This window comes from Eulemur rufifrons, chromosome 12, assembly GCF_041146395.1.
Source record: "Eulemur rufifrons isolate Redbay chromosome 12, OSU_ERuf_1, whole genome shotgun sequence".
Lineage (NCBI taxonomy): Eukaryota > Metazoa > Chordata > Mammalia > Primates > Lemuridae > Eulemur > Eulemur rufifrons.
In genome coordinates, this window is record NC_090994.1 from 26,011,692 (window position 1) to 26,255,484 (window position 243,793).

General features: G+C 45.6%; 3 protein-coding genes and 1 pseudogene across 13 annotated transcripts; 1 reads left to right on the forward strand and 3 right to left on the reverse strand.

Annotated features, from left to right (window-relative positions):
* Nucleotides 1–8,846: 8,846 nt before the first annotated feature.
* LOC138393678 (neuronal acetylcholine receptor subunit beta-3-like) lies at nt 8,847–26,232 on the reverse strand. Its single transcript, XM_069485057.1, has 6 exons — nt 25,986–26,232; nt 25,741–25,892; nt 24,618–24,662; nt 12,273–12,382; nt 11,855–12,035; nt 8,847–8,981 (listed from the first exon to the last, which is right to left on the reverse strand). The coding sequence occupies exons 1-6, from the start codon at nt 26,230–26,232 to the stop codon at nt 8,847–8,849; spliced, it is 870 nt and encodes a 289-aa protein (XP_069341158.1).
* Nucleotides 26,233–43,872: 17,640 nt separating this feature from the next.
* Nucleotides 43,873–48,482, reverse strand: LOC138393679 (thyroid receptor-interacting protein 11 pseudogene; annotated as a pseudogene).
* A 72,679-nt stretch (nt 48,483–121,161) lies between these two features.
* SMIM19 (small integral membrane protein 19) lies at nt 121,162–129,696 on the reverse strand. Of its 2 annotated transcripts, none has more exons than XM_069485017.1 (4): nt 129,519–129,696; nt 126,365–126,502; nt 124,864–124,988; nt 121,162–122,689 (listed from the first exon to the last, which is right to left on the reverse strand). In XM_069485017.1, the coding sequence occupies exons 2-4, from the start codon at nt 126,496–126,498 to the stop codon at nt 122,625–122,627; spliced, it is 324 nt and encodes a 107-aa protein (XP_069341118.1). In that variant the 5' UTR covers nt 126,499–126,502; nt 129,519–129,696; the 3' UTR covers nt 121,162–122,624. The 2 variants fall into 2 exon arrangements, with proteins under 2 accessions (XP_069341118.1, XP_069341117.1); XM_069485016.1 differs by having other exon boundaries at nt 129,468–129,696.
* A 130-nt stretch (nt 129,697–129,826) lies between these two features.
* SLC20A2 (solute carrier family 20 member 2) lies at nt 129,827–232,713 on the forward strand. Of its 10 annotated transcripts, none has more exons than XM_069485020.1 (13): nt 129,827–130,021; nt 135,257–135,645; nt 143,852–144,164; nt 189,750–190,302; nt 194,333–194,473; nt 195,784–195,869; nt 198,958–199,054; nt 207,911–208,027; nt 212,320–212,523; nt 213,758–214,346; nt 221,602–221,787; nt 222,872–222,956; nt 231,176–232,713. In XM_069485020.1, exons 4-13 carry the CDS (start codon nt 190,014–190,016, stop codon nt 231,338–231,340), a joined length of 1,959 nt encoding a protein of 652 aa, XP_069341121.1. In that variant the 5' UTR covers nt 129,827–130,021; nt 135,257–135,645; nt 143,852–144,164; nt 189,750–190,013; the 3' UTR covers nt 231,341–232,713. The 10 variants fall into 10 exon arrangements, with proteins under 10 accessions (XP_069341121.1, XP_069341126.1, XP_069341127.1 ...); XM_069485022.1 differs by lacking the exon at nt 129,827–130,021 and adding an exon at nt 132,209–133,026; XM_069485018.1 differs by lacking the exon at nt 129,827–130,021 and adding an exon at nt 133,816–134,433.
* Nucleotides 232,714–243,793: the final 11,080 nt, after the last annotated feature.

Genomic DNA, 243,793 nt, shown 5'->3' on the forward strand with positions numbered 1-243,793 from the left:
CAAATAACCCAAAACAAATCAGGTCTCCAAGTTAGCCTAACAAAACGTGTGCAGGGCATGAGGTCACAGTCTTCCACTAAACAAACAGGGGCTTGATTCCTTCTGTTGGATGAGATCACACAAGAAGGGCCAAGTCGGACAGAAGGGGGTCCAGCTGGGGAACTCAGATGAAGGACGCGATCACGGGAAGTGGGAGAGGAGGCGGGAGATGAAACCAGGGAGGCTCCACCTGAAGGGGTAGAGAGGAACTTTCTGGGATGTCCCCACCCAGCCCAAGCCTCCCCCTGGCTCTGGTGTGTTAGGAGGGGGCAGGGCAGTAAGAACAGGGGAACATCTGAGAACCTTCCCTTTCCCACCCTCAACTTTGGAACTGCCATCTCAGCACGGCCACAGCATCCAGCGTGTGTGTCTTCCCCAAATGTTAAAGCCGAGGTTGGGCCTTTGGGAATTGATTAGGTCATGAAGGTGGTGCCCTCATGAACAGGATTAGCGCCCTTGTGAAAGAGGCCCTAGAGAGCTCCCTCACCCCTGCCACCATGTGAGGACCCAGGGAGAAGACGGCCACCCACGCACCAGGAAGTGGCCCTCAGCAGACACCAGAGCTGTGGCACCTTGTTCTTGGACTTCCCAGCCTCCAGGACTTGAGAAATAAACCTCTGTTGTTAACAAGCCACCCAGGCTCTAGTACTTTTATTATAGCACCCTGAATGGACTAAGATACAAGTTGTTCTCAACTGGAGATGTGCTGGGAGTTAGCTATGCTCCCAGCAAAACAGGTCCCAGGCAGGATCCTCGCAAGAGATTTAGAAATAATAGAGACAGAGAAATAATAGAGACAGAGACAAAATGTAGTTTAAAGTGATGGGGGAGTCAGGGCTCCTCCAGCATTCCCGTGAGCTGTGAGGCCGTGAGTGAAGTCCCGCATCAGTATTTATTGGTACAGCAATTAGTTATTAGTGGTTACAGATTTCTGTGCACAGGTTATTCATTCAGGTTTCAGGGCTCCCCAAAGGTTTCTAGAGATCCCTTAATTAATTCTATCTACGTGAGCAAATGGTTATAAAATTTTTCTAAGATAAACTTCTAAGCCCTAAGTTAAGAATAGACCTAGCTGAGTATATAAGTTAAAGATAAAACTGCCAATTAGCAGAAAAGCTAAACAGAAATATAGAGGCTATATATTTCTTCATCCAGTTTCTCATTAACTGAGACATGTGGTCAGGAGTGAAGCAGGAACTGTCCTTGAGGCCAATTGGTTTTAGCTGCAGGTGTCTGCTGGGCTGGCATTCTTTGATCAGTCCTTAACCCGTGACCCCATGCCAAGCTCTGCCTTGCACAAGCATCAGGCACTGGCCTGCAGGTCTCGAGACAGGTGTGGCCTTGCATTCGCCTCTGACGGGTGAGATGCCCCCCTGTTGCTAGGCAGCTTCTGGCCTGTGAACTAACACGCTCACAGATTCCTTCAAAGCAAAGCCCTGCAAAACCCCTAAAACCTTACATGTCTCCTAGCCCTGTTTCCAACAGAGATGCTATTGCACCCATTTGACACACAGTCCACACCTGCACACTCATGCACACGCATGCACACTGTTTCCCAGTGATGTCTGGAAATGTCTGAAAGGGCATTTTGGATGTTACAATGACAATGCTATTATCACGTAGGGTGTGGGGGCTGGGGTGCTAAGCACCCTGCAGTATGTGGGACAGGCCAGTGTAGAATCTTCCCTGCCAGGATGCCCGTAAGATCCCCTGTGAGAGATTGGAACCCTCCAGGGGAGGGCCTGCGAGGGCACCTTGAGGGGTGGCCACCACACCCTCGCTGGGTGCTTCTTGGGGGCAGGAGCACCCATCCTGCCAAATGAAGTAGAGTGAATCTTTCCCCACTCTTTTTTCCCCTGAGGGTAGAAGTTTGCGGATGAAGAGGACCTTCACCTGTGAAACAGGTGGTAAGAGTGCCTTCCCGCTAACAGTGCTGTTTTTAGAAGGTTGCCAGAGTTAATCTTCACAATGTCACTCTTCTTTCTATTATTTCCCTTTGGGATCTGGGAAGGCTGGATCTCTTCGTGTGGCCTGAAGTTGAGCCTGCCCCTGAGCATTCAGGTGGGCACGTCTAGCCCCACACAGGCCAGGCTGTCCCGTGCCGTGGTGGGTAACCCTGCCTGGGGTGTGACGATCTACATCGGTGGACAGTTTGCTGCTCTCGCCTCGTTTTCCCAAACCTAAGATTATGTCCACGAGCCAAAGCCACAATGCTACTTTTAGTTTCACTATTATTTTATTGACATACTGAACAAGAATCCTTAATACAAAGAAGAAATACATGTCAGATTAGACATAAGTGGTTGTCACCATGGCTGTTAATTACATGAATTAACTTTAATAGTGTTAACGGAAAAAAAAGCCAAACTCTGTAAAGTAATTTTAAAAAGATTTACTTGAGGCTGGGCACAGTGGCTCATGACTGTAATCCTAGCACTCTGGGAGGCCGAGATGGGTGGATCGCTCGAGGTCAGGAGTTCGAGACCAGCCTGAGCAAGAGCAAGACCCTGTCTCTATTAAAAATAGAAAGAAATTATCTGGCCAACTAAAAATATATATAGAAAAAATTAGCCAGGCATGGTGGTGCATGCCTGTAGTCCCAGCTCCTCGGGAGACTGAGGCAGGAGGATCGCTTAAGCCCAGGAGTGTGAGGTTGCTGTGAGCTAGGCTGATGCCACCGCACTCACTCTAGCCCGGGCAACAAAGCGAGACTGTCTCAAAAAAAAAAAAAAAAAATTTACTTGAGCCAAATTTGAGGATCATGACCCAGAGCCATGCCCAAGAGGCCTTGAGCAAGTGGACTCGCTGTGGTTGGGTTACAGTTTGGTTTTATACATTTCAGGGAGGCAGGGGTTACAGGTAAAGTCATAAATCAATACGTGGGAGGCATACATTGGTTTGGCCCAAAAAGGTGGATCACCTCGAACTGCGGGGGGCGGGGGGCGGTCGAGGCCAGCTTAGGGGCAGTGCTTACAGGTGATAGATAGGTGGGTTTAAAGATTCTTTGTCTTGTAATTGGTTAAAGCCATGAAGCTTTGTCTAAAGGCCTGGAATGTTTTAACGCAGGAGCTGTTTGTGTCAGAGATAAGCCAAGGGACATGTATTTGTTGTGTAAAGGGACGACCTGCAGGTGTGTCTTGCATACCCTTAGGCCTGTTACTGGGTTACAAAGGATGTCCCCAAGAAGGGAGGGGGCATGATGAGGCATGTGTGACCGCCTTCCTCCTGGCAGGATTTAGTTTTGGGATATTCCTTTGGCCACGAGGGGGTCCATTCGGTCAGCTGGGCCGGGGGCGGTGAGCCTTAAAATTCTATTTTAGTTCACAATAGATAATAGTAGGTGCTTCAGAGAAAGAGTTTTTATACCACCAAAAGTTCCATTCCAACATAAAAATATTACTTTCTGGAAATTTCGGTGTGCCATTGTGGCTGGTTAGACACCATCTCCAAAGGGATCAAGATTACAGTCTTTGCAATCTTGCCGTGTGTTATGGCCACAGGCTACACCGCACAATTTACCAGCGGATCCAGGTGAGAGAGCAGATTGTCAGTACCATAATCCAGGGATTAGTTTTAACACTAATGATAAAATAGCCAGAGAGGATCTCTCCTCATCATGCTACAACGTGAACTCCACATTATCATCTGTGACGTGTTCCTGCCAAAAATATTGAGTCAGAGTCACAGTTAGGGTCACATTTGTAACCTTCAAGTTATAGGAAGTGCAGAAGACAGTGGAGTGAGCTGCATGACATGAGAAGCAAGCAACCAGACAAAATCCAAAAGTGAGGCATTCTTGGGAAATCTGATCTAGTCCTTTCAACAAATCAGTGCCAAGAAAGAGATTAAAATAGATTTAAGAGGCATAACAATATAGTCCTGGGCTGAATCCTATGTTATACAGTCTAATTATCAAATTAGAATACTTTTGAGACAGTTAGGAAAACTTGAATGTGGAATTATTAATTTTTCTAAGTATGATAATATTATTTTAGAAATTTTTTTAATGTGAGAAAATGTTTTTTTGAGATGCATATTGAAAATTATACACACACAGTCACACACACAGAGCTAGAAGTATGGGGGGGGGCAGAGCAAGAGCACACGTCTGTCCCCATTTTAAACAAACAACCCAATCCAAAGTTTCTGGCATCTGGTTTAATTAATTCACAAATATTAGTTAAGCCTTGACTATGCGCTCAGCTCTATTAGATACTGCTGGGGATATAATTAGATATGCTGGTATAGCTAAGGAAGCAAAGTTCACGATATACAACAGAGACCAGTGACATTCTAAACCCTACAGCACAGACCCACAACGCTGCAGACGGGCAGTGCAGAGGGGCCGTGTGTTCCGTGATGGGCGCAGGCCTGGGGTGTGGGCAGAAATCTGAAGGATGAGAACAGTATGGGACACCCCTTTGTGGGCTCCCCGTGTGTGCGTGCCCAAGCATGTGTGTGTCCCCAAACTCACATGTGTGATACAGAGTGGAATAGACCTGTGACATCATCCACTTGTTGGAATTAGCTGGCAAATTTTACCCACAGATTTTTCTTCCAATACATTTGAAATTAAAATTCCTTTGCTTTAAAGTTACCTTTGTAGTCACTTCCTTAGGGTTCTCACAGTACATAAGTATTTAACCTTTTCTATGAGTGAAGCTGGGGGTCCTCTCCCACCTCGGCTGCCGGCGTGCGTGCAAGGGCTTGATCTGCTCTGTATTGCGTCTGACCAGGAAGAGGCTTGCTCCCGAAAGTGTTTCGCTCCGGTATTTTTCAAAATGTAAAGCAGAATTCAGATCTAAACATATTTTTCCAAAAATTAGCATTGTCATTCATCTAGCAAACAAATGAGCTAAAATTAAGTGATGAGTTAAAGTCAATAGAATTCTCACTAAAAGGGAGAAGGGTGATTTGCCCTTGGAATCCACAGTCCCATCGAGGAGGTAAGGCAGGGAGCCCTTGATTTTCAGCACAGCGCACCCTGCACGTCCTCCCCTAAAGTAGTGATAAAGCAGACTGTATTTTCCTAAAGGAACAAAGTTACAATTAGAAGTTGTGTAGTCTAAAAACTGTGAAACCTCCAGTTTAAATCTCCAAAGTCTGGAATTTAGGAGCAGGACAGAGCTACAAAGGTCATGAGTCATAACCTCGTACTACTGACCAGGAAACTAAAACAGAGAGGGTGAGTAACTCGCTGATGGCCTCACAGCTCACACAGCTAGTTAATGGCTGGTCTAGAACCCAAGAATCCTAGTGCCCTGGTTTTCACTCCATCACATCACCTCCCTTTAAAAAATTCAGAAAAATGTGCACCCTACACGGAGCCCTGTGTTCTATCATGTTTGCACACAGTACATAAAAGTACAGTTCTAGGGTGCAGAATTTGTTATCTATTGAACACAAATACATTCATACTTTTGAGGGTGATTTGAATGGCATGAATCTCTCTACAAAAGCAGTCCAGGCTATTTGAAAAAATTCTATTATTTCTGTTCCCTATCTTTCTGTGTTTGTGCTAAGATTAGGGCACATCTGGGCATTTTGTAGGTCTAGGAAAAGGAGCCACAGGAGAGAAAGAGTAATTAAAGGGACAATTTGCAGGAGGAGGAACCCGAGGGCACGGGGAAGGAGAGCTCAGGTGTGAAAAGGGGAAGGGCTGGTTAGTGTGAACAGGATGAAGAGCAGACTAGAAGCAGGAGGAGCCCGCAGGAGGACGCTGCGAACATCCAGGAGGCTGCGAACAGCCAGGTGGCAACTACACATCCTCCTCCAAGTCTAGCAGCACATGTGGATCACTGACTTCAAGCCACGCCTCGGGGTTTTTTGGCCAATAAATTCTATTCCCGACACAATCATCTTTCTGGTCCCCACCTATGTCCAGGATGCATCAGTCTGCAAAGCGCAGGTTACTCGGAGTCAGACCGTACATTTCTCCCGGGACCACGCGCCCCCGGAGACCTCCCGGTGCTCAGCTGCACGTGTGATTGGACCTGTCTGCGGGGACGGATTCAGAAGAGATTTCTGGCACAGGATGGCCGGCTGGAAAGATGTGTTTCCTTTTGTTGTTGTTGTTGTTCTCCAAATCCCACTGATATTTCAGAAGAAATGTAAAACAACGATGAACACTGTTAGGAATGCCTAACAGCCAGGGGACGCTGGCTGGGGCACCTACGTAGTCCGGGGCGGAGGGTGAGCTTTGAAATGCGCAGGGCCGTTGAGATCAGATTTGCAGTAAAACCTAATAGAGCCGTGGAATTTGTGTCCCCGTGTAGGAAAGATGGGGCTGTCGAAGAAATTATTTTTTCTAGCACCCCCCCGCCCCCACAATAATCCTACGAGTAAAGGTAGGGAGTCCTGAAAGGGAAGTGTAATTAGTTGTAATCAGGTGGAGGACTAATGAACGGCTGGCACGTCCCTATTTTCACAGTGGCTTTTGTAGTGCGTCCCCACTAACGTGGCCATTCTGACACGAGAAACCAGCGAGGACACTGGAGTCAAAGAGCTGCCACCAAGGCAGGGTGTCCCCTAATGTGGAAGGTGAGCTACTCACGCACCCTAGAGAAGTGCTGGCCTGGACACACGCAGGAAGGGACAGCCTTCCCCACGGCATTTCCTGTCATTAGGAACAGGTGTCACTTTCAGGTCAATAAACAATATCAAAAAAATCACCAAATATTTGAGTAAAATGACCACAAAAAGCATCCAAAATCAGCAAGAGAATTAACACCTGAAGAAAAATTGTAACGTAGAAAACAGAAGACTTTACAGTAACTAATTAATACTCCCTGAAAACATTCCAGAGGGTACGATGTCCACAAAGAGCAATCAGAGTTCTCAGAAATCAAACACAGGTGTGCATCACTTAACAATGGAAACACATTCTGAGAAATGCATCCATAGGTGATTTTGTCACTGCGTTGTGTGGACATCACAGAGTGCGGGTACACAGCCGCAGGGGGCGCGTACACAGCCGCAGGGGGTGTGTACACAGCCATAGGGGGCGCGTACACAGCTGCAGGGGGTGCGTACACAGCCATAGGGGGCGCGTACACAGCCGCAGGGGGCGCGTACACAGCCATAGGGGGCGCGTACACAGCCGCAGGGGGTGTGTACACAGCCATAGGGGGCGCGTACACAGCCGCAGGGGGCGCGTACACAGCCATAGGGGGCGCGTACACAGCCGCAGGGGGTGTGTACACAGCCATAGGGGGCGCGTACACAGCCGCAGGGGGTGTGTACACAGCCATAGGGGGCGCGTACACAGCCGCAGGGGGCGCGTACACAGCCATAGGGGGCGCGTACACAGCCATAGGGGGCGCGTACACAGCCATAGGGGGCGCAGCCTGCCTGGGTGGGAGCCTAGTGCTCCGGCTTCACACCACACAGCAAGTTACTGTGCTGACTACTGCAGACAACTGTCACACGGCGATAAGTATTTGTGTATCTAAACATAGAAAAGGTACCGTAAAAATAATGTTATTATAATCTTACGGGACCACTGTCATATATGAGGTCTGTCATTAACCGAAACGTCGTTATGGGGCACATGACTGTGTATCATTGATCCACAAACAAATGGACAAAAACCTCCCCTCAGTAGGGGGTCTGGACCGCAGAATAGACAACGGCTGAAAATCAAATTTGTTAGGGGTAATCTCAGCCTGACAAGGAAAAGAGTCTATTCTCACGAGAGAAAAGCTAATAAATTAATAATCATGAAAGACAGATCCTGGAATACCAAGATCCTCTATTAGAAATGTCAAAAGGAAAGGAGAGAGAATGGAACCCAGGAAATAATAACACAAATAAGAGAAGAAAACTCGCATGAGTTGAAGAAAGACATCAGTCATGAGATGCCAAGCCGGAGCGAGAGCCCTGCACTTAGACCCAGACAAGCGACATTTCTAAAGTCCAAAAGGAGAAGGAAAAGTCTAAGACTTTTAGGGAGGAATAAACGGTGACCCCCAGGAATAAGGAGTAGGAGTCAGCTGTTACCACACTTCTTATCTGCAACACGGGATGTTACAGAATAATGTCTTCAGGGTCCTAAAGGCAAATGATTTGGAACCCGAGTTCCATGCACAGCCAACCTGTTGTTCAAGTGTGAGGGCAAAATAAATCAAAATTTCAGAAATGCGAGGATTCAGAAAGGTTACCACACTGGAAAACCTCCTAAGGGAATTGCTTGAGGACATACTCCGCATTCCTCTGAGATGATGAAACAGACGCAGAGAGAGAGGAAAATGGACAAAAGTGGTGAACAAAGGAATGAAATTGTGGACAAAATGTGTTGTCAATAAATGATTCTTAGGGAAAAGAACATGTAATATAAGAATTAAAAATCTGGAACTAAACTTCTGGACGATTTAGACAAAATGCAGAAGGTGAGAAAAGTGAAGTGAAGGTGAGAGCAGAGTTTTGTGCAAGTGCGGGCCACAAACACTGACTCCTAACGCTGACACGTGGGGCCCGAGCCCACCGCCCGGCGACGGCTCCTGCGTCCTGGCCTGCGGACCCAGCCTGGGCCCGTGCCCCCGCCCTGAAGGTCCCGGGGAGCCGAGGAAGGGGCCCAAGGAGGTTCTTCTTTCTTTAAAAACAACTCACTCCAGTAGCACCCACAGATCAGCTCGGGCAAGCCCACGTTTACCAAGGATCCTCTTATCAAGAGAGGTTCAAGTTCCGTGAAGACGGTACAGTCGGGGCTCTTAGGAGAAACACGTGCATGTTGGGTTCTGTGTCGGTGCCAGCCAGACGTCAGCCCTAAGGCGTGATTTTGTCTCTTAAATTGCTCTGGAGACTTGTTCCTAAGGGTAACTATGTAGCCACATCTTCAGAGCAGGCGTGAAGATCAGAACCGAGCCGGTGACCGACACTACCAGAAAGAGCCCCAGGAAGATTCGGTCAAGGACTTGCGCTACGCGTTTCCAGTCTTGTACCACCTGCAAGAGAGAGAAGACGCCTTCCATTCAACATGCTGGGCAACGGTTCTCAATTCCTCTCAAGGGATTTAAAAAGAGCAATATTCAGATGTACAGCACTTACTTGAGTTTTCAAAATGTACCTAACACATCGCCCACAAGGCAGACTCACAATCTTCCCAGTGACTTCACCAATAGTCCCCAAGAAAACCACTTGTAAATCAATTTTATAGAAACACTTTCATCAACACTGAAGAGGTAAAATAGAAACAACAGAATTATTTAAGCATTTGTAAACTTTCCTGATCCAAACGGGAAAAGCCTGATTTTTCCACTAATAAAAAGCCGGTATACCCTACTGGATGCTTCCTGATGTCCCTATAACATGAATCAAAATTTATAACGTGAGAATTTTTGTGGCCAAGTGTCAGGGGTGTTCTTTTCTTCCACTCCACATGTAGGTCTGGCTGCTGCAGCTGTAGTATGAGGGACACTGTCCGGTAGGAGAGCTGCAGAAGACAGGAAGTCATCTGGGAGAGCCCAGGTCACCCCTGTTAGGAAAGGGAGTTTGGGGACAGTGGCCATGGGCCAGTGACAGCAAGGTCCGAGCAGGCTGGGGAAGTCTGAAGGAGAAGGGCGAGTCCTCATGTTTCAAGGGCAAATAAAGGTCCTATTTCTATTTTATGGGATTTTGTAGGAATGGAGCAGCCAGGAGGCCTGCCCCCTCCCCCCACCCCGCCACCCCCCAGGGCAGGGGGTTACAGGAGAGGTCACTGCCACAGGAAGCTGCGGGAACAGAACCTGGCTGTATTCTGTACTCACAGAGGGTCAGGAATAAAACTTGTGTGTGGGGGAGACACAAAGAAGATAGATTAAAATGTTAAAAATGTCAACCTTAAATTGTGGGATTATTGATAATTTTTATCTTGTTATTTAGATTTTTCTGTGTTTTCTACATTCCCTACACTGATCACTGATCCTGTGTTACTTTTATAATTTTTGATTTTTTTTACTTTTATAATTAAAAAATTATTTCAATCGCTGTATTAGTATTTTTAAAAGATGTAAAGAAACACACAGAAAAAGAACTATAATAGCTGAAATGCTTGTTTTACAGTGGCTGTTTTACAGTGGCAGTTTTACTTTTCTAGTGCTTTTAAAAATTTTTTTAAGAGGGGGGAAAACCATGACAAATTGTTAAGAGAGAGGATAAACTAGGCAGTATTTGTGAAGGCAAGATAAAGTGTAGAAGGATATTTCTAAAAATAAAATTCGTCAGTTTGTTTACGTGACCAAGCTCTTGGCACTCATTTACATCAATTTGAAGGTAGAATAATTGAACCCTACAAATTGGTGAAAATGTATAACTTGTTTTAAACAACAGACCAGTTTTTGTACTGAATATTTTTGTATGTCAAATAATATTTTCACTCCATTGGAGAAGGACCATTTAAAAGAAGGATAAAGATGAGAAGAATAAAGATGACAATCAACCTTTATGAACTTCTTTCATAATCACGAGGCCAGTCCACGTGTGCCGGGCACACTGTGCGTGTTTTATATTTTATGACATATATTTTATTCCTCAGAGTAACCCTTCAAGGTAGGTTTTAGAAAACAGAAGCTCAGGCTAAGTAACTTGTCTCAGGGATGGACTCAGTGGGCTCTGAGCCCAGAACTGTTTTAAGTCTGAAATCCACACTCTCTCCCACATTCGTTTTAATCTGTAAACTAAATGGCCGCATTCTCTTCCCTCACTAAAATATCTGTTGTCACACTACATTTTATATTAATTTAAAGATATGATTCTTTCTGGTTTTTTAATTTCCAAATACCATGGATGAAAATATCTGTCGTCCCATGAAAAATGAAAGAGAAATCATCGGAGACCAGGATAACCAACTATGTACAACTGAATTATTTAAAATAGAATTGGGGCTAATTATAAGGGAAAGTGCTGAATCTACAGTTGCTCACTTTTGCTCCATAATGTTTTTGTGAACTAATTCCTAAAAATTTATACTAAAATCCTTATTTTATGACTGGGTTTGTTTTAAATTGTATCTGTGTAAAGACGATATCTAACAATGTCACATTTCAAACAATGACAGCATTTTATTGAAAATAGATGGCAACATGTTAGTCTGCGGCAGAGCGCAATGGCGCGTTACTGTGAATGTCGGTTTACTCACCTGGCGGATGAAATGTTCTTTCCTCACGTGGCTGGCAATGTATCTAATGGAGTCAGCAGCCTTTTCCAAGACAGCAGCCAGAACTTTTTCTCCATCATTTGTCTGTTTCTGTTTCTTTTTTTCTAGAACTTTACCTTTCACTACTGGTTTACGCTCATCTTTATCTGGGAGAGAGTAGTGATCCACGTGCTCTTTCATGCAAAGTAATTTGGGCAGTTTTTGCAGAAAGAGCCTCTTCACCCAGGGAGCCATGGGATGGTACGTTGAGGAGGATCTATGGTGAACGTTAATTACAAAAACAGTAACAATGATTGACAAGGTCACGAAAATCATAATGAACAGCAGGTACTCTCCAATGAGAGGGATGACTTTGGAAGAGGAGGGGATTATTTCCTCAATCACCAAGAGAAAAACTGTCAGAGAGACTAAGACAGACGTTGACAATGAAAGTTTTTCTCCTTCGTCAGAAGGCAAATAGAACACGAGAACTGTCAGAAAAGACAGTCCCAGGCAGGGTATGATCAGGAAGAGAGTGTAGAACAGAGGCAGGCGCCTGAGAATGAAAGAGTAAGTGACGAATGGATACGAATAGAAACCATCTCTCCTGTCTCCCCTCATCCCTTTCGCATGGAGTATTTCCCATTCTCCATTATCAAAAAAGTCTTTTCTGTCAACATCTTCATCTATCAAAATGAGGTCGACCATGGTACCATCGTACGTCCAGGATCCAAACTTCATGGAGCAGTTCTGTCGGTCAAACGGGAAGAACGTGACATCCATGGTGCAGGAGCTTTTGTAACTGGCGGGCGGCGTCCAGGTGACAGTTCCATTGGATTTCACTACGACCTTGGTCATGAGGGAGCCTTCGAAACGTCCGTCTGCACTGCAATCGAAGCAGTTCCACTGTCAGCCTTAGCTGAACGCTTACTAGTTTGGGTTTTTCCCCAGCACTGTACTGCCTGTATTTTATTACTTTTCTACTACAGGTCAAACAATAGTTTAAAAAGAAACAGTTTTTTGTTGCTTAACATTGAATGTTTTTCCTTATTATTTTGCCCAAATCAGACTTTTCTATTCCTAGTGTTAATCTGACCAGTATAGTTTCTTCTGTGATACTTACTTTTCAAAGAGAACGATGTCAGGAAGCCAGAGAGACTCTGATGGAACTTTGATTGAGTTAATTCCTCCATATTCATCAGGATTCCAGCGTAATTTGTGGTCCGTCCACTCCTGCATGAAATTAGTATACTGTAATTTCATGATGAAAATTCAAGATATTAGACCTTGGGTTCTTCAAGTTTCTGTTAGTTTGCCAATGCACTGTTTTAAAATGAAAGGCAAACATGCCGGGTTAGACCTTACGCCCTGTCTGGGATTCCGCACAGCAGGCGGGGTGTGACCCAGCCCAGGCCCACACACCTTGCCTGTTTGGTGTTAATATTTCCAAAATCACCACATCTACCTCACAACGAAGAGGCTTGGCAACTGCCATGATTCATAATCTGTCTTTTCAGCCTGTTTTCTCTGAAGAAACAAAAGAAAAGCAATGAGGAATCTAACCCGGTTTATTCTAGGAGGTTGGTCTAGGAGGGATGTTTTTAATGTCATCATAATAGGCACAGATGATTTTGAACATCACTCAAGTGTCTTAGACAAACATCCACTCAGGATGTTAATATGAAACATCCAGTATCCACTGACTGGTCTTGATAACATGATAACTTTTATCCAATAAAAAAAATTTCCCAAGAATTTTCCCTTAATTTTTAATCAATTTATTTTTTGAGCTCTCTATTACAATTTTAAATTATACTCCTAACATTGTTAGCCTCCAGATGCTTACATATTTTTCTTCATAAGGATGAAGTCACTTTGCATGTTTTATGGGGGCTGATGAATCCAGACAGATAAACCTGACCATCCATCGATCGGGTTAGGAAGGTCAAGCAGATGATGTGTGGGTGACCCAATCACAGCACAGTGGCCTTTATTGATTTATTTACTGACACTGAGATAAACAAGCAATGAGTGGACTTAATTAAAAAGATTTTGGATACAGAATGTTATGGAATCTGACCTGAAAATTAAATTCTTCTGTTCCACTGTCCTTCAAGTGGATAGTTGGGTAATTACACAGGATAATGTTAAATGACATTTCAGAGAGTTAGACGTGCACGCCCAGTGTGAGGCTTCCTGGAGCTCGGGGATGCCAACTTTGTCATTAAAAAATCAGGAGTCAGCAGATGGAAGACTTAACTGGATGGCAAAATACTGAAATATGTATGATGCCCGAAAAATGATGGAACTATACACCCCGGATGAGACATTATCTTAAACAATATTTTTGAGACTTGACTTTTAAAAAGTAAATTCTAAAAAATATCAGCTTTTAAAAAGCTAGAATCGAAAGTCTAAAAAAATCACATGACTATTTACCTAAAATCTTGCATATGAAGACTGCCAATTTAAGAGCCCAATCTAATAAAGTATTTACTATGTTCACTTGGTACCCACAGGCTTCATTTTTTCCTCCCCCTCTGCCCATTTTGAAGAACAAATAAAATTTCCTCCCTATGAATAATCTGCCTCCTGCTAAGAAGACTCTTACCATCGTCCCAGGTCTGAATCTCAGAGATGCTGGAGGGAACGAACCCACGGTGGCATTTTTTGTTTGTTTCACTTCCACTTTATTCACCTTTTAAAACTTTACTTACAATAAAATTCTCTCTTTTTGTGTACAGTTCTAAATGCAGTTGTTTAACCACTACCACCAGTAAGATACCAAAACGTTTGTCGCCCCCCAAATTCCCCCTGTGCTGCCCCTTCGTAATCAACCCATCCCACGTTTCTAGCCCTTGGCAATCCCTGATTTTTCTGTTCCAATAATTTTGCCTTTTCCAGAATGTCATCTAGGTGGAATCATAGATCCTGACTTATTCACTTAGCAATGCATCTAGATTCTTCTGTGTTGTTGCATCAGTAGTTTGTTCATTTTTATTAGTGGGTGGTTTTACATTGGATGATGTATCACAGTTGTTCCATTCACCAGTTAGGATATTTGAATTCTTTCAAGTTTTTGATGAAGCCACTGTAAACATTTTATATAGTTTTTGGCATGAAATAAATTCTTATTTTTCTTGGGTAAATAGGAGAAAGACAGCTGGGTGATATACTAAGTATATGTTTAACTTTGTACAAAACTTCCAGACAGTCTTCCAGAGTGGCTGAATCACTTTGCACTCCCCCCAGCAGGGTATGAGAGTTCCAGCTGTTTTTCATCTTCTATAGCATTTGGCATTGTCACATTTAACATTTTAACTATATTATAATAGATGTGAATTAGTATCTCACTGTGGTTTTTAACATGCATTTTCCTAATGGCTAATTATGCCTGTCTTCATGTGCTTATCTGCCATCCATATATCTTATTTGGTGAAATGTCTGTTAAACTCTTTGCATATTTTTTAATGGGTTCTTTGTTTTTTTTTTTTTTTTACTGAGTTTTTAGTTCTTTATACATTCTGGATAAAAGTCCTTTGTCAAATATTTGATTTACAAATATTTTCTCCCAGTTTTTTTCTCTTAAGAGAGTCTTTCACAAAACAGAAGTTCTAAAAGTTCATTGTCAATTTTATATTTCGTGGATTGTGTCTTACCTAAAAAATCTTTGCCTAACCCAAGGGCACAAAGATTTTCTCATATGCTCTCTTCTAGAAATGCTGTAGATTTAATATTTACATTTAGATCTAAGATCCATTTTCAGTTTTTTTTTATTAAAGTACAAGTATGGGTTGAGTGAGGCTCATTTTCTTTCGCATATAGATGTCCAATTGTTCCATCGCCTTTTGTAAAAAGACGGAACATTCTCCGTGGAATTGCCTTTGTACACCTGTCAAAGACCCATGACCCACGTGTGTGGGGCTACTCCGGGCTCTCTGTTCTGTTTCTCTGGTCTCCGTGCCTGTCTTTGCTCCAGTATCACACGTCCTGGTTGCCACAGCTTTATGTCAAGTTTTGAAATCAGGTAATGTGAATCTTCCAACTGTGTTCTTTCTCAGGGTTGTTTTGGCCATTCTAGTTCCTTAGCATTTTCACATAACTTTTTGAATCTGCTTGTCGCTTCCTATAAAATATCTTGCTGAGATTTTAATTATGATTGATTTGAATATATAGATAAGTCTGGGGAGAACTAGCATCATGATATTGAGAGTCTTCTGACCCAGCAATATCATTTATCTCTCTGTTTATTTATGTCTTCTTTGATTTTTTTTTTTTTTTTTTTTAGTCAGTGTTTTGTAGTTTTCACCTTACTGATCCTGTACATACTTGGTTAGATTTATACTGTAAGTAGTTCATGGTTTATTGGTGCTTAATTTAAAAAAAATTTCCAGTTGTTCATTGCCAGTGTATAAATATACAATCAACTTTTGTATATTGCTTAGCTCATTTATTTTTAGGAGCTTTTTGGTAGATTTTTGACATAGAAAATTGTGTCATTTACAAATAGAGAGTTTTTTTTTTTTTTTTGAGACAGAGTCTCACTCTGTTGCCCAGGCTAGAGTGAGTGCCGTGGCGTCAGCCTAGCTCACAGCAACCTCAAACTCCTAGGCTCAAGGGATCCTCCTGTCTCAGCCTCCCGAGTAGCTGGGACTACAAGCATGCACCACCATGCCCGGCTAATTTTTTCCTCTATATATTTTTAGCTGTCCATATAATTTCTTTCTATTTTTAGTAGAGATGCAGTCTCGCTCTTGCTCAGGCCGGTCTCGAACTCCTGAGCGCAAACGATCCGCCCACCTCGGCCTCCCAGAGTGCTAGGATTACAGGCGTGAGCCACCGCGCCCGGCCCAAATAGAGAGTTTTGTTTCTTCCTTTCCAATCTGAATGTCTCTTGTTGTTTTTCCTCGCCTTGATTCACCAGGTGGGACCTCCAGACGGCAGTAGGTAGGAAGAGTGAGAGTGGATATCCTTTCCTGGCTTTTGATTTTGTGGGGGAGCATTTACTTGCTCATCATTAAGTATTAACATAAATTAGATATTGTGTTTTTATAAATGCCTTTTATTAGATTAGGAAAGAATCCTTCTATTTCTAGTTTGTTAAGATTTTTCTTTTTAAATCATGAACAAATCCTGGGTTTTGTTAAAAGCTTTTCAGCACCTGTTGAGGTTTATTTAGTCTTTTAGTATGTTTTTTTTCCCTTTATCATATGGTTTTTCTTCTTCAGTCTTTTAATGTGATGAATGTCATCCATTTTTTAAAATGTTGAACCAGCCTTGCTTTCCTGTGATCAACCCCACATAGTCATCGTGTATTATGGTTTAATATTTTAAACTATGAATATAAGAAAATATAATATTTTCTCTTTTTGTGGAAGAAAAAAATAGGTCGACCTCAGCCTCATGGACAATAAGGATGTGTTGGCAAAAGAGTGCTGCTCTAATGTTTTTCCTGATTTTGTTTGAATTAAAGTCAAAATACAGGTGAGGTTTCCTTGAGAAAAGAGGAAGGCAATGAAATTGGTGGTGTGTACCTTTGGGCTTTTGCTCCTAATAAAGCATTTTTAAATCTTTTTTTTATAGGAGTGAAAATACATTCTAGTAATGATAAACAGAGAGGAGAACAAACCACATATTTCCTTTTACAACTGTGAAATGGTTTTTACCTCTGCTTTGGGAGGATGTTTAAGTAATTATTTAATAAAACTGTGGCACACTTACAAACATCATTTTTGTTACTAATAATAATGCTAATAATAATTTTTAAGGTGACACATTGATAAAGATGATGTGTTGATGACATGCCAGGTGTTGGTCCGAGTGCTTTATATTTATTAATGCTACTTTTCTCAATAACCGCCGAATCCCCTATTATTATTGCTGTATTAGATGAGGCAACCGCAGCTCAGCGAGTCTAGCGCCTGTGCAAGGCCACATGGGCAGTCGGAAGGGAACAGGATTCAAGGCTGCTGAACGTGGAGCGTGGTTTGCGCAGTCGCAGCGGCAGCGGCGCCGTGCACACCGCGTCTGATGTGGAGGGCGCCCCCTAGAGGTGTGCAGCCTGGAGGCCGGGCAGGTGTTTACACCAAGGTGTGTCTAGGGCCAGATCCTGCCCGCTTTTACCTGTCCCCACGGCCCAACATGCTCCAACAGTTTTCATCCATCTCTGGCTCAGCCCTCTCAGGATGACAGTGCTCACAGCCGTAAAGCCTATCAACTGTGTGCTCAGCTAAAACTATGGCTAATTCCATTTCCTCTCTGCCAAAGAAAGAAAACAACAATGAAATTTGAATAACCTGGCCTTCGTGCTAAAAGCTCTGTTGAAAGGAGGTGTCGGGGTGTCGGGGCGCGGGCCGGGCCGCGCGAGGAGGAGGCGGCGCGCCCGGAGCCCTTCATGGAAAGGAGGAAACCGGACGTGGCAACTGGGCTGTCTGCGGCCTCGACTCCACCTGCCCGTTCCGGCGGGAGAACCCCACCTCCTGGGGGACCCCCTCACTCTACTCTCCACCCGCCACCCCGCGTGCGGCGGACGCGGCTTCTGCTCCGGAAGCGGAAGCGGCCCCGCCTCCCGGCCCGCCCCCCGCGGGGCCACAGGGCGGGACTTCCGAGGCCACCGGGCAGGGGCCCTGCCGAGCCTGCGGCCCATGCGGCCGCCCCGCCTGCACCCGCCGAGGCCCGGCCGAGGACGGGGAGCCCGGGGAGCCCGGGGAGGACACGGGGCCCCGGGAATGCGGCGTGAGCCGCGTGCGTGTAAGGTCGGCCCTGCCCCTGCGCCTTCCAGACCGTGGCAGCCGGTCAGCTTTCCCTTCGCTAACGCTGGTGTGGAGAGGCTTTCCGCCACTTGCAGCGGAAGCTGTCCCCAGACCCCGGGAAGGACGCGGGAGACGGGCGGCCGGCGGCCCACTGCCCGCGCACAGCCGAGGGCGCGGAGCCGGACCGCACCGCAGGGCCGGCCATGTGCTCCCGCACTCGGTCCGCCTTCACACGGCGGCGGTGGTGAGCACGGCCGACGAGTCCATCCTCACCGCTCCTCGTTTGGGAGCATGGAGATCCTGGAAACCCAGCGGCCCGTGTCTCGTGCAGTTTCCGCTGCCGCGGGCGCTGCCAGTTCGCCTGCACCCAGGGCGACCCCGCGGAGGCGGCGGAGGCTGCTTGAAATTCTAGGGCTGTTGCCTTGTTGCAAATCGCAGCAGACAAATCCCGGTTTCACAAATGGTTCTGAGGGAACTGGGGCAAGCCCCAGGGGAGGGGTTTTAACGTCAGAAAGATTTGTCTTGCTCACCTGACCTCCGACAGCAGCACCAGCAGCTGTGGCCAGAGAGGACGCAGAGGGAGCGGTTCCTGGGCCCACAGTGTTTGAACAATCGTTCACTCGACAAACCTGCGAGGCACGTGCTGGCCCTGGGCACAGCTGCCCTGCCCTCCTCGCCTGGGGCTGACTCGGGTAAGTCAACCAGCAAGTACCCAGTTTGCACATACGACACGCTCAGCAGAGTAGACAGGGGAGGGGTGTCCGAAGGGGTGACATTTACACTGGGACGTGCAGGGGGAGGCGTCAGAGCAGTGGGGGTGGTGTGGGCAGGGGGACGGCCTGAGGGAAGGCATTGGGGCAGGAACCGGAGGATGGATGAGTGAGGGATGCCTTCGCCTTGGACTCCCTGAGGAGGACATGAGGGTGCCAGAGTGGACGCAGGTTGCGTCCTGACCCGGCTGGGTGGGACTTTGGCCAGGGCTGCTTACCTCAGTGCACCAAGAGAGGAGGCACCTGGCTCAGGGTCCGAAGCCCTGAGCTCACACTGGCTGTCCTTTGCTAGTCGCACCACTTAGACAAGCCACTGACCTTCACTTGCAGGGCTGAGAGAGTCACTCCCCCCAGTCCTGGTGTCCTTCTGCTGCCAGACCTGGGGGCCACAGAGTTTGTTCTCCCCGAGGCGCCATGCAGAGAGCTCACCCAATTCCTAGCAGGACGTGAGCCCACCACAGTGCTGGCTGGGCCCGTGACCCAGGATGGCCGTGGGTGTAGAAGGGCACAAACTCGAGGTCATGCGCAGGGGGCACAGTTGGCAGTGCCCCCCTGGGGATGCGAAGCTCAAATTCTCTGTGTTCTCTAAGGGGCTGTGAGATGTTCTGGTCACTTCCCTGTGCTCTCTGAAACCCTGGTGGCATCTGGAGATTAACCTGCTGTTTCTCCCTTCTTAGAGTAAGGGATCAGAAATGGTATCTCGTGTTTGTGTAGTGTGTTTTAGCCAAGCCTCGAAAAGCCCTCCACAAACATCACCTCCATGTCACAGCAGTTCCTGGTTTGAGAGCCGTGTTTTTGCAGGAAACAGGACAGCACAGGATATGTTACAGCCAAATATCAAAGTTGATCTATGATTAAGAAAAAAATGGAAAAATACTCCAAGTCTAGGTTTCTTAATTCAGAAAAGTACAATTTCAAATCCATGTCAAATATACATTGTAAGGCTGGTGGCGGGCACCCCCTCCGCTCCCTAAAAGAAGAAGCCACGAGACCTGCCGAGGACAATGCCTGCAAGGCCCAGCTGAGTTAGAGGACGACCACACCTGGATGGTTACCCTGACAAGGGTCTCGGTTCCTGGAGTCCACACATACCACCAGCCCCTATTTCTCAATACCCGCCCTAAAACTGCAACAAAGAAATTCCTCACTCTTCGCACCAAAATCTTCCCACCGGAGAAACTCCCATTCCCCAACCCTAAAAACATATATAAGCCCACTCAAAACTTCTGGGCGATGCGACTTCCCGGGTCTCTCTCTCGGGGCCCGTGAATCTCGCCCAGGAGCGCCCCAATAAAGCCTCGTCGCTTACCCCTTTCAATTGTGCTCGTCTTTCTTTCTCTGGCGCCGGCCTATCCAAAAACCTTACATACATATTCCCTTAAAATTGTCTTTTCTTACATATATTACTTGAACTATCACTCATAATGTCTAGTTAAACCACAACCCAGAGCCAAATGTTAAACCTAAATCATAAGACTTTTTGTTTTCCTGTAAATAAAATCCTCAAATTATTTTTACTTTAATACTAAGAGCAAAAGATAATGAGATAAAAGATAGTAAGGCCTTGCTATTGCCTTGATTTGCAGCTGCTAGGACATCCCTGAGAGCTCCAGTTATCCTAGTCAGATGTGAGATTCTTAAAGCCAAATCAGTGTTGATTCATTTATCTTAAAGACAGCAACATAACATATTATATGTCTCACATGTCCATTAAATCCATAAGTTATTAAGGCTAAGAAGTGTGGTTTGTCATTAAGGATGAAAAAGCTCACAAAGGTGGCTAGAGGGAGTGACATTTATTGAGCTTGTCACATTCCTAGTGACACTGCTGAGTAGGCATTGCCTCTATTTTATAGATGAAGAGACTGAGGGCCAGAGAGGTGAAATGACTTGCCCAAGTTTACATAGTAGGCCTTTGACCCCTATTTTTCTTACCCAGGGTTCACTTGAATAAAAGCTCCAAACTTGGCCTGGCTGGCTAAGGTCTGAGTGAGGCTACAGAGAAGGAAGGAGAGTAAGATGCATCTTGTTGTGAGATCAATGCGTGAATTTATAAATGCCCTCCGGGTGGTGGATGGGAGTGAGACCTTTGGGGCGATCTCCCAGACCGTTAGGGCTGGCCTGACCCTTCCATAGCGGTTTGTTTCTTACTTCTCAAAGACCAGCTCCAGGGGGTATCCCACGAGGCCTCCATCATGTTTGCTGAACTTCCTGTTGATCTAAAACAGAAATCAGCTGTTGGAGAAATGCCACTAGTTTAAGATGTCCGCTTGGCGGACATTCTGCAGTTTTATTTTCCTCAGGATGGTCATGGGGATAGGAGAGCAGACTGTGTCTCAGCTGCAGTGAAGCCGGGTCCTTTAATGGCCTCATTGTCTTATTGGAGTTTGTTTCCACAGAGCCCAGCTGGGGCCTAACGTGGTACCCAGGGCAGAGCAGGCTCTCAGGAAATGCCTGCTGAGTGAATTTGCATTGGTTGTCATAGTGATTATTCATATGGTAACATCTAGGTAAAGGGCCCACCCCAGTGTCATTAATAAAAAGGTCAGTTGCATTTTCCATTTCCTCTAAGGTGCTGGTGATGCAGTTTTCCTGACCTTGGATATGACCCTGCGGAATCCGGGGGGCTGGGGCATCGAGTACTTCCTCACCTAGTTTCAGTGAGTCAATGTTAATAATATATTTATGGTTTATAGGGTTTTGATTACTCTTTGGAAGTACAAAGGAGGAAGACAAAGGAGTTTGCGAAACAAAATCAATAAACTAAAAATAGATCCCTGGAAAGGTCTTTGCTTGGGAAGACAGAGAGGAAGGTCTAAATATGCCAGAGAACTGTGGAAACAGAGGACAAGGCAGGAGAATCAGGTGGAAAGAAGCGTCTCAGTTGTTCGTGTTCCTTTGTCCTATGAGACCTGAATCAGACACCTCTTCCCCTTGGAAGCTTTCACTGACTTTCTCCCTGTCTTGTTTACGTGCGTCACGGTGTTTATCCTATCACAGGAGTTACTTTTTACATAACTAACTCTCGTCCTCTCTCTGAAGGCAGGGCTGTGTCTGACTCATCTTTATATTAATAGATCCAGGATCTAGCAAAGTGCCTGGGACTTAGGCTCTCAGGAATCCTGTTGAATGGGGAGATGAAGTGAACCCTAACTTCATTCTCTCCTGAGTGTCTTTCTACGCCAATTCCGTGCGATGTCCCAGAGGCTGAGGAATCAAAGCCTCAGAAGACTGGGTGGTTACATAGACTATACAGAAACAGTTACGCAGAGGGGACCAGGACACCTATCAGCTCCCTCTGGGCTCAGGCAAGAGAATGACTCTGCTGTATAAGCCCGACTTCACTTAACAGTGTGGAACCTCGGACAAGGCCTTCAATTCTCCAGTCCTCAGTTTCCTCATCTGCAAAGTCGGAATAATAATAGAACTTACCTTATAGGGTGGCTGTGAGAATTAAATGAAATCATTCCCATTGTACACTCAGCACAGTGCCTAGGCACTTAATAGATGCTCAATAAATCTTAGGTAGTATTATTAGCTGTTCTGGAACTAAGATCTGTGTAAAACTCCAGTAAATTTTATGAACATCAGTTTTATATTGCTTTTTCCATCCCTTTTCTTTTATCCTTTATCTTTCTTTCATCCTTTTAGCTTTAAAAAGCTTTAAAAAGTATAAAAGTAACATCATGGCCAAGCTCAAATGCCTCCTCTTCCATGCAGCCTTCCCTGCTTGACGCCCAATGCCACAGAATCCACCTTGCTGTTCTGTCCCTATATTGTTTGCACCATTACACAGACTTGCTGACTAACATCCCCTGTAGCATCTCCCACTCCTGACTCAGGCACTCTGGCAATGTTCTCTGCAGCTCTGCGGAACGTGCAGCTGCTGCAGCTGCTCCTGTGGTTTAGAGCTCGGCTTAGTGTGCAGTGAGGAAAGGGCCCAGCCAGGAGTCAGGAGGCCCAGAGTCCAGCAGGTGAGTTACTAGACTGCTCATCTCTGTAAAACGGGGCAACGGAGTCCCCTTTCCTAATGCAGGTGGTTGAGGGGCTTAAACAAGGTAGGAGACATGACAACCCCTTGTGAATCCAGTGCAATTAAAGTCTATTATTCTCATCACTTCTGTTAAGCAGGAACTTGTCAGCAGGCTGACCGTTGCAGATGTCACCTTGCTGCACTCCTGCAGGTTTCCCTCGCTCTGTTTTGCGTGTTGTGGACTTTTAGGATTTGTTTCAGTCTTGATCTGTGGGCATTCACCAGGGTACTGGGATTCTGGTGGCACAGCTTTGCCGGAAGTCCTTTCCAGGGCCGTGGCTGAGGCCCAGGGAACCCGTGGCTTCTACCCCTCATGTCTAATGCTGTTCTCTGTGGCCGAAATGCCCCTGGCTTTCAAAATCACAAGACAAGCGAGAAACACCTACTGTCTCAATATTAAGACCAAGAGTCCGTGGACCACTGTTGTATGTCAGAGATAAATAAAAACTTGATCTCAAGGAACAGTTGGAGAAGGATTTGTGTGAGGAAGGAAGAGGTTTGTTTATTTGTTTTATTTTTGTTAACTTCCTAAACCTGTTTACAGTTTAAGAGAAAATTGCAGGTTCTTCTCTCCCTGCCAGCTCAAATGGAGGACTTCCTACTGGGCTCTATCAACTCAACGTTCTAAATGTCAGAGTAGGATGAGGCACTGTATGTTTATTTAAATTGTATTTTTATATATATATTCCCAGCGTATTATTAATATTCTCTCCCGGATATTTTTATTTGTAGGTAAACAATATGCAGATCCACCTCACAACTTGCTAACACGTCTACGACTTAAAGAACCAGAGCAACAGAAAGTAATAAAAGTTATAATAATCCTCTAACTCTGATTAAAGTTCTCGGGTGGCAGAAATTCGATGACACAAACTAAAGCATAGGAGTCGCCTCAGTTTCTTTCATTCATTGTACCTGATAAGCTGTTAGCAGAAAGGATGAACAACGTCTACAAAACCCGAATAGGTGACCCACGGACTTGGACATAAACAAATGAAAGGCGTCATGTGTGTGTGTCACAATTAAGTGAGATATTTAAAATAACCCTAGCAGGAATATTTTAAATCTATGGGCAGATTAGGCAATATCTGGACATTCACTACAAAACAAGTAATTGCAGACCAAACAAAAACAAAAAATAAGCAATTAAACCAACTCCTCACTGATTATCAAGCAAGTGCCAATATCTTCTCACCCTAGTCAGTATGTACGGAACATCGCTGTGTACCCCATGAATATGTTCAATTATTATTTCTCAATTAAAAATTAAAAAATATTTTCTCCTTGCACACAGCATATGTGAAATTGGGTTTGAACGGCAACTGTTTCCTGACAACTCCAGCTCCCTGGGCTGGAAGGCAAGCTCTGCCCAGCTCAAAGCCATCGTCTGAGAAAGCTGAGAACACCATTCAAAATGCACATTCAGTGAGGTCAGGAAAATACGTTTCATTGTTCTGTTCTGGGCTTCACTTTGTCCCAAAAGCCACGGTGGGCGGCTTCTGTTCCCGTCTGGCTCAGAGCGGGTCTGCCTGGGGAGGGACAATTCAGCGTCGCTGATGTCCTTACCCAGCTGCAAGGTAAGGGGGCAAGAGTTGCATCTTGGGGTCTCCTTTCTCTCTTCTTCAGGTGCCCCAGAGCACGGCCGGGGCCTCACCGTCGCGGAGCGGCGACTTGCACCCCACGAGGCCCCCCCCCCAGGCGGCGGAGCTCGGCTCCCTGGAGCCGCCGGGCCCTGGTCCCTGACGCCCACAAGAGAAATAAAAATGAAATAAAAATGACGTTCCCTTCCCAACGTTCTCACACCTCTCCCTGCGTCCTGCCCTCTAAGATAACGATTTCGGATGGGGCCCGTCTCAGTAGCAAAGAGCTGCAGCGGCTGGGTCGCCAGACACAGCCCTTGCATGGAAATGTACCTGTTTGAGCCACACGTTGGTCGTCATCAGCTGGTTCTTTTCATCCTAGGGAAATGACAATTAAGAAAATGTTGTAAAATGAAATTAAAGAAAGTTGTGTTTTGGGGTTTTTTTTGTTTGCTTGTTTTGCTTTTTATCAGAAAAACCTATATGAGTCTTATATTTGAGGTGTTCGAAGTGCAAAAGATTGTCAACTTAACAGTTAAGTGGCACGTGATCCTGAAGAGTACTGCTATTTTGCTTAAAATGAAAAATCATAACTAAAACAAGTAGCAGGTCACTGTGGCGACAACCCAGAGGGCACTTTAAGGGTAGAAGGAAATGTCAGCTAAACAGGAGGCGGCTGTTGTGTGATTTTCTAGACGAATGCCGGGGCATCGTGCCAGCCAGGGTGGGCGCGTGTGACGTGTGTGTGGTGGGACAATGAATTTGGGCAGCGTGGAAGGATTATTCTGGGGCTGTGGGGACCAGAGCAGGACAATTGTGCTGCATTTGGGGAGCTGTAGGTCGAGGACCTCCCCCAGGGACACAATCCTGGCAGAAATGCAAGCCCAGCAGGAAACCGGCAGAGAATGTTAAGGTAGGGGTGAGTCCAGGAAAGGGGACGGCAGGGACGGCAAGGATGGCCCCTGCCCTGGGCGCTGCCCATGGCCCTGTCTCCCTGAAGGTGCCCCGCCATCCCAGGGCACAGCTCGGGAGGAGCCGGGATCACACCGGGTCAGCTTGGGCTCGGCACCCTCTGCAGCTCCCCGGTCCCCTCCTCGGTGCTCAGCAACGCCCATCCTAGTGACCGTGTCCACCCCCAGCAACGCCCATCCTAGTGACCGTGTCCACCCCCAGCAATGCCCATCCTAGTGACCGTGTCCACCCCCAGCAAAAAGGCCCCACACCAATAGTGTCGCAACAAAAATTTACGCTGTGACAGCTCCTCATTCTTCCTTCAGGTCATCTCACTGGCTTCTTGGGGGCAGATTTTTTTTCTCACAATGAATTATTTTTAAAATCGAAATGTTAGACACAGGGAAAGAAAAAATATCTTAGACTCACAAACAGGTTAAAGAATGCATGGTGTTTTCTGTTTGTTTGTTTTTGTTTTTTTAGCTGAGTGCCAAGGATTACTCACCACGTCTACGAGCTGAGATATTTTCAATCCGAAACGCACTTTGATGGTGTCGTTGGAATGTAACACGGGGCGCACCCATTTCTGATAGCTTTGGAATAAATGTCTGAGGAGGGCATCTTCGTTTTCGGCCATTGAACTCAGTCCTGCAGCAGCTGCAAAAGAATCAGGAGGGGCCGAATTGACGGGAGAGGCATGGCCCGGTGAGCATCCTGTGGCCTTAGCCGTCATCTTTCCAAGCAGCCCACTTGAGCGCAGGCGGCTCCGGGAGCACAAGGCTCCTCGGGAGCCCATGCCCTGTGCCCGCCCAGCTTCCTCCAAACACAGCTGGAACCAGACTCCACCTGCCCTGGGGCTTCGCTCTCTCACCACGCTGCCCTCGGGGTCATGTGCACCAAAAGGATCATGTGCAGCCACCCCCTGCCCCGCCTCCCTGCAGACGTGGGCTCTGCCCACGAGCTGTTCTCTGTCCCGAATCTCGTTTCTCTCCTGCATGTCCCTCGTCACACTCTGTTGTACGTTTGTCGTGTCTGCCTTCCTTGAGCTCCGTGACGGTGGCACCGTGTCCATTGGATCTGGTCATGTTCACCCAGCACCGAGAATAGCGCCCGGCCCGCAGCAGGGGCTCGTTCTATACACACCGGATGAACGGCGGGTGGTGTCCACGCGTGAGCGCAGCCACTGGGCACCGAGCAGGTGCCGCCACGGTTCCCCTGCCCTCTCCTGAGACGTCCTTCCTCGTGAAGTTGTCCTTGCTTGTATGTGACACTCCTCTCGGCCCCTCGGCGTGCGAGAGCCGAAAAACACTCTAATTTGAGGTTGGGGAAATGGCTTAGGAATGCAGCCCAGGAGTACGTTTTGTCTCTTTTCAGTGCTATGCTATCAAGTTTAAATAAATACATACGTGTGTGTGTGTGTGTGTCTGTGTGTATATACACGTGTGTGTGTGTGCGTGTGTGTGTGTATATACACGTGTGTGCGCGTGTGTGTGTGTGTATGGCCCCTTTCGTGTATTCAGCACTCTGTTACCTGCACCACAGGACCTCATCCTGCACCGTTCGTCTGTCATAGCCTTGTTTTCCCCGAGACCCACATGTGGCAATGGTCTGATGGGAGGCGTAGCCCCAGGCTCATGCAGTCAAAACCCCAAGATTCCTGTTAGGAAGAAAAGCGAACGGCTCCCCCGCCTGGGCGCAGGAGCGTCGCGTGAGGGAGGGGGCTGTGCGTGCTGGGGGGACCCGCCCTTCTCTTCCACTCCAGAAGGAATATTAAAATGCAAACAAGTGGTAGGGAGAGGTGTAACCTTACATTTGTGCTTATTTATTTAAAAACTTAACTGATCTCGAACCATGACAGCTACTATTAGTACCAAGAGCGGCATTAGGAGAAGATAGCCGGGCGGCTGCCAGGGCAGAGGTCGGCAAAATGCCCTAAAACCTTACTGGCAATGCCTTCTAAGGGACCATGTGTCCACGTGCTCTGCGGAGATCCCTGGAGGCATCCTTGGGTCCTCTCTTTCTCTCCTACCCCACATCTGGCCTTAACACCCTTCCCAGCACGTCCCAGCCCTGACCCCTTCCTGCCATCCCACGGGCACCGCCCTTAGGGCGAACTCTGTTCTCTCTCTCTCTCTCTCTCCCTCTCTCTGTCTCTGACTTCTGTGCTGCTTCCTAATGGTTTCTGCTCTCACCCTTTTAACAGTCCCCTTTCCACTAGCTAGAATGATCTTTTAAAACCAGAAGAGTGTTATGTCAGTAACGCTAAACTCCCCACATGGTTTCCCATCAAACGTGGAAAGAGACACCCCAAGTCCTCACCATGGCCTCCCAGACCCCACTTGGTGCTGCCTGGGCCCCCTGCCCTCTCCCACACTGCCCCACCCTGTCCCCAGCCCCTCGAGCCTGAATTCTCTTCCCAGAACTGCCAGGATGCTTCCAGTTAACTGAAGAAAATGACACGGTTCATAATTTGGAAAGGAGAGCTTTATTTCTCATAAAGGGTTGCAGCCTGGGGTGGCCATCCCAGCAGGCTAGAAAGCAGAGCCCTGGGCAGGGGCCAGAAATGTGCTTTGAGGTAGGGACAAGGGAACAGGAATTTGTGCTGACAGGGATGGCCAGACATAAATATTTAACAAGCTGTAGGAGGAGTCATGAATATTTACGAAAGGAGAAATAAGCGCCTGAGCAGTGGAGCCTTGTGCCCGTTTATGGGGTCCATGTTCAGAAATTGTGGCTCTGTGATGTTAAAAGCAAGGACATGAAGTCCTGTAGACTAGTTAAAACCACTGCATGGCTGTGGTCTCCCACCAGGAAAGACACCGGTCTGGGTCATGAGACTGGTTTCTGCTCGGCCCTTAGGAAAAAGCCTGATGGTCACTAGCAAGGGAGAGGGTGTGATGAGGCATGTCTGACCTCCCAGCCCGCCGTGGCTGGAAACTCAGTTTTAAGGTTTCTCTGGGGTCCTCTTGGCCAAGAGGGGGTCCGCTCAGTAAGTGGGGGGCTCTGGATTTTATTTGAGTTCACATTCTGCTCAGGGAAGGCCCCACCCTAAACAGCCCCACAGGCATCCCTTCACTTTTTCCTGTCTCTGTTTGAATGTCATTTCCTTGAGGAAGTCATTCCAGGTTATGCTAAAAACTTTTCCCCTTTCAATCCCTGTAGGGTACTTTGTCTTCCACGGGAGCACTTAATCACATCACACGTTTCCCTCTCTGCTGTCTGTCTGCCCCTGGACGATGCCGCTCCAGGAAATCAGGGCCTGTCCTCACCACTGTACCCCAGCCCCCAGAACAGTGACTGGCACAGAGCAGCTGCCCAGCAAATAGCTGTTGAGTGAACAAACACTTGAGAATTCAGCTGACAATTCAGTCAGCTTCTCGACTTGTTTTGCTGAGTGGTGTTTGGAGAGTTTGGGCCAGAGCTGAATTGCTCAGAAGAGGGAAACTGTGAGGACACAGGACACAGCTGTCCTCCTCTTCCAGCTGTCCCCTGCAGTGGGCAGCCCCTCCCCTAAGGTGGAGAATATTGCTCAAAAGGCCTTTGTCCCCTTCCATCTTGTGCTGCTGTAGCAGAACGCACGGCCTGGGTCGTTTGCGATACCTCGAGATGCCCTGGCTCGTGGTTCTGGAGGCCGAGAAGTCCAAGATGGAGGAGCTGGCACCTGGCAAGGGCCTCTTGCTGCGTCATCCCATGGCGGAAGGGCAAGGAGAGGGCAACAGAGAGACAAAGAGGGCCAAATGCACCCTTTTATAAGAACTCCCCCTGACTTTGGGGGACCTTCGGACCACAGTAGCACTGTGGCAGACACTGCCGGTCCCCTGCCCGGCAGCCGTTCTGCCTTTCCCCCTGGTAACAGATGCTGACTGTACTCAGGGCTGCGTGGTGCCAGCTGGAATGCTCTGTTCCTGGCGCCCTTGCAGCAAGGACTGGCCCATGACACACATGGCCCATTTGATACCAATGGAAGGCACGGGGTGGCGTTCACAGGAGAGGTTGCTAGAGGGGATGGACTCCACCTGGCACGCCTGCCCCTCCTTCCTGCCTGGAACTGGGACACCGTGTCCACAGATCTGGCCACCCACGCATCTTGCAAGCCTGATAGAAACTACACACATAGGGTGGCGGAACAGAAAGACAGACAGAGCCCGGGTGCCCTAGCCCCGGACTGCCCACCTCTAAATTTCTTGGTACGTGAGAAAAACAATCCTCTGCTCGGTTAAGCCACTGTGACACACATCTGAACACAGTCCTGACTGACGCTGGCACCACCTGGTGAGCTGCTGAGGGTGGCAGAGCGCAGAACCTCCTTCAGGGTGCCCGACTTCCGGTCCAGCCCAATTGGCACAAATTACTTGGGACACGTCTCACAGTGGATGCAGGCACGCTGCGTTGAGAACAGCTGAATGACACACACACACACACACACACACGCACGCACACGCACACACACGCACTCAGGTTAGCTTGGACAACCCCGAGCATTCTGGTCGCGAGAAAGGATTCCTGAGGAAGAACAAGGACCAACTTGAACTTCGTTCCTGGCAGGAAAATCGTACAGGCATTTTGAAGGGAGGTGGGGCTGCATGTTGGGAGGGAAAATCTAAAAGCATGACCTTGGCAGCCCAGCATCCGCCATCACACAGCCGCGCCCCGACGAGGACGTCTGCCCCCTGCCTTCACCAGGGTCCGGAGGGAAGCCAGCGGCCCTGCTCTCCCGGGCCTGCGCTCCCGGGGCCAGCCTCCGTCTGAGCCAGGGGGGAGGGCGTGACCTCGTGCTGGCTGTTAGGGACTCAATGCTCATGTCACCCCAAAATCAGATGTTGAAGCCCTGACCCCCAACCTGACCATATTTGGAGGCGGTGGCGCCGAGGAAAGGCCACGCGGGGACCAGCGGGAAGGCAGCGTCTGCAGGCCGGGAGAGGCGAGACTCCGGCCCGCAGGGAGGCGCGTTCCCGCGGCAGAGCCGGCCGCTGCCTCCCGGCTGGCCTCCGGGCTGCGGTCCGCTCCGCCCCGCACGGCCCAGCGCGGCGAATTCGGAGCCCGCCGCTGCCTGCTGCAGCCTCCCCCGTCTCTTTTGGTTAAAAAAAGAAATTTTGTTGTTCCCCTAAATCCCGCTACGCCCCTTTTTCTCTCCCCTCCCTCTTCTCCCTGCTCACTCTCCACCCTATTTTTCTTTGTCAAAATATTTCCTTGGGGGCCACACAGGCAACTCCACCCGCGGGCCGGGCCGAGCCGCCAGGGAGCACGTGCGGCCGCGCGACCCGGACGGGGACGGCGCTGGCCCCGCGCGCTCGGCCCGCAGCGCCGCGGACGAGAATCCCACGGTGTTTATCGAACACCGAGGAGCACGAGCCTCAGATCTGGAGACGCGGGTTCTGGTCCTGATTCCGAGCATTTAACGTCCCCCAGTAAACACAGGGCCGAGGCCCCAGCACCTCGCCTGTTCTGTGCTTTTGGGATCTTTGAGTTCATGAAACAGCCACAAAATGTGACCAGTTAAGGCCTGATATTTGCCGTTTCCAAGACACAAAAGATAAGATGTGCCATGAATTGGGGAACAGCCCTCCGCTCGCGGCTGCCCGTCCTCCCAGCAGAGAGAGGACCCAGGCAGGAGTGACTACAGCTACCAGGGGACTGGAGTGACAGAAATCCCAAGAGGCGTGGATGCCGAGCCCAGTACCAGGGCGAGACAAAGATTCCTCTGGAACCTGAGACTTGGCCTTCTGGTCTCTGTATTCTTGGTCATGTTTCCTGTTCTCGGCCCATCCTCGTGTCAACACCCACTTTCAGCACAAGTTGAGTCCCTGGTCTGAGGAAAGGCTGTTTGCGAAGACATGGCGATGCTCAGGTGTGCCCCACAGCCCTGGGACCCTTAAACCCAGGACTTATTTCTGGACTTGGGCACAGCTGTCTCCGAGTGCCTCCAGTTCTCAGTCTGAAAATTGCAATAATCAAATGTGGCAAAAATACTGCTAAGACATACATACAAACTGCCAACAGAGCGGCACTTTCCACACCCGCTGGCTCCTGGCTGCAGATGGTTTCTGGTTCCAGGGGAAGAGCTTCCTGTTCTTAAGTTACACAAAAGGTGAAATGATTCCAAAACCCAAAAAACTGGCAGGTGCAAATGACCACTGTCCCCTAAACTCTGCAGCATTTTCTTCCTTGTTCCTTTCTTCCTTTGTTCTCTCTCTCTCTCTGTCTCTGTCTGTCTCTGTCTTTCTCTGTCTCTGTCTCTCTGTCTCTGTCTCTCTCTCCTTTTATTTGTCCTCTTTCCTTATCAAGAATTCCTCTATTTTCAGTTGGATAAGACTCATAGAAAACATACACATATTCATAGACCTTAATACATTTTTGTTTAATTGTGATATATAAACATTTTAAATCTACCTACATACACAAATTTATTAAAATATTTATATAGGTCTGTAAAATATATTGGAGAAAATTAAATATCTGCACACAGATATAGTAATTATTAGTAACTATGATAGTAAACTGTGCCCAATATTGAACCAATTCTCTGAGTAACATTCAGTGCCTTCCATACGTCTTTCCTGCTTTTGCGTCCTCCTACCAAGCTCATGATGATTCAGAGGGAGCAGCACAGCAAATGACAAAACATGAACATTACGAAATTCATAGATATGATTTCTTTAGGATTAAACAGATTTCACAGAATTACTCGTTAGGGCCACATTTTAAAGGTTACCCTAAACGTATCCAAGTACTACCTCTGGTAATTCTAACATCGCCAACACCATGGTTGTGCCTCCTTTGCCTACAGAATTCTGCAACTGTCACTAATTTGGTGTCACTCGTGCTTACCTGAGGGCCAGGAGCCAAGGACGACGAGCACCAGCATCGGACCTGTCAGCGTCATGGCGCAGCCTTGGAGAGGAAATTCCTTCCTCTTTAACAGCAGAGCACGTCCACTGGCGAACGGGGCTTTGAAAAGGAAATACCCCGGCTCCCAGTGCGCAGGAGACCCCAGGGGAGCCAGCACCGAGGTGGGAAGGCGTGTGCAGCCGCCACCAGCTGTGCCGTTTCTCAAAGTGCACTTCTTGGCTCTCCAGCCGCTGGCAGGTCCTGCGAGCCTAAGACGTATCTCTGGGTCCTAACTCCTGACTTGTTAATTCGCTCCCTGGCAGGGGGACGCGGGCAGCAGGGAAGGGACGAAGCCAGACAACTTCCGACCGTTCCGTGGATTCTCTCACAGCTGGAGACCTGCGCAAGGGAGAAAAGCCGCTGTTCCTCACGCCCGGGGAGTTGTGAGAAGCTCGCAGGCCCCGGCTCCTGTTATCTTCCCAGCTGGGGCCTGGAGCTCGGCGTGACGGGTGTGTCCCGGAGCTGCCGTTCCCTGCGGTGCCTTGAGCGCCCTGGCCCACCTTGTCCTGGCCCCACGGACGTGTGCGGCCGTTTCATCTGGTTCTGTCCGAGTCCTGAGATTTGGAGACGGCGAGGCCGTCCTCTCCTTGTCGCACCTTCTTCACAGTTGATCGATCTCATCCGCCTCAGGGCTGTGCAGCCCAGCGGCCCTTAATAAATGCAGACCAGAGAATGGGCGAGTGCAAGGTCGGGGCAGACGGGCGAGGGGGCCAGGCTGGGGCGCTACCCGGGTGGGGGCGGAGCACCGGGGCAGCACACTCCAGGGCACCGAGGAATTCCATTTCAGTGGCACTGATTTAGTCTCATTAACCCTGCACTGTGTGCCTTCAGCCACTTGGAGACACCCGGATGGTGCCCCGTAAGGAGCCATCGTGTCCCCTCCTCGTGCGGCACTGCTCGGTCCTCTGCCCGGGAGGGCCCCTCACACCACCTGCCCGCCCCCTCTGCACCAGGGGCTCCCGAGGCAGCTGTGTCTTTCTGCCCCTGCGACACCTGTATCCGGAGCCGTCACATGCAAGTGCTCGAGCACCTTGCTAGACCAGGGGAGGAGGGGAAGAAGCTCGGGCTGATTCCCCACCCACCCGACCGTGCTCCAGGCCTGCGCTGAACTTTGTCTCAGGAGTAAATCAGCCACCACTAACCCAGGTATGCAGGAAGTGTCGCATTTGTTTTCAAAAAATCAAATGAAATGAAGCTCACCATTCCACTGCGCTGGCCGGGAATTCCATCCCAGCCCCCGCAGGGGCCCCAGCCCCTTCCCTAGGGCAGCAGGAGAATCCAGAAGGCTTTTGTGGTCCCCAAAATACAGGGCAGGCCCTGTAGCCTCCACTGTCTTGACCACAGCAGGTGCATCGTGGCCAGCCTGCCCGGTCCCGTGGAATCGGCAGCCCTGCCGCGCCTGGCCCGGCCTGACGCCCAGGACTCGGCCAGGACTGGAACCTCGGTGGTGCGATCCTGCCTCCCTGACCCCCACACAGCCGCAGCCTTGGGGACTGCACCTCCTCGGGGGGCAGAGGGCAAGGCCTGGCTGCGGGAAGACCTGCCAGCCCTAGCCTGTCCTAAGTCTTAGGAAATTGTCTTCTATCTCTGTTCACGGCCACCTTTCTCCCCGAAAAGACGCTCGCCTGTGCTCCATCCTGCTGTGGAAACCGCAGGGAGTCGCTTCCGTGCATTTGGTGTCAGGCAGCACGAGCAGAGAGGCCGCTTTACGCAGCTTTGCTTTGGGGGCTCCGCGGTCCCAACACACCTCGCTCCCTTCTTGGAAAACGTATGGGAAAAACGGTGAGCAGAACACACATTCACGTCTCAAACAGCTGCTCTGCTCCGGCCAATGTGTGTCACCTCCCTCCCCTGTTCTACAGCCACAGGAAGCAGAGCGCTGGCTCCCGGGGTGTGGTTTTTTTGTCCATCAAGCAGAAATAATCAGGATTTCTCCACTGTCAAGGGAGGGTGAGTTTGCAAAACCTCCGAGTCCGGCGCTGGCCAGAGGCTCTCGCCTCACTCTGCGCACCCAGGCGGTCCCCAACCACTTCCGTAAGACATGTGCTCACAATGGCCCCCAAACAAGACTGAAGGTGAGAAAAAAACAGATGTACTTTCAGTTGAAGATGTAAGTTGTGATCAGTATTTTTTAAAACTGTGAAAGTAGTGTAATCCCAATACTAACTTTTAAGAACACTTATAATCTGTTGTCGTAATCTAACCATCGTCAAAATTTCCTCCCAGTGCACACGTTCACGCGGGCACAGACGCACGCTTGCACGGGGGTCTCTAGTTAATATACAAGTTTATATCCTCCAGCTGAACTGTTACTGTCTATAACATGAAGCTTGACACCATTAAGGAGGAGCATGCTTTGGTGTCCGTGTTGAGAAAAGGAGAAACTTGGAGAACTTACCTCGTGATCTCTCAGGGGAACTGCGGCTGGTTCACAGTGAGAGGTGGTAGCTGAGCAAGCCTGAACAAGGGTGCTGATTAGCAAATGATGTTAACCTGGAAAGGGTCTCTAGTGGTGGGCTGCGCGGCTCTGACACAGTCAACACCTTGAGGGCACAGAAGATGCGCTTATCGGACTTGCAGATAACACAAACATAAGAGGGCCGGTTGAATGCCAAGGTCGCTTCCAGCACGACACTGCCCAGCCGCACCTGCACTGTGCGGACAGAATCAAGACACCAGACAAGCTCCGACGGCCGGAGGCCGGGCCCGTCCCGCCACAGCAAGTTCATTCGCTTAGTGAGCAGCCGCATGTGCGGGCACGGGGACAAAACGTCCTTCTGGTTTATGATTTTAGTTCTACAAAAACTTCTCACGGCTTAGAGAAACTAAATCACACTGAGGTGTTCATCTATTTAATTACCTTAATCGTAGAGAATACAATTACACGACACTGAGAGTGCCTTGGTCACCCCATGAAGGGTGCCCCGAGCAGCAAGTTGGCCTTGTGGGAGCCATCTGCAACTTTTTTCTAGGGCAACATAGTTTAAGAAAGTTAAATATGTTTGTCCAGGGGACATCAAGAGACCCGGGATCTAGAAAAGAAGACTTAGAAGAAATGATTAAAGAGCAAAGAGTTTCAATTAGAAACAAGAAGTCTAAGGCAACTGTCTTGTTGCTATGCAAAGCTTAGATGTGACAGTTACTCCGTCCACACCAACACCATTTTACAAGTGAGGACTCTGAAGCCCAGAGAGGTGGAGTCATCATATGGTGTCGCACAGCGAGATGGTGGCAGAACCTAGACCACATCTCCCATAGCCCCATGCTGTCACCATGTTTGTACCCTGACACACAGTAAGTTGTCCTGTAACCTTGGAACCAGCTCAAACCAGTTAACCATTGCTTAGGTTGTTCCCGACTTTGGCACGGAGCCAAAATCGCAAGTCACGTAGCTCAGGCACGTGCAGTGGGCAAAAGCTTTAACCTCCTAATTGCTACCACCCCCAGGCTGGCACACTGGCTGCACGGGCATCACCAGGAACTAGTTAGAAAAGCCAAGACCTCAGCCCACCCCCAGACTGGGGAGACAGCCTTGAATGTTGGCTCCTGTCTCCTTGCCAATCAACTCTCAATAAAGCCTTTTCTTTTCTCAAAAGTCCGTGCCATAGAATTGGCTTCTATTCACATTGGGAAGTAAGCCCATTGCTTGGTAACAATCCCGTTAACCCAAGAGTACCACCTTACAGCAGAGAGAACACTCGCCCTGTCTCCTGCAGGCCCATAAACTCTACCTTTCCTCACCCCTCCATGAGGGTTTACAAACTCTCCTCTCGTTGGGACGTCCCTGGTCTAACCTCCGTCCTTCTCGCTGTGGTCTGTCTGCCCCACAGCTACCCCACGTGCAGCTACCAACAACATACAGCTACTCAGCAACATACAACTCCCCAACAACATACAGCTACCCAACATACAGCTACCAACAACATACGGCTACCCAACATGCAGCTACCAACAACATACGGCTACCCAACATGCAGCTACCCAGTACCATACGGGTACCCAATACCATACAGCTACCCAGCAACATACAGCTACCCAACAACATACAGCTACTCAGCAACATACAACTCCCCAACAACATACGGCTACCCAACATACAGCTACCCAGTACCATATGGGTACCCAATACAACACAGCTACCCAACAACATACAGCTACCTATCATTCATACAGCTATCTAACATACATACAGCTACTCAACATACAGCTGCCCAACAACATACAGCTACCCAACATACATACAGCTACCTAACATACATACAGGTACTCAACATACAGCTACCCAACAACATACAGCTACCCAACAACATACAGCTACCCAACAACATACAGCTACCCAACATACAGGTACCCAACAACATACAACTATCCAACATACAGCTACCCAACAACATACAGCTACCTATCATTCATACAGCTATCTAACATACATACAGCTACCCAGTACCATACAGCTACCCAACAACATACAGCTACCCAACAACATACAGCTATCTATCATTCATACAGCTATCTAACATACATACAGCTACTCAACATACGGCTGCCCAACAACATACAGCTACCCAACATACAGGTACCCAACAACATACAACTATCCAACATACAGCTACCCAACAACATACAGTTACCCAACAACATACAACTACCCAACAACATACAATTACCCAACATACAGCTACTCAACAACATACAGCTACCCCACATGCAGCTACCCAACATACAGCTACCCAACATACAGCTACCCAACATACAGCTACCCAACATACATACAGCTACCTAACATACATACAGGTACTCAACATACAGCTACCCAACAACATACAGCTACCCAACAACATGCAGGTACCCAACATACAGGTACCCAACAACATACAACTATCCAACATACAGCTACCCAACAACATACAGTTACCCAACAACATACAACTACCCAACAACATACAATTACCCAACATACAGCTACTCAACAACATACAGCTACCCAACATACAGCTACCCAACAACATACAGCTACCCAACATACAGCTACCCAACAACATACAGCTACCTAATGTACATACAGCTACCTAACATACATACAGGTACTCAACATACAGCTACCCAACAACATACAGCTACCCAACAACATACAGCTACCCAACAACATACAACTACCCCACGTACAGCTACCCAACAACATACAACTACCCCACGTACAGCTACCCAGCATAACTAGAGTTTCAAATACTCAGATCCTCTGCTCATGCCCAGGGGTGTGGTTTTGTGGAGGGATTAGTGGGGCCGCTGGCACTCAGAGGAGTCAGGTCTAGAAGTTCATAGTGTCTGAACTGAAATTCTCACCGACCTGCAAAATAACCTCCCATCCTTTGATGCCTAAAATTTCACTGTAAAGATAATCCTTTTGGTTTAAAATTTATTGAATCGGAAGACCCTGGGTTGGGGTAGCACTAGAACGATTCCAGCCCCAACCCTTTTTCTTCCTCTGCCTGATCCACAGGTGTGACATTCTCTCAACAGTCACATTCCTCGTGATCAGCAGAGACTGGAAAGTCCGGGCTTTTCAATACGTGTCAAACTCCTTCCTGAGAGGGAACCAGAGGGCCCAGGGCTCCTGGCAGCGCCGTTCAGGCTCCCGGGTTGGCGTCTCAGGGAGTCGCGCGGGGCCGGTGGCGGTGACCCCGCTGCGGTGACCTCGCGGGATGGGGTGCGCGCGCCCTCTGGTGGCGGCCAGGTCATACTGCAGGCCTTTATGGGACGTGTGCTCTAGAGGGTACTTACTTGTTCCTGAAATGTTAAATAAAAAATAATACTAACAGCCTGCCTGAATCCAAAACTACGCACTGGAAGGTGACGGGTTGTTGACCTAACAGCTCCACCCTTCTGCACACAGGGGGGGGTGGGCACCCGGGGCGCCCCGCTCCAGGCCTGGGGCGCTTCTCAAGGGCAGTGAGTCCGCGCCCAACGCGACACCCGCCGGGGCCCAGGACCTGCCGCACGGCGGGGGGAGGTCTGAACAGGAGACCCCGCCTATTTAATGTGCCATAAACAGCAGCATTTCCCGAACCTGCCTGTGCTTCCCAGTCGCCTGGAGGGAGCAAAGGGGGTCCCTGGGCAAAGAACGAGGGCGGAAATCAGGGCCTGCGGGGGCTCAGAGCAGGGTTAGGAGGACGGTCAGGAGGCGGAAGGAAAGAGACACCATTTCTGCCCTGAGTACACGCCCCGGAGAGCAAGGTCTGCTTGGCCGAGGCCGCTCTGCTGGCGCGGGCCTGAATTGCCCTGATGAGCAGCCCTGGGCAGGGGTGGACGGCGGGAGCGCGCTGGTAATCACCGTCTATAAAAGGGTCATGTTGTCTGGAAAGAGCACTGGCCCAAGAATCAGGAACTCTGAAGTTTGCCCCTTAATAATTGTGCAACCGAGGACAGATAACTTCCGTGGCATCAGATTCCTCGTCTACCGGGTAAAGCAGATGGATTGGATCGGCTGCTCTCCGCATGGACTACTCGTTAGAGCGCGCTGGGGAGCACTTAGAAAACACGGACACCTGGGTTTTGCACCCAGACGTGTTGATTTAATCCGTCTAGTGTGAGGCCCAGGAATTGGAGTTTTTTTAAAGCTCCTCAGGTCATTCTAATCCGTAGCCAGAATGGTGAACCACAGAATAGGTGAGCTTTCTGCCCAGTGTGGCTTTGAGAATTCTGAGTCTGTGTTATACTCGGGTGACCAACCATCCCAGCTGCCCAGGACTGTCCCAGTTTTGAAAGGAAAGTCTGTTCCAGGAAGCCCCTCAGTCTCTGGCCACTTTCCACATCATTCCCCCATGACAAAAAGAAAGAAGGGGTTTGCTTAGAACTCTCTGGGGTGTGCGTCTACGCGTGTGGGTGCCGTGTGACCACCAGCCCGTGAGTCAGCAAATGCAAGACGCCACCACTCACCGCTGGACAGCAGCTGCCTTTAAAGCACACATTTGAGTAAAACCGACCTCGCCCAGATTTCTGAAGATCAATCGCAGCCTCTGTCCTATTCTCTAACCGGATGCTTGGAGAAAGCATGTGTTTTCTAATTGTGGCAAAATAACTAGAATAAAACTGACTATCTTAACCATTTTTAAATGTACAGTTCAGGGGCGTTAAATACAGTCACGTTGCTGTTCAGCCTCCTCCACAGTCCATCTGCATAACTGCTTTCATCTTGCAAAACGGAAACTCTGCTCCTATTAAACAATAATTCCCCACTTTGCCCTTCCCCAGCCCGGGGTGAACACCGTCTACTTTGTCTCTATGAATGCGACCTCTCTAGGGACCTCATAGAGGTGGAGCCATACACTGCGTTTCTTTTTGTGATTGGCTTATTTCACTTAGCAAAATGTCCTCAAGGTCCATTCATTCTGTAGCATGTGTCAGAGTGTCCTTCTTTTGCAAGGCTGAATAATATTCCCTTGTATGCTCACACCACATGTCTAGCCATTCATCTGTGGACGGACACTTGGGTTGCTTCCATATTTTGACTACTGGGAACAATGTTGCTGTGAACATGAATGTTCAAACATCTCTGCCTTTGTTTCTTTTCTATATTCAGAAGGGCAATTGCTGGATCATATCATATGGCAATTCTATTTTTAATTTTTTGAGGACTCACCGTACTATGTTGCAAGTGGCTGCAACACTTCCCGTTCCCGCCAGCAGTGCACAAGGGTTCCAGTTTCTCCACATCCTCACCAACGCCTGTTAGTTTCCTTTTTTGTTGTTGTTGTTTTTTGAGACAGAGTCTCACTCTGTTGCCTGGGCTAGAGTGCTGTGGCGTCAGCCTAGCTCACAGCAACCTCCAACTCCTGGGCTCAAGCGATCCTCCTGCCTCAGCCTCCCGAGTAGCTGGGACTACAGGCATGCGCCACCATGCCCGGCTAATTTTTTTCTATATATTTTTAGTTGTCCATATAATTTCTTTCTATTTTTAGTAGAGACGGGGTCTCGCTCTTGCTCAGGCTGGTCTTGAACTCCTAAGCTCAGACGATCCACCTGCCTTGGCCTCCCAGAGTGCTATTTTTTCCATTTTCTTGATAGTAGCCATCCGAGGTGATGGAGTTTTAAGCTACATGATTAAGGAAATTTGTGGAACTGCAGTTTTTAAAAGGCCTTAATGGGAACTCAGTGGTGGAGAGGAGGTAACTGCACTTTGAAAGGGAAACATTTGACCTCTGCTCTGCGGAGATGTCTCTCATCCCCATTTCACCTTCATTCTCCGTCTCCACCTTCTTCTACCCGGTTCCCAGCTCGGTGCATTGCTCATTAGCTGTTATTCAACCCTTGTCCTGTAGAACAGTCGCCTTACCCACGTGGCAGGCTGGTTCCTTCTTGAGCCAAGAACCAGAAGGAACTAAATTCTCAATCAGTTTTTTTTTTTTTTTTATTCAGGGTCTCACTCTGTCACCCAGGCTGCAGTGTAGTGGCATTGTCACAGCTCACTGCAACCTCAGACTTCTGGGCTCCAGCCATCCCCCAGCCTCAGCCTCCCGAGTAGCTGGGACTACAGTCATGCACCACCAGGCCCAGCTAATATTTTTATTTTACATTTTGTAGAAATGGGGTTTCACTATGTTGCCCATGCTGGTCTTCAACTCAAGTGATCCTGTCACCTTAGCCTCCCAAAGTGCTGGGATTACAGATGTGAGCCACCACAACTAACCTCAACCAGGTTTTGAAGAGTGGAAGTTTGAGTGAGTTCTTAGGTGCTTTTTAAATCACACCCATCTTTTTCCAGAATGACAGAGCGAAGTTCCTTTGGTTTAAGGAGCAATAAGGCATGATAACATGGGCTCTAAAGAGTGACTTTTTTCTATGCTACTGCAGAGAACTATCTGAATAATTACTTTTACCTGCAGAGCTGTTGTTTGAATATGGTTGTAACATAACAGTTTTTCTTAGCTTTTGTGTTTTGTTTGCCACTAGCGTAAACTCCCAGAGTTTCTTTATTTGGTGGTTATTTCCCTAAATGGGCGGAGGCCTGTGAGCAGCGTACCGTAAGCCTTGAGTTAGAACAGCGCCGAGCCCACCCTCGACGCCCTCGACTCGGTCCTGTCGACGGTGTGATGCTGCCGTCTGTCACTGCACACGCGCCCTGCACGCCCGCCCCGTCTCAGCCAGCGCTCTGGGTCCCCACGGGCTGCGAGGGCAGCTGTGACAATGTGCTGAGGCACTCCGTGTTGAGCTGCGTCCATCTTGCTCCCTGACCTGTGGCAGACGTGACGTTCCGGGTGCACTGGGACCGCCCCGAAGGCTGCGGCGTGTTTCTCCCGGAAGCAGCGTGTCTGGCTCATGGAAAGCTCTTAAACCTTGCGTGGGATGAGGATGAGGCAAGCTCAAGCCTGCTGCGTATCTGCTCACCAGGTTGGTCACCTTTGTAGGTGCCCAGGGATGTGGTTATCTTTTTATTGGCAGGAGTTATCTAAAAGAAATTAACACTGTGATACGATAGTAACTCCCCTGTCCTGAGTCCGTTCCAGGAACAAAGTGCCCTTCACCCAGGTTTATGGTCCGATAGATTGAGACAAAGATAACTATGGACTTTTTATGTCATTCTGCTTCTTTAAGAGCTGGGAAGAGTACACGGCGTGTCCCTGTGGTTTCCCTGTCCCTGCCCGGGGGGACCCCAGAGTGAAGCGAGGAGGGAACCGGCCTTCACTGCCCCCCTCGGGCCCCCTCAGTTTCAGCTCGTTGGGTCTCGTGCCCAACTCCAGACTTTCTGCGCTACCCTTAAACCAGCACTGGGAGGCCGGCGCTAGGGCTCACGCCTGAAATCCCAGCACTTCGGGAGGCCGAGGCGAGAGGATCACTTGAGCCCAGGGCTTGGAGACCAGCCTGGGCAACATAGTGAGGCCTCTTCTTTACAAAAAATTTAAAAAATGGCTGGGCCTGGTGGTGCGCACCTGTAGTCCCAGCTGCTTAAGAGGCTGAGGCAGGAGGATCGCTGGAGCCCAGGAGTCTGAGGTTGCAGTGAGCTGTGACAATGCCACTACACTGCAGCCTGGGTGACAGAATGACACCCTGAATAAAAAAAAAAAAAAAAAAAAAAAAGGAGATCGCCAGTGAGCAGCCTGGTTAGCAGAGCAAGACCCTGTCTCTAAAGTAAAAAAATAAAATAAAACCTCACTAGGGGAATGGGGATTGTTGGATTTGATCCTGGAAGGAAACAGAGATCCCGGAGGATTGCTGAAGGGCTTCCTTTTTCCTGCCTTTCTCCCTGGCCTTCAGTTACTCCCTGTGTTAAGAAAAGTAGCTTTTAGGCCTTATGAACTGCAGTGAGGTACGATCCTCAGCTCAGCAGACCTACTGGAGATGGTTTTCACACTCCGGACGGGAAAGTAACTCGCTCTGTCTCTTTGTTGCTGAAGCGACCGCCTGTTCAGCTGGCGCTGAGCTGTATTTCGAGCTCCTTCTGATCTGTGAGCTCCACCTGCAGCAATGCGAGGCCGGCAAGTCTGACGTTCGCGTGCGAGGGTTGAGGAAAGGGGTTTTCTCGGGGAAGATGACACAAGAGCAATCAATCCGATAGGGACAGACTTGCTACTTCTCATTGGCCATGACTGGAGCCACAGAAATTCTATTGAAAAGCAAGTAATGAACCTTTCAGCTAATGCGTGACCTTAACGAACGCCAGTCTGTGGGAGGGTGGGCTCTGGCAAATGGTTCCAAACTGAAATATTTTCCCAAGGAAGAACAGACATAGTCTAGAAACTACAGGCCTAGACATTGGATACGAATCCCCAACCAAACGGAGAAGGGCTCACTGGACAGACGCTGGCAGGGGTCGCTGAGATTCAGCCCGGGGCCACGACAAAGGAGGAGCACGGAGTCAGCGTCCTATGGATTGAGATGCCAGGGCGTGGCAGGGGCACTAACCGCAGCAAACCGCAGCGACCGGCCCCTGGGTCCCGTCACTGAAGGGGGGCCGAGGGAGCAGCGCAGGAGACGGGGGTCTGCAGGCGCCAGGGCTGGAGGGACAGCTGGGGACACAGGTAGCGCAGCTGCTCCCCCTCCGCGGGCAGCCAGACCAGGGCAAGATGTAAATATCAGAAAACAAACATGGTGGCCCAGGAAGGAGGAATCTGAGTCTGTCCTCCTTCCTCCTCAGGGGTAATGTAGGGTTTTGTGGGCTGTGGGTTTTAGAGATACTCCGAGGACCCAATCAACCACGGAGAATGAAGCTGGGAATGTTGAGTTTTCTGTCCCTGAAGGGCTGGAGGCAAAGTTCACAACATGAGGAAAAGGATCAGAGAGGCGGCCAATCCGCAGACCCCCGCACACGAGGAGGCCGGGCCACAGAGACCCCCACACCCGCCTTCTGGCCTCCATCAGTGATACGAAGAACATTGAAATAACGGGAATTTGAGGAGCATGGAATGAGTTCTGCATTTCTAATGCCATCTACTGGCACAATTCTGTGTGTATACACGCGTTCATTAACTGACAATTAAATACTAATATAGATGTTAAAATGACACCATTATCCATCTAACATAGGGGTCTAGCAAGTTACTCCAGACAAAACCTGATAGAACAGTCTTTCCGTGTTTCAAATATTATCCTCTTTGACTGGACACTTTGTGATAAAGTACATACACACATGGTTTCTTTAAAGTGCTATCTCACCCCTGGCTTGAGAACCGCCTGTGTCTTTCAACACAACTCCAGTGCTGTTGTCGGTGACACTGGCAAAGGGGTAAATGTGGCCAAACATCTGGGATGGGTTTCAAAGGAAGACGTCCTGGCCACCAGGTCCCAGTCCAGACAGGTTACTAAGGGACACAGCTTCACAGCGGGGAGCCAAGAATGGATGTACATCCGGTCTCCTCCCACACCTGGATTCAGTTGTATCTTTAAAACTCCCTGGCACATTTGTATCTCGTTTTCTTCTTCCTGGTGAATCTAGAGGTTTCATATCGTGGACATATGGTGGAACAGATGGATGAGATTCTGTTTCCAGAAAATTAGCGAAAAGTTCTGAAAAAGAACTATTAAGCACAGATTGCTGATTTGGCCCCAAAGGTGTGTTGGGGACACTCTGATCCTCCTCCAAGCCACCCGGTCATCCACCTGGTAACACCGCCTCGATCTTCCTCAAACAACTGCTCCATTTCCTCCCCTCTGACACCCAGGATGCTCCCATCAGTCGTAGCACTTCATGACACTGATTTTTGGTGTGTGGAAATGTCCAATGAGGAGGTTTCTCATTAGAACTTTGTCCACTTTGCCGTCTGTGCTGTTTACTCACTTCATCAGCTTCTCTTGTAGATCATCCAGCCCTTCTTCCTGGAGCTCATTTTGTTGTTTAAGTTCTTCCTTAAGCTCTAACTGTCCTATAAGTCAAGATGCTGAATCCAGTGCAGCATTTGCTTCGTCCAGACATTCCTGCAATGATGTCACTTTTCCCTCCAGATTTTCTGCCTTTTTCTCCCATTCAGCTGTGAGTTGGTTTTGCTTTTCTAGCTCAGCCGAATGCGTAGCTTTTCCCTCTTGTTGGAAATGCTCTAATACGATCTGCAGGTTGGCTGGTGACAGAGCATGCTGCTTCGCTTGGTCCTGACAGACAGAAATCTGCAGTGCAAATTCATCCCTTTGCTTGGAGACTACACTCAGTTTTTCTTACAATGACTGCACCTGCTCCCTGGCTTGATGGCCTGAATTTTCCATTGCATTGTCCACTTCTAGTTTACTAATGTCCGTTCCCAAAATTAATATTCTCTCCTTGCGGTTTGTTACTTTCTGCCTCAAAGTTCGTTTTAATTTAATTGTTTAGTGAAATTTTCACTTGAAGAAAGTAGCTGATCACATTGGGCTTTGATTAAGAGGTCTTTTTCCTTAAGTAATCTTTGTAAAATACCTTCTTTGTTCTTTAGTTGCTTAATGTCTGCATCGGTTTGCTCATATTTTTTTCATTCCAGCTCTGTGGTGGCAGCAATCGAGTTGGACAATCTGACATTATTTTCTGAAGAGTTCTAGTTGTTGCGTCTTTTTCTTGCAGTGATTCCCTGAGCTCTTCTATCTCTTGCTGAAGAAACTGAGAAGACTCAGTTGAGACATCAGACCTACTTGCTCCAAGAGACTCTGCTGACTGGGGAGTAGGCGATGATCCAGAAGAGAGCTGGGGTGAAACATCCAGTTTTCCTAAAAGAAGGTCCTTGGTATCACAAACCTGCCCTGTGCCGTGTTGAACTTGTGCTAATTCCTGAACAAAAATTTTTAGTTTGGTTTTATTCTGCTCGCAAATTTGGATCAGACCAGCATAGTCCACTTGTAATCTGTAATTATCATCACTTTCAACCAAAACTCGTGCCTGAAGTTGATGTTCTTTCTGAAGCTGGGCCGACTCGTGCTGTGTATTTTGTACTGTGGTCATAACCTGCTGTGTCCGCTCTTCCATTTTCTTTACTTTCTGATTTAATTCATGTTCCTGTAGGAGCTCCTTGAACTGATTCCTGTTGACACCTCCAACCTCCTTACCAGAGCTAGATGATTGTAAATCTGCCAACAAACTCTGACATTTCTGACTTAAAGCATCTATTTCAATGTCTTTTTCTCAAATGATACGTGATAAATTCTTTAGAGTTTCTCTAAACATATCTGGGCCACTGCTTTCACATCTAGTGGACAATTTTTTATTTTCGTCTCGGAGCTCAATGAGGGCTGCTTCTTTGGCAGCAACTATATCCATCATTTTATGATATTCTCTGTGGAGATGGCTATTTTCCCTTGTCTTCTCCTGCAAAACAGCTGACACTTGCTCTCCTTCCACGGCAGGGGCCTGCAGTTACTGTTGAAGGTAAACAGCATCCTGGGTATAGAAGCTGACGACATTCTAGTGTGAGAATACTTATCTAATTCCCCTTGCAGCTCTAAACTTCTTTCTTCAAGTTTTTCAATAAACATTTCTTTCTCACGTATGAACTGTGTCAATTGCTTCTTTTCGTCTAAACTAGATGACATCATTTCCTTCGTTCCTTTATGATCAGTCTCCATTCTCAATATTCCTTGTGAGTTCTGCTATTTCAGAGTCTCTGTCTTGATTGAGTTTAATTAAACATTCATGTTCAGCTGTAAGGCAGAGGTATTCAAATGATGTGCATTTGACGGTTCTTCAGTGATTTGTTCATACTTGTTTGCTTCTTCCAACAGTCTCTTTTCAGCCCAGCAAGACTCTGCTGCTATCTGTCCTTTGTCCATTGTTAGCGTCTCCACAATAGTGGTTTTTTTTCCAGAAGAATCTGTTACCAGCAATATATTCTTCCAACTGATGTCTTATGTCTTCACTTGCTAAAAGCAACATTTCATTTTCCTTTTTGAGATCAAAAGCAACTTTCTGCAAATTTTCACTGAGCTGTTCTAGTTCTGAAGCATTTTGCTGTAAGTTTCCAACTTTGGCTTCTCTTTAAGTAAGGTTTCCTTAACATGACTGCCAGAGTCTTAGGGGACTGAGTTAACTTATTTCAGACTCTAGAAACCTCCTCATTTTGTCTCATATGTTCTCTTAGTTCTTAGTTCTAAGTTCTCCTTCTGGCTGTTTAAATTATTTTTTTGTGGGTGTGATTTATTTAGCTGGTCTACAGAATCTTCTACTTTATCGTCAGGCTTTGCTTGGTTAAATGTAAATCATTTAGGACCAGTTCCCTTTGAATTAACTTTTCTTTCTGCACATCTAACTTTTTGGTAATGTTCATTTTAGCATCTTCCAGTTGATGAACTGTCTTTCATCATCTAAATCTTGTTTCAGTTTACTGATGATGCTGTCTCCTTCATTTTGTTGTTTCGATAGCTGATCTTTCATCAAAATCATGTCCTTTCCAGCTACTTCATTCTGTTTGTCCAGTTCCTCCAACTCAGCTGTCAGTGTTTCCTTTTCATTAATACTCTGATGATGTTCTTGTTCCTTTGCCTCCAAATTAAGTCTTAAGTCATGTAATTCTGAACCCAAACTCGTGTCTCTTATAGCTGTACTTTTGATTGCATCATACTCATTGTTCCATGTTAAAAGTGATGCCTGAAGTTCTTCCTTTTCTTGACTTAATGATGACTTCCCTTCTTGTAAAACTTGGACTTGCATTTTAAGTTTCCGGTTGTCTTCAGTGAGACGTTTTCCACCTCAGACAGCGCCTGGCGCAGTCTGAACACGTTCTCCACTGACGTGCTCTGTGCACACAGATCCTTTCCTTCTGTGTCACAGTGTCACTGCGCTGCAGTTTCCTACATTCCAATTTCAGCTTTCACATCCCACAATTTTTTGTCTCTTCTCCACACTTATCTGTTCTCGGTCTCTCCTCAAAACATGTCTGTCATTTTCTACAGAAGATAACTTTTTAGTTATGTCTTTTATCCTCAAGTTCTTCAATTTCTTTGTAGACTCTACTTTTTCAGTTTGTAGAACTTGAATACTTTTTCGCATCTCATGGATTTTAAAGTGATCTGTTTCTGTGACTCCAGAGCCACCTTGCTGTGTAACAAGTCTTTAGTTCTTCAATTCGTTCTTCATAGTCATTTAATTCCTTTTGATGCCGACGACTTAAGTCTGTCACCTTCTGTGATGTGTGGCCTTCTGCAATACTGACATTTCATGTTAATGGTCATCAATTTCTTGCTTTCCGTTTTAAGTTCCTTAATGATATTTTGCAGTTCACAGATTTCATTTTGATCAGAGCACTGTTCCTTGTGCTTTGGAAGTCTGAGCAATATGCCCCCGTGGCCAACTACAGACTCCAGTCTTGAAACTTCATTTGATTATCTGTTCATTTCTTGCTGTGATGAAACTACGTCAGCACAGTCCGTGCCATCGTCGCGGAGAGCTGAAGTACGATGACTGGGCCCACAGCCCAGGGCAGCTGGCGCCGTGGTTGCTGCTGCAGCCCCGGCCGCGCAGAGGGGGCGGCTGACTGCGGTTTCGCAGCGGACCCTGCAGGGCCACCTGTGTCGCTCCAAGGCGGCTGACTCCTCCCTCTTTCTGTCCTGGCTGACGTCGGTAACTCGTAGATGGCTGCTTTATGTGACGCTCTGATGCTCGCTGCGTCTCTTCCAGATCAGGGCGGAGTCTCTCGAGTCTTCCATCTCCCATCCCAGACAGCACGCGGGCGCCAGGGTCCTTTCTCCCGGAGGGGGGTCATTCCGCTCCCACGTCCTCCCTGCCGCCCTCAGCACATCCCTGACGGAGTTTGAAACGTGGCCGGGAGGGACGCCAGGCTGCCCCTCGCTGGACCCAGAGACCGGCCAGGCCGAGGCCCCCGAGCCAGGACGACATCGCGGCGGGGTTGGAGAACGACCTGGTCGCTCCCAGAAAGGCACCCGTGGCCATCGGAGGATCCCGCCAACTGTCCTCCAACCGCGGTCTCCGCGAGACTGAGTCGCTCAGGATGTGACGACACAATGCGGGTTGCTAGGCAACGCCGGTGGGGGCGGGGCTCCCACCTACCCCGGGCCCTGCCTGGGGGCACAGTGTCCTGTAGCGCTGTAGGGTGACCAAGATTAGTAATTTCCTGTGTATTTTGAAAGAGTTAGAAGCCTGGATTTTGAAGTGGTCCTAACACAAAGAAATGATAAATATTAGAGGTGATGGATATGCTAATTACGCTGATTTGCTCATTAGACATTGTGTACGTGGGTCAAAATATCTCACTGTACCCCATCAATATGTACAATTATTAAGCATCAATTAAAAACATTAATGGCAGCAAACAATTAACTTACTGCAATTTAATTCAGTTGAATTCTTCAAAATATTCTAGAGAAAATACTTACAAGATAAATTATCAAAAACGAAAAATTGATACATCAAAGCAAACAGCATAAGGTGGAGGTTTTTGTCCTTAAAATACAGTTTCCACCATGTTATTCCCTCACTCAAAGCTTTCAGAGGTTCCCTGTTATCCAAAGACCAGCTCTGTTAGGCTGACGCCGAGGGTCCTCCAAAACCTGCCTCTGGGCCGTCCATGCAGTGGCGCCTCCACTTCCCAGTGCAGTAGCCGAATCCGTCCAGGTGGCATCTCCGAGGTCCCCACTTCCTCACTCCTGTGGTTGGCTTATTCCCCCTGCCTGAAATGCTCCCTTTCCTTCATCTCATTCAACTAAAGCTCTTTCTCTCCTTCAAGGCCTTTCTGCACCTTTCTCTTCCCAGTGAAACCATAATTTAATTGATGAAATTTTTTAAAAAAACAACAAACCAGTTATAGCCCCCAGACATTTCCTAAGGGCATACATGAAATGAAGAAATATTTATTTAAGTAACTTTTGTTCAAAGCAGAGAGTCTCCGGCATTTGCTTCCGTCCTCACCCAGCTCGGTGCGACAGAAGGTCTGCTCTGCGAGGCTTGGGCGGAGCAGGCAGGGCTCCTTTTCCCACAGCGCCTGGTCTGGGCTGCGCTTTCACCCTGTGAGGGGCAGGACAGCGGCGTCTGTTGCCAGCCCAGCTCTGTGTCTCAGGAGCACTATTCCAGGCAGGAGTGGCTGAGCAAACCCGGCTTCCTTCCCATCACTAGGCCCCCAGCACTGAGTGGAGAAACAATGAGGTTCATAATTTGGAAAGGAGAGCTTTCTTCCTCAGAAAGGGCTGCAGCCTCCGGGTGGCCATTCCAGCAGACTGGAAAACTGGGCCCCAGCCAGATGCCAGGAACACGTTTGAGGCAGGGACAAAGGGAACGGGAATTTATGCTGAGCGTGATGGCCAGACACACATATACAGCAAGCTATAGGAGGAGTCATGAATATTTATGAAAGAGAAACATGTCCCTGCACAATCAAGTTGTGTCCTCTTTTATGGGGTCCACGTTAGAAAAGGCCACCCTTTTATGTCAAAAAGGTGAAGCAAGGACCCACAACCCCTCTCTGTGCCTGCTCTGCAGACTGGTGAAACCGCTGCGTGGTTGGTGGCCCTTGTCAGGAAAGGATGCTGGTCTGGACCATGAGATTGGTTTCTGTTTAGCCCTTGGGAAAAAGCTCAGTGGCCATTAGCAAGGGAGAGGGTATGAAGAGGCGCATCTGACCTCCAATCCGTCAGGGCTGGAAACTCAGCCTTAGGGTTTCTCTGGGGTCCCCTTGGCCACAAGGGGGTCCTCTCACTGAGCAAGTGGTTTAGGATTTTATTGTAGTTCACATCACTCGTAGGGCAGAAGCTCTACTCCAGGTGTGGGGGCTGAGAACACTGTATTCCCATCACTCCTATCCCAGTTTGCTTGTAGAGGAGAGGGTCTATGAGAGTCAAACCAAGCTGACCAGGGGCTACCATCCCACCTAATGCCCACTTACAGGGCAGGGGTGTCACACTGGGAGACCGGGCCATGGTCCCTGCTCCCAGCTCTAGTGCTTTGGTGCAGGCTTTGCCCAGGAGGAGGGGCAGGCCATAACAGAGAGCTACGCAGCTCTTCCTAAGGAGACCGCCTGTACTTGGAACAAGCTTGCACAGGTTTGCACCTCAGAGCGTTGTCACAGACAATAGGGATTTGGATGGTGAGCGAGGAAGAGGAAGTGAAACAGCAGACCAGCCGGAAGTTTTCCTGGGAGACCCAGGGAAAGAGACTGCTAAGAAGGGCCCTCCCAGGGTAACCGTGCCAGGACTGTGCAGCACATTGACCTGCCAGGACACCAAGTTGCAGCAGAGGAAGAGGCTTATTCACAAGATCTACGGCCAAACGAGGAGCTGGGAGGAGTTCAGGGCTAGAGATTTTAAGGGATTTGGATGAGCATCAGCTGGAGATATGGGAATTGTTGATTTCATCAAAATCACAGTAGAATTGAAGGGGAGGATATGAGGGAGGCCTGTCCTAGTGAGGAAGCACTGAGGAGGACTCACGACAAAGAAAACATGCATTTAGGAAAGACTAAACTTCATTTTACTGAGGATGTGAGGTTCCATCTCCCCATCCACCCATGCATCCCTCACCCATCCATCCCTCCATTCATTCTGATTTTCCCTCTGTTCAGGGAAGGCACAGTGCCAACGGCTCAAAGGACAGCACAGTGAGTGGGATGATGGCTCTGCAACCTCAAGGAATCTACAACTGCCTGTGAAGCCAGCTGTGTGCTTGCATGAGAATTTCTACTTTTTATGGGAATTCCAATCTCACTCTGTCGTATTCCTGATCCATAAATTGAGCCAAATTTCCCTCACGTGGTGATGGGAGTAGGTGGGAAATGAGAGGCTGAGAAATTCCGGTTCAATTGGAACGGGAAACGTGGATCTCTTTGTGCTCCAGGGGGCACCATTACATAGAAGATGCTGAGGTCTGTGACTGGCTTTATGCAACAACAGCGCTCTTAGTGGGCCAGATATCTGGGGATAAGGGGATTTCAGAGAAGTTCTCTATCTTTGCATATTCAGGAGGGTAGGTTATCTGAGATTGCATTTTTTATGATTTAAGTATAACATACCTTGAAGAAGGTGCACAAATCTTAAATGTATGACTCAGTGAATATTCATAGCTACATACTCATGTACTGCCCCTCCAGATGAAGTCATAGAACATCTCCAACCTCCCAGAATGTTCCCTCATGCCACTTCCCAGACTGCACCCACTCCCATAGCCATAATTCTGACTTGATCATCGTAGGCTGGTTTTACCAGTCTTGACCTTCATAAAAGTGACACTGTGTGGTATGCACGCTCCCTCTGGTCTGCTCCTTTTGCCCCTGCTACGTCTGTGAGTCACTACATTCACTCATTTAACAGCCGTCTGTTCCTCTTATTACTGTGTATCATTCCAATAAAGGGAAAAATTCCAATTTATTTATCCATTATCTTGCTGATGGACATTTTGGTTTGCAATTTGGGCTTATTATGGCTAAAGCTGCTATGAACATTCTTCCACATGTCTTTTGGTGGACATGTTGGTTATTACTGTTGTTATTTACCTAGGAGTAGAATCTGATAGTATTTTCAGTTTCTAAAACCTTTGTTCCTAGGTAAGATACATCAGTTTTTAATCTCTGAATGTGTTTACAGATATTCGTTAAAGAGAGATCAATCTGCAACCCACAGGAAATGAATTGTTGATTATCACTGGCTCCAGTCTGGAGAAGGCGTGCTGCTTTGCTCTAAAGTCACACGATGGGCAACATCCACACGTAGGCTGCCTAGCGGACAGATGAGACCTTACAGGGAGTTTGGTGTACGCTGCTCCTTAAAGTTAACTGATTAAAGTTAATTGGTTAGAAGAGTACATGTGTATGCATGCATGGAGTTGGCTCTGGAAAGAATGAGTTTCTTTTTAAAATTACAGCAGCCAGGGAAACAGGACGGTTAGAGCCTCGAAGTCCTGCTGATCTAAGACCCTGGAAAACACGAAGACCTCGTGGACGCGGAACCCGCAGGCTGTGATGACTGACTGGGGAGGAGTGTGATGGAGAAGGTGCACAGAGGCCTTGAGAGTTCTCATCTGGATGACAAGGACGATGGCCAAGCTGTTAGGAGAAACACGGAAATCCACAGAAAGAGCAGCAGCACCACAAACGTACTCTCTCTCCTATGCTACTATGTAAAGAAAAAGTAATCTCTTTATTTCTCCATAACCAACCCACATTTTCAAGTGAGACCCTATTTTATGGGTAACCAGAAAGTAAACTTGAACTTTCAGCTTGCCAAAGACTGGCATCTCTTTGGATGCTTTGGTCGGTCTCCACTCCAGCCCCCGCAGCCACCTCCTCTCTCCAAGAGACATCTGCTGTGGGGGGTTGGACTGGCTGCGTCCCCTGGGGTCTTGATGAGCTCATGGAGGTAAAGTTGATTATAAAGTTTGTAGTTGTATAAATTATCAAGAGTGGTTTGTTCATTTGGAGGAACATAAAAGCGAGGACAGCCGGGAGCCCCTGATACGGAGGAGTAGCAGGAGTGGGGAAACAGGAAAGTGTCAGGGAGCTTCCACCGTGAAATCAGCGCGCTACTGACACGCAGATACACACGGACCAAGAACCAGACTGGAAAATCCAGAAAAAGATGCGAGTGCTTATGGAAACTTAGTATAATAAAGGAGGCATCTCAAATCAGTGGGGAAAGAAAGGCATTTTAAACAGTGGTTTTAGGATACCTGGATAGTCCTGTTGAGAAAGATAAAATTGGGTCCATTCTTCACATGGTACACTAGGATAAATTCCCAATAAATCAGAGATTTAAATGTGAAAAATTGAGCCCTACAACTACTAGAAGAAAACATGGGTGAGTTCCTTTGTAACCTTTGCACAGAGAAATCTTTCCTATGGCTTAAAATCTGGAAGTAATGAGAGGAAAGACTGGTACATTTGATTACATGAAAATTTGCCTGGAAAAAAATACCATAAGCAAATTATAGCAAACTGGAAAACATATTATAGACAAAGAGTTACTATCCCTAACACACAGATTCCAAATCGAAGAAAAAAGGCCAAGAAATCGATGTAAACTCAGACCAGAAAAATGAACCAACAGGTCACTGGAATGAAATCCAAATGGCCCTTAACCACGTGAGAAGATTCTCAGCCTTGCCTACAATAAGAACAATGGAAATTGACAGTCATCAAGGTATCATTTCTCACCTAGCAGACTGGCAAAGGTCAAAATGTTTGACAACATATTCTGTTGACCAAGCTGTGGGGAAGTGGGCATCCTTACACACTGCTGGGGAGACTGCAGAATGGTAGGATTCCCAGTTAGGGGAATTTAGCAATATCTGGCAAAATTACATATGCATTTATTCACTGAGCTGGCTTTCTCAATTTTAGGTATTTATCCCAAAGGTGCTGTGGCAAAATATGACAAGATGCAGCAGAGGGCTATGGTGGATGGCGCCCCCACTGTCCAGCAACAGGGGTCTGGTTAACACTTTATTTACCAGCACATTTACAAAAGGGAGAGGTATTCAACTGAAAAAAAGATACATTTCTATATATTACTATTACATAGTTATTTCTGGGTTATATTGATAAATGGAAAAAGCAAGTGGAGAAATGTATATAGCATGTCAATGGTGTAGCATAATACACTATTTACGTGATAAATTTATGTGACTTATGTGGCAAAGAGGAGAACTATTAATATGCACATATACACATATATGTTTTTCCATAAAGATACCTAAACTTGTGCTTTTTTTTTTTTTTTTTTTTGAGACAGAGTCTCACTCTGTTGCCCGGGCTAGAGTGAGTGCCGTGGCGTCAGCCTAGCTCACAGCAACCTCAAACTCCTGGGCTTAAGCGATCCTACTGCCTCAGCCTCCCGAGTAGCTGGGACTACAGACATGTGCCACCATGCCCGGCTAATTTTTTGTATGTATATATTTTAGTTGTCCATATAATTTCTTTCTATTTTTAGTAGAGACGGGGTCTCACTCTTGCTCAGGCTGGTCTCGAACTCCTGACCTCGAGCGATCCACCCGCCTCGGCCTCCCAGAGTGCTAGGATTACAGGCGTGAGCCACCGCGCCCGGCCTAAACTTGTGCTTTTTAAAATGGGAAGATAAGCCACAAAGAGGAAAAAAGTTTGCCCATAGGGAGAAAATGAGAATGGAGTTGTGGGGGCCGGGCGGTGGCTCACGCCTGTGGTCCCAGCACTCGGGAGGCCGAGGCAGGAGGATTGGTTGAGCCCAGGAGTTTCAGGGTGCTGTGAGCTAGGCTGACACCACGGCACTCTAGCCTGGGCAACAGGGGACACTTTGTCTTAAAAAAACAAAAAATAGAGTTGTGAGAATAGGTGTGAAGGCTGGACTTCTCCGACCATCACTTTGTCTAGTAAACTTGATTTTGGAAACCAGGTAAATATTTTGCACGATAATAAAAGAAAATTACATTTAGAAAGGAAAAAAGGCAATTCCTAAAAATGGTAAGCAATGAAACAAATGAGCTGTGTACTGGTGGCGTAACCCACAGAGGTCGGATATTTCAAGGGATCTGAGTTCACAGTGATTTGACTGTTTACGCACAGTGAGGTAGAGCCTAAGGACAAAGGGAATTACCAGAAAGAAAAAGTCTGTTTTCAATACTCACATGGTTGATGACTGTTGTATTGTCATTCTGAGACTGTCGTGCATGGATTGTGAGATGAAGCAAACCAGTAATTACAGTGGAGTCTGAGAGCCAGGATTTGGATGTGGGAGAGAGAATACACAGATGTAAAGTTGACAAGTCTAAAACAAACAATGCAGTCCTGAATTTGATTTGAATGTGTTCGAATACATACGCGAATTAATTCATCATGTATCTTATTTCTGAAAAACGTAATTCTTACTTCCATCCACGGACAAGCCCTAAGGCCACGCCCATTCCCTAAGACTGAGCACCCCTGGCTCCCAGACTGTGGTATTTAAATATCATCTCCTACTAAAAGGAAGCAGGGGGAGAATTTATGTACCTGGTTTTTGTAATCAAATTGTACCTCCCCACAACCAAATAGCTGATAAGAGGAAGTTTCTCTTGAAAGAAATAGTCCAGCTAACTGATGAGGAAGGGATGATAGAACGTCATAATTTTGCAAGGCCTAAGTTGTGGTTCCAGGTAACGATCACCAAGAGCTGCTAACATCACCATCAGAGAGACACCCAAACATTATGTATCTCTTTGCCAGAATGTTCAAACCCTGAGCAGCCCTAGATTTAGCCATCGACATACAGGAAGCACAGTGTGCCTGGCCAGCGGCCAACGTCACATGTTTCCTACACTACGAGCCCCACCTCCTCTTGCTTTGTGTCTTAACAGCACCCATAGCCTGCCAGGTAAGCACAAGGCTGTGGGTGGACATCCGGCCGGTGGGACGAGACGGGGCCACAGGTCTGCGTCAGGGATGAAGGTGAGGGGCCCCCTGTAGTGCCGGCCGCCCAGGCGGGCACTGGCCGCCCTTCCGACCAGAAGTAAAGGTCTGGCCTTGCCCAGACAGTTCGCAGCTCTGGCTGTTTTCTGAATGGCACCTCGGGTCGTTTCTAACACCTTGGACGGAACATTGGGTAGAACCCCGACTCCTCTGTCACTCCCAACCGTGCCGAGGTAGCCGGGCAGCCTGCCTTTAGGGGAGGGAAGGTGTCTTCTCACCTCCCCCCTGCCGCTTCTGCTATCGGTCACCCCCAGGGGAGAGGAGAGAGTTCAGGGCTGTCCTTACCTGGGCAGACGTGAGGGGGATGCTTTGTCTCGGGGCTCCCTGTCAGGCTCTTCAGAGATGCTGGTCACCTCCTCCTCTGCATCCCCTCGCCGGGAGGAAGTGTCTCCCGCCCGGAGCTTTCTTGTACTTCCTTCCTCAACACTTGGAACTTGGTGTCACCTCCCACTCAGTTCCACGGTCCCTCTGGCTGGCCTAGTTGGCAGGACCCCGTCCCCACTGGGGCCCCCAGACGTCTGTGTGCCTGACTCCACCAAACGCCACGTGCGGGGCAGCTCCCAGCGCCATCACAGCAGCCCTTGGTCACAGGCCACTCTGGTCTTCTCAGGTGTGCGTAAGCGTCCCTCCGGGTCACCCAGATGCAAAACTCATTCAGAGCCCTCTACGTGGTGCCATGAAAGTCCCTGCCCTAGGCTCGAGGTAAAGGGGATCACACCTGCCCGCCACGCCCGTCCACCCTTCTGCCATCCTCTGACTGCATTTTATATTCCCCATCTGACTGAGGGCTTCGAGAGTCATGGAACCAATTTTCAACATTTCCTTCCCAAATATGGTACGTGGGGCTGTCCATCATGCTTACCTTGGTGTCAGGTATATACTGCATTAGGATCTTGATAAAAAGCGTAAGACTATGTCAGATTGTACAAATTTTATGAGCATCTTTATCTTTAAAAAAAAAAAAGAGAGGGGGTCTGGCTATGATGCCCATGCTGGACTCGAACTCCTCAGCTCAGCCAATCCTCCTGCCTAAGACTCCCAAGTATTTGGGACTACAGGAACATGCCACTGTGCCCTGGCCAGAACATCTTCATCTTCACAAGAACATGAACTTCTTGGAGATGAGGACCTGTCCTGACTTCCTTCGTGTCTGTGGTGCTGGGTACAATGTGGTGAACACAACCAGGTTCTCCCTAAAGGACCCCTAAGGCCCAGAGGTGATGTCTGTGGCCACGACGACTCACCTCTACATGCTGATTTCATTATTACCAAAAAATAAACAAAATGAAGGAAATCAATTTAACCATGACAGTACTGCTTGGTTTTTTAATTAGCTTCAGAATATTTCTTGTCTCAATTCTCAGGCCATACTGCACTGCTGTTTTATATTCGTTTGAATTTCTCAAGCAGTTTAACTCAAGTGCAGAAAAGGAAGCTGTCTTGCCAAGCCGCGGTCTGGAATCTTCAGAGACGGGGTAATTCTCCAGGACCTCGGCAGAGAAGAAATAACAGGCTCTGGCTCGTGCACAAGGGTTTCCCACCAGTTTAGGAACCACAGCAGTCAAGACACCCTCGGTCCCCTCTGGGTGTCCCTTGGGCTGCGGATGGACGTCTTCCATGTGCTGGGGACGCGGCTCCTGAGGGCCCCAGAGCACGCCCTTCGAGCACTGTCGCTCTGGAAGCACCAGGCCACCTTCCTCGTGCAGGAGAAGCCCCTGCGGCTTTGCGTGAGCCGGGCGTGGAGAGAGGAGGGAGGAGCAGGCAGGGCAGCCGCCGCGGCCTCGGAACCCCAGCGCCACCGGGAAGGGAAGAAATCTGTAAGCAGCCGGATTCGCTGCGATGGCACCACGTTTCTGCCGTGCGCTCCCTTCATGTCGCCTCCCACAGTGGGCTTCTGTGCCAGAAAGTGACTGCCACGCATTGCGTCCCCACCCAAATTCCTGTTGAGGTCCTTACCCCCCAGGACCTCAGACTGTGGCTGTCTTTGGGGACAGGGCTTTTAAGGAGCTGATTAAGGTGAGGTGAGGTCGTCAGGGTGGGCCCTAGCCCGGTGTGCCTGGTGTCCTCCTAAGAGGAGAGCAGGACACAGACACGGCAGAGGAAAGGCCGCGTGAGGACACGGGGAGGAGACGGCCACCTGCGAGCCTGACAGGGCCTCGGAAGGACCCGCCCCGCAGACACCTGGATCTGGGACTTGTTCCCTGAGGCCTGTGGCACGTTGTCACGGCAGCCCTGGCAAACCCAGAGAGACGGGATGAAATCCTAGTATTGAACTCAGTCTCCAGGAAAGGAGAATGCAGCTGAATCACTGTCGTTTCGAAGTCCCTGGCACACAGGTGGGGCGATCCGCCGGGTGCCGTTCAGCTCCGTGCGAGCTCCACTCCGGAGGGGCTGGGCAGTCGGAGGCAGGGGACAGAGAAGCTGACTGCGGTCACCCGCCTGCCTCCGAAGGAAGCCCTGTGTCTGCAGCGAGTAAGCGGGGCGCTCGCGGTGCCAGTGGCCCGCAAAGCACGCAGATGGCAGCAGAGAAGAGCAGCAGGGGAGGCTCGTGCTCCCTCTCTGCCGCCAGGCAGGTGCCACACGGAGACTGGCAGTCGCCGCGCCAGGGCCAAGGCCAGGGTGCAGCCGGCAAGGCACCCATCTGGGCACAAAACCTAAGCGGCACAAAAACTCAGCCGTCAAGATAAATCAGCCTTTAGTGCAATATTTCTAAAAATAAAAATTAAAAAAATCCAGAATGAACAAAATATTACTGATATTTCCTTTTGCCTCAGGCCCCGACGTGGTTAGCACAGAGCTTTTATGGAGTCTGTCTTTATTTTAAATTTCGGTATTTTTTCCATCGTGGATTTTCTGCATTAATTTCAATCTTTAAAATTATCACATTAAAATGTTATCATCTTCAGCTGCACTCAGCTATATACATATGCGTATACACAAATGAATACAGGTTTGAGAATGGAGATCCGCAGCCCAGTTAGTATAATGTTCTGACATCAATTTCCTGGTTTCGATATTGTACTATAGGATTATAAGGTGTCACCACCGGGGCAGTTGGCTGCACCAATGTCACACCTTCCTATACGTGTATAAAGACTTAAAAATAAAAATTTTAAAAATACATTCTTTTTATAAATTACTGAATTTGGGGGTCCCAAATTTGAGCCTGAGGTGCGTGTCTGTCTCACCTCCACTAGCTGAGGTCCTGCGTGTTCTACCTAACCGCTGCCTTCGAATGAGGGGGACCAAGACGCCCACTTCGCTGTGAACTCACAGACGCCGGAGCTTTCCCTCTGCGCCACCCGTGGCCACTGTGGTCCACACTCCCGTCCGCCTGTCCAGACTTCCCTGCGAATTCTGTCCCTGCAGGACCCTCCTCCTCTCCTACCCGGCCCTTTCCCTTTCGGTCGACATCCTGTGTGGAATCTTCCAGCATGAGCAACAATAGGATAAGCTTTTCTTTCTTCTTTTTTGTTGTTTGATCAGTTCAATTTCAGTGAAAGCTGTGCAGGGAGCAAACAGTGTCGCATTTCCCATTTCAAATTACAGTTACAAGTCGGGGTCTACAGTTTTAGCAAGTGCCCGGGTGGGTCCAACACGCGAGCTAGGGTAGAGGCCCACCACTGTCAGCCAGTTCTTGACTCTGTGATGGAGGCTTCCAGATCAGCATCGCCCAGGAACTCGTTAGAAACGGGAGTTCTCGGGCCTCCTCTGGGCCTGCTGAATCAGAAACTCAGGGAGCGGGCCCAGCAATCCGTGTTTGCAAAGCCCCCAGGGGATCGTGCTGTTGCACACTCACGTTTGAGAACTACACATCTAGAACTTAAAAAGAAAAAGATGCAAGGATGCTGGGATCCACCCCCAGAGACTCCGATCTCCCAGGTCTGAGGCAGGTCCTGGGGTCCACACACTTGGGAAGTTCCCCAGGCCGTTCCCCTGAGCACGCGCTGGGCGGCCCCCTCCCGTGGCTGCTTTGACCGGCGTCTTCCAGGGGGTCGGCTTCACTCGCCCCAGTGCTGTTTCCTGCAGAGGAACCGGAGATCTTCCTTTAACAGTTTAATGAGTGAAGAGGAAACAAATTGCTTTCAAGAAAATGCTGTTCTGAGCACCCCTAGCTTCCAGGGAGCACCTGGGATCCATGTGGACTTTAGTCTGCATATTCTTTTCCTCCCTCCCTGAACTCCTGCAGGGTGAGGAAAACCTCGAAAACGTAAAAGAAAAATTGTTCTCAACCTGGTCTGAGACAGAACTTTTTTGCTTGATGTAATTCACATCTCCTTGTGGGAATATCATTTATTCCTGATGAAATGTTTAAGAAATTTCCCCCTTAGATTTAGAAAGACGTGTCCTGAGAAGCCAGTCACCCACTTACAGTCGGCCACACATTCGGGGGCCTGTAACCACTCTGGCCTTTCCGTATTTGGCCTAATATTGTTTATCTTCACATTTTCTTGCTGGGTGAGGTGGCTCATACCTGTAGTTCCAGCCCCTCAGGAGGCTGAGGCAGGAGGATGGCTTCAGGCCAGGGGGCCAAGGCTGTGGACAGTGCCTGCCTGAGCCGGGGCAGCACAGCGGGACCCCAGCTCTGAAAACAACACAATTCATTCATCCAGTATTTAATCAGTCGCCTCTATTGAATGCAGGGGCTATGATTGTGCATGAGAAAAACACAGTTCTTCATCTCATGGATCTCACATAAATGTAAATACAAACTCTCACGCACAGTTGCTTGAGAGAAACTAACTCCTGGCTTGGCCTTCTGTTCCTGCTGTGGATTCACCAGGGAAGGGTGAAAAAAGTCTCCGTTCCGACTCCCACTGGGGGCAGGACTGAGCCGCGCTGTCCCCTCCGCCCCCCATCCCACCCCTGCCCCAGCCGCTGGCCAGTGCTGGCATTTCAGGCCCATGGAGGGGATTAAGGCCGTTGCCTTGGAGAAGGGTCAGAGGAGACACAAGCAGCCTGGTCAGGGAGGGCGACGGGGAGGGTGGGAAGTAGAGAAGTGAGATTCCTCAATGCTGAGAGAAGGCAGGATGTCGGGGACCCCTGGGGGGACGGAGGCCAAGTCCCCTGCAGCCAGCACTCCCGGGTGGGAGCTGGGGTAGAGACGGGGTTCGGGCTGCTGGAGGCGGCAGCCTGCTAGGTGGGGGGGTGGGGGGGAGGAGGGGGGGGTCTTGGCTCAGGGTGCCCCTGCCCAGTAGGGAGCAGAGTGGCAGAGCTTGGAAATGGACCGCGAGGCCCCACCGTGAGCAGGCGGCTCGGGGACACTTCCTCAAGTCCCCAGGGCTCCTGCCGGTCCCTGGCTGCAGTAACCCGGCTGTCCCACTGCTCTGCCAGTGCAGGCTGGGAGCTGGACACTTCTGATTTAGGAAGATAAAACATGAACGTTTCCTGCATCCAAGTGTTGTGAAGCAAACATACCCATCACACACACACTTACAAAATTCCTGAGTTTCACGTACCAGCTCCTAACTCTACATCACCATTCTTGGCACAGAGAATGAAACTGGACCGGAAGCCTCTTCTCGTTCACAGCAGGGCTGCTCTAGTTGAAAGCACACAGCCCCTGAGAATGTGGGCCGGCGGTGGCGCACACCTGCGATCCCAGCACTGTGGGAGACTGAGGCAGGAGGATCCCCTGAGCCCAGGAGTTCGAGGTCACAGCGAGGCATGAGCACAGCACTGCACTGCAGCCTGGGCCACAGGGCGAGACTAGAAAGCACATCTGGCGGCGGTTTGCTGTGACTTGCCCAGATCGCGTGTCCTTTGCGATCAGGACTGGGTGACATTTATGGCTGCGTAAGGCAGCCTGGTGTGGTCAAACAGGTTGCTTAAATTTCCACAGAGCAGTCCCAAGGTCCCTTTGGGGGTCAAAATATCATTAGAGGGTCAGGGTGAGTTGGGGTACCCCTTCCTCAATGAAAGTAGCTGTGCTTAAAAAACAGTTACTGAGGTGTAATTTACACACACAAAGTGCACTCATTTTAAGCGTGCAGTTCAATGAGTTTTGCCAAATGTAGCTGTCACCATCACAGTCAACATGGAGAGCCATGTCCACGGCTCCCCAAGTCCCCGTGTCTCTGTGCAATAAGCACCCTTGGCCCGGCACCCAGGGTCCACCTCTGTCACCATGGCTCGGGCTTGTCTTTTCCGAACTCTCATGTAAAGGGAACCACACGGTACGTACTCTTTCGTGTCTGGCTTCCTTCTCCTGGCATGCTGACGTTGGATCCTCCCATGCCCTGCACGCTTCCTCACTGCCGAGTTGAATTCCACTGCATGAGCGCACCACTGTTTATTTCCTCACCTGTCGCTGGACATCCGGGTCTTTCCCATTTTTGTCTATTATAAATAAGCAAAGCAGTTCTGCACTTACATGTCTTATATATTCAGGTTGGAATATCACTTCAGTGAAAGCATTTGGCTTCTCAAAAAGGGAAGACGGAAGGAAGGAAGGAAAGAGGAAGGAAGGAGGAAAGGCCGCAGGCAGGAAGAAACCCACTGGGGAAATAGAAAAACCTTAGACTTTGGAGCCAGAGACAGAGCTGGCCTTGCAGCCTGGCTCTGCTTCTTGTTCAGCAGCCTGAACGGACAGCAACACTTTAGTGTCAGTTCTCTGGTTGTAAAATGAGGGTACTCCCACACAGGGCTATTGAGAGGACTAAATCCAGGGAGCTCAAATATGTCTAGTGTACAGCAAGTGCTCAGAGAATGGTCTTTCTTGCCCATCCCCTGCCTGGGAGAGAGAAGGGCTGCCCGGGAGGGTCCCCGGCCCTGTGCTGCTCAGGGGGCCAGATGCACGCGAGCGACTCCCGGGCCGCAGCTCTGGGAGCTGCCCGGGAGCTTCGACGATCAGGCCCAAATGCATATCGTGTGGTTCAAACCACGTTCCCTGGACTTTTGCTTATTTCTAATCCTGCCCTAAATGATCCTTTATGAATTGATTATGCAAAGCCCCAGAGTATCCTAGGTTGTCTTTAGCTTTGTAGGGGACATTAGAGAAAATGAAGAGAATTTTAATTTGCTGCTCGGTTAGAATGGAATGTTCTTACCAGCAAATGCTGGAAGTTTCTAGAGGAACAGGCTCATCAGACACGGGGGCGAATGCGGTTTACACGCTAGCAGACTGCTCTGGAAAAGGACAAGCCTGGCCGCCACAGGGAGGCGCAGGGAAGGAGCCCCTGCAGCCGCAAAGTAACCACCTGAGCACCTGGGAAAACAAAGGAGCTTAAAAAGGTCACGTCAAATCTACCGGAGACAGAGGCGCAATCCTGCGATGGCTCCGCCCCGGCTCCGAGCTAATCCCGGTGGGAGCTGGGCTTCGTAAGGACGGGCTTGGGCGCGCCTGGCTCCGACAGGCTGTAATTTCGCGGGGCTGATGAATCAGTGCACGTCAGGTGCTGGGAACGGGGCTGCCGTGCGGGTTTCTGATGCCCCGCAAACCCCACATGAAGTCATTCTTACAGAAGTACAGGCTGGGAGGGTTTGCGAGGCCCAGACAGAGCTAGGGACGCTGGCCAGGGTCGGGGAGTGTTAGCTCCGTTTCTGACCTGCTGTCTTCCCAGGGAAGGTGAGGCCGCCCCGGGTGCTTTCTTGGAGGCACCTGGAATACAACACTGGAGGTTCATGGAGCCGCACTGGAGCGGTAGCGCCGGGGGCGGTTGACAGCTGAGCTTCGCGGACATTTCCTGAGCGCCGACTGGTGCAAACGCTCCTCGGGTAACTGGCACCTGTCCCGCAGCTACTGGGCACCAGGCCCCGCAGTGCGCACTGTGGAAACACCAATTTGTAGAAGGAGGCACGGGCTTGGTTTTCAGGAATTTATAAGTAGCCTTTGGATAAGACAAAGAGTTTTGCTACAGGATGGCCCCACGTGAATTCTGCAAGAGAAATGCTGTGACTGGGGGTCTTGGAGGAGGTGTCTAGGATGGAGCCATCAGGGGGTCTTCACGAAGCAAGTGGCATTTGAAGGAGGCGCTGAAGCAAGAACAGTGCTCACTTGGTGGAATGGGGCCTGGGCGGGCGCCCCAGGGACGGGCAGCGGTGCCGGGGAACACGGACACACGGACTGGGAAGGTTTGCAGCGTTCCGAACCACCAGCACGAGGCCGGGTTGGAACATGAGCGTAGGCCGCACGTAGAGCACGGGTGGGGATTAAACGTCGGGTAGATCGAGGCTGTACTCTGCAGTGCTGAAGGCCCAAGAGTCTCCTTATCTGGGCAATATCAGAAGGGCGCCAGTCCGCTGCTTCGAGCAGGCATGCGTGGTGAGCTCAGCCCTAACAGTACTCATCGGGCTCTGCTGAACAGAGCAGGTTGCAGTTTGAGACAGGAGCCACGTGACCTTCTGGGTCTAAGTTCTAAGATTTAAGCCCAGAGGGATGAAGGCCGAGGGGAGAGTACGAAGGTCCGGGAGTGACCTTTAGAGACGCTCAGAGTGGCAGGGCCAAGGCAGAGGGCCAAGCAGCTGGAAGCTGGACACATCCACGTAGCTATTCCCAGGCCCAGGAGCAAGCAGTCGAGGTAGACAGGCACACAGGCACCTCTGTGTCTTCAAGCCTAAACCTCACTTGTCCTGTCAAATGCAGCAGAACATGCAGCCACAGTCCAGTGGAAAGAGCTGTGGACTCGGGCGTCTGGCTCATCTCTGAGACCTCAGTTTTCCATCTACAAAATGGGCAGTTTATAAGGAAGATCCATGATTTAATGTGTTTAAGCTAGTAGTGCTTACTTCCTCTAGCTAAGTCGGAATTATAGCAGGCTTCCTAAACGCATGCAGTCTGTTCTACGTCAACTAAAGTCGTATTTTCAATGATACAGGGTGAGTATGCCTTATCCAAGCTGCTTGGGACCAGAAGTGTTTCAGATTTTGAAATATTTGCATATACATAATGAGACATCTTGGGAATAGGACCCAAGTCTAAACACAAAGTTTATATTTCATATGTGTATATGAAACATAAAGATAATTTTACATAATATTATATAAAATATTACTATATATTATAACATAAAAATATATAAAATATATAACATAAAATATATGTTACATTATAACATAAAATATAACAAAATATATATTATAACATAAAATTTATACAAAACATGTGATATATAAATATATTAGAAATGTACATATTATATAAAATATATAAACATAGCCTAAAGGTAATTTTATACAATATTTTTAATAATTTTGTGTGTGAAACAGTTTGTATACATTGAACCATGAGAAAGCAAAAGTGTCACTATCTCAGCCACCAATGTGGACAATTTTATTTGGCATCACCATCCTTCCTGACTCTGAATTTATTTGCTGCTGATAAGTACTTAACTGTAAAAAATACGACAAACCATTCACATAGTGAAAAAATAATGTGTTCAGGGCCAATAAGTAGTGCAGTAGCAATGGTTTTTCTTATTCCTTGACAATTGTTCCGTTCATTCTGCAGCTAAAATTCTCATCAAAAATAGTTTTTATGCCACGTACTTTCCCTTAAATATGACTTCATTAATTCAGCCATGTGACCAGGATAGCCTTAGATCAATGAAGAGTAAACATTTATATTTGCCTTTATTTATTTAAACGTTCATGTACACTTTGTTGAACAGCAAGCTGACAGCAGCAGACAGAGGCTTGGGTGCGGAAGGTTTCAAAAGGAGTTGGCACCAGGGACGCCACGTGTGCTGTTGCCAACACTCGGAGCACAGTGACCAAAGACACAGTTGTGCTGACTGGACAACCTCTGGACTGAGACAGGGACATCTTTTCTGATGTCATCCAGTCTAGCTGGCCTGCAGAGAGCATGAGCCGCTGGCACAAAACATCTGTGAAACCAATCAGAAAAGATGTCTGTGGTGATCCGCGCCTTTTTGTCAACGCAGTAATGGGCTGGCGAGAAACTCGCTCCTTGGAAGCAGTGAGGACGGCAGGCTCCGCCCGGCACAGCGGCTCTCGCGCGCCCGCGGCAGCGGCACGTCCCGGCACAGCTATTTCGTCCTCGGCATCCTCGGTTCCCATGGAGGCTGTCTCATCAGCTGGGCTCAGTGTCTTTCTGGGGCAATAACTCCAACGTGGTGATTTTTTCGCAGCATTTTAGGTTGTTCTGGAATCAGATTTTCATCAGCAATTACCTTGGGAAACTTGTCAATGAATTTCTCTGCTGCTCTGTGATGAGTCTTCACCGCGAATCTGTAAAAATGGAATGTTCTCTTTCCTTAAACTGCTCCAACCAGTCTGCTGAACATCACAGTTCCCCCATTTCCAGTTCATGGAGATGGGTCTTCCCCCGTTTCACGGTCAGCGGTCAGCGGACCATAGGTGGGACGTGTCCCCTGAGACAGCGAGGGATCCGCTCTTTCACACACGATCCAGGTCTCCATTTTTACCCTTCTGCAGTGTTTTCTGTTTTTCATTAACTTCTGTTCATAACTTTTAGCGCAGAACTTGGACAGCTCATACTTCTGTCTCTCGCCGTCCCGTGGAGTGGTCGTCCCAACACCACATGCTCTTCCGTAAGAGCCCGCACACTCACACTGCTGTGCCGTGTCTCCGACAGCTCGGCTTTCTGTGCCGTAGAGAAGGACGTGCGCCCTCTTTTCCTATCACTGCCACCCATGGGGTACCTGACCTCTTTGACATTTTAAACAATATCTTTGCACCACAGAGCACAGAATAAGCAAAAACCCACAGTGCCCACTGCACACAGGTCTCTGCCCTGTGTGGGGCGTCGTGGGGACCCGCTGTTGGCGCGTCCGGCCTGCACTAAGGCCACCTGTTACCCTCGAGGGACTCTGGGCATGTGCAGGAAAGACAGCTGAGGGGGGCTGTGAGCCTCTCTTTGCCCTTGGGGGCGCTGAGCGAGCTGTGTGTTGTGGGCCTGCGTTCTGACTGTGGTCCCTCACGTGAGGTCAGATGTGGAATTTTCTACTTGTGGCATCTTGGTGGCCACAAAACATTTTGGATTTTGGAGCATTTTGGATTTTGGATTTTCAGATTAGGGAGACTGAAGGCCGGGCCTTCCCTAGGCTGGCAAGCACAGTGAGCCTGCCCTCCCCACACTGTCACGAAGCGGTCGCCCCGTCCCGAACGCTGCCGAGAGAGCAGCCAGGTGGCCAGAACCTAAAAGATGGGAAAATCCCAGAGGGAACTTGATTCTGAAACGAAGAGCTTAGGCTGTCTGACCTTTCCCATGCTTCGACCATCTTATATTCCAAATGCAACGTCCCCCACTCCTGCAAACACTGTACTCTCTCTACCACCTCCTTGCCGTGACACGGTGAGAAAAGGGTGGTGCAGAAATGACGGGCTGACGTTTGCAAAGGGCGTTTGGAAGTCTTGCTGGAACACGCTGCACAAACACAGGATATTGTTTCTGAGCTGCTGCCTAGAGGAGGGAGAGGCCAGGAGGAGCAGTCTCCTAGTGTCCTGGGGCAGCAGCAGGGAGCAGGTCAGGGGAGCAGGAAATAGCCGGAATCTCCCAGAGCGCTTGAGAGAGCAGCGCTGTGGGGGGCTGAGGCTTTGAAGCCCAGCCCGGTGAAGGTGGTGGCCTACATTTTCCAGATTATGCTGGAGGGAAGCAAAGCCTCCTAAGTAATTCAGTAACAAAGATGAAGACATTTTTGCAAATAAATTTTTGGCTAGAAGGCTCACGGGAGGGGAGCGGGGATCCTGGCATCTCCCCCTCTCCTGCTGGGAGTTCTGTGTACTTGAACGTCCTGGGGAGAATCTCTTCCCGTCCCTCTCGACAGGCACCTTAGCGAGGGCCAGACCCTCAGTCTCCACACCCCACGCTGACTTTGACATGGGAGGTCAATCTGCTGTCTTTCTTGTGCAACGCAAAAGGCAGGGCCGCCTCCCGGAGCCCGGCCTCCGCTGCAGACCGAGCCAGCCCGCTCGCTTCGTCTCCTTTGAACCACGACTCGTGCAGGGCAGGGAGAAAACCCACCTGCCTCCTGTGCCAAACGCTGTATCCCAGGTGACGTCTCCTGGGGCTCCATATCCCTCTATTGGGAGAAGTTTGAAGTCTGGAGATTTAAAAAGAGAGGTATACCAATTATACCTTCCATATATTGATTTCTCTAAATAAAAAACTGAGCAATGGAGCCTTCTCTTTTCCCAACTTTTATGAGAGTTACTTGTAAACTAAAAGCAAAATTCTATGTCCCCTAATGACTAAATTCACCCCCCCCCTTGGCCAAGGGGACCCCAGAAAAACCTTAAAACTAAGTTCCCAGCCATGACACACCTCATTATACTCCCACCCTTTCGGAGTTTAGACAACAATTGACCAGCATTAATGTTAAAACAGAAATACAAGAACAGACTCCTTGTGGCAATAAGATACCAAATTATCACCAGGACCTAAGGCTGTGCAGGGCAAAGCTTCAGTCACCCCTGCAGGCCATCAGTGTGCTTAACACATGACTTGAGTGAGTCTGTGCACTGTGGCTTGTCTTGGACAGACTTCTTTATCTTAAGACATTCCAAGCCCTTAGACAAAGCTTTCTTTCTTTAACCAGTTACAAACCAAAGGATCTTTGAACCCACCTATCACCTGTAAGCCCCCCCTCCCCCAGCTTTGAGATGTCCCACGTTTGGGGAGCAAACCAATGTATGCCTTCCATGCATTGATTTATGATTTTTACCTGCAATTCCTGTCTCCCTAAAATGTATAAAACCAGACTGTAACCCAGCAGCCTTGGGACCACTTTACTTACTCAAGGCCTTTGGGTTTGTGGATTCCCCAGGTCACTCACATTCAGCTCAGAATAAACCTCTTTAAATTATTTAACAGATCTTGGGTGTTTTTTGTTAGCATACTTTTCAAAAAGATTCAAAATGGATTTTCTCCAATTGCACAAATATATAGTAAGTATCTAGTGCATGCAAAACGCCACACTAAAGATTCAGAAATGAAAAAGCACCATGAAAAAGATTCAGAAATGAAAATTATTTTGGTGATGACTGTGATCTGTAAAGGAGACAAACAGGTACACAAATTGCAAGCATCAGGCAGGCAACAATCGTATTAGAACGTGAAAGATAAAAAGGGATTCCTTTTCCTCCCGGGAGAATCAGAGAGGGAGCTTGACACAGGCTGGGCTTGAGCTGCCCTTGAAGGAAAGTAGGATCTCAAGTGACCACAGGAGCAGGAGGGGTCTTCAGGCTGGAGCCAAGACTCAAGGAGGGAAAATGTAGGAAACTGTGAATATGTAGACGTTGCTGGAATGTTTTTCAGGTGGAGGGTTTTGTGGAGGTGAGGGAGGAACCGCAGCATTGGAGAACAGGCCGAGGAGTTTGGACTCACTTGTCCATGTGCAAGAGGAAAGCGCAGGTGTTTTATAAAATGGGAGTAATTCTGTTAGAGTGGAGTCAGCGTGGGGCCCGGGGCCTGGCGGGAGCTGCTACGACAGCACGGGATGGGGGTGCGTTCCTCCCCCACGGGGACTCATTCCAGGGTTCCTGATCATCTCTCCTGCGCTCAGGTGAGTATCAGGCAGCCCAGTTACCTGGAGGTACAACAGCTCAGTCTACACCAAGAAGGATGCTGGGCCCAAGTGCCATTCAGGGTACACATTGTGTGGTGCCTGTGACGTGTCCGGATCTGTGCTCCCACCCGGGGCCGCAGTCACCGCCCCGTCTGCCAGCTGTCATAGCCAAGGGGAGGGGAAGGTCAGAGTGGAGCCAGAGCAGCGGGCCGGGCCGGTCGCCCACGCTCCGCAAGCCCGACCGGGTGGCAGCGCACGCTGGCTGTTCAGATCTAGCGACAACCTCACTGCGGTGGGCTGCGCTGGCCACGCCCCACGGCCACGCCGATGTGCCCTGCTCTGTGCCTGGGGCCCTGGCTCTGCAAAACACCTCCCGGGGCTCCCTTGCCTGCCGGTTTCCATCTGGGCTTAGACACCATCCCACGTTTCCCGTAACTCTGCCCACACCTTTGTACCTTGTCCCATCAATTACTGTCATCTAGGAACAATAAATTCCTGTCAGTGTGCCACCTGTGTCCTGCCAGGCCCCTGACAAATGCACCATTAATCCTTCCTAAGTCCCACGAGTCCTCACAGCAGCGCTGGGAGGCGTCATTTCCATTCCGTGGATGGGGACAGACGGGCGCAGGCAGGCTGAGAGCTTCGCTTCGGCAGGGACAGCCACACTGGCCGGTCACCCGCCCCACACCCACGCCCAGCGCCGCAGGAAGGAGGTTCCGGGACTGGCTCCGGCCTACAGGCCACGAGGACAGGGACACAAGGACACAGGAAGAGCGGCGTGGGCTCGTCCTCTGGCAGGGCAATCCTGGGAAGCCCTGGCCGGGGGTCGCCTAGAAGGCGGCTTCCTTGGACCCACGGCCAACCTGCGTGACTGAAATGCAAACTTTCATGTGTCGAGCCGAGGGATGTGTTGCTGTGCGACCAGTCCAAGCAACGTGCTCTCTAAGGTCGCTTAACTAGCAGATGGCAGAACCGGACAGAAGCAGGATCCAGGGCAGCTGTACATCCCGAGCTGGGGACGAGGGATTCATTAGAAGGAAGAACAAAACAAAACGGCGCTGGGGCAAGTGAAACCAGAGCCTGCGGCATTTTCTGTCTCTTGCTCACTTTTTCCACAGCTGTTCTGCCCTTCCTGACCCCACACCCGGAAAGCCAGGAGCTCACATTTCTCGAGGGCTTAACCGAGCCGAGCAATGTACTAAATGCTTTACCTTCTCTTCAGTCCCCGTGTGCCGAATGACGCGCTGTCGTCCCCCATGTTTTTTATTTGCAGGAGCTGAGCTCAGAGACGTTCAGTAATTTTCTAGGTTCACACAAGTGGCATCAGAACTAGGATTTTAACCGAAAGTGTATGACATTAAAGCCCAACTATTATTGCAGGACTGTTGCCAAAGGTGACAGCGAAGGTGGTATGGAAATCACACACACACACACACACACACACACACGCACACTGAAGGGGGAAGTTCCAGTGAACCTGGAGTATCGGGGATGTTCCCCAGGTCCTGCCACCGCATCCAAGCACATGTTCTCACCAAGCGAGATAAAGAAGTCTGCCATCAGAAACCTTAGAGCTGTTCTGAAGAACCACCGCTGTTTTTCACATCACAGTGACAGGAAACACGCCAGGGGTCTCTGAGCCCCCAACACAACTCCTTCTCTTACTCAGCGCTGACACTTTCCCTCTGTCATCCGTATGTGTCTTAGCTAGCCTTCCATTTAGCTCACATAATTATATCAATGCTAGAATAGCATTCATGCTGGGGAGGCAAGAAGATGTATACATAGCTTTTTAAACGAAATTGTATCAGGGAAGGTTGCCTAGATAGAGAGCAGCGTGATTCAGGCGAGCGCTGTTGCCACGTCCGGGTTTCTGGTGCGATCCAAGATGCAAGCTCCCTTTACAGACCCAGGTGTGGTGACGTCCAGCTGGTCTTTCTGGCTATGGTCATATTTCGTTTTTTTTACAGAAGACTTTTTTCCTAAGGGTAAAGTGACTTTGAATATGGGAGGAAACGTCCTTTTCCCCTAACATGGTGGAGCACGTGTCCTGCTGAAACAATGCTAAGTAAAACAACCAAAAATATTGCGCATGAAAATTTTTAAAGCCTTTAAAAAAAATTCTGCACTTTCAAGAATGCAGAAGAAATTCTCAGGAGTCAGAGGGAGACCAGGAAGCCATCGTGATAAGCAGGTTCTGACAGCCTCTACCCACGGTCTCCGTGAAGTTTATTTATCCGCCTCCAGGCGCCCTGGACTTCAGCGGCCTCGCGGGACACGGAGACAAGGCCTTGGTCCATACGATCTGGGAAGTTGGGAATGAGACCCCTCGCATGGATTTGCCCCCCTCAGCAGAAAGACAGACCTCAAAAACTTTATACACAGCAAAACCATGACAAAGAGACTTCTGCTTTGGCCTTGGCTCTAGGTGCAGGGAAAAAAATCTCCTGAAAACATATAACCATGCGCTTCCCCATCATGGGTCTGGAGGATGGATTTAGATGCCCTGGGCTACCCAGAAACCCCAGAGCTGGGAACTTGAACTTAGCGCGGTCTTGGGTTGAGGGCACCTGGAAGAAGATAAAAGTATAAACTTTTTGGAGGTTTGCACACTTAACCAAAACTTCACGAGTTTTCACAAATAAAGCCCAGAGGACATAAGCTCATAGCCCCAATGACAAACACAGGAGCAAACCAGTTCCTATGAGCACAAGTCCAGGGAACGGCAAAAGCAGAGTTAGATCCCCCAGGGACGCCGGATACTGGAGTTGTCCCCACGGAATATAAAACAAGCCTGTTTTATTTAAAAAAATAAAAGAGGGAATCAAAAACATTAGCAAGAAATAAGATACTATCAAAAAGACCACATAGACTCGAAAAAAAGATAGTCCTAAAAATAAAATAATAATAATAGGAATTAAAACTCAGTGGGTAAGTTAAAAGGCAGATTAGACACAGCTGAAAGAACTGGAAGAAACAGTCATTTTCTGGGCCTAGAGAATCCTGGTTTTTGTCTGTGAGAATATTCAGGCTAAGAAGCATCTGACTCATCTGTGTCTCCTTTTAGAGGGGGAGTCCTGGTGTGGGACTGGATGTCTGTGGGACAGAGGGACATTCGATCCTGTGACAAGTAGGACAGAAAGGGTAACCCATAACCCTGACCAGCACACATTCTCCTCAATGCCTGTAGATTGCAGTAAAGTGAGGAAAAACAGACTCAGGCTCCTAAAAGAAAACTTTCCTCCTTTAAAGCTGCTTAGAATGAAGGTTTTCTGAAGCCATCCACACAATTTTCTATTTAAACAGAAGATGACGTTTTCTCCCGAAATGCGCAGAATCACTCTGGTGTATCTTTTGGCATTTACCTTATTAATAAGTAAACATCTGAAACTTGAATATTTGGTTGAAAACAGAAAAGGAAGGAAGAATTACGAACAGGAAAATGGCCAAAGATCTTACTCAGAATTTAGAGACAAGGAACTGAAAAATATCGAAGAGCAAAAAAAAAAACAAGCAAACAAACAAAAAAGAAAAACAAACAAACAAAAAAAACCATGAAGGACAGACTGAGAAGGTTTAAAGCACAGTGAATTGGAATTAAAAGAATTATCAAGCATTCAATGGCAGGAAATTTTTCAGAGTGGATGAAAGATAAATATCCTCAGATTTAAGAATTAAATGAATCCCAAGCTAAATAACAAGAAATGAACCCCAAATGACATCGCTGTGAAACTAGATCACCAAAACAAAGAGAAGATCTTAAAAGCAGCCAGAGAGGAAAGAGAGTTTATCTGTGATGGTATAATTAGACTGTCAGCAGGCTTTTCTCTTTTGGAATAATGAGACAGGGGTATAATATTTTTCAAGTATGAAAAAAAAACTGTCAACCTAGATAACCTATCATTTAAGAACAATGACAAAATAAGACATCTTCATTATATATACATATACATATAAATATTATGTACGTAAGTTTGCCCTAGCTCAAAGTTAAAGCATTCCAAGATCTTACAGTGTGTGGAACAGTGCAATGTGGCAGACAGCTAACTGTCCCCAGCATGTGTTCTCCTCTTTGTCCTCCTAGTAATTCTATGCCCCACCTTGCATTTTAACGGGGCACGTGGCCACCCAGTTAGCGACTACATTTTGCAATGCCCAGCTGGTGTGGGTTAAGGAGAGGATGGGAGGGAAGGGGTCTGAGCAAACTGCTAAGAAGAAATTGGGGACAATAGCTCAAGGGGACATGGAGTCAAGGGATAGTTTTGCTTTTTTTAAAGACAAGAGATCCTACGGCATGTCTGCTGGTGTGTTTGCTGCAACGGAGAGAGACTGTTGCAAGACTGAGAGGGGAAGCTGCGAGAGTGGGGGTGGGGGGGCGAGGAGGGATCCGGAGCACATGCCGTGGGAGCTGGTGTGCTGGAGCGGGGACCCCCCAACCAGGTATCAGGGATGATTTTCCCAGCATCGATGCCACCGCAGTATATTTTGATAATTCACTTAAACATCGTGAACATTAATTTCTGTTCCTAAAGGGAGCAGCTCTGATTGTTTCAGAGTAGACATCATCGGTGATACTTGCGATCCCCAAGTGAAGGGTGCGGATTCTTGTCTAAGACGTAGCTCAGACGGATCCCACGCCACAGGAAATGTTCAAGAACAGGGTTTGACGGACATCCCCAAAATTGTACGTTAAAGCATTTAAGCAAGCATTTCTGGGTTCGTTGTTGGTTGTTTTTTCTTGCTTTTCTATAATGTAGAAACGAGAGTGAGTTCTCTGGAGGTCGAAGAAAGGAAGAAAGTTGTCGAGGTGGTAACAGGGCAGAGAGATGAGTCCGTAAGGGTGTCCCGTGTGGTTCCCCAGCAAAGACTGAAGGAAAGGTGGAGGGGCTAACAGAGCCAAAGGTGCACGTACCGAGAGCAGACAGGATGAGGCACGGGACCGGGTGGCAGGGAATTATTCCCATGCTGTAATTTAGTGAGGGTTTTCTGGAACTCCAGTGGTGTTGAGATGAAGCAGTTATGGCCTAGGGTAAGTTCATGGGAAAGAGCCAGAGGGAAAATTAACTTGCATCTGACATGAAACACAGACTCTGAGGGTATTCATCAGAGTAAATTATACGCACAGGGGACGTTCAAAAGCACTTCCTTTTTCTCCCGTAATGAATATGTACCCTTGGATAACACTGTACTGCCCTCTTGGGTTTTAGTAACAATCAACGACTTCTGATGCCTATAATCTAGAGTTTCACTGTCTGTACCTATGATTACACTGAGGGTGGACATACATTACCATAATCCCTAGGAATTACATATTTCCCACCACTTAGTCCCTTGCCTCGAAGCACAATGTAGGATCCCAGCCAGGCTGGCGGGCGATGCCATGGGAGAGCCTGGGTTTGGGAAGAAGCCCCCATCTCAGCGGGAGCCTGGAAGGCCGTGTGAGCCAGCCCAGCCGCCCACCAAGGGACGGAGGTGCCAGCCGACGGGAAGGTGCAGGGCACCGGAGTGGGGAGTGGGCGTCTCCACTCTGCCTTGCTCTGCACCCCGAGAACACAGGGTGCTGTTAGTAACGGTCGGCAGCTATGAAGTGCCCAGTGTCCCACTCTCCAAGGGAAGCCGGGGGCTCCACGGCCAGGACGAGACCCCCGGGCTGGAGGGGAGGGAGGCTCTGCTGGGCCTGCCTTGGCGCTTTTCTCCACCGTTCCCGTGACAACGGAGCAGACACATGCATGAGAGGGCTCCACTTCCAAGACGAAAAGAGCCAGATGCTCCTCAGAGGTCTTTTTAAAAGGAAGAGGGAGCTCTGCGCACAGCCCCCTTCTCACGGCAAATCTGGGGGGCGGGGGGCGCAGGTGCAATCACCCACGTTTTAGAAAAAGGGCACTGGGAGGTGGTGTGATCTGCTCACAGTCCGCGGCAAAGCAGGGGTCAGGCTCCAAGTCTTCCGAGTCTGACTCCAGGGCTCGTCCCATCAGGACTTAGAATTAGAAGCATCTTAATTAGCAGATGTGAGTTAATGAAGATTTGAAGGCAGTGATCTGGCATTAATTGCTACCTCCTTAATTATGCTTTGATGAGCCAGTATCCAAGAGTGACTGGCTAGCTAATATAAGCAATTATAGAAAACAGTCGTTTCAGCATCCGTATCTTGACTAGTTGAGGCCTGAAGCTCTAAGCCGGCGGTTTCTGAAAGCATGTCCTGCCCCGAGTTCGCAGGCTTGGGAGGTGGGCAGTGGTCCCGAGCGCTCTGCTGAAGCCAGAGTGTCGCCAGCGACAGCTGCTGCCAGGGCCGTCACGGACGCAGGAGCATTTGACGTTATAGTTCCCAGGCGTTACCGTCCTGAGTCTCAGCCCATCCAGATGTTAGTAACAACTTGACCATCAGCTGGGAGAGGAGGGAGCGGGAAGGAGAGAGACACAGAAAGGGGGACGATGCCACAATCTCGTTCCCATCCATGGGTTCTACCCCCACTTCTCCCTGAGCACAGACACTCTGGGCTTCCACTTCGACTAGAAGTTCGGAGGGGGTGCAAGAAGGGCAGAGAACCAGCCTCTTCTCGTGGAACTGCCGGAGAAATCTAGAAAAGTGTCCCTGTGTCCACATCCCATTCAGGCCAGGTATGACGGAAAGGAGGCCTCCAACTCGGGGGGCCTATGGCATCTCCCCCTTTCCGCAATCCCCTCTCGCTCCCACTCTCGGGGTCACTGAAGCACGACGGTTGCAAGGAGATGGGTGAGTAGGAATCCACTTGATGGGGAGGGAGTCACCTCCTTAACAGGTGTTAGTTTATCGTCACAGCTCAGTATTTCTTTAGAAGGTAGAAAGCAATCAAACAAGCTTTTACTAAATTCCTGCTACAGATTCGGGGGTGCGGTGGGCGCTGCGGGGCCACAGAAACTCGTGAAGGGCTTGCGGTCCCCTGAAGGGCACAGTGGGGACGGAACCTCAGGGGACGCACCACGCAGCCAGCACTCGCTGTGCAGCAGAAACCTCAGAATGTGGGACCAAAGAGAAAGGGACCGAAGAGGGCTTCCTACCCCAGCAGGCTTCATAAAACATTTCCAAGACGGAAAGAGACAGCGGCTGTGAAGGGTCACATCCTCCGCTGGACTGAGGACTCCCAGTGGGCAGCAAACGCTACGGTGACAGACAGTTCGCTGGGAGGAGGTGGAATGTTACAAATTTGACTGCGTAACAGTTTTGTCCAGATCCAACCCTTCCCACCTGCACCTGATTCAGGGAGGATATTGAAATACGGCCGTCTGGACAGATTTGTCCCGGTGGACCCTGAACAGGTGAGGACCTAAGCGTTTTGCCTCAAACACACACACAGCTTCAAACTCTCCTGGGTGTTGCAGCGACTGTGGCCTTTCCCAGTGTCTGCAGGAGACACGCGTGGGTTTGCCTCCATGTTTTGCACGGCAGCGAGTCTGTAACCTGAGCTATGGGCCTGGTGGCAAACCAGGAGGTGACGGTGGAGGTGACGCTCGAGGGCAGCTCCACCCCGGCACCTGGCACTTGGGCCGGATCACTGTCTGTTGGGGACCGCCCTGTGCGTTCCTGGCAGCGTCCCGGCCCCTCCCCACGACACCCCGGCAGCACCCACTGCCCCCACCCCCGTCACAACCATCAGCCACGTCTCCAGCACCACCCAACGTCCCCTGCTCTGGGGAACAGGACACCACCCTACAGTGTCACCATAGGGCGTCCGCAGCAAATGAGTCTGTCCCCCACGCACCATTCCAGAACCTTTTAATTCCTGGGCAGAGCCACTTTGTTTCAGCTGATGGTATTTCTTGCAATCTGAAGGGAACTTACAGTTTCTCTAATTTGAGCCTCTCCTTTTAAGGAGGTGAAGGCCCCGAAGGAAGCCCAGGTCCCAGGACAGTGGCACGAGCTGGCAACCCCGTCCCTTCATCACGCGGCCCTCCAAGTGTCCGGCCTGGACCCAGCCCCGAGGCCTCGCGGGCCCCCTGCTGGGGACGGCCGGGTCACACTGAGGGCATTTGTTTTGGAAACAGTTCCTTGAGGACCAGAAAAGTGAACTTAGCTCATTCACTCATCGTTCTGGAAACAGTGTCGGTGTGCTGTTGCCCAACACCGAGGATGCAAGTCTGTGCTGAGTGTGCGCCTGAGCACGGAGAGGTCGCGGCCCGCAGACAGGCGACAGCGCCGTTAACCAGACGGAGCGCGACAGCGAGGCAGGGGGACGGCGTTTCAGGTACGAGCACCAAACGGCAGGGGTGCGGGGCCCCGGCGCTCTGGCACCCGCGGCGTGTGAGCGCGCGGTCCGGAGAGGTAGAAACCACACGGAAGGCCTTGGCTGCTGTCCCGAAGAACACGGATCGAGCACCGTGGGCACGAAGGAGCCGCTCGGGCTGCAGTTCAGGACAGCAGGCTCAGGCGGGAGCCGAGCTCGGGTGGCACAGCAGAGTGGGCAGAGGTGAGGGACAGCTGCAGGAAGGAGGGACAAGAAGGGACAGTCAACAAATCCTTAGGAGGATGTTAGGAAGAGTCAAGAATGACTCTCAGGTGTCTAGTGGTGACTTCCAATGAGACAGCAAGCACAGCACGCGGAGCAGGCGTGGAGCTGGCAGCTGGGGGTCTCTGTTTGGGCCGGGCTGAGGCCGGGGTGCCAGAGGGACTCCGCACGGAGCTGCCCCATCCGTGCTTGTGTCCGGCGGGCTCCGGCTGGAGACCCAGGCTGGGAAGGGTGCGCTGGAGCAGATGGGTGGTGGATGCACCCACGGACTTGGGTGATGTCATGGCGGGGCCATGAGACGGGGACAAGGAATGAGCACAGGGGGCCAACACCTCTGGGGAAACACAACATCTAAAAGATGTGCCCTCACCAGAAACCACCCTCCTGCTCCGCCCAGCCATTCTGCTAGGTGGGAGCTGTTTGGAGGCTGTGGGCCCCTGGCTGGACCGGCCCATGCCCGTTTCCTTTGCTCTCCAAAAGGAGGCGGGGCGTGAGCAGGCAGCACAGACACTTCTGTTTCCCAGTTGCCCACACAGCTTACAGCCTTCTGTTTCCCACCACCAGCCTCTCCCAAAGGCACCAAGACGCAGCTGGCACAGTGGCTCCAGATTCGGGTACTTGTAACTGTGAACCTGACATTTGTGGAAAACATTGCACAACTTCTGAGGTCTGTGGTCAGATGGGTTCATCCACAACTGAGTCGTAAATGTAGCCTCCTAAGAACTAGATTGCAGCTTACAGAAGCTGTTGACCGTATTGGAAACCAGAGGACAGCCACGTGCCCTCTGTGCAGCTCTGTGTCTGCGCGGCGGCGGAACCAGGCCTTTGAACAGCCTCCCTGCCTGTGGGTCCTCTGATGGATACCGTCGGCGTCTGCGTTTCACTTGAGACACAGCTTGACTGTCCCCTGGCTTTGTCATGGCCGTGACCCTGGCAGCAGGACACAGACCACAGCATTTGCTCAAACCCTTCGCAAATCCTTTCCAACCCCTTAGACATCTCAGTCCTTTTGACAGTATCACACCTTCCAGTCGTGGAGTTATTTAACCCGGATCCAGATTCCTGGCCCTTGGGGAAAATGATGGGTTTCAATGATGAACATTTCCTAAAACATTTTGCATTTTGTTTCACACTCCTATTTTCAAACTTCTTTTATGTGCAATAATTTCTGTTCTTTCGTCATGGGCGTGGGCCCAGGTCATGACCACTGGCCCTGTCCTGCTTCAGGTTTTACTGACTGGAGAAGGATGTAGTAGAAGCTGGAATACAAGGACACAAAGGGGGTTTTGTGGTTTCTTTGTTTGTTTTCTGTTTAACAATGAAATGCTTCATCGCAGAGTGAAGTTGCCTCACGTTCTCCATCCAGGCTGGACTCTTTTCTGTGGGAGAGACGTGTTTGGGGCCTACAAGCCGGTATCTCCTCAGAGGTCAGCTTAGCAGTGGTCAGAAACACAGGTCTGTTGTGAAATCCTCGCCAACGTCTTAGGGCAGAATATGCCGCGGTCAGCAACGTAGAGTCTGGACAAGGAGACTGAGATTCTAACGTTGCTTCTCCACCAATTAGCACCGTGACATCCTCAGAAGTCATTTCTGTTCTCTGGGCCTCAATTTTCTAAACTTTAAATTAAAGAGTTGAAGCAGATCAATGTTTCTCACACCAGGAGTATAGACATATTCTTAGGAGCAGTGAGTTCGCCATAGGAATTTCTTTTTTCCTCCAACTTTTTAGTTCAAAGAATGTCAGACTCACAGAATAAATAGTTTCAAAAATAAAACAAGAACATCCATGCACCCTTCACTTGGATGCACTAATAGGATTTTGCCACATTAGCCTTTTTTCTTCTATTGGTGTGACCGTGTTGGTACCTGCATCATCCCACTGCCCAGAACGCAGCCACGGCTGCTGCCCAGCGCCGGGGCCTGGGCGTCGGCTCCTGCCCTCCCTCCCTCCGGCACCAGGCAGTGCTGCTTGGATGTTCACGAGATGCCCAGGAAAGAACTGAAGGTCTCAACAATATTCACATCAAATGCTATCATGACGCCCCCTATAACTAAAGGTTGTTCAGTAATTTTACCAAGGAAAAGGCATGGGCAATTTGAATCCTCTCTTTTTTATACACACACACACACACACACACACAGTAGTAAAGTCATGTCAAACACAGAAAAACCTCTGCAGAGAAGTCATTATCATATTCATGTTATCAGTAGCAATTTAGTTGGAGCAAAACAACATCATTTGGCAAATTAAATTAATGTTATTGAATTGCATTGGTTTGGTAGTAATGTTCTTATTGAATTTGTAAATTTGTCTTATTCTAGTCGCTCAAGGGCCACGAGGGCAAGGAGTCTCCGTCTGTGGCGATGTCGACACAGCCTGGAGTGGCACCACAGCAAGGGTGAGGCCAGGGCACGCGGGAATGTGTTGCTGGGGAGCATCACGCTCATTTCATTGTCAGCGATGGGCCAGAGCGTTCGGGTGCAGAAGTGCCTCGGGAGAGTAAGGCGTTGAAATAAGTGGTTCTCTTTACCTCGTTTTGGTAGGTTGGGACTCTGTATAAGACTGTTTAGATAAGGTTTGACTATCATTGATCTAGATTATTTTGAAGACTTCTTCCACCTTTGGCAACTAAACCCACGTATTTTCACTGCCGATAGGAAGTACTGGTGGCGGCGGCCACTCCCGTCCCACTGCCTGGACGTCTCACTGTCTTCCGTGTGTGCTACATGGAGTTTTGTGGATGCACATGTTAACCTGTTAACATGTTAACATTCATCTGTGTTAATCTGGGTTCTCCAAAGAAACAGAACCCACAGGATGTGGATGTATATATTGAGAGAGAGAGGGAGGGAGACAGGGAGAGACAGATTGATTTGAAGGAATTGACTCACATGAGCCCTGGAGGTACAAGTCCACAATCTGCAGGGTAGACGCCAGCGAGACCCAGGGGAGAGTTGCAGGCAGAAAGTCCTTCTCACTCGGCAGAGGTCGGTCTTTGTCCTGTTCAGGCCTTTGAGCGGATGAAGCCCGCCCGCTGCGGCGGAGGGCGACCTGCTTTACTCAAAATCCACCCATTCAAATGTTACCCTCATCCAAATAGCATGCTCACCGGAGCATCCGGCGCCATGTTGGGCACCATGGCCTTGCCAGTCCAACACAGAAAATTAACCATCCAGACCAGCTGCACCAGCTGGTTTGACTAGAAATAAGTTGTAATGGAGAAAAGAATTTGCTCTCAACAATGTCGAGATTCCTTTGCGGCCTTAGGAACGTGCACAGGGCAGGGGACGTAGGGTGTTTGCAAAGCAGGGAGCAGCCACGCCCATGGCGGGAAAGCCTCCCGGGGCAGGGGCTGTGTCTGTGTCACTGTGGAGTCCTGGTGTCCGGCCCGGTGCCTGTACATAGGAAGTGTGCTCAGCTTGTCTCTGCCAACAGGCACAAGGGGACGTCCCGGACCACAGGGAGAGGGGCTCTAGCAAAGCAGCGGCCCGTGCGCTGGGGACGCAGGCCTTGCCACCTGGCTTCCGCGGTTCTCAGCAGCTGAACCTGGACAGGGCAAGTCGATACCTTTAACAATACCTGGCCAGGTATTTTCACTTCTGACTGTTAAAGCGTTTCCTGAGAATGAACTTACACTCCGGGATCTGATGAACTATATGCATTGTCCTGTACACAACTCGGTTATTCGTATAGACAACAAGGTAAAAAGGCCATATCCTGCAGCCTCACGACCACCCTCTGTCAGTGAGCGAAGAGCCCGGCTTCCCACAGGATCTCGTTCTCGGCCTCTCTCCTTCTCCCGCTGGCGTACCCCGAGGGCCTCCCCACTCTTCCGGCCACACTGTCTGCACTGAGCCAGCTTTTTTTTTCCATAAAAGCCTGTATTTCTACTTGCAAACATGTCTTCATCTTTATTGCTGAATTGCTAAGGAGGCTTTGCTTCCCTCCGGAAAGCCCGGGCAAGGGGCCGCCTCCCTCCCTGACTGTCCTGCGAGTGGCTTCCCCCTGCTGCTCCTTAACGCTGCTCTGCACAGAGAAAGGGCTGCTGTCACTTCCTTTTGGGTGATGTACTCACTGCTGACTAAAGCGCAATCTGAAGTGGGGCTGGTCCCTTAAGCACTTGCCTTTGACCCGCCCAGGCGCCCAGCACATCTCGCCTGTGCCACGCGCTGTGTTTCTGGTCCGCTCCCTGGGCCACCCCGTGCCCTTCGGCGTCAGCTCTTCAGTGTCAGGTCTGTCCAAGCGCAGGCCCGCACCCGGCTAGTGCCCCACGCGGCACCGATCTCACAGCACCTCGTATAAACAATCACCCAACACGTGCTTCAAAAAGAATTTTTTTCAATCAGAAAAGAAAAATAAGCTTATTAGAAGACTAACATGAGACATAGATAAAAGGTTTCAGTGCTTTCACCAAAACAAAAAAAAGGCATATGAGGTGATGGATATATTAATCAACCTGATTACAGTAATTACTTCACAATGTATACAAATCATCACATTGTACACTTCATTCTTTTTTTTTTTTTTTTTAGAGACGGGGTCTTGCTGTGTTGCCCAGGCTGGAGGTCAGTGGCACAATCACAGCTCACTGCAGCCTCGAACTCCTGGACTCCAGCGATCCTCCTGCCTCAGCCTCCCAGGTAGCTGGGACTACAGGTGCCCCCATGCCTGGCTCCACATTGTACACTTTAAATATATACAATTTCATTTGTCAATTATACTTCAATAAAGCTGCAAGAGAAGTAAAACGCAATACATGCTAGAAGGAAAAAAGCTACTCATTTCACCACTGTTAATATTTGAAGTACAGTATTAAGTTTAAAGATTGATAAAAATATAGAGTAATTAAATCACCTCCCCCAATATTGCTTGTTAATATTTGGTCATAAAAGCTTGGCATCAACCTTCAACTTCATAAAAGCAATAGAATGTTGCAAAAACAGCTGTTGTCACTTTTTTCCTTCCTATTCCCGGTCCTGTTCTCTCCCTTGCCCAGAGCTAACCCCTGTCTCCCCGTGGGGAGGGCAGGGGAGGTGGGAGGGAGAACGGCGAGTCCCGGAGACTCGGCCGACAGGGGGTCCTGGGCCGCGGCTGCTCCCGGAGGCCGTCGGGCTAAGCTGGCAGGGAGCTGAGGGTGCCGGTTCTGAAGACCAGCTTTGAGTCAAAACTCGGGGTCTCCAGGCCTCGTGATCCATTCTCATTTATATTATTTTCCCGGAGCTTGGGATAAAAGCCATTTGGGAAACAAAAGGGAGATCTGGTCTAGAACTGTGGCCGCGGGAGCTCGCGAGCTGGCACTGCGGGCTGGACTGGGCAGGGACGGCTGCCAGGGCACCAGCAGCCCCAACTCGGAATTCCAGGGCCAAGGCCGGGAGCAAACAGCGACCCGCGGGACAGAGCACGGCCCTCTGCGTGCTCACCTCTCCCCTCCCGGCCGAACTCGGAAGATTCTCCCTGACCCCTGGTCACCTCCACACTTGCTCGCGCAGACTCGGAGGTCGCCCCTGGGCAGCCTGGTGTCCCCCTTGCAAACAAGGAAAGGGGGGGCGTTTCCCCTGGAAACCTGGCGGCTGCCTGTGCCAAGAGGAAGTGGAATGTACAGCAGGGTGAGGCCACCGCAGTCCTTCTCTGGGCCATCCCTTCTAGCTGTCACACCTGTGCTTGTGACATGGTTCAGCTGCGCTGGGAGAGCCCCAGCCTGGGCTCGCCCCAGCATGGCGGTGAGTGGCTCCCGCACAGCGTTCGTCAAATGCTTGGGGTTTATAAAAAATGAAGTTCAGTTTGGCTGGTAGCTGGTGTGTCATTGTTCCTTGGGATGTGGTGGTCAAAGCCCACATTTCTTACTATTTGATTATCTGCTAATTTAAATTTAAGCCAATTTAGTGAAAAAGACAGCTAAGTTATCAGACTTTCAAAAAGCTTCAGAAAACATATTTTATTCCAGTCCAGGAGGTTCAACCAGGATGGCAGGATGAAGAGAACCCACGTGTCTACAGTCCGGCCCACGCATCCCTCCACAGTCTTCCCAAGGAAAAGGCTGGAATGTTAAATACGTGACTGTTGAGAAGCATCTTTTGCACGGAAGAGGCGCACTAAACACTGCTTATGTTAACATGACAAACAATAATTTATAACGATATTTGGACCGCACTGTTTCAAATCACATACACACGGTCTCATCTGCTTGTTCTGGTTTGCAGCCCTTGCTGCCCACCTGCGAGTCTGTCTCTGTAGAAGGTGACCCGCTGGCGGCCGTCCCCGTTTAATCTCAGGTCGCTGCCTGCTGCATGGAGCTAACCTCGTTTCCAGCATTTTCACAGCTCTGAACTACGACCTCCGGCAGTATTAGATTGAACCACCTGAAATTGCCAATTTTGTAGTTAACAAGTATTTGGTTATTAGTTACTTCCTAGGGTCCAACCTAATATTTTGCTCTAAACAAAGTCTGTGAACAAACATTCCATTCCCCGAGCTGTGACTTGTCTGAATCTCACTGTGTGGGCGGGAGAAGGTGCGACTGCGCCACGCGCTCTCGCTGTGCCGCCCCTCAGTCCCGCCACGGCCCGGCGGAGCAGGCGGCTCGTTGCCACCTTTCTCGAACGAGGAACCCCAGGTGCAAAGAGGGAGACTGCTCCGAGGGTGGGGCTGAGCTCAGCTTGGGGTCGGACAGTCTGGTCTGACGCTTGTCCTCTTCCCTCTGGCTTCTCACCCGAGGAAACCAGAGGCGGAGAGCCAGGTGGGAGCGGGAGGGACGAGGAAAAATAACTTGTATTAATGTCCAGAGGGGTTTGCATATTTTCATTTAAAAGTACAGATGGGCCAGGGCAGTGGCTCACACCTGCAAACCCAGCGCCTTGGGAGAGGCTAAGGCAAGAGTAGCACTCGAGGCCAGGAGTTCAAGACCAATCTGTAGAACATAATGAGACTTTGTCTTTACAAAAAGATAGAAAAATTAGCCGGGCATGGTGGCGCATGCCTGTAGTCCCAGCTACTCGGGAGGCTGAGGCAGTAGGATCGCTTGAGCCCAGGAGTTCCAGGCTGCAGTGAGCTATGATGATGCCATGGCACTCCAGCCTGGGCAACACAGTGAGACCCTGTCTCAAAAATAAATAAATAATAAATAATGAAATAAAAGTACAGGTAAACCCTCACTAAAATGGCTTAAGTCATAGGAAATGCATTAGTCACCCAGCAAGAAGCCCCGAGACAGCAAGGACAGGGCTGGGTAACTGTGAAACAGCACCATCACCAAGGGCCTCTGTCTTTACGCTCCGCATCCTCCGCGCAGCGGCCTGGGCTGTGGGCTGGGTCCCCTCACGGGTCTCACATGGCGGCGGTGGCTCTGGGCTCCGTGTGCCAGCAACAGTACCCAGACAAAAAGCAGACACCAACCCTGTCTTGTGTACAATTTTAAGACTGACGGAAACCTGCCCAAGCTCCTCAACAGACTCCTCACGTCTCATCGGCTGGACATGTGTCTCCATTCTCCTAGTGAAAAACCTACGCAACGGAAAGCAAGCATGGCACTCGCTGGTCACCTGGATCTGGCCGACCAGCACACACGTGCACACAGGGCAGTAAAACCCGGGGAAATCGGGCAGGGGGAGGGCAGGAGGGGCTGGGCGAAAACCCACCTGACGCGCACAGCGGACAGCATCCGGGGATGGGCACACTTACAGCTTGGCTCAAGCATAACAGAGCTGTGCACGTAACCAAAAACATTCGTACCCCCACAGTATTTTGAAATTAAAAAAAAAACAAAAAAGAAATGTTTCTCACAACCACACTTAAACCAATGACTTGCAAAGGGAATGATGTCACCACGACTGGGTTAGACGAATTAAGATTCCCCCTGGGGGCTGGACAGGGCCCGGGCCTGCTCTCCAGGTCACTCAGAGGAGAAGGGAACAAAGCAGGCTCTGTAGCAGGGGGACGGTAGGGCACGGCTGGGACAGACAATTTCGGAGTTGGGCTGTAGAAAACGGAGCCAATAGCTTGCACGCGGCCCGAGGTGGGGCCAGGAGAACAGTGAGCGGAGGTGGGGAAGCCAGGCGACGGGGACAGCCTCCAACCATGGCCACTCAGCTTTCCGGGTTGGTCGCGGGCACCAAATGGCAGGTGGAGGAAGACAGCAGCACAGCAGTTCTCAAAGGCTTAGTTTGTATTTACTCATTTAAAAATAACACTAGACCCGTTATACAATAATACAAATGACAGTTCTTAAACTCTATATTAAACTATATTTTTTAAAATAAAAGAAAATTTAGTTAGAAGAGTTAGCCTTGGTTTACACTTTTACAAATCTCTTTAATGTCTGAGCTATTAGCTATTAGACACCCCTCACATGGGCTTCTGCGTTCAGCCCGTTGGGATTGTTATTTTGGTAGAATAGTGTGAAGAAAATCCAGTTTCACACACATAAATCACTGGGAAAGGGAGTAGCATTCTAATAGCCTTTTCAGATAATTGTGGATGTTTTTCTTTGTTGCTACACTAAAACTGGACAGGTGATACAGGTTGAGTATCCGTTATCCAAAATGCTTGGGACCAGAAGTGTTTCCGATTTTCGACTTTCTCACACTTTGGACTATTTGCATACACATTATGAGATATCTTAAGGAGGGACCTAAGTCTAAACATGAAATCCATTTGTTTCATATACAACTTATGTACAGAGCGTGAAGGGAATCCTATACAATATTCTTAAGTAATTTTGTGTACGAAACAAAGTTTTGACTGTGTTTTGACACTGACCTATCACATAAGGTCAGGTGTGGAATTTTCTCCTTGTAGCATCACGCCAGGACTCAAAAGGTTTTGGATCTTGAGCATTTTGGATTTTGGATTTTGGGATTAAGGATGCTTAAACTGTAGCACTTAATGGTCAGTTGCAATGTGGAATCAAAAGTTACAATAATGACTTTGTATACTTTTATATTAAAATCCATTAATCTATTGGACACTTTGAATAGATATTTTATTCATGAAATGTTTCTATAACATCACACATTTTTCACTTGGAAAATAGTGGTTTATTGAGTTATGTATATTTTCCAAATACTGACATATTTCATACGATACCAAAAAATTCATTCGTATCACCATCTATCTTATAAAGAAAGTATTGAGAAGCTATCAAACTTACAGTGGTGAATCAAGTTTTACAGGATTCTAATTTTCCATGGAATGCTTAAATTTTATCATTGGCAAGAAAAACTAGCAACTGTTTTCATTGAAATAAAATGTTAAATTTGTTCATTTTCAACACAATGTCTGCCAAATACCCAAGTCCACATAATCATAGTTTGTCTGTCTGCTGTTCTTTCATGTAAAAAGGCGTCCCGTGACAAAATCGGCTTGTTTACTTCACAACTCCAACAGCTGAGCAGGTGCTTTCTCCGAGATAAACTTCGTATTTCGATATGCAGCGAAAGTGCTTCGTGTGTACTTCCCATGTTGTCATGCAGAGAGTAGAAAGATGTGTATTCAAGAGCTGAGATTTAATGAAATTAACAACTTTTACAGCTTCTTCAAGAACATTCCTTGGTGAAACTGTTGTTTTTAGCTGCACATATGTGGTAGTGGAGAAAACAATGACTGCTGGAGCCATTTAATGCCACTGCCTTGATTGATGTTAAGGAGCCAAGGGGAGTTTTTTTCACCGTAGCTTTTGTATCATCCATGTAAATGTCAACAGACTTGTTCCGGAATAAACCATGAGATTCAAAAAAAGCTATTCAACACTTTGTGTTTCTTGCCAAGCAAAGGTTTGTTGTCAAAAAAGTTATTCAACCATTTGTGTTTGTTGCCAAGGAATCCCCATACAAGATCTTTGATGATGATTAGTTGGGGCTGATACCTGATGAGTACATGCAACAGAGCAGGCCCAGCAAAATCTATGGATTTTCCCAGCTGTAAGCAACACTGCAGTTCTGCAGAAGAGATGTTAATTCAGCTATCATATTTATAGCCAAATATTTAATGCCACAGATTACAGTGTCATTGGAAAGTGGCACTGGCATAATTTCCTTTACTGACTTTTCATCCAGCAGGCCTGCAGCAAGGTCGTCTGTAAAAGGCTTTATAAGTCTCTCAACTACTGTGTGCATGTCTCCATCCAACGTAACACAGTGACTCCGCAAGGTGCTTTGGAGGTTGTCTCATTTCTTATCTGAAAATCTGTAACAAACAACTTTAGCTTTTAAAGAGCTCATCATATCTATTAATATATTTCAAATATTGAAGTTCCTTTTCTTTAAATTCTGAATGGTCTCCAAGAGATGTCACAATTTAATTGGCCCCATAATACTTTGTCTTTTTTCTTAATTAGTAAGCTTTATTTTTTTAATTTTTATTATTTTTTTTTTCTTGAGATAGTGTCTCACTCTGTTGCCCAGGCTAGAGTGCAGAGGCATCATCATAGCTCACTGCAGCCTCGAACTCCTGGGATCAAGTGATCCTCCTGCCTCAGCCTCCCGAGTAGCTGGGACTACAGGAGCACACCACCATGCCTGGCTAATTTTTTAAAATTTTTGTATAGACAGGGTCTTGCTATGTTGCCCAGGCTGGTCTCAGACTCTGGGCTCAAGCAGTCCTCCTGCCTCAGCCTCCCAAAGTGCCAGGATTACAGGTGTGAGCCAACATGCCCAGCCAATAAGCTTTATTTTTTACAGAAGTTTTAGGTTCACAGCAATATTGAGAAAAAGTCCTGAGAGTTCCCACATACACCACCCCACCCCTGCACACACGGGAGGGCAACTGCTCCCACTGTCAACATCCTGCACTACAATGGTACATTTGTTACAATCGATGAACCTACATTGTCATGATATCAACCAAAGTCTGTAGTTTACATGAAGGTTCATTCTTGGCATTGTACATTCTATGGGCTTTGACAAGTGTATACTGAACTTGCACCCACCATTGTAGTGTCACACACAGTAGCGTCATTGCCCTAAAATCCTCTGTGCCCAGCCTATTCATCCCTGGCAACGACTGATGTTTTTTCCTTTCTCCACAGTTTTGCCTTTTCCAGAATGTCATATAGTTGGAATCGTACAGTGGCAGCCTTTTCAGACTGGTTTCTTTCACTTAGTAATATGTGTTTAAAGTTCCTCCATGTCATTTCATGGCTTGACAGCTCATTTTTTTTTAGTACTGAACAATATTCCATTGTACTATCATAGTGCAGGGTGACTGTACTTATATCAGATAAAATAGACTACAAGTCAAAAACTGTTACAAGAGACAAAGATGATCATTGTTCAATGACAGAGGGGTCAATTCATCAAAAGATGTAACAATTACAATTGTACATGCACCCAAGATCAGAGCACCTAAATATATAAAGCAAATATTCATGGACATGAAGAAAAAAATAGATAGCAATACAATAATAGTAAGGGACTTCAATACCCCTCTTTCAACAATGGGTAGATCAACCAGACAGAAAATTAACAAGGAAATACTGGACTTGAACTGCACTTAGACCAAATGGACCTCACAGATATATGTAGAACTTTTCGCCCAACGGCAGCAGAATATACATTCTTTTCTAGGACACGTGGAACATTTTCCAGGATAGGCCATATGTTAGGCCACAAAGAAACGTCTTAGCAAAATCAGGAAGTTTGAAATCATATCTAGTATTGTTTATAACCACAATGGTATGAAACTAAAAATCAGTAGCAGGAGGATCTTAGAAAATTCACAAATATGAAGAAATTAAACAACATGCCCCTGAACAACCAATGGGTCAAAGAAGAAATCAAAAGGGCAAGTAGAAAATATTTTGAGACAAATGACAATGGAAACACAACATCTTAAAACCTATGGATGTATCAAAAGCAGTTCTAACAGGGAATTTGATAGCAATAAATGCCTACATTAAAAAAGAAGAAAGATCCCAAATAAATGGCCTAACATGATACCTCCAGGAGCCAGAAAAGGAACAAATTAGACCCAAAGTTAGCAAAAGGAAGGAAATAATAAAGATCAGAACAGAAATAAATCAAATAGAGAATAGAAAAACCATAGGGGAAAAAATAAAACCAAAAAGTTGGTATTTTGAAAAAATAAACAAAATCAACAAACCCCTAGCTAGACTAAGAAAAAAAGAGAAAAGACTCAAATAAATTAAATCAGAAATGAAAATGGAGATGTTACAACAGATACCTCAGAAATAAAAAGATTCATAAGGGATTATTATGAACAATTATTTGCCAACAAATTGAATAATATAGAGAAATGGATAAATTTCTAGAAAAATATATACATAACCTAGCAAGATGAAATTGAATCAGGAAGAAATCGAAAGTATGAACAAACCAATAACAAATACAGAGATTGAGGAAGTAATTAAAAATCTTCCAACAAAGAAAAGCCCAGGACCAGATGGCATTATGGCTAAATTCTACCAAGTAGTCAAAAAAGAAGTATTACCAATACTTCTTTAACTATTCCAAAAAAGAATAGAGGTAGAGGGAATAATTCCAAACACATTATGTAAGTCCAGCATCATCTTGATACCTAACCCACAAAGACACTGCAAGGAAAGAAAACTACAATGAGGAATGGATAGTCTTCAAGAAATTATGTTCGGAAAAATGTATTTTTATGTGAAAAGAATGAAATTGGACCCTTGTCTTACATCATACACAAAAATCAGCTTAAAATGGATAAAAGACCTAAATGTAAGACTTGAAACCATAAAATTCCTAGAAGAGAACAGAGAGGAAAATCTCCTAGACATTGGCCTTGGTGATGGTTTTTTGGAAATCACACCAAAAGCTCAGGCTACAAAAACAAAAATAACTAAATGAGGCTACATCAAACTAAAAAGCTTCTGCACAGCAAAGGGAGCAATTAACAAAACAAAAATGCAACCTACAGACTGGGAAAAAAATTCTAAACCACATATCTGATAAGGGGTCAACATCCAAAGTACATAAAGAACTCTTGCAACTGAATAGTGGAAAAACAAATAACCCTACTAAAAAATGGGCAAAGGACCTGAACAGACATTTCTCCAAAGAAGAGATAAAAATGGCCAAAAAGTATATGAAAAGGTGCTCAATATCCCTAATCATAAGGGAAATGCAAATTAAAACCACTATGAGATATCCACCTCACACTCATAAGGATAGATATTATGAAAAAGCAAGAGATATTAATAACAAATGTTGGTGAGGGTGTAGAGAAAAAGGAACCCCTTTGTATGCTTTTGGTGGGAATGTAGATTGTAGATTTTCATTATGGAAAACAGTATGGACGTTCCTAAAGCAATTAAAAATAGAACTACCATAGGGTCCAGCAATCCCTCTTCTGGATGTATACCAAAAGGAAACGGAATCACCTCGTAAAGATATGTGCACTCGCATGTTTATTGCAGCATTATTCAAAATGCCAAGATATGGAAACAACCTAAATGGCCATTGATGGATGAATGTGTGTGTGTATAATGAAATATTATTCAGCCTTAAAACAAAAGGTGATCCTGTCATGTGCCACAACATGGATGAAGCTGGAGGACATTATGCTGAGTGAAATAAGCCAGACACAGAAAGAAAAACATTGCATGATCTCGCTTACATGTGGAATATTTTTTTAAAAAGAGCTCAAATACACAGAGATAGAGCATAAAATGGTGGTTACCATGGGTTGAGGGGGGGAAAAGAAGTGGGGAGATGTAGATCAAAGATACAAAACAGACATGTAGAATGAACAAGACTAGAGATCTAGTGCACAACGTGAGGACTAAAGTTAATAAAATTGCATAGTATTAGGGATTTTTGTTAAATAAGTAGATTTTAGCTGCTCTTGTCACAAAAAAGTAACTATATGAAATGACAGATATGCTAATCTGTTTCACTATTGTAACCATTTTACTATTACATGTATCCCATAACATCACGTTATGGACCTCAAATACACACTATAGAATTTATTTTTAAAAATATGATTGCAAATCAAGACAACAATGTATGCTTACTGTATGTTTCTGCGTGGACTCAAGGGAAACTTCAGGATTTCAAAATAACAATTTATTGGACAATGAGGTTGGAGAGAATATTTCAAATACAAATGGAGGTGGTGAGAGCTCAGTAGAAGCAGTGAGGGCAATTGTAATCCCTGAGAATGTTCATCTTTATATCTTAAATCTGTCTTCTTAGAAAATTCCAGAAAACATTCCTAAGCAAATGAGAGTATAGAGGGAAAACAATGTTTTAATATTATTATAAAATAGTTTTGACCTTGCAAACTTCCCAAAAGGGTGTTGTGGTCTCCCAGGGACCCCTGGACTACATTTTGAGAATTGCCAGATTAGCAAAGGTCCAGCAATGGACCAACAAGTGCAGCCCCTCCCTGGCCGGACTTACCAGTGAGGGTTACTTTGCAGTGGACAAGGTGTTTTTCACTCTGGTACTTAGGATGGAAAACAATGACTGTTTGGGGAAGGCTCCTTTAACATTATAAATTAAAGGGGAGAGAAGAGTTTAAGTTAGAAGAAAGAACACCAGCCTTGGCATCTGAAATCTTCAGTTTTATTTCTTCCCTTTTGAACTATAGGCTACGTGTCTCTTCACCATGGCCTTCCTTGTCTGTAAAATGAAAGTGGTAGGCTACACGCATCATCTCAAAAGCCCTTCGCTGTTCTAACCATTTCTGACTAATTCGTATGATGAAAGTATAGTGACTTTTATACTTTCAGCACTGCAAAGTTGTATCAGTTCACAAGAGGGTATGAAAATACGACCTTAGCAGTTTCTACAGACTTGTACAATTACCTACACCAGTGGGGTCCACAGAACAGATAACAGCACTGTTGGCCGGCATCCTGAGGCTCTGTTTGGAGGCTTGATGAGATCAAACTCCAACTTTAACCAAAAATATCTCCATTATTTAGCTTGCAACGGGGAAAAGAAAAGCATAAACAAAATCCTTGATTTGACTAAAATACCAGCAGAAAGGAACACCATCTGTGACCTTGCTAAGGAATTTTAGAACTGAGTGGCTAAGAGAGAAATTTGCAAGAGAGCTGCAGTACTGAATTTACTGTTTATAAGTTTATTTAGGAAACTCACAGAGAAAAATATAGCAACAATAATGGTAGGACGTTGGCTTGCCAACAGTTCAGTTCAGATATGTCCCACTTAAGAATCCAGTGAAAAAAATGAGTATTAGTCACAGCCAATTAGAAATTGGAATATATGGAATGGATATGTGTATAATGGAAGAAAAAACATATCTCAATGATCTCAAAAAGAGATAAAATAGCTAGAAATGAATTCAATGGTAAATGTGCAGTTCTACAAAAAACAACAAAAAAACAAAAAAAACCCAACTTTATAATTTACTCTTGGACTTAAAAGAAAAGCTGATCAAATAGAAAGGTACAGCACGTTCTTAGCTAGGAAGACTCAGCATCATAAAGATATCAAGTTTCTGGTCAGGGGCAAGATGGCGGACGAGAAAAACTGTCAGCCAGAGTGTCTCTGCAAGAAAGACAGATTTTAGAAGAAAGTGAAAAAAGATAAATAGGAAGACAAACATAGATCAGATGAGGGTCGTAAGAAAGGGTGCCTGAAACCACAGGAGACTCCACGTGAAGAAGCTGCGGAGGAGAACTGGAAGGAGAAAGGCCCCCCGAGAGGCTTGGAGACCAGTGACAAGGGTAGGTGGAGTGGCTACATTTCTCCTCCTTGCATCTCAGACTGCGGGTGGGCTCCTGAGCAGTTGGAGAGACCTGCCCACACTAGCCCAGAGACGGCCACCGCCAGGCCCCCAGCTCCCTCGGGCCCCTCCTGGCCCACAGACCCGAGCCCACTGGCAGGCGCCATATTGCTTCATTCTCCCCTTCCCCTTCCCTACCCACAGCCACTGAAAGAAACAATTTAGCCGCCACCTGGAGGCATCTACAAGGAACAGGACCTTTCCTTTTGGGGCCCTACAGTGGACTGAGGGGTACTCACACTGCGAGCTCCCTACCTGCCAGCCCTCCCAGGTGCCACTTGCCTGGTGACTCCAGGAGAGCGGGGCAAATTCCAAGGCAGAGAGACATCGATCCAGCCTGGGCACCCCGTGGGTGACTTGAGACCAGCTCTCCTCTCTCTGGAAGGGTCAGGGATTGATCTCCAGGGCCCAGGGGACAGGCCTGCAGGTCAGATCTGTACACCCAGGTCTCAATTGCACTGCCCCAGGGCACAGAAGGGATATTTGTGAACGAGCCTACTGAGTGTGTGTGCCTTCAGGGACAAATCAGCGTGCTTGGGGGGCTACCCTCCTCTCACAGGAAGGCTGTGCGCCCAGCCCAGTCTGTGATCCTGGGTAAGGAACCTCCTGGCCCGCATCACAGCCAGGGGAGATCCACGGGCTTGAGGTCCTCCCTGCTGGCAGAGGCCCCGGAGAAACTGCAGAATAGGGGACGGGGAAAGGAGCGAGGCCTGCTCCAGACTGCAGGTCTCAGACAGCCCCACCCCACACAGAGACTTTTTGGCTAAGTGGGGCCATTCTAGCCCCTCCCTGGCAGCTTTCTCCAGAAGCAGAGAACAGATCTTTGACCCTGCTGACAGCATTTGTGGAGGTTGAGGGCAGGCTCATCCAACCCAACATGGCCCGGCCTCACTCCCCCACCTGTCCCTGCTAAGGTGGAGAATAAGGACACACCTGGAAGTCCCAGGGCCCTACCCACCACCTGAGGCACTAGAGTGTCTCTCCAGAGGAACAAGAGCTGGTTACAGGACCCCAAAACAACACTGCAGCCTGCTCCTCCCAGCAAGCGCCACCTACTGACAGGGAGGTCATTCTGTAACCCTTTTACTGCATCTACTGACTCATCACACAGGGTGTGGTTGAATCTCACCCACAAACACCATCTACTGGCTCAGAGACTAAACAGGGTGTATTATTATTCAAACAAAAATCTAAAGATAAGAAGCAACAGCTGATCCAGATGGGAAGGAATCAGCAAAAGAACTTTAGAAGTATGAAGGATCAAACGGAGAGCACACCCCCAAAGGGGTACACCAGCTCTCTAGCAATAGACATCAACCAAATTCAGAACACTAAAATGACATAAGAATTTTGAACATAGATTGTAAGGAAATTCAGTAATATGCAAGAAAAAATGGAAAACCAACACAAAGAAACCCCCCAAAATTCCAGGGCTTGGAAGAAAAATTCACTAAAGAAATTGAAATATTAAAGAAAAATCAAACAGAGCTTCTGAAAATGAAGAATTTATTGAAGGAATTACAAAATGCAGTGGAAAGTCTTAAGAACAGGGTAGATCAAACAGAAGAAAGAATCTCAGGGATTGAAGATAACACCTTTCAATTAAATAAGTCAGTCACAGAGACAGAGCAGAGAAATAAGAGTAAAGAGCAAAGCCTACAAGAAATCTGGGATTATGTGAAGAGGCCTAATGTGAGCATCATAGGCATTCTTGAGGGTGAAGAAGAAAATACATAAGGGTTGGATAAGCTATTTGAGGATATAATAGAGGAAAATTTCCCAGGCCTTGCTAAAAATCTAGATATCCAGGTACAAGAAGCTCAAAGGACTCCTGGGAGGTTCATCACAAACAGGAAGACATCACAATGCACAGACATCAGACTGACCAAAATAACTACCAAAGAGGCCCTCCTATGAGCTGTAAGATGAAATAAGCAGATAACCTAAAAAGAAAAACCCATCAGAATAATGGCAGATTTCTCAACTGAGACTTTACAAGCCAGAAGAGACTGGGGCCCCATTCTCACTCTTCTCAAACAAAATAATGCCCAGCCTAGAATCTTGTGTCCCGCAAAACTAAGTTTTGTATACGAAGGAGAAATAAACACCTTCTCAGACAAGCAAACACTGAGGGAATTCACCAAGACAAGACCTGCCCTCCAAGAAGTACTCAAAACAGTGTTACACATGGATCAGCATAATAAACACAAATGTAAAATCATCCAAAAGCTAAAGGTCAAAGGCCAGATACCACAATGGCTCAAGAGAGAAAACAAAGCAACAAAGTTCAACTCAACAGGATGAACAGAAATGTGCCCCACTTATCAATTCTCTCAATAAATGTGAATGGCTCGAACTGCTCACTAAAGAGAAACAGTGTTGCCGAATGGATAAATATACATGATCCAAGTATCTGCTGTATTCAGGAAACACATTTAACCCACAAGGATACATTTAGATTCAAGGTGAAGGGATGGAAAACAATATTTCAAGCAAACAGAAGCCAAAAGAAAGCTGGCATGGTGGTTCAGATTTCAGATAACTTAGTCTTCAAATCAACAAAAGTAATAAAAGACAAAGAGGGTCAGTATATAATGGTGAAGGGTACAATTCAACAAGAAGACATAACGGTTCTAATTATTTATCCACCTAACTCAGGTGCACCCAGAGTCATAAAGCAAATCCTACTCGATCTAAACAAACTGATAAACAGCAACACTGTAATAGCCAGGGACTTCAACACCCCTCTGACAGACCAAGACAGATCCTCCAAACAGAAAATAAACAAAGAAATAATGGACTTAAATAGAAGTCTAGAACAAATGGTCTTGACTGACATTTACAGAACATTCTACCCAAAAGCACTGAATGTACGTTTTTCTCATCAGCTCATGGGACATTCTCTAAGACTGACCATATCCTAGGCCACAAAGCATGTTTCAAAAAATTTTTAAAAATAGAAATTATACTATGCATTTTCTCAGACCACAGTGGAATAAAATTAGAAATCAACTCCAACAGAAACTCTCATCTTTACACAAAGTCATGGAAACTAAACAACCTTCTGCTGAACTATTATTGCGTTAAGGAGGAAATCAAGATGGAAATCAAAAGATTCTTTGAACTAAATGATAAAGGAGACAGAAGTTATCAAAGTCTGTGGGACATAGCTAAAGCATCCCTGAGAGGAAAATTTATATCCATAAATGCCTACATCCAAAAGACACAAGATCACAAATAAACAATCTAATGAATCATCTCAAAGAACTGGAAAAGGATGAACAAACCTACTCCAAACCCAGCAGAAGAAAAGAAATAACAAAGATCAGAGCAGAACTAAATGAAATTGATTACAAAAAAACTATACAGAAGACTAAAAAAACAAAAAGTTGGTCCTTTGAAAAAATAAACAAAATTAACACACCTTTGGCTAGATTAACAAGAAGCAGAAAAGAAAGAACTCGAACAAGCTTCATCAGGAATGAAAAAGGAGAAATTACAACTGATGCCACAGAAATACAAAATATGATCTATGAATACTGTAAAAACCTCTATGCACATAAACTGGAAAATGTGAAGGAAATGGACAAATTCTTAGAAACACACAGCATCCCTAGGCTAAATCAGGAAGAAATAGAATTCCTGAACACACCAATATCAAGTACTGAAATTGGAACAGTAATAAAAACCTTCCTAAAAAGAAAAGTCCCAGACCAGATGGTTTCACACCCGAATTTTACCAGACCTACAAAGAAAACTGGTGCCTATCCTGCAGAAATTATTCCACAACATAAAGAAGGAAGGAATCCTCCCCAACACGTTTTATGAAGCCAACATCACCCTGGTACCAAAACCAGGAAAGGATGCAACAAAAAAAGAAAACCACAGACCAATATTCCTTATGAATATAGATGCAAAAATTCTCAACGAAATCCTAGAAAACCAAATTCAGGTGCTTATCAAAAAAATATTCCATCACTACCAAGTGGGCTTCATCCCAGAGAGTCAGGGATGGTTCAACATATGCAAATCTATAAATGTAATTCACCACATAAAGAGAAGCAAAAACAAAGACTGTATGATCCTCTCAATAGATGCAGAAAAAGCAGTTGACAAAATGCAACTCCCTTTTATGATAAGAATGCTTAACAAGATAGGCATAGATAGGGCTTACCTAAAAATTATACAAGCCATCTATAACAAACCCACAGCCAACATCATAGTGAATGGGGAAAAATTGAAAGCATTCCCACTTAGAACTGGAATGAGACAGGGTTGCCCTCTATCACCGCTTCTGTTCAACATAGTGCTGGAAGTCCTAGCCAGAGCAATCAGACAAGAGAAGGAAATCAAGGGCATTGAAATGGGGACAGAAGAGGTCAAATTATTGCCCTTTGCTGACGATATGATCTTATATCTAGAAAACCCCAAAGATTCTGCCATGAGACTACTGGAATTGATAAACAAATTCAGCAATGTCTCAGGTTGAAAAAACAATGTACAGAAACCAGTAGCATTCCTATATGCCAACAACAGTGAAACTGAGAACCAAATCAAAGACTCCATACCCTTCACAATAGCAATAAAGAAAATAAAATACCTAGGAATACATTTAACTAAGGAGGTAAAAGACCTCTACAGGGAGAATTATGAAACACTGAAGAAGGAAATAGCAGAGGATGTAAACAGGTGGAAAACCATACCATGCTCATGGGTCGGCAGAATCAACATTGTTAAAATGTCTACGGTACCCAAAGTGATCTACAGATTCAATGCAATCCCTATTAAAATGCCAACATCATTTTTCACAGATATAGAAAAAATAATTCTATGCTTCATATGGAACCAAATAAGACCCCGTGTAGCAAAAGAAATCTTAAGCAAAAAGAATAAATTGGAAGGCATCAGTTTACCAGTCTTCAAGCTATACTACAAGGCTATAGTAACTAAAACATCTTAGGGTACTGGCACAAGAACAGAAACATAGACCAATGGAACAGAACTGAGAACCCAGATATAAAACCATCCTCATATATCCATCTAATCTTTGACAAAGCAGACAAAAACATACACTGGGGAAAAGAATCGTTATTCAATAAATGGTACTGGGAAAACTGGATAGCCACATGTAGAAGACTGAAACATGATCCACACCTCTCACCTCTCACAAAAATCAACTCATGGTGGAAAACAGACTTAAACCTAGGGCATGAAACTATAAGGATTCTAGAAGAAAATGTTGGAAAAACTCTTATAGACATTGGCCCACACTAAGAATTTATGGAGACCCCAAAGGCAATCACAGCAACAACAAAAATAAATAAATGGGACCTGATCAAATTAAAAAGCTTCTGCACAGCCAAGGAAAGTATCATGAGAGCAAATAGACAACCTACAGAATGGGAGAAAATATTCACATGTTACACATCCAATAAAGGGCTGATAACCAGAATCTATATACAACTCAGGAAAATCAGCAAGAAAAAATCAAACAACCCTATCAAAAAGTGGGCAAGTACATGAACAGAAACTTTTCAAAAGAAGATAAACTAATGGCTAACAAACATATGAAAAAAATTCTCAACATCTCTAATCTTCAGGGAAATGCAAATCAAAACCACAAGAGATATCACTTATCTTCAGTGAGAATGGTCTTTATCAAAAAGTTCCAAAACAATAAATGTTGGCATGGATGTGGAGAGATAGGAACACTCATACACTGCTAGTGGGACTGCAAACTAGTACAATCTCTGTGGAAATCAATATGGAGATACCTCAAAGATATACAAGTAGATCTACCATTTGATCCAGCAATCCCATTACTGGGCACCTACCCAAAATAAAAGACATTCTATAATAAAGACATCTGCACTCAAATGTTTATAGCAACACAATTCACAATTGCAAAGATGTGGAAACAACTCAAGTGTCCATCAATACATGAGTGGATTAATAAAATGTGGCATATGTATAACATGGAGTTCTACTCAGCCACAAAAATCAATGGTGATCTTGCACCTCTTGTATTATCCTGGATAGAGCTGGAGCCCATTCTACTGAGTGAAGTATCCCAAAAATGAAAAACAAGCACCACATGTACTCACCATCAAATTGGTATTAACTGATCAACACTTAAGTGCACATATAGGAATAACATTCATCGGGTGTCGGGCAGATGGGAGGGGGGAGGAGGGGATGGGTATATACACACCTAATGGGTGCGCTGCACACGTCAGCTATATGGACACGCTTGAAGCCTTGAGTTGGGTGGGGCAACGGAAATATATGTAACCTAAACATTTGTACTGCAGTAATATGCTGAAATAAAAAAATGATATCAAGTCTCCCTATGTTGATCTATAAATATAATACAATTCCAATGAGATTTTTAAATGGATTTTATTTTATTTTATTTTTTTTTTTGAGACAGAGTCTCACTCTGTTGCCCAGGCTAGAGTGAGTGCCGTGGCGTCAGCCTAGCTCACAGCAACCTCAAACTCCTGGGCTCAACCGATCCTCCTGCCTCAGCCTCCCGAGTAGCTGGGACTATAGGCATGCGCCACTATGCCCGGCTAATTTTTCTATATATATATTTTTAGTTGTCCATATAATTTTTTTCTATTTTTAGTAGAGATGGGGTCTCGCTCTTGCTCAGGCTGGTCTCGAACTCCTGACCTTGAGGGATCCACCCGCCTCGGCCTCCCAGAGTGCTAGGATTACAGGCGTGAGCCACCGCGCCCGGCCCTAAATGGATTTTAAATTAGAGAAGTGCAGTCTAATCTAAAGGAGACTAAGAGCAGTCTCCTTTCCAATATTTATACTACTTATATTAGTCAGGGCTTTTCAGTTGCCAGCAATAGAAATATATGAAAGTCCAACTTAAACTGTCTTAAGCAAGAAACAGAGGTATCAGAGTGGACAGAATTAGCTTCAGTCACGGCTGAGTTTGGAGATTCATATGATGTCTAAATACTCGGCCTCGCATCCCTTGGCTCTACTTGACTCTCCTTTTCAGATAGTCACACGGCAAACAGCGGCAAGTCCAGCCACTGTACCCAGTTATCAGAACTTTTTTCCTGGCAACATGACTCCTTGGAGCCTAAGTAGGCTGCCTGGTAGCTATTTTTAGTCACTTTATTTGCCAAAACCCAATACAGATGTTATCATCTTGTCAAGCTGGGCCAAGCAGCTCTGTGAATAACGTAACCAGAGAGCCAAACAGTAGGAGTTGGACCATGCGTGGTCTGGTTTCTTGACAGAGAGAGGAGGCTCAGCTCTGTTTCCCACTAAAACCTTTTGAGCTCAGGTTGTGGATGGGAAAAATGGAGTGGGTCGGTTGCAGAAGGGGGTCTTTCCTTGGCATAAACATCCCTTCGCACTGTATTTCCAGCCCATCGTGTGCAGGTTTCCTAAAGGAGGCCTCTCCCCACGTTTGTTCAGCGGGAAGCGCCAGGAGGGCCTGAGGCCTGACCGCCCCAGGAGTTTGGGTTTTCTAACCTTGTGGTTCCTGCCATAGACCTCCCATTGCAACTGTGAGACTCCAACTCCAAGGCTTAAACCTCAGCCACAGAGTTGGGAGCAAAGTCCAGGATTCAGTTACTGTAATTTGGTGTGATTATGAAACTGGTTCTCAGCCTTTTCAGATATTTGGCTCTGTTTCTCTGTTTCCAGCCAAGCCACTTTGGTTTGGAATCTGGAATCTGGAATCTGATGGTACAATTTACTCAAGGCTTTGATATCTGAGTTGGAATTTCCATTTAAGGGGACTCTGATCTGTCGTGGCTCCGGAACGTCCCAAGGGCTTCCTCTGCTGACATAGTAGGTTACAGCTGCCCTTCCTGTGACAGGGAAATCCTCAGGATCCCCGAGCTCCATGTTTTCCCTGAGAGCCCTTCACTATAAACCAACTCTGTACCTATTTCTCCTTTCACTAAAGCCTTTTTATTTGACAGCCTGGGGGTGTTGCTGCAGCACCTCCAAATTCTCCAGTGGGCTTTGCTCTCTGCCCCTCCCCTGCCAATCCCACACCAGGGTTCTCCTCCCCCACGACCTCACTGAGTGTCAAAGTCACCCACAGGTTTACAGTTGGGTGGGAGGTGGGGGGAGGAGGAGGGAGTATTCTTGGAAGTCACGGCAGTGAAGCCAGCGGGCGCAGAGCAGACACCTCTGGCAGAGGGCAGGTATCGCCTTCACTCGGTGGCCGGCTGGGGAGAGTGACAGACAGGTTTCCGCCAGTGTGAACGCTGGGCAGCTGACTGGCACAGGCTCCGGGTGCAAGTGATGTGGATTCTCTGATTGCATGGACAATCAGAAACCAAGGGGAAAATAAGAGAGATCAGATCCAGAGAGGGCATTTGTAGCTTATTAAACCAACCCTAGACTAGTATCTAGAGCACAGCCGGAAAGAAATTTCAATTGTAACAAATGTATCAGTCTGGTGGGGATGTCCATAATGGGGGAGGCAGAGGGTATACGAAAAGTTTCTGTACCTTCCTCTCAATTTTGCTACAATTCTAAAATTGCTATAAAAAATAAAGTTTGTTTTTTTTTTTTAAAGTCAAATGGTAGCCTGAACAAGAGTGAGTCCCCATATCTACAAAAAATAGAAAAATTATCTGGATGTGGTGGCACATGCCTGTAGTCCCAGTTACCTGGGAGGCTGAGGCAGGAGGATCGCTGGAGCCCAGGAGTTTGAGGCTGCTGTGAGCTGTGATTGTGCCACTGACCTCCAGCCAGGGCAACAGTGAGACCCTGCCTCAAAATAAATAAATAAACAAATAGATAAAATCGTGCTTAAGGATTATTACAAAAAATAATACCCCTTCTTGTACCGACTCCTAATCTTCCTAGAGGAAACTATGTCCAGCTCTTTTAGTTATTTCTTCATGTATTTCTATTTCTCCATATTTGTAAATACTGTACAAAATATTGAATTTCTTGGTTTTTTCCATTTTAAACACCATCCGTTAAGTTTTCACAACTGCCACCTTTCGACGGCATGAAAGGAGCTGGCGGATGAGATGCGGTCAGACGGTCGGGAGGATCAGGAGCGGGCGACGCTGGAACAGCGAGTCCGGGAGAAGGGACGGCGGTGGCGCCCGAGCGGCAGGTGGGACTCGCTGGCGTCCCGTCCGCGCAGGTGGCACTTGCACTTCCAGCTACCACGGTTTCAGGAGGGGGAGGGGTTTGTTGTGAAACTGTTTCCAAGCAACTAAAGGAACTCATTCTGGGATGTCTCGGCCATGCGCCAGCTGGAAGGGGCGAGGGGAGACGACAGGTGGGAATCGAAACTGGAATCTCTGAACCCGAGCTCGGTCTCCCACGGGACTTGCGCTTCCTTCCCCAGCAAGGGGACCGCAACGTTCCCGAGACCCTGCCGTCTCTCCCGGCTGGGCGTCTGGAGTCGCCAGGGAAGTCGTTAAATAGCGGACACCCAAATCCCCCAACGAGACAGTTTTCCCGCACTCGCCCTCCAAAGGGGACCCACGGGGACACAGTCCCTCACTGGGACAAAGACCCCCACCGTCCCTCTGTGTGGGACGACGGAAGAACCGGGAGACGCACGCCTAACCTCTTGATTCCCCTCGGCCCGCGGAAGTTGCCCCAAGGAAGCGTCTTTCTAAGATTCGTGCCGTCAGGCCTCATTCTGAGCTCCCACGGTGCTGACCAGGGGCCCCAGCACCGACCTGCCCGCCTGACGCGCTGGGGACGGAAAGACAAGAAAGACAAGGTTCGGGAGGTTGAGGAGGGATGGGACAGTAAGAAATAGAGACAGAAAGTGGAGGCTCATTCGGGAAGCTCATTGCCGATGGGATACGGGAGTGGGAAAAGCTGAAGGAGTAGGTTCCTGAAGGATTCAAGAGAGAGTGAAATAAAAAATATAGTTGAATTTGTCAAATTGCCCACATAGCTAATGCGGAAAGTGTTTCATATGCTTAAGGTTCAACCCACCAGAACCGAAACCTCGGCTCGTCCAGGTTTAAGAATGGACCACACTGTCCATGTCAGGACAGCCTGGGTCCTGGATATGATTTGAAAAGAAATTATTTAAATCAGCGATAATAATATGTGCACTTTCAGATGGCCTCTGAAATGTGCTCCATGCTTTGATGCATCAAAGAAACTGCTGAAGCAAGAGGAGGAAGTTGTCAAGAACAGAATGATGATGGAAAATCTGAAATGAAAACAAGAAGTACCTCATTCTTTTAAAAAATGGTGATTTTGTGAGGACTTGCTCCTTTTTCTAGTCATTAAACATTTTTGAAAATCAAAAAGACCTTATTAAAATTAAATAGGGCAATATATTGTGTGCTTTCTCAAAGAAAATTGGAGATTGGGGCAAGACAGCTGTGCTGAAGCCGTGTTGACTTAGTCACAAGAAGGAGCTCGAGACTCAAGACTTGGTGGCTGTAGCAAGACTTACGTGGGGCTCGTGAGAGCACGTGTCCTGGGGCTGGGGTGGAGGCTGCCTCACAGCACAACTGATGGCTTTAGATAGGTCGTTTTTCTAGAAATCCAGTAAGTCCGCACTGGGAATGCTCGTGGAAACCTACCCCGTCACATATTCCCTTCTCTGAAACACTCCCATAATATTCATCTTCTGCGTCTATAATGTGCAACCTTATGCTCTTCGGAGCTGTAGAGAGAAACCCTCCTCCACTGCTCCTAGGACTATTCCTGCTCTTAAGTAAATGTGCACCTTTCGCCTGAGCACTGGCCAGTGGGGCTGAAAGTCACCTGAATGACGGTGGCACGTTGTAAATGAGAACGCCCCCTGCCTGAGCTGGAGTTCGGGTTCCACTCGTGGGATCTGCTGCATCAGGGATTTATTTAACGTCTCTAAGGCTCTGTCAAATGTCCTCTCTGCACTGGCTGCTTTCTGGAAATATCCTTCGTTACTCTCCTGGGTCACATCCACTGGACCGTCCTCCTCATTTACCAAAAAACCTTCCCAAGCTTTTCCAATACAGGGGTGAGCAGGAAGCACATTTTCTAAGGATTGTCTTGTCTGAAAGGGCCTTTATTCTGCCATTGTTATCGTTCTAGCAGAACAACTGTCTTCCAGACTTCTTCCTTCTTATTTTACTCTCTGGAGGCTTTTAGAATTTTTTAAGTCTCTGAGGTTCTCAAATTTCACAGTGAAATTTCTACATGTGGCTTCTTTCATTGCTTAAATCTCTGAACATCCTGGAGTCTCTTTCTCCACAAGCTCTGGAACTTGTGTTATTTTTGGATCATCCATCCCTTCCATTTTCTGTGTTCTTTGTTTCTGCTTGGAAGTTGTGTGTTGGACCTTCTAGAGTAAACCTCCATGTCTCTCGTGTTTTGGTTTATCATTTTGGTTTACTTTCTGAGAGATTTCTTTGACTTTATTTTCCTACATTTGTATTGAATTTATAATTTCAGCTATCTTTTTCCTTTCTAATTTTCTGACTATTTCTTTCCCACAGCGTTCCATCCTGGTTTCATGGATTTCTTATTTTTTGTATCTCCGTGATTATACTAATTATCGCACTTAAAACGTTTTCTTCCATCCCATTAATTACTTCTATCCCTTCTAGGGATAGCTAGATCTTTCTCTCTGTTTACTTGTTCTTTCTCTTTCATGTTCAGGTTTGACTCAAATGTTTGATGTCTGGGTGCTCGTCTTTGAAAAGGAGGACGTGCAAAGGTTGACTGGGGTTCTAGGTACAGAGGTGGAGCTTTCATCCGGGCTCTCGTGGCTTTAGATCACGCAGACAGGCTAGGAGGCCGTGGCTGTGCAGAATGCTGAAAAAGGGGAGATTTTTACTTGGAGCACCAACACCACCCCAGCTACTCTGCTTCCCCCAAGAGAATTCTCTTGATTTCTTTTGAAAAGATGCCTTTTCTTTGCTTGGGGGTTAAACACCTGGCTACAGAAGTTGGCACAGGGAGGCAGGGAGTCGGGAGGCTGTTTAGGCTCTGCTCCATGGGCCAGTTCTCACGTCTCATCCCACAGTTACGGTCCCAGCAACCACGAATTTAGGCTTCCTACCCTCTACCCCATCAGGCGCTTTTTGTTTTTAGTTTACAGAAATATTTTGGGCTCTCCTGTTTGTTGATGAGACTCCCTCCTATTCCCTTTATGGTTGGAGTTCTAAAAATATTATGAACATTTTAATAGAGAGCTTATAAATGTATGTGCTCAGCCTGCCATCTGAGACTGAATATCTTCCATTTCCTTTAGCGATCAAGCAATAATTCCATTGATGTTTCTCAGGAAGAAAAGAAAAGATATTCTGAATTGCAGGCAATTTTGATGGCGAGAATGACTAGAGTTGAGGAAATGCATGGAAGATGGGAATGTTGTTCTTTTCCCAGTCCCCAAAGCAGCCCCTTAGCACATCGGGCAGGCAGAACTGTGGGCTAAGCTCAGGCCTCCTTAGCTGTATTTGGGTTCTTTCCCCCCACACCTGTGTAGGCCTGAATTTGGCACTGATGTTTTCTTCTTTAACATGGAGAATACACATGTTATTTTATTTAGTCTTAGCCACACTGCAAATTAGAGATTATGCTCTTTATTTTATGGTTGACCAAATGGAGACTCGCCGGGGTTTAAGTATGAGACCCAAGTTCACACAGCTAGTACACAGTAGAGAGGAAAGATAGCCAAGGCTGTTTCCACGGTGATGGGAAAAGGCTCGTTAATGTGTAAGTGTTCATCTCCTCTTTCCGTCCCCACTCCCCAAGTCTTCGGGGATGTGGTACAGCAGAAAATGTACCAATTTAAAAGTCAGGCTGGGCACAGTGGCTCATGCCTGTAATCCCAGCATTTTGGGAGCCGGAGGTGGGAGGATCACTTGAGGCCAGGAGTTCGAGACCAGCCTGAGCAACATAGCAAGACCTTGTCTCTACATCAATCAATCAATCAATCAATATAAAAGTCAGACAACTTGAATTTTAGTTTTGCCTCTCCTCCCCTTGGTGACGTTACCCTGGACCCATCGCTGAACTTTTCTGATCCTTAGTTTCCACATCTGTACAGAAAAGTGTAATATTAATAAAACCAGCTCTGTCTCAACCACAGAGTTGCAGGAGGATCACACAAGAACATGTATTAATAATTAAAAGGCTCTGCAGATATTCATGGCAACAGCTCACGCTTGTATCGTACTTTAAAACTTGCAAAGTGCAATAACATTGTGAAATAATTCCGGTTTTACACATGAAAACTGTGGCAAAGAGTATGTGGACATGGCACAGCTCATACTTTGCCAGGTGGGAATTGCAACCTGGCTCTTAGTGCTCCAAATCCCATTCTTTTCCCATTTTATCATGCTGTCACCTTATTTGTAAGATTATTCATTACTTATTAAGTAATTAACAATAGACTTCCTTCTATTCTTTTTATTCATAATTTTATTTACAAACTATTTTTCAGGGCCGGGAGCGGTGGCTCACGCCTGTAATCCTAGCACCCTGGGAGGCCGAGGCGGGTGGATCCTTTGAGCTCAGGAGTTTGAGACCAGCCTGAGCAAGAGCGAGACCCCGTCTCTACTAAAAATAGAAATAAATTATATGGACAACTAAAAATACATAGAAAAAATTAGCCAGGCATGGTGGCGTATGCCTGTAGTCCCAGCCACTCGGGAGGCTGAGGCAGGAGGATCGCTTGAGCCCAGGATTTGAGGTTACTGTGAGCTAGGCTGACGCCACAGCACTCTAGCCCAGGCAACAGAGTGCAACTCTGTCTCAAAAAAAAAAAAAAACAACAAAAAACAAAACTACTTTTCAGGAACTCACCTATTGCATTAATTAGAGTGCAGCTATGTTCATTATTTATTAATTTATTACTTTAATATATTACACTATATCATAATGGCTGAAAAGTATGAAGCAATTCTTTAAACGTACTTAAATTAAGACCAGTGAGGAAGTTAGGACTGATAGAACATGGCTCATACCATGATCCCTGGCACAAACGAGTACCATTTCTAGTAGCCAGATGTTATTTTCAATAAAATAAAGATGCATGCTAAGTACCTTGTTTTTTCAAATATTCTAGCAAGAAACATAATGTTTATGTGGTTCTTTGACTTTAGAATGTTTCATTGCCAAATGAGCATTAATCCTCCAACCCGACGTCCCTTGAGAAGTCCGGCTGGAGAAGATCACATGGACGGTCCACCCCGAGAGTCTGTCTGTCTAGACAGTGTGCGGCCTCAGCGCAGCCTTCCGCGGCACGGGTGAAAACGGAAAGACAAGAGACGGGCTGAGACAAAACAGGGAGAGGCGGGAGGAGAAGGCAGAGCTAGAAGGATTAGAAGCAAATAAGAAACAGGACTTTGCGCATTCCCAGCTTTGGCATTGCTCGGAGGTGGGGAGAAGTACAGGAAAGAGAACAGGATGCTAATTGATACTCAGGTCACAGAGGCTGAAACGAACAGTCTCTGAGGGTAGAGGTGGTCCCATCTGAGCACAGGCGACACAGGGGCCAGCGAACACTTACTGACCGCCGCCTCCACGCGCCGGAGAGCTTCGCGCCCGAACGCGCATGTGCCGTGCGGCTGACGTCATCACCGCGGGCCTCCGCGCGCCTGGGCGCCTGCGCCCTCGGGAGCCGCCCTGCCCGCCACGCCGTGGGCCGCGGTGACACCAGCCGTCCGCTGGAGCAGCCAGTGTCACGGAGAAACTAGGTTCAGCCTAAAGCTTTACAATTGCACTGCACCACTCCCCAAAACAAATCCTAAAGTCATCTAAATTAAAAATCAGAATTTAGTTGGAAAAACAGTAAGTTATGAGGGTATAACCCCATTGTAGAAACCACAGAAAATGTAGAACACATTTTAAAAAGTCATCCATAACCCCATAAACTCAAGAGTAGTTACATTCTTTAAAAAGTAATTTATGTGTAACTTGGCTCTAAATTTTCATAATAGTCATATAAAAAAATAACAGAAACCACCAAAGGCTACTAAACTTCACCTACCAGGCAGGTTCTATTGTTACGTCTCTGTGTACATCTTGTTTAAATAACACTCTTAATATTTAGACTCCAGGATTCTATATAACATTTGTACAATAAAAAAATCATAAGCTGCTGCGTAGGAAGAAAAGAAGCCCGTGAATGTCGACAGGATACGTCCAACTCCACATTCACTTCTGACTTTTATTACACGTCCTCTGCCAGTCGGCGCGGTGGTTCCCGCCTGGAATCCCAGCACTGTGGGAGGCCGAGGCTGGAGGATCGCTTGAGCTCAAGAGTTCGAGACCAGCCTGAGCAAGAGGGAGACCCCGTCTCTGTGAAAAATAGAAAAATTAGTCAGACGTGGTGGTGCGGGCCTGTAGTTCCAGCTACTCAGGAGGCTGAGGCAGGAGGATCTCTTGAGCCCAGGAGTTTGAAGTTGCAGTGAGCTACAATAACACCGCTACACTCTACCCAGGGCAACAGAGCGAGATTCTGTCTCAAAAAAAAAAAAAAGTACTCTGCCATTCTTATGTAATAGCTAGTATTCATACTATTTTGCATTCTGCTTTACTCACTGTGTGTCATTTTATATTAATATATACTTGTCCCTTAATTCATTTTCTAAGCTGCCATTCCCCCCGCCCCCTCCAACTCTATTTTTAATTCCGTGTTGCCATCAGTTTTGTTCCGGCCATGTCCCTGGTCTGCTTAGAATCTTCTCTTGGTTCTTTCCCCATTGTCTTTAGAATCAAAAACAAACTCATGACACAGAAAACCCTTCCAAGCTGATTCTGTACTCTATCCCCCTCCTCCTGACCTGGATGCAAAGTCTCAAGTGGATGCTTTGCTAAGCAGTCTGGGACAGAAGCCTTGGTCAGCTCTCCCAGCCCAGAGCACGAGCCCACGGCCCCTGCCCGTATGGCACCATGCAGCTTGCTGGTTTTGCTGGTCTACCTGGCGCAAATGACTATGGAGCTTTATCATCTCCTCTGATGCTTGGTGCTTTTGTTTCCTCCTATGGTATGAGCATGACTTGTTCCTAATGCTTGCCCATTTTCCATTGGAGATCCCATCATTTTCTTACTGGTTTGCGTTAGATCCTTGTCAGTTTTAGATTTTGTAAAAATCTTGTCTTGGTATCATGTGTGTTAACTCTATCCATAGTGTCCTTCGTTGAAGAGAAATGCCCAATTTTGATATATGTAATTAACTTGTTTTTGCCTAATGAGTATGCTTTGTGAGTTTTAACACCCATCCATCCAGATTGTTCTGCTGTTGTCCCCTCTGTGGACATTGCCTCCCCTAGAATCCAAATTTTATTCATACTTCTTCTATTTTATCCTCTTAAGAATTTCTTTAGCTGTTCCATGTTGTCTTCTGAAGTCTGACCTCCTCCAGGGTAGGGACTGGGTGCCATTACTCATCCTTGAGTTCCCGGCACAGTCTGACTGACTCATGACAATTCAGTGTTGGTGGAAGGAATGAATGACGCATTTTAGTGGCTGTGTCATTGTCTATGTTGAATGCTAGGAAGTCATTTCCTCTCACCCCTGCAATGCCTTAGCCAAGAACCTTCCACTCCATGGTCTCTTTTGCCCACAGTTACTTGGACCATCAGTAAACACATGTTCACGCTGAGTGAATCAGAATCTCTCCTGACAATCTGGAATTGGTGCTCAGACAGACTGAATCAGTTGGCACCTGACGCTGCCCTAAGAGGTCACGTAGCTGATCAGGCAGCATTCCGGGGATCTACACTGATGATCAGGGATTGAGAGGGAGTATGCAGGGAGCAGACAGCTGTCCTGCAGGGAGAGAGAGCGAGAGCCCACGGGGGTAGGGAGGGAGAGACCAGATCTTCCTTGGTTCCTGCCAGGTTTCCAGTTGCTGGTTCTGAGCCCTCAGGAAGCCTTGGATTTCCTAAGGTGCCTCTGTAACCCTTCACCTAAAGAAAGCCTGAGGAGGCTCCTTTTCCTGTAAGCAAATTATGCCCAAGATACTGATTCATATATGTATGTATATGTGTGTATATATATACATATATATATGTTTTTGAGGCAGGGTCTCTCTGTTGCCCAGACTGGAGTGCAGTAGCATCATCATAGCTCACTGCAACCTCAATCTTGTGGGCTCAAGTGATTCTCCTGCCTCAGCCTCCAGAGTGGTGGGGACTATAGGTGCCCACAACCACACTTGGCTTATTTTTCTACTTTTTTTTTTTTTGTAGAGACAGGGTCTCATTCTTGCTCAGGTTGGTCTCCAACTCCTGGCCTCAAGCAATCCTCCTGCCTTTGCTTCCCAAAGTGCTAGGATTACAGGGGTGAGCCACTGCAACCAGCCCAGATTCATGTATTTTCTACATAGTTAGAGAATACTTGCAATTTTCACATTTTTCACTGAAGATAATATTAACTAGTTCAATACATATTTACTATAGCTAAGGCATCTTTTGAGCTCTTTTAATAACCATACAAATGTGGACTCACATGTTCAACTTGTCATCTGCTGATCTCTTTTTTAACTGTCTACATTTTTTTTTTTTTTGAGACAGAGTCTCACTCTGTTGCCCAGACTACAGTGCCATGGTGTCAGCCTAGCTCACAGCAACTTCAAACTCCTGGGCTCAAGCGATCCTTCTGCCTCAGCCTCCCGAGTAGCTGGGACTACAGGCATGTGCCACCATGCCCAGCTAATTTATATATATATATATATTTTTTTTTTTAGCTGTCCATACAATTTCTTTGTATTTTTAGTAGAGACGGGGTCTCGCTCTTGCTCAGGCTGGTCTCGAACTCCTGACCTCAAGCGATCCTCCCGCCTCGGCCTCCCAGAGTGCTAGGATTACAGGCATTAGCCACCGTGCCTGGCCTGTCTACATTTTTGTTTTATTTTTTTTATTTTATTTTATTTTTTTTTTTTTTTTGAGACAGAGTCTCACTCTGTTGCCCGGGATAGAGTGAGTGCCGTGGCGTCAGTCTAGCTCACAGCAACCTCAAACTCCTGGACTTAAGCGATCCTACCGCCTCAGCCTCCTGAGTAGCTGGGACTACAGGCATGCGCCACCATGCCCGGCTAATTTTTTGTATATACATATTTTAGTTGGCCAGATAATTTCTTTCTATTTTTAGTAGAGACGGGGTCTCACTCTTGCTCAGGCTGGTCTCGAACTCCTGACCTCGAGCAATCCACCCGCCTCGGCCTCCCAGAGTGCTAGGATTACAGGCGTGAGCCACCGCGCCCGGCCTGCATTTTTTATTCTTTAAGTGGGCACGATTATGCTTGCCACTACCAAACTCATGAGGCCTCATTATAATTTGATTCATCTTTTGAAATTAGCAATATTGATTATGTATCTTGCCATGTGAACTCTGTTACTGCCCACAACGACATTAATTCTACTTTATACTCACAGGTGTTGGCATTCAAAATTGTTCACATGAAAATGGAAAGTATAGATAGCAAGTTGGTGCATCGGTGGAAGGACCCAATCAAAAGATAGAAACAAAGATCTCTCATTTATTTATATGCTAATTCTATTTTATGTGTTTTAAAAACATAATAAAATCTCACTAAATCAGTCCTCTATGATTTTACCTTTGTAGCAGTTCATACAATAACTGGGTTGAATAACTTTTTTTATTGTAAAATAAAAAACAGACACCAAAACCCACACAAAATACACAGCTTAATGAGTAACTGTAAGGCAGACACCCTTGTAATTACCACCCAGGTCAATAAAGAGAACTTCACCACCCACCCCAGAAGCCACTGATTTGCTTAGATTTGAATTAGATCATTCTCAGTTTTAGATACTGCAAAAATCTTCTCTTGGACCTTTCATTTGTGTTAACTCTATCCATAGTGTCCTTCATTGAAAAGAAATTCCCAATTTTGATGTAAGCAAATCAACTATTTTTTTTCCCTAATGAGTGTACTTTGTTTTAACACCCACTCTTCCGAATTGTTCTGCTGTTACCCCTCTGTGAAATTAGTCACCACCTCCCCTAGAATCCTCAATGACTTTATGCCCTGTCCCAATCACAACCCCCTTGAGGTTAATTTTTAATTATATAAATGACAAAACGATTAGCTAAGCAATAATGCAAATAATTTTGCAAAGAGAATGTTTATATATATATATCAGATGGATTTTTAGCATTTAAAATAATTTTAAGAGGGTGTGGGGGAAATGGGGAGATAGAGGTCAAAGGGCACAAGGATGCAGTTATGAGTAAGTCTAGAGATGTAATGTACAATGTGGCGACTACACTTAATAATATTGTATTACATACTGGAAATTTGCCAAGAGAATAGGTCTTAGGCACTCTTACCACACACAACTTACTTGACTGTAGTCATTTCACTGTACGTGTGTGCATATATATATCAAAACATTATGTTGTACATAAATAAATAATGTTAAAATCCTACTTGCACTCAAAAATTTATTATAACACTGGAGTAATGAGGAGTCTATATAGTTTGTTGTGTGAGACAGACAGACAGATACAGATGTAGACAGACACACACACACAGTTTTAATATACTGTCCTCGCGGCCCCCTGCAAGCTGCTAATTTAACAGATGAGAAAGCCAAAGGTCAAAGATAAATTGTTCCAGGATAAACCTAGATTTGAAATCAAGATCTGTTTAATACCCGGTGAATCCTGCTATGTCATTCTAAGTGGCTCTCATCTGTCCCTTCAAGCAGCTTTGGCATAATTTATGCTTGTAAGGCCTGTTACAGTATGTTATTGCAAGTAAGAACTTCACTATTTTTTAAATCACATAATACTAATATTTTACTCCTACGAATGGTCTTTTCCTGATTTGTCCTAGTAAAGTTTCATGTTATTGTCGGCGTAAGTTATATAGACTGGCTCAAGGTGAGTTCAACACCAACAGTAACAACTCTTATGGAATACGTATTCTGTCAAACACTGCACTGAGCAGTTAACACCGGGTATTTCATTGACCCTTGAACATGGTTCTTTAAGGTGGGAGTTAATATCTCCATTTTATAGACGAGGGCACAGAGCGCGGCTGCGGAGAAGCAGAACTGGGCTGTACACCCAGGCCTGTCTCTGCCCACAGCTCCCATCGCGGACCCTCCAGCATTCGCTGGCAGCCGCACCTACTGCCCGCGGGGCCCCGAGTCCCCGCATGTGCGGGGACACGCCTTTTATTTATATATTTTTTTAACTTGGATATTCTTGAGACACAGAACTGAAACTGTAGCAAAAAGAGATATTAGAGGAAGCAAATGAAGAAACCACAAGTCCCATCAGAGCTCCTGAGGCTATGTCTCTTGGCTTTCTTTCCGTGATGTATAATGTGTCAGGACAAGTGCTTCGGAGGAAAAGCGAAACTTCATGCAATTGTCAGCTGAGAGCCCAGGAGGCTGCAGATCCATCCTGACTTACAGAAAGAATACACAGAAGGGAGAAGGGGGTACTAAAACCTTCATGCCGTATTTATTAACTGCTGTGGATATTTTTTAAAATATCAGAGTGTTATGGCAGCGTGTCAATGAAAGAATAACTTTTTCAATATGCATTGAAGTTATTCTGAATTTAGTTTGTGTAGCAATTTACGTAAACCTGCCTGTCACAGTAAAAGGGTTTGTCTTCTTTCGTTTTCAAAGTCATAACTTAAATGACGACCACGTATGTTAAGTGGCTTTTGTAAACGCGCTACAATCTTTGTGTGCCCAGACTTGTCTGGTACAAAGTGTACACGACAGACCGGTGATTTATAAATGTGGGGTAATCAAATGAACACAGAGGGAAAAAAAGAATCCCTATATTTGAGTGTTTGGAAGTGACACTTTAAAAATTTTTCAAGGAAAAATTACTTGCTGCCCTTTGCTTGACTTGTCTTTTATCTCAAAGGGACTTGAATTAAGCCTCTTCGTTATGTGAAAAATTAGGCTACATTATTCCCTGGGAATAATATCTGCATTATTTTCTACTGGAAACAATGCTTGAACCTGCAACTCTTTCTGTTTCTATTGTCAGAATCATAGAAACATAGAGCGAAAAGGATGTCAAAAGATAACACAATTCCAGGTTTTAATATCAGGCCTCTCCTCTAATTTCTCTGTGCTCGTGTTTCTATCTGAAAAAATAGGGATATTATCGTTACTTGATGGATGATACCGAAAACTGAGTTTTAAAAATGTAGTCAAAGTGAGTGTTACCTAGCTATGTGTTCACAGGTGGCAATTTTGTTTATATGGTTTGATTCATGTGCTTTGAAAGTTTTCACTAGGGAAAGCTAAAGAATCCATACTCTAGTAGCCTGGAGGATTAGAGACAACATCCAAACTCATAAGTATACAAATTGGTAACACATTAAAAAAAATTTAAGAAGAGGAAGACCGCCACCAACACCAAGGATCTTTTCACTGCCTTCCAAGCCGCTCAGATTGTGTTTCATTTAGAATCTAAACATCTCTGGGGTAAAGGTAGTCTTATTCCCATTTAACAGATGAACAAACTGAGGCCTGGCGAGGTTAATCATATGATCGAATTCAAACAGATACAGCATAGATTGAAACAGGCTGGAACTCAGGTTTTCAGTCCTGTATTCTGTAACAAACCATTACTAGTTCATTTTCTACTTATATTAGTGCTTTCAAAATTATCCTACAATATACAGAAATGTAGAGTCCCCTTTGATTGTACTGAATGTGACTTAATATAAACTAAACCGAATACAATTTTAATCTTTTAGGAGAAAGATGAACGAGATCCTTTTGATTGGTCAATAATGACAAGTTATAAGAGAGTTCAAAAGGAAAAAGATTATTTGGACCATGAAGTGACTTCCCTCCATTCTGAATTGTTTCAAGCTAAATTTACTCTCAAACACCTTGGAAGAGCAAATGTCAGGCTTCAGTCATGAAGCCACTAGCCAGCAGAACAGTAATGTTTGCATGTGCCATATGTTGGTTAATTTGTTCATCTCAAATTTCTAAACAGCTATAATTAAGGAATAGTGCTTCCAAAAATTCATAATCCTTTTGAAGCCTACTAGATTTGCCAGTGTCTTTTTTTTAAGTAAACAAAGACAGGGTATATATGACAAGTATCAAGTTTGCATAAGTAAGAACTGTTATTAATTCTATTCCACCATGACAGTGGGCCACAGGCCTTTAAGTAAGGCATCTAAGTGGCCCAAAACATCGAGAATGCAACTAAGTAAGCAAATTTTAAATAATTAAGTTTTCAACCACTTTTGTTCATTTATATAATTTGTACATAAATGAAAATCTGTCCTTGGAACTTGTATCTCTAAAACCCAATCTGCAATCCTCTGTGGGAAACATTACAAGGCTTCAGGATGAAAAGAGAGAGCTAACTCTGATGATCAAAAGTCTCAAGGAGGAGGGAGCAACTCCTTTCCCAAAAAGATTTGCTGATAAGAGCCTTGACTGTCCAAAAACAGTGCATAAAGTTTGTCTGCAATTAGCCCTGCTGGCGTCCCCTGAGGTGTTCTGGACTGTTGACATATTTTGTCAGTTGTAGTTAATGTCCAATAAATGATATTTGATTGATCGATGTTTTACTGATTTAATGGAAGCTTAGACTTTGTTTAAGAACTATAAATGGTGGAAGATGGTGACTTAAATATATTCAAAATGTGACGTCCTGACACAAACTAATGTGGTAATTTGCTACATTTGAATATAAAAATGGAGAAAATTAATGTGTAAAAACAATCACCTGCACCATGGCTACTCTTAAAAATGTGATTGGTTCACTCAAGATTGCCCAAGTACCAATTGGAAATTTGCAGATTTCCTGCAACCCCTTAAAGCTCCTTCCCTTCGGAATTCAAACAGCTTTGTGTTTGCTGGCCAGTAACAGTGTAAGATTGCAAACCAATTAAAATACTGGCATAGCAAACTAATTTGGAGAGGCAAATGTATCACTTGGATTGTTTGCTTTTTGCGATTTTCCATGTAACCACTTTCATTGGCATGATGTTATAAATTGAGAGTGAATGGTTACAAATTTTTGAAGAATAATTATATATTTTTTAAATTATAACTCCTTGAAAATACATAGTACACTGTGCTCTGTTATACTTTGGGGAAAAAAATCCTTCCTCCTTTTTATGCTTTTTGGAGTATATCTAAATGATATGTTGTTGGAATTTAACCAGTTTCACAAAGTATACTGCATGGTCAGAAAAGAGCTGCAAGACTGATAGAATCACTGTTCTCTGTTGTGCTGAAAAACTAAAATTAAAACTACTAAAATGGAGTTATTCTATAGGCCGGACTGCTTTCTAGGATAGCATTACATTGGATTCGATCTAATTTAGTTAATTAAATATTAATAAATGTTAAATAGCTACTATAAGCAAGGTATTACAGTGGATCGAGGAAAACTTGACATCAGAAGAAAGGAAATCAATAAAATTATTATTTGTGACTTTTTAAAAACACCAGTCCTAAGTCCAGAAAGCATTAATAAACGCAGCATTTTACAACATGTTTGTCAGAAATCACCTTTTAACATACCTGCCTTTGCATCTCTCCCTTCTGGCCCTGGAGACATTTCTTTCGCATCTAATCTTCACATTTCTCAATATTGCGGGAGTTCAGGACTGGAAGAGTCATTCACATTGTTCACTTCTACTCATTTGCAAGGTGGTAACCAAAAGATTATCAGCTATCATCTGTCTTCCTACCTCACAGAGATGAGATAGTTAGTTGACTGTTCCCTGTTTTAAACTAATTCAAAACTGTAGAATCATTCTTTTTTTTTTTTTTTTTAGGACTTCCAGTGCATTTAATAATTCTGACGGAGAAGAGGTGACATTCTGACCGGTAATGTTTAAACTACGACAATGGAGAGAAGCAGAATTGGCAGTGGTAGCCAAGCAAATATGTAGAGTTTAGTTAATTGCTTACACATGATTGCAGAGGCTGTAAAGGCCTTCTTATCTCTAAGATTTACCACTGCTCTGCAGTGTCTAAAAACTTCATATCCTACCAACTGAAGGCTCTCTCTGTTAAAATGCAGACTAAACACCCTGTAGGAGTGACACTTTAACTGTCATCAGTCATCCAGACTTTTGTGGAAGTGTGTTTTAGATTCCTTATTGGGAGTAGATTTTGACAGAGAACAGAAGGATGTTGAATACTACGGGATCAGGTAGAGAAGAAAGAGGCATAGGGTTTTCCAAGCCTTGGGCACCATGCCTGTTTTTCAGTTTTGCTGGTGACTGGTATAACAGAGAAAACAAAACTTGGTTTACTAAGAAATTGATTTATAAATGCTTTTTCTATAACTTTTTAAAAAATTAAAGTTCAAGATTATAGAAAAGTTACAATAGTCCAAGAAACTCCTATATGCTTTTTATCTCCCCTTGGCAAAAGCTTCCCCTCGCTCTATCACTGTTTCTCTCCATCTGCTCATTCATTATGCCTACAGTTTGCTTAGACCCGAGTTTCTGTCTGCTATCACGTCTCCTTAGACCAAATGGCTTCCATTAGTATTTCTCATACAGCATGCTGCTGATAAACCCTTTCAATGATCATTTATCTGAAAGTATTTATCTAAACATATTTGTAATAGGTGCTTTAAAGTCCTTATCTGCTAATTCAGCATCTGGGTCATTTTGAAGTCAGTTTGTATTGACTGCTTTTTCTCTTGACTATGGACATTGTCCCATTTTTTTCTCTTGACTGTAGCTCTCATTTTCCTGTTCTTCCCACTCCTGTAGTTTTCAACTGTAGTTTTGGACATTGTGGACAATGTGGTATGGAGTCTCTAGATTCTATCTTCCTCTGAGAAGTGTTGATTTTCATTCTAGTAAGCACTTAATTTGGCAGGAATCAAACTGTAATTCCTATAGTGGGCAACAGCTGAAAACTCTGCTCACTTCTTTTGCCCTTTTAGCTATTTGCTTTCTGCCAGGCTCCTTAGACTCTCCCCTGTAGATGCACAGTTCAGGGATCGGACACGGGATTGGCAAAGTTTATATGCAGAATTCGGGGTTTCCCCTTCTGTAGTTCACTTCTCTGTGTGATGTCCCCCCCACTGTCCTGTCTCTCCAGAAGCCCTGAGTTCTGTCCTCATATTCTTCAAGCCAATATGATTGTAGTTTTCTGCTTGCTTTCTAGCTTGCTCCTAAACTGATGGACTGGGCAATGCCTTCAGGCAAAAATACCCACATAAACATAAATCTCAACCAGTGCAGTCCCCTTCTTTCAAAGGTCATTGTCCTTCTAGTTTGTCCGCTTATGGTTACCTTCAAATAGTTGTTTTTAAGATAGTCTGTTCTGAATTCATAGTCATCTGTAAGAAAGTTAGTCTGACACAATTAGTCTGCCATTAGTAGAAGCAGAAACAAGCAAACGCTTGTTAAAGACACAGAAAATGAAACATCAATTCTATAAACTGTTGCAAATAACTTAATTATATTAATAAGTATTTACTGAGCATTTACTTTGGGCTGGTTACTGTGCTAATAGTAGGTACTAGAAATCCTTCCAGATATTAGAATTATACTGAGTTATAGTCAATTTGAATGGGCCTGGGTTTTTGTTTGGTTTTTTTAGAGACAGGGTCTTGCTCTGTTGCCCAGGCTGGAGTGCAGTGGTGCAATCACAGCTCACTGCGGCCCAAACACCTGGGCTCAAGCGATTCCCCCGACCCCACCTCAGCCTCCCAAAGTGCTGGGGTTACAGGTATGAGCCACTGGGCTCAAAATAAAACCTCAAAATAAAACCGTTTATTTTTTTTTAAACCTCAAAATAAAACCATTATTTAGAGATACTGCAAGCTCATCTCCCCAACTCCCCCCAAAAGAATAAAACATACATTTACTTGTTTTCTCATAAACACTTCACATTTATGTGGTTCATTTTCTCAAAGAATTCAGATTTCTTAGGCCAAAAGCATTTGCAGTTTAGTGACACTATCTTGGTTGCAGCTAAAAATCCCCAACTTTCTTTGGCTGGTTTGAAGTTTGTCAAAGTGTATTTTCATAAGAAAAAAAAAAAAAAAAAGCCCAGCGATAAAGCCACACTTTGATGACAGCCAGACCACTGTGCTGCCCCGAGCTGGACCCCCTGGGATCGGACCCGGGGCCATGCGGCGCTTGCCCTTGGACTTCACCTTTCTACCTGGCAGGTGGAATGTTACTAATCTTCATAAACAGTTTTAGTTTTTTACTGTATCTGAATAAGATAAGGGTAGGGAATGCACTGGCGTTGGACCCCACGCTACATGCCGCTCCTTTATCGGGGTGGAGGTCGAGGCAAGTCTCGGCGTCTGCCCCTGGGGTTGCGGGGCTCCCCACCCAGCCTGCAGCCAACTTCCTCATCCCCATCTTCAGTCTTCAGTCAAGGCCGGCTTCGCTCATACAGGCTCATAGGAGGATGAAAAGGGACAGAAAAAGGAGGGCTGCAACAGTTCTCTTGCTTTGTGGCTTTGCCTAGGGTTGGCTCCGGCTTGTCAGAGTGCGACATGATTAAATCAAGACAGCGCTGGCCCCGGTCTGCGGCCCTCACTGTTCGGGACAGGCCGGCGGTAAGCCAAGGGCCCTTCATTCCCACTTTTGTTGTCTGGCATCTCTTTTCATTCTAATTCTGCTATTAGAACAGAAAAGGCCAGGTGCGCTGGCTCACCCCTGTGGTCCCAGCTTCTCAGGATCGCTTGAGGCCAGGAGTTCAAGGCTGCAGTGAGCTGTGATCGCACCACTGCACTCCAGCCCGCGCGACAGAGAATCTGTCTCTTAAAGAAAAACAAAGCCTATAGCAGAGGTTCACATACAGCTGGCACAGGGGACCTGGCCAGAACCGTCGGCTGAGTGAATTACTTAGCTCTATACAATATTCTTTTGTCCCGTCTCCCCTTAGTTATATTTTCTAGGTTAAATTTATTCTTATATCATCTTAATACCTGAAACTAATTTTATCACTGCTGTTTAGTCTTATTTCTACTCACCACTTGAATATTCCTGACATTCCAATGATTTCACCAGAAACCCTGCATTTCATTTTCTGATGAATCATAAATAACTCAACCCGACACAGCGTGAGGTCAACAGCAAACATCTGTGCCCTCTGAGGCTCACTTCTCTCCCCTCAGTGCAGCTGGCTGGCATCAGCTGAGCATCCAGTTACTCAACACACTCAAGCTGTGCAGCAGCGGGGCCTGACCAGTGCTCACTGCCGAGTATCTTATGCTTTAAAAAGGGAGGAAGAAACGAGGAAAAGGGATAACACAAGTGTTAATTACCGGTTTACTAATCATTCTGTTTTGCTTCCAGGGAAAACAGTTCTGTTGACTCTGGTGGATGCGGAGCAGATGGGGCCAGCCAGCCAGAGCCACTGCGAAGCCCGGCTGCAGGGCCTTCTCCCAGCTCAGCTGTGGACGCAGGGAGGCGACTTCGAAGCCTGCTTGAGCTGCACTGCCACTGCGGTGCGCGCGACTCCCACTAGCTCTAAGGAAGAAAGGAAGAGGAAATCGTCCTCCCTCACTTGCCATGGTTTGATACTCACCAAGCAATCTACCAGTGTGTAGTTATGACCGTCTCTGTCTCGTGGACACAAAGAAAACAGTTGCATTGCGTGATTCATATTTATTTCTGTACGTTATTTTTACAAGTCATCTGAGATCGCCAGGCTTTGCGATCTGTCCAGATTGTGCCACAGGCCAGTGACAAGTAAACCAGTCCTGCTCCTGATTAAATTCTCTGCTCATGGACATATTCGGTAGTTGTCCTAAGGCAAAGCAAAGTTTCCGAAGATCGTCCCTCGCTGCGCTGCTACCCCAGCTCATAACTGTAACAGGAACTGGTTACAATCCTTCAGTCAGTTTTTAATTCTATGTAGAGGCAGTGCAATTAAACTCCTTTGTGAGTTAACAATTATTCCATTTGGTCAACAATTTACCTTGTACAATATTTTTGAATGAATATATTTTTGAATGATATAATTAAACTTTTAAAGTAAATGCAATTTCCCTGATTTTATCTTGTCTAAACCTTAATTTTCATTTAAAATTTATTATTCTTTAATTTCACAATAATAAAGCGAAAAAGAAATAATACTTAAAATGATTGACTCTTACAATTAAGAATAGCTTTAATCCAAAAACTGATTCTTTGAGCTACAAGGACAGTTAAACTTTCCTACCACTACCTCCAAGCTTTTATTTAAATAAATATGAAAAATTAGGTAGAAACATTTCATTGTGTACCGTACAAAATGAGATAAGATATAAGGCTCTTTAGGAAAGCTTGTCATGCTAAAAAAGCAGAAGTTAGCAGACAGCAACATGAAACAGTGATAGTGATAAGACCGAAGAGTTGCCAACTCCAACACAGAGGTGTCTGTTCACCCAGCAGCATGGCCCAGCATGGCGTAAGGCAGAGCCATCTGGTGGAAGTGAAACTGGGAGATTAAAAACAAACAAACTCCTGAGAACATAATTAATGAGGAAAAAATGCAGTTACAGAAAGCTTCTAAAATTAGCAGATGGGTATGCTTCATGATGTAGCAGACACAGTCTATACGCAAAAACCATTAATTCAATTCAAGAGTTGTCAGCAACAGTAATAACACAAATTCACCTGTACTGACATTACAGTTGTCACAGAACACAATCTAGGAGGAAGTTATTCCAATGGCTGAATTTTTGTTTTTTAATTTTGCAAAAATTTTCTCATCAAGGAGGCATAAGCTCTAGGATTCTCATTTCCCAAGCTGTGTTTCTGTTTTCTCACTGATTATATCCTGAAGAAGTCAAAGGTCTTCACCAGGTAAAGTCACCATCTCTGGTTACACAGTATCTGCTGGGTCCAGGCAGGCTCCCTGTGTCCAGACCTCTCGAGCCATTTGTATCAGTGTAACAAATGACTTGGAGATGCAATTAAAATAAGCAAAATATGATGCAAAAAAATTGGAAAAAGTCACACATGAAATGCTCTTATGCAGACAGGTTTTTTTTTTACAAAGCTGTTCGTGACTTAGTAGAAAGAATCGGGCGCTTCTGCCACACTGTTTAACAACAATCACTTATGTCGCTCATTTTCTGAGGCTTCATTCCAAGGAGAGCTGCACACTGTCAGCTTGGTTCTGTGGCTGTTGACAGTCATATTTCCTTGCTATGAAAAAAAAAAACCAACAATAATAAGCAAAAGAAGGGATAAATTAATGAAATTGCAAAATAATTACTAGCTAACATCATTAAATCACAGTCAAACCATGATTCTCAGTGAAGAATTAGTTTGGAATGAAGCAATTTTATTTCTTTGGAAGAAATTTATTATACTTCATGATCCTCTAGTTTCTCAACACTGCTGCACCCATTTTGATATGTTTATTATTATTATTTATGTATCACGATTATTCAGAACTTTAAAATATAGAATAAAGATTAATCTATTAAAATTAATGTTTTGTCATTTCCTTCTTTATTACCCCCATTTCTACCTTAATAATGCTTTTGTCCATGCTGGAAGGATTTTGACATATTTTAACTTAAAGCCTAAGAGACTTATTATTGAACATAAATGTCAACAATATAAACTAGATATGCAATTCTGTCTTCTTTTTGTACTTTTAAGAAATATTTATTGAAGAAAAACTGTCTTAATCTGAAACTAGAGAAAACACAGCAAATATTCACTGCTTAGCTTTAAAACTTTCAACCTCTTCTTTTAAGTCTTTACTAGCCAAGAAAGAGACATTATTTGTTTATGCTACTCAGGGTAGATCCAGATTTTTGTGACCTAAAGAATTTTGGGGGTCCTCTTTAAGAAAAAGAATTTTTCTTGCTATTTCCTCTTGAACTGCCAGACTCTGTCGGGACAAGACATGTCATGAACACTAAGAATGAACGATTATGCTGGGATTCATTAAATGTGCAAACTCACACATACGCTCACTGTTTATAAACATAATGGTGCTCAAAGATGTCCACATCCTAATCCCCGTAATCTGCGAACATGTTACCCCCCAGGGCAAAAGGGACTTTGAAGATGTGATTAGGTCTTGAGATGAGGAGATGACCCTGGATTATTTGGCCCAACATAATCACATGGTCCCTAAAAATCTTTCTTAAGAACATTTCCTGGCTAAGTTCAGAGAGAGATGTGAACATGGAAGAAGAGTCAGAAACACGCCACGCTGCTGGCTGGGACCATGAGGACGGGGCCATGAGCCAAGGAATGCGGGCGGCCTTCCGGAGCTGCAGAAGGCCAGGACTCGGATCTCCCCAGACTCCAGAGAAACGGAACCCGCTGACCCGCTGGTGGTAGCCAGCGAGACTGCCGCAGAACTTCTAACCCACAGAACCGTGAGATGGTGCCTTCGTGTTGTTTTAAGCCACCAGATTTGTGGTAATTTGTTACAGCAGCAATAGAAAACTAACACCCTCTGCAAACACGAATTCTGACAAATTTTATGTCATTCCCATCAAAATGTCAAAAAAGAAAAAAATTGTACAGTGGGTTTGTAATTGTATCTGCTATATTACTGAGGATATAACTGATAGAGGATAACTTCTGTTTTGAGTAGGCATCAATAAAAACTTAATTCTTATAATTTTCCATATAGAACTTCTGATTCTGTATTTTTTTTACAATACTTAAATTTTTAAAGGACTTTTTTATTGTGGTAAAATATACATAACATAAAATTCATAATTATAACCATTTTTAAGCACATAGCTCAGTGGCATTATATACGTCTCGTTGTGTAACATCACCACCGCCCGTCCACAGAACTCTCTCCATCATCCCAAACTGAACTCTGGACCCATTAAACAGTAACTCCCCACTCACCACCCCCCGCCCTGCCTTCAGCCCCTGGCAACCACCATTCTACTTTTTGTTTCTTTGATTTGCCTCATACAAGTGAAATAATCCAATGTGTGTCCTGTTGTGACTGGCTTATTTCACTTAGCACAATGTCTTCAAGGTTCATCCCATGTTGTAGCATGTGTCCGAAATCCTTCCTTTTGAAGGCTGAATAGCATTCTATCGTGTGCACCACACTGTTCATCCATTCATCCGGTGAGGACATTTGGGTTATTGCCACCTTTCGGCTATTGTGACTAATGCTGCTACGTTAAATTAATTTTCATCTCATTTGGAACTGGTAACACACGCATATGGTAAAAAATGCAAAAGGAACAAAAGCATAAACATCTGAAAAGGGTGATAAGCATTTGCAAAAGGTACTGAGTTTTCATTACCAACTATTTCTGATAACCTTTAGGTGACTGAACTCCATTCCAGAAAATTCATTTCAAACATGAAGCACAGAGCATACTCACAAAGGGAATACATTTCCAGTTGTTGTCTTAAACGAATTTTGCTTATTGTGTCATAAAAGTTGGGCTCTGACAAAGTTTCTTCTGCGGGTGGCACGCTGAATATCCTCATAATTTTCCTTTTATTCCTAAAACACAAAACCAGTGCAATGCAGAACAGAGACTTCCATTAATGTCTACAGGACTGTATTATTCTCACGATCCCAGCAATCAGAAGCTACATTAAAAGGTCTTAAATGACAACAAGCCCATCTTATTTTCTGTTTTGTTTCTGTGAGATGCTTCCTTGTCCAAGTATTCTTTCTTTCACTAACACGCGTGAAGCTGTACACGTATGGCCACAGGCTTTGAGAAAAGAAAGTAGCTGAACACGTCCACTTAATACAACAAAGTGAACTTATCTCCATATGGTTTTCCTCAATCTCCCCAAAAGCCAAATAGTGTATGGAAAAATGCACAAACATGAAAACATCTGATTTTTCCTCCCTCTCACCTCCTCCATATAAAGCTAAATTACTAGGTTAGAGAAGAAACCGGGTTTGAGCAGACCTTAATTGTGGAAAATAATGAATAAAAATATTTCTTAAATACAATAGCATGGCCTTAGTGGGGACATCTTTTTAAAATTAAGAACAGTGAAAAAAGAAAACAACAGTGTGCGTCCGCTTTTAAAAGAAAAGTGGGCGGAAGGCGAGGTGTTTGCAGAGAGCGCCGTGGGCTGCCAGCGGGGCGGGGTGGAAGCTGCAGGCCCGCCCCGCCCCAAGAGTTCAGGGGCCGGTGGTCCAGCTGAACCGTTCCCTGGGCCAAATGTAAGCTATTTCTGGATTGCTATTAATAATTACTTTGAACTATTTAATGCCTTTTTTTTTTTTTTTTACCTTGGCAGACGACACCCTGAAGCACGTGGCTGTAACAAGCAACCCAGTCTGCTTTTCCTCTTCAAAACACCCCATGGAACTAAGGCAGGAAATATTTAACGAGGGTTTACACTATGTGGGCACACCCAGAACTCAAAGGTGAAAGACAGAAGATATTTTACGGAGTGGACAGACAAGCACTCAGGTAAGACTAAGATCGTTGAGTAAGTGCTGCGACATAGACACACACAAGAGACCAGCAAGAGCTTAAAGTGACTGAAAAGAGATTTGCTGAATACATAGGAGTTAGTGTTTCTGCATTTCAGGGACTTGGGCCAAAAAAATGTGCTCATTGAAGGGTGACAATGAACCCAGGCTGGATGATAAAATTGGGCTATTTTAGAAATTACAGAATTGGGAGGTTAGAGCAGCTGGCCCAGTTGCTGAGAGCTGTACTTAAGCTTTTGTCCCTTAAAGCAATGGCGTTTTTAGAGCCCAACCTTGGTCACTGGTGCTTGAGGAGAGACCAGAGCAGGAACTATTCTGATGAAATTATTTTTATGTGTTCAATTCGGATTTTTTAAAAAAATGTGTGAAGCTTATAATTGCACAGTTTCTTAATTACCCTGAGAAACTAAAAAATGTACCTCTTGGCATACATGAAGAGCCCGAAGCTAACGAGGATAACTATCAAATAAACATTGGTGGCTTCGTTCCAGGCCTCATGGACAGTGTAATCAATAGAGCCATCGTCTCCCATCACTCCGTAACCTCCGGCCATGGGGCTGTGAGAGAGAAGAGAAAGCAGGGTTCTTTCCGTTAATGGCGGTGTGACTGTCTGGAGAAGGGCCAGCACACACGTGGCCTGTCTGTGCGCGGCCTGTGAGCCGGAATGGAGTCACATTTCTTAAATGTCATGTCTTAAATGGTCGTAAGTACAGACAGCCCTGCATGTCCGTGGATTCTGCATCCACAGATTCACAAACCACAGACGGAAAATATTCAGGGGAAAAACAATAAAAAACGACAAGACAATTAAAAATACAAATTAAAAAAACACATTATAACAACTATTTACATAGCACTTAAACTATATTAGGTATAAGTACTCTAGAGATGATTTAGAGTCTACAGACGATGCATGTAGATCATAAGCAATTATTATGGCATTTTACATCGGGGACTTGAACGTGCATGGATCTTGGTGTCCTTAAGGGTCCTGTACCAAACCTCCAGACACCAAGGGAGGACTGTACTATACCTTATAACATCCTTGATTATGCTTCACAGCCCACAAAACCTAAAATATTTACAACTTGGGATAAAAATATCACTAAAAGGACAAAGGCTGAAATGTTATTGCTGTCACCAAATTGTAACTATCGCCAGGTAAAAGCAAGAGAATACCTTAAACCACAGACTGAAGCACCTGGCTGTGCTACTAGAACGGCACTGCACTCGCCACAACAGTGCAGCCCTGCAAAGATGTGACAGCCAGCACGAGGCTCTCCCACAGGCCTCCAGACACCACCAGGAAACGGAAACGTCCAGAGCTTTATCTGGTTTTGGCCTGTTGGCCAAATTTGGTTCAAAGAAGCTATGGGATGAAAAGTTACTTTTTGCTATTTACACAGCTGTGACTTCTACTCAAGGAAATGCATTCTTTGGACATTCCCACAGAAAGTAAGTGCTCATAGCAAGTGTATCAAATAGCAAGTAAGAGAGTAATGATTTCTTACTTGTGTTTGAGAAGATAATTGAATTTTTCCTTAAAGACAAAGTTCCTCCCTTGTTTTGGACATAAAAGGTTAAGTCTAAGGAAAATGACCCAATAATAAGTGAAAGAAATTGAGAAGTGTTTTAGACACTCTATAAAATGGAGAAAAACTGAACAAATGATAGGTGGTTAACTGTACTGTAGTTTCTAAGAATAAGAGTTATTGTCTAATACCAAGAAAAAGAGTATCTGGAATGTCTAAAAAGTTGTTTTGCAATTTTTTTCTAGGCTGCCTAAAATAATAAAGGCATTGCAGAAATTCTTCCACTAAAATATTTTGCAGTCCAGCCTGTAAGCCTCCAAAATGTTCATTAGTGTAGATTTGGCTCAGTTAATAAAAATGTATTGAGGACAGAGTGTGGCTTTTTCTTCTATCTTGCCTCTGTATAAAATGAATGAAATTTCAGGAGAGGTCTGCTCCTAACTCACGTGGAGTGTTTCCCCCTTTCTGACAACTGATCTTTGTCAGATGTTTGGGGACATACTGTACTGTTTTGGGACAAACTTTCAGGATTGGGAGTTATTAACAAATTGGGGAAGAAAAAGAGAACACTATATAGCAATGGCCACTAGAACATTTCGCAGGTGTCATTTATCTGACAAATTACAAAAGTTTTATGACCCTGTTTTCCAATGATTAAATAGATTTGAACCAGGTTAATTTCTTGCTTCAATTTTTCACACAATTTTATATATGTGCCGCTCAATAAATGGTGTATGCCTACCCAGAGCTTGACTCCCTCCTGCTCCAAATATGCCAGTCTTTAATTACATTTACAAAAGGATTTCTAATTACTGCTGACCCTAATGGTAAAATTTTAACGTGAATTATACAACATATATTATATAACACCATTGGTATGCAATGATACCACTATCCCATGACTCCAGGGACATGCACTCAAGTTATTTTTAGCAGTGTAGTTGTGAAAGGTTTGCACTGAGGCTAGGCCTTTCCTGCCCAGTCCTCACTTGCGGCCAATGGCATGCCTTTGTAAGACTGCCAGGAGTAAGCAATGGTCCAGTCTAGAGTCATAGTACAGACCCATGGCCCCCAGGTGGCCTGAACCATGACCCTGCCCCCTCCTCCCCGGCATGCCACAGTGTAACCAGGTGTACACACATATACCTGTGGTGTGGTTACCGCACACCACCACAGCCTTCCTCTAGAGTCTAAAGCAAACTGCCCAGGGATATTACAATGGATCATTCCTGGCAAGTTAATGATTCAGCAAGATTACCAATATATCCAGTCATGTGCTTGAAGTGTCACTGAGGGCTCTCGTGAGAAAACTGATCTTTTTTTTTTTTTTCCACATTTTTCCTGTAATGTAATGCTTGAACTACTTCAGTTAGGAGATGCTAGCATGAGCTGAATTAAGTCCCAAGTAAATATGAGTATTCAGAGATAAAGTTGCCAAAACATGACAACAAGGAGTTGGTTTTAGGTTGATAAACTTTTAGGCTGAGAACTTTGCTAGGGATCATATAATTGCACCCTAAGTTTTAAAATCGGTGTCCTGATTTTGGGTTCCGGATACCATGTCTACGCGGACCTGCAATTGAGCATGCTTAGCATCATGCCTCGAATGTTACCATTTTTGTCTCTCATTTTGGAACCTTGTTATTTTCTGACACAAATTCAGATTTCAAACACTTAGTTCCTAAAGTTCCTTACGATGAAAGTCACTGCATAAATAAATAGGACTTATTTCTCTCAGCCTGTGACACACTAACGGTTTGGGTCCCGAAGCAGAAGGGCACAAGCCAACGGGCCTTCGCCCGGTACCGACGGCGGCGAGTCCGGCCGAGGTCTTCGCGCGGAGGGGTCCGCACGGCCCCCGCACCTCCACGGCCGCCCTCCGGGGAGGCACTGAAGCTCCGAGTCGCCGCAGAAACGGGGGTGGCGGCTGTGGTTATATAACCTGCCCACAGGCATACGGGCCAGGGTGGAGGAGCGGGTTGTCACACACCTCTGACTCCGAGACCTGAACTCTTCACCCGGGACCCCGACCTTGCGAGACCTGTTCCTCCCGGAAGGAAGTCACGCCGAGCGGGTACACAATGGGATCCTCTCCGGGGACGCCGCCCGGCCGGGCTCCGGAGCCGCCGCTCGCAGGCCGCGTGTGACTCAACCTGAAGACGGGCCGGCGGCCCCGCGCTCGCGCCGCGATGGGCCCTGCGCCCCGCCGCCCGCGTGTCCCCGCGTGTCCCCACGCCGCCCGCGGCGCGCTGGCTCCGGCGCGGCCGGGCCGGGGGCGCGGACCCTCCCTTCCCCGCGCCCGGGGCGGGGCGGCGCGGCGCGGGGGCGGGGCCGGTGACGCGGCCGCCGGCCGGGAGGCGCGGGCGCGGGCCGCTCACGCTGCTCGCTGCGAGGGCGCACGCGGCCGCGGCTGCTCCGCTCCAGGGCGCTTCCCCCGGCGTCGGGGCCAGGCGAGCGGGAACCGGGGCCCGAGCGGACGCGGACGACCTCTGCCTGCGTCACTTCCTGCCGGCCCGTCGGTTTCCGGATGAGACGAGGAGCCAGGTCTTTTTTTTTTTTTTTTTTCCCCCCCTCCCCCTTCCCCTTTTCAGTTTTTGAGCCGGAGAGACGCGACGACGGCCCCGGTGCCGCCCCGGGCGCGTGAGTGGAGCCCGGCTCCCTTCCCCCACCCGTGGCGTGTCACCGCCGCGCCCCGCCCGGCCGCGCGCGCCCCTCCGCGAGCCCCGGCGGGAGTCCGGGCGCGGGCGGGGACCCGGGGGCGCGGGCTTGGCTCCGCGCCCCGCAGCGCACGTGGACCTGGCCGCCGGCGACGGGCGGAAGCGGCGGGGACGGGCCGGTGCCGGGAGCGCCGCGCCTCCGCCTCCCGCCTCGGCGCGCTCCGGGCGGCACTCGGCGGGAGGGGCGGGTGCGCTGTCCCGCGCGGCGAGGGGACACGGCGGGCACCGAGGTGCTGTTCGTTGTCGCGAGGGCTGCTTGTAGTATTTGCGCGTACTCTCACGGCGCGCGCTCTCCAGACTTGTCCTTGCATCTGCCCTGTCACAGTAAATGATGCGCGGCGGAGACTGTAGTGTGTTAAAGGCTGGATGTGGCCCGGATGCTGCAGCTTTGTCAGTTTAAGTGTTTTGGGGTATTTCGTGTGTGTGTTGGATGTGGGGGTGACTTGGAAAAAAGTGTTTTCCAGCTTGAGATGGGTAATGAATTTATGTAGGATTTCAGCGTCAGTATTGAAGTGATCGGATTTCAACGGTTGGTGCAGCCTTGCAAATAAATGGCCCCTTGTCCACGTGCTTGAAGTCTTATTCATTTTGAGCAAGTTGTCTAGGATCAGCTGACTGCTAACCATAATTCATATTGGACCGTGTAGAGGTTATAGTCTTAATTGATAGACAGAGATAAACACTGACATTTAACTCTTTACTCAAGTTTTCCATCCTTGGTGGGTCATCTGTTTGGATTAAACTCACCTTTGTCTAGAATAAGACCATTATTTGGTATAATAGTATGCTAGCTTTATTTATAGTACTTATATATTAGTTTACACATATACACATAGTCATATATATATAATTTTATAACCATCTGGTTTGACTCTAAGGGTGGAAAATTAAGAACAGCAATAAGCAATGCTGAGTAATGTTTGTTTGCCAGGTCTCTGCCAAGTGGTCTACATGCTTTATCTCATTTAATCTTCAGGAGTAACTTCTTGCATAAGCATAGATTGCTCAAAAATATTTGAATACATGAGTTTGATTTGAATGTGTCCAAATGTGGAATGTGTACATTAAATACTTGTTTTTGCTTTTGTAAAAGGGCATTGTTAATATAAAATGACCCATAAAGTAAATTAATGTTTTTTTTAAATCAGAAGATGGCTTTAAAAATTCATAGAACTGCAATTAGTCCCTTTATTTGGGTATTGAATAGGTTCCAAAGGTCTACCTATCCAAGTTTTGGTTACATAACATTGTCACCAAATGAACAGACTATGAAAGTAACTATTGGGGAAGCTGTAATGGCCCATTCTTAAGTGGCCCCCTTTCCATATTTAATTTCTTAGTGACATTCCTAATGAAGGTAAACAAATGACATAATGAAACAAGACTAATTTTGCAATACTAAACTAAGGAAATAAAAACAATGGCCTGGCTATTACTTTTGATGAATCTAGCACAATTTCACAAGGCATATGAACGTTAAGGATGTTAGATTATTTACCTTGTAGGTAGTGAAAGATTTGTGTACGCAGTTTTTTAGTTTGCCTTTAAATATCTTCAACATATGTTTACTATTGAGTTCAATACTCGTGCATTAAGAAATTAAGTTTTTGACTGGATTTAATTAAGTAGTTTTGGCTGCCGTAATCAATAAGTTTATTTTGGCTATGTTTCCAAAGATACAATTTAATGATTTATATAGGCATAGCAGTTCCAGTTAATACTGATTCTGAGATGAGGGTAGGGCCTGATAGTTTGCATCTTGTTAGAGTAGAAACAGTTGAAAGGACCAGAAAGAATGAGGAAAAGTGCTTGGAGGTGTGTCTTCATGATTAAAGGTTATTGGAACTGAGCCATCAGAAGATTCTAGTGGTCCGTCTTTGGGAAGGGAAAAAGATTGAGAATGGTTTGCCAGTCGGTATTTATATGAGGGTTTCTTTACCTAAAGGCATTCTCTGGGGAGGGGAGAGTGGAGAGTTGTCATCAGTAGAAGGATCTTAGAAGAAAAAGATGCACATATGGTTTTTTTTTTGGAGTTAATATAATTTTCTCATAGTGACTGATTCCTGCCTCCAGGTGCATCTTGAAGCACTTTCTCAACTCTGATGTTTGTGGTGGTCGCTGGTAGATGAAGAGGGGAAATGTGGGGGTGGGGAAGTGGGGAGCAAAGCATTATTAGGCTTTTGTTTGGTCAAAATTAAGGAACTGCACCTCCACAGGCCTCTGTTATAAAAACCATTCCAATAATAATGACTGTATATGTTTGTAAATCTCTTAAGTTATTTGTATCAAGAAATATGGAGAATATCCCTTAATGTGCTTGTAAATGATGGAACAGACTAAGAAAATGGTATATTCCAGTACACGAATATTATCACACTTTTCATAGCAGCCATTTCTGCATGTTTGTCACTATTGGAAAGCCATAGTGACTATAATAACAGCATTGTCTCCTGTCTGTAAGGCATTTAGGTGATGTTATGTTTCCTGTAATAGGAAGACAAACCCTTCTCATTCCTCACTTTGAAAATTGGCTTTCATATGGAGCGCCCATTAAGCTCCCTGAGTGCAGGGACTTTTTTGGTCTCAACTCATTGTCTTTTCCCTGGGTCTGGAACAGGACCTGGCATACAGAAGGTGCTCAGTGAATATTTGCTGAGTGACCAGTACCTTGGAATCCTTTCTTTGCACTAGTGAAGACCCCACCTGCCCTAAGGTGTAGGGCCACGCCAGCCTGACCTTTCCAGAGTCTGCAGCTCACCATGAACTCTTGGACTGTTAACTGTTTATACCACACTCTTTGGCACTTAATGTTTTATGGCTTTATATTGTCACGTAAGTGTTTCATGTATTTTGTTTTCCCAACCAAAATATAAGCTGCTTGAGGCCAGGGGATATATGTTTATATAATACCATTCTTGAGAACTGTCTTGGTATCCAGTATAATATATATACAGAGTAGGTTTATATTCACCTATTGAGTGAATGTTACGTACCATGGGGACACATAAAAGATAACCAAAATAGAAGGTAAATTTTAGTTGGGCAAACCTAGTGTGTACTTGTGAAACAGTATGAGAGTTTAGAGCTAAAGAAAACAATAAAAGCAAACATTTATGTACTGCTTAAAATGTGACTCTCACAGCAATCCTTTGAAATAGGTACGTTTATCCCATTTTTCCAAGGAGGAAAAAGAGGCACAGCAAAGTAATTAAGTCAAATCTTGCCCAAGGTCATACCTCAAGTAAAAAGTAGGCAGTTTGGCTCCAGAGTCAGTGTGGTTTCTCTGGGGAGTTTAACTTTATGTTTGAAGAGCGATCCAGACATCTGCGCTACTTTCACAGCTGTAAAAGATGCTCTTTTTAAAATTTCAAAGTATCGTAAAAGATTGCAATGACTTGACCTGCAGAAACAATGCTGGATTTTCTAGATAGAAGAGGTCAATGATGAAATGGTTAAGGGGATACTGTATATTGAAATGAGTACAGACGGGAGGAGGGACGATGGGACGCACTGAATTCTGAATCTCAAAGTTCTTTTTATAGATGTTGAATTCTAGGACAATGATTCACCAGGCCATAGGACAATGACTGTTTAAGTTACTAACTTAGTGTCAAAAAACTTACACCCAATGAAATAATATTGAATGACACGATATATTAATGCATATTTTTTAGATGCTTTCTAGATTTGAAACCCCAGTGGTAGCAGGGTGTTCGGTAACACCCACATTACCGTACTCATTACCATAATGTGGGTGTTACTGCAGGTTTCCTGTGCACTTCTGTCCATTTGCTGTGTCCTTTTGTGGAGTCTTGATCCACTTTTTCAGCTCGATTTGGGCAAGAGAACACTCTTGGGGTCAGAAGACCTCTTCAAACCAAGTAATATTTTTTAGTGGAAAACAATGTAAAATTGTGTGGTTGGTTTTGTGATAAACCTGGAACACAGTCAGTTTGAGGCTGTGTGGAATTAGATGAGGGCCTACAAACAGATCCCAGCAGAATGAAGAACAGTGGTATTCTCTGAGGGCCTAATTATGTGTCCCCTTTGTTGGGAGCTGACAGCATTATTTTGGGGACATCAGGCATGAACAGAGTCACTGAGTCTAAATGACCCCACAGATAGGGCAGTTGTACATCAGCACACCCACTGTCCAGGACTCAGAGGAGGAAGAGCCCTCGAAGGAAGCATGGGCTGCAAGCCTGGTTAGCAGCCAGGGAGGACACACACACTTTGCAGGTACAGTATTCTGTGTTACTGGTCGGTTTCCCCTGGAAAGGATGACATGTCAGTCTATACTGAAGTGTTTATCCAACTGGCACGTTGGCCCTAATCTTAATTTTAGACTCGTCCCTGAATGGGAGGATTTTAGAAAAAGAGAAAATGATACACTGATTCATTTATTTTAAACCTCTCAAGCTAGGATAATTTAATGAAATAATTTAATGAGTTGCCGGAGCAGCGCCTGGGTGTCTGTATTTCAAACCATTTTCAAGTGATTCTGGTACCTTCTAAGAAGAACCAGCCTTGTATTTCACATATAAAACCAGGGCAAAGAGAAATGACTTGCCTAGAGTTGGTTCAGTGGTACCAACATTTTATCATCACATAATACACAATTTCAGAATTTTATGGCTGGAAGACATTTTCCAGGTCATCAGTTTGGTAACTCATTTGACAGCTGAATACAAACCATGCTTCTTCATACCGTTCTAAGTAAGATGTGAATGCAGAGAAACTATTTTTCACAAAGTCGGTCTTATATTCTGGCCATAGTAAAAACTGAAAAGCCAATCACCAGAATTTCTATACAATTTTAACCGATGCTTTTTATTAATTTCAGGAATTGTCAATTATTTGCAGTATTTTTATTGTATATCCTGTGATGCCCTTTTTAATTTTTTTTTAAAAAATATTGATACTTAAAGCTAACATGAAACAATATTTCTTATTTGAATTACTTATTTTTCAATCTTAGCTAAAATATAATATTGAGTAAAAATTTGCACTGCATTATTAGGGTTTTTTAATCTCGTTGATTTTTAACTTTTCTTCTTTTAAGGCATCTTACCTTGGAAACAGCACGCTTGGCTTCCATGTCATCTTTGAATGTGAGGTAGTCCTAGTTTCAGCACGTGCTCAGTAGAGACCAGCGGGCCGGGCTTGCTCCTTCAAGGCGTCTCCGGAAAGCCTGTGGAGCGGTAGCCGTTCCAGAAGTCAGTAATAAAGTGTCAGCTGCCTGTGCGTGGACTGATGGCCAAGTGACTCATGAAGATTTTCAAGGAAGAATGGTAAAAAGCTGAAGAAAAGGCACATCCCTGAAGCAACTCCAGTGCCCTCTAGGGTTTTTGAGCAGCGGAAAGAAGACAGTTCTGAAAATGTGAATGACCAAGACTCTAGCATGTTTCTGTGCTTGTTTCTTACATTGCCTTTGTTAACCCGTCCACTCTGGTGTGTGATATTTGAGTTATTTTCCATTACTGCGATAGCTGGCGACCTACTTATGATCAGAGTTTTATTCTGTATGGAACAGCAGTGGGACAAGAAATAGGAACAATTCACTGGGGTGCTGGTTCCCAGAAGTGGACTTTCCCTGAGCATTGCCAGAGGGTGTGGCGTGTGGGCGAATGGCTTCTTCATACTGGTGTGCTGCTGCTTGTTGACAGTCATTGTGCCTTTGGTCTCATCTTCCTTGGTCTGCTCCCGGCCTCTGTGTATGCCTACTTTTTTGGGACGATTTCTTCACGTTGATGATCTGATTACCATATTTTTCCAGTTTACTTTTATTTTTTTAATTTACGGGGTCTCACTGTGCTCATGCTGGTGTTGAACCCCTGAGCTGCAGCTGTCCTCCTGCCTTGGCCTCCCAGAAAGCGAGGACTACAGGCGTGAGCCACCACGTCTAGCCTTTTCCACTTTAAAAATAGGAATTATATCTTCATAAATAGGCCTTTGGTGTGGCTGTTGTTCTACCCTACTTTATTTTCCAAGGTCAAGAATAGAACAATTCCCACTCTTTGCAGTATTGCTTTTCTTTACAATTTCTATGTCCTTGTTCAGTGTTTTGTTGTCACCTCTCATTTTCCAGATGGAAGTGAAGGGTGATCTCCCCCTTCTATTTTCAGTTATCCGGGAGACCAGAGAAATGTGGGTAGCAGAACTTTGAAAATTTAACAAATCTTTTAGCTATCGTTAAGAGATTAAACTTTCATCAAGCTTCTTTTTAGCGATATTGATGTCGTATTACCTTCTTACCTTTTGTTTTTTGGGTGAGGCAGTAAGAAGTGTAGATTTCTCCAAATGCTAGTAAGGCGCGGGCAGTGGGGTGGAGGTTATAAAATTAATACATGAAGTAGTTGCTCATTAAGGTCATTACATGTACACATTTTTAGTAAGAAATTAGTTTGTTGATTAGAGTGAAGAGTATTTGCCGTAAGTAAATCTTAACTATTTTCAACTCTTCTATGACTAAGTTAGTTGACCCCATCAATAATTTTCTCTTCTATAAATTGAAAGTTTTTGCTCGTATGAATCAAATTTTACCCAACAGAGAAAAATAAGCAGAAGAACCGAATTTTAATTAAATTTAATGAACCAAAATTGCATAAAGCATTTGGGTTTTCCATATTTCCTTCCCTGTGGGCCTGTTTTATGTCATTCTTGTTGTCCCCCTTCTACCCACCTTTACGTTTTTCTCTTCTGCCCAGAATTTCTTGTTTGGTTTCCTGTGTGTTACCTGCCTTTTCCATGATTCAGCTTCGCATTTAAAACGTTTTCTAGTCTCTACCCTCTCTTGACTTGGGTGTGCCTCCTTCCTAGGCTTTTTCTGCTGTTCTCTCTCCTGACTCAGCTCCGTCTCCTGTCTTTTCCACGCTCACCTCTCGTCCACTCTCATACCGTCAGTGGCGGTCTGTTCTTTTCCACCGCTGCCATCCGCAGAGCTCACTGACCTGTCTGTCCTGTGGTTCACCTGCTTCTGATTTCTGCTCATCTCCAAGTTTATGTTGTTGTCTTCCTGTACTTTTTGGTCATGGTGATTTGCTCCTTGGGCTCTTTTTCTACTTATAGGTATTGCTAGATGGATTTGTTATCTGTCTTTGCATAGAACATGGTTGCTTGCTCTCTGTTTCTTCCGTAGCCAGGATGAATCAATTATTAATTCACTTTTCTTGTAACACTGAGCTTCTAAGAATTAGATTGTTGTTTTCTGCTTCTAAGAATTAGATTGGTATCCTAGAAGACTATTTAACATTACTTTAAAGAAAGTCAAGATTAGTCGAGTGATCAGGATTAGTTGTGTGATCCTCTCATTTTTATTCAGGAGTTTGTGGCGTTTATTACTCCCTTGTCTTGAAAGATTAAAGAACATCCAAAGCACATTTGGGGTGGAGGTCGGAGGAGAGCAGGAAGAGAAAGGTAAGGGCTAGAGAAGGTTTCATATTTCTAGAAATGGAAAGAAAATTGAAACCACAAGCTTGAACATTTTTAGGTAAAAGGTCTCTTGAAAGAATAAAAAGTATCAGTATTCTATTAACTGGTTTTAATATTGGGTCATTTGTATTTTTACATTCCTCTTTAAGTTCCAAGATCTTTAATGCTTAATACAACTTAATCTTATAAATATTCATTTTGAGAGACTTGATCTCTCAAGTATTAACCTGTGTCATTTTGTAATTATAATATTCTCAAAATGCCATTAACAATTAGTTTCTTGTGTGGGAAAGCATATAAATTGTGTGATCTTGCCCCTGTGGACTCTGTGGTTGTATTGTAATGAGAAGATAGCTTTTGGTAAGACCTTATCTTATTCTGTTGACTCACACTGTCTCATATCTTTCCTTTATTCTTGTATATTCAATGATTGTGGTACTGCCCTGTACTTTAATTTTTTCACAATGTGTATGAACTACTAGAAGTACACTGATGTGAGTGTAGTTCTTAAACTTAGAAGCGAAAACCCTGTATATCACATACTGTGGTGTTTAAGATATTAAGAATAGCCCTACAAAGAGGGGCTGATCATACTGAATACTCCTGCTGCCTGAGCTTTCCTTACCTGTGGTGGTGGCTGTTGAATACCTTGGAGCTAAAAGACCAGCCACTAGTCCAGTAGTGGTCCTGTAACATTCACCACCCAGGAGCAGCTAGTGAGAAGTGGACTCAAAGCCATAGTTAGGCTCCTAACAAGGAGTTCAGATGTGTTTAGTCGCTGGTCTGTTTTCTGAAACTGTAGAGATGAACAAGGTATGGTCCATTCTTTTTGGAAATTTACAATTAATTGAGTTGGAAATATTAACAAGTGAATGATTGCAGTACGGTGTGGCAGTGCTAAAAGATACATATGTAGCAGCTATTATAGGAATAGACCAATAGGGAGAGTCAGAAAGTATAGGTCAAAACCTAAAAAAGTCAGGCATGTATGTGTATATTTGGTGTATGTATATAAACTCTATGAGGTAATAATCTCTGCTCTATCCTTATTACCTGTGTGAATTGGTCAGGTTACTTAAAACACTCAGCCTCAGTTTCTTCATCTGTGAAATGGTGATAATATCTAGTAGTATTGATACATGGATGAAATGAGATAATCTGTATAAGATGCCAGTATGGTCCCTATTCGATTATTATTTAGAATTTGGAGAACTAAACATCTGGTAGAGAATATAGTATTCTATAAAAAAGAAAATTCCTTTTGGGGAGTTACACTGTTATTACAGAAATAATATGACTGATTGCTCAAAGTGCTTGGAATTCCCATTTTAAATTTGCTTTTATGGTTTTTTAAAAAAACAACCGTACTACCTTATAGTCAGTCCCTGTTCTTTTTTTTTCTTTTTTTTTTTTTTTTTATGAAACTTAGTTTATTTAGCTTGATCTGTTTACCAGATGTCTTTCCCAGTGACTTTTGTCTGTTCTCATGAATCAAATCCATTCTTAAAGAACTTAAAATTTGCAACAGTTGAGCATATTTGACAGAAATGTGCCACAGGCTTCTAAAGTCTGTTTGGCAAAAAGAATGTCAGCATTGGAATAGGTCTTCATAATGACTGCTTGCAGGAAAGTTGGAGTAAAATTTATTGGTTACAGAAGTTTTAGAGTTTGTTGCAAAATCAAACCAGTCTTTGTATAATTGTAATCCCAAAACTGGTTTTTATATACCAACCTGAGTATATTTCTTGGATTGTATTATGTTTTGCTGACTTGAAAAAAATCAACTTTTTGTTTTTTAAAAGGTGTTGTGTAAATTAACTTCCTTTAACAGAACTAGACTGAACAAACTACATTTCTAATATGGAAGAAATTGGCACAGTGATTCGATATTATTTTGTTTATGGTGGATTATCTCCCTAAATTATCAAGTCTTTAGGGTATGGGTCTATGGCCTAGACCAGATGATAAATCAGGCCGGATAAATGTTTCATTTGAGAAAATTCATGCTTCTGGCCTTGTGAAAATTCACTAATTCATTGCATGATTTCTCTTGTCTATTGTATTGTGATATTGTGTATTATAAGGATGATATTGATATAGAACTACCAGCCCAGGATTTTGATAAAGGTCAAAATATGTCTTATCTAAAGCCTTTTTTCTTAAAGAAGTTATTATTTATAATCAAGAGGTTTCAATAAATTCGGTGTGTGTCTTAGAACTGGTGTTTCTGTTCATAGATGGGGAAACTGTTCCCGTAGAGAGGGAAACGTGAGGCGTTCATATTCCTAAACTGATCTAAGCTGGTGGTTAGAAAAGTGGCTTTCGTTTGTGTCCCTGGAATTCGCAGTCGTCCTTTGGGCATGTTAACAGTATTAGCATGTTTAACAGCCACGTGAATGTTTTGTTAGCAGAAATGTTTGGGAAATTGCTATAGATGTTGAATGAGCTGAGGTGCTGGTTGTGTCTTTCACTGCTACCCGTTATGCTCTTGCAGAAACTAAGATTTTTCTGGTAGCATTTTTTTCTTGAATTGTTACTTGTTAATACTGTTTACAATAACAGTTACTGTTACGGAGCCTTGATGGGGCCAGGCTCTTGACATACATTTTTCTCTTTGCTATTACTTACATATTTTCTAATAACATTTGATGTTATTAGATACATTTTATATAGTCATATATAGTGTACAATATGTGTAAATATTGGTAAGTAAGTAAATGAGGAAATGTTAAGGGAGCTCTCCAGATCCATGGGTTGGTTGTAGTACAGTTTAAAAATGAGGAAATTGAGGGAGGTTATGAAGCTGCCTAAGGTCATGCAGATGAAGTGATGAAGCCAGGATTTTAATCTAAGTCCAATTAAATCCCATGCTTTCTACCACTTTTCTGTACTGCCTTTTAAAGTATTTCCCATTTAAAAAGTAAAATTTGGGCCGGGCGTGGTGGCTCACGCCTGTAATCCTAGCACTCTGGGAGGCCGAGGTGGGCGGATCGTTTGAGCTCAGGAGTTCGAGACCAGCCTGAGCAAGAGCGAGACCCCATCTCTACTAAAAATAGAAAGAAATTATATGGACAGCTAAAAATATATATAGAAAAAATTAGCCGGGCATGGTGGTGCATGCCTGTAGTCCCAGCTACTCGGGAGGCTGAGACAGGAGGATCGCTTGAGCTCAGGAGTTTGAGGTTGCTGTGAGCTCGGCTGACGCCACGGCACTCACTCTAGCCTGGGCAACAGAGTGAGACTCTGTCTCAAAAAAAAAAAAAAAAAAAAAAAGTAAAATTTGGCTGTTTTATAAATGCATGTTACTTTGAGCTAAGGAGTACTTTATCCTCTGCTGTATGCCAATTTTTTTCCAAAATAAAATGACTTTGTTCCTGATAATAGAAGTAATAAGTAATACTGTTAAGTGTAATCAATGCTTAGTGGAAAAACAAAATCAGATAATTCAGAAAGGTATAAAGAAGACAGTGGTGAAAATCACTAGTAATTCTACCGTGCAGATGTTGATATTTTGGTATATAGTCTTCCTGAATTTTTGGTGTATAAACACATGTACATATATTTTAAAAACACAAATAGGTTCATAACATGCATGCTGTTTATAACTCTTCCATCATTTATTGTATCTTGGCCTTTATTCTGTGTCATAATATGTTTTATATCTTCATTTAAATTTTTTTCCTTTTTTTAAAATATAAACTTTTTCTTTTAGAAAAATTTTAGATTTGCAGAAAAGTTACAAAGATAATATAGAGAATTTCCATATACTCTACATCCAGTTTCCCCTATGGTTAACGTTTTACATCAGTGCCATGCATCTGCTAGATTAATGAACCAATACTGGTGCCTTATTATTAACTAAAGTCCATGCATTATTCGGATTTCTCTAGTTTCGCCTCATGTTTTGTCTGTTCCATGGCCCCATCCAGGCCACCGTATTACACCTGGGCATCGTGTCCCCTTAGGCTCTCCGGCCTGTGGCAGGTTTCCCTTTTTTTGTGACCCTAAAGCAGTTTGGGGGGCACCAGTCAAGTGTTCTAGAGTGTTCCGCAGCTGGGATTTGTCTGCTGCTTTTCTCATGGTTAAACTGGAGTTAGGAGTTTGGGGTGGGAGACCACAGACACATGCCATTTTCATCAGCGTTTCAGCAGTATCTGTGATCAGTGTGACGCACCACTGTTGACATTGACCTTGACCACCTGCTGGGCTGGCGCTTGTCAGGTTTCTCCACTGTTCTGTTACTCTTTTCACCTCTTTCCATGCTGTTCTCCTGGGACGAAGGCGGCCCCCCCCAAAGGGTGGGAGTTAGGCTCTACCTCCTTCAGGGCAGAGTCTCTACGGAAATTATCGGAATCCTGGTATACAGGAGAGAAACCTGTCCTCCATGTATTTATTCAATCATTTATATCAGTATAGACTAATGGATACTTATACTTTTATATCCAATACTACTTGATTTATTGCTCAGATTGTACTAACTTTGGCCACTGGGACCTCTTTAAATTGGTTCCTGTGACCCTTGCCATATCCCTACCATTGTGGGTTTATATCTTCATTTTTTAAGTAGCTGCATGGTATTCCATTGTAAGAATGTACTGATAGATTTAACCAGTCCCTTACTGATGGTGATTTAGGTATCAGGTCTTTTCACTGTTAGAAACAATACCATAATAAGCAATCTTCAGAAGATACTTAAGAAAATATTTCTTGATAATGTGTTAAGGGAAGTGCTGTATTTAAAGGTCTTCCCATTTTACAGTTTACATGACACGTGACTCTTGATGATACTGTAAGCAGATGTCTGAGGTAGTGAGCACTATACCTGTGAAACACAGCGATGTATTTAACTGTAGTTGCCTCCCTTCCTTTCTCTTTTTCCCTGTAATTAGGGTTGATGTGGCTGTGGCGCCAGTGGTCCTAAGGAGCTGCTTGGAGATCACACATTATCTTAAGATACCTGTGCCATCTCTGTATAGACTCAGTTCCTATAGACAGTTAACAAGATAAATTTAAACTCAGGTCAGAAAACAAAAAAACAACAGCATTCTCAGTGTAAAACCTCTAGACCTGAAAGTGACCTTAGAAATCATCATGTTCTAGCCCTACATTTTAGGAATAGGAAACTGTTTTTATAGCGATTTTATCATTAGTGATTTGCCTGGGATTCTGTAGTAGCAGAAGCATTCAAACATCTGCATTTTTGCACAAGTCTCAGAATTTTTTGTTGCATGGGTGTATTTTATTGTATATTCCATGCAAGAATATACACAATTTTTTATGTTGGAAAATTTCAAGCACATACCAAAGAGGACAAAATAGTATAATTAATTCCCATGTCCCCATCAACCACAGCTTTATCTATCAAATTGTGACCAATCTTGTTTAAAACTCCTACCCACTCCCCACCACTATATTATTTTGAAGCAAATCCTAGATATTAAATCACTTCATCTATAAATATTTCAATATATTCAAAAGGAAAAAACTTTTTTGAAAGCATAACCATAATGCCATTTTCACACCTTTTTTTTTTTTTTTTTTTTTTTAGACAGAGTCTCACTCTGTTGCCCCTGCTAGAGTGAGTGCCGTGGCGTCAGCCTAGCTCACAGCAACCTCAAACTCCTGGGCTTAAGCGATCCCACTGCCTCAGCCTCCCGAGTGGCTGGGACTACAGACATGTGCCACCATGCCCGGCTAATTTTTTGTATATATATATTTTAGTTGTCCATATAATTTCTTTCTATTTTTAGTAGAGACGGGGTCTCACTCTTGCTCAGGCTGGTCTCGAACTCCTGACCTTGAGCGATCCACCCGCCTCGGCCTCCCAGAGTGCTAGGATTACAGGTGTGAGCCACCGCGCCCGGCCGATTTTCACACCTTAAAAACATTTCTATTCAAGGATATTTAGTTATAAAAACTTTCAAAATTTGTATTCACCATGGATTAAAATATGGTTCCTTGGTATAATCCCCTGGGATTAGAGAGAGATTTCTGTCCACCAGACAGAATGACCTAGGTTATGGCTTTTATGGAAATTTTTTTTCTGAGTGTCTGGTTGGAAGAAATAGATTAATCTTTTATGTGAGTTCTTCAGAGGCAGATTCATAAAGAATGTGTGACCGATGTTTCTTAACTGTATGTGTTTGCTTTGTCCACCCTAATTAATACTTATTTTGTCTGTGTGTGAGGAAGAAATGCCAAGGATATGACAAGAATTATTTTTCAGATTTCACCCCATTAACTGAAGCCATGGATGGGAATTTAGTGCTGTAACCATTCCACTCAGATCTTCTGTGGAGAGATTTTGTGAATGTCAAGTAAGATTCCTGCGTGTTATTTCCTGAATTGGGAGTTTACAAAGCTGCTAAGAAAACCACCATGTTGATGTCATCACTGAATTTGCTTTTAAGAAGATGACTTAAGAGGAAAGAATACCTTTGATGTCAGAGACGGTCCTACAGGCAGAATGGGCAGCACTTGCTCAGGTTTCTCCAAGCAGCACGTTAAGTGGATGACTTTCCAGACTGCAACTTAAAAGGGTGATTAATTCTCCCAGTGTTTTGAATGTTGTCTTTTCCTGAGGTTTCAAATGATCATTAACATTGAGATGCTATTTCTCTCTACACCACAGCCCTGTCTCAGAGGCTTTACACCCAGAACAACAAGCTTCCTTTTAAATTCCCATTTATTCCCATCAGCTTTATCCTAGAACTGCCTGTTTGTTGACATCCTGTGAAATATGCAGTGATCTAAATTGGAATTGGGGTGATAAAGGACAGAAATTTTCCACTGGCTTTTTTTTAGGCAGGATGAAACCAGTCTTAACTGCATGATTTTATTTAATACTGTTTTGTTGCAGATAAATATTCATCTTGCCAGCCAATATTGTTTGTTATATTCAGACTCATGTTTTACTCTAACCTAAGGTTAGACTTTTCTGCCTTGCATTTGGCAGCATTGCTGACTTTCCTTTGCCTATTCCCTTTTCTTTCATGAATAGACTTTGTTATAGTCATTTGACTTTATTTTCCTCCCATTTTGAGTGTCCTTTTTGTATTAATTATTTCTGAATTCTGGCTCACTTTTATCTACTTAATTCCATTCAGTGAACACCTTTTGAGGAAAAATCAATATTAATTTTCTTCGTGTTTCTGAGCAAAAGTTGAAAGATTAATAAAAATAACCACATTTTCAAGTGCATCTCTGGTCAAGCGTATTCAGTTATTCTAGGCTAATGTGTATTATGGATGTTAGGTGCTTGGAAGACGTAGTGTTCAGTATAGTATGCTGTGAATGTGGGCATATTTAGGATTTAGCTTTGTAGCACTTCAGCTACTCTACCTATCTTAAGCTACTTTTTAACCCCCTTTTTGATACAACAATGCCTTTTTCTTAAAATCCTCTTTGTTTTGAAGTTGTCTGACTTTTCTTAACTTTGACACCTTTGCTACTTGCCAGCTGTGTGGCCTTGCTTGAGTTTCGCGTCTTCTCTGTCCGTCAGTTCCCTGGTCTGGGCGGTGAGGTGCCCAGGAGCAGCCACCGCACCGAATCGCTGAGTTAAATGAGAGGAGCTGTAGCACTGGGCGCAAGGTAACTGCTCTGCAGCTGTTGCGCCAGCCGCCTTTCCCCCGTACCGCGACTTAGATTAGGAAAAACGCTTTATGTATCTTTTTTAAGTAGGTGACCCCCTTCACATTTTCTCCAAACTTAAAAAAAAAAAATTGTTTTAAAATGATTATAGATTTGCAGGAAGTTGTGAGAGAGTACAGAAAGGTCTCATGAACCCTTCGCTCGGTTTCCCCCAAAGGTAACGATAGTACAAGATCCAAACCAGAAAATTCCATGGGTACAGTCCACAGAGTTTGTTCAGACTTCACTGGTTCCACATGCACTCGGCGCGTGCGTGTGTGATAGTCCGGGGTGTGTGTGTGTGTGTGTGTGTGTGTGTGAGATAGTCCGGTGTGTGTGTGTGTGTGTGATAGTCCGGTGTGTGTGTGTGTGTGTGTGTGTGATAGTCCGGGGTGTGTGTGTGTGTGTGTGTGTGTGATAGTCCGGGGTGTGTGTGTGTGATAGTCCGGGGTGTGTGTGTGTGTGTGTGTGTGATAGTCCGGTGTGTGTGTGTGTGTGTGTGTGATAGTCCGGGGTGTGTGTGTGTGTGTGTGTGTGAGATAGTCCGGTGTGTGTGTGTGTGTGTGTGTGTGATAGTCGTGTGTGTGTGTGTGTGTGTGTGATAGTCCGGGGTGTGTGTGTGTGTGTGTGTGATAGTCTGGTGTGTGTGTGTGTGTGTGTGTGTGTGATAGTCTGGTGTGTGTGTGGGTGTGTGTGTGATAGTCCGGGGTGTGTGTGTGTGATAGTCCGGGGTGTGTGTGTGTGTGTGTGTGTGATAGTCCGGTGTGTGTGTGTGTGTGTGTGTGTGTGATAGTCCGGGGTGTGTGTGTGTGTGTGTGTGTGTGTGAGATAGTCCGGTGTGTGTGTGTGTGTGTGTGTGTGTGATAGTCTGGTGTGTGTGTGTGTGTGTGTGTGATAGTCCGGGGTGTATGTGTGTGTGTGTGTGTGTGATAGTCTGGTGTGTGTGTGTGTGTGTGTGATAGTCTGGTGTGTGTGTGGGTGTGTGTGTGATAGTCTGGTGCGTGTGTGTGTGTGTGTGTGTGTGTGTGATAGTCCGGGGGGTGTGTGTGTGTGTGTGTGTGATAGTCTGGTGTGTGTGTGGGTGTGTGTGTGATAGTCCGGGGTGTGTGTGTGTGTGTGTGTGTGATAGTCCGGCGCAGGGCATCACGTGCAGATTTGTGTAACCACCGCCACAGTCAAGGTAGAGAACTGACCCGTCACCCCGAGGACCCCCCCTTGCTGCGTCGTCATAGCCATCCCAGCCTCTAGTAGCCACTAATCTGCTCTCCACGTCTTACAGTTTTTTTATTTTTGAGAATATTATGTGAATGGAATGGTGCGGTATGTGAGCCTTTGAGATTGGTTTTGTTTCACTCAGCAAATGCCTTTTGGAGCCATTCAAGTTGTGGGTATCAGTGGTTTATTCCTTTTTATTGCTGGGTAGTATTTCATGGTATGGATGCACCACAGTTTAACCATTTGTCCATGGAAGGGCATTTGGGTGGTTTCTAGTTTTTGCTATTACAAATAAAGTTGCCGTGAACATTTGTGTACAGGTTTGTGTGTGGACTTAAGTTTCCATTTCTCCGGCATAAACGTGCACAAGTGTGATCGCTGGGTCAAAAGGTTCTTAAATGGACCATTGTAGGCTTTTTTGAAAATACACATTAATGCAGTCACCACTTGTAGATATATAAAGGCAATTATTTCTTAATGCCAGCCATTATAAACAACATATGTTGCCCTTTGTTTTAAAATATCTTTATGTATAATTGGCAACATGAGTCCAAAGTATAGAATCCTGTCTTATGTGTACTGTAATATAACATGTGTAGTCAATAAATATTATTTCATTTTGTTGGTGAATCCTCTTTCATATTTTATTGACGTTTTTCTTGTGGGGCATATTACTGTTCTCAGATACTAAATTCGGGGGAAATATTTCAAATAATGCTTTTCTTTTTATCAATTCTTTGCAATGTGGCAGAGATTCCAACAATCACTGGGGAAGCATTTTTTTTAAAAAAAAATACCAAGGCCTGGCACCATTTCCTGAGATTCTGATTGAATTGGCCTAGGCATAGGTACTTGTTTAAAAGATATCTAGGTGATAGCTTTTTGGGGGCGGTTACAAAATAGTTCCAGCAAGCCCTTTGTGTGTGTGTGTGTGTGTGTGTGTGTGCGCGTGTGCACACTCCTAGGTGGGCATGAAAAATATTTTAAATAATTATAAAGATTAGCACAAAGAATCAGGAAGTTCACTGATTGACTAATGTCTAACAACATTTCAGCTAATCGGCAGAGCAGTGTTGGCTTTTGTTCTGTAACATATTTGGGGTCCTAAGATGTTTTGTAAAATCATTGTTTCCCAGGCTAATAATAAATAATCATTAGGTGAGGCTACAAATATTCTTTTGACATGTGAGGGGCTCCTAACTAAGATAGCCATAAATTTAAGTAACTTTAGATCGTGCATCAAAAGTCAACATAAGGGCAATATAAATTATGGATGATGGACAGATGTTGGCTGGTCAGTAGGTTTTGGCTTTCCCAAATGTATCTACCCTTAAAATAACTGATAAAGTAAATGCCCTTTGTAAGAAATTGGAGCAAGAGGAGGAGAAGGGTGAAATGTATTCATAAAAAGCAGTGGTTGTTAACTCCAACTGCACATTTGAATCTCTGTCCTAGATAGCTTTTAACCAAGTACCTAGGCCTGGGCCAGTTCAGTAGGAATCTCAGGAAGTGGCACCCAGGCCTTGGTATTTTTTTAAAAATGCTTTCAAGGGTAATTCTTTTGTTCAGCCAAGATTGAAAACCACTGAATTAACAGGAATAAATAGCTTCTGTGCTCGTATTTTGTCACCCTCCAATTTGATAGTTTTGTGCTGCATGCATTTGCCGCTTATGTATTTGGACTCATGTTGGTTCCACATAGCTCCTATTTATGGCTCTGTTGAGATGAGTATTTTCCTGAGGGGGGAAAATTACATGTGAGTGATGAACATATTTAAATTATGAAACACAGCTTTAATCTGTACAATGGAAGAGTGTCTGTGTAGTGGAATCAAATACCCAGAACAGAAATTCAGAATCCTTGAAAAGTCAAAAAGGAAATTGGACTTCATTTAGGGCATACTATGGGTGAGAAACTTTTTGGGAAATTAAGCATTTGTGAAAGCTACATGGAGTATGGGAGTGAGAGATCTGAGAATGGATAGATCCTGTTGTCAGCTGCAGTGAGTTTTTCTTTTCTTCTAACTTAATTTTTTATGTTGTACAAAAAATATTTACTTGTAACAAATGAAAGTATGCAAGAATGAACAAAAAACAAGAATTCATCCCCCACTCATGTTTGGCGCCTGAAGTGAATTCTCCCACACCATTTCTAGACTCGTAAAAGTATGTATAATGACATGAGATTTGTGAGTTTTTTGTGTTTTAAATAGGGTCATACTCTACCCATTATTCTGAAGCCTGCTTTTCCTCTTTAATACATCACGGATATTCCTCCATGTCAGTAGATACAGATTTAACTCTTGTTCTGAAATTATGAATAAAATTTAAAGGCCGGGATGAATCAAATATGAATAGTCATTTGATATGGTTTTATGTAACATGATTTATTCCACCATTTCCCTGTGAATGGACATTTCAGGATGTTTCCTTTTTTTAAAAAAGTTTTGCAGCTACAAATACAATGTATCTTTGTATGTAGAACCTTAGGTACTTGTGCTTTTGTGTCTGAAGTATTTTTATAATCCATAGTTTGGTTTTGGTCAGATTTCTCAGTCTCTGGGTATCTTTTCTATTGGTGAGAATTAATGAGTTAACATCAACTGATTTATAGTTAATTAATTTAGAAGCAATTATTTTAAAAATATTTGGATACTAATGAATCCTAGGGAGCAGAACGTTTTTCACAGGCCCTAGAATCCTTAGGGTAGGACCCCTGAATAGGAGGACCATATGATACTATGACAAAATCATGTGCAAATGTATATTTTATGGCTTTCATCAGATTTTCAAAGGAGATATTGCCCCAGAAAAGGTAAAAATTGAGAACATATACATCAGAAACTATTACTAAGTCTAGAGAACTTATAAAGTACTTGGAGTTCCCATCAATAGCACATTTGTGATCAGTGTCCTCTTTCTGTAAAGACCTGGGTTGAAATAAATGTATCTAATTTCCAGATGACAGAAAACTAGGAGAGATGACTAATACTATAGATAGCAAACTCTAGATTCAAAATAATCTGAACAGGTTGTAATAATGTTCTAAAATCAGCAAGATGAGATATCCTAAGGATAAGTCATCTGCAGGAGTTGAGAAATGCTTGGGGGTGGTGGACAATCTCAAACGCAAGAGATGAAAAATAGCTCGGGTGTATTTGGGCCCAGGCGTCTGTGAGCCATCCCTGTGATGTGGCTGCTAAAAGCGGGAGCCGTCTCAGTTCCATCTGTGCATGCCTAGATTACACGCCGCTGGGTCCCTGTTTTGTGGGCTACTTAAATCACCTTTGATGAACTGTGCTTAAGTCTCCGAACCACTTTTTAGGTGGGAAATTGGCAAAGGAGGGAGACAAAAATAGTGATGGATTGAGAAATGAAGTCACATGAGGAACTGCTGCTAAAAGAGTTTGGTTGTTGGATCTAAAGGACAGGATGTGGTCCACAATATGATCGTATAATCTACAATGGGAGCAGCCCTTGTGGGTCAGGGAATAGGAAGCAGAGGGTGATGTGCAGGACTTACTGCGCTGTGGGCACGTAAGTTAAAGGTTTGAATGTGTGAACGAATGAATGAGCAGAAATTACAAGGCAAAGGATTTTGTCTTGGCCTAAGACACAACCTTGTGGTGGTGAGAACTCTCCGGCAACGTGACGGCTGCCTTGGAAGGCAGAGTCCCCATTGGTGGAGCCCTTCAAGCCCAGCGATGGGGGACTGGGTTGCAGCTGTAGACAGAATTCCTGCTCGGAGTGAAAGGTTGTCCAACAGGACTTCAGAACTCTCAATTGAAATTTTATATTTCTTTTCCTAGGTACCTTAATTCTAAACCAGGAGAAAGTTCTAGGATAATATTGTAGTTTCTTTAAAAGTACATTTCTAAAAGGAATGCGTTCGGCTGAAAGGCCACGTGCTTGTCAGCACAGGTGTTTCAGAGGTGCTGAAAAATTGAAATGTAGCAGGTTTGCAGCTGCAGCTGCAGTGCGGAAGTTACTCTGCTGTTCAACCTGAAGTGAGTAGCACAGACTTGTGTATAGTGTGGTTTTAAGGTTTCATTTTTATTAATTTAGAGAGGAAAAAAAAGTCTTCTCAAGCTACAAAAATGAGTAAAAAAGGAAATTTCACCACTTTCTGTCCTCATTTTCGTTTCGGGAAACACGGGTACACTATCTCCATGAGACCGGTTGTTCCAGATTCTGACTCGGGCGATGGTAGCACCGGATGGAGCTTGTATTGCGCTTCGTCGTTGACGGAGCTTCGCACGGGGTTTGCACACTGCCCTGTGTGAACGTGTCTCCAAGACTTGTTTCCGCTGGTTGAGACCAAGATATCCCTTATCCCTCAAATAATTGAGGCAATATAAAAATCCTTCAGGTTGTGGAAATGGATATATGTTGCAAACATTTTTTATACAAAACTTTTTTAAAACCCTGTATCTCACGTTAGTAGTCTTGGAACAGCTGGGGGCTGCTGCTGCTTTAGATCCCCGGTTCCACTCCTTTCGTAGTGCTCAGGGGTGTAGGTTAGAGCTTCAGGAGAGAGGCTTGTGGGTTCAAATGTGGCTCCGCAATTTGGTGGCTACGTGACCCTGATCTCCTCAGTCTGTTTTGTCACTTGGAAAGAAAACGCGAGCACTTAGCGCAGCGCCTGCACCAAGAGACCTTAATAAATAAACGTGCTGTTGCTGGGACTGCTCTCACTTTTCCTGATTTGACAGATACTGTCACCTGCAAGTCTTGTACTGTCTTGGACACAGCATGGCACAAACTGCATGTTTTATGTCTCCCACCCCACCTCTCTCATACTAAACCTGCTGCTGCCGTACCTTCCCGTCACCTGTTTGACGGGGACCGTTTGTCAGAGCTGGCCTGCGGAGAGGTTAATCCCACAGCTGTCTGGGATTAAATTCCTGCCCCACCACTTATCTCCATATGACCTTGGACAAGCTAATTAATATCTTGGAAGCTCTGTTTCTTCAACGATGAACTAGATATGACAGCAGTCTGCCCTGCAGAATTGGGAAAAATCCATGAGATCGATACACGTTAAGTGCTTAGTTTGGCACCTGGCACTGAAGTGCACAGTACGTGTTTATTACTCATGGCTTCAAGCTGGACATCGTCTTCCTTCCTCTTCCCAAGCCAGTGCCATTGACTCTACCTGAGTGTCGCCGGCCTCCCTCCTCCCTGCCTTCACGCAGGCTCCTGTGCCGCCGCCACCACTGAGAGCGTGGTCCCTGAGAGCTCGTGTGTTTTTGACACGTGCATTTTTCCCAGGGAAAGCGCTCCTAGCCTTTGTCATTGGCATTTACACAAGTCAGAAACTCACAAAAGGTTAATAATTACCAGCTTAGCCTCTTATCTCTTGCCGGTATTCAGCAGCCTGTAACCTGACATTCCTCCCCTCCTCTCTCTGTTTCTAATTTACTCTTCATGCTGTTACCCAGTTAACTTTTTTAAAAAGCGTTTTTACATGAGCATCCTGCTTATACAGTTGTGTTCACTCCCTGTTGCCTACAGCCGGTGTTCTCACCTGACCACTTAGCAGAATTACTTCATGGGAAGTTTTTAGAAAATACTGATGGCCAGGCCCCATCCCAGACCAATTCTCACTAACAAATACCAGGCATCAGTATTTTTACAGCTTTCCAGGAGATTTTAATGACTATCCAGAATTGAGAGTCTCACGGCCACAGGATAATGCACTAACACCTTGGCGTGGCACGTGCGAAGCCGGCAGCCTAGTTCCAATCGGCTTTTTCAGCCTAATCTCCCTCTTCTCCCATTCACATCCTGTCACTGGCACTCTGGACACAGGCCTTTTGCTGTTCCCAGAACACGTGGTGTTGCTTCCTACCTCTGAGCCTCTGCCTATACTGACGGCTCTTCCTAGCACACCGTTCACCCTTTCTCTGCCTCACCATTTCCACCGCGAAACCTTCCTCCCCAAGTCCGAAAGAGAATTGCATCCCTTACTTTGTACAAACTTCTGTTACAGGACTTATACTGTATTATAATTATTTATGTCGGATCCTGTTTATTTCATTTCTCTGGCTCTTGGCACCAGGTTAAGAAGCTCCCTGAGAGCCTGATGGATAAATAAGTAGGTATGAACCAACAGCAGCCAACTCTGGGGAATCAGGAAATCTGTGGGCTGCAGATGCAAGTAAATATGCTGTGCTAGACGTGGTTAGGAATGTGCTTAGCTTTTATCGTCTCCTTTTGTTTTTCATACTTTTGTAAGAAGGAAAGATCAAAATGTAGGAAGTTTATCATCTGAGACTAGGAATGTAAGACCAGCTTTTAAAAATGCCCCCAAACATTGAGTGTAATTCCATTAAACTGGAAGTCCTGTTGCATCTGTCTCCTGAGACTCTCTGGGGACTTCTGAATGAGATGACGAATCGGCCACTGCGATGATGGCGGCTTTTTTATTTTTTATTTTTTTTTGAGACAGAGTCTCACTCTGTTGCCCGGGTTAGAGTGCCATGGTGTCAGCCTAGCTCACAGCAACCTCAAACTCCTGGGCTCAAGCGATCCTCCTGCCTCAGCCTCCTGAGTAGCTGGGAGTACAGGCATGCGCCACCATGCCCGGCTAATTTTTTCTATATATATTTTTAGTTGTCCAGATAATTTCTTTCTGTTTTTAGTAGAGATGGGGTCTCGCTCTTGCTCAGGCTGGTCTCGAACTCCTGAGCTCAAGCGATCCTCCTGCCTCGGCCTCCCAGAGTGCTAGGATTACAGTCATGAGCCACCGCGCCGGCCGATGGCGGCTGTTTATTTTGCGCAGTGAATTATCCCAATTTAGTTACTGATATAAAGATACCCTTATATGGACAGTTCTCTGGACATTATATGTTTCTAAGTTTGATCTCACCCCTGGCCTTTGTGTTTTAGCTGCTGTCAAATCCTCTCGGCTATTTTTAATACTATTTTTTCCTTCATGTGTCTCAGAATTGTCCAACACATTCTGAAGAATTGTAACTTAAATGTGATTTATTCTTCCTGTTTTTCAGTGCCCAGGATTAGTTTAAGTTAAACGTGGTTTGAGGGCGATTGCTATAGTAAATGATCTCAGAGATATTCTTTTGGATACTATTTAAAATATGTGTTGCTTATTTGCCCTTTGTCGTAATTATTTTTCCTGAACACTGACTGCCACAAAACTCTTTTGAGAAGAAACGGTTTATTTAAAGCAGATTCAAAGAACAATGAATACTGTTCTGATGTGATTTGGGTATACAGAGTTCTGCTATGCTGTGTATGAACAACTAGAATACTCTAGCTGGTTATTACCTTAATAATGTTGAATAAGAAGGGCAAGATTTTTTTTTCAATATCAAAATGTTTGCTGGAATTTATAAATATAATACCCTTTTATGTTTCTATCCATTTTATTTAAAAAGACGGGTTTTTTTAGAAAAAGAAAACCCTTGAAATCTGGATCTGTCAAGAGCCTCTTTCAACATGGTTTATATAAAAGGTTCTCAGTTTGGGAAGTAAAAAGGATGATTTTCAGTCATTTTTTAAATTTCAATATATTCAATATAATACAGTGCAGTTTTATTACATGGATATATTGTGTAGCAGTGGGGTTTGGGCTTTTAGTGTACACATCACCCAAATAGTGTCCATTCGACCCAGTAGGTGATTTTTCGTCCCTCACTGCTCCCCTCCTACCCGCCCACCCTTTGAGTCTTCAGTGTCTGTTCTCCCAATCTGTACAACCCACAGTTTAGCCCTGCTTATAAGTGAGAACATGGGGTATTTCATTTTCTGTTCCTAAGTTACTTAACTTATGATAATGGCCTCCAGTTCCATCCAAATTGCTGCAAATGACATTATTTCATTCTTTTTTTATGACAGAGAGGTATTCTGTGGTACATATACACCACATTTTTTTATCCACTCATCAGTTGGTGGACACTTAGGTTGATTGCATATCTTTGCAATTGTGAATTGTACTGTGACAAACATACTCATGCAGGTATCTTTTTGATATAATGACTTCTTTTCTTTTGGGTAGATACCCGGTTGTGTGATTGCTGGATCGAATGATAGATCTACTGTTAGTTCTTTGAGAAATCTCTGTCCTAAGTTCTATAGAGGTTGTACATTCCCACCAACAGCGTATAAGTGGTCCCTTTTCACCAGATCTATGTCAACATCTATTGTTTTTTGACTTTTTAATAATGGCCATTCTGACTTGGGTATGGTGGTAACTCATTGTGGTTTTTTTTCCCTTGGTGGAGTCCTTTTTTTTTTTTTTATTTCAGCATATTATGGGGGTGCAAATGTTTAGGTTATGTATATTGCCCTTGCCCCCCCCCCCAAATCAGAGCTTCAGGCATGTCCATCCCCCAGACAGTACGCATCACACTCATTATGTATGTATATACACATCCCCTCCCCCATCCACATCTGCCCGAAACCCGATGAAAGTTACTCCTAAATGTGCTCTTAGGTGATGATCAGTGAAACCAATTTGATGGTGAGTACATGTGGTGCTTATTTTTCCATTCTTGGGATACTTCAGTTAGTAGAATGGGTTCTAGCTCTATCTAGGAACATACAAGAGGTGCTATATCACCATTGTTTCTTATAGCTGAGTAATACTCCATGGTATACATATACCACATTTTATTAATCCACTCATGTATTGATGGGCACTTGGGTTGTTTCCACATCTATGCAATTGTGAATTGTGCTGCTAAAACACATTGTTTATAAACATTCGAGTGCAAGTGTCTTTTTTATAGAATGTCTTTTGTTCTTTTGGGTAGATGCCCAATAATGGGATTGCTGGATCAAATGGTAGGTCTACTTGTATCTGTTTAAGGAATCTCCATATTGCTTTCCACAGAGGTTGCACTAGTTTGCAGTCCCACCAGCAGTGTATGAGTGTTGTTGTCTCTCCGCATCCACGCCAACATGTATTGTTTTGGGACTTTTTGATAAAGGCCATTCTCACTGGAGTTAAGTGATCTCTCATGGTGGTTTTGGTTTGCATTTCCCTGATTATTAGAGATGCTGAGCATTTTTTCATATGTTTGTTGGCCATTCTTCTGTCTCCTTTTGAAAATTTTCTGTTCATGTCCTTTGCCCACTTTTTGATAAGGGTTGTTTGGTTTCTTCTTGCTGATTTTCCTGAGTTCTAAATGGATTCGAGTTATCAGTCCTTTATCGAATGTATAGCATGCAAAAATTTTTTCCCATTCTGTATGTTTTCGGTTTGCTCTCGTGACAGTTTCTTTGGCTGTGCAGAAGCTTTTTAATTTAATCAGGTCCCATTTATTTATTTTTGTTGTTGCTGTGATTGGCCTTGGGGTCTTCTTCATAAATTCTTTGCCTAGGCCAATGTCTATAAGAGACTTTCCCACATTTTCTTCTAGAATTCTAATAGTTTCACACCTAAGGTTTAAGTCTGTTATCCACCATGATTTGATTTTTGTGAGAGGTGAAAGCTGGGGGTCCTGTTTCAGTCTTCTACATGTGGCTATCCAGTTTTCTCAGCACCATTTATTGAATAAGGATTCTTTTCCCCAGTGTATGTTTTCTGCTTTGTCAAAGATTAGATGGCTATATGAGGATGGTTTTATATCTGGATTCTTAGTTCTGTTCCACTGGTCTGTGTCCCTGTTCTTGTGCCAATACCAAGCTGATTTAATAACCACAACCTTGTAGTATAGTTTGAAGTCTGGTAAATTAATACCTCTCATTTTGTTCTTGTTGCCTAAAATTGATTTTGCTAAACAGGGTCTTCTCTAGTTCCATACAAAGCATAAAATTATTTTTTCTATGTCTGTGAAAAATGATGTTGGTATTTTAATAGGGCTTGCATTGAATCTGTAGATCACTTTGGGTAGTATAGACATTTTAACAATGTTGATTCTTCTGATCCATGAGCTGGTATGGTTTTCCACCTATTTACGTACTCTGCTATCTCTTTCCTCAGTGTTTCATAGTTCTCCCTGTAGAGGTCTTTTACCTCCTTAGTTAAATATATTCCTAGGTACTTTATTTTCTTTGTTGCTATTGTGAAGGGTATTGAGTCTTCGATTTGGTTCTCAGTTTGACTGTTATTGGCATATATGAATGCCTCTGATTTGTGTGTATTGATTTTGTATCCTGAGACTTTACTGAATTCATTTATCAGTTCCAGGAGTCTCTTGATTGAATCCTTGGGGTTTTCTAGATATAATATCATATCATCAGCAAAGACTGAGAGTTTGATCTCTTCTGTCCCCATTTGGACACCCTTGATTCTGCTCTCTTGCCTGATTGCTCTCGTAAGGAAAGCAAACCCTATTCATTGTGGTTTTAATTTGCATTTCTCTGATGATTAGTGATTTTGAACATTTTTTCATATTTTTTTGGCCATTGGACATCTTTTTTTGAAAACTGGTTGTTCATGTCATTTGTCCACTTTTTAGTGGGGTTATTTGTTTGTTTCTTGCTGAGCTGGTTGGAGTTCCTTGTAGAACTCACTGTGGATATTAGTCCTTTGTCAGATACATAGTTTGTGAATATTTTCTGTCCATTCTGTAGGTTTGCTGTTTACTCTGCTGATTGTTTCTTTAGCTGTGCAGGATATTTTTAGTTTAGTTAAGCCCCTTTTGTTTGTTTTTGTTGCATTTGCTTTTAGGGTTTTAATCATAAATTCTTTGCCTAGGCCAATGTCCAGAAGAATTTTTAGGTTTCCTTCTAGAATTTTATGGTTTCAGGTCTTATATTTAAGTGTTTAATCCATCTTGTGTTAATTTTTGTATATGGTGACAGATGGAGATCCAGTTTCATTCTTCTGCGTGTGGCTGTCAATTTTCCCAGCCCCATTTATTGAATAGGGCATACTTTTCCCCAGTAAATGTTTTTGTCTGCTTTGTCAAAGATCACTTGGTTATAGGTATATGGTTTTATTTCTAGGTTCTTTATTCTGTTCTGTTGATCTATGTGTCTATTTTTATGCCAGTATCATGCTGTTTGGGCTACTGTAGCCTTGTAGTATAATTTGAAGTCAGGTAATGTGATACCTCCAGATTTGTTCTTCTTGCTTAGGATTGCTTTGGCTATTCGGACTCTTTTTTAATTCATTTGAATTTCAGGATTGTTTTTTCTAATTCTGTGGAAAAGGGTGTTGGTATTTTGATAGGAATTATATTGAATCTTAGATTCTTTTGGGCACTATGGTCATTTTAACAATATTGACTCTTCCAGTCCATGAGCATGGGATGTTTTTCCATTTGTTTGTGTCATCTAGGATTTCTTTCATGAGTGTTTTGTAGTTTTCCTTTTAGAAATTTTTCACCTATTAATATCTGATATTTTTTTTTTTGGTAACTATTGTAAATGAGATTGAATTCTTGATTTGGGTCTCAGCTTGATCATTATTAATGTATATAAATGCTACTGATTTGTGTACATTGATTTTGTAATCTGAGACTTTAATGAATTCATTTATCAAATCTAGGAGTCTTTTGGAGGAGTCCTTAGGGTTTTCTAGGTATAAGATCATGTCATCCGCAAACAGAGACAGTTTGACTTCCTCTTTTCCAATTTGGATGCCATTTATTTCTTTCTCTTGCCTGATTGCTCTGGCCAGGACTTCCAGTACTATGTTGAATAGAAGTGGTGAAAGTGGGCATCCTTATCTTGTTCAAGTTCTTAGGGGAAATGCTTTCAACTTTTCCCCATTTAGTGTGATATTGACTATGGGTTTGCCATATATGACTTTTATTGTTTTGACGTATATTCCTTCTATGCCAAGTTTGTTAAAGGTTTTTATCATGAAGGGATGCTGGATTTTATCAAATGCTTTTTCTGCATCTATTATATGATCATATAGTTTTTGGTTTTAATTCTGTTTATGTGGTGAATCACATTTATTGACTTAATATATGTTGAACCATCCTTGCATCCCTGGGATGAAACCCACTTGATTATGGTGAGTTATCTTTTTGCTGTTTTATTGGATTCAGTTTTCTAGTATTTTGTTGAGGATTTTTGCATGTGTATTCATGAGGGATATTGGCCTACAGGGTGGTACTGGCTTCATAGAATGAGTTAGGGAGGATTCCCCCTTCCTGGATGTTATGGAACAGTTTTAGTAGGATAGGCACCAGTTCTTCTTTGTACATCAATTTTTAGTCATTGTTTAAGAGTTTTTTTTTTTTTAGAAAAAAAAAAAAAAAAGATCTGAACCAAAGGACTGGGTAATGCACCCTCTTCTGGCAATTGTAGAGACAAGAACATGATGTCAAAAAGAAAAAACCGACTCTAACAATGAAAGCATTAAGGTCTAAAATGGATAATTGTCTATTATTGCACAGTCTATAATCAACCACGGCTGCCCTGACCATGTTTGTCTACTCCTCTTTTGTGAACCAGTGCCTGTATAAAGAACTGGTCTCTGGTGTTTCTGAAAATGGCCTCCTGGATTATTATAATTATCAGTCTATTATAGTTCTTAGAGCTGAGTTGTTGAACCTTCTGGGTTTTTTCATTTTTGTTTATTTCCAAGACTAGTTTCTATTTCTTTTCTTTTTATATTTACTTATTTTTTAGAGACAGGGTCTTGTTCTGTCACTCAGGCTTGAGTATAATGGTGTGATCATAGTTCACTATAGTCTCAAACTCCTGGGCTCAAGGAATCCCTCAGCCTCCTGAGTAGCTGGGACTACAGGCATGTGTCACCACACCCAACTAATTTTTAAATTTTTTGTAGAGACAAGGTCTCATTATGTTGAATAGGCTGGTCTCAAACTCCTGGCCTTAAGCAATCCTCGCATCTTGGCCCCTCAAAGTGCTGGGATTACAGGCATGAGCTACTATGCCTAGCCTCTGGAGTACTTTATTAAATGAAATGCTTAATGCCTAAGGATACATACAATCGTGTACATTTATTAAGAGATCTAGGCTATGCCCCCTGTTAAAACCAGCCACCTGCTGGAGTAGCCAAGCGCAATTAGAATCTTTTACAAATATTTTATCTCTTTTAATTTAAGGTTGGTTTTGAACTGCTTACCTAAAAGTGGCCACTTCAAAGTTTATCTGGTTGGGAAGAGATCATATCCATTTATGGCAAAACTATTAAAAATTAGAAAACAGATTCTTGATTTCCCAGGTCTCTTGGCAAATTGCTATATCAAGTTGTTGCCTTCTACACACACTTGGGCATCTGCCCTTCACATGAGTCTTACAGATGCTCAGGGATTTGGTAGTGGAGTAGCAGGAGCCATGAGAATATATTTGAAATTATTTATAGTAAAACTGGCGGCTTTGGGCTATTAGTATGAGGGTCCTCTTAGTCTTACCCTGCAAGTTCCCTGTCCACCTGAAGTAAGACAGCAAGGGAACCTAAACACTCAGAACCCTAAAGTAGATTTTATAACTACCAGCTGTAGGTGGTTCAACCAGGAGTTCCCCTTCACTATTACTTTACATAGCTAATATAGTAATATATATATATATTTCCCTTTTTAAAACATCTGTGTTAAGTACTGTTCAGAGTTGGTAATAAAGTTTTACTTGTGATGGGTGAGGTTTACCTTTGTGATATCTGTGAGGAAGTGGTTTCTAAACAAATAAATATTATAAATAAGATTGCAGGAAAATATTACTTATTTTGACATAGCGGAACATTTTGAAGTACTTGTAGTGGTGGTATTTTTTTACCAGTGTAATCTGGTAACTATCTTTAGTACTTTCATCTTAAAAACAGAAAGAACTCAGTTTAATATTTTGTGCATAGATTCAAGTAATAAAACTGCATTTAAAAATACTTTCAGTTTACATATGTAATTACTTCTACCCGATTAGTCTTCGTTTAGTAAGATTTTCTTAACCTACCTTTTGAATTACTGTGGCTTTAAATCTGATGTTTGACTTTGTTCCAAAATCTCAGGTTATTTAAGGTTTCTGGTTTTAGATTAGCTTGAATAGTAATAAATTATAGAAGGTCCAATTGTGCTTAATAAGCCCATGCTTATATTTCCATTTAAAGTGTATTCATAGCATAAGGTATTAGTGCTCCTTTGGTTTTAAGCTGGTGGCCGTGCTGTGTCTGTCGCTTGTAGTTTCAAGCCTTGCAGTCTTCTACCAGCAAGTGCAGAATTATTGCCCCCAAGAGAGAGGAGGAAGCCTCCAGTTTCAGAATAGAGGGGCAGCCTCTGCTCTTTCTAACAAAGTGGAGGTTGATGCTGGAGTACGTGAAAACACGTCTGACCTTGTGCGCTAGTGCAGAGCTCTAGGGACTCCAGACAAAGGAGGAGGAAGGGAAAATTAAAAAAAAATTTCTTTAAACTGCTACATACCAGTACCTGGTATGGTACTGTTCTTGGTGATAGAGCTGTGTCTACATATCTATATTCATACACATCTGTCTGTATCTGTGTATCTGTTTGCTGTGTACGCGTAAACAAGGGAGTTTACTTACTTAACAAAATGTTTCCTTCAGGCTCTTTTCTATGTGCTGATCATGTCCGTACCACGCACTGGTCTATGTGCTTTACAAATACAAACTTATTTAATCTTCATAATAATCTGATGAGGTTATGTATAACTTTTTTCCCTCATTTTAAAGATGTTGAAACTGAGGCACAGAGGGAGTAAGTAATTGCCCAAGGACAACACAGCATGATGAGGCTGGAACTTGAGCCCAGGCAGTCTTGCTGTAGACTCCATACTCTCATTGGATACTTTATAGCCTAAATTTGGGGAGATTAAGTAATTTATCAGTAGTCAAAACAGCTATTAATTAATGGAGCTGCAATCCAAATCCAAGCTATCCCGAGACACATTATAACTTTCCTTTTTTCCATCTTTGCTTGTGTCGTTTCTTCTGTGTAATTTTCTTTTTACTCCTTTTGCTGTTGAAATCTGACCAGCATTCAAAAGGCTCCATTCACTTGTCACTCCCTTCAAGACGCCTTTCTTCATCAACACAACTGGAAGCCGCTTCCTCTTTTCCTACATTCCTATTGGAATGAAGTTTTACCCTTTGCGATGCTTACTAATTATTCCCTTGTATGGTAAAAAGTGTATGTACGCTGTCCGGTCTCTTTCAGATTATCAGCCTCTCGAAGGCAGAATTGTCATTTATACCATTTTCTGCCGTGGTCATCAGCATGCTGTCATTCATACACATCTGACAGATGCTTGGGACTTTCGTAATGGCAGGAATCGACTATTCAGCAAATGTTTGTTAAATGATAATGACTGTTAGGAATGTACAGTTGTATGGAGTTTCCCAGGAATTCTAACATACTTTAAAAAGTCAACTGTTAAAGTAAATATTCACACCACAGCAGTAATAATGCTGCATTTGCTTTCTCAGTCCTGATAAAATTATAATAAAATTATGCTGAATTAGCTATTTATTATCAAAGTTTTTAAAAGAACTGTCTTGAAGAGTTTGCCACTACATGCATCTTTTTTTCTGAGCTTACAAAAAAATGAATGCTGAAGAAAATGATTGTTTATTCTTTTTAGAGTTCTTTGTTCATGTATGTATAAATTGAATCCATTTCTGAAGTATTAAGACAGACTGAATAGCTGTGGGTTACACCAGTGTAGTCATCCTGAGCAGACGGGCTTTTTGAAGGTATGTGTATTAGTGAGCTTTTTAACCCACCTAATACTAGTGTTTTAAAAAACCAAAATTTCTGTGTCTCACGATTCTGTAAGTCACCTCGCTGATTTGGGCCTGAGCTAGCCAGGCTGATCTCTGCGGTGAGCTGGCAGCTTGGCTGGAGCCACGTGGCTTGGGATGGCTCCCTCCATGTCGGGCGGGCGGCGGGCGGCAGGCTGGCCGGTGCAGGGCCCGAGCCGTGGTGGCTGTCCCCAGCTCCCTGGGGTCTTCTCGTCCTCGGTGGGCTTCCCGAGAGCAGCAACGGAGGGCAAGCCCCAGAGGGCCGGCGCTTTTCGAGGCCCCGGGTTACACTTGCTGCTGTGCTCCTGGCCCAGCCCAGAGCCACTGTGGTAGGGGACTCCCTAAGGAGAGGGATACGGGGAAGCAGGAAGAAATAGGGGGCATGACTGCAACAATTTGCCAAGACATGCAACTTGTCTGTATTAATCAGTTACTGTCCCTAAATTCTGATTCAACCTCCGGCTAGTGACATGAGGTGAAATCATAGAGAAAAATCAAACAGGCTGCCACAGCTGTGGAGTTTTCCAAGTTTACAGACCCCAGTTTTCCTGAAATACATAATAATCATTTGAAGTTCCTTTCAACTCTTTATGTTTTGAAGCTTTTTGCTATAAAAGCCGGGAGCCTTTAATCCTCACTCAGTAACATCCCAAATTGATCTCCAGCGAGTACTGCTCTGATGCGGGACATGGTGCGATAGTAATGGCACTGCCCTGTACTCAGAGTGCCTGCGCGCCCGTGCTGCGGGCCATCTGTTTAGTCCTAACACTGTCCCTTGATGTGGGCATTTATTATCCCCATTTTGCAGAGGTGGAAGACAACTCAGGGGTTAACTGAGTTGCCTGAGGTCAGATAGCTAGTAGGTGGTGGACTAGATCTTGAACCCAGGTCTTTCTAACTCCACAGCTACAATCCAAGGAAGAATTTCGGCTGGGCACGGTGGCTCACGCCTGTCATCCTAGCACTCTGGGAGGCCGAGGCAGGAAGATCGCTTGACGTTGGGAGTTCAAGACCACCCCAAGCAAGAACAAGACCCCATCTCTACTAAAAACAGAAAAAATTAGCTGGGCGTGGTGGCACGCACCTGTAGTCCCAGCTACATGGGAGGCTGAGGCAGGGGGATAACTTGAGCCCAGGAGTGTGAGGTTGCTGTGATCTATGATGACACCACTGCACTCTACCCAGGGTGATAGAGAGACTCTGTCTCAAAAAGCAAAAAAAAAAAAAAAAAAAAAAAAAAACCACCAAAGAAGAATTTCTTCCCTGATGGATTGATATGTTTTTGTCTTCAGCATTCATTTTTTGAAGGCTTTGAGTATTTTATGTCATCCTCTGAAAAATTGGGAACCATGGTGAAACCTAAATTTTTTTCCCTAGTTGGACCAAATAATCAGGTTTAATTTCAAGATGATAAACAGCCCAGAATGGAAAATTTAGTGTTATTTCCAGATATTACATTTTAAATATTTTGGATACTTGATCTCTCTGTGATCTGTTCATGACTCTTCTCAGGTTCCAAAATAAAATTTAGAATCTTGAGTTGTTCCAGAATATAGACTTAAAATTTCATCAGAAAACAAACTTCATTTAAGAAATGAATCGTGTCCCTCTGTGCCCCCCCCCCCCCAACACGTTGCACATAAAGCGCGTCTTCACGCTTACGGGAATATCGCATTTGCCGCGTGAGTCTGTTCCTCACTGAAATCTGAACACCTGCAGCACAGAGACCTTGCCTTTCACCTCTGTGTCCTCGGCACCCAGCATAGTACCTGGAACTTACCAATTTTTGTCTCATGATTTTATACCTGTAAAATTCTATGCCTAGGAATGAAATTCCTTTGTCTTCTTCCTTCTTTTTGGTTTATCTTCCACGTAGGCCTGTCTTTCTCCTGTCTAAATGACCTCTCCCCCTTTCTGTCTCAGTTCCTCGGCGTCCCTAGGCTTTCCACGCCTCCCAGTGTCTGCTGCTGGGCTTCTCTTGTGGCTCTAAACTTTTTTAGAGGGTCTGTGACAGACCCTTTGATAAAGCTATGAAGAAAGTTATCTCCCCAGAAAAATACACACAGTGAGCACAAAACATTTTTCTTGTTCTTTCAGAGGTGAAGAATGCAGAATACCTAGACTTTGAGCTCCTTAAGGACAAAAACTAGGCTTTTTTCAACCTTATATCTACACTGTCTTAGTTTATATTTACTTTTTATCTATAAATCAGAGATCCATCAAACATACACACCTGAAACAATCATGATATGCCTTTCCCCCCCTTTTTTAAATTTGTTTTATTTCAGCATATTATGGGGGTACAAATGTTTAGGTTACGTATATTGCCTTTGCCCCACCCAAGTCAAAGCTTCAAGCGTGTCCATCTCCCAGACATTGTGCAGCGCACCATTAGGTATGAATATACCCATCCCCTCCTCCCACCTGCCTGATACCCGATGAATGTTATTACTATATGTGCACATAAGTGTTGATCAGTTAATACCAATTTGGTGAAGAGTACATGTGGTGCTTGTTTTTCCATTCTTGGAATACTTCACTTAGTAGAATGGGTTCCAGCTCTATCCAGGAAAATACAAGAGGTGCTAGATCACCATTGTTTTTTGTAGCTGAGTAGAACTCCATGGTATACATATACCACATTTTATTAATCCACTCATGTATTGATGGGCACTTGGGTTGTTTCCACATCTTTGCAATTATGAATTGTGCTGCTATAAACATTTAAGTGCAGATGTCTTTTTCATAGAATATCTTTTGTTCTTTTGGGTAGATGCCCAATAATGAGATTGCTGGATCAAATGGTAGTTCTACTTGTAGCTCTGTGAGGTATCTCCATATTACTTTCCACAGAGGTTGTACTAGTTTGCAGTCCCACCAGCAATTTACGAGTGTTCCTATCTCTCCACATCCATGCCAACATTTATTGTTTTGGGACTTTTTTTTTTTTTCTTATTTCAGCATATTGTGGGGGTGCAAAAGTTTAGGTTACGTATGTTGCCGTTACCCTCCCACCGCCCCCAAGTCAGAGCTTCAAGCGTGTCCATCCCCCAGACAGTGCGCATTGCACTCATTATGTATATATACACCCATCCCCTCCCCCACCCACATCTGCCCAGCACCCGATCGATGTTATTCCTAAATGTGCTCTTAGGCGATGATCAGTGAAACCAATTTGATAGTGAGTACATGTGGTGCTTATTTTTCCATTCTTGGGATACTTCACTTAGTAGAATGGGTTCCAGCTCTATCCAAGAATATACAAAAGGTGCTATATCACCATTGTTGTTTTGAGACTTTTTGATAAAGGCCATTCTCACTGGAGATAGTGATATGTCATTGTGGTTTTGATTTGCATTTCCCTGATCATTAGAGATGTTGAGCATTTTTTCATATGTTTGTTGGCCATTAGTCTATCTTCTTTTGAAGTTGCTGTTCATGTCCTTTGCCTACTTTTTGATAGGATTGTTTGATTTTTTTCTTGATTTTCCTGAGTTCTATATAGATTCTAGTTATCAGCCTTTTATCAGATGTGTAACATGCAAGTATTTTCTCCCATTCTGTAGGTTGTCTGTTTGCTCTCATGATAGTTTCCTTGGCTGTGCAGAAGCTTTTTAATGTGATGAGGTCCCATTTATTTATTTTTGTTGTTTTTGGGATTGCCTTTGCGGTCTTTATGAATTCTTTGCATGGGCCAATGTCTATAAGAGTTTTTCTAACATTTTCTTCTAGAATTCTTATAGTTTCATGTCTTAGGTTTAAGTCTGTTATCCACTGTGAGTTGATTTTTGTGAGAGATGAGAGGTGTGGATCCTGTTTCAGTCTTCTATATGTGGCCATCCAATTTTCCCAGCACCATTTATTGAATAAGGATTCTTTTCCCCAGTGTATGTTTTCATCTGCTTTGTCAAAGATTAGATGGCCATATGAGGATGGTTTTATCCTATATGAGGATCTGGGTTCTCGGTTCTGTTCCATTGGCCCATGTCTCTGTTCTTGTGCCAGTACCATGCTGTTTTAGTTACTATAGCCTTGTAGCATAGCTTGAAGCCTGGTAAATTGATGCCTCCCAATTTGTTCTTTTTGCTTAAGATTGCTTTTGCTATGCAGGATCGTCTTGGGTTCCATACTAAGCGTAGAATTATTTTTTCTATATCTGTGAAAAATGATGTTAGTATTTTAATAGGGATTGCATTGAATCTGTAGATCACTTTGGGTAGTATAGACATTTTAACAATGTTGATTCTGCCGACCCATGAGCATGGTATGGTTTTCTACCTGTTTACATCCTCTGCTATTTCCTTCCTCAATGTTTCATAATTCTCCCTGTAGAGGTCTTTCACCTTCTTAGTTAAATATATTCCTAGGTGTTTTATTTTCAAACCCACAGCCAACATCATAGTGAATGGGGAAAAATTGAAAGCACTCCCACTTAGAACTGGAACCAGACAAGGATGCCCCCTGTCACCACTTCTGTTCAACACAGTGCTGCAAGTCCTGGCCAGAGCAATGAGACGAGAGAAGGAAATCAAGGGCATCCAAATGGGGGCAGAAGAGGTCGAACTATCGCTCTTTGCTGACGGTATGATCTTATATGTCTAGAAAACCCCAAAGATTCTGCCATAAGACTACTGGAATTGATAAACAAATTCAGCAAAATCAATGCACAGAAATCAGTAGCATTCCTATACGCTGACAACAGTGAAACTGAGAACCAAATCAAAGACTTGGTACCCTTCATAATAGCAACAAAGAAAATAAAATACCTAGGAATATATTTAGTTTATGTTTATTGTGTGTATGTGAGTGAGCCCACTCCCACACGTGTGTGCATATTATTAACATGTTATAGAAAAACTGTTGTCAGATATTTCTAGACTGGAGCTGTCCTTTAACGATGGTTCTAGGCACGCGAGGTTACTGAACACTTGAATGTGGATCGTGCAAATTGAGGTGTACCACGTGTAAAATAGGACAGTACAAACAAAAGAATGTAAGATACCTCTTTAATATTTTTTATATTCATTATAGGCCGAAATGGTAGTATCTTAGATATATTGGGTTAAAATATATTATTAAAATTAATTTTACCTTTTTATGGTTACTTTTTTAAAAATAATGCTGGAAAATTTAAAAGTATAACATGTGGAAGGTCAGTATCCAGGTTAATTTGTTAGTGTGAGTTCATAAGAACAGTTTTTGTTTTTTTTAATTTCATGGATCGCATAGATCAGCACCCTCCACTGGCGTGGCACTGCCTCTTCCTTCTTCCCCAGGACCCAAACTTCCTGAGGACAAATGGGAAGAATTCAGTTTGTGTTTAATGATACATGTAGATTTTTCTCTCCTGTCATAAGTGCTTAGAACAAAAGTAGACTTGACTCAAGTTATTTTCGCCCATGGAAAGGAAGCTGCAGAGTGACTAATGTAAGTTGGAGGGTACACTGTTTTCTTTGCCAGGTTTTGGTTCTTGCACTTTGGAACAGGTGTGGCTGCTGTTGAAAGAAACAGCAGAGTCATACTCTGCATATTGGACGCGAGGGCAACTGGAGAATTGCTCGGTGTCCCCTGCCGCCAGGATAATGGATACGGGACCCATCAAGCGTCAGACTCTTCCTCCCAATCCAAAATCTGATGCAGAAACGAACTTGCTGTATTTGCTTTTGCTTCCTTTCTGGCTTGGGGCAGAAATAATGTTTTGGCTTAGAGAGTTTTCTACTGAACTGACATAACAAGATAAGAATAATTGTGTCAAAAATAGCCTCACGATGCCTTTTTTGGCATTAGGAGTTCCAGAGTTACGTTTGCTGCGGATTATTGAAAATAATTGTATCAATCAGAGGTCGGCCGTGTTTGGTTGGCGCTCGCTTCTTTCCTTTTGGCACCTCCAGTGCCGCAGAGTGAGGCCAGCGCCCACCGGTGCGGTCCGGTGCGGTCCGGTGTAGGGGGCGGCGGGCGGTGGGGCTGCGGCCGGCAGGTTTGTAACGACGCGAGGGGACAGGCGGATGGCGATCGGCTCTCGCCAACGCGAACCGGCGCGTGTGCGCGTTCGGCCTGCGGGCGCGCGGGGACGGGCCGAGCACCGGCGGGGCCGCGTTGCGGGGGGCCGCGTTGCGGGGGGCCGCGTTGCGGGGGGCCGCGTTGCGGGGGGCCGCGTTGCGGGGGGCCGCGTTGCGGGGGGCCGCGTTGCGGGGTCCCTGCCTGCGACGCAGGGTCAAGGGGTGTTTTTAAGCCCCTGAAGCTCAGACCTGGGGGATGAGTAGAATAAATCTTCTGAAGTCCAAACTAACACATGATATTTTTAAATTAGGAAAACAGACAGCACTGGGGTCTGTAGGAGCACAGCTAAGAGGTAACCGGGAGGACGTGTTGCAGAGGCCTCAAGGAGGGAAACAGAGTCCAGGGCTGGTTCGAGCCATTGAGTTACCCTTGTCTGTTCACCCATCTGTTTACAAAAAGGGAGGGAGGGAATGACACCGCCCAGAGATGTTTGGAGATTTGATTGATGTTTGTAAAGTGCTTTGATACCTTTCATAGAGTCCAATGAGAACAAAACATGTCATCAGAACCTTAACATCTAAAGCCAACTAGTCTGAACCATCTCGAGTAGATACTAGCAGTTCTGTGTCTTTGTTGTAAGTTGGACTTATTGAGAATGTTTATAATTTTGAGAGAAAATTTCATGTTCTAATTTTCCTTTCAATATCAGCCATATACTTGGGATCTTTAACCTTAGCTTGAGCTGCGACATGCTTCGCAGATGGTCTGTCATCTGTAGAGGACAGTTTTTCTGGCTAAGCAGTTAAATGCACTTCAAAATGCTTCTTGCCAAGGACAATGCCTTTTGCAAATATTTGAGATGTTTGTTCTCAGTTGTGGTTTATTAGTGAACCTGTGTCCTTATAGCAACTCCTTGGGAGGTGCGGAAGACAAAGCCAGAAAGTAAGTAGATGAAATTAGTTCATCAAACATAAAGAAAAGGCTTTTATTTAAGTGTATGTATCGGTAGACTTACTCGCATGTATATTCCGTGCCTGTTTAATTTCACGTAGTACCACATCTAGTCAGACTGTTCAAACAATCGGCCAGAACGTCCTTTCACTCCGCTTTTCCTTGAGAAGAGCATACAGCACTGCCACCTTGTTGCCAGAATTTGTTTGGTCTGATCTGAACGTGCTTAAAAATCAAGCGAATGCCTGCTGTGGAAAGAGCTTGCTCTTTCTCTTTGTCAGTACTTGCAAAAGCAACTTAAAAGAAGTTAGCATCACTGGACTGGATTCCATGATTAGCATAACCATGATGCTATGTATTGTTCACCAGGGCACGCCCCTTGGCCAACTCTCCCATTAAGAGGACACCAGTGTTGTCCTAGTGAATAAACCCCAGCACACATGATGCCAGTCAGCGTGTTCCTGCCTGCCGCTCAGCTGCAGTTAATTTTAGCCAGGGTTAGTTCTGTGAGTTGTAAGACTGTTTACCCAAGTAGAAGTTAGTAAGCTGAAATGTGACTGCTCGGCCTGGTGTGATAGGATATCTATTTTAGACTTCGGATTGGCTTTGTGATCGGGGGAGCAGTCTTCTGCAGAATTGTGGCTCAGTTTTCTTTGAAACTGCTTGTAAGTACTGGGTGGATTTTTAAGACTTCTCTTTGTCCTTTTCTCCTTAAATCTTCCTAATGTTACCATCATAGTAAGTTTTTATCTCTTGGGAAAACTGCAAATGTTGCGGTTGGTACTTTAGAGAAATCTAAAAATGGTGGCAAAATATTTCTCTTTAAATGTATCGTACTACAAGAAACTGCCTTACTCAGTTTTCCCAAGAGAAAGTATTTGGTTCTTATTTTTGCAAAAGCAATCTGTAGATAATTACTCATTTCATCTGTTAAAACATTTGATTAATGGATATGGTTCCTGTCAATACAGAAACGTTAGATTTTGATTGTGTCATTGAGCTTTATTTTCTATGGTAACCTAACTCTTGAGGAAAAACTGTTAAAAGTGAATTCCTGTTGTACCCTGCACTACAAGTTTATGATGTGGAAATAATGGAGTCTCAAATGTAATTTTGTTGAATATATAGAAGGACAGCTTTCGTTTTTTTAAGGAGTATTTTGTACTTAAAAATGGACGCATATACTCCTAAAGGGAAGTACTTAACAAATTAATTTAGGAGCAAGGTTTCAGAGAGTAATTTAAAGCATCCTCTGGAAGATTGAGTTAGTTATCAAAATTAAGCAAAGGCCACGAAATTGGCTAATCCTAACTGCTTTTAATCTAACAAGTTATTGCCAATTTAAGTTTAGGCTAAAGAAATACTTAAAATTACATCTGAATCACCTTGCTTAGTGAGAAACATGTTTTCAGAATGGACTGACGTTACGTCAGACAGATTTCGGAATTTCTTTATCAATTAGCACATAAATTATATGAGCTCTAGGAAGACTGACTGTAATGGGCAGTTCTACTAGGTGGTGTAGTAGCTGCTTACCAGGTATCCATGGCTGTCATCTCCGTGGCGGGGGAGGGATGGAGTATCCATTAGTATCATGAATGCCATTTTCCCATTTTCAAAAGCTTTATTTAACAACTTCTTTATTATGTATTGTCTGATTTTAAATACAAATGACATAAGATGTCAACAATGAGGGAAATGTTTCAGTGGTACATTAAGTAGGAAAAGAATGTAAGAAGGGAACATAGAACTGAGTTCTTGGCCTATTTTTAGAAAGAAACCTTTTTTTTTTAACTTAGTTTCTCACTGAGTGGAGGAGAAATTTGCTGTCCAGATTAATTATAACAGAAAAGTCTCTAATGTTATTTTCAGCAGTAAAAAGAAATTTTGTTCCAGTAATGCTTCATAATATCTACTTTTATCCAAAGAATGTAATAGTTCTTTTTCTTCTAATTGTTAATAAGGCACCATGAGAACCTCAGTGGAGTGTTTTTAAAGGTATCCTGTCATTGGATGTTAGTTTTCAAGCTAATATTCACTTGATCGGTTGTCACTTGATCAATTGTAGTTTTTAGTCCTACCAAGAGAGAAGCTGATTAGAATTTATCCAGTTTTTAACAGAAAAAAGTTTTTGTAGGTTTTTCTACTACTAGGAAGCGTGTGTTTTATGACAAGTCTTTAAAATGCTCGTAAACACTTCCAGAGTGTGTGTTCTAGTGATTTACGTGCTGTGAGAGAGTGATACAGGTGAGTGAAAGAGGAGCTAGTTTGGTTATGTCAGCGTCTGAGCCGGAGTGCCTCCCGCCTGCGGGGCTGCGATCCTCGCGCTGCCTCCTGCCCTGTGTGCCCGAGCCACGAGCACAGGCTGTCGACTGGGTATGACCTGGGGTGTGACAAATCCCAAGAAGCTCCACTCGCAGTCACAAATGGGGCGCCCAGGTGCTGAGACCCACGGAGCTTTGTGGCCGGCAGGAAGGGTCCAGCAGCTGTGCCCACCTGCACCTTCACTGCTATCACCCTCACTGCAGGTAACGGCACATCTGGCGCAAGTCCTGCGTGAGCCACGACGTCTGGCTGCCTGTCCTCTCATCCTGCGCCTCTTAAAATAGATACACAAACCCAGAGGCTCTGACAGAATGGCAGCTGATTGCAGTAGATTTATTTTAATGTTACTTTATTCCTAGAGAATAGCTTTCTGCTCGGAAGCTTTGAGAGACTTTTTGGGGAAGCAGAGAGGACTCTTTCCTTGGGGTCCCCTTCATTCGCACGGGGTTTAATGGGTAACTGGTCTGCGTGGCTATATGGGAACTACGTTATGTGACAGGTTGCTTTTTGGTTTGGAGCTGAATGCTCTGTAATCACATCCCTGGAATATTCTCTCTCAAAAGGAAATTTTGTAGGAAGAGGCTTTGTTATATTGAGTTGCAACTTTTTTAATGACAGTGAAAGCAACAGTGAGCAGAGGGAGGCCTTGGGCTTTGCCTGGCTTGTGCACACGTATACGGTACTAGGAATGCTGCCTTCTGGGGAAATACTGGGCCTGCTGTTACTATTCAGCATGTAGGAAGCACCCCCAGAGCACACACAATGCACAAAGAAGGCACAGTGCCCACTCTCAGAGCACTCACGTGCTAAAATTAAGCAGTACGCAGAAACTGGCCCCCTGACTTTCAGTATATAAACAGGCAGGAGAAAGACTATGAATTAGTCTGGTGCAGTGGTGTGCGTCTGTAGTCCCAGCTACTCGGGAGGCTGAGGCAGGAGGATCGCTTGAGCCCGGGAGTTTGAGGTTGCTGTGAGCTAGGGTGACTCCACGGCACTCCAACCTGGGCAACAGAGCAAGACCCTGACTCAAAAAAGAAAAAAAAAAAAAAAAAGAATATGGAAACGAAGGAAAGGAAAACAAGATGGAGTGGGGTGGTCCAGGGAAATTCAGCATTCAGTTCACCTGAGCTCTTGCCAGAGAGGATTGGGACAGATGGCTGTGCCACCCAGGCTATGTCCCTTCCCTTCCGGCAGCTGGGGAAGTGATGGGGACAAGTGAGAAGACAGCCCAAGAGCTCTACCCTCCTGCAAAGGGAAGAAGATCGTGTAGTTTGACTTGTACCTGAAACTGTTCCCATGTGGATAGAAAGCCCAGTAAATATAAAAAGCATCTTTCTCCATAAAATGATATTTAGACAGAAATCTGAATTTCAGGTCCAGATTCTCTCTTCCCTCCTAAACTGACTTGCAGTTGAACAAGTTACTTAACCCTGCACTGGTTTAGGCTGTTGAGTCTGCTGTGAAATTAGAGAAATGCCTCGCGCTTCTCAGAAGAAAGGCATGGCGAAGGTCTGCTAAGCACTGCTGTAGCTCGGAGAGGAGTCGGGAGAGCGTGAATCAGAGGAAGGGCTGAGGAGGCGGGCCTGGGTGTTGCAGATTCGTAAAGCGGTAGACTGACTGTGAGTCACTCTGCCCCTCGTGCCCAGCCTTCGTCTCTGACTAGTTCATGGCTCCACAACTAAAAGGGACTTGGAGAGGGCTCAACAAAGAACTTCAAAAAATAATTAAGGGTTGGAAAACGATACCTGTAATAAAAGGGCAGGGAACTTTTATTATTTAGCCTGGAAGGGGGAAAAATGAGCAGGGGACTCTTGAGTTGTTATTTCAAGGGTGAGTGTGCCTTAGTGCCAAAGGGTGAGGCCCACCTAGTCCCCGTTTCCATCGGGAACACGTGGGTTAAGTCTGGCAAGGGCTAGGCTGGCACAGTGGTGCTCACAGCACCTGGGAAGGTGGTAAATGCGGATTCTCAGGCCCCACCCAAGACCTGCTGATTCAGAAACCGTGGGGCAGGGTCCGGCCTGTCTGCCTGTGTTTAACAAGCCTCCCGAGTGATTGTGATTCACGCTGAAGTCTCAGGACCACTGGATGAGATTTAAGAAGGGGATTATAAAATGGGGAATTTGGATGCTGGCAAATGTAAGCTTTTTTCCTGGAGTCATCTAAAACTGGGTCTGTTTGTAATGTTTTGGTGTTATCGCTGACGTCAGGAGATAAGTGACCTCTCAAAGTCCTTTCCAGCCCTGACTTTGCTCTGATCCCCTTTTGTTACTTAGAGAAGAGTAATAATTAACCAGAAGGATTTTGCAATTACCTCTCTGAGCTCAGTAGTTAAGACAGTGTTCATTTCCAATGAGAATCCCATGAGATAATATGTGAGTAATCATACTGTGTTATCAGATCTATCCTGCTTTATTTTATTACAGTGTCACTAAATAGACTGTCTTCTCCCTGTTTGACTTCTCAGAGCCACCTGAAAGGAAGTGTGGGCAGAGGTGGTGGGTCGTGGTGGCAGGCAGTCAAAACAGAAGGGTGGTGAGGGGTGGGTTGGCGTCGGCCCACGAGCACTAGTGTCTCTGGGCTGCCGGCTCGGTCCGTCACCCTTCACGAAGCCCATTTCTGATCACAGGAATCCGTAGGGAAAGTGTGACTCCACCTATCTCCCCAGCGCTGTCACTTCCACAGGACAAGAGCTGGTGGGTGAGCCGACACACCGCCTGCAGGGCGGCCTTCCTCACTCCTGCGCGGCTGGGAGGAGGGCGACACGCAGGGACCCAGCGAGGATCCACGCACAGTCAGTGCGTTGGGCTCTGCCAGGTGTACGGGGAGGGACATCTTTTACCTGGGGCATTTTGGTATCTGCAGCTAATAGCTCAGTGGTCCGCATAGGAGACCCTTAATACAAATAAATTCTCATTGTTCAGTTGAAGTGGCCAAGGCCACGAGTGCTGTACCCTCCCCCCCGTATCTAGAGCAAGGGAGGTGGCAGTTCTCACCCTTCCCAGTCAAAACAGTGACTCCTTAGTGTCTGCTCTCTGCCCCACCCCCACCGCTTCTTTTTGCCTTTTTTTTTTGCTTTTCTTTTTTCCCAAACAGGGTCTCACTTTGTCGTCCAGGCTGAAGGCAGTAGTATGATCAGAGCTCACCACAGCCTTGAACTCCTGGGCTCAAGGGGGTCCTCCTGCCTCAGCCTCTCAAGTAGCTGGGACTATAGGTACCTGCCACCATACCCAGCTAATTTTTCTTACTTTTTGTGGAGACGAGGTCTCACTATGTTGACCAGGCTAGTCTCAAACTCCTGGCCTCAAGTGATCCTCTCACCTTGGCCTCCCCAAGTGCTGGAACTACAGGCGTGAGCTCCCACTTTTTTGCACATAATATAAATGCATTTTAATTTAGTTATGTCTTTGCCCTTTTTTATATTTTCCTTTGTGCTTTTGCTTGACAGAACTGCCTTGGGTTGAGAACACAAACTGCTGGGAGTGTGTCTGTTTGTTACACTTTGTGTGGCATTTAGTACAATACTTTTTTGTGACCATCATGAAGAAAGGGCCCTGAGGACGTTTTGCCAGTGCTATTTAAAAAGTGCCACTCAAGTAACACACTGCTGTGTCCAAAACAGACACGCCCCACCTTGCAGGGAGTTGTGGTCCCAGTGCTTCAGCACTTGCACGTGGGTCAGTAGACGCCTTGGCTTTGTAGCTCCGGGTAATTACGTGTTTGCAGAGCATTCGGAACTCCTCGAAGTGAGAAAAGACAGGCGGGGCAGCTGGGCCCCCACGCCGGTTCGCCCTGTAATGGCACACAGAGGGATGCGGGCGGCCAGTGCACACGCTGATGTTACTGGTCAATCTGTGACCTTGTTGTGGATGAGAAACTGACCTGTCCCGCAGTCAGCATGTGCTGTTACCTCCTCCATGCGTCTATTTTCAGAACAATGAGGCCCAGTGAGCATGGCGGTTGCACACAGATAAGACAGACGTGTCTCCCAGTCCAGAGGGCATGGGTAGCTGACTGTAACACCCTGAACGAGCCTCTGAGTATAGGTGGTTTCTTTGAAACCAGTCAACTCTCAATAACTATATATCCAATAGGGAAAATTCTAATCGTTCGATTTGGTGCTTAATAATAGCAGCCCAAAGGCTATTTTCATTTCTGAAGAAAGAGAAATTACCAAATAGTCATTCTTTTTTTGGTATTTCTTCCTTGGAAAAATAATGTTTCTAAAATCAGTCTATAGCTAGTTCATAAACGTGCCATTAAAAATTAGGGTGGTGAAGAGATAAACTGGGTCTCATTAAGGTTGTTCAGACAAAAAAATCAAACTTGAAGAGAAAGGTGAGAAAACTCCTTCTTGTTATTAGACTGTGTAAGAATTACTGATCAAGTAATTCAATAAAACATCCCCAGAAGCACCCTAATTAAGATACTGATTAAAATAATTTCGGGGGTTGCCATAGAGTACAGCACTCTGCAGCCATTTAAAATGATGATGTCAGATGTGTATTGACTACAACCAGCAGGTTGTAAAATATGATGCATTTCTGACCCCGTTTCTGCCAAGGGAAGGCACGTGCTGCGTGCGTGTGTGAACGCGTGCCGTGTGCCACGCGTGAGCAGTGGTGTCTCTAGGATACGAGCTTATGTGTGACCCCCGTCTTTTTGATTACCTGCACGGTAAATTTCTTCTTCAATGAGCATAGATTACTTATGGAATAATGAACAACGTTCCTTTTAAAAGAGAACAGTTGTTATTAATTTTAATTTTTATTTTTTATTTCCTTCAGCAGTGGCCTCTCGGTAGTTCATGTAAGTAGTGCCTAACCCAAAGGATACAACTAGTATACCAAAATGTTAACTATGGTTATTCTGGCTGGGTGCGGTGGCTCACACCTGTCATCTTAGCACTTTGGGAGGCCAAGGTAGGAGGATCGCTTGAGGAGAAGAGTTCAAGACCAGCCTGGCAACATAGCAAGATCTCATCTCCACAACAAATAGAAAAATTAGCTGGTGTGGTGGCCACACCTGTAGTCCCAGCTACTCGGGAGGCTGAGGCAGGAGGATCGCTTGAGCCCAGGAGTCTGAGGTTGCGGTGAGCTATGATTGTGCCGCTGCTCTCTAGCCCAGGTGACAGAGTGAGACCCTGTCTCAAAAAAACAACAACAAAAAACTATGGTTACTTTGCTACAGTGGGCTAGGAACATTTTTCCTTGTTTTACTTTCTACCTTTCTGTATTTGCCAGATTTTTTTATGGTGAGCACATATTATTTTTATAATAGAAAAATGTGACTTATTTTTGAGGCAGAGACTTGGGATCATGGCTCTTGGGAAAAGGCCCAGACAAACTGATGTGTAGCAGTTATTGGTAAAGGTTAATTCTGCAATGTTAGAGGTATTCAGCAAGCGTCTACTTCCACTGCTGTGCTGGATCTTCAGTGAACTCTAATCTGATCTGAAATTGGCCAGGATCTCAGATCCAGTGTTATTTGGAGAGCAAAGGAAGGGAGCTGGGGAATTCAGCATACTTTTAAGTAATACTTTGAAATAAAAAAACAACATGTCTGGTGTTGTGATTATCTATTTAAATTTGGTAGGGGACCGTAGTTCAAGACCTTAGGTTCAGAGTAGTGATGGTGGAGTCCTCAGATCGTATTCTGAGTGACAGTGACAAGGGGTGATGGAAAGAACAAGTCACCTCGCTGGTGTTTCCAAAGCATCTGTTTGTACTGTCGGAGTGTGTCACCGGTGCTGACCATCGTGGCAGCATGTGAGAGAGCATGGCTCCGTTATTCCTGCCAGACGCTGCTGGGATGTCCTTATGGCCTTAATCAGAAGGTTATTTGGGGTGACTATTCTGGTGCTTGTGGCGGCTGATTTAAGAAAATCCTGAGCAGAAGCAACAGCCGTCCTTTCAGCCTGCCTTGTGCGGTGACCCGTGAGAACAAGGACCGGTGATGCTCGTGTACGGGCCTCCCTTGGACATACGGTCCTAAGCCTGGGCCTGGAGTGAAGGGGAGTCTGTCACCAGGTTTCCTTTGGGAACTGAATTGAACCCGCTTTGAACAGGACAGATACTGTGAACTCGGTTTAAGACCGAAGCGCCTTCGCAGACTCCGGCGCTGCCACGCTGGCCAAGCCCGTGGTCCGGAGCCTTCGCTGCTCACGCGGAGTTTCCTGGACCGAGTGGGACTCAGGGAGCTGGCTTTTCAAGTTTCTTTCTTTCTTACCATTCTTCGTGGGGAGAGGAGTGCTCTTCTTTCATCCTCGCCTTTGTTGATGATCCTGTCTGTTTCTCCTGCAGTTACGTGGGAGGAGGAGGGAGGAGGAGGAGGAGGAGGAGGAGGAGGAGTCGTGCCGTCCCGGGCTGCACCTTGGCCTCGCGGGGAAGGCCTCGCGTGGGGGCGTCTGCGTTTTCTCTGGGGAGAGGGAAGGAGGTGCGGGTGGGCCCTTCGGCGCGAGCAGCCCGACGGTCAGCAGCAGAGCGTTGTTCCCAGGGAGGGACGCGGTGGGCAGGTGGGTCGCACATCCTGGCCGCCAGCACTTCCCACCGAGTTGGGTCCCCAAACTGCCCTGCACACGCGTGAGCACAGGCGTGCGATGCCGCGCCCGGGGGCAGCGAACTGGTGGTTAAAATTGAATTCTTTGTACGTTGCATGATTCAGCGTAAGAAAGAAAACATCTTTTGACCTCTTTAAAAGGGATAGAGCAGACAAATATTTTCTGAGGCTATAGACTAAGCCAGACAAGGCAGGAAAACTGTCTGGTGCCCATCAAGAGAAAGAGGGTGGCTTTTGTAAGAGGAAGAAGAGAATGGATCTCAGTTTAAAGATTTAGATTGAGTTTATTGTCTTCTTTTTTTTTTTTTTTTTTTTGTTCATTTGTTTTGTTTGTTTTGCCTTTGCCTTGAAGACTAAAAGCCAAAGTGAGGTATGAAGTAGTGGACACTGTGAGGTTGTTAGGAGTTATAAAAGCTCCTCTGTCATAAAGGTTTAAAAAGAAAGAGTGACTGCCTTAGACCTGACCTGCAGTGACAGTGGCAGCTGGCGCAGGACGAGGGAATCGCCGCGACACTCAGCCGCCCCTGGCCTGGCCGCTGTGCGGAGCACAGTGTCCCTGGGCACGTGGAGGGCAGAGCGCCGGCCACCGCCTCTTCCTGTCAGGCCTGATTTTTGCCATCCCTGCTTTCATTTACATCTGCTTGTTTTGCCCTGATCTTTCCGTCGTGGCACCTTCAGGCCCTTTGAGGCATGTCAGTAACAATTAAATAAATCCAGAATTTTTACTTGAAGAAAAATGACTCAAAGCCTAACCTGGAAGAAACTTCTCCAGATCAGGTATAAAAATTTGACATTATCGTGCTATTATGTATTAGAATGGTAATTTTTTAAAGCTTTACTTTATATTGTGTTCTAAGAGGAAATGATCGTCACCAGACAATGGTATAATAAGAAAATATTTCATTTTCTATTTCCCCACTAAATATTCAGTCGTGAACTTCTGAGAACTCAAAAGATCCCATTGGATGCAGCTAGGAAAGAGCAGTACAGGTGTAAAAGTATCTTTTTCTAAATGCAAATCCTGGTCACTTTTTTTAAAACTTACACAGAGTAAAATTCACTTTTTCCAGTGTTCAGTTTTGTGAGTTTTTACACATGCACAGATTTTTATGACCAGCAGCACAGACAGGATACGGAGTAATTCCAGCTCCCCAAATTCGAGTACATACTCCTGTGCCGCCCGTGTGTTCAGCCCCTCCCTCAGCCTCCCCCCCCAAGCTCTGGCAGCCTCCAGGCCACACCCACCTCCGTGGGAACGGTCAGGTTTAACTGGCTGAGGGAGTTTAAGCACAACCTTTGACCAAAAAGTGGCTGTGCTGTCCCACAGGTGAGCCCTAGCAAGTCAGACTAAAATACAAAAACAAAGGAAAAAAATCTGAGCAGGGGTAGCAGCGGCTGCACACTGCAGGGAAAGTCGACTTCACAGAATTAGTTCAGCCAGGCTGGGTGTCGTGACACATGCCTGTGGTCCCAGCTACCCGGGAGGCCGAGGCAGGAGGATCACTTGAGCCCAGGAGTTTGACGACACAGTGAGCTGTGATGACGCCACTGCACTCTACCCAGGGCAACAGAGCGAGGCTTTGTCCCGGGGGAAAAAAACAAAGAAAAAGAATTAGTTCAGCCAAACACCCAGTCAGATAACAAACCTCTGGGGAGTAGGAGTGTCAGTAAGCAGAGCTGTTACAATTTATATCTAAAAGGCCCAGTTTTCAACATAAAAATCAGGAGACACGTAAAGAACCCGGACAGTGTGCAACACACACAGGGCAAGCTCTAGAGACTGCTTTTGAGGGGCCAGATACTGGACTTGGCAGACAAAGACTTCAAAGTAGCCATTGTAAATATGTTCAAAGACTAAAGGAAACCATGCTAAAGATTAAAAGAAAGTGTGATGGCAGACTCATCAGATACAGAATGTAGATAAAGAGAAATTATTAAAAAGAACCAAATGGAGCTATGACACCAAAAGCACAGGCAACAAAAGTAAAAATATTGGACTACATCAAAATTTAAAATTTACGTACATCAAAGGACACAACAGAATGAAAAGCCAACCTATGGAATGGGAGAAAATATTTACAAATCATGTATCTGATAAGGGGTTAGTATCTAGAATATATAAATGACTCCTGTAACTCAACAACAAAAACCAAATAACCAAATTAAAACATGAGCAAAGACTCGAATAGACATTTCTCCAAAGAAGATATACAGATGGCCAAAAAGCATGTGAAAAGATGCTCAGCATCACTAATCATTAGGAAAATGAAGATCAAAACCACAACGACCTAGCACCTCACACCCATTAGGATGGCTACTAAAGGGAAGAAAACCAATAGAAAATAACAAGTGTTGGCAAGGATGTAGAAAAGTTGGGACACTTGTGCGCTATTATTAGTGGGAATATTGAGTGGTGAGGTTGCTGTGGAAGACTATGACAGTTCTTTGAAAAATTAAGTATAAAATTATACAATCTAGCAATTCCACTTCTGAGTATATACCGAAAAGAATTGAACGTGTGATCTCGAAGAGATATTTGTATACCCATTTTCATAGCATTATTCACAATAGCCAAAAGGTACAAGCGACCCAAATGTCCGATAGATGAATGTATAAACAGTGTGGTACATACATGCAATGGAATGTTATTCAGTCTTAAAAAGGAAGGAAATTCTGACACGTGCTGTGACGTGGATGAACCCTGAAAACCTTATGCCAAGTGAAATAAGCCAATTGCAAAATGCCAAATACCGTATGATTCCACTCTCTCGAGGTCCATAGGTAGTGAAGTTCATAGACACAGAAAATAGAATGATGGTTGCCAGGGACTGGGAGGGGGGATGGGAGTTACTGTTTTATGGGTACAGAGTTTCAGTTTTGCAAATGAAAAGAGTTCAGTGAACAGTGGCGGTGATGATAGAGCCACAATCCGAATGTACCGAATGTGAGTGAGCTGTACACCTACACATTGATAAGATGGTAAATTTTATATATTTTACCACAATTTAAAAAATTTTTTTACAAAACAGAAAATTCTGTAGTTGAAAACTGCAATAACCAAGATGAAAAACTCACTAGAGGGGTTCAACAGTAAATCTGAGTTGGCAGAAGAAAGATTCCGCAAACTTGAGGGTAGAACAGTAGAGATACTGCAGTCTGAAGAACAGAAAGAAAAGAGAATGAAGAAAAATGAACAGACCACGAGAAATGCGAGCCACCATTCAGTGCACCGGGAGTACCAGAAGGAGAAGAGAGAAAGGGGCAGAAAAAATAATTTAAATATTTAAAAAGCATTAATAGCCATTTTAAATATTTTAAAAATTTTCTTAACTTCCCAAATTTGATGAAGAACGCTAATCTACATATCCAAGAAGCTTCACAAACTCCAGAGAGGACAAATGCAAAGAGATCCATCTCCAGACATACTGCAGTCGAATTCTGAAAGACGAAGAGAAGCTTCTGGAAGCTGCTAGAGAGGTGGTCGCCGAGTGCGGTGGGCCTCCGGCAAGGTGACGTGCTGGATCCTACATCCCGCAAAGCTGTCTTTCAAGAGTGAAGGCAAAAGAAACACATTTCCAAGTAAATAATGACTGAGAGGGTCCGTTGCTAACAGACCCACCTTGCCAGAAATGCAAGAGAGGCTCTGGGGGCTGCAGGAGACACGGGACTGTGGGCCGAACACACCTGGCCGTGCACGTGCGCCCGCGAAGGGGACGCAGCAGGCAATGGTAGGACAGTAGAATTGCATGCTGCCTTTTCTTTCTTTTCTTAACTCATTTAGGATGTCCCAAAAGAACAGCTTGTATCTGGCTGCTTTCTCATTAGCGTATGGAAGCCCATCCAGCACCCTCCAGAGTCCAGAGCTAGAAAACTCTAAAGGAAACGCTGAGGCAAGCAGAGCTGACACCTTGCCCGGGAAGGGTAATCTTGATCCTGCGTGAGGAATTGAACACTCTCGGAGTAAGGGCATGATTTTCAAAGAAATCTTATAAACGGTCTTATCTCTTTTATATTTTTTAACTGCTAGTCTCACGGTTCTTTGAAGACATATCAAGCAAATGCTTACGGTTTCTTAATGTAGTAAAAAGATTTCAATTTCAGTAGTCTCCATGGATGACGGGAAGAACTGCTAAATCGCCGCCTGACTGCCAGTCACATGAACAATTTTGTGAATTTATTGCCCTGTTTAGCCTATTGACACTGCGAATTTGGCAGGTTATTGGAGGAGTTGAATCAGGTTTCCAGACTTTTCAGGAAGCATTTCAGAGGCTTGAACAGCCTCTGCTACAGAGCAAAGAGGAAGAGGCTGGCTGAACCGATTTAATAGTCATCTGTCCTCTTGCTTTTTCTGCTGCCTAGAACTATTGCTTAGGAATCTCTGGAATGAGAACAAGAAATATGGGGCTATAAGTTGAGAGTGGAAAATAGTTAAGATAATAATCTTCATTGATCAAGTCTCCTATTTAATGTTGCATTAATAGAACATGCGGTAGTATCTGCAAAGTTTCATGAGCGCCATCCATGTTTTTATTGAGCCTCCAATATAATCATTACAAGATTAACAAATAAATATATAAGCACTATATCTATTTTCATACATGGTTCCATTTTAAACTGTGGCTGAAAGGAAAGTATTTCCCTAATATAGCTCTTGGAACTTGGCCAAACAGCCCAACACTTCAGGGCACAGAATGGGAACAAGTGATCCTAGGTTTGCCATTTGGTAGAAGTTTCATGTGTTAAGTGACTTGTTCATGAACATTAAGCTATTTTTGGTTATGAGTAAAAAAATACCTAGACTGTCTGGGTGAATTCATCTCTAGTGCATACAGAAAGGGAGAAGGGAGAAATGTTTGAAAGCCTTGTCTATCTCAGGGTGGGAATAGATGTCTAGAGCTCAGCCTCTCCTGTCCCTGTTTTCCAACAGTATCGTGCCCCAAACACTCCAGCAAGGTGGCAAATCTGCTTTAACAATCTCTACTGCAGGTAATTCTGCATTTCCAGTGGGAGCTGATTTCAGTGTGCAACAACCCATTGAGTTATAAACTTTTTCTTCCTATCCAAATAGTCTTTCTTATTGCGTGAAAGACTGTTTCCTTGTGCTCCATCCTTAAATTAGACAGAGTGGCTGATATGTATTTCCTTATAATAACCTTTTCATGGGTGCATTGAATTATAAATTAAAAATGAAAATAATAAATAAAATCTTTTTTACAATTACCCTTCATTCAGATTCCATCCACACATCTTTAAGAGATGGTGCTTATACCTCCCGGAGGCAGTCTTTCAATTTTTAAAAAATATTTTCCATGTAGAACCTTCTAAATCTTCTCTTCTTCAGGCCAAGTCACCCTACCTCCTCTAACTTTATCTCATTTTAATTACTTTCTTCTTTAAAAATATATTTAATAGATTTATATAATGCCTTCCCAGAGAGCAAGAGGCAGTGTGGAAAACATCTAAAAAACACAAAAGCTTTATGAGCTGGAAAGAAATTTAAATGTCAGAATGAGAAAAATGCAGGAGGGAGAGAATGTAGCAGGAACGAGGCCCGGAGAGGAAAAGGGGTCCGGCAGGGCCGAGCCTGAGGGTCCGAAGTAGAAACTTCAGGCAGAGGATCGAAATACGTTTGTTCACGTGCCCTGAACTCATGGAGGCCGTTGGCTGCACTGCTCAAAAAAGGGTCAGAGATTCCTGCCCCCCACCCCACAGGGCCAGCCTGTGGCTCGTGGCTCCCGGCTGGGCTGTCTCTCTGCTGCTGTGGTCTCTGCTGCTGTGGACGGATAGAGCTGGGCCGGACGGGGAGGTGCCATCTGCTCTTGTGCATTTCCAAGCATGCAGGCTCTGCAGTGTTCTCAGGAATCCATTCTCTCAGCCCCGTCCTCCCTGCCACCCCCGCTGGGGCCAGGACCACGAGGAATCTGAGCCCCCAGAAGAGGACCTAGTATCATCAAGGAAGCCTCACAAGTGTCAAACCTTAGTCCTTCGTGGTGTTCTCATTTGTACCTCCTGCCATCGTGCTGACTGACGGGTGCATTTAGGGACTCACTATTTAAGCTTCATATTATTTATGACAATCACATCTTCAGAATGACCAAAATAGGACTGGATCACTTCTAAAGTCTCCTCAAACTCGAATGTTCTGTGATTCTCTAATTCTGTCAACCACAACAGAAATAAAAGAGTGATTATAGGTTGCTTCTGGTATTAACCCCAAAGACTATTCCAGTAAAAAGAGGCCAGCAAAACACTGGCACCTTCAGGACTCTTTTATTCAGTTCAGCACTGGTAGCCAGACCTCAGGAAGAGGAGGAAGATGAAGGAAGAACCTCAGAGGAGGAAGGCCCGGCGTGACTGAGGGCAGCCTTTGGAGTCCTGCTAACTGGAATATAGTAGGAATAACGCCAACCATGCAGAGACATTTTTACCGAGTGCTCAGATACCAGAACAAAAGGATATTCTTGACGGTGAAAAACAAAGATAAATTAAAGGAATGTAAGACGTGTGTCACATCTTATATTGTAGGTCGTGAGCCTGAGGAAAAATTGCCTGAGGGGCCTGGGCTGATAACATAAATAGGTTCATGATCAATTTATTTTTTTATTAAAGAAAATTTTGCAAATTTTGGCAGTACATGGTAGCTTTTTTTAAAATGTACTTTGTAGTGTTTTGAAGGGTGTTCCATTGATAAAAGTGGTCACTGCACATGGTAGAAAATTTTGGATAATGTCAAAAATGTGTAACAAGCACCCAGAGAGCCCCTGCTAACCTCGGGCAGGCTCCTTAAGGCTGGCGCCAGCGCGCTCACGCGTGGCTGGGATCACACGCACACCTCATTGTGCACACGGATTTTTCACTTAGGATTGCTGCATTTCAACGTCATGAAAAACTCAAGTTATGTCATTTTAGTGACTACATAACATTTCATCTTGGGAAGTTGCCGGTCCTTCAGCCATTCCCTTGTCTGGGAACATTTAGATGGTTTCCTCTTTTTCATGATCATAGTAAATGACACTACAGTGAGCATCTTTGTACGTCAGTATTTGCCCACATTTCAAAGTATTTGATTATCTTCTCAAACTCTTCAGATTAATGTCATTGAGAACACCCACACCCCACCTGAGTACCTTTTATTCAAAAGAGGGTACTGGGGTTGTCGTGCATCTGGCGTGTTTGCAGGAGCCATTTCCTATGAGAGAGTAAGTGCTGGTTTTAGAACTGCTTAACCCGTTCCCTGCTGTTCTCGCAGGAGGTGACATTGCAGAACGCTGCGTTACAGATGGCATTACAGAGCCGATCTGGGAGCTGGTGTTGGCGCTACGGGCCAGGGTGACCCTGTTGTGCTGACTTGCTTACATCGAACTTTCCCTGATTGACTTCCTCGAAGCTCTTGGTCGATGAGGTGCCCACAAGTCCAGATTTAAGTATCTTCAATTTCTGGGCCCCCGTAGGAGCGATTTTCCATTGAAACGTTTATATTTGCCCCAAAACTTAAATACTAATGAATGGGTTTCCACCGTTCGGATCCCGTAGCAGCCATGCTGAAGACTCGCCCCTGTAGGAAAGCCCGGCCCTTCTCTTCCCTGGGGACTTGAAGAGCGGCCATTGGTCTGGCCCAGGCACAGCCCCTGTTGTCTAGCCCTGGGAGAGTCGCGCCTCGCGCCCCTTTCTGTGGGGCTTCGTCTTTGCAGTGCCAGGGCGGCACCTGCTGACGGATCTGTGTGTGTTTGCTCCTCGCTGCTTGATGCCATCGTTTTAGCGTGGTGCGATGACCTGTCCCTGAGCCCTTGCTTGACGGGGCGAACTGGACAGGTTTACTCTGTCTCCATGGAAGGTTCCCTTTTTCATCGAATAAAAGAACAAGTTTTTCTTTGTTTTCTTAACTGTAATTTATATAACATACTAGGGGACTTGGTGGAGGTTGGGGCCAATGTTTGCAATCTAGACAGGGAAAAATTTCAGCAGTGAATATGACCTTCTGTTAATACGACCAGTACTGTTTCCTGATCGGTTCACCATTGTAAGTGTACAGTTTCCTGAGTTCCGACAAACACGAACAGTAGCATAACCGCCACCACGCGCGAGACACGGAGCGAGGAGCTTCCCTACAGGCGTGTGCTGTCATCTCTCCTGCGCAGATACAGCTCAGGTCGGGACTGCTGGGTCCGGCTTGAGCATGCACTTAGCTTTATGAGAAACTGCCAAACTGTTCTCCAAAGTGGCTTTGTCATTTTGAGTGACTTTTGTTCATAGGTCCTTTTAGTGTTTCTTTTCTCGACCTCCTCACCACCCTTAAAAAAGTCCCTGTCCCTCATGTTTGTGTCATTCCTTAACCAGAGACAAGGCCAGAGTCTGTGCATGGGGGAAGAAGCGCAGGACTAGGGGGGTGGACCAGGTGTACCCACATGGCCACTCAGGAGGGAGGAGCACAGGACCGAGAGATCCTTCTAGAAGGATTTTGGAACCTAAAGTTTTTCTTCTTCCTGTGACTACAGTGATACCAATAACTGCAAGTTCCTTGAGGCTGACCACAGCTGTCACAACACTGTTACGTAACAGATGTGACCCTCACAGTGACGCCGTGCAGCGGTGTGCCGCCGCTGTCCCTGTGTTGCAGGTGATGGCAAGTGTACGTGAGTTTTGCGAGGTCAGCTGCTAGACGGCAACAGAACTGGAGCTGGGCCTCCCGTTTCCTGCCCGCTGCCTCTGGGCTTTACCTGCTGCTAACGATTACAGTCGCCGCGCACGGAGCCGGTGCTGAGCTCGGGCTGTGCGCCCGTCACCGGTGTGCACATAACCGGCGGCTCTGGACCGCGAGCCCCGTGCTTCAGGCGAGTCACTCGGGTGGCTTCCCCGGGAAGGCGTAGCGGTGGCCGGCTGGACTGGACCCAGGGCCTCCGGCTGCAGGTCCTGTGCTCCTGCACCTCCCACGTGGAGAAACAAACGTCCCCGTTTTACCTGCGGAGAGAAAAGGAGAAGGTGGCACTTTCTCCTCAACCAGATGCTTAGTGGACTTAGGCTGGTCAGCCTGGGGCGTGGGTGTGAAGGACAAAAGCCAAACTGAAGCACCGAGACCCCGCTGTGGAAATAAGTTGTCCACGATTATCTGGGCAGGAGAGGGGGTCCCCGGGCTGGCGTGGTGTTGAGGTGACATTGAGATGAGGGACGACCTCCACCCACCATTGCCTACCTGGGCAGTGTGTCCAAATCGGTCTGTGGTCACACCCCATCCTAGCACCAAAAAGCAAAATTAAAAACAACAAAAAAGAGGAAAAAAGCCCTCAGTTATATTGTAGTCCAGTTCCACAAGCCATCTGTCCTCTCTCTGCCCCCGGATATGAACCATCACCAGTGCTGTCGGGTTTCACCGCTGAGATGCCCCTTAAACCAGTTCACTCCCCCGCGGCCGCCACCAGCCCGCAGGCCGGACACCTGGGCTCCTGCCTTCTCCCGCCTGTCCCCACGCTGCAGCCAGAGCCATCTGTTGAAGATGCCAAGTCTGATTGCGCCAGCGCCCCTCTCTGATTAAACCCCTTCAGTGGCATCCCACCGCCCAGGTGGTGGCCACAGTCACGTTGAACGTGACGCACCTGACCTCCCTGGCAGTCTCCGGAGCCTTCCGTCCCGCCGTGGCGGTGCCTGCGCTGAGCGCCCTCCCCGAGCAGGGCCGACGCCCACTGCCGCCGGGTCTCGCAGGGGCCCGTGCTGCCCTCAGACGGGCTCTCGCCACATCTGTGCTCTCGTGACACTGCCTGACGCCGCGTCTCCTTCCCGCCCAGCACCGGTCACCAGCGTATGGTCATACCTGCGCGTGTTTATTTGCTTAGTGTCTGTTTTCCTTCACCGTCCCGTAGACCCCATGTGCCAGGCCCACGTCCACTTTTGTCCATCACTGGATTTCTAGTGACTGTCACGAAGAAGGTTCTTGATATTTGCTCAATATTGCCCTGGTCTGCCCTATTGGCAAGCTAACCTATAGAAGATTTCATCAAGAATTTGTTCATATTTTAAGATAGATAGTATTGGCCCAAAATGGTTTTTATTTTGATTTTCATGTATAGATTTAGTGTGTCTGTCTTTTTTTTTTAATTTTTTTAGAGACAGGGTCTTGCTCTGTTGCCCTGGCTAGAGTGCAGTGGCATCATCATAGCTCACAGCAGCCTCAGACTCCTGGGCTCAAGGGGTCCTCCTGCCTCAGCCTCCCAAGTGGCTAGGACTACAGGCGCCACCACACTCGCCTAGTTTTTCTATGTTTTGTAGAGACGGGGTCTCGCTTTGTTGTCCAGGCTGGTCTCAAACTCCTGGTTTCAAATGATTCTCCTGCCTTGGCCTCCCAAAGCTCTGGGATTACAAGCATGAACCACTGCACCTGTCTCCATGATGTTAATAAAATACTCTTTTGGTGGAATCTTGTCTTTTGCCTTTAGAGTAGTCTTTTCGTTTATCTCACTTGGGATGTGAATCTCCAGAATTGCATGGGCTAAAAATCTTGGAAAACGGTAAGATCCATCAGCATACAGTTTCTGTTTCGTTGTATGCCTGTAGCTTGCAGACATACATGGTGCTCAGTATATGTTTGTTGATTTATTTATTACATATTCTTTTCATTTGAAAAATGTGTAGCCACAGTATACAATTTTGGGAGGAAAAGAAAAAAACCTGCCACTCACACTCAACCTCTGTTATAATTTTGGTATATTACCTTTTGGTCACTTTTAACATTGCCATAATTGCAGTGTACATAAAATTTTGTGTCCTGCTTTTTTTCCCTAAATAACCTCATTGTTGATGGGTCAAAGCATTGTATTATATATGGCATGGTATTTATTCAGTACAGTTCAATAAGCATTTATGAAGAAACATACTGTGCTAGGCACCATTCTGTACGCCAATAGCATTCAAGGAAAATACACAGATGTGGTCCCTTAGCTATCCAATAATAGAATACCAGAGTTATGAAGCTTGTAGGGACATTTTTACTTCACGGATATATTTTGTGGCATCTCTTCTTCGTCCCAAAAGGCTTGGGGGGAGGGGCTGCTCTTTACCAGGTCAAGGGAGGCCTCCCTTGATGGTGACATTCGACCTGAGTGGAGGGAAGAAGGGGCCGTGCAGCTGTTGGGGAAGATTCTTCCTGGCAGGGTCGTCCTCAGGTACAGAAGCCCTGAGGCCAGAGTGTGCTTGGTGTGGCCCAGGAATAGCAAGGAGCCAGTGACATGGCACAGCGTGAGGGAGGAAGGTGGGTGGGAGCTGAGGCCAGTGAGCGGGGGCTTTGTCACCCTCTAAGTGACAAAGTGCGCTGGAGCTTGTAAACTCTTGCACGATGTATTCATAAAGTGCTCGTTGCTTATGCGGAAATGTGCAGGGAGATCACAGAGTCAGGTTTGGTCGTCGCTGTTCCGGGGAACCAGGCACATTCCCCTCACTTGAAAGACTGTGTAGCCTGCATTTCTTGTTTCTTTCTCTTTCACTCATTTGAGGCCGTTGTTCCTCTCTGAAAATAACAGCCAAATACGTTTTTCAAATTGCATAAAATACTTAACCTAGTGAGACTCACTATCTATCTACCAGTCTATAATTACTAAGCATGCTTCAACCTCTGCTAATTCTAGCAACCAGGTGTTTTGGTTTTTTCCCCACTGGGGGGAGGTTATCCTAATTATAATCTGTCTGGAATTGCTTTATGGTTAGATCTGTCACATGCCAAAGTTAGATCCCATTAGCAGGCTTAAAACATTAATTTCAGAAAGAACAAACTGTTACAGGTTGCTTAAGGTAATTGATGTCTTTTGTTTTCTTTCTGTTGCAGGAGGAGACAGCACAGCTTTCCCAAGTTGGGAGGAGAAATATGGAATGTGCTTTACCGCTGACTGAACACAGCCCAATGAACTGTCCTGACAGTGGTTTGAAAACCAGCAGTTAGCAGTTTGCTCGGGCTCTAACCTTGTCCAGCACTTTCCAGAGCAAACTCACTGTTTACAAGAACTCTCAGCCTTACAAAGTTTAAGACCTCCAGCTTTGTTTATTTAAAATATTTCAGCAAAAGAAAAGTACCTGGAACCCACTTTCTAAAATGGCCTTGGATGAGTATTTGTGGATGGTCATCTTAGGTTTTATCATAGCTTTTATCTTGGCATTTTCTGTGGGTGCGAATGACGTTGCCAACTCGTTTGGTACAGCCGTGGGCTCCGGCGTGGTGACCTTGAGGCAGGCCTGCATCTTGGCTTCAATATTCGAGACCACTGGCTCCGTGTTATTGGGGGCCAAAGTAGGAGAGACCATTCGAAAGGGCATCATTGACGTGAACCTGTACAACGAGACGGTGGAGACCCTCATGGCTGGGGAGGTCAGCGCCATGGTCGGTGAGTCGCTTTCTTCTTGACGCCAACGGGACACACCCGTCCACCGGCTGCTTCCATACGGTGCTTTGGTCATGTCCATAAATGTGATTTTTGCTTTGACTTTGCAAAAACTGGTTCGATGTTTCATATTTACTATCTTATTTTTGTTCTCTGCATATTAGTTAGATCATGATTTTTAAAGTGTTTAAATATCAAGCAAACATTTATTGTCTCAAAGTTTTAGCCAACTTAATGGTTAAAATAGATTTTGGCTAAGTGGATACTTTTCATAAAGTACAGAAAAAGATCTTTGTAGAATAGCTTTTTATTGTTTTAAAGTTATTTGAGAATTATTAAAGAAATAACATGTCTAAGTGAATGTGTTTTAAAGGTTAACTTATGAAATTTCCTTGAACATTGATTTGTGTTTTTTCTTAAGATTTTTCATAATTAGGACACAATGTTTTGAAAACTTAGATGTCAAAAAATAGTATTTATTAATTTAAGTTTTGTATTCTCAGTTTAAGTTCTCAGTTAAGATTCAGTTACCAAAGGAATCTTACTTACGTGCTTATGTTTCAAGAAATTCTGGTCTCCTGCGTTATTTGTGATCCTTTTGTTGGCTTTTGTTTTCATTTTCTGATTCCACCTCGGGGAGCTCCATCTGGTATGTTTGTTTTGTTTTCTGGCCAAAAAATACTATGTCTGTCACCTGGTTATAGTAAGACCTTTTACTGACAGTCCGGAGTCCCCTAGATGAAGAGAAGTCCTGAAGTGAAGGCCGGTGTGACCAGGCGGACTAGCGAGTCGGTGTGATCTCCCCCTTGCACAAGGTGACACAGACTCACGGCACCTGGGCTGCTCCCAACATGCCCTCACTACAGCCGGAAAGAACATTCCGGGCAGAAATGCGTTAAGTGCAGCTGACAGGACTCTTTCTCTGCTTGCCTCTAGGTAGAGATGACGTCACAGCAGACAGCTGATCATACGGGTAGTTTGGCTAGGGAGAAGAGGGTTAGAGAGGGGTTCTGCCACCGCCTGCTTTCCACAGGACATATCCTTCTGTAGGAAGAGTCCTGCAGTGGGAGGTAAGACACCCGGGTGCCAGGAACACAGCTGCGGTCCACAGGTCCCTAGCGATCTACTTGTCACCAGCATTGCTTAAGCACCCAGAATGTGGCAATTATTCACCAAACTTAAGATGGCCCACTCTCGTTTTGCTGCAGCAAGTTAGTTTGGGAAGTTGTTGAGGCATCTGACCAGAAGCAGCCGTATGGACCAGGAAGAGAGTCGATATTTTACCGAGCATACACTGAAGCGCTCCTGTTTCTCGGCTTGACACCTTGGGTTGTAAAGACGTGAGGTTCAAGATCACGTTCGTTCCCACAGCGGCTGGCATTACTGAATTTTACTGACCTTCACTGAACATATATTTCTCAGCATAGTCAGATGTAATTGAAATTTCCCTTAGAAATATAACCGTTATGTGTGTAAAGTTCACCCTTGATAGTCGTGAAGGTATCTAAGATTGAATTCTGTCAAGCTGAAATTAAGATTTTTCTAGTCAAGATGATGTGGGTGAGATGTGTTGAAAGTGTGGGTAAGTAAAGAAAACACTGACAAAATTAAATCTTAACTGGAGTTTTTCCTTTGGTTGGATAAAACTTCGGAGGGCCGGCGGCGCCTGTTTAAGACACTTGTCAGTGCGGCTACGCCGGGGCCTCCGTGCGATGGAGTCTTCTGAACTGAGCTTCGTGTCACTCTGACTTTTCGTAGGGACAGGACAGCTTGTCCAGCTTTTCAGCTTTCCCATCCCTGGCCTTTGGCTCTTTACTGAAAAAACAAAGGATACTTACCTCAAGTAGAATTTGGGTTTGCCAAAGCAATTTGAGGTTTTGCTTGAATAACGTGATTTTGTTTGCTTTGGTTTCTTTTTCTTATTTTCTTGGTATGTGGTTAGATGAGTCTCAAAGGCTACTTTGTTGGGAATTTGTATGAGTTAACCCAGATTTTTTAAGGTTGGGTTCTTTGTGATGGGAGCTATGCAAATTTAAGAGGGGGGTAAATTTAAGCGCATTCTGTCCAGATGCCGGAATTCTCCGTCTTCCTCTCCGAAATTCAACATCCACTTCTGCTCCCTCTCTACCCCGCCATTTGCTCTCTTCCGTTTTATTCTTTTCTTTTTCCTTTGGTAACTTCTCCCCAAGCCCATGGCCTGACGGCTGTGTGGGAGTGAAGGTGCTTGGGTGGAGGCCAGGGTGGCTGGATCCAGCGCCAGCTCCATCTCCCGAGCCGGCCATCCTCTGAGAGTCCCTGCGGCCCCGGGGCAGCGGTCGGTCCACTTGCTCGGGAACCAGCAGTGGCTCCAGAAACCTGCTGGAAATTCAGCGCTCCGTGTCTCCCTGCAGAAGAACCACCCTAGCCTGAACGCGCGTCTCCCCGCGCCCCTTCTCTGCACACCCAGAGCTGCGGCCATGCCAGCCACACTCTGTGCTGCCTCACACCCCTGTCTGCTTGCCTGGTGACCCCGAGCTGCTTTGCCATTTCTGTCACCTTCCCAGGGACAGTTGCCTCAGGGATGTCGGTCTCCCCACCTTCCCTAGGTTTTATTGTCTTGCACCGGGATCCCAAGCTTAATCCCTTTCCTCTTTGCAGGATGTCATTATCTTACACTAAATCATCTCGTTCTTTTTCCCACTGCTCTTCTTGACATTAGACTTTCCTGAGGTTGGGAGCTGCCCCACTCCCAGGCCCCAGGCAGGTATCCCTGCCTCTTCGCCCTCCTCCTGCTGCTCCTCCACCCTCCCCACCATCCCTGTCTCCCCCCTCTCCCTCCCAGAGGCAGTCCCGCACCCCCTGCCTCTCTTGGCAAACTCCTGCTCCAGGACGTGCTTTGTAAAGTCAGCCAGAGAAAGGATAGCCGCTGTCAGGAAGGAAAAATCTCACGGTCTGAATCCAACTGGGGAAGTTTATCCCATTCTCTTACATCATTAGATTATTTTAGTTGCCGTAAGAATATGAATCGTGTAGTTTACTTTTGACGTTATGGTTCTGTGCTATGAAACATGCTCCAAACTCGGGCTTTACTTTTAAAACAACTAGTCCCCGAGGAGCCCGGGCTCAGACGTGGAGGCTTAAGGGGCTTGTCCGTGGGGAGCCTGGTGCTGCCACCAAGCCTCTTACCAGTTTGGCGGCGCAAGGCCGGTGCCCTCTCCTCCCAGCGCACGCTCTAGGGACAGACATGGGGCAGAGCCGGCTCAGCTCAAAGGTCAGAGCGCCGGGCACTCGCGGGAGCAGCTGTTCATGTTGCTTAACAAACTGGGACCATTTACAGCCATGAATGACCCTTCTGCAACTCTGATATCTTTGAAGGGAAGGCCAGGAGTCTGCTTAAGATTGTTGCCGCTGCCAGGCAACCAGGTTTCCAGAATTAACATTTGGGATTAATAATGTGCCCGGCTTATCAGCCAAACCCTTTGTTCCCTTACAGTTCTGCAGGGCTTTTCAGCAACTGTTTCTGAAAGTGATCTCTCCCAGCTGAGGCTTTTAATACTCACTGCACAATTTGATCTGCTTATGAAAATACCTGAGCTGAACTGTAGCCCAGAAAAACACTAAGCCTGGAAGAGAGTGGTGAGATTGGGGTGGAAGGACACGGGGCCCAAACTAAGGGATCCTCTTAGCAACTAAGCGAAGCCTCTTTCCAGTACGTTGCCTTTCTCATCTCTCTGCTCATCTGGAGCCTTTAACTCCTTTGCTTGGTTTTGGCCAAGCCTCGCTCGGAACAAGCTCATCACCAGCACCCTCACCTGAATGTGACAACAGGTGACGTGTCTTTAGATACAGAATCATGGTCGTCCCCTCCATGTTGAAGAAGGGATAGTCGTTCCTCCCAGCACAGTTAATTGAGTGATTTGTGTCCGGACTGGAGCACTTTGTGAAGGAACAGTCTGTAGAAAATGAAACTCAGGGAGCTGTTTGGATTTGTTCCCCTGGTGGCTGTATGAGACTCTGCGCTGTGTGTCTGACTTTCCCTTATTTCATTCTGTAGGGTCAGCCGTTTGGCAGCTGATCGCCTCCTTCCTGAGACTCCCGATCTCGGGCACGCACTGCATCGTGGGCTCCACCATAGGCTTCTCGCTTGTGGCCATTGGCACGAAAGGTGTGCAGTGGATGGAGCTCGTCAAGATCGGTAATTGCCACTTTCTTTTGCCTATAAGAAGGACAGTTTACCCTTTCTAGTGTAAGTTTTATTAAAGGAGACTTTTATATTTTTTCCTTCAGATGTTAAGGTTTAGAAGACCTATGTGGTATGGGTAATGCATTTTCCCTTAAAATTTCTGTTATTGGAGATGGTGAACTATTATGTCTTGGACAGTTTTTTAACTCCGCTCTTTTAAGATGTTACATTGTCATCTAGCTTTGAAAATCACTCTCTGTTCTTCTCGGGCAGAAGAGAAATTTATTTGGTCGAAATCAGTCTGTAGGTCAGAGAAAGACGAGGCCCCAGTAAGGAAGCGGCAGGAATCCGGGAGTCGCGGTGGTGGGGGAGCCTCAGGGGGAGCCCCGTGTGACCTCCCTGCTTTCGGGGGGTCTCTGATCTGGCCCCAGGGAAGCAGCCCCTGCCTGGTGTCCTTCTGGGTTCCAGGCCTGCCTCATTTTAAGGTCTAAGAACTTACCTCCTGGAGGTAAATCCATTCAGCCCCGTAAGCACCAGCCCACGCGTTGTGAAAACTCCTCTTATGCCATCTCCACCCCCTGGGTTACTCTTTTTTTTTTTTTTTTTTACCAGAATCTCAGTGGTCTTGGAGCTTCGGATTAACTGGATCCCTCCCCTGCCAAACAGGGCCACAGACCACCCGGAAAATCACCTTATATCCCAGGCTTCTAGAACAGTGGTTTTCAACTCTGGCTGCACTTGAGAATTACCTGGGGAAGCAATTTAAAACTACCAAAGCCCAGACCCTATCGCAGACCTTTTAAATCAGAATTCTGGGGGTGGAGCCAGAGTATAACTAGTTTTTGAAAACTCCCCAAATCATTCCAATGTGCAGCTAGAGCTGAGAACTACTTGGCTAGAGGTTCAGAGTCTCAAGGTTCCCATAGTTAGATGTCAGGAATGGAAGTGCCAGGCTGGTCTTGGATAATGAAATGGAAGTTGGCCCATCTTTTACATAACCCTTAGTGCTGGGACAAAGGCAGGGTCTCCATATGTATTGATAAGAAGAGAGGCCGGGGGCTGTGTGGGGCATGGTCGCTTGGCTGTGCCCTGCTGGTGGGACCAGTTGCATGTGACTGTGTTCATGTCTGAGCATAGCTGTAAACATACGAAGGTCAGCTGTACCGAGTCACAAGGGCTTGTTAGGTTCTGAGTTAAGGTAAACAATTCTGGGAATATTTATTAATGTATGTAATATATTGTGGTTATCATCGTATTCTATAAATATGGCCATGATTATGTATGAATTTTAACATTCATTAGTTTTTTTTTTAATTATTCAGTTGCTTCTTGGTTTATATCTCCACTGTTGTCTGGTCTCATGTCTGGCGTGCTGTTTGTACTGATCAGAATTTTCATCTTAAAAAAGGTAAGTGAGGCTGTTTGGGTTTTTTTTAATTAAATTTTAGAACCAATTTTGGTTCTACTCGATAGAAATTAATAATGAGATGGATCAGAAGAATAATTGTATCATACATTGTGAAGGCACACACCCTGGAGTTAGAGTCAAGTATTATTATAAATAGACAGAAAGAGCTCAGGTAAATTACCCAGAGACTCCCCCAGAAACCAGCATTATAAATAGTGTTTCTCGGCTCTATGCTTTAGGGCATTAGTCAACACTCCTAGGAATTGTGCTCAGATCTCAAAAAGGAAAGATAATTGTTTCCTGAATGTTAGATGGAATAGAATGAGAGCGTGTTAAGATCTTGAAATTGACTATCATTAAAAACAGCTGGAGAATTTTCTTACTCAAATGTAAAGGTGTTTTCCTGTTCTGTTTTGTTTTTTTAATGGAGAAAGCAAGCTTGAAACACTGACTCAGTTTGAGGAAAGGATAAAAAGAAGGAAATATACCTACTGGGGTATATTTTGTCTTAAAAACTTAGAATTTACTGAGATCAGTAATCGAGAAACAAAGCGTGGTTGTCTCTGTGCATTGGCAGTCAAGAGGCTGCTGCAGCGTTTGATGAGCCACAAGGCCTGTCTTCGTAGCTGTGTGGTGGCTGCGCTTAGCACCCCAGGGCGCCTTCCTCCTGCTGTCCCCTCGCTTGAAAACGCAGCTCTTTCCTCTTAGCGCTGCCCGGGCAGCTGCGAGAGTCTCTTTCTCTTGGATAGTGTGAACTTGCCATGGTCACATCTCACCGTTCCCTCTCCTGGGATCAGCCACGCTGATATTTGTTTACATCTTGGAAGGGGCCACCCTCTCCTCCCTGCCAGGCTTCACCCTTTTCATTTCCTCTGCCTGGAATCCACCGTGGCCTGGCAAACTCCTACTCAGCCCTCAGGTGTCACTTCCTAGGAAGCCTCTCCTCCCCTGCCCCCAACTTCTGGTCGGTCACCCCCTCCTGCTCCCGCAGCACTCTGTACCTTCTTGTCACCGCACTTAGCTGTGAGCTGTTTCTTTCTTGCTTAGTTGCCGGTTCACTGTTTGACCTTGAGATCCGTGAGAGCAGAAACGTGAGTGTCTCGGTCACTCCGGTGTTCCAGTGCCCAGCTCTGTGCTTAGCCCTTGCAAGGCACTTGCTAAATATTCGGGAAGAGGGAGTAGTGGATGCTCGGATCGGCGACAGGTGATGGAGGGAGGGAAAGGGAGAGAGAGAAAGGAACAGGAGGAAGAAGATACAGTTCAAAGGTGACATTTGTCATTTGAGTTTTAAGAATAGGTTATTTGAGAAAACCTAAGGTGATTTAACTGAAAAACACAAACTCAGGGCTGGCTATCCACCTGCACAAGTTATTGGTTGGGAGTCTTTCTCTAGCAACTATTGTCCCTAGGAAAATAACTTTGGAAACCAGAGGCAGGAGGCACGTAAGCACCCCGGTGCTCTGTTTTCAGAGCAGCTGAGTTCTTTTCCTGTGATGCCTCGCAGATTATAATACTGCTGTGTCCCTCGTCCCTGGCCCTGGCCCAGCAGTCTCAGCGTTTGCCACTCCTCCTCCTCCCGGCCTGGTCCAGTGTGACTCTCACACAGTCGAGTCACTGTCTGCTCCTGCTTACACCTTCCTGCACTCAACTCAAGCCTCTCGATGACCTCTGGTGGCTCCCTGAAGCATCCCAGAGCACTGTCTTGATGGGGTGTGCTGTTCTGCAAACATAAGTGACTTCCAGACATGTTTGCATTTGGCAGTAGGTGTCTTTGAGAAAAGTCTCTGCTTATCCATACTTCTATAGCTCATACCAGGTTTTATATTTTTTATTTATTTATTTATTTTTGAGACAGAGTCTCGCTCTGTCGCCCAGGCTAGAGTGAGTGCCATGGCGTCAGCCTAGCTCACAGCAACCTCAGACTCCTGGGCTCAAGCAATTCTCCTGCCTCAGCCTCCCGAGTAGCTGGGAGTCATGCGCCACCACGCCTGGCTAATTTTTTCTATATATTATTAGTTTTCCAGCTAATTTCTTTCTATTTTTTCAGTAGAGATGGGATCTCGCTCTTGCTCAGGCTGGTCTCTAACTCCTGAGCTCAAACGATCCTCCCGCCTCGGCCTCCCACAGTGCTAGGATTACAGGCGTGAGCCACTGCCCCTGGCCTCACACATCAGGTTTTGGACCCAATTTTCCTTTAATCATGGCAGGTAGCGTGTTCATATGAATGTACGAGAGTGTCTTACGTAGTTATTAGAAGTTAGTCCCTGTTTTGATTATTTCAGCAGCACCCGTATGCCAGTGCTGCGTTGAGGAGTTCCTAGCCCATGTGTTTGCTTCAGATTTCTCTGTAGATCTGCTTAAAACTAAATTTCTCACATGCTTTCCAAAGTTATCGAACCTAAGACATGTACAGCACCACTCTTGTTGAAGTATTAGATTTGGGGAGTGTTGTAGCAGAAGCCTAAAGTTCTAAGTAAATGTTTTATTAGGCAAGGAACTCGCAATTCTTTTTAGCTGTTAGTAGTTGAAAGGTAAATACTATACCTTGTGAAAAGATTTTGAAAATCATAGTACCGGGTAATATAGCTAAAATGTATTGCGTGTATTGCCGTAAAACCGGATAGTAATGCAATGATGTCTAAGTCACTTGACTTTCTTAAAGGACAGAGGTTAGAATGTCACAATATGTGTTGAGTGTAGGCTTTTAGGGCTACACCTGGATGTAGTCAGAGTAGTGAGCGCCACACAGTTGGGAAAACTAGAGGCTGAGCTCTGGGGTTGGGTCCCCAGGAACTGACCCAACCTAACAGTCCTTTTCTGTTTCTAAGTCTGACATCAGCTCATGTGATTCCAGTGCATTAACAGGCCTGCTGGCCACAATGGTGGCATTTGTGTGGGAGAGCTGGCCCCAGCCGGTGCCATTTCTGTAGATGTGAAGCAGATCACGGGCAGTGACAACACCAGCCTTTTTGGCCACACTGGGTTTTGGGAAAACTTTCTTGTAATAGTGTTTTCTGTCATTTTTGCCTGTGTTGGCTGCAGATGCTCCTTAAATCCTGACCTCCCACTTTATCTCATTGTCACGCAGGAGGACCCTGTTCCCAATGGCCTCCGGGCACTTCCGGTGTTCTATGCTGCTACGATAGCAATAAATGTATTTTCCATCATGTACACAGGAGCCCCAGGTAAGAATTCCCCGGAAGCTGAAATCCAGCAGGCGAAGGTGCATCAGATCCTAACAGTATCGATTTATTTGGTGCTGGCGTTGTTGTTAGCTCACAGTAAAGAGCATTACTCACGGTGTTTATGGAGTAGGAAAAACAGTAATAAATGCGTTCACCTGTTGTAAGTTCCCAAGAGATACGTGAGGTACAAAAGCAGCAGACTTCCAAGTTTAAAAAAAAAATTAACCCCCATTCTGGCCTTTACCCAGCTGTGTTGCCTCTGCAGCTCACTCAGCCTCTCTGAGCTGCAGGGCCTGGTCTGGTGGCACAGCCCGCAGGGCTGCGGCGGGGCGGGGGTGCCAGGCACCAGGTGCTGCCTGGCACACGGCGGGCAGCAGCCCCACATCCTGGCACGCTGGGCGGCGCTAAGTGGCCACGATGTAGAGATCCCTGGAAATCGCCAGACCAGTTCATCTGGGAACTAGGAGCCATGCTTTGTTTTTTCAGATACTGAAACCAATGATGATTTTTTTCCAGAATTACACCTTTTCTTCCCATTCTAATGGCTTTTGTTTTATAAGAGTTTGAAGGGCTTTTTGGGGGGAGGGAGGGTGGTTATTGGTTAAAAATTAATTCTTTTCTTTTACATTCTGGATAGGAAAAACCAACTTCTGTACAGTATTGTTATTTGCACACATTTCAATGCTGATGAACTAATAACATTCTACTAAATATTTCTGCACATGTTTTTGGTAGAAAGGGTTTCTCTTTGTGGGATGCGCCTCCTGCAGCCAGTTCTGAACACACGCACTGCTGTGGGGGTGTGGAGTCGTCAGGTGTCAGTTTGTGTTGTTTTTCATCCTGTTAGTGGCCGTTATGGTGTAAGATTCAGTTATTGGCCGTATCTGACAGAAAAGTCTCCCCCTCTGTGTTCTAAAGATGAGATTTCTGCCAAAGGACACTTCATGTTACAGTCGAAAGTGCCGTCTTCCAGAACAGGTGAACTCTTACCACTTTCTCAGGCTAGGCTTTCTCAATGCACTGGAGACGGTATTTTATTAGGCTGTCTAATTATATTTTGTATACTTCATTACTGAAAATAAAAGATACTTCTGTATGATTCTAACATTATATAACCTTTAACTTTGGTAGGTAGCGTCCACAGCATTGATCTTAAAGGTGTAAATGCTCATTCTTGGCGCTCTCAGACTTTGGGTGGTTTCGGGGGCTGAAAGCATCACAACTGCTTCACTTGCTACGAAAAGCACAGCCAGAGAGAGATGAAATCCTGGACTCAGGTGACAGCAGCCCAGTGTCACTGCAGGTTTTATAATTCATGGACTGTAAAATGTATTTGTCACAGACTTTTCAAAGTGTTTGTGTCCCATGGTAAATAAAAAAAAAAAAAAAAAAAAAAAAAAAAAGAGCAGCAGAGAAGCAACAGCTCCACGCCAGGGAGTTCACTCCCACCGGGGCTGTGGGTCCCCAGAGCTGGCCCAGTGCCGGGCGCCGGCAAGGCCGGGGGCAGACTTGCTCTGTCCGTGAGCAGCTTGCCTGCAGGGCCTCGCCCCTAGTTTTATGCACACGCTTCACGCTCACGTCAGCTGGACAAGGCAGAGCCGCCACCAGAGGCCTCCTGGGCTGGGGACGTGGAGACTGAGGCTGCCTCCCTAGTGCCAAGTCCTGGAAACGGGACGGAGTAGACACAGGATGATTTCTTGTTCTTCCTGCATTTATCTTTTCCACCGTCTATTCTTGCTTCCTGTTTCTTCTTCCAAATGTCAGAAGATGACAAGTATGATTTTTTTATAAAAATATGATTTTTTAAATATTTGGCCTATTTTTTCCATCACTTCTTTTTCTTTTCCCCATCTTTTTGCTGTAGTTTGAGTGCACATTTGCTAAAAGAATCATCTTACTGGGAGAGTACGTTATTCCAGGGAAAACGAAACCGTCTGATGGATGGGACGCTAAGACAATATAAATACTTCATAGGTCTGTCATGAGAAATAAATAATACAAATCTGTTGAGCTGAGCTGTACATGAGTTAATCCTCATAGTCCTCTGAACTCCTCCAGGAGATTGGCAATTTTGCCAACCCCACTGTAGGTGGGGAAGCGAGGTAGAGCAATGCTGAGTACGCATGGCCATAGAACCAGTGAGATGCAGAACCAGAATTTGGACCAGGCAGCCTAGTCCTGACCCCCACCCAGGTCTTAGTTATGGCATTACAGTGAAATGTGAGATAGCTTAGGTCAAACATCCAGTATAGTACCCGGTACGTAATGTTACTGTTAATGACAGTAAAAACTGCACCAGACAGGTGTTATGGCCATACCTGTAGTCCCAGCACTTTGGGAGGCTGAGGTGGGAGGATTGCTTGAGCCCAGGAGTTCAAGACCAGCCTGGGCAACATAGCAAGACCCCATCTCTACAAAAAATTAAAAAATTAGCCAGGCATGGTGGTGCACACCTGCAGTCCCAGCTCCTTGGGAGGCTGAGACAGGAGGATCGCTTGAGCCCTGAGGAGTTCGAGGTTGCAGTGAGCTCTGATGATGCCACTGCACTCTAGCCGGGCAACAAAAAATTGCATCAACCTTAATAAATTCTGTCTGTTCTCTTAACTGTCATTGAAAATGTCTTCCAACATGTTTGGGAACCTGGCTATATGTTTTTTGTATATATTAGGAATATAGAAAACCTGTATAAGGATCTTGAAGATCATTATGCAATTGAAGCACAGACGGTATTCCCCGTCCGAGAGTTGCGTGAAGCGCTTTGGTTGGGCAGCTGTCCCGTCAGGAACGTAACGTCCCCTCACCTCCCCGAGTCTCTGTCCTTATCGCAGAGTAGCCAGATACTTTATGAAATCTCCAAAGGAACGCCGTGGCCCGGGAGACAACGCGGACGAGCACTCGGCATGTGCCCCTTGGTGCAGTTGTCCCTCAGTGTCCTCGGGGACTGGCTCCGGGACCCCCGGCACCAAGATCTGCAGATGCTCCAGGCCCTTACGTCGACCCCGTGTCCGCTGAACCCGGGGACACGAGGGCCCGCTGCGTGTCAGAGGCCGTTTTGTTCCCATCAGCCATAACCAGCCTCAGTCTTTCGGCCTTAAGTTGCCGGCAAATCCTGAGTCATCCTTTCTGTGTTTTCCACACGCTTGTATGGAAAATCTCTAGAGGAAGGTCATGACTCTGAAGGACCAGCGATTTTATTCCCCCAATGAGTCAGAGAAGGACTTTGCTAATGTTTTGATTCCTGGGGATGTTTCTAGAATATCCCGTAGGTAAGTCCAGGTCCAATGTTTTGATTCCTGAGGATGTTTCTAGAATATCCCGTAGGTAAGTCCAGGTCCTCTTGTTATGTGAGCACTGAGGGTTACCCGCTTGCCTTCAGACTGGACCTGGATTTCACGCGTGTCCTCACAGGGGACATCTCTGCTTGTCCGGCCGCGTCGTAAATAGCCGCGGTGTCGCAGCTGGTGGGGAGGTGAGCTGAGGAGTCACCTCAACGGTGGCCTCGCGTGTGACCTCCCCGCTGCCTGTCTCGCACCCCTTCCCGCAGTTTCCTTCCTTTCTTCCTTAGAACATAGGGCCTTAGAGATGAGGAAAGAGGTGAAATTTTCTGACAAAAATGAATGACAGCATTAATCTTACCCAGTTTCAACTTGATGACATTTTGATAAGTAGCATTTTTATGCATGGACGTGAATTAAGTGGGGGTGTGTTGGATGTTGAGTTACAGGGTTTTGTTCTGGTTTCCTGCTTCCCTCTGCTCTAAATTATGAAGTTGTTTATGTCTTAAGCTTAGTTTGATTTGTTTTACTTTGCATTTGACATGACTTTTCTCAAGTAAAAGTCATACTTCAAAGGCTAAGTTAGCACTTTAAAAAAAATTGCCTTTGCATTTTTGTCCTTAAAAAAAGGATTTGCAAGAACAAAAATAACTGTAAAAATGAAATACTTACTAGAGTTTGGATACAAGCCTAAAGTTCGTTTCTAATGAAAAAGTCTTTAGTTGTGTGGAACCTGGTTTTCGTTCGGTGTTTAAGCGCTGAGTGCCGAAATTCATTGCGCAGTTGGAATGGTCAAAGCAGGTCACCCAGTTAAGTCTGGTGGGTCCATGTGGTGTCTGAGTCAAAGTGGGATCCTTGAGCCAGCAGCACCCAGCATTGCGTGGTGACTGGGCAAAAGTACAGACTCTCAGGCCCAGCCCGGGACCCGCTGAGTCAGAAATGCTGCAGCCCAGCAGTCTGTGTCCCAGCAGGGCCCTCCGGCGCGCCCGCCGCATGCCACGGCGTGAGAACCTCTGCTCCGATCGCCTCTTTTTCCGTAAACATTGCTCCCTCATTACGGTTCTTACGGAATGGGTGCTCTTAAAAGGTTCTAACTACCAACCTTTGCTCATTGTTTTTACCAGCAAATGGATTCTCAGACAAAACCAGACCGGGTTTCTGGCTTCCCTGGAGCAAGTCTGTACCTGAGACGTGGCGGCCCCTCCACCTCCTTCTCTTCCTCCTCTCCCTCCGTCTCTTCTTCCTCCCTCTCCTCCTCTTCCTCCTCCACTTGCAGCTGCTTCTGATCCAGTTTCAGGGACATGAGAGCATCAGCAGCCCACAGCCCCGGGTTGGCTTTGTCCTCGGGGTCTCTGTGTTCCGTGTCGCGCTCGTGCGGCGAGAGGCGTGGAGAAGCCAGAGTTGCGCCGCACCGATTCCTAGTCCCGGATCAGGGAAGCCTGGGGTGAGAAGAGTCTCTAGTTAGGACCGAGGGCTGGAGTCAAGACAGAGTGATTTAAATTCACTTCCTTTTCATACATATTATGAACAAACCCTAGTTTGAGAAAGCTGGTACTACATGTAAAAAAAAGAATCCTACTTACAGAGCAAATTAGGAAATAGCACTTTTTTATTTCAAAAGAATGCTTCATTTTCTTAAATAAGTTGCTTCAGGATTCCTGTTACATGGGTAACTCTCTCATGCTTTGATGATGTTGATCTAAAACAAAAAACATAACAGAAACTAGTAACGTAGTTATCAGGTAAGCAAGATAGTAAAGACTAATTCTGCAAAGGAGAATTAGTGTGTGTGTGTTACCGTGGGAAGATATCCGCAACATGTTATTATGTGACAAGTGAAACCACAGAATAGTGTGATTCTGCTTCTGCTTTAAAAAAAAAAAACGGAAAAAAAGAAACCCTTGCAGACACTCTGTTCCACACAGTGTTTGTACCTAGAACACGCCGGGGAAGGTGGGCACCCAACAGTTACCGCTGTTCCTCTGGGCAGGGGGTCCCAGCGGGAGGGTGGTGAGGGGCGCTGCTGTGGGTGCGTCGTGCGGTGGGCATGGTACTGCTGGCACAGTCGCAGTGAGCGTGTGTTATTTATAAAGTTAAGACGAGAGAGAAATCTGTGCTGTGAGTCAGTGAGAAGGAAGGTCGTTGGGGGGATGGGAGTCTGGGTGTGAGACTGACATGGCGAAAGCCTTATTGGTTCATGAGTTTTACTCATTTTATAGATTCCAACAATGAGTGTTGTACGTGGGAGACAAGTGGTACAATAAAGGATGACAGTGGCGACTCTGCATTTTTATAAAAAGTTCTATGTATTTCTCTCCTTACGTGACTTGAATATTCTTCTGATCTTTTGGGGATTTGGAATAGAATTGTAAAGATGCTTGAGGTTAGACCTAAATCACTATTCACTGTGCTTTGCTGCTCAGAAGAAGAAAAGAGCTTGAGATGAAAGGCCATTTAGTGGCCGGAGCCGAGAGCTGAGATCCAGAGCTCCCAGCGCTGGGTTCCTGGCAGCCACTTTTGGCCGAGCGAACGGGAGCATTCAAGCAGTGTCCTACTTTGTCACCGCAGAGTGAGGTGACGTGCCATGGCTTACTGCCCTCTTTAGGGTAATTATTTGGAAACAATTTGAGATCCGCACCAGGAAGACAAATCAATGCAAAGCACTTTTGTCGAAAATTTTGTGATGGATAAGTCAGCCTTGAGCTTTTAGAAGAAAAAGGTTTTGCCTGAGATGCACATTGACTGATGCAGGTATTTCTCTGTGCCGAATCTCTGTGCTGAGTTGTTTTTTATCTGTGAAACTGGGTGTTATGTATTTAGTGCAGTTCGGAGCTGTGTAATGTAATGTCAGTTTGCATTTTTATATGTAGGATTTAAAAGTAAATCCTTATGTTCTTCCCATGCTCTGTTAAACCACTAAACTGCTGGAAGCGACTTTGCCCCCTGTCCCCATTCTGCTCCTGCGCCTGCTCGCTGCCCGGAGCAGCCGCTCGCCCGCGCCCCTCCTCACCGCTGCCCGCGCGGCACGCTTCTCCTCTGCTTTCCCGTCTTGTTCTCACGACTGGGAAGGTGACTTTGGAGCTTTCTGGCCATTTCACAGGCCACATCCATGGCGGGGCCGGTGTGGTGGCAGAGGCACAAAGGGCAGGTGACGCTGTGTCTCACCAGCTAAGCAAAGGATGAGAAGCCCGGTGCCTGACCCCAGTCCCTCCCTTCCGGCGTTGGTCCTGGCCCTCGGGGTCCACGTGGCCCTGCCGGGGAGCATGAAGGGTGCTTGGAGGAAGCCCGGGTGCAGCCCTCTCCGCTTTTGTGTCGGGCCCTGATCAGCATGGACAGGAAAAAACAGGGCCTCATAGCAAAAGTGTTCACTCGTTTTATTTTTTTTATCTTTTTTTTTGAGACAGAGTCTCACTCCGTTGCCCGAGCTAGAGTGCCGTGGCGTCAGTCTCGATCACAGCAACCTCAAACTCCTGGGCTCAAGCGATCCTTCTGCCTCAGCCTCCCGAGTAGCTGGGACTACAGGCATGTGCCACCATGCCTGGCTAATTTTTTCTATATCTATATTTAGTTGTCCGTGTAATTTCTTTCTATTTTTAGTAGAGATGGGGGGGTTTCACTCTTGCTCAGGCTGGTCTCGAACTCCTGAGCTCAAACGATCCACCCGCCTCGGCCTCCCAGAGTGCTAGGATTACAGGCGTGAGCCACCGCGCCCTGCCGGTTCATTCGTTTTAAAAAATATGTGTCTCAAGCTGTTTCTCTCTCCCTGCGGTAGGGAGGGGCTGCCTGTCTCAGCTCAGGCTAAGTCAGTGAAGCCAAAAGCAGCACAATTAACAGTTTTATCATCAACGAAACCACAAAGGAAACAGGGAAAACCTCTTAAAACACCATGCTTTGAAGCTGTAAGAGTGGTTGGCATTGGTGCGAGTTGGACGCTGGGAATGAACACTGACCACTCGGGTTGGCAAGCAGCAGCTCCAGGGGGATCGTTCGTCACACGTGCAAACATGACGGTAGATGGCAGAAGCCGGGAAGCCACGGCCACAGGCACGGCCAGGGAGGGCAGCCGAGGGGTCGCACGGGCAGCTCTCGGCTTCAGCGCAGGCGCAGAGACTGCAGCCGGGAGGCGGGCCCAGCGCAGCTGCCTGCCAGAGCCCGCGTTTGGGGTGGGACAAAGCGCCTGTCCTCCCCCTGCGACCTCTGGGCTGTAACTGAGCGAGGCGATGCTGGGCTTTTGTGTTTCATATTTATATACATTAATTCTCACTCTATAGTATTAGCTACCTATTCTTTAGCCTCTTATACCTATCCGAATGTTTACTGGTGCCTTAGCTGAGTAACTTTGAGCTGGTTTGTATGTATAAAATGGTTAACCATATAACTAAGCCTGCATCATTAAACCTTTATTTAATCTAAGAGCAAAGTTTTAAATAGTTTACTTTTTTAAATTAAAAAATTGTTTTTAATAATTTGCAATTGCAAATTATTAAATTCTTATTGTGTATTTTAGAAGTTACTAGTACCATTCCAATTTCCCTTCTCTCTGTAGAGAGATTGGAAACCATTGTGTCTTTCCAGAACTTTTCTACATGTTCACACATACGGCAGGAGTGTGGGAGTCGGGTGTTTTCTTTTGTGAACATAAATTGGGTCATGCTCTGCAGCGTCACACAGCTGCCTGGATTACTTCTTGGATTTGGGGCCGCTTTCCCCGTCGGTACATATGGGCCGATCTCATTTTTATGGCTGTGTACTATGATTATTTCACATTTCCATAATGATGCCTATATTCGTTGTCCTGCAGATTCTTACTATTAATAGTAATGTGTGGTGGGTATTCTTGTACGCATATCTGTGTGTTCATGCCTGAGCGTGAGTGCTGACGCTGCGAACCTGTGAACGTCTGTGACACGTGCCTGCTACCGCCAGCGACAGCAGAGACACCAGAGTCAGCGTGTTGACCTCTGGCAACGTTAGTTACGGTGCTGGGAACAGAAGACGTTCCTGAACCGTGCGCACGTCCACCCTTTCGTTGGTTAATATAATTGCTACTTAGTGTGCATGATTGGATTTTAATGAAAAGTCTTTCTACATTGTAATTCCATAAATTGATGCTTCAGAGAAGAATTAAGTTGGGTGGTCAGTGTCCTTTTAAAATATTTCTGTTTCTCAGCTGATTCCAAAAAAGGTTTGTGCGTGTGGTCAGGGTGTCATGTCCATGTAAGGCTGGGCCGCTGACTGCTGGGGGACCAGAGAGGCAGCAGTCCCCAAGCTGGGCAGTGGCTATTTAGATACCGAGATAATGGGTCAATGGCGTTAATCTCAACTTAATATGATGTTCGTGCTCAATTGGCAAAATTTTAATAATTAGCTTACTAACCAGTTTAAGCACATATTCTTAAGACATAGTATTTCTTAAACACATAGCTTTCTGCCCCCGAAAGCATGGCCTGTTTTTTTGGTTGAGAGGTTTATTAAATACAAAATCCGGGTGATTAGTTCTAGATTCGGGGATCCACTGTTCTGGGGCCTGACCTCTTGGAAGGAACCCAGTGACAAGGCCACCGTTTGTTTTTCCCTCCAGTGCTGGGCCTGGTCCTGCCCACGTGGGCCATCGTGCTCATTTCCTTTGGCGTCGCTCTCCTGTTCGCCTGTTTCGTGTGGCTCTTTGTGTGTCCGTGGATGCGGAGGAAAATAGCAGGTATGGGCTGTTTTGTTCTTATGATTCTCAAAAATGCTCCTGATTCCTGAGACTTCACAAGTGATGCACAGTTATCTCTACTGATGGAGGAGCTGGAGTGGCCAGCCCTGGAGTGTGCACTGGGACACACGCCCAGCCCTCTGCCTGGGGGCTCCTGGCTGCCTCCTGGCTCGAGCTTTTTCTTGGTAACGTGTGACCCAGGTGAGCCGTGAGGTCCTAGTTACCGTGGGTAACTGGCAGTCAACTATGCAGTCAAGTTCTGCCAGCCTGGTAAAAACATTGGTCTTCAGGGAAATGCAAATTAGCACCACAGTGAGACATCATTTCACACCCACAAGAATGGCTAAAAGTAAAAAGCCCAGCAATTCCAAGTGTTGGTAAAGAAAAATATTAGAACTCTCATACATTTGTGCTGAAATGTAAACAGTAGAACCACTTTGGAAATTTGTTTAGTGCTATCTTTATAAAGTCGGCCATACACTTACCGTGTGGCTCAGTCATTTCACTCCTAGGTATTTCTCCAAGAGAAAGGAAACCATACGTTTATAAAAAAGACTTGTATAGGAATCTTTTAGTCGTAATAGCCAAGAACTGGGAAAAACCCGTGTCTGTCAGCAGGATAACCAAGCCGTGGAGAATCCATACGACAGCAGGCTGCTGGGCCGGCGAGTGGGCGGCTGGGAGACACGGCAGCGGCAGTGAACTTCACGGCCGTGCGTCGAGCCGGAGAAGCCAGACGCAGAAGAGTGCTGCACTATCTGATTCCATTTTTCATAAAGTTCCCTAAATTGTCCATTAAATGTTTTATGGAATTTTCCAGAACATGTGAGAACAGGGCAGATGAATCTGTAGTGAGCGGCCCGGCTGTACAGGCGGGCGGGGCTGAGGGAGAGCAGAGGGCACCGCCGGTCTTCGCTCCTGGGGGGGCCTGCAGGTGAGCTTGCCTGCCACGGCCGTCCGCCTGTGCGTTCAGGACGTGTGCGTTTCACTGTGTGTATTAGACCTCAATAAAAACAGTTTTCAGAAAGAAGAATATGGCTTTGAAATCAGCCAGGGCTGTTTTCCTCCGACCAGCAACATAATTGAATTCCAAGACTTCAAGCCACATGCTTTCACAGGGCTCTCAAAAAAAAAAAAAAGAGAGAAATACTTTCATTTGTCCTCAGAATGTGCTTCATGATTCAATATGGGTCTATCTGGAGTTGAAAATCCATGTTTCAAAGAAGATCAAAATAAATGAGACGTTGCATTCATGCATTGGAAGACTCAATAGAGTCAAGTTGATTTATAGACTTAGCACAATTTAAATAAAAATCCCAGCAGGATATTTTGTAGATTTACACACGCTACTGTTAAAATTAATGTGGAAAGCCAAAGGAACTAGAGTAGCCGAAACAATTTTGAAAAAGAAGAATAAAGTTGGAGGACTCAGAGCACCTGGCTTTAAGACTTGCTGGGAAGCCACCAGATAATGTGGTATTGGGAAGAGAGAGACACACAGATGAATGGACAGAGTGGAGTCCAGAAATAGACCCACGCAAATGTGGCAAGTGGAGTTCTGACAAAGGGTAAGGGCAGTCCATGGGGAAAGGACAGTCTTTTAAACAAACGGTGCTAGAACACTTGGACATCCGTATGCCAACGAAAGAACCTTTACCTAAACCTTATACCTTACTTTAAAAAATTAACTCAAAATTCATCATAGATCTATTAAATGTAAAATAAAAAACAATAAGACTTTCAGGGGAAAAAAATAAGGAAAAGCTTTTGTGACCTCGGATTAAACAAAGAATTTTTAGACATGACACCAAAAACATCTGTAAAAGAAGAAACTGATAAATTGTACTTCATCAGAATTAAAAACTATTGATCTATGAGAAAACACTATTAAGAGAATAAAAAGACAAGCTACAGATTGGGAGAAAGTATTTGCAAATCCCATGTCTGGCAAAGGACTTGTATTCAGAATAGATAAAGAAATTTTAGAAAACAACTCAGTTAGAAAATGAGCAAAATATTTTAATAGACACTTCACCAAAGAAGATATCTAAATGGCAAAAAAGTCTATGAAACAGCGCTCAACGTTATTAATCATCAGGAAAGTGCAAATTAAAATCACAATGAAATATTACTGCACAACCATGTGAATGGCTTTTAGAAGAACTGACAATGCTAAATGCTGACAAGGATGCAGAGCAGCTGGAACTCCCACGAGTGCTGCTGCCATTGCCAAGCGGTACAGGGAAGCAGTTTGGCAGTTTCTTATTCGGTTAAATATACACTTGCCATAAACACACTCTTAACCACGAAAAATGAAACATTTCCCTAGAAAAATGAAGGCTTCAATTTACACAAAAATCTGTACATGAATGTTTATAGCACCTTTATTAGCAATCGCCAAAAACTGGAAACAACCTAGATTGTCCCCAGAATCCATAAACCATGGTGCGTTCACACATCGGAACGCAGCTCGGCCGTGAAAGGGCGCCAACTACTGGTGCGTGTAACAACGTGGATGATCTCAAAGGCGCTATGCTGGGTAAGGAGCCAGTCTCGAAAACCAGCATACTTCATTATTTATATGACTTCCTGAAAAAGGCAGAACTACAGGGACAGAAGCCAGATCAGTGGGTTCCAAGGTCAGGACCAGGCAGAGTCTGACGCGGGCGAATCTGGGGAGACCATGGCACTCTTCCGTATCCTGCTGGTGCTGTGCCTACACGAGTGTTGTGGAACTCAGGACTGTCCACACGTACAAAGTAAGTTTACTGCGTATAAATTGTAAAACAAATAGCTTTTAAAATCCACATGAATGCATACGACTTCAAGCTCATGTTGAAGCCACATCATAATGGATTAAAAACCAGCTTCTTCCTCTCTCGTGAAGCTCCTTCCTGCTCCGTGCTGAGAATGTCCCCTCACATGTCATGCAGAGCACCGGCTTCAGAGGAGCCACCCCACACGTACTGTTTGTCTGATTTAACCCTGTGGGAGTGATAAAATGCACTTAAATGCTTCGATTTTTGAACACTTTTCCTAATGGCTAAACCTTAATGTCGAATGAACCTTAAAATCTGTACCTTCCAGCTTTAGGCTCTAATGTCACAGCAGAAATGGACACTGTTCCCCATTCTGGCTTACCAGGAGGTTTTTTGTATATATTTCTGTATATTTTGATATTTCCATATACTTACTGTTTTATTACTTTATATACAGACTAGTGGTTAAGGGCACGGACCACAGAGATGACCTGCCTACATTAGCTTGGCTCCGTCTGCCCCATGTTGCCTGTGTGACCTTGGGCTAATGAATTAATCTCTCTGTGCCTCAGTTCACTCGTTAATAAAATGGAGAAAATAATAATATACCTGTCTTGTGTAAATGTTAATTTTTGTTATTATCTTTATGAATATTAATCTTCTCTCATTGATTATAAGCACCTTGAGTTCAGAGATCTTTATGTACTTTTTTTTTGCATTCCCTATAGTATATAACAAATTTAGTTTTAAAAATCTGTACATTTGACCATCTAGGTAGATACAGAGATAGACAGAGATGGAGATTATATGTGAGCATCCTCAGAGAACTGAGAAGTTTATTTCCATCTCAGCTCTGTAGGTGAGAGCTCAGCAATTTGCCCAGGATAATTTGCAATTAGCAAGACAATTAAATTAGCAGCACCATGTATCAGATTTGATTAAAAAGAATACCATTGAGCTTTAAAAGAGCTTTTTCAAAATCCCTTGATTCTTTTTAAAGTAAAGGATTTTTAAAAGTAAGTAGCATCTCCCTGTTCCTTTTGAGGAAGAGACTTTACTTGTTTCCTAAAATTTGCTAACCTGAAAAAAATCTGAGACCAATAATTTATTGACCAGAAGGAAACCAAACATTGTAACAGTATCTACAAAGATAAAAAGAATAAACATTTCCATGATTCTGAGGTTAGCTTAAGAAAATAGAAGGCCAATCTAGATGGTTGTAGATTCTCAGAACATCAGCCCTGGAAGGAACCTTGGTCATAAAACCTAACCCTCTTTTTCTGTTGTTTTTGGATGTGATTACTTGGGCCCTAAACTTCCATCTTTTCCTCAGGGGCCAAATTTTTTGGCTAGTGTTTTCCGGATAATTGATTGAACTTTCCACCTTATTTTCTCTATCCAGCTATAATTTTTTGTGTGTGTATGACCAAAGTAAGTACTAAAGTTTAAAGATATATGTTCATTTTTTATATTTATTTTTCAATAAGAAGGATTCTCTTCCAAAATTCTCAGTTCTGACTATATTTGCTTTAGGTAAATTACAAAAAGAAGGTGCTTTATCACAAGTCTCTGATGAAAGCCTCAGTAAAGTTCAGGAAGTGGAGTCGCCAGTATTTAAAGAGCTGCCAGGTGCCAAGGCTCACGATGACAGTGTAATCCCACTCACGGGGGCAGCGGGGGAGACGGCCGGGACCTCGGGAGCCGCATCCGTGGGGAGCCACCCCCGGGCCACCTACGGTAAGACATACCTGGAGAGCCCGGGTTATGTGGGGGCCCTGAGAAGTTCCTCAGGGGAGAACCAGCCCTGCCTGGGGGTGCAAAGTCTGGTTTTAATGCACAGTTTTAGGTTTTGAGAAAACCCAGGGGCCGAAGAGGCCTCAGGAGCCCACAGGAGCGCACCCCGCAGTCAGCAGGGCAGGCCCACTCTCGTCCTGGGCTTTTCTCCCAAGAGCTATTTATAGTCTCCTCAGAGGTGCCAGGGGCCACCCACTGCGTGCACTGCGCGTGCAGCTCTTTCTGCTGCAGGCGTGACCGGCTCGCGGAGGACTGGTTTGCCCGGTTTCCTAGGGACGCCTTCCTCACAGGAGATGGGAAGAGAAAGCCAAAACTGTAACGAAGGAGATGGGCCTGCCACAGAATCCCAGAAACCTTAGAAAGCATCCAGACCATCCTGGGGGTGTCCTGTAGCCTCATAACGTTCGTGGACACCCCCAAGCCTGCCTGGGCGGCGCCCACCTCTCGGAGGGGGGGCCCTGGCACCTACCTGCCACGGGTGTGGTCTCAGACGTGGCCCAAAGAAAGCAAATGAATTCTGCTCCACTGATCTGGCAGATGCTGCCTTTGACAGACATGGTTGACCTTTTAAGAAGCACCTAGAATATCTGTCTCACGTGAAGTGAGTTTTGTCTCAAATATGAGATTTTTCTAAACTAAATTTCTTATAACCGGGGTCCCCAACCTATGGTGAGTTGTATAATTATTTCATTATGTATTACATGTCATAATAATAATAGAAATAAAGTGCACAATAAATGTAATGTGCTTGAATCATCCCGAAACTGTCCTGGTCCATGGAAAAATTGTCTTATATGAAAATGGTCCCCTGGTGCCAAAAAGGTTGGGGACCACTGCCTTACAAGGATTCTCCCTTCACTGGTACTAAGAGAAGAAAGAGTACTGGAGTCATTTCTGGAAAACACTTTTTAGCAGAACTTAACATCTTTTTTAAAATACCATGTTATTAGTTTTGTCCTTTCATTGTATGTTTCCAAGTATCTTTTGTTTCATTATTTTAACCATATCACATGCCCTTTATAGTCAATTTAGAAAATGAAGTATTTGGGAAAAAATTAAAATCATTCATAATCCAACCTTCCCGAGAGAAAGTCCATGAAATGGTGGGAAGTATTTCCTCCCAGACACGGTTTGTATCCAAAAGGCTAGAAAATGAGACTTTTCCTAACCGTTCCAGGAAGGGCGCTGTCCATGACCCACGGCTCTGTGAAATCGCCGGTCTCCAACGGCACCTTCGGCTTCGAGGGCCACGCGAGGAGCGACGGGCACGTGTACCACACTGTGCACAAGGACTCGGGGCTCTACAAGGACCTGCTGCACAAAATTCACGTGGACAGGGGCCCCGAGGAGAAGCCGGCCCCGGAAAACAGCTACAGGCTTCTGCGGCGGAACAACAGCTACACCTGCTACACGGCGGCCATCTGCGGGCTGCCCGTGCACGCCACCTGCAGGGCCGCCGACCCGCCCGCGCCCGAGGACAGCGAGAAGCTGGTGGGGGACACGGTGTCCTATTCCAAGAAGAGACTCCGCTACGACAGCTACTCGAGCTATTGCAACGCGGTGGCGGAGGCGGAGATAGAGGCGGAGGAGGGCGGCGTGGAGATGAAGCTGGCGTCGGAGCTGGCGGGTCCCGAGCAGCCGCGCGAGGACCCTGCGGAGGAGGAGAAGGAGGAGAAGGACGCGGCGGAGGTCCATCTCCTGTTCCATTTTCTGCAGGTGCTCACCGCCTGTTTCGGGTCCTTTGCTCACGGCGGCAACGACGTGAGGTAGGTGCGTTCCTCCGTCCAACGGGAGGGGCCGGGCCCCGGGCACGGTGCGAGGGGACAGCGGGCGCAGGGCACGGTGCGAGGGGACAGCGGGCCCAGGGCACGGTGCGAGGGGACAGCGGGCCCCGGGCACGGTGCGAGGGGACAGCGGCCGCAGGGCACGGTGCGAGGGGACAGCGGGCCCCGGGCACGGTGCGAGGGGACAGCGGGCGCAGGGCACGGTGCGAGGGGACAGCGGCCGCAGGGCACGGTGCGAGGGGACAGCGGGCGCAGGGCACGGTGCGAGGGGACAGCGGCCGCAGGGCACGGTGCGAGGGGACAGCGGGCGCAGGGCACGGTGCGAGGGGACAGCGGGTGCAGGGTCCGGGCCGCGCGTGCCTGGTGCGCTCAAGGAGGAGCACGGAGGCCACAGAGGGGCCGGAGCGGAGACAGGTCAGCAGGTGCCTGGAGCGCACGGGGCATGGGGACACGGAAAGGAGCGTCTACCCCGAGAGGGGCCGGAGCGGAGACAGGTCAGCAGGTGCCTGGAGCGCACGGCCGTGGGGACACGGAAAGGAGCGTCTACCCCGAGAGGGGCCGGAGCGGAGACAGGTCAGCAGTGCCTGGAGCGCACGGGGCATGGGGACACAGAAAGGAGCGTCTACCCCGAGAGGGGCCTGGGCGGCGGCTGCCACGGTGCGCGGGGCGCGGGCTTCTGTTTTGTGCCTAGACGGAGAGAAGCAAGGCCGCGGGTGGGGAGGCCCGTGGGGGCGACTGCGGCAACGCAGGGCCAGCGGGACCAGGAGGCGGCGGAAGCCGGACTGCGGCCAACAGAATGCTCTGACGCGGTGGCGGTGGCGGTGGTGGTGGCGGTGGCGGTGGCGGTGGCAGTGGCAGTGGCAGTGGCGGTGGGCGTGAGGAGAAGGGCCGAGTCCAGCCACTCTGGCCCCAGCACTTGGCAGAACGGAGTCGCCGTTTCTCAGGGAGGGCGACCGGCTGGGCTGGAGCGGAGAAGCTTGGAGCTGGACGTGTGAAGTGTGAGATGCTGTGACATGCAGGTGACAAGCTGAGCAGACAGCAGGCTGTGTGCACCTGGGTACAGGGAGTGGTCGGGCCACGAGACGGATGCGGGACTCCGCTGTGGCAGAGCCGGGGATACCCAGGGAGGCTCCTGAGCAGCGAGGCAAGGAGGCAGGAGCTGAGTGCAGGGACACCCGGCGTCCAGGGCTGCGGGACGGCAAGGAGACAGCAAGGATATGTGTCGAGCCAAGAAGTCACAAGAACTTTCCAGAAACTGATTTTTCGTGTACATTTAGCAGTAACCTGGAAGCTGACACTTGTGCACCCTTAAATCTTTTTTCTATTCATTCAAAAATTTCTAACTTGTTACTAAAAGGTGTTTTCAAAACCAAAACACAGCCCAGCCTTGGTGGCTCACACCTATAATCCCAGCACTTTTGGGAGGCCAAGGCAGGAGGATCACTTGAGGCCGAGAATTTGAGACTAGTCTGGACAACATAGCGAGACACCATCTCTACAAAAAAATAGTAAGTAGAAAAATTATCCAGGCGTGGTGGTGAGCACCAGTAGTCCCAGCTACTTGGGAGGCTGAGGCAGGAGGATCGCTTGAGCCCAGGAGTTGGAGGCTACAGTGAGCTGTGATCACACTGCCGCACTCCAGCCTGGGTGGCAGAGTGAGACCATCTCAGAAACAAAAACCAAAACCAAAAAAAAAAACAAAACTGCAAACAAAGTATTAAACTTTTAGGTTGGTAATTTATCAGCTTTCCATTCATTCGTTTGTTTAGTCAGTCAGCAAACATTCATTGAGCACCTACTGTATGCCTGGTAGTGTATGAGGCTCCAGAGCTAGAGAGGTGACTAAGTCGTGGGGTGCAGCTAAGAGGTGCTGTGTCTGAGGAGGGAGCTGGGCTCTGGGTGCATACAGCGTGGGGCACAGGGAAGAACTCCCAGGGGGAGGTGACATTGCCATGGGGTCCTGGAAGCCTAACAGGAGTGTGTCAGGCGGAGAAGTGGGGCCTGGGTGTTTTTGTGTAGAGGGAGTGTGATATATTTAACCTCCCCGGCCTTGTGTCCTCACCTATGAAACAGGGAAGGCGTCACCTCCCTGCAGAACTGCTGTGAGAAGGAAGCAGTGCGTGAGAAGCACCTAGAACCTGGGGGCAGGGCCAGGCACACGCAGCCCCAGCCGCCCGCAGTGCCAGGGAGGTGTGAGGTCAGCAGGGCGGGAGTCTGGTGGGAGCAGTGGCGCCATGGTCACACTGGACGCGGGAGGACGGGGGTGTTCAGGAGGGGTGTGCAGAGCCCGGGGGGCCACTGCTGGGGAGGGTCACTTCCCAGGCTGGGCTCCCTGGGCGAGATGATCGTCACGCTGCGCAGCTGGACAAACCCCGGTGCCTGAGCACTTTCCTTCAGTGGCGTCTTTAATACCAGTGACAAGGCTCAGCGCCGCGTGGGGGCTCCCGGCTTCCCTGCTGCACGAGGCAAAGCAGCCTGTTGACAGTGGGCTCTTTCCGCTAAGCCTGATGACCGTGTGGCAGGCATCTGCAAAGGGGGTGTCAGCACAGGGTGGGTGTGACCTCCGGCACCGGCCCCCCCAGCCAGCCGCACGGCCGGGCCTGGCTCTGCAGGAAGCGGGGCAGCCGCCTGCTCCCTTCTCACTAACTGTGTAGCCCTGGACGAGTCACTTTCCCAAAGCCTCAGTTTCCCAACCTGTCGACTGGGGGTAAACAAGCACCAACCTCATGGGGTTTCCTCGAAGATTCCGTGAGCAACTTTGTAGACCGTGCCAGGACAGTGCTCCTCGAACACTCAGTATCTGCACATTGTCACCGTGACTGTTGCTGTCATGTGGGGCTGATGTTTCTTCCAAGTCAGGAAAATGTGCAATTGTCATCTTTTTGTTGCCCAGTTGTGACTGTCCACGGTTGCCATGCACTGTGTACCCACATGCAGCTGCAGTTCTGCTCTGTGTTGAAGAATTCTTGTCACCAAACGGGCCTGGGCATCCCTGCTCTGCTCAGCATCATCTGTCTCCATGTTATTTTATTGGGGGCACTGTGTTCTGTCCTATCTTAATAATTTTATCTGCTGCCCCCACACCACCCCATTTCCTCTTCCTCCTCATCAACAGTTCTTGTTTTTTTTAGAGACAGAGTCTCACTCTGTGCCCCAGGCTGGAGAGAGTGGCTTGATCACAGCCCACTGCAGCCTTGAACTTCTGGACTCCAGTGATCCTCCTGCCTGAGCCTCCAGAGTAGCTGGGACTATAGGCGCCGCCACTACACACAGCTAATTTTTTAAATTTTTATAGAGATGGGGTCGCGTTATGTTACCCAGGCTGGTCTCAAGCGATCCTCCTGCCTCAGCCTTCCAAAGTGCTGGGATTACAGGTGTGAGCTACTGAGCCTGGACAAGAATTCTTTTTTTTTTTTTTTTTTTGGAGACACAGTCTCGCTCTGTTGGCTGGGCTAGAGTCCCGTGGCGTCAGCCTAGCTCACAGCAACCTCAGACTCCTGGGCTCAAGCAATCCTCCTGCCTCAGCCTCCCGAGTAGCTGGAACTACAGGCATGCGCCACCATGCCCGGCTAATTTTTTCTGTATATATTTTTAGTTGTCCAGATCATTTCTTTCTATTTTTAGTAGAGACGGGGTCTCGCTCTCGCTCAGGCTGGTCTTGAACTCCTGACCTCGAGCGATCCTCCCGCCTCGGCCTCCCAGAGTGCTGGGACCACAGGCGTGAGCCACTGCGCCTGGCCGACAAGAATTCTTTATCGAAGGCCTGGTACTGGTGGAGTGTTATGAATGTATGAATGGAGTCCCTGTCCTCTGGGAATTTAAACTCCAGTTAGGGAGATGAGAAAAACATATACATGGAAAAGTAAGAACACATCCAAAAACAGTATTTCAAGTTCAAAGGAAGAATCAGGGCACTAACCGCTCCTGGTGACTAGGGCGATTACTTGCTTGCAGTTTGGGGACTGGTTTTGAGGTTTGGGGGCAGGGATGTCATCTGATAAAAGCCAGGTTCTAGAACAATAATAGGCCAGTGGAGAGCAGCATCTGTTCATTCAGCAGAAGGTTAAGTTCGCGCGAGGCCTCGGTGCGGAACCATTTATCCTCCTTCAGAACAGCCCCGCGAGCCGGCTGAGCGGTATCTTTCAAAGACGGGACCTGAAGCTCAGAAACGTGAGGCTGCTTGCCCGGGATCGCACAGCTGGAGAGCAGCAGACTTGGAAGCCGGTTCTTCGTGACTCTCTGTCACACTCTGTCTACACAGCTGGGCTGGGGGAGCCGACTGGGGCTAGAGACAGCCTGACAGTGCCCACGTTCAGGGGAAGGCCGTGAGGGCCTGCGCCCACGCCCAGTCTTGCACCTGCCAGCAACGTTACCTTGGCCTCGGTTTCCCCACCAGTAGGGTAGAAGCGATCGTGCCCCGTGTGCAGGGTGGTCGTGAGAAGGATTAGCAAAACCATTTGTGATCCCAGTGTGGGGCCTGACAGGTCTGTCCAGACTGGTAGCTAATAGTAGTAGTGGTAGCAGGAAAGAAATTTGCGGAAAAAGGAAAGAAAAAAAGAATTTGGTTATTGTGTCCCCTTCCTGTGATTTTTCCGTACTTTTAAAAAAAATAAATTACACACCTATTAGGATGGCTACTTTAAAAAAAAACAACAAAAAAAAACAACAAAAAAAACCCAGAAAATAACAAATGTTGCCAAGGGTGTAGAGAAATTGGAGCCGTTGTGCACTAGTGATGGGAACGTAAAATGGTGCAACCACGGTGGAAAACAGTACAGAGTTTCCTCAAAAAATTAAACTAGAACTGTCATATGATCCGGCAGTCTTACTTCTGGGTACATGTGCAAAAGAATTGACAGCATTCTCGGAGGGAGCTCTGTGCGCCCACGTTGAGATCCGCCCTAGGGCTCATCGCCGGGAGGCGAGCGGCAGAGCTGTCCGTCAGCAGGCGACAGCGGTGGGGACGCGGCGTCCGCGCACAGCGGAGCACCAGCCCGCGGCAGAACTCCTCTCCTGGTCGGAGTCCGTCTTCTCAACCCCTGCCCCTGCTTTCTCAACTAAGTTCATGGAATATTCTAAATCCTTTGTTGTCATTTCAACAATGTTCACAGCCTCTTTACCAGGAGTAGATTCCACCTCAAAAAACCACTTTTTTTGCTCATCTTTAAGAAGCAACTCCTTGTCTGTTCAGGTTTCATCCTGAGATTGCGGTGATTAGCTCACATGCTCAGGCTCCACTTCTGTGATGATCCGAGTTCTCTCGCTGTTCCCACCACGTTCCCGCTCCTTCCTCCACGGAGGTCTTCAGCCCTCAAAGTCACCCGTGAGGGCTGGGATCAGCTTCTCCCAGACTCCTGTTAATGTTGCTATTCCGTCCTCCTCCCGTGAATCGTGAATGTTCTTAATGGCACCTGCAATAGTGAACCCTTTCCAGAAGGTTTTGATTTACTTTGCCCAGATCCATCAGAGGAATCGCTGTCGATGGCAGGCCTGGGCTTACAAAGTGTGTTTCTTAAATAATAAGACCTGAAAGTTGGAGTCACTATTGATCCGTGGGCTGCAGAACGGGTGTTGTGTCAGCAGTGAGAAAACAACACTCACCCCTCGTGTGTCTCCGCCAGGGCTCTTGGCTGACCAGGGGCACTGTCAGCGAGCAGTAATGCTTTGAAAGGAATCTTTTTTCCTGAGCAGCAGTGGGCTTCAAATGGTCAGGAAACCATTCTTTAAACAGATGTGCCACTGTCTGAGCTTTGCTGCTCCATCGCTAGAGCACGGGCAGAGGAGAGTTAACGTAGTTCCTGAGGGCCCTGGGGTTTTCAGGATGGTAAATGAGCCTTGGCTTCAACTTAAAGTCACCGCTGCATCAGCCCCTAATGAGTCATTCTGTCCTTTGAAGCCAGGCATGGACTTCTCTGACTATGAAAGTTCTAGATGGCATCTTCCTCCAGGGGAACGCCGTTTTATCTACAGTGAGAATGTGTTATTGAGTGTAGCTGCCTTAATAACTTGCCTTAAGAGAGCTTCTGGGTGACTTGCAGCTTCTCCTTCAGTACCTGCGGCGTCACCTTGCGCTTCTGTGGCATGGAGACGGCGTCTTTCCTTAGGCCTCACGAACCAACCTCTGCCAGCTTCCAACTTTTCTTCTGCAGCTGCCTCACCTCTCCCGGCCTTCCTGAGATTGAAGCAAGTTAGAACCTCCTGCTGGATTAGGCTTGCGCTTAGGGGAATGTTGTGGGTTGTTTGATCTTCTGTGCAGACCACTCAAACTTTGTCCCTCAGCGGTAAGGCTGTGTCACTTCCTTGTCATGCACACGTTCAGTGGCGTTTCTTCAGGAACCTTTCCTTTGCATTCACAACTTGCCTAACTGTTTGGCACAGAGGCCGAGGTTTTGGCCTGTCTCGGCTTTTTACATTCCTTCCTCACCAAGTTTGACCGTTGCTAGCTTTTTATGTAAACTGAAAGACATGAGCCAGACCTAGCGGCTCACACCTGTAGTCCCAGCAACTCGGGAGGCCGAGGTGGGAGGATCACTTGAGGCTAGGAGTTCAAGACCAGCCTGGGCAACATAGCAAGATCCTATCTTTAAAAAATATGAAAAAAACTAGCCGGGCATGGTGGTGCATGCCTGTGGTCCCAGCTACCCAGGAGGCTGAGGCAGAAGGATCGCTTAAGCCCAGGAGTTTGAGGCTGCAGTGAGCTATGATGATGCCACCGCACTCTAGCCCAGGAGACAGAAACCCTGTCTCAAAAAAAAATAAAAATAAAAAAAGTGAAAGAAGTGCAACTCTTCCTTTCACTTGAACACGTAGAGGCCATAGGGTATCGCTGTGTCTTAGGGAACAGAGATGCCAGAGGAGAGGGCGGGAGACGGTGGCCTGGCCTTTCGGGCGGGGCACACACACCACATCGTGTTACGGGGGTGCAGCCCACGGCGCCCCAGAACAGTTACAGTCGTAACATCAAAGATCACCGGTCACAGGTCACCATAACGTGCGGTGACAACGGGGAGATCTGACGTGCCGTGGGAATTACGTGCACAGAGACATGACGTGGGCACATGCTGTTGGGAAGATGGTGCCGAGAGACTTGCTGGACACAGGGTGGCCACGAGCATTCAGTTTGTCAAAAATCCGCAGTATCTGCAAAGTGCGACAAGGTGCAGCACAACAAAACGAAGTGTGCCAGGACTGTGCACACCGCCAATTGTGTATATCGTTGGTCTTCTTTTCTCCCCAGTAACGCCATTGGTCCCCTGGTCGCTCTGTGGCTGATTTACGAACAAGGTGCAGTGATGCAGGAAGCAGCTACTCCTGTCTGGCTGCTGTTTTACGGAGGCGTTGGCATCTGTACGGGTCTCTGGGTTTGGGGGAGAAGAGTGATCCAGACCATGGGGAAAGACCTCACCCCAATCACACCGTCCAGGTAAGCCAGCAGGTGGGCTGGGGGGAGGGGCCCTCGGTGCAGGTGGTCTGCAGCCGGTGGTCACAGGGAGGAGAGGGTGGCGGGCAGGAATGCCCCCTCACCCTCGCACCACCACGTCACCCCTCTGCTCCCCACCTGCATCCACGGGACGGGAGAGGAGGGGCGGGACGATCAGAGAAGGCGGGAGAAGCTGAGCAGAACGGAGGGGGGAGCGCAGCCCACCGCAGCCCCTGGCCCGCCCAGCCACTGTTGGGTTCGCCCAGCGTGAGTCCAGAGGGCAGCAGGGAGGGAGGCGTGCAGACTGCTCTGGGGCCCAGGGCCGGCCTTTCCAGAAAGTTCTCTGGCCACACCAGCTCTCACTGGCCATCCTTCTGGGGTTGCCTCGTGTGTCCTTCTCTCGCTCAGGTGGCCCTGCCATCCTGGTGGGTCTCAGGCTACGTGTGTTCCCTCTGTCGTGTGGCCCTGAGCTGTATAGGGGTGAAATAAGCTTACAACTTTCAGAACTCAACCAAAATTTAGAGCTACCTATTGTAGGAAAACTTTTCCTCTCTTTCTTTCTCTCAGACATATTGGAGTTGCTATAAACAGTGAGTAACAAAAAGCTTTTTAAAATTTTAAAATTAAAAAAAAATCCTGGAGGTTTTCTTTTCTTTCTAATTTTAAGTATTCCCCCTTGAAATTTATTTTAATAAGGATTCCTTTAGAAGACTGATTTGAAGAAAAATTAGTAATCTGAGAAAAATTCACTTTTTTGTAACAAGTACACATTTTTTAAATGGGAGCATGGTTTTTCCTATGCCACTTCTGAAATGGCTAGTTTCCTCTCTCATTATTACACAGCAGGAATTTCTGACCCAGTTACTACAGTGTGTGGTTTTTGAAAACATATCACAAACCAAGCCGCTCGGGCTGAGCACAGCACAGCGTGGAGTCTGGGTGTGAATTGTGGCCATTGTGTTAAAGTCGGTCCTGCCCCGTCAGCAGTCAGCAACTGACCCAAAGAATGTTCTAGTAAGAGTCTGACCCCCACAGCAGGCCGACACAAAGGGCGCCTGTGATGTGTCTTCCTGTGCTCCCCCCGCAGCGGCTTCACGATCGAGCTGGCCTCGGCCTTCACCGTGGTGATCGCCTCCAACGTGGGCCTGCCCGTGAGCACGACGCACTGCAAGGTAGGCTCTGCCCGCCAGCCCCGCCGCTCTGGTCCACCCCAGGCCGCTGAGCGGACGCAAGAGAAGCTGGTGGCACTCTAGGTGGCTGTCACCTCCAGGTCCCCGGGCCTGCTGCGACGCTTGCGGGCCGTGGCACGTGCTTTCTCCACGTGCGCCTCAGCCTTCGTCCTGCCCGGCCGGGTGACACCTTCCCTCCCCAGACTCCCCAGTGTGCGAAGGCAGGGCCTTGCCTCCCCGGACGTGTGTCCCCTCACCCTCGCTCCTGCTCCTCTCGTTGCTTCCACGGTGGATTTTGCATTGAAGTCACGTGCGCGCTGACCGTGTTCGTGGGCTCGCACGGGGACACGCCCCTCGGTGTCAGCCACTGCAGGGGCTGGGCGTTGATGGTGGGAATAGAAATAAACAGAAATCGCCTAAGTGGAGTCGGAAGACACACAGTTGTCCCAGGGTTTTTTCCTTCTGTGAGTCCAAAGTGACTATACTGCCGTAGAGAAAATTCCTCACGAAGGGTAACTCCTAATGCTGACCACTGCCAAGTGCTCCGAAGCTCAGAGCTGTGCAGGGGGAGCTCCGTGTCCTCTGGGGGGTGTTGCTGCTGTGAGGAGGAGGCTGGAGGTCAGTGAGGAGGAGGAAGGTCAGCCAGGGCGGAGCCAGGACTAGAACCCGGCTCTGATGAGCCAGGCTGCCCAGTGTCTGGAGGGAACTCTAAAATATCTACGATGGCCCTCCTGCGTACAAAAATGCTCACCAATCTCAACAAATCAAAAGCCACTTCAGATTTTTCCTGGGTTCGTTCATTCACACCATGTCAGAAAAACCTATTCGTGCCTCCTGTGTGTCTGCCCAGGAGGAGCACAGCCACCGGGGCAGACGCAGCCAGCGGTGTTTACTTACCCACAGTTTTAAAATTCCAGCCCATATGTTCATAAACAGACACCAGCTAAACGCAGACGGTTGCGTGTTTCGAGTGCCGAGGTCAAGGAGCACTTGGGACGAACTTCCAGGGGCAGCAGCCCGGGTAAGACAGGCTGGGACTCTGGTGTAAAGAATCAGCCTCATTGGAAATAATTCGGTTTTTCCTTTTTTGCTACAATATATGGAAAAACTTCAATTCCTACAAATTTCCAATATAAAAATGACTCGTGCTCACTGAGCACGTGCAGAGTGGCAGGCGCTGTGCTTTGTGCGTTAGACACACACGGCCGTCCTTTGGCGCCGTCGGCCCCGTGGCCTCGGGACTGCCGTTCCCAGTTCGCAGATGAGGACGCGCGGCTCGCAGAGTCAGGGCACTTTCCCAAGCTCATGCCGTCAGCGCGTGACGGAGCCACGGTTCAAACCTCCACCTCGTGCCACGGCCTCCAGCCTGCGGTCACGCTGGTCGCGGTGGCGGCACCCGCTCGGGAGGCGGCTGCAGCAGCTCCTTGCGGGCTCTGTGCGTGTTCACTCACCACACCTTCCCGAGGACCAGTGGGGGAGAGTTCTGTGCTCCCCTGACTTCACAGATGGGGAAACTGAGGCAGAGGAAGGTTCAGTAACACGCACAGGGTGACACGGCCAGGGAGCGGCCACACCGAGGCACCTGCGGAGGCAGTGTGACTGCTACTCGTTCAGTTACTTTTCTAATTTGGGTTGTCTGAAAATTGCCAAAGTGCATGTTCACTGAAATATTCCAAAGAGTACAAAACTGTACAGAATGAAAAGTGACATCTTCCCTCTTCACCTCACTTCAATTCACTGTGATATGTGGGAACAGAGAGGAAATGCATGTTGCTAAATATAATTCCCAAGGAAATAGGCTTAGGCTTGTAACTCTTCTGTAGGCATAAGTAATCTTTTGCAATGCTTCTTCTTTTTTTTTTTTTCTTCTTTTTTTGAGACAGGCATAGCTCCCTGCAGCCTCCAATGCCTGGGCTCAAGCAATCCTCCTGCCTCCCGAGTACCTAGGACTACAGGCATGAGCCACCATGCTCAGCTAATTTTTTTTATTTTTTGTAGACACAGGGTCATTGCCCAGACTGGTCTCGAACTCCTGGCCTCACATGATCCTCCCACCTCGGCCTCCCAAAGTGCTGGGATTACAGGTGTGAGCCAGCACACCCAGCCTTGGACTGTTTTTAAATAAATGCAGCACTGTCTTTTTAATGATTACCCCTGCACTTAAGCAAACTCTTTCACACAAGTTGAAAGAGCTCTTAAAAAATCAGCATGTTTGGTTTTTCTAGGTTGCTGTTCCTTACTCACCTAACTGCATTCGCAATCGAATCTATACTAATGTATGAAGTGTTAAAACTGACAATACTAATTGTGCTGACAATACTAAACTCTTGAATACAATTTATAGAAATAGTATAAAAATTGTATTAAAAAAACAAAACTCTTAGATTATCTTTAAATGTTGTTTCCCTAATACCGTATTTCTATGTATGCTATGATAAGGAGGTGTTCCTAAGGGATTTCTATCCATTTTGTATGGGACCTTACTGAATAACTTTATATGTTATCATTATCCTAAAATATCTACATATCCATGATAAGTTTTATTTCCTTCAAGCTGATGATACGTATTACTAGGATAGTTTGTTGGCTGGCTTCTTACCATGGGACTACGGTGGCGTGTCATCTATAAAAGAGATGAAACAGCACAGATGCGTATCCTAGTCAGTTTGTCCAATAGCATTGATCATGGACTTCTGGACAAAGCTGTCACTGCGGGAGCTAAGGACAGAGTCCTGGCTTTGAAGAACTTGCAGTGTGGTCAGAGAGCAGATGGTCCCATCGAAGGCTAAGTGGCAGGAGTGCCAAGGGCCATCCCCCCTAGCACTTACTCTCTCATAGCGCATGGATTTCCCCGGCATGCAGCAGTCTCCAAGTGGCAAACGTAGGATGAACTGTGCGAGCCGTGGGATGGAGTTCAGAATGGGGCCCTCGAGAGACAGGGACACTCATGCACTGCTGGCGGGACTGCAAACTAGTGCATCCCCTGTGGAAGGCACTGTGGAGATACCTCAGAGAGCTACAAGTAGAACTACCGTGTGATCCAGCAGTCCCATTACTGGGCATCTACCCGAAAGAACAAAAGTTACTCTGTAACAAAGACATCTGCACTAGAGTGTTTATAGCAGCACAATTCACAATTGCAAAGATGTGGAAACAACCCAAGTGCCCATCAATACATGGGTGGATTAATAAAGTGTGGTATATGTATACCGTGGAGTTCTACTCAGCTATAAGAAACAATGGTGATCTCGCACCTCGTGTATTTTCCTGGATGGAGCTGGAACCCATTCTACTCAGTGAAGTATCCCAAGAATGGAAAAACAAGCACCACATGTACTCACCATCAGATTGGTTTTTTTTTTTTTTTTTTTGAGGCAGAGTCTCACTCTGTTGCCCGGGCTAGAGTGAGTGCCGTGGCGTCAGTCTAGCTCACAGCAACCTCAGACTCCTGGGCTTAAGCGATCCTACTGCCTCAGCCTCCCGAGTAGCTGGGACTACAGGCATGCGCCACCATGCCCGGCTAATTTTTTTGTGTATATATATTTTAGTTGTCCATATAATTTCTTTCTATTTTTAGTAGAGACGGGGTCTCACTCTTGCTCAGGCTGGTCTCGAACTCCTGACCTCGAGCGATCCACCCGCCTCGGCTCCCAGAGTGCTAGGATTACAGGCGTGAGCCACCGCACCCGGCCCAGATTGGTTTTAACTGATCAACACCTAAGTGCACATATAGTAGTAACATTCATCGGGTGTTGGGCAGGTGGGTGGGGGAGGAGGGGGTGGGTATATTCACACCTGATGGGTGCGGTGCGCACCATCTAGGGGATGGACACGCTTGAAGCTCTGACTCGGGTGGGACAAGGGCCATATATGTAACCTAACCATTCGTAACCCCTATAATATGCTGAAATAAAAAAGAGAAAAAAAGAATGGGGCCCCTTGTGAGGGAAGTTGTGAACCTGGGAACATTCGAAGGGTCTTGAGGGCCACATAAAATCATAGCTGAATCACATGAGATTTTCAGGAATAATTATCTTGTGTTTGATATTTGAATTCCTTGCTTAGAGCCATCCATTAGAAGGTGGACAAAAGTTGGAATCGGGATCTTGGCAGGAAAAAAGATGGAAACTATTGTTAAAAATGAGCTTTTTTTTTTTTTTTTTTTTTTTTTTTTTTTTTTATTTTATTTTTTTTTTCCCTCATAATGTATACATTATTTCTTGTACAATGATATGAAATAATATGGGAAATATTCATGATAAATTATTAAGTGAACAGTGCAAGTTAAAAACAATAGTATCATATTTTTTTTCCCCACCCCCCTTTCCCGAGTCAGCACCTTCAAGTGTTACCACTCCCCAAACGGTGCGCAATGCACTCATTGTGTAGGCATACCCCCATCCCCTCCCCCACCCCCCACCTCAGTCTGATGTCCAATTGGTGTCGTTCCCAGATTTGTATTTAGGTGATGATCAAGGAAACCAATTTTCTGGTGAGTACATGTGATGCTTGTTTTTCCATTCTTGGGATACTTCACTTAATATAATGGGTTCCAACTCTCTCCAGGAGAACCATAGAGATGTTGTATCTTCATCATTCCTTATAGCTGAGTAGTATTCCATGGTATACATATACCACAGTTTACTAATCCAATCATGTATTGATGGGCATTTGGGTTGTTTCCACATCTTTGCTAAAAAATGAGCTTTTGAATTTATCTGGGTAGATGTCTTTTATTCATGCTTCCTTCTAAGTGTACGTAGCTAAGTGTGTAAATTTTGTTGTATCGTATTTAAAACATTTATGAAATCCCTTTATATTATGTGATACAAATGCAAGGTGAATGTACAATTAGGAAAATAATTAGAGCAGTCATCACATTTTATTCCAGAAGGTGTGTATAAGACAATCTGCTTTGATTATGAGTTTTGCTCTCTATGAGTATTTCAGTTTATGCATTTTTGTATTTCCTATCAGAGGACTCAGCTCATTAGATATTTTCCTGGGATAATACCTCGATTAAGATCAAAAGCCTTAATTAAAGAAACCAGTCTTGGAAATAAAAGTATCCTTAGATGTATGTTTCAATAATTTGTTAATTATTCTCTGAACCTTAGTCAACTTTGGCCCTTAGCCCTAACGCACAGCACACGGTCACGGCCGCCAAGTGTGGCGCTTGGAGCCACGTTCTCCAAATGCGTTAATTCCAGGTCGGAGCGGATCGAGATTATCCCCTTGTGTGGGTCACCCGTGCCGTCAGCCTTTATTGATGACATAATCATTGCTCAACTTTGTATCAGCATATAGGAAACACTGCTGATTTTAAAAGGAAGGATTATAATAGTTTCTAATTTAACTTCTAATTCTTGCTCTCTCCTACTTCTCCATAATTCTATTGCTGTTAGTGCCTGAGGATGGCCTTAAACTGGAAACACACTCAGTTTACGAAGGGGAAATGAGAACACAGGAAGGAAAATCATTTTATATCAACAAAACACATAGTTGTGAAGACATCATGCTCTGGATTTTTATTAATATGATCCAAAGAACATACCACTAAATACATAAAGTTGTCAGAACTCAGAAATTAGTACGTCTAAGCCTATGACAGATGAAGTAGAGAAAGAGTACGCAGAAATACAAAGGATCTGAGCAGTATATTTAGAGCAGTATAATTTCTAAGTAAGTATCAAAGTTTTACCCTACTGATCATGTGCCTTCTTGTCAAGCATCAGGAAACATTTATAGAAATTCATCATAAATTAAAAAGACCATGATAAAAATCTCTATGAATTTTAAAAACAGAAGTATGTTAACCACAATCTCTAATCACAATGAAAGTAAACTAGAAATTAATTATATATTGAAATAAGAATGTATCCTCTTGGACATCATGTAATGATCTTTTAAGTAACAATTGAATCAAGGAGTCTAAAAAAAATACAATAGGCCAGATACGGTGGTTCACATCTGTAATCCCAGCACTCTGGGAGGCTGAGGCAAGAGGATCACTTAAGCACAGGTGTTCAAGACCAGCTTGGGCAACATAGTGAGACCCCCATCTCTACAAAATATTTTAAAAATTAGCAGGCTATGGTGGCGTGCACCTGTAGTCCCAGCTACTTGGGAGGCTGAGGCAGGATGATCACTTGAGCCCAGGAGTTTGAGGTCACAGTGAGCTATGATTGTGCCACTGCATTCTAGCCTGGGTGACAGAGTGAGTCTCTCTCTGTCTCTAAAAATAATATTAATAATTTGTAAAAATGAGTGAATTTGAGTAAAGGATATAGGAGTTCTTGCAACTTTTTTCCAGGTTTCAAACTATTTCAAGGTATATTTTCAATGTTCTCCTTTAATAATCAATTTCAGGGACTATTACTTTTAAAGCCTAAATATAAGCTATATGAATGAATATACTAGTCATGGAACTTTCTAATAGGGAAAAATTGGAAGCAAACTGGAAATGGTTGAGTAAATTAAAGTATATACACCAAAAGAGTGTACCATTTCACATGATAATCGGGCAAGTTGTGCAGCACTATGAAAAGATGCTTATAATATAATGTTAATTCTTTTAAGGAAAGGAAATAGTAGTGTACCCTATTATTTACAAATAAAGATATACTTCAGACTAGAAAAGAATATATAAATGTGACCAAAGTGGGTTCTGGGTAATTGTCTACCCCTCTGGTAACACAAACTTGTAATAGTATTGTTATGTTACTAATATGCCTTTTTGAAAGAAAATGTTTCAAGAAAGGAAGAGGCAAAGGTAAACTTGGAACTCAGAGAGTCCAGAACAACTGAAAGCTCTTGAGAAGAGAAGTGCTCTAGAGCGACAGCACGTGAGGGAAGGATTGAATCCCAGAAGCTAATGTCTGTGGATTTGCCAGTTTTGACCAACAGAAGGAACCCAGCTGATCTTCCTGCCGTAGGAAAATCTCGATGTCCGGCATGTTCTGTGAACTGCTGAGGATCATCGCGTTCCTGCAGCACACGATTATAGCCAAAGAACTGAAGCAAAATCCTCATTTTGCTGCCCGCACACGGGTGGTTAGTTGTCATCCTGGACATGTACGGAATTGCGGGTTGATCAGGGTTCTAGCTGACAAGTGTCAGGTTAACTGCCTTTAAATGTGCTGCTGGTTTTTGGTGTTCCGGTTTGCTTCCAGACAAAATTTAAAGTGTTAGATTTTATTTTCTATGGCTAGACCTCTGCTGCTTTAAATCGCCTTTCCTGTTTGAGCCCCATCGGCCACTGCTAATTCTCAAGTATTTGGGGCTCAGTAGAGGCAAAGCATATTTTACGGAGATCTTCAAAATCCACCTCGCATGTGACCACAGGGCAGCCTGCTGAACTCTCTGTGAGCTTAACCAGTCCCCACGTGAGACGTGACACGTTACGGGCATCGTATTTGCTTATGATTTCAGTGTTCTAAGTCATATCTTTTTTCCTTTTTAAAATTTCAACAAACCATAAATGAACTGCAAGTGTTTAGAAAAATACTTGAATCAGGGTTAACATTCTGATTTTCAGGTATTTAATTCTGTGAGTCATGATTGACAGTTTAGATTCAATAATATTTATGATACTTTTTATTTATTTATTTGTTTGTTTATTCTAATTAGCTAAAGCCTAAGGGCTGCAGAGATGGTGGAGAAAACCAGTTTGAAATCAAGAGGCCTGAGTTCTAGTTCTCAGCCTGCCCCTGATTCAGTCTCTCCTCCCATCCCCTAAGGTGATCCTGTTTTCCCCTGTGGGGAACGAGTCCACTGGACTAGATGTTTCCCAAGGTCTTCTCCAGCTCCAACATTTCAGGATTCTGTTATTCTAGGAGAAGGATTCATTACTGCCATTTCATCAGGCAAAAAAATCAGGTTAACATATTGTAATAAGCAATAAGCTATGAGGGAATATTTAAAACAAGGACATTAGTAGTTTGTTGATAAGGTTTAGCAGGAATAGAAAACATTTGATTGACGTAACTTCCACTCAAATAGAGCTCCCGCTCTATAGGTAGAAAGTGCATCAGAACTATATACTGAATAAAGTAATCCTAAAGCAATTAAACCTAAAATCTAAATTATTTTAAAAGCTTTACCAAACTTAGGGGAAAGATTTGGTAATTTTAGCATGTAGCTTGTTTCTGAGATTAACCATTTACACTGGTTGAGTGTAGACTTGGTGTCTCACCTGTAACCTGTGGGCCTCTGTCCTGCAGGTGGGCTCGGTGGTGGCCGTGGGCTGGATCCGCTCGCGGAAGGCTGTGGACTGGCGCCTCTTCCGGAACATCTTTGTGGCCTGGTTTGTGACTGTGCCCGTGGCGGGGCTGTTCAGCGCGGCCATCATGGCGCTCCTCATGTACGGGATCCTGCCGTATGTGTGACCTGTCTTCTTGCAGCCGGAAGCAGCGAAAGGTCTGATGTGGGTGTGCGGGAGGCGTGTGCCCTCATGTGCACGTCCCGGCCACACGTGGCGCTCGTGACCAGCTCTCCACATCCCCTTCAGAGGGTCCCTGCCGTGCCACTCACCCAGGCTGCAGAGATTGTCCTTCCAGAGCTAACTTAACTGCTGTACATAATGATATGTATTACACGGTATCGTGGTGACATAAAGTGGTGCGGTTACTTACATATTAAATATATATTGTATACATAGACTAGGTAGCACTATCGCAAACATACTCAACATGGGAGTGGAGATCATTGCCTAGAATTCAATATTCCGTAAATCTTGTACATAAACGATTTCAGTGGCAAATTTTAAGAGCCTTTTAAAAGGAAAGTTGTGATTGGAAAATGTTTTCCTTCCAAATGATACGTTTCCCTTCTGATACACTGTAAGCTAAGTGAGACCCAGACTGATACCAGCCGGGGGGTGTGCGAAGGTCGGCGTGTGCTGTCAGATGGCGCCGGGACAAGGCCACAAGTGCTTTCACTGAAGAATTTGTTCATATGCTGTGTATTGATTATTCTGTAATATATCATCATTGCTTTTGTAAATACTTAAAACTGTAATTTTTTTAAGGATGTGCTTCCCTTATACTTTTTTGATCAGAGAATTTTGGAAAGTACCAAAGATGCAGGGGAGTAGTTAGCCAGTATTACGTCTTCGCGTTGTCCGTCTCCCTCCTCACGATCACTGCTGTTCCCCGGGTGCAGCAGGACCACCGGGTGCCTGGCACGGGCCACACTGCGGCCCCCACCCACCAGCAGCGCCACGGTCACCACACGGCAGATCCCGCGCAGCCCGCGGTGGCCTTCCCTTGTCACCTTCCCTTGTCACCAGCGTGGAGAACGTGCGGCTGGGAGGCTGTGTGATCGAGCACTCGTATCAAGTGCAGTTCCAGTTTTCACCGCTGTTCTCCCTGCAGCCTGGAGAACGGAGTTCTCGTGTCAAATGTCAAAGCAGATGAGGCTTTTCAGGAGCTTTGACACTGTAGCAATGTGGGGCGGGGAAGAGAGTTGAAATAGTAGAAAATACACTGGATTCGAGGATTTCTCTGAGGCCTTCGCTGAGCTGGACGTCCTGATGTTCTACTGTAATCCCATTGGGTTCTCTCCTTTTTTGATAGCGGGAGGGAGGAAGTACGACTAATGTTAGAGCCTGAAACTATGGAAATGCTGCTAAAATTTTTATATTGACAAACATTTTCTTGGTACTTCATTGTCATTTTTCATTAATCAACCATATTAAATTTATAATAAAAAATGCCCCTCAAAAGTTTGCCTCTGAAGTCTTTTTCTAAATATCTATGTAATGTTTTCAGAATTTCCACAATAAAAACTATATAATTTGGTCACTTGCATTTTTCAAATACCTTTTATTGGTTTCCCCCCCCCCTTATTTTACTACTACTACACATTTGTGCAGAAAATACACATGAGCAGGAAGAGGGAAGAGGGAGCCCCACGCCCAGTATTGCCGCCCACCCGGGTTCACTGCCCGCTGCCCAAGAAGCCGATACACTGAGACAGCAGGGTTACAGCAGAGAAAGGGTTAATATCACACACACCATGCGAGGACATAGGAGTGATTTCTCAAATCCATCTCCCCGAAAATTTGGGAGAAAGGGTTTTTAAAGACAGTGTGGTGGACAAAAGGCTGGGCAGTTGGGTCTGCTGATTGGCTGGGTTCAGGGCGGAACCACAGAGGTGAAGAAATTGTCTTCTTTGCTGGATCGGTTCTTGGATGGGGGTCGCAATACCAGTTCAGTCAGCTTCTTGGTATGGGCCACCAAGGTGGGTCAGCTGTTCACTGGAATGCGGGGCCGGAAGAGACCTCAGAAACCACCTTTAGGTTTGGAAAGGTGCTGTTGTCTGCGGAGAAAGCCAAGAGTATTGGTGACCACCAGCCGCCAGCCGCGTGGCTCCAGGCAGCAATTACAGAGAAGCAAATGGGGACAGTGGCTGATACCATCAGCTAGGCCTGTGCCTTAGTCTTAGGCCCTTCCCACGGCTCTCGCCTGCACCCCTTGTCCATTTGGAAAGGGCGGTTTCAACACTCCTCCACAGGTACAGATGTGTAAAACTGAGAGTGGGCAGTAACGGGGGGAAGGGCCTGACAGAAGGTCAAAACTTTTCTGTCTCTTTAAACATCCTCCTTTTTGAAAACCAAAACCTGCATCCCAGTGGTTGGAAGGAGCAGGGAGAAAGCCCTTTGTTCTTGTCCCAGGCCCTGCCAGCCCCCAGGTGGGCCCAGTGGGGCTTTGTCTTTGGCAGAGATGGAACAATTAGAGCAGTTAACCACAGCACCTAGAATTGAGGGCACCCCCTCTAAAAGCTCTGTATTTCTGCTTAGGAGACAAGAAGGTCTACCATTTTTCCTCCTTTGCTGGCAAAATAATAAACTTTTCTTTCCTTCTCCTCAAACCATTTGTCCTCATTCTTCTAATGTGGTCTCGAGGACAAGTGCCAAGTTTTTGGTAACACTAACAGTTGAGTACTTTTTTCTGTAAATGTCCTATATAGTGATGATAAAATTTACTTTCCTCCAGTATCACAGTTTTTATGCATTCTGCGTATGTAGAAAACAATAACAAATTTCTGTAGATGATGCAGCTTTTCCAGCAAACATGTGAGTTTGTGACGGCCTCCTGGAGAATTTGCTCGAAGTTTCAGAGAAGAAAAGAATACAGGCAACATAAGCTTCTGAAGCTCACGGGTGTAAACAGAAAACCACAGCCTCAGGCATCGCGAAGAGCTGCCCACAGCTCATTCTTTAAGGGACTCTCTTGCCAACCTCCCGTAGCCACAGACATGCCCGTTGGACCTGTGTCTAGCACCTGAAACTAAAGCCTATCCGAGTGCCCATTACTAAGGAATTATGAGTTTATCTTTCAGGTAACAAAACTGGAAGCGACAGAATCAGACATTCTTCCACCTACCCAGGGACATCCACGTAACTGATGATCCTTCACTCCCTTATTTTATGTCAGATGTGGATTTCTCGGGCCTCCCGAAAATGCAGCCACTGCCTCATCAGCCCCCACCTCCCCTGCCTGTTTCCTTCTCTCGGCCTTTAAAATGCTAAAAGTCCCAGCTTCCCCTTCAGAAGAAATAGCCACAGCTCCCTGCGGCCATGTTTCCCCAGACACGTCCTCAAAATCTTGGCTCAATAAACCTCCATTGATTGAGATTTTTGCCTCAGTCATTTATTTGTCGACACGTGGGTGGTGTATCTGAGGAAAGAAGAAAACTAAGTTACTTTCTTCTCTTTAGCTGTTTAAAAAAAAAGTAATGATTTTTAAGAAAATGGCAACAAAACAGATTGGAAATACTGATCAGGCATCCTTAAGGTGCTCACGTCACGGGTGGCAGAGACAGAAGGTGGATGACACACGACACATGCACGGGGCAGGAGGAGAATGTTCACTGTGTTAACAGCAAGCCGCGGTCGAGCCTGCTGCTCCAGGCAGGGGCTCGTTCGAGTGGTGGGGACAGGTTCTGACCAGCAGTGAGCACTGCTTAGGGAGCACACGGAGGCCACAGGGAGGGGTCCAGCACGCGTGGAACTCAGCCTCGACCCGCACAGAAGCGGCCTGGAGCTTAGAGTGAGGGGAGGCAGGGCTTGGCCGAGTGGAGCCCGCCTGGGTTTGCCGACTGGCCTGGCTGGCGCTTGTCCCAGTCAGGCTCCTGCCCACCCACAGGCTGGGGACAGGGACCCTGTCTTCAGGTGTCGGCTGGAACAAACAGTAAGTTGTTGGTTTGGCGGCCTTGAGTATTCCTCAGGCGGGCACTTTAAAGAGGGGCTAGAGTCGCCCTAGGGCCGTGGCCTTGAGCTGATGGAAATGACGCTAGTGTTTTGCTCAGCTCTCTCTGGCCGAGGTTGGGGTCTAGCGGTGAAAGGGCTCGGAGGACCCTGGCCAGAGTTTGGTCAAGGAGAGAAGCTTTGTCAGGGCCGGACAAGGAGTGACCCTGAGGAAAAGGCCGGGGGAGGCGACCCGCACACACCCTTTCCAGGGACAGGGCCACCCTCTGTCACATGGCACGGTGTTGCCAGAATGCCTGCTTTTTCAAGGGAAACCTAAACTCTCAATTTGGTGTGATCTCTCCTGATTTTGAATTTTGACCAATTAAAACGCGTTTCAAATAGCTGTAGCCTCACAAAACGTGTTAAGACCATGATCGTGGATATTCTAACCCTGCCCTAGGAGAAAATAGAGAAGCTCTTGGGTGGAGGATCGCCGTTTTACTGAGGAAAACGTGCAGGCGATCTTTTTTATAGAGCTCGTCGGTATTGCTTCGTTGCTTTACGTAAAGTAGGAGAAACGTTTCATGTCTGTGCCATTCGGGTCCCCCAGACAGGAAGACAGTTGTTCGGAGAAGTTGTGAAAGCAGGTTTCTGTCCTGGCTGGTCTGTACCCAGGAGGGGAGGACGCTCGTGGGGACGAGACGGCGGCAGCCTTTGCTCACACGCGTGCGCACAGGGCGTGCTGAGTGGCCCTCTGCTGTCGCGACCCTGCAGTGACAGCCCGTGTCACAGAGCTTTGCAGTTGTGGCACTAGGAGACTAAAAGCCACTGGAAAGTGTCTTCAGTTCTAGGAAAACATTTTCTAGAACGCAGATCACATGAACAAGCAAGCAATGGTTTTCCCTAATTGATTGATTTTACTTTGGTGAGTGACATATGCGACCAGTGTCTTTAAAGGAGGTATTATTTTTATGTGATTAGGAAAGTTTTATGCTGCCAGACACAGAGATGGCAAGCCTCCCCTGCCACCTGCTGGCCATTCATTGCAGTTTAAAAAATTCTTCCCCGGGAGACGTGCAGCCTAAAGAATAACACCACGAACATGCGCGCACCACCAGCTTAGGAAATAAAATATTGTCGATAAAGTTTGAAATCTCCTGTACCCCGCCCTACCTGACCCCTCCTGTGCAGAAGTATCCGTTACCTTGGATTGTATGTGTGTCACCTCGACACCTTTCTTCATAATTTTTGTACACATGTATGTATCTCTAAGCAATACTGGTACGTTTTGCATAAAGCTTATATAAATGATATCCTTCTGCATGTAAATCCTCTGTGGGTTACTTTTTTTAACCAACATTATTTTTATGAGATTCATCCACGTTGACCAGTGTAGCTATTTTCACTGCTGTCCAGAAATCCATGCAATGGGTGTGCCATGATTTATTTGTTCACATTCGCTTTGATTGACATTCAGATGAATTCTTTTTCTTTTCCTTTTTTTTTTTTTTTTTTTGAGACAGGGTCTCTCTCTGTCACCTGGGCTGGAGTGCCGCGACGTCATCACAGCTCACTGCAGCCTCCAACTCCTGGGCTCAAGCATCCTCCTGCCTCAGGCTCTGCATAGCTGGGACTGCAGGTGTCACCACGCCCAGCTGGACATTTTCTAATTAGTTTTTTGATACCCTAACTGGACTATATTAATGCAGTTTATTTTGATTTTATGTCCAGCAACACTGTTAAATTCTTTCATTAACTCCTAACAGTTTATTTGTACATTCTTTTGGATTTTCTATGAAGGCAACCCTATTTCCTATGCATTTTGACACTATTTCTTTTCAAATTCATATTTATTGTCGTTATCTTACTGTGCTTCCTAGGATCTAGTACAATGTTGAATAGACATGGTGAAAACCACAGCCTTGTACAGCCTTTGAAATACTCCTTGGTGCTACTTTTCTAAGAGATTTTTTTTTGTCATGAATATGTGTTACCATTTATCTTTTTGGCCCTGCATATACTGACAGTTCTATTTGGTTTGTGTCCTTTATTCTGTTGATCTAGTGAATTACATTATAGGGTTGTTTGTTTGTTTGTATTTGAGATGGGGTCTCACTCTGCTGTCCAGGTTGACCTTGAACTCCTGGGCTCCAGTGATCCTCCCACCCCAGCCTCCCAAGTAGCTAGACCTGACGGCATACAATGAGCCACACCTGGCTAATTTTTTAAATTTTTGTGGAGACTGGGTCTTGCTATTGCCCAGGCTGGTCTCAATCTTCTGGCCTCAAGTGATCCTCCCGCCTCAGTCTCCCAAAGTGCTGGGATCACAGGCGTGAGCCACCGCGCCTGGCTATGCATTATCTACATTCTGTGTTGGTGTCTTTTTAATTGATGGGAACTGTCAACTGACTTAGTAATGCGTATGTTAGTAAGCAGCCATTGCCCTGATCGGCAGCGTCATCCACCAGAACAGCGTGGCAGCCGCCCCGTGAGGGCCCGTGCACACACGTCCAGGCGTCTTGGGTCAGGTGAACGTCCCGCCCCCCAGATGGGTTACAAATGACCCTGTTCTGCCACAGGTTCCCCAAGGCAAAAGGTGAGGTAGGGGCAAAGCGACTTCTCTGGACACATGTGAAAAATAGACATTCCAAAGTAAAGAAAGAATCGGAGGGTTTCAAATAAACAGTGACAGAGGAACTAAGCAATGGTCCTCACGCTCAGCACGCAGCAACCGTCCCCAGCCAGGAGCTGATCAACTATTGAAATCTCCCCAGAATCATCAGTGGAACTTAGGCAGGAAGCCCAAATTTCCCCTGCCTAGTCAGCAGCCAGGGCCATTGTGACACACCTGCTTTAGCAGACTGAGTGGTCACCGTGCCCTACACGATCACCGTGCCCTACACGATCCCCTCGAGATGGAGAGCGGGCCCAGCTCCCGCCGGGAGTCCTGCCTTAGATGGTAGAGTCCAGAAGGGGTCGGGGTGGGCACAGTGTTGATCCTCTGAGCACCACATCCCAAAACGAGTTTGATTTTAAGACCCCAGGTATGATGAGTGTTTAATTTGATCATGTGAGTCAGAGAGTGTATCAGTCAAGGTTCTTAGCTGTATGTAAACAGGAATCAGTTCTGGCTAACTTACACATAAAAGGAAAGACCATATTGCATCAATTCGTATACACTTTTTTTTTTTTCACTTTTAACATCTTTTGAAATCAGGAGCATCTTCCAGGAGGTGGTGCCTTATCGCTGCTGTTGGCCAGGTAACAGACATGGCAGTTGCCGTCTCCTGGACATACCCAGATTTTTTTCCCATTGGCATGATGGAAAACTGCAACCCAGACAGCTCTGTCCACAGCCATCTCAAGGCCCATCCAAGGAAAGAACGTGAGCTCTGGTTGTTGTCTGAGAATCTTCCATTAACATCTTGTGGTAAGATTAAGCAAGTGTTTGCACCACAGCTTGAGAAGTTGGTATCAGGCAATTGGAAGAACTTTCAGGAGACCACAGCAGAACCCTCTCTTAAATGCTCCATCACCGAAGCTGGTTGGCAACAGACAACAATGCTGAGTGGGGAAAGAATGTTTGTCAAGGACTCTAAAAAATCACACTCTGGGTGAGGAGAAGTTTCAGGAACACCTTAGGCAATCTATTGTGACAATGTTTTTCTTTTTATGCTTCCACAAGTGATATATGATGATATATGTCTAAACAAGTCTGAGAAAGCACTTTTGATGAGCATATAGATTAAAAAATCCTGGTAATAAGAAGGTATCATATCATTATTAAGTTGGCAGCCATTTTTCTGGCATTTTTGGCCTTGCCGATGGAATTGGTCTCCGGCCAGTACTCATAACAGAGGAAATTCCCCAAATATACAAAGATGTGGCGCCCACAAAGGATGACGCTATCCGTGCAGAGAGGGCTGGGACAAGACCTCCTGGTGAAATCACAGAGCCCTTCTGTTGAGACCCATGTTGAAAACATCACGGTTCATGCCCAGGGGAAGCCAGAACCACAAAAACTCTGAGCTCACCCAGAAATCAAAGGTTCCGGCACACCCAGGGCCCGCAGAGACTGCAGTATCTGCTCCAGAGGGTCTGAGGAAAGGTCTCAGGTCAACAACATACGAGAAGACTCTGGGTGTCCTGGAGCTTGGCCACAATCGTTTATAAAGTGACCAATTCCTTTCCTTCAAGCCATGTCCCCTTGGTTCCACCTTGTTTCAGAATGAACAGCTCTCCTCTCAGATCAGGAATTCCCTCCACGTGTCCCAAGCCAATGACCACTCAGGCTCCCCTTCGTCAGCCCCAGGACGGGGAACTCATCACTCGTGGAGCAGTCCAGGTCCTAATTGTTAAAATGCTTCTTTCTCCTCATGCAGGGTCAAATCTGTGTGTCATTCATTGCTTCTGGTTCCGCCCTCTGAGAAAAAGATAAATACACAAACATTTCCACTTTTACTTTTGGAAAGCTCTTCACATATCAGAAGATATCAGCTCCTTAAGAAGATTTCAACAATTTTGAATTATTAAAAGTTACGAGAAATGCTGGCACTTTGGGGGCCGGGGTGGAAGGTTCATTTGAGGATAGGAGTCCAAGATCAGCCTGGGCAACATAGCAAGACCCCATCTCTAAAAAGAAATTTTAAATTAGCCAGGCGTAGTGGTATGTGCCTGGGATCTCAGCTACTCGGGAGGCTGAGGCAGGAGGGTCGTTTGAGCCCAGGAGCTGGAGGTTATAGTGAGCTATGATTGTGCCACTGCACTTCAGCCTGAGAAGTGAGACTCTATAAAAAAATAAAAACTTACGACAGACCAGAAATTTAAAAATTCCAGACTGGTATCCTCAGACTAAGATCTCTTTCCCCTTGTATAAAACTTTTTATGCAAAAATAAAGACACCAAAACAAAATTTAAAAGTCATTATAGAATTAAAAATTAGCATTTCTGAGTTGTGAGAATGCCATTACACATGGCAGAATAACATAAAATCTGATCTTTATCTATCATTGCCTGAATCAGAATTTAACATTGAACTTAGGAGAATGCGTATCAAATGTAGTCAAAACTTGTGAAAATGAATGAAAAAGATTTCACTGTCCAGAAGTGTTTTACTCATGAATAACAGTAATAATAAACATGAGGATGGTATTTTTAAGCAATTATACTGGTTTGTGAAAGAAACTCATTTTCCTAGAAAATTGTGGTTAAAAACACTTAATATAAAGTTCAACACCTTAACCATTCTTAAGTGCATGTTCCGCAGCGCTTCGTACGTTCACTCCGCAACGAATCTCCAGCGCCCCCTTCCTCCAACTGGACGGTGACATGTGGCCCCAAACGCGTCTTCGCGCCCGGCCCCGGCGACCGCGGTCTGCCCCCCCCCCCCCCCCCCCCCCCCCCCCCCCCCCCCGTGAACTTGACTTTCTCCAGGGACCTCGGGCAAGCGGAATCAGACCTGGCCTTTCTTCTTTTCGTGATTGGTTTACTTCATTTAGCATAACGTCCCCAAGGTCCACCCCTGTCACGTCGTAGCACGGTCAGGATTTCCTTGCTTGTTAAGGTCGAATAAAATTCCATGTGTGTCTACGGGGACCTGCCGGGTCGTGGCTTGCTGCCCATTTCTGTATCTTCTTTGGAGAAATGAATGCACAAGTCTCTTGCCCATTTTTTAATCAGCTTGTTTCAAACGGACATGTTCTAATTAAGAAGCTGAAACATGACACTTAATAATTACAATGTATACTTGGATTTTTAAATGGGAGGAAAACTGTATTTAAAAATGTTCCATAAACGAGAAAGAAGAGAGCAAGATGGAGGACACGAGGGCAGAAACTAGAATTTCAAAATGTGCCGCAAATCTTAGACGTGACTGAAGAGCAGAGACGTCTGCCTGCGGCCTTGTTCAGCGCGACCCCTACTAAACTTCTTCTCAGACCAGTGTTTTCCCATAAAGATCGTCTTTCAATCGCGGCCAGAGGACACACACCCACACCAACCCATGTTACGGAAAATTTCCCCATTTTCTTGGAATTTATTTTATTTTATTTTTAAGCAACCGCAAACTGCTCTTCTTTGGGAATAACGATTATAGAAAAGCACTGGTGGTGAAGACGTGCCCGTTCTTTTTCTTTCTTTCTTTTTTTTTTTTTTTTGCAAATAAATGAAATTCTTGGAGGACATGTAAGAAATTGCTAACAGTGACCTCAGGAGGGGGAGGGGTGGGCGGCCTGGTGGGGAGAGAGTGGCCTCCTTACTGATCACTGGGTGCCCTTTTATATCATTGGAATCTGGTACCACAGACACGCATTACTTATTCAAAAAGATTTTAAACTTTTATTTCAATCGAAATAAAAAACAAAAACAGAGACCAATATTTAAACAATTTACATCTTAAATAACTTGAAACGTAAAGTGTTGTTAAGACAACCCGGACGTTAACATTTGCACTTGTCATCCACGTGCCTTATGTTTTAGCCTCTAAAGCATCTGTTTGTGATTGAGGGTTACTGACACTGACATCTTCTAGAAATTACCTGAAACTGTAGACTAGGTCTGGAGTGCTCTGAGGATGGGGAGACAATTCTTTGATCCGAGTTTTGTGTGTGTCCATTTGATTGCGAATGAACTCAACCCGTCCTTCCCTAGTAGCTGTGACCCCATTCTCCAACAACAACAGAAGCAAGGTCAAAGGCGACAGCTTGCGGCTCACACCCTGAGAAACCTCCCCGAGGAAACAGCACAGAACAAAAATTCCAGTTCTCTGTCCTCAGATGCATAATTCATTTGTTGGCAGCTTTTAGGTGAAAAAGCCTCAACAGAAGCTTTGGTAGAAAATTATAATACATCAAGAAATGGTGAGTGCTTCAGAGACTGGGTCCTTAAATGTTACTTAGATTTGCTGAAATGTTTGTGAACTATCCACATGCCCTGAAATTTGTGCAAATAAGTTCTAGTCATCTCCGAATGGCTTCTTGTATTTAAAATCCTTCCTCGGGGGAGGCTGGAATTTGAGATGTTCAAAATGTGTAACTGCTTCTTATTCCTAAGAGTCTGGCCCCTGGTAAGCCCTGGTTTTCCAGATTGTTTGCTTTTATAAAGAATAGTGTCATGGATAAGCAGGCCTGGTTTTCTGCATCACACACATCTGTCATCCACAGTTGGGAGCATTTCTTTTTTTTTACTTTTGAGAGGAGTCGATACAGCACCATGGTTAAGGGTGCAGTTTTCAGGTGAGGGTCCCAGAGTTTAGATCCTAGCCTTGCCTCTTTCCAGCTGTGTGATTTTAAACAAGTTACTTAACCTCTCTGTCTCTCAGTAGTCCAAGATGTTACTATGAGGATAACAATAGTAGCTCCATGACTACTGAGGTGTGAGAATTAAATGGCATAAAGTGTTTGGCAAAGTGCCTAACATACATTAACTATTAGTAAATTAGCTATTTGTTGTTATTTTTCTCCTTTTTTGTTTTTGGAGCCTCCAGTGCACAAAATTAACCAAAATCCTTGGTTCAAAACCCACTCTCATCATTGGCTATGTATGCACTTCTTTTTTTAGTAATCATTTTGAGATAGGAACAGGCAGGCCTTGTTCAATAAAGCGTCTTAAGCCCCAAACCAAGGTCTCTGACAAAACAAGGGACAGTGGAGAAACCAGCCAGAACCCAGATGACCATGAAAAATGCCCTCAGGTTATCCCCACTGTTCATTATATCCTGCTTGTAATACATTAGCTACTAAAAGAAACTCCCACTGGGGCCATGACAATTCACAAATCCCATGGCAACTCGCAGAAGTTACCCTAAATGGTTTAAAAGAGGCGGAACTCTCATTTCCAGGAACTCGCCACCTCTTCCCCAGAAATCTCATGAATAATCCTCCCTCTGCGTGACATACAATTAAAAAGTACAAAATAAGACCCCAGAAACTCACAAGCTGCTGCTCCCTGTTGCTCTAAAAGATAGCCACTGCCATGCCTAGGGAGCAGCCTTCTTTTAACCTTTTCTTGCTTTAACAAACTTGCTTTTGTCTAACTCTGTCGGCTCACTCTTGAATTTTTTCCTGCATAAAGCCAAGAACCCACTTGACCTTCAAATGGACCCTAGTTTTGGGGTCCACGTTCCCATATCAACTTTATTTAACTTGTATTATTTATTTTTTATGTTAGCTTGCTTTAATCATGTATTAAACACCCATGAACCCACTCGGTCCAGGAATGAGATGACTAAGAAACTGAAGCTACCGAGTCTCTCACTTTGTCCCATTTTGTTGCCTCCCCCTCAGCGATGACCACCATCTTGAATTCTGTATTACTAATAAATACCTTCTTTAAAAACTAAGTTATACAATATATACCTTAAGCTAAACAATATATCATTTAAGTTTGTTGGTTTTGTACTATAGAAGAAGGGTATACAACGATATATTGTGTTCTAGGACTTGCTATTTTTGCATACTATTTTGCTACAACAATTTATTCATGTTGTTGCATTAGCTCCAATTTGTTTATTTTCATTGCTGTATAATATTCTCTTGTGTGGCTAAAGCACAATTTACCCATTCTCCTATCAGTGATAATTTGGACTCCTTCTTTCTTTCTTACTTCCTTCCTTTCTTTTCATGTTTCTTTCATTTTCTATTTCTAGTGT

Excerpts from the sequence above, each read along its gene's own strand:
- LOC138393678 (XM_069485057.1), bottom strand. The coding sequence starts at position 26,232 with ATGCAGGAGAGAAACGAGATTCGGGACAGAGAACAGCTCGTGGGCAGA. Across the intron at positions 25,893-25,985 it reads CCGGAGCCGCCTGCGCTCAA|CTGCTGCAGGACTGAGTTCA; the intron begins GTGGGCTGCTTG and ends ATTCTTTTGCAG. Across the intron at positions 12,036-12,272 it reads GACATCGTTCTCTTTGAAAA|TGCAGACGGACGTTTCGAAG; the intron begins GTAAGTATCACA and ends CTTCGATTGCAG.
- SMIM19 (XM_069485017.1), bottom strand. The coding sequence starts at position 126,498 with ATGGCCGGAGGTTACGGAGTGATGGGAGACGATGGCTCTATTGATTAC. Across the intron at positions 124,989-126,364 it reads CTCTTCATGTATGCCAAGAG|GAATAAAAGGAAAATTATGA; the intron begins GTACATTTTTTA and ends TTTGTGTTTTAG. Across the intron at positions 122,690-124,863 it reads ACTGGAAATGTATTCCCTTT|CAAGGAAATATGACTGTCAA; the intron begins GTGAGTATGCTC and ends TTTTTTTCATAG.
- SLC20A2 (XM_069485020.1), top strand. The coding sequence starts at position 190,014 with ATGGCCTTGGATGAGTATTTGTGGATGGTCATCTTAGGTTTTATCATA. Across the intron at positions 199,055-207,910 it reads CATGTACACAGGAGCCCCAG|TGCTGGGCCTGGTCCTGCCC; the intron begins GTAAGAATTCCC and ends TTTTCCCTCCAG. Across the intron at positions 208,028-212,319 it reads GATGCGGAGGAAAATAGCAG|GTAAATTACAAAAAGAAGGT; the intron begins GTATGGGCTGTT and ends TATTTGCTTTAG.